The 284,338-nt window shown below is 48.8% G+C and overlaps 6 protein-coding genes, 1 non-coding gene and 1 pseudogene across 7 annotated transcripts in view; 4 read left to right on the top strand and 4 right to left on the bottom strand.

Annotated features, from left to right (window-relative positions):
* Positions 1-18,476: 18,476 nt before the first annotated feature.
* On the bottom strand, positions 18,477-30,240 carry RSL1D1 (ribosomal L1 domain containing 1). Its single transcript, XM_049768557.1, has 9 exons — positions 30,142-30,240; positions 28,502-28,647; positions 23,904-24,042; positions 22,456-22,604; positions 22,282-22,383; positions 21,346-21,439; positions 21,016-21,138; positions 20,050-20,340; positions 18,477-18,848 (listed from the first exon to the last, which is right to left on the bottom strand). The coding sequence occupies exons 1-9, from the start codon at positions 30,214-30,216 to the stop codon at positions 18,534-18,536; spliced, it is 1,434 nt and encodes a 477-aa protein (XP_049624514.1). The 5' UTR covers positions 30,217-30,240; the 3' UTR covers positions 18,477-18,533.
* Positions 30,241-40,491: 10,251 nt separating this feature from the next.
* Positions 40,492-63,608, bottom strand: GSPT1 (G1 to S phase transition 1). The gene is made up of 15 exons (XM_049768456.1): positions 63,311-63,608; positions 55,462-55,503; positions 55,314-55,355; positions 53,247-53,474; positions 51,530-51,563; positions 50,354-50,431; positions 49,547-49,727; positions 48,373-48,527; positions 48,070-48,210; positions 46,764-46,857; positions 45,080-45,160; positions 44,337-44,510; positions 43,731-43,820; positions 43,027-43,195; positions 40,492-40,973 (listed from the first exon to the last, which is right to left on the bottom strand). The coding sequence occupies exons 1-15, from the start codon at positions 63,591-63,593 to the stop codon at positions 40,921-40,923; spliced, it is 1,845 nt and encodes a 614-aa protein (XP_049624413.1). The 5' UTR covers positions 63,594-63,608; the 3' UTR covers positions 40,492-40,920.
* Positions 41,819-41,925, bottom strand: LOC126003072 (U6 spliceosomal RNA). The gene has a single exon (XR_007493615.1). It is a non-coding gene; the product is annotated as a U6 spliceosomal RNA (small nuclear RNA).
* A 17,388-nt stretch (positions 63,609-80,996) lies between the features above and the next one.
* TNFRSF17 (TNF receptor superfamily member 17) lies at positions 80,997-87,574 on the top strand. The gene is made up of 3 exons (XM_049768888.1): positions 80,997-81,114; positions 82,658-82,786; positions 87,303-87,574. Exons 1-3 carry the CDS (start codon positions 80,997-80,999, stop codon positions 87,572-87,574), a joined length of 519 nt encoding a protein of 172 aa, XP_049624845.1.
* Positions 87,575-90,055: 2,481 nt separating this feature from the next.
* On the top strand, positions 90,056-187,547 carry SNX29 (sorting nexin 29). Its single transcript, XM_049768550.1, has 21 exons — positions 90,056-90,125; positions 99,319-99,383; positions 100,754-100,806; positions 106,829-106,953; positions 112,450-112,630; positions 113,033-113,103; positions 114,100-114,348; positions 115,379-115,751; positions 120,309-120,430; positions 123,223-123,298; positions 124,803-124,885; positions 127,574-127,637; positions 128,426-128,554; positions 137,393-137,475; positions 157,731-157,837; positions 169,638-169,754; positions 170,821-170,876; positions 173,262-173,343; positions 180,363-180,503; positions 184,555-184,694; positions 185,146-187,547. The coding sequence occupies exons 1-21, from the start codon at positions 90,119-90,121 to the stop codon at positions 185,276-185,278; spliced, it is 2,457 nt and encodes an 818-aa protein (XP_049624507.1). The 5' UTR covers positions 90,056-90,118; the 3' UTR covers positions 185,279-187,547.
* Positions 187,548-192,799: 5,252 nt separating this feature from the next.
* On the bottom strand, positions 192,800-221,264 carry CPPED1 (calcineurin like phosphoesterase domain containing 1). The gene is made up of 4 exons (XM_049768502.1): positions 221,107-221,264; positions 210,238-210,456; positions 198,094-198,516; positions 192,800-193,281 (listed from the first exon to the last, which is right to left on the bottom strand). The coding sequence occupies exons 1-4, from the start codon at positions 221,177-221,179 to the stop codon at positions 193,052-193,054; spliced, it is 945 nt and encodes a 314-aa protein (XP_049624459.1). The 5' UTR covers positions 221,180-221,264; the 3' UTR covers positions 192,800-193,051.
* A 29,923-nt stretch (positions 221,265-251,187) lies between these two features.
* LOC126002207 (uncharacterized) lies at positions 251,188-251,287 on the top strand (annotated as a pseudogene).
* A 31,587-nt stretch (positions 251,288-282,874) lies between these two features.
* Positions 282,875-284,338, top strand: part of SHISA9 (shisa family member 9) — a 4,687-nt gene continuing 3,223 nt past the window's right edge. Inside the window, 2 exon segments of the mRNA XM_049768889.1 lie at positions 282,875-283,372; positions 283,374-283,561. Of these exon segments, the coding sequence (XP_049624846.1) occupies positions 282,989-283,372; positions 283,374-283,561 (572 nt within the window). The 5' untranslated portion in view covers positions 282,875-282,988.

The raw sequence follows: 284,338 nt of genomic DNA on the forward strand, positions 1-284,338 counted from the left end.
GCTCAGAAATCTCTCCTGGCAGGCTCGGGGGACCATATGGGATGCCAGGATTTGAACCATGCGTGTATGCAAGGTAAATGCCCTATTCCATGCAATCTCTCCGGCCCCTGGGTCCCCCACTTTTAGCCTAGGATGCAGGGGATTGTGCACAGATTTACACACACACACACACACACACACACACACACACAGTGGCAGACTGGGGTAACCCCGCCAACTGTAGGTTCACCCCCTCTTCCGGATACACACATCCATATGGGATGGCAAGGATTGAACCAGGCCATACGGGGCTGGAGAGATAGCATGGAGGTAAGGCGTTTGCCTTTCATGCAGAAGGAAGGTGGTTCGAATCCCGGCATCCCATATGGTCCCCTGTGCCTGCCAGGGGCAACTTCTGAGCCTAGAGCCAGGAATAACCCCTGAGCACTGCCCGGTGTGACCCAAAAAACAAACAAACAAAAAAAAAGAACCAGGCCATACGCCTGGCATCCCAGATGGTCCCACAAGCCAGAAGAGATTTCTGAGTGCATAGCCAGGAGTAACCCCTGAGCGCCGCCAGGTGTGACCTCCCCCCAAAAAAAATAACCCAAAATTTTTTTCCCTGGGAAAAAAAGGGCCACCTGGGGCCCAGCGATAGCATAGTGGGTAAGGTCCTTGCCTACCATGATAGTGATAAATAGGTTCATAGGTTCGATCCTTGGAACCACACCTTGATACTTGGTACCAGGTATCATTCAAGAGTGATCCCTGAGGGGCTGGAGCAATAGTACAGTGGTAAGGTGTTTGCCTTGCACAGGGCAAACCCAGGATGGACCCTGGTTTGATTCCCAGCATCCTTATGGTACCCCGAGCCTGCCAGGAGCGATTTCTGAGCTCAGAGCCAGGAGTAACCCCTGAGCACCGCCAAGTGTGACCTCAAAACCAAAAAAAAAAAAAAGTATTTGATGATTTATCTATCTAAAAGCAATCTATGAAGGGGCTGGAGCAATAGCACAGAGGGTAGGGCGTTTGCCTTGCACCCAACCAACCTCGGTTTGATCTCTGGCATCCCATATGTCCCCCTAGCCTGCCAGGAGTTATTTCTAATGCAGAGACAGGAGTAACCTCTGAGCACCACCAGGTGTGACCAAAATAAATAAAGCAATCAATGATAATATTAATACACAGGGACTAGAGTGAAAGCACTAGAGTGAAAGTGGGGAGGGTGCTTGCCCAGCTCCTAGATGATGTGGGTTTGATCCCCAACATCCCATAGGGTCCCCTGAACACCACTAGAAGTGATCACTGAGGGCAGAACCAGGAGTTAGCCCTGAGCAACGCCAGCATGTCTTCAAAATGATAATAATAATACATAATATATTCTGTCCCATAAAAATGGTAGAATATTTAACTTTACCATACTATATCAACTTTTGTATATAGTAAACTTTTAGTATCATGTACAGTAATAAGTTTTGGGGGCAGCTACACTGGAGGTGCTGAATGAGGTAGTTATGACATCACATATGCACAAAGTGTGTGGCCTACTCATTAGCCACAATCCCTGCTCAGAATGATCATCCACTGCCTATTTAGGGGCCACAGCCTACAGGACCTCGGCCTACTAACATGCATTGTGCTCATAGGCTGTTCCTGTCGATGCTGACTTTAAACCCATATGCAAAACCTTGTATGCTTGGGCAGGAGTGATAGCACAGCGGAGAGGGCGCTTGCTTTGCACACAGCCAACACAGGTTCAATCCCCAGAATCCCATGTGCTCCCCTGAGCCTGCCAGGAGTAATTCCTGAGTGCAGAGCCAGGAGTAAACACTGAGCACTGCCGAATGTGGTCCAAAGAACAAACCAAGCCTGTGTACAGCCCACTGAGCCTTCTCAGACCCAAGCCACACGCCTCAAACTCACGTGAGAATGTGCTGAGATACCAAAATGCAGCACAATAAATGTCCCCTCTGACCTATTCCCTCCTCATGCTCAGAGCATGGACTGATCTTGGAAGACTGAGGGGCATCTGGGCTCCAGTTCCCTTCAAATCATTTGCTGATAGCATGCTAAAGGATAATAACGAAGAGTCAAGATGAGCCAGAGAAAGGCCCAGAGAGATAGCACAGTGGCGTTTGCCTTGCAAGCAGCCGATCCAGGACCAAAGGTGGTTGGTTCAAATCCCGGTGTCCCATATGGTCCCCCGTGCCTGCCAGGAGCTATTTCTGAGCAGACAGCCAGGAGTAACCCCTGAGCACCGCCGGGTGTGGCCCAAAAACCAAAAAAAAAAAAAAAAAAAAGATGAGCCAGAGAGATAGCACAGCAGGGAGAGAGAACATTTCTTGCACACAGCTGATTTCAAGTTCAATCCATGACATCCCATAGAGTCCTCTGAGCCCCACCAGGAGTGATCCCTGAGCACAGAGCCAGGAGTAATCCCAGAGCACCCCCAGGTGTATCCCCAAAAATAAATAAAATAAATATTGAAACTCCACTCAAGACTTAGTTTTGTGGACATCAGGATTCTTTTTTATGGTGGTTTGGTTTTTACTTTAGGTGACAAAATTATCCCCACTCACTGTTTTCTATTGCCTCTGTGCTCTGGGGCTGAACCCAGGCCTGGACCCAGGCCTTCTGAGCAATGGACAGAATCCAGGGAGCTGGGTCCATCTGTTTGAGGGCCCAGTGCCAGTTCTATTCAGAGCAATTGGCTGCGTCCCCAAACCTCAGCCAGTCAGTCTTGGTTCCAACATGTTAGACTCAAATGAGGGGGACTGGAGAGAGTACAGCGAGAAGAGCTTTAGCCTTTTACGAGGCTGACCCAGGTTCCATACCCAACATCCCACAGGGTCCCCAGAGCATTGTCAGGAGTGATTCCTGAGGACAGAGCCAGGAATCAGTTCTGAGCATTGCTAGGTGTGGCCCCTAAACCAAACCCATCTATCCACAAAAAAGGTAAAAGCCATGAATTAGGTGAGCTGTTAGAATAGCCCCGTAAGATGGGGCCGAAGTGGTGACACAAGCAGTAGGGCATTTGCCTTGCACGCAGCTAACTTAGGACTGACCACGTCCACGGTTCGATCCCCCAGCATTCCATATGGTCCCCCTAAGCCAGGAGCAATTTCTGAGCTCATAGTCAGGAGTAACCCCTGAGTGTCACTGGGTGTGGGCCAAAAAGGAAAAAGCAAAAAAAAAAAAAAAAAAAGAATATCTTCATAAGGTGTGCTTAAGGGAGATCAAAGACAGACTGGAAGGACCCCATTCCCAGACTTCAATGATAAAACAAATTCACCAAGGAGAACTTGATCTGCTGAGATGTGGGAGACCGGAAAGGGCTGATCATGCATGAAAGACCTGGAACAGGGGCAAGGGAGGAGAACTGATATGGAAACAGAAAGAATTGCATCTCCCACGTCATCATTTTAAAGACACTTGGTGTCCCAAGCAACCCATAGGAGTGTAACTTCTTTCTCTTTTTACTTTTTAACTCACTCAAGGATCATAAATTTTACTCAGTCGTTTATATCCTGTGGCAGGGAGCCAAGGCTTATTAGGAAATTCTCAGAAACCATAAATAGAAAAAAATGCACAAGTCCTCCCTTGAGTAACCACATGAATGTTTCCAAAAGCATGTCCAAAGCCATTTTCCCCTTCTGTGAAATTGTTATGAAATGTGCTTAGCAAAAATCCTGGCAGGCTTGGGAGACCACATGGGATGCAGAGGATCGAACGTGGTTCGATTGTGTGCAAAAAGCAAGACAAAAATCCTCCTCACTATACTATTGCTCTGTCCCATGGACAGACTTTTTCTTTCTTTCTTTTTTTTTTTTTTTTTTTTTTTTTTGGTTTTTGGGTCACACCCGGCGGTGCTCAGGGGTTACTCCTGGCTATCTGCTCAGAAATAGCTCCTGGCAAGCACAGGGGATCATATGGGACGCCGGGATTCTAACCAACCACCTTAGGTCCTGGATCGGCTGCTTGCAAGGCAAACACCGCTGTGCTATCTCTCTGGCCCCAGACTTTTTGAAAACATTTTTAGAAAATAAAAAAGCATTAGGGTCTAGAGTGAGAGCACAGTGGGGAGGGTGCTTGTTTTACACATGGCCAACCCAGGTTCAATTCCCAGCATTCCATATGGTCTCCTGAGCGCCACCAGGCATAATTGAGTACAGAACCAGGAGTAGCGTCTGAGCATTACTGAATGTAACCCGAAGTCCAAAGGGAAAAACATAAAAGAACTAATACAAATGTGTTCTAAATTATGGAAATCTGGTTGTGCTATGTATCTTAAATATTGATTTAAAATATTCAGAGTTCATGGGGCCTGAGCCATAGCACAGAGGTAGGGTATTAGCCTTGCATGCGGCGGGCCAATCCAGGATGGACCTTGGTTTGATCCCTGGCATCCCATATGGTCCCCCAAGCCAGGAGCGATTTCTTTTTTCTTTTTTTCTTTTTTTTTGGTTTTTGGTTTTTGGGCCACACCCTGTGGTGCTCAGGGGTTACTCCTGGCTGTCTGCTCAGAAATAGCTCCTGGCAGGCACGGGGGACCATATGGGACACCGGGATTCGAACCAACCACCTTTGGTCCTGAATCAGCTGCTTGCAAGGCAAACGCTGCTGTGCTATCTCTCCGGGCCCAGGAGTGATTTCTGAGTGCAGAGCCAGAAGTAATCCCTGAGCATCACCTTGTATGGCCAAAAAAGCAAAATAAATACATAAATAAAAATTCAGAGTTCCCCATCAAAAAATGGGGGAGAAGATGGGCCAGAGAGATATCACAGCAGTAGGGCATTTGCCTTGCATGTGGCCAACCTGGGAGGGACCCAGTTGGATTCCCGGCATCCCATATGGTCCCCCAGCCTGCCAGGGGTGATTTCTGAATGCAGAGCCAGGAGTAACCCCTGAGCGCCACTGAGTGTGGCCCAAAAACCAATCAATCAATTAATCAATCAATAAAGTTTTAAAAAATGAGAAAAAATGAACAAACACTTTCTCAAAGAAGAAATAAAATTAAATGGCAAAAGCACATGAAAAAAATGCTTCACATCACTAATCATCAGGGAGATGTAAATCAAAAGAACTAGAACAATTAGTGCTGGTGGGGATGTGGGAGAAAGGAATTCTCATTCACTGCTGGTGGGAACACATCTAGTCCAGCCTTTATGGAAAACAATATGGAGATTCCTCAAGAACTGAAAATTGAGCTCCCATATGATCCAGCAATACCATTCCTAGTGATAAACTCTAGTAACACAAAAACACAGTACAAAAATGCCTTCTGCACACCTATATTCATTGCTATTTACAATAGCCAGACTCTGGAAACAACCAAGATGCCCTTCAACAGATGAATGGCTAAAGAAACGGTGGTACATAGATACAGTGAAATATTATGCAGTTGTCATGAGAGTTGAAGTCATTAAATTTTCCTATACATGGGTAGGCATAAAAACTATGATGCTGAGTGAAATAAGTCAGAGGGAGAGAGACACACATAGAATATTCTCACTCATCAGTGGGTTTTAAGAAAAATAAAAGACATTATTGTAATACTGCCCAGAGACAATAGAGATGAGGGCCGGAAGGACAGGCTCACAATATGAAGCTCACCACAAAGAGTGGTGAGAGAAATGACACACTAACAACTACCATGACAATGTTAATGAGTGAGAGAAGTAGAATACCTGTCTGGAGTACAGGCAGGGGTGGGAGAGGAGGGTGATGGGGGTGGGATATTGGTGGTGGGAATGTTGCACTGGTGAAGAAGGGAGGTGTTCTTTTTCTGACTGAAACCCAACTACAAATATGTTTGTAATTATGGTGCTTAAATAAAGATATTTAAAAAAATAAATAAAATAAGATAAAATATTCAGAGCTGGAGCCAGAGTTATAATACACTGGGTAGAGCACTTGTCTTGCTTGTGGCCAACTCAAGTTCAATCCTCAACACCCTCTATGGTTCCACGAGCATATCCCCATCAATAAACAAATAAAAATATTCTGTATTTTATTTTTAATATGTTTCCCTTATTTGAGGCTTACTCCTAGTTCTATGTTTAGGGGTCACACCTGGTGGGCTCAGGGGCCCCTGCTATGTTATTGCTCCACCTCCTAATCATTTTAAAATTTATTTTGTATCTATTTATTAGGTTTTGAGTTTTGGGCAACACCCAGCTGTGCTCAGGGCTTACTTCTGGTTCTGCACTCAGGGGTCACTCTGACAGTTCTCAGGGGTCCATGGGGGATACTGGGGATTGAACCTGGTTGACCATGTACAAGGCTTGGGCCACACCCGGCGGCGCTCAGGGGTTACTCCTGGCTCTGTGATTAGAAATTGCTCCTGGCAGGCTGGGGGATCATATGGGATGCCAACGATCAAACTCGGTCTGTCCCTGGTAGTCTGCGTGCAAGGCAAACGCCCTACGGCTGGGCTGTCTCTCCAGCCCCTCAAAGTACGATTTTTACTGAACCAACAGTAAGAAAAAGATGTGCTTCAATCAAGCTTGTCCTCTCAGGCTTTGTTCATTTAGCTTGCATTGCTGTCCCATGGAAAAGGCTCTCCGCAGCCCACAGAATCCCGCAGAAAGTCTCCATCTTCCTTCTTTGCTCCCCGACCTCCAGCACCCCCAGATCAGCGCCCACTAACTGCCTTTGTCTGGCAAGGAATTAAGTAAACGTCAAGAATCTATTGTGTTGCAAGATATCTGGAAGGAAAGACGCCACTTCAAAGGCAATGAAGGCAGAGGGAATTTTACAATAAATAAAACAAACTCCGGGTCAAACTGATCTAGAAGCGATCAGGCCCTTTTTGGGGGGCAAGTCCCTCCCTGCAAGGGTGCCAGAGGCCGAGTGGGCAGGAGGCTGCTACCTCCAACTGTTCCAGGCTCCCAGCATCTGAAACCTGTCACCTGGATTCCTCCCTAGAAACGTCACTCAGATATCCTGGGCCGGTCTGTCATTGGCCAGCACGGAATAATCTAACCAATCAGAGAGGCCAGGGCAAGTTTGGCTCGACCAATCAGCGAGGGCTAGGTATATTAACATTATCCTGGTTTTGGAAGAGGATGCTTTGGATGCTGCCCTGCGCATCTGTGTGTCTTCCATGAAAGAAAGACAAACTGACACTGCAGTGTTTGCTCTCTCCTGCTACTCAGTCCCTCTGGCTTTTAGTGTTCTCTGAGGAACCCAAATCAGTTCTCCAGGCCTCAAGCCTGTAGGTTCAGCCACCTACTAACAATTGTACTCTTTGGGGTTTAAGGGAAAACTCCAAAACAGCTCCCAGGCCCTCTGGGGAAAATTTTTAAATAAAAAAAACGAGGCTGAAGCAATAATAGCACAGCAGGTAGAGCATTTGCTTTGCACGCGGCCAAACAGGGTTTGATTCCCAGCATCCCATATGAACCCGCCAGGAGCTATTTCTGAGCCAAGGAGCAATTCTGAGCACCACCGGGTGTGGCTTCAAAAGCAAAATAAAAAAAAATTTTTTAAAGTCCCATGAAGTTTCCCCGAAGCAAGAAGTTCTCTCGGAAGGCATGACAATCAGAAAGAATATGTCCTCGTATTATATTTAGTAAAGAAAATTCAGCTCTTTGACTGACAGTGACGAAAGTGATGTTGGCTCCAGGGACTGGGATGTCAGTGGAAGGAAGTGATGGGTTCCGCAGGAAGTGAAGTCAACACTGATAAGATCAGAGAAAAAGGCCTAGGACAAAGATAGAGAAGGAAAGACAGACAATGGGAAATGGCCCAGAGCACTGAGTCCCCAGAAGTCAGAGCTACACAAAGTTCAAAGGGATTCTAAACAACTATTGGCCTCCTCCCCACTTTGTGTTGTGTACTTTTTTTTTAACCACCACTAAAAATAAAAGTTGGGGACAGCCAGAGAACAGTGTAATGGGTAAGGCCTTGCATGTACTTGATTCGAGTTCAGCAGGCCATATAGTCCCCAGAACATTGTCAGGATGTGGCCAAAAATTAAAAAAAAGTTTAGGGGCCGGGAAGGTGGCGCTAGAGGTAAGGTGTCTGCCTTACAAGCGCTAGCCAAGGAACGGACCGCGGTTCGATCCCCGGTGTCCCATATGGTCCCCCCAAGCCAGGGGCGATTTCTGAGTACATAGCCAGGAGTAACCCCTGAGCGTCAAACGGGTGTGGCCCAAAAACCAAAAAAAAAAAAAAAAAAAAAAAAAAAAAAAGTTTAAAAAGATTTCTAAAAATGTAGACACTAGTGATAGAGTTTTGTATGCAGAAGCCCTGAGTTTGATCCTGGCACCATGTGCTTCTCTCCTTTGAGCACTGCGTAGGGAGTATCCTTCCAGAACCATTGGGTGTGGCCCCCAAAATCAAAATTAAATAAATTAATATATGAAAGTAATAAGTCTGGACACAAAATGTCTTACAAAGACAGTTAAAGTAAACTCCAGGGGGCTGGAGTTAAAGTACAGCAGGTAAGGCATTTGCCTTGCTCTCTCTCCAGCTCTAAGAATTCGTTTTTTGGGGCCGGGCGGTGGCGCTGAAGGTAAGGTGCCTGCCTTGCCTGTGCTAGCCTTGGACAGACCGCGGTTCGATCCCGCGGTGTCCCATATGGTCCCCCAAGTCAGGAGCAACTTCTGAGCACATAGCCAGGAGTAACCCCTGAGCGTTACCAGGTGTGGCCCAAAACCCCCCCCCAAAAAAAAAAAGAATTCGTTTTTTGGGGGGCCGGAGCGGTGGCGCAGGCAGTAGGGCATTTGCCTTGCATGCACTAACTTAGGACAGATCACAGTTTGATCCTCCGGCATCCCATATGGTTCCCCAAGCCAGGAACAATTTCTGAGTGCACAGCCAGGAGTAACCCCTGAGCATCACCAGGTGTGGCCCAAGAAAAACAAAAAAAAAATTCATTTTTTGTTTTTATTTTTGGACCACATCAGGTGATGCTCAGGGGGTGCTTCTGACTCTGCATTCAGGAACTATTCCTATCAGTGCTCCAGGAACCATATAGGATGCCTGGGATCAAACTCAGGATTATTGCATGCAAAACATGCTTGTCTTACCTACTCTACTATAAAGCCAGCCCCAATAATCTTTGTTTTGTCTTGTTTTGGGGCCACACCGGTGGCACTCAGGGATTACTCCTGGCAGGCTCAGGGGACCATACTGGATGCTAGGGATTCAGGTTGGCTGCATGCAAGGCAAACACCCTAGACATTGTGCTCTCACTCTGCCCCCCACCCCAATTTATTTTTGAAGGTAAAAGAACCAAGAAAAATAGTTAATGTGAAGGTTCCAGTAAATGAAAAAATAAACAATCAATGGGGTGAGATCACATAGTACAGTGGATAGGGTTATTTGCCTTGCATACAGCAGTTTTGGATGGTATCCAGCACTGACAGGAATAATTCCTGAGTTCAGGGCCAGGAGTAACTCCTGAGCATCACCAGGTGTGGCTCCAAAATAAAACAAACAAAAATCAATAGGTTTGATAAGCCGTAGTAATAATTGCTTGATCTGTTTGTATTGTATCTCTCCTGCAGGCACCTGGCACTGCAGCGGGTGGATGGAACCAGGGCTCCTGATCTCTTCTCTCTAGTCCCCTGAGCTTTTTCTAGCCTCCTGAATTCTGTCTCCAGTTCCTTGAGCTGTTTTTGTTTTGTTTTGTTTGCTTGTTTGTTTGCCACATACACGTCTCTCTCCTGGCAGGCTCAGGGGACCATATTAGATGCCGGGGATCAAACCCGGGTCAGCTGCACAAAAGGCAAACCCTTACCCACTGCTATTGCTCCAGCCCCGCTGAGCTCTGTTTCTTTTCTTTTTTTCTTTTTTTTGTTTTTGGTTTTTAGGTCACACCTGGCAGCGCTCAGGGGTTACTCCTGGTTCTATGCTCAGAAATCTCTCCTGGCCTGGAGAGATAGCACAGCGGCGTTTGCCTTGCAAGCAGCCGATCCAGGACCAAAGGTGGTTGGTTCGAATCCCGGTGTCCCATATGGTCCCCCGAGCCTGCCAGGAGCTATTTCTGAGCAGACAGCCAGGAGTAACCCTTGAGCACTGGTGGGTGTGGCCCAAAAACCAAAAAAAAAAAAAAAAAAAAAAAAGAAATCTCTCCTGGTAGGCTGGGGGACCATATGGGATGCTGGGATTTGAACCACCGTCCTTTTGCATGCAAGGCAAACACCTTACCTCCATGCTATCTCTCCGGCCCCCTGAGCTGTTTCTAAAGCAAGTCATCACTAAGTGGTTTAGAACCACAGCTGGCAGCGTTCAGGGTTGATTTCTGCTGAGGCTAGGCGGTCCCTCTGTGGTACTGGGCTCCAAGCCAAGAGGACCACGTTCAAGCAAGCACCTTACCCACTGATCCAGCTTTCTAGCGCCCACCCTTCGTTTTTCCTCGCTAATAATGATGCCTCCAGAGCACTTTCTCCTAGATGGCTGAGTGGGCCACTACTGCCACCCAGTGGTTAGCTTGTATCATTTACAGCAGCTTTATTTCTGGTTTCGTTTGGGGACCACATCTGGTGATGCTCAGGGTTTACTCAAGGCTCTGCATTTAGGATTCACTCTTGGGGATGTTCAGGGATTGGGATGCTGGGATCAAACCTGGGTTGTTCGCATGCAAGGAGGCTATACTATTTCTCTGGCCTAATTTTTTTCTACTTTTTAAAAAAATGTTTTCATTTAGAAGTAATTGGAGATTTGGGGCCAAAGAGATAGCACAGGTGTAGGACGTTTGTCTTGCATGTGGCTGAGTTAGAACGGCCCCAGGTTTGATTCCTGGCATCCCATATGGTCCCCCAAGCCTGCCAGGAGCGATTTCTGAGCACAGAGTCAGGAATAACCCCTGAGTGCCATCAGATGTGGCCCAAAAACAAGTTAAAAAATAAAAGAAGGGCCCGGAGAGATAGCACAGCGGTGTTTGCCTTGCAAACAGCCGACCCAGGACCAAAGGTGGTTGGTTTGAATCCCGGTGTCCCATATGGTCCCCCGTGCCTGCCAGGAGCTATTTCTGAGCAGATAGCCAGGAGTCACCTCTGAGCAACGCCGGGTGTGACCCAAAAACCAAAAAAAATAAAATAAATAAATAAATAAATAAAAGAAAGAAAGAAAAAGAAACAAATAATTGGATATTAGCTTGCTGGAAAATACAAGTCCCCAGTGCCTTTCCCCAGTCTCCACTAAGGTTATTGAACTATCAAGATTAGGGGACTGGAGCTATAGCATAGTGGTAGAGTATTTGCCTTGCATGCGGACGACCCGGGATAGAAACCTGGGTTCAATCTTTGGCATCCCGTATAGTCCTCTGAGCCTACTAGGCGCAATTTCTAAGTGCAGAGCCAGGAGTAACCCCTGAGCATTGCTGGGTGTGATCCTCCAAAAAGGGGGATGATATGGTTCCCTGAATACTGCCTGGTATTCAAGTGATACCTGGGTGCAGAGTCAGGAGTAATCCCAGATCATCACCCAGTGTGACCCCCCCAAAGCAAACAAACAAACTACTAAATATTTTGAAAGCCAGTGTTTATTTCGTATAGAATGTTTAAAAGACGTTAAAAACATCCACAGGCCCTGAGAGACCTACATTTTGGGTTACTAAGATCCATGTGGAGTGAGGATCTGGTTCTCCCCTTGCAGGCACCTAAATTTCAATCTGCTCGATTCGGTATGTCCAGGCACCCTCCTGGGCAGTGGGTTCATCTTTGGACTTCCAGAGGACTTTGTTCAAGGCCACGGCCAGGACGATCAGGAGGAACACAGCAGAGGTGGTCACCAGAGTGGCTGTGAAGAAAACCATCGGCTGACTCAGCGAGTAGGCGACCAAGACCGCACTGCACGTCAGAAGTAAGATTCCGGAAAAGAGGAAGATGACCTGGCGGCGGGACATGTAGGAACACCAGGCACTCTGGAGTCTCTGCCACCGGCTCCCCACATAGATTCGAGCTGGCTGGTTCATACTGATGCACGCCTGCAGGATACAGGGAGAGAAAAATGTAAGGCCCTTTGACCCCAAAGCGGACTGGTAGCCTGGACCTCTGGATTGGGGGGGAATTTATGATATTTTATTTATTTATTTATTTATTTATTTATTTATTTATTTATTTATTTATTTATTTATTTATTTGCTACACCTGGCAGCACTCGTGGGTTGCTTCTGGCTCTGCATTCAGTAATCACTCCGGGCAAGCTCAGGGGACCATAGAGATGCCTGGGATCGAACTTGGATCTGTCCTGGGTCAGCTGCCTGCAGGCCAAATGCTCTACCCCTGTGCTATCATTCTGGCCCAGAAATTTTTTTTTTTTAGTTTTTGGGTCACACCCGGGGGTGCTCAGGGGTTAATCCTGGCTGTCAGCTCAGAAATAGCTCCTGGCAGGCACGGGGGACCATATGGGACACTGGGATTCGAACCAACCATCTTTGGTCCTGGATCGGTTGCTTGCAAGGCAAACGCTGCTGTGCTATCTCTCCGGGCCCCTGGCCCAGAATTTATGATTTTTTGAGGGGGGGATTTTTGGGTCACACCCGGCAGTGCTCAAGGGGTTACTCCTGGCTCCACACTCAGAAATTGCTCCTAGCAAGCATGGGGGACAATATGGGATGCTGGGATTCGAACCAGTGACCTTCTGCATGAAAGGCAAATGCCTTAACTCCATGCTATCTCTCCGGCCCCCAGAATTTCTGATTTTTTGCCAACTCTGAATGAGGTACTAGGCCCTAAGAGAGAGGGCGATAGGCAGGGCACTTACCTTGTGCCCCAAGTTTGATGCCCCAGTTTATTCTCCAGCACCACACATGCCTGGTCTCCTGAACACAGAAGAGGGAACAGCTCTTGGCCTCAAAAACCCAACAATAAAATTAAATGAGTCAAGATGAAATGAGGCAACAGTGAGTTCTGACAATCTTGGATTTTTTGCTTCTTTGGGTTATTTTGATTTTTGGCCCACACCCAGTGGTGCTCAGGGGTTACTCCTGGCTCTGCCCTCAGGAGCCACTCCTGGCAGCCTCAGGGGACTGACTCTAAAGGATGCTGAGGATCCAACCCGGATCTTTTTCTTTTCTTTTGTCTTGTTTTGGGGCCACACCCAGCCACACTTAAGAATCACAACCAAACAAAAAGTTAAACCACAGTATTCTGATTGTTTCTAAGCACCCCAGGACCAGCCCAGGATCTGGAGTTGCCTTTACCTGCAGTGAAATGCGGAGCTGATAAAGCAGAGACCCCCAAAGTGCTTCTGAGGCGGTAACAGCACCCGAGGCTTCCTTTGCCCCTTCTAGAGGAGCTGAGTGGGGAGGGGCGGACACGTGCCTCTTACTCCTGAGGACCATCAGCTCTCAGCCCAACTGAGCCCAGGGGAGGTCTTGGGCGGCTCTTTGGCTAGGAGAGGAGGGTTTGGTGGAGACCAGATGCCCCTCCTATGCACACCTTATACCCCAGTGTTTGCACTTACCCAAAGCCTTGAAATCACCTGGGGCCCGAAAGCCAGGTGTTTCCATGGGCCAGGGGCTTCTCAGCATGGGGGGAGCTCAGTCAAGTGATTTGGGTTATATTGTGAGATACAACAGCCATCACAAATAGATTTTGACTGACCTAAGTTTTGGGAGGGTGTTGTTTTGGGGTCACACCTGGAAGTGATCAGGGGGTACACAATGGGATGCCGGAGATTGAGCCTGGGTCGGCCATGCAAAACCATACAACCCCCTCCCCTCTGTACCATCACTCTGCCTTGTACATAGCCAACCTGAGTTTGAACCCTGGAACCCCATAGGATCCTTTGAGCTCCACTGGTTGTGGCCCCCAAGTAGAAAAAAAATACCAAAAAAAAATGGGGCCATGAAAAAAAATAAAGAGATAGCACAGCAGTAGGGCATTTGCCATGCAGCTGACCTGGGACGGACCTGAATTCAGTCCCCAGCATCCTATATGGTCCCCAGAGTCTGCCAGGAGCTGTTTGTGAGTACAGAGCCAGGAGTAACCCGAGGGCCGCCAGGTGTGACCCCCCCTCCCCCCCAAAAAAAATGGGGCTATGGCCCTTGATTAGGGGCCCACTCAGAGGGTAGGAGGTACAGGTAGGAGACAAGGTCAGAAAAGGGTGGAGGGGCCAGAGCCATAGTACAGCGGGAAGGGTGTTTGACTTGCACATGGCCGACCCAGGTTTGATTCCCGGCATCCCATCCTGAACCTGCCAGAAGCGATTTCTGAGTGCAGAGCCAGGAGTAACCCCTGAGAGCCACTGGGTGTGCCCCCCCTGAAACCCAAACAAACAAACAAACAAACAAAAAAAAAACAACAAAAAGAAGCCAGGTGGTAAGAAATTGGAGTTTATTTGTACGTGAAATATCAGGGCTTAGAAAATTTAAAATCCAGGTTTGAGAGAGGGTCGAGCTCAGGACTGTGCGACCATCATAGGTGGGAGCTGGCAAGGACAGCTCCGTAGCCTGGGCCACTCTTCCTTCTGTATTGGGCTTCAGGTCTCTGCCACTTGTCATCCTGGGCCCAGGTACACAGTAACAGCAGGCACAGGACGACCCCTAGGATGCTCCCAGTAACCAACACGATGCCTGCCGAGACAGCCCTGACATCGCCTGGAAGGTGCAGCAGGATGATGCAGACCCCGAGGGTCACACACAGGGCCCCGAACAGGAAGGTGACGGCCATGCTAGCCCACAGCTTGCACGGCTCGCTTTGCTGCAGGTTGCTGCTTTGCTGCAGGTTGCTCCGGGGCCTGGATTTCTGGGACAACACCCGCTTCCGCAGCTGCATCTTGGATTTCGGCTGCTTCAGGGAAGAAACAGGTCAGGACTGGTGGGGAAAGGGCTGGAAAGATAGCGCAGTGGGGAGGGCGCTTGGCTTGCATGCAGATGACCCAGGTTCAATTTCTGGCATCCGTAGGATTCCCCCAAGTCTGCCAGAAGTGATTCCTAAATACAGAGCCAGGAGGAACCCCCGAGCCCCACCGGGAGTGTATCCTAAATGTAGGGCCAGAACTGACACCGAGCATCACCAGGTATGCCCCTAAACTAAACCAAACAAAATAAAGAAACAAAGGAAAGGAGAAGCAGAAATCTATTTGGGGGTGGGGGGATTGGGTCACACCCAGCAGTGCTCAGGGGCTACTCTGGGCTCTATGCTCAGAAATCACTCCTAGCAGGCTCGGGGGACCATATGGGATTCGAACCACCGTCCTGCATGCAAGGCAAACCCTACCTCCATGCTATCTTTCCGGCCCCCCCGAAATTTTTTTCTTTTTTTTTTTGGTTTTTGGGCCACACCCTGTGATGCTCAGGGGTTACTCCTGGCTATGCGCTCAGAAGTTGCTCCTGGCTTCTTGGGGGACCATATGGGACGCCGGGGGATCGAACCGTGGTCCGTCCTAGGCTAGCGCAGGCACCTTACCTCCAGCGCCACCGCCCGGCCCCCCGAAATTTTTTTCTATTGAAGCTGCCAAAGAATGGAGCTGCCAGGGGCCGGCGAGGTGGCGCTAAAGGTAAGGTGTCTGCCTTGCAAGCGCTAGCCAAGGAAAGGACCACGGTTCGATCCCCCGGCGTCCCATATGGTCCCCCCAAGCCAGGGGCAATTTCTGAGCGCGTAGCTAGGAATAACCCCTGAGCATCAAATGGGTGTGGTCCGAAAAACCAAAAAAAAAAAAGAATGGAGCTGCCAATGTTCCCCATGGGGACAGTCAACCTCCCAGGAGACTTATTTTAGCTACAAAAGTTTTTTCAAGTCTTTCTTTTAGCAGGGTGGAGGGAGGGGGGGCCATATCCAGCAGAGCTCTGAGCTTTTTCTCCTGTGTTGCATTTCAGGGATGACTATTCTGGTGCTTGGGGGAACCATAGGGAGTGCTCAGGATAGAACCAGGGTCAGCTGTGTACAAGTCCCTAACCTCTGTACCATCTTTCTAGCCCCCCATCATATTTACTTATTTATGGTTTTGGAGCCACACCTGGCTATGCTCAGGGCTTACTCCTGACTGCACTCAAGAATAACTCCTGGCAGGCTCCAGGGACCCTATAAGATGCAGGGGATAAAAACTAGATCCCTTACGTGCAAAACAAATTCCCTCCCTGCTCTGCTGTGGCTCTGCCCTCTTCACTGTTTCCTTAATGGGAACATTATGGGGTCCAAATTCGAGCTCGCCCCATAATACCATTGCAAGAAGGTGGAATATCCCTCCCCTACACAGAATGATGAAGTAGGACCTTTCCAGGATCCATGCAGATACAGGGATGCATATTTCCCTGGAAATGAAAACCAGATTCTCTGTACCACATGGAACCTTCCTCCCTCTTCTTCCTTTTTTTTTTTTTTTGGCCTCACATGGCAGTGCTCAGGATTTATTCCTAGCTCTGTGCTCAGGGATCATTCCTGGTGGGGATCTGAGGGGACAAGGCAAGAGCTGTGTCAGCTCTTCTCTCTTTCAGATACCCCACTTAGTTCCCTTTAATTTCAAAACCCAAGATGTGTCATTCCGCCAAAATTATTTTGGCCATAACCAGCAAATTTTTTATTTTTGGTCACATCTGGCAGTGCTCAGGGTTTACTCCTGGCAGGCTTGGGGGACCATATGGGATGCCGAGGATCAAATCTGGTTCAGTTCCATAAAGGGCAGTGAACTACTGTGTTGTTCTAGCACTCTGACCCCAAAACGATTTTTTTTTGTTTTGGGGCCACACCCCAGAACAGTAGGCGGCATTCAGGAGTTACTCCTGGCTCTGCGCTCAGAAATCACTCCTGGCAGGCTTGGGGGACCCTATGGGATGCTGGGGATTGAACTCGGGTCCACCCCAGGTTGTCTGCATGCAAGGCAAATGCCCTACCGCTATTGCTCCAGCAGCACCTCAAAAACAATTTAAAGTAACCTGTGTGCACTAAGCAGAAATGAAGCTGATTGGGAGGCGGGTGGGGAGGAGGGCTGGGTCATACCTGGCTTTGCTCACTCCTGGCTTTGCACTCAGGAATTATTCCTGGCAGGCTCGGGCTGCTGAGATGCTGGGGATCAAACCCAAGTCAGCCTCGTTCAAGGCAAATGCCCTCCCCACTGTGCTATCACTCTGGCTACCCTTTTAAGAAAGAAAGTTAGATCCTCTCACCTGGGGCAGTAGGCAGGTAGCAATTTGAATAAGACAAGAAAGCAACCAGGATCTATTCAGGGAGAAATCTCTTTAGCTAGTCTTTAGGGCCAGGAGCTTTTTATCTGAACAGGCTTCTATTAGGGCAAGTTGAAATAACCTGGGGCCTCATCAGGACCAAGGACCAAGCAACTCAGAAGGCTGCTTCTCAATCACATACACACCTCTCCTATTCCACAGGTTTGGAAGAAACTGCATAGAGAACAAGAGCAGAGGAAGACACAGCAGTTCACTGAATGTCAAATCTAAGAAAATGGAAGATAGGGGCCGGAGAGATAGCATGGAGGTGGGGTGTTTGCCTTGCATGCAGGACGATGGTTTGAATCTTGACATCTTATATGGTCCCCCGAGCCTGCCAGGAGTGATTTCTGAGCGTAGAGCCGGGAGTAACCCCTGAGCGCGGCCGGGTGTGACCCAAAATAAAAAAAAAACGAAAGATGTATTTGAGGGCTGCAGAGAGAAGTTAAGGCACTGGCCTCGCACACAGCTGACCCTGGTTCGATCCCCCATATCATATATCGGTTCCCTGAGTTATCATCAGTTTAGTGTCGTCCAAAACCAAACCAAAAGGTGTATTTGGGCCTGACGGTGATTTAGCAGACGGTTTCATCAGCTGAGGGTGTGGGAAAAAGGTTTCTGGGCGGTTCCACACATGTACCAGCCTTTCCCACCCAAGTATCTTAGGCATAAGAATCACCTGATTGGTTTTTAGTTTTTTGGCCACATCCTGCATTTCTCAGGGCTTACTCCTGGCTCTGCACTCAGGGAGGGGAGGAGGGGTATGAATTGGGGCTGTGATCAGCTGCACCTGTGAATGGCTTCAGGGTCTCCTGGCACTGACAGGTCCTGACCTAACTGACATCACCTGCAGGGTCCAGGGACCTGTCTAAGAGTCACAGAACAAATGGGCTCAAAAGGACCAGCCCAGGAATGACCCCGACCCACAGATGCGCCCCTGACCCAGCTCTGCAAATGTTCACAGAAACCAATGCAGGGGTCGATGTGAGTGGTGTTAGGGCTGAAAAGAGGCCAGCACAGCCAAAGGCAATAGACTGCCTCACTTTGGTGACAACCACCAAACACACCTGAGGGGACATGCAGAGTTAATGTGTGGCACCAACAAAGCGTGACCCCAAGGTAACAGGGAAGAATGGGAGGACAACAGGGCGCAGAACCTGGAAAGTCTCAGAAGCAAAGCCCCGAAGTGGGGCCTGAGTGATGGTGCAACGGGGAGGGCTTTGCTTTGCACACGGCCAAGCCAGGTTTGATTGCCAGCAATCCATAGGGTCCCGAGCCCTGCCAGGATGATTCCTGAGTGCAAAGCCAAGAGTATTTAACCCGAGAACCACCGGGTGTGCCAACCCCCCCCACCCAAAAAAAACCTAAAAACAAAAGCAAAGCTCCCAAAACTACATTTAATATAGAAAAATACACAACTGCACACACAATGACTTCAGCTAGAAGGGGGCACTTTCAGTTTGTTCGGCCGGCGTTTGGGGGTCTGGGGGGCTTTGGGTGAAGCCTTAGCAGTGGTAAAGAACTTGGCCTCTGGCTTTTTGGGAGTCTGTTGTCTTGGGTCTTTTTTGCCCACGGAAGGGTTCTTCTCTTTCTCTGGCTCCTTCATTCTTAGCTTCTTCTCGGAGCCTTGACCTGGGGTGGTGGGCTTAGGACCTATTGGGGTCCCTGAAGTGGGGGGCGCCTTCCTCTTCTTCCCGACAGGAGTCTTGGCTGCAATAGGAGTGGGTTTCCCTGCAGGAGGCTTCTGCACCTAATGGGAGAAAAGTCAAAGTAGAGAGGGGGAAAAATGGCCTCAACGACCTTCTCAAAAGGCACGAAACTCCACTAGCGACCAGGGAGGGGTATCAGCAAGCCAATCAGAGGGAAACCCCAACTTCTAGGAGTACCCTACCGGGCACAGGGCAGGACCAAAACACATCACTCCTGGTGGTGCTAAGGAATAAACCCCAGCTCTGATCGCCCCATACTCCATATGGGCTCCCAAGCCCTGCCAAAGCAACAACCGAATCATTAAAATAGGAAGCTTTTTTTTGAGGGACAGAGAAGACATGGGTTAAGGCCAGTTAGGTTAAGACCCTGGTCTAGCCCGATGCAAACCTGGGTTCCATACCAGGAACCACCTAAGGGCCCAACACATTGCCAGGTCACTCTCAGGTCTGCTCGAAACCAATCAGGTAGCAGATCTCAGAAGGAAACAAGGAACAAGTAAAAATCTCTCCTTCCCGGGGCTGCTTCTGGTTGTGTTGATCCCTCATGGAAAGACAGGGCAAAACACATCACAGGCCAGCATTCATGCCATTGACTTTTTTTTTTTGTTTTTGGGTCACACCCGGCAGTGCTCAGGGATTACTCCTGGCTGTCTGCTCAGAAATAGCTCCTGGCAGGCACAGGGGACCATATGGGACACCGGGATTTCAACCTTAGGTTCTGGATTGGCTGCTTGCAACGCAAACACGGCTGTGCTATCTCTCCGGGCCTGCCATTGACTTTTTTTGGGGGGCGGTGGCGGGGTTTGGGCCACACCTAGTGATGCTCAGGGGTTACTCCTGGCTATGTGCCCATAAATTGCTCCTGGCTTGGATCATGTGGGATGCCGGGGGATCAAATCACGGTCCGTCCTAGGCTAGCACAAGCAAGGCAGAGACGCCTTAGTGCTTGCGCCACCGCTCCGGCCCCAAGGTTTTATATTTTGGTTATACCGGGTAATGCTCAGGGGTTACTCCTGGCAGTGCTCAGAGGACCTGACCCTACGGGATGCTGGGGATGTAACCTGGGTCAGTCACATGCAAGGCAAAAATCCTCCTCACTGAACTCTCTTCTGGCCCGGCTTTTGCCTTCTCTCCTACCCTTCCACCCCCCCCCCCCCCGCTTCTCAATCTCACAAACCGGGCTCTACTGGAGCAGCTGCCACACCCCACCCCACGGCACATCTGAAGCCCATGCCAAGGTACCTGGACACTGGCTGCGCCAGGGGTAGCTCCTATGGGCACCAGCGTCGGGATCTCATCTTCAGACACGTCCTGCCCGCCCTGAGGCTGGGGCTTGGCTTTGCTCGGCTTTTTCTTCTTTGCCGAGGTCTCTGCCTTCTGGGGTCCTGGGGTGGTCAGCAGAGCAGCGCTGGTTTTGGGGGCCTCTTCCTTCTGGACGGGGCTCGAGGCCACCTTGGTTGCCACCTTCAGCTGCTTCCGGCGCTTCTTCTCCCGTCTTTTGATGATCTTTGCTTTTTTCTTTTGTTTTAATTCCTACCCAGCCCCCCGAAATAAAGTTGAGGTTAGGAGGCTGGTGCTGATGAAGAAAATAGTGTGGGGTTCCACCCCTAGAATTCTGCTAATTCCAATGTTCCCTGAGAAACCCTGGCCTGAAGGGACAACTAACAGTTAATAGCAATAACCCCGCCCCTAGCAGCACCGGAAAATCAAAACTTGAACTTGTCTGTTTGCTGAGGATCAAGAACAGTGAAGGAGGGCCCGGAGAGATAGCACAGCGGCGTTTGCCTTACAAGCAGCCGATCCAGGACCAAAGGTGGTTGGTTCGAGTCCCGGTGTCCCACATGGTCCCCCGTGCCTGCCAGGAGCTATTTCTGAGCAGACAGCCAGGAGGAACCCCTGAGCACCGCCAGGGGTGGCCCAAAAACAAAACAAAACAAAAAAAAAGAACAGTGAAGGAAGGACAGAGACATCATCCAGCGGTGGGATCTCCAGATTCAGATTCACTCTACACATGATTCTATTGTGCTAATCCAGAAAGAGGCACCCTGGATTCTTTTACTTTTGTTCTGTTTTGAGGCCACACTCGGTGCCGCTCAGGAATCATGCCTGGCAGGCTTGGGGGATCTTCTGGGATGCCGGAGATCAAACCTGGATCAGCCGCATAGAACGCAAACACCCTCCCCACTGTGCTCTGGCCCCCCAACTCACATTTTTCTTCTGTCGCAGAGCCTGCAGCTCTGCGTCATCCTGGATGCTGACAAAGGAAGAAAAGATGGGCAAGGAGGCCGACTTCTCTGTCTTCAAGTACAGTAGCTTCACGCTCTCCCACTTCTGAAAAAGCAGAGAGATAGAGAGGGTCACCCACCGCACTGCAGTATGCAGTGCTTCCCAGGCCACCCAGATGAAGTGGTGGCCTCTCGGGGCCTTGTGGGCCAAACATCTGAGAAAGGAGCATACAGGAGGCCCAGGTCTCTGGCCCGGCTGGGTTTGGACCACAAGTGACCACAGCCCCCACCCTTGCCCGCCTTGGCAGTGTACCTCTGGCAGTCTCTGTGCCAGTGCGTCGGCGACAGCCAGGACGTTCTCCACCACGCAACGCGATGCCATCCCCGTGTGGCCTACGCGAATGGTACTACAAAGGAACAAGGGCCACAAGAGGCCTATCAGACTGCACCCCACCTAGGCACACTGGGGAGACTGCCACCCCTTCTCTTTGGACAAGGAGCCCCGTGAAAGCTCAGCACAGGCAGGAAGGTCAAGGCATGGGAGAAATAGAAAAACACAAATCCCAGGCTGAGAGAGAGTTCAAAGGGCCAAGAACAGGACTGGTGTGCACGTGTCCCCAGGTTTAAGCCCAGCCTTGTGGTTTGAAGCACTTAAGGATTCCCCTCCCTGCCTACCCACAAAAACCCCAGATCAATAACCACCCTCCTGAATCTTAGCACTGGTGTAAAGCAGGCAGGAAGCGTTTCCTTCACTTTAAGAAATAGAGTATCTCCCATGTTCCAGAAACACCTGTATCCCGAAATAAATTACACCAGAGGGGTGAGGGAACCCCTAAACCTGCATGAGGCAAGCCTCCCTCCCCGCTGTTCTGGAAGGATTTCCCCTCCACACCCAGTGCTGTTGTGCAGAACCTCTGCAAACAGACAACCCAAGCCCCCAAAGGAAGAGAGAACTCTAGGGCAGAGGAGACGAAAGTTAATTGTGGGAACACAGGCTGGGAACAGAAACTGGGAACCCCCTGAGAAAAGCGGGGTTGGGGGGTCTGCGCAGTGTCACAGACCTGTAGGCATACCCGGGCTTCATACGAAGTGGTGGTGGTGAATATGGGGGAGCAACGGAAGGGGTAAGAGGGACTTGGCAGAAGCTTCCAGGCCTCGCCCATGGACAGTGCTGGGCCCACATGTAAGAGGCGGATCTCAGTTCTGAACCATCCAACAGGACCCCAGCCCGGCTCTAGTGCCCGCAGACCTGCAGGAGCCGCTCTTGGTGATGTTGAGGACAGTGCCGCCCACACTCTGGCTGATTTCCCGCGACAGGTTCTTGGAAAGGAGGTTGATGCCGACCGGGAACCTACACGGACACATGGGCGCTCAGAATTCGTCCGTGGGGCACCCTCCCTCCCGTGCCAGGTCAGGCGCCTACTTCTTGCGGCTGTAGAAGTGCCTCCCTAGGTGCGTGGGCAGCAGCCGCTGGATACGGGCATCAGCCAGGAAGAAGTCGAAGCTGGCCAGGAGACGCCGCTTGGCCTCATAGGCTTTGTACTCGGTTTTCAGTGTCTGCATTGGGATGATCTAGGGCAGAGACAGAGCACATAACTTGGGAGTTCTCCCATACAGCCCTTGGCTGCCTGCTCCGGGCTTGCCAAGATGTGGTTTCTTTAGCAACGGGGCAACGTAAGGGGCACCAGGCAGGGAGATGTCTGGGAAGAACCCAACATGGACAGGGCAAAGGTGAACCCTCAGATGCCTGGCAATGCAGAGCAGCTCAGCATTACTCACAAGCCAAGGAAGTAAGGCAAGGCTCACTTAAGAGAATAAAGGTAAAGGTAAAGAAAGTGGGGCCCTAGAAATGTTAGCTATAGTGGAGTTGTAGTATTTATTCAACTTCTTTTTTGGGGGACGGGGGCGCCACATTCATTGATGCTCAGAGGTTAATACTGGCTCTGCGATCAGCAATCACTCCCAGTGGGCTTTGAAGACCATATGGGTTGCTGGGATTGAACCCGGGCCTACCACATGCAGGCAAATACCCTGCCTGCTACGCTATTACTTCAGAGCAATTCTTTTTGTTTGTTTTTGGGTCACACCCTGCAGGGCTCTGGAGTTACTCCTGGCTCTGCACTCAGAAATTGCTCCTGGCAGGCTTGGGTGACTATATGGGATGCTGGGATTTGAATCACCATCCGTCCTTGGTCTGCTGCGTGCAAGGCAAACGCCCCCCCCCCCCGTGCTATTTTTCCAGCCCCTCCAGAGAGATTCTTTCATTTTGTTTTGGGTTAAACTTGGTAGTGCTCATGGATCACTCACCAAGAGTTTGGGGGGGGCCGGGTAGGTGGCGCTGGAGGTAAGGTGTCTGCCTTGCAAGCGCTAGCCAAGGAAGGACCTCGGTTCGATCCCCCGGCGTCCCATATGGTCCACCCAAGCCAGGGGCGATTTCTGAGCACATAGCCAGGAGTAACCCCTGAGCGTCAAACGGGTGTGGCCCAAAAACCAAAAAAAAAAAAACAAAAAAACAAAAACAAAAAAAAAAAAACAAAAAAACAAAAAAAACCAAGAGTTTGGGGGACCATCAGGGATACAGGGGATCAAGGCAAACATCCTACTCACTGTCCTATTACTTTTTTTTTTTTAAGCTTTTGGGCCACATCTGGCAGTGCTTCGGGATTACTCTTGGCTCTGCACTCAAAAATCGTTTCTGGCAGGCTTGGGGGTTCATATGGGATGCCAGGGATCCAACCCAGGTCCATCCTGGGTCATCTGCATGCAAGGCAAACACTCTACTGCTGTTCTATCACTCCGGTTCCTGTCCTATCACTTTGTCCCCTGAATTCCATCTTGTCTTTGTCCTGAAGACATTACCCAGCTCCCCACCTGTGAAACAGTCTTAATTCCGTGCTTGCTCAAGAGGTTCTTATAAAAATTTTCTGTCTTCTCAGCAGTTGAATCGCGTTCATCCTTGGTGAACAGACACACTTCTGCTAAATCGGTTCGAATACCATGGGGCAAGGGTCTGCCAGAGAAAGAAAGGGAAAATGCATTAGACATGTACGACATACTGCTAACACAGTGCACAGAATAAAGTCACCGGCACCCCTGTAAAAGTTGTGCAATCTAAGAAAATACGCTTACATGGGGTGGAGACTGAACCGGGTTTTCTTTTTATTTGTTTTTGGGTCACACCCGTCCGCCCTCAGCTGTTATTCTCGGCTCTACTCAGAAATCACACTTGGGGGCCAGTGAGGTGGCACTAGAGGTAAGGTGTCTGCCTTGCAAGCGCTAGCCAAGGAAGGACCACCGTTTGATCCCCCGGCGTCCCATATGTTCCCCCAAGCCAGGGGCAATTTCCGAGCGCTTAGTCAGGAGTAACCCCTGAGCATCAAATGGGTATGGCCCAGAAAACAAAACAAAAAAGAAATCACACTTGGCAGGCTGGGGGACCACATGGGATTCGAACCACCGTTCTTCTGCATGCAAGGCAAGCGCCTTACCTCTATGCTATCTCTCTAGCTCCCCTGAACTGGAGTTTTTCTGTTTTTAGTTTGGGCCTCTATCTGGTGATGCTTGGGGATACTCCTGGCTCTGTACTCCAGTGAGGTAGGCAAGTACCTTAGACACCATCCTATATACCTTGGGACAAGGTTGGCTGACATGGAAATAAAATAGATTTCATAAAAATATTAAAGTTGTCTAGTCTCTCTTGCTTTGTTCTTTCAAAAGCCAAGCACTGGATTGAATATAACTGCTTAGTACAGCCACCCTTCAAGTCTGAGTCAATGAACTGTCTAGAAAACCTTTAGCACATCCGAATTCCTCTAATTTCCCAAGGTCCATTCCACCTTTCTCCTAAACCTGGGACCCGCCAGCTGAATGGGGGTTGCGGAGCCACGTGGGCTGGGATGGCAGAGAGAAATCCTTCACCATCCAGGTCCATCCAGCTCCATTATTTATTATGTAATTCTACATCTGGCGTTCCGAACTCTGACCTGAATCCTGGACCCAAGAAAACAGCGAATATGGTGAGATTTCTGCTCTTCTGTTTGATTTTGGCTCTTTTCAGATGGAGTCAGCCCAAAGGGTTTGGCCATGTGAAGCCATGTTCAAAGATGGCCGCGACCCCTTCTAGGGGCAAAAATATCAGTGAAACAGGGGAGTTGAAAACTTGTATCACTCCCATCCAAGGCCCAGGACTGAAACTTTGTTACAATAAACAAAAACCTCGGGGCCGGGCGGTGGCGCTGGAGGTAAGGTGCCTGCCTTACCTGCGCTAGCCTAGGAGACGGACCGCGGTTCGATCCCCCGGCGTCCCATATGGCCCCCCAAGCCAGGAGCGACTTCTGAGCGCATAGCCAGGAGTAACCCCTGAGCGTTACCGGGTGTGGCCCAAAAAACAAAAAAAAAAAAAAAAAACAAAAAAAAAAACAAAAAAAAAAAAAAAACAAAAACCTCGGCCTCCTCAAAGACTGATTAAAAGCCTAGATTGGAAACGAAGGAGAAAAAAGACTATATTGAAAGTGGACTGATTTTCTCAGAATGACCTTCGGCTTGAATTTGGATTTCGACTTTGAAAATTTCGGACAGGACTTTTAAAATTCTGAACATCCAGATGCGCCCTGCAAAGCAGCGGCCAAAACGATCAGCAGAAAATGCCCGTTCTGCAGGCAGCTACGATCAGCAGAGAACGTGAGCCCTGGAAAAGTTCCTATCAGCCCAGAAGCGGCAACGCCTGGGGCTCGGCTCAGCTCTGCTCCAGAAAAGCGGCAAGCCTGAAATCCACCCTCCAAATCAGAAAGGTGAAACAGCAGGATCTGACCAGCTGCCAACCTGGAACCACATGGTCAACAACAGCTCGAGCAAACCGTCTGTAGGGCCTGGAACTATGAAAGTAAACCACGTGGTGAAATCAGCGTAGGACAAACCAGCATCTGAACTTAAGGTTTTAGGTATAGGAACTAAGCGGGTAGTCATATATTTTACTCATAGTTGGTAATGGGATAAGTTTTAGTTAGTTAGTGGTTTAAAAAAAAAATAGGAGTATTAGCAGTTTAGCCCATTTAAAGATCTGATTTCTAATCGCCTGCATCTTTGTCTTAATAAGTCATTTTCTTTATAATTTAAATGTGTTGTTTTCCATAGTTAATATTTTCAGTTGCAAAATGTTTTACTGTGTGTATTTTAATGTACTTAGCCTGTTTTTAAAATTTATGTTATGCATTTATGCTTTAGTACTTGTGTGTAGAGAAGGTTAATAGGAACAGAAAGTTCCCCCAATATAGTTTAAAAGTATAGTAACATGAAAGTTCTGGAATAGTGCTTGGTAGAAAAGCATTAAGAGAATTTTAAGTTACAGGTGTATAGTATATTTTGCAGAAATGTTGTTTTTGAAAAAGGGCTGGTATATTAATTTTCACTTTATTACGTTGCTGCTTAAAAATATTAACCCACCTTTGGCTAAAGGTGGAGTCAGAATTACAAAAGGGTCTTTATATTTCAGAAAAGGGGAAAATGTAACTCCACCCTGGATTTAGGTGTACCTATCTGAGACCCGCCCATTTCTGGGAGGGGTCTTGGAATAGGTAGATAAACCTTTGAGCCAGGGGATTAGCCCCGTTTGCCCTGCTGGGCTCTCTGGCTTTTGGGTCTCTGCGTTCTGGTCTTTGACCAGCATGGAGCCCACAGGGAGATGGCTGAAAGGATTTAAGATGCAGGGCCAAGAATAACTAGTGCTTGAAAGGTTATGATAGAAACCACACATGTGGTGGATAGGGATGAATAAAGCTGATGCTTCCTGATGCCTGTTTCTGGATGAGTGATTCTGCCGTTCACCTAACCTGGGACCCGCCAGCTGAATGGGGGGTTGCGGAGCCACGTGGCCTGGGGTGGCAGAGAGAAATCCATCACCATCCTTCAACATCCTTCTCCATCCTTAATTATTTAATGCTACACATTCCATGTTAAGATTTTGATCTCTTCCTAGGGATATACCCTAGGAACACAAGAATACAATACTAAAACCCCTTCCTCACACCTATATTTATTGCAGCACTATTCACAAAAGCCAGGCTCTGGAAACAACCAAGATGCCCTTCAACAGACAAATGGCTAAAGAAACTGTGGTACATATACACAATGGAATATTATGAAGCCGTCAGGAGAGATGAAGTCATGAAATTTTCCTATACATGGAATCTATCATGCTGAGTGAAATAAGTCGGAGGGAGAGAGAGAGACGCAGAATAGTCTCACTCATCTATGCGTTTTAAGAAAAATAAAAGTCGGGCCGGAGAGATAGCACAGCAGCGTTTGGTTCGAATCCCGGTGTCCCATATGGTCCCCCGTGCCTACCAGGAGCTATTTCTGAGCAGACAGCCAGGAGTAACCCCTGAGCACCGCCGGGTGTGGTCCAAAAACTAAAAAAAAAAAAAAAAAAAAAAAAAAAAAAAAAAAGTCATTTTTGCAACAATCCTGAGACAATGAGAGGAGGGCTGAAACTTCCAGCCCACTTCATGAAGCTCACCACAAAGAGTGGTGAGTGCAGTTATAGAAATAACTACACTGGGGGGCCGGGCGGTGGCGCAAGAGGTAAGGTGCCTGCCTTGCCTGCACTAGCCTTGGACGGACCACAGTTCGATCCCCCGGCATCCCATATGGTCCCCCAAGCCAGGAGCAACTTCTGAGCGCATAGCCAGGAGTAACCCCTGAGCATCACCGGGTGTGGCCCAAAAACCAAAAGAAAAAAAAAAAAAAGAAATAACTACACTGAGAACTACCATAACCATGTGAATGAATAAGGGAACTGGAAAGCCTGTCTAGAGTACAGGTGGGGGTGGGGTGGGATGGAGGGAGATTTGGGACACTGGTGGTGGGAATGTTGCACTGGTGAAGGGGGGTGTTCTTTACATGACTGAAACCTAATCACAATCATATTTGTAATCAAGATGCTTAAATAAAGATATTATAAATTAAAAAAAAAGATTTTGATCTCTGAAGAGGCATGGTCTTTTTTTTGGGGGGGGGGGGCCCACACCCGGTGATGCTCAGGGGTTACTTCTGGCTATGTGCTCAGAAATCGCTCCTGGCTTGTCTATGGCCACATCACCCCGAACATGCCAGATCTCGTCTGAACTTGGAAGCTAAGCAGGGTCGGGCTTAGTTAGTACTTGGATGGGATAAATTGCTCCTAGCTTGGGGGACCATCTGGGACGCTGGGTGATCGAATCCCAGTCCATCCTAGGTCAGCGCATGCAAGGCAAATACCTTCCTGCTTATGCCACAACTCTGGCCCAGGGGGTGGTTGTTTTTTTTTAATAACTGAAACCCAACTACAAACGTTAGTCGTCATGGTGCTTAAATAAAGTTATTGTGTATATAAAATAAGATTTTGATTTCTGTAAAGACCCTGTTAGAAACAGTGAGAAGAGTCACACAGAGATATCAAGCAGAAAACAGAAAGGTGGGAAACGAGGACTTACAGTCTGGCCTTCAGTGATACGCTGGGGATCTTCCACAGTACCACCATTAAGAAGACAGTGTCATTGTCGTTCAGAAGTGATCCCTTTACCTTTGTGTTCTTCCGTTTTTTTGAATTAGCCAGCAAAGCTTCCACGGCTTTTGTAATCTGCAAATCAGAAACAAGTTAAAACCTGCATTTTCCCATTTCCTAGTCAGACTGATTTTTGACTTCTCCGTGGCGGGCAATTAGGGCCAGAGCAGGAGGTGCTCAGGAGGCCCATCCAGCCAGCACAGCCTCATCCAAGCCAGGTGCCTGACCTCCTTTAACTCCGACCTTCAAATTGTGTTAACAGGCAACCTCCAGTCTTTTTTTGTTTGTGTGTTTTGGGCTCACACCCGGTGGTTGCTCAGGGGTTCCTCCTGGCTCTGCGCTCAGAAATAGCTCCTGGCAGACTCAGGGGATCACATGGGATTCGAACCACCATCCTTCCTGGATCGGCTGCTTGCAAGGCAAACGCCCTTCCTACCTACTGTGGTCTCTCTCCTACAGTTTTATTCATCTACCAGAATCCTATGAGGTGTCATAGCAGAAAAGGTGCACCAGGGTTGGTCTTCCTTAGACCCTAGGCCGCAAAGCCACGAGGCGGTATTCCAGCCCTTGAAAACTGACCAGATGGGAGCTGGAGAGCTAGCATGGAGGGTAGGGCGTTTGCCTTGCAAACAGAAGGACGATGGTTCGAATCCCAGCATCCCATAGGGTCCCCCTTGAGCCTGCCAGGATCGATTTCCGAGCATAGAGCCAGGAGGAACCCCTGAGCGCAGCCGGTGTGACCCAAAAACAAAAGAAAAACACAATTATCAGGGAGTTTAACAGTTCATCTATTAGATATCCCGCTATTTAACAAACCAGCTAAGAGTTCAGGGAGGCCTGTGACAGTGTCCTAAAGACTTGGCCGGACTTACACGCAGCACATGATGATCAAGTTAAAAAATCGGTTGCTAAAATCGGTTATACAAACTTAAGTTTATTCTTTTTTTTTTTTTTTTTTTTTGGTTTTTGGGTCACACCTGGCAGTGCTCAGGGGTTATTCCTGGCTCCAGGCTCAGAAATTGCTCCTGGCAGGCACAGGGGACCATATGGGGCGCCGGGATTCGAACCGATGACCTCCTGCATGAAAGGCAAACGCCTTACCTCCATGCTATCTCTCCTGCCCCTTAAGTTTATTCTTGCATAAAAAGGCAATTTTGTCCCTTAAAGTACTTTAAATCAGACTCGGGGCCGGAGAGCTAGCACGGAGGGAGGGCGTTGGCTTTGCATGTAGAAGGACGGTGGTGGTTCCAGTCCCATGTGCATCCCATGTGGTCCCCGAGCCTGCCAGGGGCGATTTCTGAGTGCAGAGCCAGGAGGAACCCCTGAGCGCTGCAGGGTGGGACCCCAACACCAAAAATAAATAAAACAAAATAAAAACCCTGCCCGGGCGCCAGGCCAGGCCTCCTGCAGAAGCCCAGGACGTGCAACAACTCATCAACCTGCACGTCCCGGCCTGGTCCCCGGGCTAAGCCGCGCATCACCCGCATGGGCCCCAACGACTCCGGGGCGTCCCCCCCACTCCGCTCCCGAACCCCAATCCTCCGGGGCTCGCCCGCCCCCCCCCCCCACCTGCTCTTCGTCCAGCTGGTTCATCGCGGCCTGCTGCGCCACGGCCGACGCGGGCGATGAAGCGGACGCGTCCATTGCTCCCACCGCGTGCGTGCGCTGGAACGTCCGGAAGTTCCGGACGGGATCTCCCAGCTCTCGCGAGAGCCGGACGCGACGCCGGAAGAAGATAGGCGGACTGTCCCTTACGTCACTTCCATCCAGAGGGCGGTGGTGTGTCTGGCCCTCGCGGATTGGTGCGCGAGAGCGAGGCGAGCCGTGGCCCCGCCCACAAGATGGCGCCGCCCTGTGAGTGAGTGTCTCGCACGGTCTGGCTGGTCTGCGGGTGAGATGGGGCGGGCGCCCCGGGTGGTTGAGTTAGGGTGAGGGCGGCGGGGAAGTTGTTATTTATGATCTAAATAAGTATATTATAAGTTATATTATGAATTATATCTACTACATATTATGAGTTATATATTATGTTATGAATTCTATCTATTATATATTATGCATTCTTTATCTAAATATTATGCATAAGTTGTATTATGAATTATATGTTATATATTATGAATTATATTAGGAATCATATTTGTTATGTATTATGAATTATATTATGAATATTATAGTATGAATAAATGATCATTCATTATTATTCACCCAGGGACCCGTGAAACCCACCTTCAGGGATACTGCACCCTGCCCTGTTGATCTCTTCACAGGGGTGTTGTTGGGAACCCGAACCAGGAGCCAACGCTGGACTGTTGACTTTCTTCGGGTCCTTCAGGAGGCGACAGGTGATAGCATGGCCAAGCATCTCTCACCCACCCACTCCACCTTCCCCCATTGACTTGTTTGTCCCAGAATCTCACAGATTTAGGCAAAGGCAGATTGAAGAAAGTTTGGGTCATTCCCCTTCCCTTTGCAGATGGCTGCATTTCTATGTAAGCAGTTTATTCAAACAGTCCTTTATTCAGATAGTAGCCTTGGGCTGGCCATCACTTTCTAGAGAGAAGCAATTGTTTGTTTTTGGTGGACATTCTGGATGGTGCTTGTCTCTGCAAGAAATTTTCAGCTGAGGCCGGAGAGATAGCATGGAGGTAAGGCATTTGCCTTTCATGCAGAAGGACGGTGGTTCGAATCCTGGCATCCCATATGGTCCCCCGTGCCTGCCAGGAGTGATTCCTGAGCGTGGAGCCAGGAATGACTCCTGAGCACTGCCGGGTGTGACCCAAAAACCAAAAACAAAAAAAAAAAAAAGAAATTTTTAGCTCTGAAAATCTTTGATAGAATCTTTTCTTGTCAGTTGTCTTTAGAAATGCTGCTGTCGGGCCCAGAGAGATAGCACAGCGGCGTTTGCCTTGCAAACAGCCGATCCAGGACCAAAGGTGGTTGGTTCGAATCCCGGTGTCCCATATGGTCCCCCGTGCCTGCCAGGAGCGATTTCTGAGCAGACAGCCAGGAGTAACCCCTGAGCACTGCCGGGTGTGGCCCAAAAACAAAAACAAAAAAAAAAAGAAATGCTGCTGTCCTATTATTATTATCAAAGCTGGGGGAGCACAGGAGCATATCCGAGCTGATTCCTGGCACTGTGCTCAGGGATCATTCCTTGCAGGGCAACAGGGACCATATGGAGTTTGGGGATTCTGTAAGACAGGAGTCCTCAAACTTTTTAAACAGGGGGCCAGTTCACTGTCCTTCAGACTGTTGGAGGGCCAAAAATTATGAACAAATTTCTATGCACACTGCATATATCTTATTTAGAAGTGAAGAAACAAAATGGGAATAAAAACAATATGGGGCCCTCGGGCCGTAGTTTGAAGACCCCTGCTATAAGACAAGTTCTTACACTGCTGCACCATTGTTTTGGTCCCCTCGTTGACATTTTTTTGGGGGGAGGGCCAATATCCGGTGATGTTCAGGGGTTACTCCTGGCTATCCGCTCAGAAATTGCTTCTGTCTCGGGGAACCATATGGGATGCCAGGGATTGAACCTAGGTCCATCCTGGGTCAGCTGCATGCAAGGCAAATTACTGTGCCATCACTTGCCCACTTCGTTGACTGTTTTGTTTTGTTTTTTGGGTCATACCCGCAGTGCTCAGGGGTTACTCCTGACTCTTTGCTCAGAAATTGCTCCTGGCATGCTCAGGAGACCATATGGGATGCCGGGATTTGAACCTCTATCCTTCTGCATATAAGGCAAACACCTTACCTCCATGCTATCTCTCCGGCCCCATTCGTTGACATTTTTAATGATGCTTGGAAGCGTGAATTTACCACTACACAAAGAAGAATCCTAATGAAAATAAAGTATTTCATGCCAAAGGGGAATCAAAGAATGACAATGTAGTCACAAGGTTATTATATATTAGAATGAACTAGGAAAACACAAAATGGACTAGTCTCCAAATATGGTGTGATGTCCTTAAAGACAAATGTTATTAATAGAGTGAACAAATATTATAGATAGCTACAGCTGAATAGGGGAGCCAGATTGCATATGGGCACTCTGCACGGAATTTTTTTTGGAGGGGATTGGGTCACACCTGGCAGCGCTCAGGGGTTACTCCTGGCTCTATGCTCAGAAATCGCTCCTGGCAGACTTGGGGGACCATATGGGATGCTGGGATTCGAACCACCATCCTTCTGCATGCAAGGCAAAGCCCTACACCTCCATGCTATCTCTCCGGCCCAGGAAAATTTTTTTTTTTTTGGGTCACACTCAGCGATGCTCAGGTGTTATTCCTCTGACTCTGAGCTCAGAAATCACTTCTGGGGCCAGAGCAAGAGCACAGTGGTAGGACGTTTGCCATGCATATGGCCAACACAGGATGGACCCCGATTCAATTCCCAGTATCCCATATGGTTCCCTGAACCTGTCAGGAGTGATTTCTGAATGTAGAGCCAGGAGTAACCCTTGAGCGCCACCGAGTGTGACCCCCAAAAATAAATGAAATCCTCCTGGCAGTGTTAAGAGGAGACCATATGAGATGCCAGGGATTTGGGCCTCTTACAAGGTAAGCCCTTTACTTGCTGTGCTTTCTATTTGGCCTTGGAGTCTATTTCATTATTTTTTGGGGGGCATACCCAGCAGAGCTCAGGGGTTCCTCCTGGTTCTACACTAAAAAATCGCTCCTGGCAGGCTCGGGGGACCATATGGGATGCCGGGATTCAAACCACTGTCCTTCTGCATGCAAGGCAAATACACTACCTCCATGCTATCTCTCTGGCCCTATTCGTTATTATTTGACCATCACTTACCTGAGGTTAGAAGATACATCATTCTGAGCTATAAAGCTACAGCACCCAAGACATTGAGTGTTCACCTTAAGTGCCTCCTTGGAAAGACTTTTGTCATCACATATGTAGTTTGATGCTCAAACATGTTTGAGCTAATTGTGTCGACCATTTGCTAGCAAAGTTTGGAAACCTAGTGATTTCAGAAGAAATTGTGGGTAATTACAGAGAAATGTCACCACAAGGCATTAATTTTCAAGTCTTGCACAAACCCCTGCTTTGATAGCAAGTTTGCTCAAAAGATTTCGGGGGTGGGCCCGGAGAGATAGCACAGCGGTGTTTGCCTTGCAAGCAGCCGATCCAGGACCAAAGGTGGTTGGTTCAAATCCCGGTGTCCCACATGGTCCCCCGTGCCTGCCAGGAGCTATTTCTGAGCAGACAGCCAGGAGTAACCCCTGAGCACTGCCGGGTGTGGCCCAAAAAACCCAAACCCCCCCCCAAAAAAAAAAAAAGATTTCGGGGAGGAGTAGAGTTTGGACCACACCTCAGAAGTGCTTAAATCTTATTTCTGGCTCTGCTCAGGGATGGCTCCAGGCAGGGCTTGGGGGACTATATGGTTCTGGGGACCAAACCCAAGTTGGGTACATACAATGCAAACACCCTACCTACTGTATTTTCTCTCTGGCCCCAAAGTTTTTTTTTTTTCTTTTGGGTCATACCCAGCTGGGCTCAGGGGTTACTCCTGGCTCTGCGCTCAGAATTTGTTCCTGGCAAGCATGGAGGACCATATAGGATGACAGGATTCGAACCACCATTTGTCCTAGATGGGCCACATGCAAGGCAAACGCCCTACTGCTGTGCTCTTTCTCCGACCCATCTAGCCCCAAAATTTTAACCTAAAGATTAATACTTACAGGATGTATTAAGCAATATTTTCCTTCTGGAGATAGTTAAAGCAAATCATTCTAGTTTTATCACTAATACTAAATTATTAATGTTAATTATTAATAACAAGCTGGGTAGAAAGGGATGTTTTGCTGCCATTCCAAGGACTGTTTGGTTTTCTTTAATAAATGAAACAAGACAGCTTTGTTTTGGGCCACACCTAGTGGAGTTCAGATTACTGGTTCTGCAATCAGGAATCACTTTTTTTTGTTTTTGTTTTTGGGCCACACCCGGTGACGCTCAGGGGTTACTCCTGGCTATACGCTCAGAAGTTGCCCCTGGCTTGGGGGACGCCGGGGGATCGAACCGCGGTCTGTCCAAGGCTAGCGCAGGCAAGGCAGGCACCTTACCTCTAGCGCCACCGCCCAGCCCCCAGGAATCACTCTTTTTTTTTTTTTTTTTTTTTTTTTGGTTTTTGGGCCACACCCGGTAACGCTCAGGGGTTACTCCTGGCTATGCGCTCAGAAGTCGCTCCTGGCTTGGGGGACCATATGGGACGCCGGGGGATCGAACCGCGGTCCGTCTCCTAGGCTAGCGCAGATAAGGCAGGCACCTTACCTCCAGCGCCACCGCCCGGCCCCCAGGAATCACTCTTGACAGTGCTTGGGGGACCATATAGGATGCTAGGGATCGAACCTGAGTTGACCATGTGCAAGGCAAGCACCCTACCTACTGGCCCTAAAACAAAGTAGCTTCTATTCAGTGAGACTTAGAAAGATGTGAGTAGAGAAAGGAAATTCCTGTTCAAGAAGAAAACAGAAATAGCTTAGATGAAATCCTAGTCCTGATAGGGTCACTGCTGCTAGCTAGATGTTCATTTACAACCAAGACCACAATTATTCTGAAGCTTCCAAGAGCTGTTAGAGGCTGGTATGACACGTCATCCCTATATAGGCATAGGCCACATGGTTACACAGTACCTTGGAGCTCTGGGCAAAGGCTCAGCCACAGAGACATGAGCTAAGTACAGTTGGTTGTAAATATACAGATGTTTCAAAAGGGAAGGTGACATTCTTAGTATCACAAAAACTTTTCAGTACTTAAGTCATTTGAATAATGAATTGCAGGAGTTGACTAAGGGCTTTACTCTCACATGGTCACAGTAAGTAATCCCTTTCCCTTGGATTCCTGCTGTGAAAATTCAGCCATGTCTTGGCATTAGGAATAAAACAACCTAAGTTCTCTTCAATTGTCTTTATAAAGCCTCCAGGCTGGGTATTCATGTGTCTGTCTGAGGAAAGTGAGCTGCTGGTTAGTTCTGACTTGAAAGAACCCCATATTTCCTTCTAACAACCCTGGGAGGTCAGCTGAGAGATGGGTCTATTCCTGAAGGCCCTCTGAATCCTTGAGCAGAGTTGGACAGAGCTGAAGACTCAGCTTCTCCTCATCCATGGGATGTCAACAACTGAGGGCATGCCAAGGCCCAAAGTATTAACTTACTGCTGGCTGGGGAGCCTCAGAAAAGAAGTTGCCTCCTAAGCTTGAGATTTCCAAGACCCTGTGAAGTGTGTAGCGATGCTGGAACATTTCCCATGCCAAGGGAGGCCGGAAGAACCCTTTTCTGTGGAATATGACAAGGTGCCACTCTGCTGTCCCCTAAATTGGAGAACATGAAGGTTTGTGATCCAATCCCCACACTTCTAGGCCCTCAGCATGTTCCTTAATCAAATCGGGCGGTGTTTCAGGGAGTAAAGGCATGTGTGAATATTAACTGACGAGGTATGTTCCGTATCTTGAGAACTAATAATAAGTAAGGAATATCCTAGAACTCCAAACCATCACAGGTTGAAGCCAGTCTACCCAATTCGAATTCTCAGTGAATTGGTTCCAAAAAAGTTCACTGTACTGACAGTACAGTAAAGAAAAAAGAAAAGCCCCATTCCACTGTGAAAGCTAATGTCAGACTCAGGAGATTTCAAGTTCTGCATGACGACATAATGGCTATACTTAACAAGCTCTCTAAAGAAACAAGATCATGAATAGATGGCATTTGGCTAAAACCACAGAAAAGAAATTAGCTGGAAGACAAAAGCATCCCCAGCACCTGACTGCTATCTCCCTTGTGCATGTGAGAGGATTCTGAGGTGAATGACGACCACAAGCTGACATTTCACGAACCTACAGCCAGGAAACAGAATTTCCTCAAAGGGCTTCAAGGTTGACCAAAGATTGCCTCTGGCCTTTGATGGCCTCTTCTGAAGCCAAGGCACTGTCCTCTGCCTTGTGGGGTGCTTTCAGGGAGGGAAGAGAAGGTGCTAGAAGGCTGTCAAGTGGAATAGTTCAAAGTCTCAGAAGAATCAGTGTTTGGGAAAGTTGTAGGAAGGTTGCAGGTTCTTTCGTTGGTTCATTGCATTTTGGGTCAGAGAAGCCAGTATTCACTGTTCCCCTGAATTCTGGGCCCAGTCCACCCATTATTTTAATCAGTTCTGGGGAGTTAATGCCATCAGCAAACAAATAGGAATCTCCTTTAGTATAGTGAACTTGACCTTTTTCACCTTAGTTTTGATATTCAATAATCACAATACTGAGACTTTCGAAACAAATATACACTGGGCTTGAGAACGCTTCATGCGTGGCAGGAGAGATAGCATGGAGGTAAGGCGTTTGCCTTTCATGCAGGACGGTGGTCCGAATCCCAGCATCCCATATGGTCCCCCGTGCCTGCCAGGGGTGATTTCTGAGCATAAAGCCAGGAGGAACCCCTGAACACTATCAGGTGTGACCCCTCCCCCCCCCCAAAAAAAAGAATGCTTCATGGCAATATATACTATTCCACTTTTTCTTTGCTTTTCTATCAATTTCTGCTGGATTGATCTGGCACGCTGAAAACAAACACTTTTCCCATCATCTGTTAAAAAAGAGATTTAAATGACATTTAACTTTTTCTTTTTTTTTTTTTTTTGTTGTTTTTGGGTCACACCCGGCAGTGCTCAGGGGTTTTTCCTGGCTCCGTGCTCAGAAATTGCTCCTGGCAGGGGGACCATATGGGATGCCGGGATTCGAACCGATGACCTCCTGCATGAAAGGTAAATGCCTTACCTCCATGCTATCTCTCCGGCCCCTTAACTTTTTCTTAATTTCTGCTCATTAACTTAAAGGTAGTAATGTAGTTTGAAAGGACATCATGAATGTCAGAAGATGCAAATTCAATTGGATTATAACAATCTATGTTAAGGGTAGCGGGGGAAATAGTTAGCTCTTTAAGTATTCCAAATACTTAAGCCAACATCCTATTTTTTGTATTGCCAACCATATAAATAAAGACCAAAAAAAATGTATTTTTTAAAGGTGTAACATCTTACCTACTGCCATTTCTGTTTAAGTATTTTATTTCCACATCCACATAACTAGCAATTTACCTAGTAGTTAAAAATACATCCACTCTGAGGCTACTTCCCAAAGAACTTAAAAGCCTGTGTAACTTGGCATAGTCAATTTACGAGGTTCTAAGTATCTACTTGCACAAATGAGCAAGAACTGAAATTAGTTCCTAAATGCATTTGTGTTTAGTCATTAGAGGTAGGTCTTTCTAGCTGTTTCCAGGTCTTGGCAACATGTACTAAAAATTAAACATTCTAAAAATTAAAAAAAAATATGTCCAGTTGGGGCCAGAGCGATAGCACAGTGATAGGGTGTTTGCCTTGTTCGTGGCTGACCAGAATGACCTGCTTCAATCCCTGGTGTCCCCCAAGACAGAAACACAGGGCCAAAGTAACCCCTGAACGTCACTGGGTGTGCCCCCCCCAATGTGTCCAATTAAAATACAGCAATCCTTCGAAATAATTTCAGTGACTCAATCTTTAAGATTCGTTAAAATCTAAGCAACTGCTAATATTCTTGTCCTTTGAAGTACAGAAATGTTACTATAAACTATATAAAGCGGCTCTATTCTCCAGGACAATAAAAGCCTTAAAGATCTGCATGTGTAATAAAAAAAATTTAATTAATAGCCAAGAGCAAAAAAAAAAAAAAATAGCCAAGAGCAATTATAGGAAGTGGCAGGTTGACACTGTGACTATGAGGGAAACTGATTCATGAAACAAAGGGGAAGCCTACAGTTAAGGAAATCAGATTATGTTAAATTTAATGCCTGTGTCTGGAATAGTGTTTTTGAGGAGTAAGATTACAAGGAAAGGATATTGCTAACTACAGTTACAAAATCTCTTATTTGAGACAAACCACAAATCTGAGTTTCAGTTGTAAAAAAAAGCAACTCTCAGCAAGAGAATGTTCAATAAACCCAGAAATTGTCCCATTTCCTGTTCACATTAAATGTCAAAGCCATGCGAGTCAGTGCACAAAGTCTACAAACCCCGAAGTGCTGTTCTATCATGGCTGAGTAAATGCCATTGACGCTTACAGAAATTTTATTAATGAAAATACAGCTTATGCTGTACTTGAATCTATTTACTACTTCACTCAAGTCTGTATAAATTCAAATGGATTCTAAAATGTGTTCATTTAGTTGCTAGATGGGTTTTAGCTTTAACCAACAAGGATTACCCAGCCTATAAAATTACTGACACAGGGGCCGGGCAGTGGCGCTAGAGGTAAGGTGCCTGCCTTGCCTGCGCTATCCTTGGATGGACCTCGGTTCGATCCCCTGGTGTCCCATATGGTCCCCAAGCCAGGAGCGACTTCTGAGCGCATAGCCAGGAGTAACCCCTGAGTGTCACCGGGTGTGGCCCAAAAACAAACAAACAAAAAAATTACTGATTCAAATAGTTAAATGTCTTCTATTATAGAACTAGCACTTTCCAATTGAGATGATTTTCATACTAGATGCAGGAGGCTCTGATAAATGCAAATGGAGGCACATTTTTGCCAGATTTCAACATGCTTTCTTTTTTTGGTAAATTCCACTAATTTAAAGGCGTGAATGAAATGGGGGGGGGGAGAGGTTTATAATTTCATTCTATTTGTCAAAACTACAGTAACTCTATTCTTTTTTTTTTTTATTTGGTTTTGGGTCACACCCGGCAGGTGCCCAGGGGTTACTCCTGGCTCTACGCTTCAGAAAATCACTCTTGGCAGCTCGGGGGACCATATGGGATGCCGGTATTTGAACCACCGACCTTCTGCATGCAAGGCAAACGCCTTACCACCATGCTATCTCTCTGGCCTCGCTATTCTTTTTTTTTTTTTTTTTTTTTTGGTTTTTTGGCCACACCCGGTAATGCTCAGGGGTTACTCCTGGCTATGTGCTCAGAAGTTTGCTCCTGGCTTGGGGGACCATATGGGACACCGGGGGATCGAACCGCGGTCCGTCCAAGGCTAGCGCAGGCAAGGCAGGCACCTTACCTTTAGCGCCACCGCCCGGCCCCCCGCTATTCTTATTTTACTACAGCTTACTGTGTTTAAGATAGAATGCTTAAATATAAAACGGACAGAAAATAGCCTATAAAGGAGTGTCACTTTTAGTACACACTAAATCTAGTCTTTTTGTTGTTTTGGGGCCACACCCGTGAGACGCTCGGAGCCATTCCTAGCTATGCACTCAGAAATCGCAACCTGGCTTGGGGGGGCCATATGGGACGCTGGGGGGGGATCGAACCGTGGTCTGTCCTAGCTAGTGCGTACAAAGGCAGATGCCTTAGCGCTTGCACTACCGCTCCGCCCCTAAACCTTGTCTTTAATAAAAGCAAACTAGAACAGTCCTATGCCTCATTGAAAGAGTGAATAGGGGGGCCGGGCGTGGCGCTGGAGGTAAGGTGCCTGCGCTAGCCTAGGACGGATCACGGGTTCGATCCCCCGGCGTCCCATATGGTCCCCCAAGAAGCCAGGAGCAACTTCTGAGCGCATAGCCAGGAGTAACCCCTGAGCATCACAGGGTGTGGCCCAAAAACCAAAAAAAAAAAAAAAAAAAGAAAGAGTGAATAGGGAGAGTTTAGAAAAGCCCCAAGTAATAAGTTCAAAAGCTAGTGCAACGATGTTCTTTTTTTTTGTTTTGTTTTTGTTTTTTGTTTTTGGGGCCACACCCGGCGGTGCTCCAGGGGTTTATTTCCTGGCTGTCAGCTCAGAAACAGCTCCTGGCAGGCACGGGGGACCATATGGACACCGGATTCGAACCAACCACCTTTGGTCCTGGATCGGCTGCTTGCAAGGCAAACGCCGCTGTGCTATCTCTCCGGGCCCGTGCAACGATGTTCTATCCAGATTAAAAAGACATCATTCCAAAGCAGTTCAAATGCCGAAAAGGGTTTCAAATTGAATATTTTATTAACATGTAGTCCTCTGAAACATATGCACGCACACTGAATGATCTCCCAGGGGGGAAAGAGGAGGATGCCTAAAGGGAAATGGAAAATAAAAAAATTCCAGTAGGGTTTCATTATTAGAGGCAATTCTTCCACATCACTCACTAAGCTATGGCCAAATCTGTCCAAGGAAGCAGAATTGGAGGGGATAGAGTAGGGGGGAAAAATCTCGGGGAAACTTCAACAGTGGCATAGCAAAGCTCTCAATATGAGAAAGCTGACATAATGTGGACTTTTGCTGTGAATTTTCTCTTTGCAAAATATGGGGAGAGGTTTGTCAATGGGCAAAAAGTAAGAGAAGGCGTGTCAAGTCGGCATTTGCAGTCAGTTTTCCTCACAGTATTGTGCAGGGTCACCGAGAAAATACTTAGTCTTTCTCTGGAACCAGTTTCAGAACTTTTCCAATCGCAATGGTCTTACCTAGAAAAGAAATGTTTAAAAACACCCTTTTAGTGGTAAATAACCAGGTTATGAGGGAAATGAAGCTTATTTCACAGCATAAAAATCTATTTTACAGTGGCGGTAAACTACTACTCAAAGGGAACAGAAACAGAGCTGGCCTTCAGCAGGAAACTGGTGGGGGGTGAATTGGGAATTGCATAGAGAAGATAGGGGGACATGTTGCTGGGATGAGTAACGCAAGAGACCCACGACAGCTGCAGAGAGCATACAGTGCAGGAGGCCGCTTGCCTTGCACACTGCAGAACCAGGTTCGAGTTATAGCACCCCATATGGTCCCGAGTGCAGCCAGGTGTGGCTCCAAAACAAAAATCAACAAAAACACATATCATTAACATTATTGTAAACCATGGGTGTTGTTTTAATATAAAATAATGAGTCCTAGAGTTGGTGTGGGGATGGCGAGGCCTTTCTCGGCTAAGCCTGGCTCCCACAGTCCCTATGGTCTAGGTCTGATGGTTGCAGGATGAGGGCGGAGAGATTCCCAAAGTAGTCAGGTGAAGGTCCAGGAGTCAGCCAGCTTTATTTCATGGTCCTAACTGCCATGTGCATTTCCTCACATGGTTTCAATGCTAAGCCTTTTCCTAGCAGCTACTTCTCTACTCCTCTGGCTCTCAGCCTCTGTCTCCCTTTCAGCTCCTTTTTCCAGGCTTCCTAGCTGACTAACTCCCTTTGCTGAAACCACTGCTGCTGCTTCTTTGATGATGCTCAACTTCTGATGCTAAATCCAATGTGGAATCTCTCTCTGTTGAATCTCGCTGTTGATGCTCGCTTCTGCTTCACCTCTCTAACTCTCCTTTTTATTTTTAAATATGGAACGCTTCACAAATTTGCGTGTCATCCTTGTGCAGGGGCCATGCTAATCTTCTCTGTATCATTCCAATTTTAGTATATGTGCTGCCGAAGCGAGCACATAACTTTCCTTCTTAATCCCTCTCCCCCCCCCCCCCAGTCAGCCTCCACTAACCCCCATTCCAGGTGTAGGCAGTTCTGATCATTCAGGTGGAATAAATAAGAAGTTGGGAGAGGGTACATCCACGCATGATGTGTAAAATAAAACTGAAGCACTGTGCTACTGATCTGGCCTCAGGTCCTTGTCTATTCTTTTTTTTTTTTTTTTTTTTTGGTTTTTGGGTCACACCCGGCAGTGCTCAGGGGTTACTCCTGGCTGTCTGCTCAGAAATAGCTCCTGGCAGGCACGGGGGACCATATGGGACACCGGGATTCGAACCAACCACCTTTGGTCCTGGATCGGCTGTTTGCAAGGCAAACACCTCTGTGCTATCTCTCCGGGCCCGTCTATTCTTTTTTTAAATAGTCCTCAAGGTGATGCTCAGGGGTTATTCCTGGCTCTAAGTTCCGGAATCACTCCTGATGGTGTGCAGAGGACCATATGAGATGCTAAGGATGAAACGGCAAGCACCCTACCCGCTTTACTATTGCTCCAACTCCATAAAATGACCTTAGTTTTATAATAGTTGTGAGAGTTAAAAGTAAACAATTCGGGGGCCGGAGAGATAGCATGGAGGTAAGGCGTTTGCCTTTCATGCAGAAGGTCATCGGTTCGAATCCCGGCGTCCCATATGGTCCCCCGTGCCTGCCAGGAGCAATTTCTGAGCATGGAGCCAGGAATAACCCCTAAGCACTGCCGGGTGTGACCCAAAAACCACAAAAAAAAAAAAAAAAAAAAAAGAAAAAAAAAAATCGATAAAAAAAAAAAAGATTTTGGGGGAGGCTAGAGTGATAGCACATCGGGAGGGCTTTCAATTTGCACGTGGCCAACCCGGGACGGACCCTGGTTCATCACAAATCCTACCCGACCCCGCAAAAAAAGATGCAAAGGCTCATATTCTTTCTACTAACCCTATCCCTAGCACAACACTGCTGGAAATCCAAGTCTGCCTGTTCGGAATTTTATGCAGTTCCAGAAACAGTGATAACAAAAACCACCCAGGGTCAAGACTATCAAAAGTGTTGTGAGTTCAACACAGCATGATGGGAAGCACAGACTTACCCTCATCTCTTAGGGTGAAGCGCCCCATCTGAGGGAAATCCTTGAAGGTCTCAAGGCAGATGGTCCCAGCTGTCCTTAAACGCGCGATGCACACTTGATCTTGCTTCACAAAACGAGGTCGAGTCTTGCTCTTTTCTCCTGACTTTTTGTCTACCAAGCAGATTAAGGCCTATACAAGTAAAAGAAAAAAGAAAAAAAGAATGGAAGATGGGGCCTGGAGAGATAGCACAGCAGCGTTTGCCTTGCAAGCAGCCGATCCAGGATCAAAGGTGGTTGGTTCGAATCGCGGTGTCCCATATGGTCCCCAGTGCCTGCCAGGAGCTGTTTCTGAGCAGACAGCCAGGAGTAACCCCTGAGAACCACTGAGTGTGGCCAAAAAACCAAAAAAAAAGGAATGGAAGATGGTTGAGAAGCAGATAAAAAATACTAACTCTTGGGGCCAGAGAGATAGCACGGAGGTATTGCATTTGCCTTGCATGTAGAAGAATGGTGGCTAGAATCCCAATCCCGGCGTCCCATATGGTCTCCCAGCCTGCCAAGAGTGACTGCTGAGCGTACCGCCAAGCCAGGAGTAACCCCTGAGTGCTGCCAGGTGTGGTCCAAAACCAAAACAACAATAAAAATAAAGTCTATTTCACTACCACCCCCAGCCCCACCAGCACCCCACAATGCACCAACGCCCAGTAGCCACGGGATTGACTCACTGTGATCTCGACTTCCTCGATGCAGGTGTGAATGTGCAGCACGGCATTGTAGCCTGGGCAGATGATGGACTTGTGCTCTATGATCACTATCTGTCGGACAAGGATACACAAAGCTGTAGTCACTCAGGCGCATCGAGACCAGGGCCTTCCCGAGTGTCATAAAGGCTCATGAGATGCCCTGACCCACCAGCTCTGCAGTGACAGGCCTGTGACCTGGTCTATAAGCATGAACCTTGACATCCTCAACCCTCTCATCTTACCTCCCCAGCCAAGCTCCCCACTCCTGCCATTTGGTTTTCCAACTTCTCAGTCCCCAATCCCCAGTGCACCAAGAACCCCTGGTCAGCTGGACCAACCACTAATGGTCATTTTCTCCTGGGGGTGCAGGCTGCTGCCTTGAAAGTCACTTACTCTAAGTGAGCGCAGACCTGTACCATAGAGCTGGTGCACGGATACACTATTATGGCCGATGCATGCACTACTCAAGGGCAAAGGCACTCTGGGCCGCACAAATGGTTCATCCCACACGGACCCCCTCCCAGTCTCCAGTGTGTCACTCAGACATTGATGGTGACTGTGTCATGGCAATATGGTGAGCTGGCTCACCTGTGCATCAAACGTGCGCCCAGAGTGACAGAGGTTATTGGGGTCACAAAGTATGAAGCCTGGAAGAATCTCCTCCTCCTCGATTCCTTTCAGCCTGATCTTGAGGTTTTCGCCAGGGGCTACTGAGTCAGTTTCTACATCGTCGGAAAGAATTCCAAGAACTTCGACGTTGTGCTTGAAAAGAAACCAACAATAGTGGTTTTAAGAAACAATCAGACAACGTCATGGAACCGGGACAGCTGCCAAAAACTGCTCGGTCACTGGTGTCACTGACCTCCCAGCAGCCCCTGCGCCAAAGGCTCTTTCTGGGACCAGGGTCCACACCAAGTGGAGCTGTGTGCCTGGAGAGGTGGGTGCTGGGGCCAGCAGTGCAGTGCTAAGGGCCTTCCCAGCAGGGCTCAGGGATCGGACCCAGGCATTTAAAATGGTAAATGGTACAATGGCATGGTATCTAGCATGTCCATGAGACTGCAAAGCCATTAACGCCAGGGGGTGAAGGTCCAACGGTCGTCCCGGGCTTGTTCCCAGCATTCCATATGGTGCCCTGAACCTGCCAGGAGTGACCCAAAACCCAAAAGCCCATCAACACCTCTTCCATGCCATCTTCCTCACCTCACAAAGAAATGCTGTGCACATCCAGCAAATGCTGCTTTCCCTTCCATGCATGGGCGCTCATGCACACACATACGAGCAAGCACGGCGCAAACACACACACATAGTGTCGAGAAGATGATGCTTCTTACCTTGTTTGGCATCATGACAAGCTGCTGGCCTTTACAAATAGATCCGGATTCGAGCTTCCCCAAAACCACAGTGCCCATATCCTGTTTACATTTAAAACAAGAAAGAAAAATCAATCCATCAAATCTCAAACTTTCATTGCCATTTTATAGCAACTTTTACTAAAAGCTCACGTGAAATCTTAACAAGATTTACCCATAATGGTCATTATTAGGTCAAGTGATTTCCAACCTCCTTTGGGGGAGGTGTGAGTTGGGGGTTCACTCTGGATAGGCAGGCAAGCCCCTTACCCACTGTACGCTGTACTGTTTTCTCTTCAGCCCTCCCCCCAATAATTAAGCTTTTAAAATAAAACCCCAAATCAATTAGCTTCCAAGATTGGTGAATGGGGCCGGGCAGTGGCGCTAGGGGTAAGGTGCCTGCCTTGCCAGCGCTAGCCTAGGACGAACCACAGTTCGATCCCCCGGCGTCCAAATGGTCCCCCAAGCCAGGAGCGACTTCTGAGTGCATAGCCAGGAGTAACCCCTGAGCATCACCATGTGTGGCCCAAAAACCAAAAAAAAAAAAAAAGATTGGTGAAGACTGTGGTTAAATGAGCACTCAAGGGCTGGACACAAGCGCAAAGAACTAAGTGTTTGAGCACCACAGGGATGCTCATGGGCCTGCAGGGTTCCCCCAACACTGTACAACGCCCCCCAAAAAAGTGCTCACTGACTCACTGCAAAATTGCTAAAATCAGGGGCCAGAGCGGTGGAGCAGCGGTAGGGCATTTGCCTTGCATGAGGCTGACCTAGGATGGACCACAGTTCAATCCCCACCGGTGTCCCATATGGTCTCCCAAGCCAGGAATGATTTCTGAGCACATAGCCAGGAGTAACCCAAGTGTCACTGTGTGTGGCCCAAAAAATAAAAAAAAATAAATAAAATTGCTAAAATCAGAGGATGGAGTGGTAGTGCAGCAGATATGGCATTTGCCTTGCTGACCCAGAACGAACCTGAGTTTGATCCCTGGTGTTCAATATGGTCCCCCAAGACAGGAGTGATTTCTGAGCGCATAGCCAGGAGTAATCCCTGAGCGTTACTGGGTGTGATCCCCAAATGTATTGGGGTGGAGTGATAGCACAGCGATAGGGTGTTTACCTTATATGCAACCAACCCGGGATTCGATCCCCAGCATCCCATATGATCCCACGAGCCTGCTAGGGGTGATTTCTGAGCGCAGAACCAGGCCTAAACACCCCCAAAAAAGATATTTGGGGGTCCCAAATATTACAGCATGTAGAGAGTGCTGGCCTTTCATGCTGCTGACCTGGGTTCTATCCCTCGCACCCCCTCTGGTCCCCTGAGCACCACCAGGAGTGATTCCTGAGTACAGAGCCAGAAATAACTCAAGTATTGCTGGATGTGCCCCACAACAAAAATAATACCGAGGGCTGGAGAGATGTTAGAGCAGGTAAGGGAGGCACTTTGTGGGCATGGCTGACCTGGATTCAATCCGTGGCATGCCTAAGGGTCCTATAAGCCCCCAGGAGAGATTTCTGAGTGTAGAGCCTGGAGTAACCCCCGAGCATCACCAGATGTGGTTTAAAAAAAAAAGGACCCCTTAAAAGTATCTGTTATTTTTATATGTAAAAACAAAATTACTATTTCATATTTCTTACACCAATTTGTTAAGTATCTGGGTACCTTGTACTTATCCACAATTGGCAGCCTGATTGGTCCATCAACTGATCTGTTGAAGTTTGGCAAGTTATCAAGATACGGAATAAACGGTAACCCACTGGAAAGAGAACAAAGCCATTAAAATAATTCTTGCTTTCTATCTCTATGATACAGGAATTATCTATTATTTAGTCAATTTATGTATTATCCAGTGAGTGTTTTTAGCCATCAAATTAAAAGCATAAAAAATACTTTTTAGGGGCCGGAAAGATAGTAAGGTGGTAGGGGTAGGGTGTTTGCCTTGCATGTGGCCGACAGCCCTGGGTTTGATCCCTGGCATTCTGCATGGTTCCCCAAACCTGCCAGGAGCAATTTCTGAGCACAGAGCCAGGAGTAATCCCTAAGCACTGCCAGGTGTGACCCAAAAACCAAAACAACCCAAAAAACTCAGAATAACTCAAAGCTTCCGGGAAATTAAAGCTTGGTTAAAAATGGCAAGGGGGCCGGCGTGGTGGCGCCTAGAGGTAAGGTGTCTGCCTTAGGACGGACAGTGGTTCAATCCCCCGGCGTCCCATATGGTCCCCCAAGCCAGGAGTGATTTCATTTCTGAGTGCATAGCCAGGAGTAATCCCTAAGCATCACCGGGTGGCCCAAAAACCAAAGAAAAAAAAAAAAAAAGAAGACAAGCCCCCCAAGCACTGCGGGATGTAACCAACCCCCCCCCCCACCCAAAAGGCAAGTAGCCTGCTTCAGTTTTAAGATGACATTATACAGGGCAGAGAGTTAAATGAGGAACTGCAGTGATGACCTTGCGTGTGGCAAATCCTAGATTTTGCATGGTACAATCCAAGATACCACAAGGAGTATCCCCCAATGTAAGGTCTAGCTCTAATTCCTGTCTCCCCAAGCACATTATATAGGTTGGAGAAGTTAATTTTGTAGAGACAGCAATGTGTCCCGATGTAAATGGTACAAAGGTTGTTCATTTTAATTTCCCAATTGCTGTTGTAAAAATCGACTCAAGGGGCCAGATCAATAACACAGTGGGGAGGGCTTGCCTGGCACGGGGTTGAACCAGGCTGATCGCCATCATCCTTATGGTACCCTGAGCCTGTCAAGAGTGATTCCCGAGTGCAGAGCCAGAAGTAAGCCCTGAGCACAACTGGGACTGGCCCCCAAAGAAAACAAAAAACATAAAAAGGGCTGGAGTACCACAAAATCCCTTGAGCACAAAGCAAGGAGTTGCCCTAAGCATCCTCAAGTGTTGCCCACACAACCTATGGCCTTCCCCGCAGAATGTTCTTGCAGGCCAGACAGAAGGACAGCTCACCTGTACCAGGGACAGAAATCGGACTGCTCCTTCAGGTTTGCTCCCGTCAGCCCCGAGCACGGCATGAAGTGTATATCCTTTTTGGGGTTGAAGCCGACTTTCTTCAAAAATGGCACGAGTTTCTCTTTACACTCTTCATATCTATGAATGTTTATAAAGAAATACGAGCATCTGAAGCAAAGAAATTCTAGTCGTGTCATTAAGTAAACTAAAATTTAGAACACCGGGGGTGGAGTGGAGTGGGGCACAAAACACAGCCCCCTTTTACTGCACCAGCCACACCCAAAACCAGCAGACAGGTACCTCTCATTGCTCCAATTCACAGTGGGGTCGTCCATCTTGTTGATGAGCACGATGAGGTGCTTGACCCCCGCCGTCTTCGCCAGCATGGCGTGTTCTCTCGTCTGCCCTCCTTTCTCAAATCCAGTTTCAAACTCCCCTTTCCGAGCAGAAATGACCTATTCCGAAACATCAAAGAATTGTTTCTCATTTCCGCTTCTGTCATCTGTCTCAGGGCCATACCCAGTCGCAGCCAGGGCTTACTCCTGGAGTTGGGCTCAGGGATGACCCCTGGCAGGTTTGGGGGCATTCTATGGAATGCCAGCCATTGAACCTGGGCTAGCTTGGACAAAGCAAAGACCCTATCTGCTGCACTATCTGGCCCTCAAGAAGACGTTGCCTTTGTTTCTGTTTTTGTGCCAAACCCAGCCTTGCTCAGTGGCTCTGTGTTTAGGAATTACTCTTGGGAGTATCACATGAATGCTGAAGAGCAAACCGTCAGCTGTGAGCAAGGCAAGAGCCTTTTCCGAATTGCTCTGGCCCAAAGAAGAAACATTTTCCTAAGGAAGTTTAATTATAAAGATTTCCAAAGGGGCCAGAGTGATAGATCAGTGGTAGGGCATTTGCCCTGCATGCAACCGACTTAGGACAAACCCGGGTTTGATTCCAGGTATCCCACATGGTCCCCAGAGCTTGCCAGAGCTTTCTGAACGGAGAGCCAGGTGTGACTCCACCCCCCCAGGAAAGATTCCAAGAGCAGATTAAATAATAGTAAAAGGGGGAGGGACTAGAGTGATAGTGCAGTGCCTTTCACATGACTGACCTGGGTTTGATCCCTATCACTCCAAAGCTCCCTGATCAGCCAGGAGTAAGCAATTGAGAACAGCTGGGTGTGGTCCCCAAAGCAAAACAAACAAAAAGGTAATAGTGATGGGCCTGAGAGATAACATGACTAGTAAGGTTTGTCTTTATATACCAAGCCCCACCCTTATTTGATCATCCAGCAGCAAATATGGACCCCAAAGCCTTGCCAGGGGTAACCCTTGAGCAAAGCAAGGAGTAAGCAAACAAACAGGCAAACCAACAAAATAACAGTAGTGAAATTGGTAACCCACTCTCCTCCAGCTGTAAGCATATACTCCAGTGCCTGCAGTTTAAGCGGCACTGCCGATGACAAAGATGTGATGCCAAGTCTTACCAGCACCGCCAAATCTGCCTGGGATGCACCGCCAATCATGTTGGGGACAAAGCTCTTGTGGCCAGGGGCATCTAGAATTGTGAAATGCTTCTTTTCTGTCTCAAAATAGGCGCGACCAACTTCTACTGTTTTACCCTTGTCTCTTTCTTCTTGGTTTGTATCTAAGGCCCAAGACAAGTACCTGAAATATTAAAACAAGACAATACAGATTATTGCTGTAATTCAAACTTAAGAATTTTAACATATATTCACAATGTCATATTTTGCAAGTAGACATCATTTATGAAAACAAACTATATACAGAAAGAGTATTTAGCACCAATGTCATCTGGGTAAAATCCATTTCCTTTATATTTATTTTCTGGGGAGTGGGGGCAGAGAAGAGGTTTCAAGCTACCTCTGATAGTGCTCATGGGGACATAGCATATCAGGAGCCCAAGGGCAGTCAGTCTCATGCAAAAAGCAAGTCCCTTAACTGGTTTACCATCTCTCTAAGCGCCATGTCTAACATTAATCACCTGCAGGGCGTTTTGAAAAAATGAACTCTGCTAGTCACCATTTAGATACAATAGATATTTGCTAAAATCTCTAATTTGTTTTTGGCTCTGGGCCACACCTAGCAATGCTCAGGGCTTACTCCTGGCAGTGACTGGAGGACCATATGGGATGCTGGGGATCAAACTCGAGTGACCATGTGCAAGGCAAGTGCCCTCCCGTTGTGCTTTCTCTCTAGACCCAGAGTGCCAAATATAAAGTGAGCATGTTCCATAGAAGTAATTTGTAACATCACAGAAGTGTGCTCTATACCAAGTTTCTCTGTTCTTCTCTTTAGCTTCTCTTTCATATTTCTCAAGTGTCCTTTTATCAACCATTCCAGTCAAATACCTAAAAATATTGGAAAAAAAAAGGTGAACGTTTAATTAATCATAAATAAATGAAATCAGGAAAACTAAAATCTCAAGGGAATTTCATTTCCAGCCAACTACCATTTTTTGTTTTGTTTTTTTTTTTTTTTGGAGGCCACGCCTGGTGGCGATCAGGGGTTACTCCTGACTCTGCTCAGAAATTGCTTCTGGTGGGCATGGGGGACCATATGGGATGCCAGGATTCGAACCACCATCCGTCATGGATCAGCTGATTACAAGGCAAAAGCCCTACCATTGTGTTATATCTCTGGCCTCCAACAGCCATTTTACAATAAAGTTGCTTTGCCTGTTGGATGTTAGCATTTCTGTCAAAGAGTAGTACTAGAGAGTTTTAAATCCTATCTCCCAATAAAAAGGCAGTGAAAACAACATCAAATTAATCACATTGGTTATGGACTCATCTCCAACGTAAAAAAGGGAACAAAATGACATGTGACTACAGTGGCAAATCCCAAAGACAGTGCTACCCCGAAGCCTCCCACACAAGGCACCAGGCATGGTGACATGTCTGGAAGGCATCTATGGTGACACAACTTAAATGAGGAAGGATTAGAAATGTAAGACCCTTGGCCTGAGGGGCTGGAGAGATAGCCTGGAGGTAAGGCAAACATTGTTTGTCTTTCATGCAGAAGGTCATTGGTTCCAGGGCATCCCATATGGTCCCCCGTGCCTGCCAGGAGCATAGAGCCAGGAGTAACCCCTGAGCACTGCTGGGTGTGACCCAAAAACAACAACAACAACAACAACAACAACAACAACAAAAGACCCTTGCCTGAAAAAGTTGGATACTAATTACCTCTCAACTAGAGGTGCAGGAGAGGCTTTTCATTCCCGGCCTCCTCAGTATAAGCAGGTTAGCTGGAGTTTAGCTTATAAATGTCTCTGATTAAAGCCAAAACTCTTTCGAAATGGAGGGGAAAGTCCATGCACAAACCCAAGACAATTCCATTTAAAACAGACTTAAGACTCTCATCTAGGGATCTAGATTAGTTTCTATTATCTTCTTTGTATCAGTCTATTCAATGTTTACAATGCCCAAGAATCAGAAGATACTTACATTATCTGTCCTCCAATGGTAGACTTGCCAGCATCTGGAAATAACATTATCAATAGTGTTTAAGTATTAAAAAAAAAAAAATGACATCCAGGTTCAATCCCTGACGTCCCATAGGGTCCCCGGAGCACTGCCAGGAGTGACTGCCCAGAGCAGAGTCAGGAAGAACCCCTGGGGCATCGCTGTACATGGCCCCCAAACAAAACAAAAATTGACAGCTTAGTAAATGAACAGACCGAAAGGTTATCATTTAAGCAATATACTATATATCTTACAAAAGCAATTGAACTGACAGTACTGAACAGTTTCCTTTTCCTCTAGAAAATAGGCTTTTTATTTATATTTTTGGCTTTTGAGCACTCAGGGGTTACTCCTCGCTCTGTGCTCAGAAATCGCTCCTGGCAGGCTCTATATGGATGGCAGGATTTGAACCACTGTCATATCCTGGCTCGCTACGTGCTCTCCAGCCCCGAAAATAGGCTTTTTAAACTCTGCGGTTTAATTGGTAAACAAGAAGTACTTTGCTGGTAAAGGAAAGAGATCAGTCCTGGTAATGCTCGGCCCCCAGCCTAGGGCAAGGCAGCAGCAGCAGAGGTCAGTGGCGACTTGGGCACACACAGACCTGTCTCCCAATGGGGTGGATTGGAATGGGGATGGGGTGCTCCTTCACATGCAATAAAAGGCCTCCTACTATTGAAGCAGAACCAGGTGGCATCAGAAATGGTGTATGTGGGGCCAAAGAGACTGCACAGCGGTAGGGCATTTGCGGTCTACCCGGGAGAGAGCTGGTTCGATTTCCTGCATCCCATATGGTCCCCCAGCCTTCCAGGGGTGATTTCTGAGTGCAAACCCAGGAGTAATCCTTGAGCACCGCTGGGTGTGGCCCAATAATCAACCAACCAGCCAGCCAATCAATTAATCAATAAAGTTTAAAAAAATAAAAGGTGAATGAGGCGAAAAAGTGCAGATTTCTTGCAATTCGGGGGACAGGTCAGATGATTAATTATAGAGAATAACTGAACCAACTAAGTAAGGTTTTGTTTTTGCATTAAGCCAATAACCTGAGAAATATTTAGGAATTATTCAAGTTGTTAATTTTTTTGTTTTTTGGTTTTTGGGCCACACCCGGCAGTGCTCAGGGGTTTTACTCCAGGCTATCTGCTCAGAAATAGCTCCTGGCAGGCACGGGGGACTATATGGGACACCAGATTCGAACCAATCACCTTGGGTCCTGGATCGGCTGCTCGCAAGTAAACACAGCTGTGCTATCTCTCCAGCCCCAAGTTGTTAATTTCTGACAGCCCCTACGGCTGGAGTGATAGCACAGCATAAGGGCATTTGCCTTGCATGCGGCCCACCCGGGAAGGACCTGGGTTCGATCCCCAGCATCCCATAGGGTCCCGAGCCTGCCATGAGCAATTTTTGACTGCACAGTCAAGAGTAACACCCTGAGCACTGCTGGATTAAAAAAAAATTTTTCCCCCATTAATTTGTTTTCACTGAACATCTCCCAGTATGTAAGACATTCTGGTTCATACACTCAAGAGCATCCCATTTCTTTCTTTTATTGTATTTTTGGGACACACCTAGGGTTGCTCAGGGGGTTACTCTATGGGATGGCAGGGATCAAACCCAGGTCAGCCATATGCAAGGCAGACGCCCCCTCCCTGCTATGGCTCCGGCCTGGCTCGTTTCTTAAGTCTGCAGTGCCTGGACTCACCAACATGACCGATGAAGACCACGTTTACATGCTCCTTTTTTGGGGCACCTGGCGGGGCGACCACAGATTTGGGTTTGGGAATCTCCTCTTCCTCCTCCATCATTTCTTGGGCATTTTCCTCCGGTGGTCTTGCATCTCCCGAGGAACCACCGCTTCTCGGCTCCACTTCACTGATTTCTTCTTTATGTTCCCATGATTCTTCTGGGGACATTTCTGTCTCTCCATTTTCTACAAAAACAAGATAACAGAGCAAATTAAGTACTTCAAGAGATATTTTGCATAAAATGGATACTTTTCAAACAACAAATCGGTAGTCTATGATAGCTCTGATTTTATAAGGCAATGTTAGTGACGTATAATAAAAAAAATTATAACAGCAATGAAGTTTTCAAGGCTTTATTTATTTATGCTCCGAGCTTCCTCTTGGCTCTGCACTCAGGGGTCACTCCTGGCAGAGTGCGGGTGATTGTATCAGGTACCTGAGATTGAACCCGGCTATGTGCCAGTAGGTGCCTGCCTGCTGAACTATAGAGCTCTGCTGACTGATATCAGAGTTCTGAGTCAGACTATGAGCCTAACTGTGATATATATATATATTTTGGCTTTTGGGTCACACCCGGCAGCGCTCAGGGGTTACTCCTGGCTCTACGCTTAGGAATCGCTCCTGGCAGGCTTAGGGGACCATATGGGGTGCTGGGATTTGAACCACCGACCTTATGCATGCAAGGCAAATGCCTTACCTCCATGCTATCTCTCCAGCTCCCAACTGCTCATTTCCATAAGGACAACCAAAATGCACTTAAGAGCTCTAACCATCCTTTGACCCTGGGTCAAAATGTTGCAATGATATAAAATAGGGAAATGTCAGTATCAGATCAAAAGAAAAAAAAATGGCAGGATAGGAGTTTGTCTTCCCTGTGGGGTGGTGGTGGTGACCCAAGGCAGGGCCCAGAGGCCCATCTGGGCCCACAGTCCAATGCGAGGTCAGAGAGGCATGTTTGAGTCCCAAGGAGCTGTACATTTTAATAACATTTGACTGACATCAACGTTTTTCTATTTTGGGGGTAACATCTGGCAGTGATGGAATCTGGGTCGGTAATGTGTAGGCAAACACCTTGTCCTACTTTTTTTTTTTGCTTTTGGGCCATACCCAGCAGCACTCAGACATAACTCTTGGCAGGCTTGGAGGACCTACCTGCTATGCGCTCCTGTCCCTTGTCCTATACCCAGATACCAACTCTTTTTTTTTTTTTTTTGGGGGGGGGTCCACACACGGCAGCGCTCAGGGGACCATATGGAATTCGAACCACTGACCTTCTGCATGCAAGGCAAACATTTTACCTCCATGCTATCTCTCTGGCCCCCCAGATACTAACTCTTAGAGATCAGAACCATGAAAAGCCTTTTGGGGATTGGAAAGAAACCACAACTCACAGTGCTCAGGTATGCCTGGGATCAACCCAGGTCAGTAGCATACAAGGCAAGCAGGCACCCTACCCATTGTACTATTGCTCTTAAACACAATCAAGTCAGACTGAAGGTAGCTCAAAGGGCTGATAGATGCTGTGCTTTATGTGGATAAACTAGGAAAAGGCCCCAATAAACACATGACCCCATGTCACCCCCAAGCCCTCCCCAGGGGTGCTCATACTGGCAGAGCACATGCTTCTTATGTGCTAGGCTTTGGTCCCATCCCCATACATGGCCACCAGAGCCAATATCACATAACAAAAACTCCAACAGAGCAAAGCAGTAAAAGGAATTGTTCAGGAAGTAAATGGGAACCTTCCTAAACAGACTTCAGAATTATTTTGCCACTCGATTCTTTGCATTTACAATTACTATTGAGTTTTTCACAGGCATGCTGATGCCCTAATAGCTATGCTCAGGGGTTACTCCAGGCTCTGCATTCAGGAATCAGTCCATGACCATATAGGATGCTGGAAATCAAACTCAGGTGAGCTGCATGCAAGGCAAATGCCCTACCCTCTGTGCTATAGCACTTTAAATCTTAAAGAGATAAAAAGTTTTGCATTACTTTATTAACAGGGTCAGAAATGTCCTTACCAACAGGTTCTGAAAGCTCCATGCTAACAGCTGAATTTGAACCTAGACAAGAAATGGAGAGACAATATTTACAATGCGCTATCTAGCTTCATACACAACAGATTTCATTTTTTCCACTTGCTATTCAAGTCACAGCATAGAAAATTACCTTCACACAATGACGGCTCCTCTTGAGAAGGGTCCCCGGATGCTGTTTAATGGAAATAAATGTTATTTAAAGTCTACTCTAATTCTCTTTTAAAAGACAGTATGAAAAGTAGTTCCATGCCACAAAACCCTCAACTCAATTGAACGGCAACTCATGAGGTTTTTAAATTACAATTCTCTGTGTAATCTACTTAAAAAAAAAAAACAAACAAATTACAGACCATTTTAATGTTTCTCATTTGGGGGGAAGATTGGGGGATTTGAGGCATACCCAGCTGTGCTCAAGGATTTTTCTTAGCTCTGTACTCAAAGAGTCACGCCTGACGGTTTTTGGGGGACCATGTGCAATGGTAGAGCGACTCAGGTTGGCTACATGTTGGGCCTGGGGAAGCGGCTCAAAAGGCTGGAACATAGGCTGTGAATGTGGGAGGCCCAGGTTCAATTCCTAGCACCCCAAGCACTGGGAATGACTCTCAAATACTTTGAGTAGCCCAGAGAAAAAAAAATGCCCAACAAATTTTAATAAATAAAATATCACCAACAACTGAAATGTATTCAGAAAAAAAAAAAGCCTTATTATCTTCATCTGCTTTACAAACTTTTCCTTCAAGTATTAGGAAGGTAATCTGGAGGTTAGGAGCCAGGACAAAAGGGAAGGCACTTGCCTTCACTCAGGCAGCCATGACTCTGGCATGAATCCCAGCAAAGTGGGATCACTCCCGAGTACACAACCTCAACTACTGAGCCTAGTTCCAAACTTGCAGAAAAACAAACCAACAAAACCCACACCATTCAGGAATTAGTCCTGGTGGTACTCAGGGGACCTTATGGAATGCTGGGGATTGAACCTGGGTGAGCAATGTACAAGGCAAACACCCTCTCTACTGTGCTCTCTCTCTGGCCCCCAGATTTAAAAACAAAGCAGGAAGACTTTCCCCGTGGATAGTCCTGCTAGTGTTCTAGAACAGTTAATAGTCTAGAATCAGTGGTCCTCAAACAAGGACCTGCGGGCCACATATTGTATCTGTTCTTGTTTTGTTTCTTCACTTCAAAATAAGATATATGCAGTGTGCCTAAGAATTTGTTCATAGTTTTTGTTTTTATTAAAGTCTGGCCCTCCAACGGTCTGAGGGACAGTGAACTGGCCCCTTGTTTAAGAAGTTTGAGGACCACTGGATAATACAGGTGATAGTCTAGATAATGCTCTTCATTTGGGAATGGGCGAGACTGCACAGTGACTGACCCAGGTTCAATCCTGGCATCCAATACACTTCTCGAAGGCCTGCTCGGAGTGATCGATCTGTAGGCACAGAGCCAGGAGTAAATAGACACATGTGCACACGTGTGATAGGGGTGCAGAGAAATGGTACGGTGAGAGGGCAGAGAGCCTGACTTGCATACAGACGACCCAGGTTTGATCCCAGCAGGCAGAGCAAGGAGCACACCGGGTGCTGAGGTCACATGATCATGCCCTCTCAGAGGCATCTGAGACATGTGTTGGAAGGATAGCTTACATAGCACAGCACATTCCTAGCATGCTGGAAAAGACAGGACTCTCAGGAAAGCGGTACAGTGGTAGATGTCAGAAAGAACCCACAGTCAAGTGGGCACCTATGCTCCTGCTGTAATTACCTGACAATCTAAGGGCACATGCTCTGTGTGCCAGAGACTGGGTTCTACCTGCAGCCCAAGGGCCCTAAAGACAGGGTGGTTTGGGCGATTTTTTTTTTTTTTTTGATTTTTTGGGTCACACCCGGCAGCGCTCAGGGGTTACTCCTGGCTCTATGCTCAGAAATCGCTCCTGGCAGGCTCGAGGGACCATATGGGATGCTGAATTCAAACCACTGACCTTTCTGCATGTAAGGCAAGCGCCTTACCTCCATGCTATCTCTCCGGCCCCAAGAACAATTTCTGTGGAGCCAGGAGTAACCCCTGAGAGCTGCCGGGTGTGACCCAAAAACCAAAAACCAAAAAAAAAAGGACAGGGTGATTTGCCCCTCTACCCCATCACCCAATATTTTAAAAAGCCATATTACAGGTACTGGTAAAAAGAGCTGTTAGAGATATATATATCAGTATTTCCCCAAATGTGAACCCAAATCCCAATTACTTCAAGAAAACTGTCTTTGGTGCCAGGGGATCAAACTGAGGGCCTTGGTGCTGAGCCCCCCCTCCCCAGCAGATGTCAAACAAGACCTGAGCGCTGCCTGCTCAGCACCATAACCCAGAGGCTCAGATGCGCCTGTCCTTGCACACATTCATGGCCCATTTCATTAGATGGTTGCTGTGTCCCCAGGAGAATTCAGAGTAAGGGCCTACACTCAGCCAAAGAGCTGCTCCCTGGCCCCGAGATCCTTGGAAGTCAAACTCAAAAGACTGACTTGTGGGGCCGGGAAGGTGGCGCTAGAGGTAAGGTGTCTGCCTTACAAGCACTAGCCAAGGAACGGACCACGGTTCGATCCCACTGCGTCCCATATGGTCCCCCCAAGCCAGGGGCAATTTCTGAGCGCATAGCCAGGAGTAACCCCTGAGTGTCAAACGGGTGTGGCCCCAAAACAAAACAAAACAAAAACAAAAACAAAAGACTGACTTGTCAAGTCATTATCTTCAGACCCAGCTTCTGAGCAGTCCCTGAGCACCTCAAGGCTCAGGTCGGGTGAGGAGGAAACAGGGCTGGGCCACACCTGGAGATGATGGGGTCTGCCACTGAGGGGTTGGTCAAAAGGCAAATCCCATGGCTTTTTCACCTGAAAAACGAGGAGGTCACTTCTAGCCCTAAGTAATGACCCTTTCATTCCATTATAAAGCAGCAAGTGCCTTCCAGAAACCATCCTGATTAGGGCATCATCCTGACTAGGGCGGCTGGAGACAGACTAAACTTCCACTGCATTCTCAAACGCCCTCAAAGGCCAGTCCTCTGGATGAGCCACCCCGAACGAGGAGTGGGAAACGCCTGTCTCAGGCAGAGACCTCAAACCCCATGACCTTGAAAGAAAGACAGGGTCGATGCGTCTAAGCAGGTTCTGTGCCAGGCCCAAGATTAAGTGGTTCGAACGGGGGCCACTAGCCTCAGGTGAACACAGATACTCATGGAGTCTTTAGCATTTCCCTTGCCACCAAAGCAGGGAAACTGGTTTTACCTACTGGAATCATAAAGGGAACTGGTCCAAAAATGGAGCACTCAACCAACCACTGAAACAACCTGAAACACCCTTCGCAGAACAGAACCACTCTTGAAAAAGCAAAATCCAGGGCCAACCTTACTGAACACCGAGACAAAACTTTCATCAATTCTTCTGGGGGAAGGAGTCTTTATCTGGGCATGCTCTAGGCAGGGGTCCTCAAACTTTTTTAAACAGGGGGCCAGTTCACTGTCCCTCAGACCATTGGAGGGTCTGACTATAGTTAAAACAAAACCTATGAACGAATTCTTATGCACACTGCATAGATCTTATTTTGCAATGAAGAAACAAGACAGATACAAATACAGTATGTGGCCCGCGGGCCAGAGTTTGAGGACCAACTGCGAGGGCTTCTTACTCCAGGCTCTGGGTTCAGAGATCACAGCTGATGGGGCACAGGGAGCCATACGGGATGATGAGAGACCGAACCCATGTCAGATGCGTGCAAGGCAAGTACCTTCCCCACTGTGCTATCACTGTCAATAACTTTATTGTAAAAAAACCAGAGACTTCAGAATAGGTAACTGTCAACTAATAGCCAAATCTTGCTTCCCAAAGATTTTGAGTATTAGTTTTTTGGTATGGAGACACACCTGGTGGTGCTCAGGGCTTACTCCTGGCTCTGAACTTGGAGATCCATATGGGATATAGACAGGTGAATAAAGTTGGCAATGTGGAAAGCAAGTGCTCCAACCCCATCAAAAAATTTTAAATGCTACATTTACGTATGCCCAAGAAGGGCTGAAGCAACAGCACAGCGGTAGGGCATTTGCCTTGCACGCAGCGGACCTAGGACGGACCTGGGTTCAATTCCCAACATCCCATATGGTCCCCCGAGCCTGCCAGGAGCAATTTCTGAGCAGAGCCAGGAGTAAACCCTGAGCGTGGTCAGATGTGGCCCCAAAACAAAAAATAAATATGCCCAAGAGGTAACTAGCAAATGGGCAGCAAGCAGGCACTCTGAGCTTGGCCTGCGGGACTGGATGGATCTGGATTAGATGTCCAGCACCACGAGGATCCCCAGTACCAAGCCAGGGGAGCCCCTCCACTAGATGTGGACCCCAAACAAAAAGAAGCAAGGTTAACTGGATGGGCCAGGGCTGGTTCAGTGGCACCGAAGCCAGCCTTGCAGGCATGAGGGCCAATCCCATGCTCACCTTGCCACAGTCCTGCTGTTTGGGACAGCAGCTGAGCATGAGAACAGATGCAGATGGACGGGGCACTGTACAGTGGAGACCCTGGGAAGCAGGGCCACCAAGTGTATGTGACAGCCTTGGCCATCACAACAGCAGCAGAAAGAGAGGTCAGGAAGGAGAAGCTTTGTTTTGGGGGCTACACCCAGCTGTGCCCAGGGACCCTATGGGATGCAGAGGATCAAACCATACTATCACTCTGGCGCCAGGGAGAATTTAAAAAGTGAACTAAGGCAATTGGTTGCCTCGCACAAAATTGACCCAAGGTTGATCCCCTGCATCCCATATGGTTTCTGGAGTCCTACCAGAATGATTCTTAAGTGGAGAGCCAGAAGTCAGCCCTGAAAACAGCTGCGGTATTTGGACTCAGTCCTCCCCTAGGACAGTACTGAGGACTATCGGTCTTGTGGGGAGCACTGAGGGCAGCAGTGGAAGCCACAGTAAACCACTTTAGAGCTGACAACACTAGAAGCACCCCCATTCATACAGAAACTTGAATCAGGGAGCAGTGTTTTAGGCGGGGCTTGCAGGTGCTAAGGGAAGAGGTGAGGGGCTGAAGAGAGCATAAGCTTTGCAATCTCCAAACCCAGTTCAAATACTTGGTGTTACACTCACATCTCAGTTAAGTACTGCAGGAGGCACAAAGGTGGGAGCAGCCCCAACACTACTGGGTGTGGCCCCCAAATAAAGACACAAACTAGTTTGTCTCCATTTTTAAAAATGTAGCTAGCTTCAAAACACACCCACCACCAATTTTAGCAATGGTTTGGAAAAAAAAACATAAAACAGCACTGTTTATCTCTCTATTCATAAAAAAAAGGGAGATGGAGGGCTAGATAGCACTAAGGGACAGAAGAGAATGCTCAAAATGCACAGAAAGAGGTGGTCCTGGGGGTAACCTGCTGTATGGGTACCACCAGGGCAGTACTTCATCACCTGGCCAGTTGTCACCAGCAGTAGTCTCAGGGCCAGAGAAGAGCTGGGGAGACTCACCCACCCCACACAAACTTGATGGCTCTCCCCTCTAACCCTGAACCTCAACTATTTCCAAGTACTTTACCTGCTTGGAAGACTCCAGGGGCAGAAGCGTATGGATAATTGATCACCTCAAAATGCATATAAATGGGGTTCCCTCAGCATATAATAGGGGCCCTTCATGCAGGAACCCCCCCCCCCCAGAAGTCCCCACCTGGATTGGTGGGAGACTGGTAAGAGAGCAAAGTCCAAAAGGGCTAGAGCCCAAGGTTCAATCCTGGGCACAGTCAGGCATGGGCCCCAAAACAAAACTAGTAAAAGGTTACCTGGCACTTGGGAGACACAGCTGGAAAAACCAGTACACCAAAAATAGACTTCTTAATTAAAAAAAGAAAAAGACTTTTCTTATCTAGGCCTTTTCTTATTATATCCACTACCTTAGACATTCTGCACCTCAGCAATATTTAAAAAAAAAAAAAAAAAAAAAAGGCCAAAAAATTGCCGGCCAGGGTGCTCATCCACTTTGGTAGACCCGGGACAGCTGTTTGTCAGGAATGTGGCTGGAGCCCCAATGTAGAAGAGGTGGCTTGGGAGTAGGTGGCTGAGAAGGGGCAGGAAAGGAAAGACCTGGGTTCAGGGAAATAGATACCAGCAGGATCTGGGTTGGGGGAGGAGGGGAATTTTAGCTTGGGCAGCTAAAAAAAAGGGCTGGATACAAGCAGAGAAATGTGTTCCCCATCCGCAAGGAAAAGGAGTCCATCCACAGAAGTAAAGAAATAGTCAATAAATAAACCTGTCAATAAAAAACCAAATCCAAATGCCCAGACTCAAAAGTTACCCCCTTCCTCTCAACTTATTTCTTGGGGGTGCCTGTGTGTGTGTGTTTTCTCTCTTTTTGGTCTGCAGAAAGAAAACAGCCGCAAAAGTTACAGGGCAAACTGAACTGGAACACTGGCATGATGTCCCTATGTCTCAGAAACATGATACAGAACTCGAGAGAAGCTAACCATCACACCAGCAGCGGTCAAATAGTGCCAAGACCCTAGCCTAGGCTGGTCCTCTCTGGAGCTAACCCTGCCCATCCTGACCTAGAACAAGCACCGTCTGCCTGGGAGACCTAACAGCCAGAGACATCCCTACAAAAACCGGTGTCCCCCCCCCCACGCAAATATGCACAATCTTGGCCCCACCAGCCTCCATCCTCCCACCCTCAGCGCTGGGCGCTCTCCTTTAGCCAGAGCAGAGCCCACGACCCTAGAGAGAATGTGGATGTCCGTAGGCTGATTGGGGACAGACAAGCATGTGACAAGCACCCGTGCCCCCCCCCCCCCAAAAAAACACTCTGGCGCTCATAGGAGCAAGTGGATCACTGGTGCAGAGACATGCACGACCCCCAGCGCCCTAAAACAGCAAGCTGGATATTAGAACAGGGCCCAATGTGCACGCCTCAGAAATAGAATCTGAATCTCCTACAAAGGAGTAAAATTAAAAAAAAAAAGAAAATCCACCCCAAATCGGGGCGCTCCCTGGGGGTGGGGGGGACAGTAATACTGGTCATGGTGAAGAGGATGGAGAATGGGGTCACTACACTTTGCAACCTGGCAAAGAAAAAAAATTTTTTATAAAAAGCTGCAATGAGTGGAAAAAAGGGTCTTTTATTTTTATATATATATGTATATGTTATTTATTTATATATATTTTGCACCGAGGGCCGTCGCGCTCGGGCCCAAGCGCCTAGCTGCAATGCATGTTGGGGAATTCATTCCTTCAGGACGCTTGTTGGGGGGGGAGGAGAGAGACAGAAAGAGAGACAAGAGACAGGAGAAAAAGATGGAAAGACACAGAGCTCGCAAAAGCACATGGACCGTGTCAAGGGTGCTTGGGGCTCCCACCCCAAGAGGGTCCCCACCGAATGGGATAGAAAGGGGGGGGGAGAGAGAGAGATCGAGAGAGACAGAGGAGAGAGATCGAAAGAGTGACAGCCAGAGAGAGGAGGGAGAGCTGGATCGCAAGAGCACAGTGACCGTGCCAAGCAAGGGGGTTTGGGGCTCTCACCCCAAAGGATCCCCATCGTGGGGGGGGGGGATAGAAGAGAGACAGAGAGAGGAGGCCGAGATCGAGAGACAGAGAGAGGAGGGCAAGATCGAAAGAGACAGAGAGAGGAGGGAGAGATCGAGAGCCAGAGAGAGAAGGGAGAGAGATCGAGAGACAGAGAGAGGAGGGAGAGCTGGATCGCAAGAGCACAGTGACCGTGCCAAGCAAAGGATCCCCACCGCGGGGAGGAAGAAGACGGAGACAGGCAGAGAGAGACAGAGAGACAAGAGAGTCAGAGTCGCCCCAACACCCACCGCACCCCGATCGCCGGCCGGCCTCGTGGCAGCGGGCACCCCGTCCCGTCCCCGTCCGGGCCTGGCCCGGGTGCGAGTCGGGGAGTCGGGGGTCGGGCAGCAGCCCACGTGCGGCGCCCCGGAGCCCCGATCGCCCACCCCACCCCGTTTACCCGCGGGGCCGGCCTCGCCGCTGGCCGCGGCCGCCGGGGGGTGCTGCGGGGCGGCGCGCAGGAAGGCGGGCACGAACTCGGCGGCGTGGACGTTGGGCACGAAGGGCTTGGCGTTGACGTTGAGCTGGCGGCTGAAGGCCGCGCTCAGGGGCTCCCGGGGCGCCTCGGGGCCCGCGGCCGCCGCGTCCATGTCCGCCTGGTCCCAGCAGTCGGGCGCCGAGTCGCTGCTGCTGCTGCCGCCGCCGCCTGCGCCGCCTCCGCCGCCGCCGCCGCCCGGATCCATGGTCGCGGGGCCCGACAGCGAGGCGCGGCGCGGGCGGGAAATGGAGGCGGCGGCGGCGGCGCGCCGGGATCGAGCAGGCCGCGCGGGCCCCGGCGGGCGATGGCGGGGCGCAAGGGCCTGGGGTTCGGCCTCACGGAGCTCGGCGTCGTCCCGGCGGCCCCCGATCCGGCTTTCTCGACGCCCGCGGCCGGCTCAGGAGCCTCCCTCGTGTGCGTGTGCGAGCCGCGCTCCGCTCCTCTTCTCCCACCACGCCTCGGCGCGGACTGGCCCCTCGCGGCCACCGTGCCTTCGCCTCCGTAGTTCCCCGCCCCGCGCCGGCTCGTGTTCGGCCGTACGTTGCGGCGCGCCGAAGGACTACAACTTCCGGCAGCCCCCGCGCGCGCAACCAACGACCTTTCGGTTGCGCTTTTTTTTTCCATCTCGCGGGGCCGATGGGAGTCGGAGTTCGGAAGGGGTTGGTGGTAGGGGGAGCGAGCGGAAGTGCCTGCCGTTGGCTCCCGCTCCCGGCAGGCAGCGCGCATGCGTGTGTGTTTACGCGCATGCGCAGTAGCTGGGAGGGGGGGCGCTCGTGGCTCTCTGCGGGGGGGTCCCACCTGGCTAGCTGGCTGTCACCTGGTGGGGTGGGTGATGGCAGCTGGGGAGCAGGCCTACGGGTTGAAGGGAGGTTCAGAGGGGTTGTCTTAAGTCTTTTGGTGGTGGTTCCTGCTGTCCTCTAGTGTGGAAAGGGTTTGCTCCCAATTGGGGAATATTCCTTTCCTTTCCTTCTCTCCTCACTCAGGCCTGCTAGGCCTCAAGGACTCACAGGTTTTTTTTTTCTTTTTTGCACCTTTTGCACTTAGTTTTGGGGCCACACCCGTTGACACCCAGGGGTTCCTCTTGGCTATGAACTCAGGAATCGCTTATGGCTTGAGGGAACTCTATGGGACACCGGGGATCTAACCCAGGTTCATACTGGTTCAGCCCCATGCTAGGCAAACGCCTTACCGCTTTGCACCACTGCTCCGGCTCTTGAACCTGATTTTTTTTGCACCTTTCTGCTCCCCGAGCCTTTCCATCCTCCTAATTCATTTGGAGATGGAGACACTGTAAAACCCTGGGACTTCACAGCTGTCAAGCGTCAGGCGCAGTGAGAGGCTCGTAAAAGCTCCAGGCCCCAGGCTCGGGCCCCCAGCGGGGAAGCATCGTCAAGCTGGAAACTTGCAGTGACTCACCGCCCTGACCCGTCATTGAAAGCCTCCACCCAAAACTTTTCCATTCCTGCGCCCCTCCCTCCCGGCTGTCCCAGGGCTTTGCGGAGCTTAGATCGCTTAGATCGTTGTGTGCTGCCAAGCATCCTGTTGCACCCGACCGATGCTATTCTCTGAGTGGACACCAGCTTCCTTGGGAGCTAAGCGGGTTTGCTCGAGCGTTTCTATCCCGTTTTATTGGAGCCGTAAGAAACCACACAGACACACACACACACAGACACACACACACACACACACACACACACACACCCGCAGTTGGTAAAACTGGATTGGATTCCCCATTTATTTATTTAGCCACTACTATGCGTATAAAGTGTTGGGAAAGAAAGTAAAATTCCAGGGCTGAAGCAATAGCGCATGCGGGTGTGGTGTTTGCCTTGAACTCAGCAGACCAGGTTTGATCCCAAGCATCCCATAGGGTCCACCAAGCCTGCCAGGAGTGATATCTGAGCTCAGAGCCAAGAGTTATCCCTGAGTGATGCTGGGTGTGACCCAATGCTCCCCCCCTCTTCCAAGAAACTAAAATTCCACTCTCTTTTGTTTTGGTTTTTGGGTCATACCCGGCAGTGCTCAGGGCTTACTCCTGGATCTATGCTCAGAAATTGCTTCTGGCAGGTGCAGGGGACCATATGGGATGCTGGGATTCAAATCACCGTCCTTCTACATGCAAGGCAAACGCCCTACCTCCATGCTATCTCCCCTGCCCCTCCCACTCCGTTTTGTAAACTACCCTAAAAGATCTTATTTATGAGAGAAAGAGTTGAAAGGAGGGTGGGAGAGACAAGCTCAGTGGACTGAGTAAATGCTTTAGTTCCAGGTGCTAACTAGGTCTTCAATGGGCCCCTTTTTGGGGGGGAGGGACCCGCATCTGGCAGTGCTCAGGGATTACTCCTGGGTCTGTTCTCAGATAATCGCCCCTGGCAGGTTTGAGGGACCATATGGGATGCCAGAAATCGAAATCGAATCCAGATCCATCTTGGGTTGGCCACGTGCAAGGAAATGCCCTACCTCTGTGCTATTTCTCTGGCCCCTCCAATGGACCCTTGAACCCCACTAGGAGTGATCCCTGAGCCCAGCCAGCAATAAATCTTAGAACCTCTGAGTGTGGCCATAAAACCAAAATAAAAAAGAGAGAAAGATAAAAAGGAGAAGTGAGTATTATGTTTTCCTGTAATTCTCCCAGGAGGAGCCCAAGACAGAAAAACATCTTTTTATTTCCTGCAAGCTGTCTAGACTGAGGACAACTAACCTGCCAGAAATTATAGTTTTGAGCAGGAATTCACAGATCATAAATGCTTCTGACCAATCTCATGCTAAGGTCTAAGATCTAGTTCTAAATAGGAACTGTATTATTATTATTGTTGGTTTTCTTTTCTTTTCTTTTCTTTTTTTTTGGTTTTTGGGCCACACCCGGCGATGCTCAGGGCTTACTCCTGGCTGTCTGCTCAGAAATAGCTCCTGGCAGGCACGGGGGACCCTATGGGACACCGGGATTCAAACCAACCACCTTTGGTCCTGGATCGGCTGCTTGCAAGGCAAACGCCACTGTGCTATCTCTTCGGGCCCTATTGTTGGTTTTCTTTGGTGGGGGAGCACACTCGTTAGAGAGTTAGAACATTTTATGTCTAAAATCCAACTATCAATTGCTTTGCAAATTACGGTTTTTAATAAAATACTTATTTATGAAGCCAGGGTGATAGCACAGCGGGTAGGTATTTGATTGGCACACAGATGACTGGGTTCGATCCCTCGCATCTCCTATGCTCCTCTGAACAATGCTATGAGTAATTCCTGTGTGCAGAACTGGAAGGAACTCCTGAGTATCTCCAGGTGTGGCTATCTCTCAAAATATTTATTTTGTCTTTTTTGACCACACCTGGCAGCCTTCAGGGCTTACTCCTGGCTCTGGTCTCTGGGACTACTCTTGGGGTGGAGGGGATGTTATGAGGTGCTGAATTGGCTATATGCAAGGTAAGTATGTTGCCTCTGGCCAACATTAAAAAAAAAGTTGCTACAGTTGCTATTGAGGACCAGAGAGATGATACAATGGGTGGTGCTCTTGCTTAATGTGCATCTGATCCATGTTACATCTTCAGCACTACATGGTCACCGGTTGGACTCTCTCACCAGATTGGAGAGAGAATGAAATAAGACTGGAACTTTCCTGTTAGAATCCCAGATTTCATTCCCAGCACCTGTACCCTCCAGCACCATCACATGTGGTCAAAAACTAGAAGTCGACAAGTCACAACCAGGGGCAGAATAACAGCACAGAGGTAGGGTGTTTGCCTTGCTCGCAGACGACCTGGGATGGACCTGGGTTTGATCCCTGGCATCCCAAATGGTCCCCTGAGCCTGCCAGGAGCGATTTCTGAGCACTGAACCAAGGGTAACCCCTGAGAGCCGCTGCCGGGTGTGGCACAAAAATTAAAAAAATAAATAAATAAAGGAGGGGCCGGAAAGATAGCATGGAGGTAGGGGTTTTGCCTTGCATGCAGAATCCTTGCATCCCATATGGTCCCCTGAGGTGTGATTTCTGAGTGTAGAGCAAGTAGTAACCCCTGAGCGCTGTCAGGTGTGACCCAAAAACAAAAAAAAAAACAAAAAAAAAGGAAAAGTCAAAACCATAGGTCAAGGTAAGGACAAGGGCAGCAGTCTGCTAAGCAGTCTTGACCCTGGGTTCCTGCCTGTCAGAGGGCCAGGAAAACCAGTCAAACTGCTTTTCCCGGAACCAGAGCTGCTTCCAGGGGTAAATGTCACCTCTGCCACCACCTCTTCCAAGTTCAAATGCCTGGAGGAAATGCCCTTCTTTAGAGACAGAAGGGCAAGGATGGTCAGAAGAGACAGACGTGGGGGCTCTATAATCTATGCCTCTATAATTTCAGACTATCTATCTGTCTGTCTACTATCTAGCTATCTTTTTTTTCATTTTTGGGTCATACTTGGCTGTGCTCAGGGGTTACTCCTGGCTCTGTGCTCAGAAATCACTACTGGCAGGCTCAAGGGACCAATGGGATACCAGGGATCGAACCTGCAAGGCCCTACTGCCCTATCTATCTATCTATCTATCTATCTATCTATCTATCTATCTATCTATCTATCTATCTATCTATCTATCTATCTATCTATCTATCCATCCATCCATCCATCCATCCATCCATCCATCCATCCATCCATCCATCCATCCATCCATCCATCCATCTATCTATCTATCTATCTATCTATCTATCTATCTATCTATCTATCTATCTATCTCTACCCCCTTCTTTTCCCCATCCTTCTGCCCTTGGTACCTAGCAGAGGTACTTACACACCCTGGGTTGCAGATAGATAGAACATTCTGTAGTGAACACTAGAAATCCCAGAAGGCGGGGCCAGAGAGATAGCACAGAGGTAGAGTGTTTGTCTTGCATGCAGAAGGATGGTGGTTTGAATCCCAGCATTCCATATGGTCCCCCGAGCCTGCCAGGAGTGATTTCTGAGCATAGTAGAGCCAGGAGTAATCCCTGAGCGCTGCTGTGTGTGACCCAAAAACAAAAACAAACCAAAAAAAAAAAAAAAAAAAAAGGAAAGAAAAAGAAATCCCAGAAGACAGTGTGGCTGGGATTAAACTTGGCATGGCATCACAGGGTATTACAGATCGAACTTGTGACTTTGTGTCTGCAAGATCATCATTCTTCTACAGATAGCCCTGCCATAGAGGCAAGGCTTCCATGTAGTGTTCAGAACCCCCTTTGGAGGTTTGAATCATGTCCTACTCTTTGCAGGTTGCAATTCTATTGGTGAGAGTTGCCTGACACTAGGGGCAACTGCTCTAGGTTTTACCCTACATGCCCAACAGAGTTTATCTCGTGCCAGAGTCAGTGTTGGCCTCTGAGCAAACTGGCCCCTGGTCCCACTCAGCAATTGTTCTGTTTCCAGAGTCAGTGGTTTGGTGGAGAGATTGGCTGCTTTCCAACCGGCAAACTCGACAATCGGTATTGATTTGCAATGTTTGTGTGTGTCCCACACACTGAGCGTTTCCATTTTTCAGTTTCTAATTCAACATGAAATTGGGGACTGGAAATTGGCCTGATATTTTTGGACATTTCCTGGGTAAATATTTGCACACTTGTTAGTGATGGTTTTGGAGGCTGCCCTGGGTTTGGATACCACTGGTCCCAGAGTCTTCTTAAGCCCACAAGGAGTCAGATAAGGGTAGGTACCCTTCATTAGTATATGGGCAAGGCTGGCAAATGAAAGTGGCTTTGTTGCAGTGGTTCAGTTCGATGTGACACTTATGTCATCCTCTTGGGTGTACCATCCCTTTCTGGGAAGATAGCATTTAAAGAAATAGTAGGTTGGGGCCACAGTGATAGTGTAGTGGTTAAGGCTCTTAGTTTTCCATGTAGCCAACCCAGGTCGGATCCTCAGCATCTCATATGGTTCCCAGGAGTAAGCCTTAAATATTCCAACAACAACAACAACAACAAAAACAATAAGAATGAGAGGGGAGTTGGGTAATATTCTTTAATGTAATAGGCTGGGATTGTTTTTATAGATTCACAGATCTCTTTGTTTGATTGTTTTTTGGGTCACACCCGGCAGTGCTCAGGGGTTGTTCCTGGCTCTATGCTCAGAAATCGCTCCTGGCAGGCTCAGGGGACCATATGGGATGCCAGGATTCGAACCATCGTCCTGCATGCAAGGCAAATGCCCTACCTCCATGCTATCTATCCAGCACCTATTCATGGATCTCTTTTCTTTGTTTTTTTTTTTTTTTTTTTTTTTTTATGGATCTCTTTTAATCTCTGCCTCCCTTGTGAATTTTCTTCTGTCTTATCCCGTCCCATGTATAGAGACTCACAAGTGCCTCCCTGTCTAACCCCTGAATGTCATGGTTGTGGGAAGGAAGAAGAGAAAGAAGGAAGGAAGGGAGGAAGGAGGGAGGAAAAAGGAAGGAGGAAGGAAGGAGGGAGTAAGGAAGGAGGGAGGGAGGGAGGAAAGAGAGAGGAAGAAAAGAGGGGAGGAGAAAGGAAGAGAAGAAGGAAAGATGGAGGAAGGTAGGAGGAAGGAAGGGAGGGAAGTAGGGAGGAAGAGGGGGAGGTAGGGAGGAAGGGAGGGAGGCCTTGGGCTAATATTTCTTCCAGGTAAGCCTGCATTAGCATCTTCTATTGTAGCTTCCGTTATTCAGAAGAGACCGTCAACAAATCAGTTTGGTCAGGAAGCACAAAGAAAGTTCTGAGAAGGTGGGAACTGAGGTCGCAGAAATGGCCAGGGGCTCCAGGAGGAAGAAAACCTAGTGGGTTCCTTGCTCTCCTGGACCGCAGGGCCTCACGATTTAGCGCCCTCTCAGAGTGCAGTTCCCCAGAATGCCACTGGGTGTCACGGGCGAGTCGTCTCAAGTTCACCTTCCCTGGAAAAGGGCAACTCCCAACCGCTTGGGCTCTGGCTGCTGTCCTGCCCCAGTCCGCCTCAGTCACCTGGTTCTAGTTTTCCTGGCCCAGTGGGTCCCTGGAGGTGTCAGAAACGCAGCTGGGGATGCAAGAGAACGGAGAATAGAAAAGGTCCTGGAACCTGGAGCGGGCACCCAGGATAGCATGTGTCTTTGCATCTGTGTTTTTTCACAACTGCCCAGAATAAAAATAAATAGAAATAGAAATAAATGGGTCCTTTTTGTTTGTTTTGGGCCACATTGGCGGTGCTCAGGACTTACTCTTCGCTCTGATCTCAGGAATCACTTGTGGTCGGTCGGCTCAGGGGACCATATGGAATGTTGGGGATCGAACGTGGGTGGGCCGGGTACAAGGCAAGTGTCCTCCCAGCTATGCTATTGTTACAATCCCAGAAATAAAGGTTTTGAGTTGGAGGAAAGCATGAATGCAGTTCCTAGGGCTTAGCATGAATGCAGTTCCTAGGGCTTAGCATGAATGCAGTTCCTAGGGCTTATCAGGCAGGAATCCTGGTCTTGTGACCCCCAGCTCTGCTAGGTCTCTTGAGCATAGTTAGTAGTATCTCAGGAGCACAGCCAGGGGTGGCCCAAACCCCCTCTGTCCTCTCCCAGTAAATAGTCTTGTCAAGTGGAAAGAAAAATCAAAAATGCTCTAATCAAAAAAATAAAACGGGCCGGCGAGGTGGCGCTAGAGGTAAGGTGTCTGCCTTGCAAGCGCTAGCCAAGAAAGGACCTCGGTTTGATCCCCCGGCGTCCCATATGGTCCCCCCAAGCCAGGGGCAATTTCTGAGTGCTTAGCCAGGAGTAACCCCTGAGCATCAAACGGGTGTAGCCGAAAAAACAAAAAAAAAGAGAAAAAACTGTATTAATTTCCTGGAAAACAAATTCCCACCTCCTGGGTGCTTTACTCCACAGAAATTAATGTTAGCACTATTCTCCAGAGAAGCCTGGTGCTCTCCAGAGAAGTCTGAAACCCATATCCTGTCTGGTTTCTGGAGCCTCTGGTGTCCTGGCATTTATAAACACAAAATTCCCGTCTCTGACTTTCCCTGACTCCCTCTTCATATCAGGGCACCATCCACCATCAGTGCCATTTCAGATGAACCATCCTGACCCATTCTATCTTTGGTTTTCTGAAGATATTTCAAATTCCGCTGTATTTTGTCTTCTCTTTTCCTTCCTCCCTCCCTCCCTCCCTTCCTTCCTTCCTTCCTTCCTTCCTTCCTTCCTTCCTTCCTTCCTTCCTTCCTTCCTTCCTTCCTTCCTCCCTCCCTCCCTCCCTCCCTCCCTCCCTCCCTCCCTCCCTCCCTCCCTCCCTCCCTCCTTCCTTCCTTCCTTCCTTCCTTCCTTCCTTCCTTCCTTCCTTCCTTCCTTCCTTCCTTCCTTCCTTCCTTCCTTCCTTCCTTCCTTCCTCCCTCCCTCCCTCCCTCTCTTTTTTTTTTTGGGTCACACCCAGCAGTGTTCAGGGATTACTCTGTGCTCAGAAATTGCTCCTGGCAGGCGGAGGGGGGGGGGAGGGGGAAGGAGGCCATATGGGATGCTGGGATTCAAACCACCGGTCATCCTTGATTGGTTGCATGCAAGGCAAAAGCCCTACCACTGTGCTATCTCCCCAGCCCTCTCTTTTCATTTTTTATTTTATTTTTTTTGAAGGACCATATTCAGCAGTGCTCATGAGTTACTACTAATTCTGCACTCAGGAATTACTCCTGGTGTTACTCAGGGCTTATTTCTGGTTCCATACTTAGGAATTGCTCCTGGCAGTGCTCAGGGATGCCAGAGATCAAACCCAGGTAGACAAAGCAAGAGCTTTACCTGCTGTGCTTCAGCCCCCTCTCTTCGTCCCTCCCTCTCTCCTTTCTTTTTCTTCCTTTCCCTGTTCCAAGGCTGTAGCCCAGGCTGCACTCTGAGGCTGACTCATACCCCTGCCCCTACATTTGGATGGAGACTTTCTCATGTATTCCTGTGGGTCGCAGATGGGAAAGTGGATGAGATTCTTGCCTTGAGCACAGTTGACCTGGGTTCAGTCCCTAGCACTGCCTATAGTGCCCAGAGCACTTCTAGGAATGATCCCTGAGTGCAGAGCCAGAGTCTACACTTAGGTGAGTTCTCAGACCCAGCCTTGACTTCTACAAAAGAATAAGTAAAGCAAAGCATCCTTTGAGCTGGGTAGTACAAGGGTTAAGACCAAAATCTTCATGTGGCATCATAAGGTCCCTGAGAATAACATGGCACAACCTGGAGGTCTCTGAGCAGTGCCAGTGTTACCCGGGGGTGACACCAGCAGTGAATCCTCAGACCCTCAGGCTGAACTGAGAGTCACAAAGAGACCCTAGGACTCCTTGACACAGTCCGGTCTTGAACACTGTCTGGGCTCCCACCCTATCCCTTTGATTACAAGGACTTGAGGAATCAACATACTGGCCCAGCTGGTTTGCCCAGCAACTGCTCAAGTGAGGAAGCAGCCGAGCTTGCCTCAAGTTTGGAAGTGGCCTGGATTCTAAAAACAGGAGTTTGCAATGAAAAGATGCTGGGTAAACCCTAAAGTGGCTCCCAGGTACTTGGAATTGCCTCATTTGCACCACAGGGATCATATGAATGGCAGAAACAAAGGATAGATTCATTTTCATTCCATTGCTCTCTGTTTGCCTCCCAACAAAGAACATCTCGTGTCCTCACTGTTTAAAATGCGTTGTCACACCTTTCTGAGCACTTCCAGAATATAATGTGTGCAAATTATTCATGGATTCATTGTTTGATTTTAGCACATGAGATTTGGAGAATTAAGGACAGGGTAAAAGGGGATAACTATTAAGTGCTAAAGACTCTAAGTGCAATGAATTTTAACATTGCTCCCTTCTTTTGAACTTGTTTCTGACCAAGACCTCAGCTATTGAATATGATGACACTTGCCCAAAGTTTCCCAAGGCTAATTGTCCAAGAGTCCTTCTTCAAAAGAAGCTGTCTTTCAGGAAATCAGACTTTCCATAGAAGAATCAAGACCACAGTTCAGGGGCCAGCTGCTATTTTGAAGCTGCCTTTGATCTGAACATTGAAGTTAACAGTGCTGGCTTGTGGGGTCGGAGGGATAACACAGTGGTAGGGTGCTTGCCTTGCATGTGGCCAACCCAGACGCACCCTGGTTTGATTCCCAGCATCCCATATGGTCCCCTGAGAGGACCAGGAGCGATTTCTGAGTGCAGAGCCAGGAGTAACCCCTGAGAGCTACCGAGTGTAATCTCCCCCCACAAAAAAAATTCTGGGGCCAGAGAGACAGTTCAGGAGGTAAGGTGCTCGCCTCACGTGCAGTCAGTTTGCTTTCATCTGGGTGTTGCTTCTAGCAGGGGGTGGGAAGGTGAGGTCACTCCTGAGCACAGAGCTGGAAACAACCTCAAGAGCTGAAGAGACAGTACCATAGGGTGGGGACTTGCCTTGCACGCTGCCCACTTAGGTTGGATCCCCGGCATTCCATGATTCCCTGGACACTTCGAAGAGTGACCCCAGAGTGTAGAGCCAGGAGTCAGCCCTGAGCACTGCTGGGTGTGGCCCCCCAACAGAAACAAAGACATAGAGAAGTAGCCCCTTCATAGCCACTGGATGAGGTCCAACCTCAGGGGGGGGGAACGAAAAACTCTCCTTAAAACAGGTATAATGGGGGCCGAGCAGTGGCACTAGAGGTAAGGTGCCTGCCTTGCCTGCGCTAGCCTTGGACGGACCGCGGTTCGATCACCGGCGTCCCACATGGTCCCCCAAGCCAGGAGCAACTTCTGAGCGCATAGCCAGGAGTAACCCCTGAGCGTTACCGGGGGTGGCCCAAAAAACAAAACAAAAAAAAAACACAGGTATAATGTCCACAGATGAATGGCTCAAGAAACTGTGGTACATATACACAATGGAATATTATGTAGTCGTCAGGAGAAATGAAGTCATGAAATTTTCCTATACATGGATGTATATGGAATATATTATGCTGAGTGAAATAAGTCAGAGGGAGAGAGATAGATGCAGAATAGTCTCACTTATCTATGAGTTTTAAGAAAAATAAAAGACATTCTTGCGGGGCCAGAGAGATAGCATGGAGGTAAGGCATTTGCCTTTCATGCAGAAGGTCTGTGGTTCGAATCCTGGCATCCCATATGGTCCCCTGAGCGTGCCAGGAGCGATTTCTAAGCGTGGAGCCAGGAGTAACCCCTGAATGCTGCTGGGTGTGACCCAAAAACCGGAAGAAAAAAAAAAGACATTCTTGCAATAATTTTCAGAGACAAAAAAGAGGAGGGCTGGAAGTTCCAGCTCACTACACAAAGAGTGATAAGTGCAGTTAGGGAAATAACTACATTTGGAACTATTAGAACGATGTGAATGAATGAGGGAAGTAGAAAGCCTGTTAGAGTACAGGCAGGGGTGGGGTGGGGTGGGGATATTTGGGACATTGGTGATGGAATCTTGCACTGGTGAAGGGGAGGGGTTGTTCTTTACATGACTGAAACCCAACTACAATCATGTTTGTAATCAAGGTGTTTAAATAAAGATATTAATAAAAAAAGAAAAAACAGGTATAAAGGGCAGGAATGGAGTGATAGCACAGCGGTAGGGCATTTGTCTTGCATGCAGAGGGACTGCATGAGAGGGACTGGTTCGATTCCTGGCATCCCATATGGTCCCCCACCCTTCCAGGGATGATTTTTGAGTTGCAGAGCCAGGAGTAACTTCTGAGCACTGCTAATCAATCAATCAATAAAGCTTAAAGAAACAGTGGCATAGTGGTAGGGCATTTGCCGTGCATGTGGCTGACGTAGGACGAACTATGGTTGGATCCCCTGGCATCCCATATAGTCCCCCCAAGCCAGGGGCAATTTCTGACCGCATAGCCAGGAGTAACACCTGAGCATCACTGGGTGTACCCAAAAACCAAAAATAAATAAATAAATAAATAAATAAAAATAAAAAAAGTTAAAGAAAATAGGTATATTGGGTGCTGAAGAAATAGCTTGGAGGTAAGGCATTATTGAATCCTGGCATCCCATATGATCCCCTGAGCCTGCCAGAAGCAATTTCTGAGTGTAGAGCAGGAGAACCCCTGAGCGTTGCTGCGTGTGATCAAAAACAAACAAACAAACAAACAAACAAAAATAGCTATAGGGGCTGGCATGGTGGCACAAGTGGTAGGACATTTGCCTTCCATGTGGCTAACTTAGGATGGACCGCAGTTTGATTCCCCAGCATCCATATGGTCCCCAAGCCAGGGGTGATTTCTGAGCACATAGCCAGGAGTGAACCCTGAGTGTCACTGAGTGTGGCCCTAAAACAAACAAATAAAAAAAGTTTAAAAATAAAAATAGGTATAAGAAATGGCTTCTGGGGGCCAGAGAGATAGCATGGAGGCAAGGCGTTTGCCTTTCATGCAGAAGGTCATTGGTTCAAATCCCGGCATCCATATGGTCCCCCATGCCTGGCAGGAGCGATTTCTGAGCGTGGAGCCAGGAGGAACCCCTGAGCGTTGCTGGGTGTGACCCAAAAAACAAAAACAAAAAACAAACAAACAAACAAAAAGAAATGGTTTCTGACCAGAACAGGGGAGGAGGGGACCGATTTTAGAACAGTCTCCTGTCTCCACCTCCTGCTTCTTCAGCCCAGGACTATTTCCCTCATACGCCTTTGTTGCATGCCCTGCCCTGTCCCTGATGTGTCCATGTCCAGCCCTATCCTCCTGAGCTGTTGGCTTTGACTTCTGAGAATCACTGGGAAGAGACACAGACAGACTCAGAAGGATTTGCTTTGTTTGTTTGGTTCTGAGGCCTCACCCAGTGGTGCTCAGGGCTGACTCCTGACTCTGTACCCAGGGATCTCTCCTGGTGGTGTTCAGGGGACCAAATGGGATGCTGGGGATTGAACCTGGGTCTGTCGTGTGCAAGACAAGTGCCCTCCCTGCTATGCTATCTCCAAGGTTCCCAGAAGGCTTTTTAAATTTTGTTTTGGTTTTTGGAGTTAGGGCCACACCTGGCAGCACTTAGGGGATTACTCCTGGCTCTGCACTTAGAAATTACTCCTGGCAGGGTCAGGAGACTCTATGGGATGCCCAGAATCGAACCCAGGTCAGTTGCGGGCTGTACTATGGATCTTGATCTAGATTGTTTTTCTTTGTTTGTTTGTTTTGTTTTTGAGCCACACCCAGTGATGCTGGGTTACTCTTGGCTCTGCACTCAGGAATCACTCCAGGAAGGCTCAGGGGACCATATGGGATGTCAGGAATAGAATCCAATTGGCCCTGGGCAAGGCAAGTGCCCTCCCTACCGTTGTCTTCCTCAGGCTCCTTCTGGGCCTGGGATGTGACTGAAGCACAATTCTGACCTGTCTGAGCCAGGCTCCAGCCCCACCACATGCAAATAAAAAATCTTTGGGGGGCTGGAGCAGTGGCGTAAGCAGTAGGGCTTTTGCCTTGCACTCGGCTGACCTAGGATGGACCACGGTTTAATCCCTTGGCGTCCCATATGGTCCCCCAAGCTAGAAGCGATTGCTGAGCGCATAGCCAGGAGTAACCCCTGAGTGTCACCGGGTGTAGTCCCAAAACAAAACAAAAAAATCTTTTAGGATGAGGTTAGAGTGTACAGCAGGGAGGGTACTGGCCTTGCACACAGCTGACCCAAGATTGATCCCTGACGCCCCTTTTAGTCCCCTGAGCTCTACCAGGAAAGATTCTCTGAGCTCAGAGCAGGAGTTAAGCCCTGAGCACTGCTGGCGGTGACTCCAAACCAAATCAAAACAAAGCAAATCTTCTGAAATGTGTTTTAGGTAGTTAATCACTTTCCCGTTAATAGTTCACCCCTAGGCCCACATACGGTCTCTCTCCTATCACCATGCCTGGCAGGACCCCTGAGCTGGAAGTGGCCTCTGAACACCGTGGGATGTGGACCCCCAAATAAACTGAATAGAAGAAGCCTGACACAGCTTTCCGTCTGCATCCAGAGAGTGGGTCACCTTGAATCAAGGAGAAGTCATTTCACATTACAGGGGGTGGGTTTGTCCCCTTCTGGGACAAAGTGGACATTTCCTGGTAAGGGTTCAGTTTATCTTATCACACTCCTCAACTCAGTTTATGCTTTGGATTCCTTCTCCAAATCAATTTTTTTGGGAGCTACACCCAGCGGTGCTCAGGGGTTACTACTGACTCTGCACTCAGAAATCACTCCTGGCAGGCTATAGGGACCATATTGCGGGGAATCGAATCCAGGTCTGTTCTGGGTTGGTTGCGTGCGAGGCAAACACCCTACTGCTGTGCTATCTCTCTGGCCCCTTCAAATCAATTTTATCCCACCTGCTGTACCTCGGTCTCTATCGCGAAGAAATTGTTAAAAATGCTGAATGCTCTCACGAGGGGCAAGAGTGACAACACAGCGAGGAGGCACTTGCCTTGCACGTGGCTGACTCATGTTTTATCTCCAGCATCCCAAAGGATCTCTCGGCCACCTCCTGGAGTGATTCCTAAGCTCAGAGTCAGATGTAACCTTGAGTATCACCAAATGTGAACTCAAAACAACAGTGCACTGGTGAAAGGGCCACAGAGGCGGTAGCAGGGTTAAGGCACCTCTCTGCATCCTGCTACCCAGGTTTGATCTCTGGTCCCACAGATGGGAAAATGAACTTCACCAAGTCTGATCCATTAGGGAGTAAGAGAGATAGAATGCCTATCTCGAATACAGGTAGGGGGAAAGGGGAGGCATTGGTGGTGAGAATGTTATATTGGTGAAGGGGGTGTTCTTTTTTATGACTGAAACCCAACTACAAACATGTTTGTAATCATAGTGCTTAAATAAAGATATTATAAAAAAACAAAGACTTGGTGGGGGGCATGGTGGTGGGAATGTTGCACTGGTGAAAGGGGGTATTCTGTTTATAAATGAAACCCAACTACAAACATTCTTGTAATATGGTGCTTAAATAAAAATTTATAAAATTAAGGGGCCGGAGAGATAGCACAGTGGCGTTTGCCTTGCAAGCAGCTGATCTAGGACCTAAGATGGTTGGTTCGAATCCCGGTGTCCCATGTGGTCCCCCTGCCTGCCAGGAGTGATTTCTGAGCAGGTGGCCAGGAGTAACCCCTGAGCATCACCAGGTGTGCCCCCCCCCCAAAAAAAAAAACAAAAAACAAAAAACAAAAAACTTATAAAATTAAAACAACAACAACACAACGACCAACACTGATCCCTGAGCCAGAACAAGGAGTCAGGCCAGTACAGCCGGGAGTGGCCCTAAAACCAATGAAAATCTTCTTTGCAGCTCATGGATGTCACAGCAGGAACCAAGGAAAAGCTTTATCACACAACTCTGCTAAAAATCAAGTCACCAAATCAGGAAAATCTGCTTCAATTATTTAGGTTTTAGGAAAGTATTTTCCTTGACAGGCGAGATAAACAATCAGTTAAGTCATCAGGTCATCTCTTTGTTCCCTTAAGCCGCAGGAATCTTATTTACTTATTTTGGGGGCATTACCCTGGAAGTGTGCACTGTTGATTCCTGACTCTGTGCTCAGGGATCACTACTCAAATGATATTGGGGATTGAACCGGGTCTGCAGCAGGCAAGGCAAGTGCCTCACCCCCTGTATTACCTCTCTGGCCCTGAAATGAGATTTTCTGTAACATCTTTGAGAACACCGGTTAAGTGGTCATTTACTTAAATAAAAAGGGAGGGGCAGTCTCAGGCAGGCACTCGATAACACTTGCCTAAAATAATCCTTCCAAATTAATCTTAAGCATAAACAGAAACAAAGCAAGCTACCTAGGCTAGAGAGTGAGTCCAAGGCCTCCTGCATATAAGCATATAAAGACTAACATTGAGTTCCAGTCCAAATCCCTGACCTGGATTTGAAGTGCTTTTTTTTTTTTTTTGCTTTTTTTTTTTTTTTTTTATGTTTGGACCACACCCAGCAATACTCAGGGATTACTCCAGGCAGTGCTAGGCTTGGGGGGATTCTCCAGGGATCTAAACTGAGTACATTCTTAAAGGGCAAGAACCTGCTCTTAGAATTATTTGTTTTTGTTTTGGGGCCACACCCATTAGCTCTCAATGATTACTCCAAGCTACTATACTCTGGAATCACTTCTGGCAGGCTGGGGGGACCATGTGGGATGCTGGGGATTGAACTTGGGTTAGCCGTGTGCAAGGCAAATGAATCCCCTACCTTGTTCTTATTCTTAAACACACACACACACACACACACACACACACACACACACACACACACACACACACAGTCCAGTTCTATTTTTTTTATTTTAACAACTTTATTTATTTTTTGTTTGGGGTCATATGGGTTACTCCTGGCTCTGCTCTCATATATTGCTCCTGGCATGCTTGGGAGACCCTATGGGAGGCCAGGAATCTGACGCAGGCCTGTTCTGGGTTCCTGTGCAAGGCAAATGTCCTACTGCTGTGCTGTCACTCGCGCCTCCTCCTATTTTAACAAGTTATTTAAACACCTGTTTACAAAATTGTTCAAAATAGTTGTTTTCTTTTCAGTTACAAAGTTGTTCATGATTGTTTCAGTTATATGGTGTCCAACACCCTTCATCAGTGCACATTTCCCACCACCTAGTTTCCCTCCCATCCTCCCACTGCCTGCCTTTGTGGCAGACATTTTTGTTTTCTTTTTTTCATTTTAAACACTGTTGTTTGCAATCTTGTTAACCAAAGGGGCGTATCATGCCTATCACTTTAACTCCCCTCAGTACCCAGATCTTGTCCAGAGTGATTATCTCTAACCATCATTGTCATACCAACTCATTTTTTGTTGGTTGTTTTGGGGCCACACCCAGTAATACTCAAGGCTTCCTTCTTCTTTTTTTATTTTTTTGTTTTTGTGCCACACCCTGTGGCGCTCAGGAGTTACTTCTGGCTCTTTGCTCAGAAATTACTCCTGGGTCTGGAGAGATAGCATGGAGATAAGGCATTTGCCTTGCACGCAGAAGGAAGGTGGTTTGAATCCCAGCATCCCTTATAGTTCCCTGAGCCTGTCGGGAGCGATTTCTGAGCGCAGAGCCAGGAGTAACCCGAGTGCTGCTGGGTGCGACCCAAGAAACAAAAAAGAAACAAACAAACAAAAAAAGAAAATACTCCTGGCAGGCTTGAGGGACCACATGGGATGCTGGGGATGGAACCCCCTGGTCCATCCAGCTGGCCATGTGCAAGGCAAAAGCCCTACCACTGTGCTATCACTCCAGCTCCTCAAAGCTTCTGGCAGGGACTTTATGAAATGTCGAGGATCAGACATGGGTTGGCTGTGTGCAAGTGCCCTCCCTGCAATCCTATGCCTCAGCTCCTGGCCCAGCTCTTACACTGGTGCATTTTTGAGCCCATCTTGTAGGGAAGCTTCTGGAACCCTTCAGCTTGATGCCAGGCTTTGGTATCTCTGGTAACTGCCACCTGGGTGAGAAATACTTTCTATAAATAAGCAATTTCTGTTTCAGGTGTGGTCGACCTTTGCTATTTACAACCTTCCTAGGACCCCACACTTCTTAGGAACTGGGGTTAGAGCTCGTATTCAAATTCTCAACCACAAGGAGACGGCCCCAGGGGAACGAGCCATTGAGGCGAGAATTTTCTTTTCCTTCAGCATCTCAGCTGCCATCTCTATTGCTATTGTGTGGCCTGGAATTTTCAAAGGTGGAATTTGTCCTTTCCCGACTGTTCCTGCTGTGGTTTCCTGCTTGCTTCTGAGATCAAGTTCCAGATGGCTCAGCAGTGCTTCCAAAATGAGTATTTTGACAGTTTGCTTAATTCTTGCAAACCATGTCACCTGCGATGTTCCAATACCCCTCCTCTGCCTTGTCAGCATCACTGCAATGCAAGTAAGTGATGTCACCCTGGGGACAAGGCCTTCACGTGCAGGCTTCTATCTCACAGCAGTTTATTTGAAATATTAGCATGGGGGCCAGAGTGGTAGTGTAGTGGTAGGGCGCTTGCCTTGCATGCGGCTGACCCAGGAGGGACCTCGATTCGATCCCGTGCTTCCCATATGGTTCCTGTAGCCAGGAACAATTTCTGAACACATAGCCAGGAGTAACCCCTGAGTGTCACTGGCTGTGGCCCAAAAACCAAAAGAAAAAAAAAAGACATATAAGCATGGGAAGATTGTGAGAGTGTTTGAATCAAAGTGAAAAAAGAAATGGGGTTAAGAGGAACAAAGGCATTATTCAGAACTGAACTCAATTTTATTTAGTAGTTAGCAGGATATTTCAAAACTCTTTTTTTTTTGGGGGGGGGAGGGTTTGGGTCACACCCGTCGGCGCTCAGGGGCTATTTCTGGCTTTGCACTCAGAAGTCGCTCCTGGCAGGCTCGGGGGACCATATGGAATGGCAGGATTCGAACCGCTGTCTGTTCGAATTAGCTGCATGCAAGGCAAACGCCTTACCGCTGTGCTATCTCTCCAGCCCTCAAAATTCTTATGAATGGTTTAAGATTTGAAAATTGCCAGAGATGAGGCTGGAGCAATAGCACAGTGGGTAGAACATTTTCCTTGCATGCAGTTGACTTGAGTTCGATTCCTTTATCCCAGATGGTCCCCTAGCTTGACAGGAGCAATTTCTGAATGCAAAGCCAGGAGTAACCCCTGAGTGCCACCACTGAGTGTGGCCCAAAAGCCAAAAAGAAAAAAAAAAGTAGAAAAGAAAAGAAAAGTTGCCCGAGTGATAGTATAATGGAGAGGGTGTTTGCCTCGCATGTTGACCCAAGTTTGATTCCAGCATCCCAGAAGGTCCCCCAAGCACTGTTGCCAGGAGTAATTCCTGAGTACAGAACCAGGAGTAAGTTCTGAGCATCACCAGGAATAGCCCCCAACAAGCAAACAACAAAAATAATTTCTGGGGAGAGGTTGGATTGTGGAAGGCACTTGTCTTGGATATAGCGAACCTGGGTTCGATACTTGACATCCATATGGTCCCATAGCACTCAAGGAGTGATTTTCTTTTTTGTTGCTGTTTTTGGGCCACACCGGTGAAGCTCAGGAGTTACTCCTGGTTATGTACTCAGAAATTACTCCTGGCTTGGGGGGGGGGACCATATGGGATGCCAGGGGAATGAACCGTGGCCCGTCCTTGGCTAGCGTGGGCAAGGCAAATGCCTTACTGCTTATGCCACTGCTCTGGTCCCTCAAGGAGTGATTTCTGAGGTGAGAACCAGGAATAACTCCTGAGCATCAGAGTATGGTGCTCCCCCCCAAATTGCCAGAAACACATCTGGTACCAGAGTTACGCATGAGAGCACACATACACATATAAATAAACACATATATAGAGATTCAACCTGATGACTTGGGACAATCGAATGACACCAAAAATTAATACTTGATGCACATGCATATCAGCTCACGTGTCTCTGACCTTCTCCTTTAGTGAAAGGAACAAACGCCCTTCTCTGGGCCTGTCTGGGCCTGAGCGTGATCCTGTCTCTCACAGTTTTTGTGATGTTCTTGCTCAGAAAGCTGAGGTCGGAGTCCTTGCTGGGAAAACCAAGAAACACAGGTGGGTAGGAGGGGCCCTGAGAAATCCTTTTTCGAGCAGTGGTTGTTCTGAGTTCTTAGTTACTTCCCTGTCTTCATGCTCAGTATTTCGATCAGTAATTTTAGAGGGTATTTTTTTGAGGGGGGGCCAGACTACACCTAGAGGTACTCAGGGGTTACTCCTGGCTCTGTGATGAGAAATTATTCCTGGAAGGCACTTGGGGGACTATATGGGATGCCGGGGATTGAAGCTGGGTCCATTGTGTGCATGGCAAATGCCCTATATGCTGTGCTATGGCTCCGGTCCACTCAAGGCAGTACATTCTGTATTAAGCAGAACCAACCTATAACCTTTTACTAGATTCAGGTGTATAGTAAATATTACTTGATTCTTGATGCTACTAGAAATGATCAGGTCAGTTCTGTTAAGTGAATGCTCCTGTAGAAAGGTTTGGCTTTTTTTTTTTTTTCCTTTTTTGAGCCACACTCAGAGGTGCTCAGGGTCACCCCTGGCTCTGCACTCAGAAATTACTTCTTGAGGTCCTTGGAGGACTATATGGGATGCTGAGGATCAAACCTGGGTAGACCCCATGCAAGCCAAATGCCCTCCCCACTATACTATTGCTCTGGCTATCATAAAAGATATTTTTCTTATTTTTCAAGCCACACCTGGAAATGCTCAGGGGACTATATGGGATGTTGGGGACCAAACCCAGGTTGTCTGTGTGCAAGGCAAGCAGTACCCCCCCTACAGTACTCTTTGGCTCAGATCTGACTTATTTCTGGAGAATACACCTCTGTAAGCAGCCTACAACCTGTTTCTCCAGATAAATCTCCCTGGCTAATTGTTACTCTGTTCAAGTACTCAGGCTCTCTCAGGAAGTTTGTATTATTATTTTTTTTTTTTTTTTGGACCATACCCGGCAGTACTCAGGGGTTACTTCTGCATTCAGGAATCACTCCTGGCAGGCTCAGAGGACCCTACCGGATGCCAGACACTGAACTCATGTTGGCCCCGTAAAAGTGCAAAAGCCCTCCCCACTGTCCTCTCTCTCAGGCTCCAAGTTTGTACTTTTTGGACAAAAGTTAGCTGGGCAGTCTTCAAGTGGGAAAAAATGTGCCTTGAAAGATGTAGCCATACTTTGAACACAAATAGAAGTGTTTGCTCAGGTGAACATTTCAGCCCTGAAAAATGTGAGTATGCAGAACCAGTTGTTCCTGGAGTAGTTAGTGATCATGGGAACAGCTGTTTACTGATAAAGTAGGACAGACCAAGATGAGAAACTAGTTTCCCTTTGGGCTTTATCTGGATCGAGTACCTTAGCTCACAGCCCAGTTCCCAAACATTCAGCCGACATTGCCCAATTTGGTTTTAGTTTGTTTGTTTTTGGGTCAGACCCTGGGTTGCTCAGGGTTTACTCCTGGCTCTGAGCTCAGGGATTATGCCTGAGGAATTTGAGGGGTCATTTTAGGTGTTGGGCTTCAAATAGGTCACTGCATGCAAAGCATGCACCTTACCAGCTGTTCTCTTTCCAGCATTGCCCAATTTCTTTAGGCATTTGCTTTCTAGTGAAGTACACAGGACAGAGAGACAATTCATATGATTTACTTGTTTTCTTCTTTTTTGTCTAGTGTCTGACAGACAGGCAGGTAAGAAGTGATTTTAAGGGACCAGAGTGATAGCACAGTAGTAGGGCGTTTGCCTTGCATGCAGCCAACCTAGCCTGCCAGGAGCAATTTCTGAGCAGAGTCAGAAGGAACCTGTGAGTGCTGCCAGATGTGAAAAAGAAGAGATTTTTAAGTGTGATTTTGTTTGGGGGTAGGGTATGGAATATAGATTTTTGAGCCACTACTGGTGGTATCTAGGGATCCAATTGGGGTCTGCTACTACAAGGCAAGCACCTTAGTTCCTGTATTAGTTCTGGAATCACTTTGCAGCATGCCTGGGAAGGAGTAAGACTTACCTGCACAGGTGTAAAATGGAGTTTTTATTTTTATTTATTTTTTGGTTTTTGGGTCACACCCAGCAGTGCTCAGGGGCTACTCCTGGCAGGCTGGGGAGTTATGGGATGCCGGGGATTGAGCAAGAGTCTGTTGGGATTGGCTGTGTGCAAGGCAAATGCCACCTGCTGTGCTATCTCTCCAGTCCAAGAGATGCCATTCTTTCTTTCTTTCTTTTCTTTTTTTTTTTTTTTTTGGTTTTATGGACCACACTCGGTAACGCTCAGGGGTTACTCCTGGCTATGCGCTCAGAAGTTGCTCCTGGCTTAGGGGACCATATGGGTCGCCGGGAGATCGAACCTCGGTCCGTCCAAGGCTAGCGCAGGCAAGGCAGGCACCTTACCTCTTGCGCCACCGCCCGGCCCCAAGAGATGCCATTCTTATGCGATCACAAGAGATTCATTTCAAAAACATAAAAGTGCCACCAAATGCTTTGTCTAGAGACATCTTTACTTTCCTGAATTCCAAATGGCATCTCTCCCAGGTTGATTCTTGGTGTATCATGACCTAGGGTTCTTTGTTACTTCATGCATGTAAAGTAGCGTCAAATACCTCCCAGGTCCATAAAGGTACAAAGGCAGCTGATGGGGTCGGAGTGATAGCACAATGGTAGGGAGTTTGCCTTACATCTGGCCAACTCGGGACCTACCTGGATTCAATTCCTGGCATCCCATATGGTCCCCTGAGCTTGCTAGGAGTAATCCCTGAGAGCTGCCAAGTGTGGCCCTCAAACAAAAGACCAAAGGCAGCTGGTGGTGGGAGAGCACATAAGCCCTAGGGGTCCTGAGTTCAACTCCCACCAGTGCATGGCTCCCTCAGTACTTCCAGAAGTCACCTCAGTACACAGCCAAGAAGAGCTCAGTACTACCAGGTGTGGTCTCCCCCCAAGAAAATAAAATCAAAGGAAGAGTGTGAACTGAAGGCTGGAGAGATAGCACAGGGGTCGGGCGTTTGCCTTGCAAGCAGCCGATCCAGGATGAACGGTGGTTTGAATCCTGGCAGCCCATATAGTCCCCTGTGCCTGCCAGGAGTGACTTCTAAGCATAAAGCCAGGAGTAACCCTGAGAGCTGCCAGGTGTAACCCAAAAACCAAAACCAAAACCAAAACCAAAGAGTGTGAGCTGAGTGGAATCTTTGGCAATAATGGAACCCATTGTCTCCAGGGGCTAAGCATAGGCCTGGTGTATCAATCTATGTCATCTCTGATCACATCTGGGAGTGATTCCTCAGCCCCAGCACAGAGCTGCAAGAAGCACCCGAACACTGTTGGCCATGCCCCTAGACCAACCTTAAACAGAGGTGCCCATGAGTTCCTGCAGAAAACCATCCCAGACTCCAATGAATTCTCCCTGAGGAATATCCCAGCTGTTGTCTTTTTTTTTTTTTTTTTGTGGTTTTTGGGTCACACCCGGCAGTGCTCAGGGGTTATTCCTGGCTTCACGCTCAGAAATTGCTCCTGGCAGGCACGGGGGACCATATGGGATGCCGGGATTCGAACTGATGACCTCCTGCATGAAAGGCAAACACCTTACCTCCATGCTATCTCTCCGGCCCCCCCAGCTGTTGTCTTGGCTTCTCCTTAAACTGGAGCCTGCTGCTGAGATGTGTATGAAGCCAGGAGTCTTATTTGTTTTAATGATGCAAAATGTTTGTTGTTTTTGGGCCACATCTGGCCATGCTCAGGGATTACTCCTGGAAGTTCTCAGTGGACCATTTGAAATGCTGGGAGTGAGTGCCAAGCAAATGCCCTCCCCACTTTACTATCATTTTGGACCCTCAGGAATAACTAAAGACAGTCTTCAGTTATGTGGCATGTAGGATTGAACCCTGGTTGGTGGCATGCAGGAACGGCACCCTAACTCCTGTACAATCTCTCTAGTCCTTGACTTAAAAAAGAGGGGAGGGAAACCGGAGAGATAGCACAGCAGTAGGGTGTTTGCCTTGTATGTGGCCGACCCACGACGGAAGGTAGTTCAATTCCCAGCATTCCATGTGGTCCCCCGAGCCAGGAACAATTTCTGAGTGCATAGCCAGGAGTAACCCCTGAGCGCTGCCAGGTGTGGCCCAAAAACCAAAAAACAAAGGGTTATATCCAGAGTAAATAGAGAGGGAGAGGCCTGGAGTATGGCCTGAGCATAGTCAGAAGTAATCCTGAGTGCAAAGCTAGGAATAACCTGAGCATCACTGGGTATGACCTAAACAAACAAAACAAAATGAAAAAGAGAAAGTTTCTTAGTCTTACATGGCTGTTGGTTTGATAGTGTTCAGTGTAAGGTTTCTGAGCTTCTAAGAGCGAGCTCAAGGTTTGGTCCCCTGCACTGTAGAATCTTCCAAGCACCATGGTGAGTGACCCCAAAAAGTCAGGCCAAGAGTATCTCCTGAGCACCACCAGGTGTACACTGCACTCCTGTCCCCCAAATAAGTGGTAGGACTTAGGTCTGGTTTGATGGAGCTGATCTTGCATTTCTCCGAAGTTGGACAGGTGCCTCATTATCTACTGCAAATTTTAGTGACTGTTTCTATTTCTGCACAAACAGGATCGGCTCTTGGGCACCTGGTGAAGGTGGGCCCAGAGCACAAAGGGCTGAAGGCGGAAATGCTTCCTCCTCAGGGTGGCCTGAAGTGCATTGTAGAATGCTCCTGTAATGATTGTGCCATGAGGAAGCCACAGGAGGACCACGAGCCTTTCTTTCCACTCCCAGTCATGGAAGAAGGCACCTCTGTTTCTGTCTCTGGGAAAATAAGCACGGCATGCTGCGGACTACCTGGTGCCAAAGATCAAGGGTTTGGAGAAATCTGCATCTGCTAAATAGCTCTGCCAGCTGGCCATGGGGCCCGCAGAAGTGCTGGGGCCTACAGGGTCCCTGCAATCTTGCCAGCTGCAGATTTAACACTTCTGTTAGATGCATTTCTTCTGCTGAGTTGTGGGGAAACTTCTCTGTACAAATTTCTTTGGTTTCATGATAAATTCTTGATACAATGAACTAAAGCTCCCTGCACATTTTTACAACTACAATGCGGCTCTTATGTGGTACTGGAACCTGCAGGAATAGGAATAAAGATATGGTTCCTGGAGTGTGGCTAACTAGCTTTGTATTTTGGCTTAGTTGCTAGAAAGCAGGCAGGAGAGGGTGCAGAAGCGAAGGCACTTGCCTTGTGTATAGAGTAACTCCCAAGCATAGAGCCAAGAGTAGTTCTTGGTATCATTGTGCCTTAGACCCTCCTCCCTCCAAAAAAGAATACAATTATTGAAAAATTCCTAGAGGGGCTGAAGAAATAGCACAGTGGAGAGGGTGGTTGCCTTGCATGCAGCCAACCTAGGTTCAACCCCCAGCATCCCATATGGTCCCTCAAGCCTACCAGGAGTGATTTCTGAGCACAGAACCAGTAGTAACCCGAGTGCTGCCAAGTGTGGCCCAAAAGCCAAAAGCCAAAAGCCAAAAAAAAAAAAAAGAAATTCCTAGGAAGTTCAGACCTTATCTTCTGTATAATGCCAACATTACTAGAAGTTCTGACCTTATCCTATGCATTATGCTAATATGCCTCTTACTGGGAAGTTTACGACCTTCTCCTTTGTATTAAGCTATTATTTCTTTTTGCACTGTGAAGCGCACAGTCCTATTCTGTGGCACTTATCCCGGGCTGCATGCGGCTGGCAATTAATTGATGCAATCACTTGGAACACAGAGTGCCAGGATCAGATCTGTACCCAGGTGGGTCTTGAACTTCTGACTGGAATCGGGCAGCTGACTCTGAGCTACCTGACTCAACTATGCACGTGGGATGCCCTTCAGGTGGTTCAGGTCTCGCTTTATAATCTTGGTAACTGGGTATAATGTAGTCTAAATAAATCATGTCCTTGAGATGATCTCACCTCTGCTTTGCAGATCTACTTGGGCCATTTCTGCTTCTGTGCTGTCGCTCAGCTGGATCCTGTCACTAAAATTTTTTTTTTTTTTTTTTTTTTTGGTTTTTGGGTCACACCCTGTGACGCTCAGGGGTTACTCCTGGCTATGCACTCAGAAGTTGCTCCTGGCTTCTTGGGGGACCATATGGGACGCCGGGGGATCGAACCGAGGTCCGTCCTAGGCTAGCGCAGGCAAGGCAGACACCTTACCTCCAGCGCCACTGCCCGGCCCCCCTGTCACTAAAATTTAATTCTCTCGGGCTGGAGAGATAGCACAGCGGCATTTGCCTTGCAAGCAGCCGATCCAGGACCTAAGGTGGTTGGTTCAAATCCCGGCGTCCCATAGGGTCCCCCGTGCATGCCAGGAGCTATTTCTGAGCAGATAGCCAGGAGTAACCCCTGAGCACCACCGGGTGTGGCCCAAAACCCCCTTCCAATTTAATCCTCCCATATATATATTTTTTGGGGGTGGGAGGCTGACTCTTGTTGAGAATTTTCTGCCCTAATCTATAACTCCTGCTTAGGAAAAGACTTGGCATCTAACTCAGACTGATGTCTGTTAGCTTGAAAGCTTGCCCAAATTCCCATCCCTATCTGTTCGGCGTAGAGAAGCCTCTTCATTGCCCACCTTCCTCCGGGACTCCCCACTTGCTGACCCCCCTCTAGCCACCTCCTCAATGTCCCCTCTCTGGTTCCCTTCTTCTCCCCCAGCCAGTCCCTCCAACCAAGAAGGGCACATTGCTACCCTTCCTGGGATCCCGGTCCCAGCTCCACAGCCATGGAACAGCTCAGCTCCTAGGGAGGCTCCTCACCCCGACCCATCCAATTTTATCAGGCGCCCCCCAAATCTTTTTTTTGTGGAAGGGTTGGGTCACATCCAGCAACGCTCAGGGCATCTCCTGACAGGCTCGGGGGATCATATAGGATGCTGGGATTCGAACCACTGTCCTTCTGCCTGCAAAGCAAACGCCCTACCTCCATGCTATCTCTCCTACCCGCCCCCCACCCCCAACATCTTTTCTCCATCCTTTTCTCTTGTCTGGAAAGACCAGGCCCCTTTCCCATGCCTTGGCTCCTAGACACAAGCGTAATAAGCCCAGGAGAGCCGAGACGCGGCCTGCCCGATCCCCTATGTTCCTTCAAGTCTGTATACACCAGAGGATTCCCCAACACCTCCCTATCGGGGGGTCTCCGCCACCGCCGCTGTAACCCAGGAAGCCTAGACAGCAGGGAACATGGCACAAGGCACATGGCGGTCCTGGCGCCCCAGGCCGACTCCTGTGTTTACCTTCCGGGCCTGGGGGCGGGACCAGCCGCGGCGGCGGAACTACTTCCGGGGCGGGCGGGGCGGGGCGGGGCCGGCGCCTCCCGGGCCTTTGACAGTAGCGCGGCGGCGGCGGCGGCGGTGGCGGCTGCGGCTGCTCCAGCCCGGGCGGCGGCAGCACCATGAGCGGTGAGTGGCGGCCTGGCCGCTGTCGCCCGCCCGGAGTCCGTCCCGGCCGTCCAAGCTGCCTCGATCGCAGCCCCGCGCCCTCCTGCTCGCCCTCCACCGGGCACCTCCACCTGTGCTTGCTTCCCTGGCCCTGGGCACTGGCAATTGGGTGTCCTGGACACCCCCAATGTTTGTGACCTCCGCTTTTGGGGTCTCGGAATCCCCCTCTCAGGGTCTTCCCGGACACCCAAGGCTTCCAGATCCCCCATGCGTCGGGTTCTGGGTGCTCCTGTCTGCACTGAGTGGTGCCTCAGCTCCTACGCCTAGCCCCAGGCCCCCTGGCATTGCCCCCCTGCATGCCTGCTCCAGCCTGCCCGGGGTCCCTCTATTTTGGGGCCCTCTAGGACTTTTTTCGTCTCTGGACACCCACTTTGCAGCTCCCTGCAAACCCTGATCGCTCCTCCTCTTTGTCTTCTTCCCTGTCCCCTCCCTCCCTCCCCAGGGTTGCTTGCAACTCACTTCTGTTCCTTCCTCCCATCGTCTGGGTCTTCGTGCACGGCTTTGGGGGAGCCTTTCTAACACCCCAGTTTTTTTAAATTTTTTTTTTTTTTTGCATTTCTGAGGTCTTATTTAGTCCTTCCATTCCTGGAAATCTCGGGGTCCGCTCGCTCCACCGTTTGCAGTCCTGGGATTGGGAGGGCAGGAGGTCAGGTTGGGGAACCACTGTCCCTCCAGGGCCTTCTGAAGTTTCGCCTCTGGGGCGGACTTGAGTTTTCAGCTCTCTTTCTCTTTCTCTCTATCTCTCTCCCCCCTGGGGGTTCCCCAGTTGCTGAGGTGCTAAGTCATCTCTGGGCGCTGTCTGGCTGTCTGTAGGCACAACGTGACTCGGGAGAAGCCAAGCCCGGTGGACCCGCCTTCCCTGACAGCCAGGTCTGCTTGTGTGAAGCCTGTGAGAGAGAGGACCTCTTGGGTCTTTCTTGCACAAGAAAAGGGGACTGGGGAAATAAGGTGTCTCTCTGGGCATTTTTAAACTTGGAGGTTTGCTTTGCACATGAGTGACTTTTCAGAGCAAGATGCAAGAGACAGAGAGGACAGAGAGAGAAGGAGAGAATAGATAGAATATCACCTGACCATTCTGAAACCTCTGCAAAAATGGGAGTTAAATCAGGCCACCACTCTTCTCCCAAGCTCATGGCCATGACTAAGAATTACTTGGTGAAGTGATTGGTACCTTCTTGCCTCTCACATGCTATGTAGTCAGGAACTTCAACTTGTTTTTGTTTCTATGAAGATACAGGTGTGAGGTGTTTATTTTTTTCTGGGACCCATGATGGGGCTAAGAGGATGTTAGTTTTCCAGTGCTGAGGGTGGAATCCAGGGCCTCTTGTTTGCCAGGCAAGTGCTGGGCTGCTGGGCTACCGAGCAGCAAAGTCCAGTTCCCCATTTCCCTTAGAAATCTGAGTACCGGGGCCTGAGCGATAACACAGTGATAGGTCATTTGCCTTGCTCATGGCCAACCTGGGAAGGACCTGGGTTAGATACCTGGCATCCCAGATGGTCCCTAGAGCTTGCCAAGAGCGATTTCTGAGCACAGAGCCAGGAGTAACCCCTGAGCGCTGCCAGGTGTGGCTCAAAAACTAAAAGAAAGAAAGAAAAGAAGAAAGAAATCTGAGTCCCAAATTCAGTTGTGGTCCCTTCTCTCTTCTGCTGTCAGTTACTGCACAGGGAAAGTGAAGATGATGGGCACAGCGGGAAGGGCAGCGGCTGACCCAGATTTGATCCCCAGCATCCCATAGGGTCCCTCAAGCCTATAGGAGTTATTTCTGACCCCAAAGCAAAAACAATAAAAGAAAAGAAAGTGAAGTTGATAAAAAGTCAAGGGAAATTGATCAGTGTATCTTTCAAGAAGCTACTTTAATATCAAAGCTCAGGAAGTTTGAAAACTTAATAAAAGAATCATTACCAAAAAAAAAAAAAGAATCATTGCCAAAAGACACCAAGAAATGGCTTTATTTATCTATGTTTGGAGAAAGCATCGGGGTCAAAGCTTTGCTTTGTGATGGGAGAATGTCACTGAGGCTGAGGGGTTTGGAGAGGGGTTTGGGAGGTAGGCAGGGAAAGTCCACATTGTTCCCAGCCATTGTTTGAGGCAAACAATGGGGGATTGTTGGTTGATATGCAGTGCCATAAAGTGGCATGGATGCATTTCCTCTTTTTGGTCTTTTATGTGTTCCTTTAAAAAAAATATTTTTTTTTATGTGGGGGCCACATCCAGTAAATGCTTAGGTTCTGTACACAGGAATACTCCTTGGGTGCTCAGAGGACCATATGGGATGCTAGGGATCGAACTCATATACTAGAGATCTGTCTCTATTGAGTTGTCTTAGTTTTCTGCCTTTTCTCCATTTCCTGTATATACACCTAGTTGTACAAACGCAGCACCATGATCAGTTTGGGGACTTTTCATTGCTCTGCCGAGAATCTCATGCTTGCTTGGTGTCCCCCTACTTCTAGGTCCCAGCACTCCTCATCTACTTTCTCTTCTTGGGATCCCCTGTGTGAACATTCGAAGAAACAAGTTCTGACCAAGTGTGGCTTTTGTGTCTGGTTGCTTCCCTGGCATTCGGGGTTCTGTGTGCGGGGTGAAGACATGCTTCAAAACTTTGGAGGAATCCATTCATCAGTGGATGGACACCTTACCGACTTTGCTTGTTTTGGGATCACACCCAGCTGTGCTCAGGGATCACTCTTGGCAGGGTCCAGGGAACACTGGTGGTGCTTGGGATTGAGTCCATGTCAGCCCTGCCCACTGTCCCATTGCTCCAGCCCCGCTTCTGCTGTGGTGAACGGCCTTGTCCAAGTACTGGTGGGGACAGAATGTTTCCCTCAGGGAGATGTGGACGAGCAGAATTGCTGAAGCCCGCTGAGTGGCCGGTAAAAGGTCGTGGGCCGCCCCACTTCCCTCTGCTGTGGGCCCTCCCCTGCAGGTGCAGAAACCCCTCAGCACCCCACTCCATATGTCCCAGAGACTTTTCTGTTAAGTGTGAAATGCTGCTTTGTGGTTTAGATTTGCATTTCCCTAATGTCCCTATTGGCCCTGTGTGCTCCTTTAGAGAAATATCTGTTCAGACCCTTTTCCATTTTAAAATTGGGTTCTTTGGAGCTGGAGTGCTAGCACAGAGGTAGGGCGTTTGTTTGCCTTGCATGTATCAGACCTGGGACGGACCTGGTTTGATCCCCGGCATCTCATATGGTCTCCTGAGCCTGCCAGGAGCGATTTCTGAGTGCAGAGCCAGGAATAACTTCTGAGTGCCACAGTGTGTGGTCCAAAAACCAAAAGAATTAAAAAAAAAGAATTGGGTTCTTTGTGGGGCTTGAGAGATAGCACAGCAGAAAGGCTGTTTGTCTTGCACGCAGTTGACCTGGGTTCATTCTCCAGCATCCCATAATGTGTTTCCCCACCCTAGCACTACCAGGAGTGTTGAGCCAGGAGTCAGTCCTGAGCATCATAGGGTGTGCACCCCCCCCCCCCAAATAAAGGGTTCTTTGTCCTAAGAGTTCATTTTAATTTATGGATGTGCTTATAGAGGCCTAGCAGAATTTCTCTCCCATTCTGTGCATTCTTTCCTCTTTCCCCAAGGTAGCTTCTGAAGCAATCCTTTTCCTGAGCATCCCCACCCTTGCCGCTTTTCCTTTTGTCTTTTGCAATGTTTGGTGAAGGAAATGGCTCTTTCTGCAAGGTTTCCTTGGGATCTTGCTGAGTGCTTCCTTTCTGTGTGGTTTAACATGTCTTTCAGTGTCTCGGATATCCTAATAATCAGCAAATAGAGGCTGCTGTGTTTTTCTTTTCTGTTTGGGCCACACCCTGCGATGCTCCAGGGCTGACTCTTGGCCCTGCACTCAATAATTGCTCCTGCCTGGGTTTGGGGGACCCTATGTGATGCCAGGGATCAACCCCAGGCCAGCGCATGCAAGGCAAGTACCTTTCTCACTGTACTATCTCACTAACCCCAAAACAAGTGCCTTCATTCCTGAACTGTTTCTCCAGCCCTGTCTGTTTCTCTTTTCTCCTCCATCCAAAATTAAAATATAAAAAGCATTCGAGCTGTTGTGGAAACATGGGCTGTGCTTATCTACAGATCTCTCATTAAATAATTGAATTTTAAGGTATTTTTGTACTTTTTGTTCAAGGCATCAGTTTTACATTTGGAGTAGTGTTTCCACTTGGAACAATTACCCTAGTTCCTTCTCTTCACACTTACTGGGAAAAGGCTGCCTGACTTTCCGATAAATTCCCACCTTACAGTAATTTTTTTTTTTTGTTTTACCACCCCTAACACTTCCCCCACCTTGTAGGAAAAGAAAGTGGGTTTGACTGAGGAAGCAGTAGGATGGACTTTGCGACTTTGGAGAGGGCCAGGGAGTAAAGTTCTGCTTTCTGGACCATCTGTTCTCTATTCCAATTGCTCATCTCTGATGTAATAGAAAATCCATCTCTAGGCAGTCCATTAAGTCAACAGTCAGGAATGTGTTAGAATAAAACTTTATTTAGAAGAGCAGTTCCATTTGATTTGGGGTCTGTAATTACAGGACAGGACAGGAGAACCTATGTGTCCATATTGCTATGCTGGGCAGTCAGGGGCTTTTAGTGGGACAAGCTTGGGGGGCAGACAGCACTGCTGGCGTTTGACTCCCCATTGTGTGTATATTGTGTGTATTGGGCTGTGCTTACTTGATTGGGGTAGTGGAGGATGGAAGTGAAGTGGGTGATGAGTTCACCCACTTTTTGCAAGTAGAGGCAAGGCAGGGTCCTTGGGAGAAAGACGCTCATTCCTTTCCTTGCCTCCTCTTGCTGGCTCTTGGGCAAAGGGCTTTGATATTTTTGTAGCTTTTGGTATGTGCTACCACATTGCTACTCAGAACTTACTGGCAACAGTATTTTCTTCTTCTACTGGACTGTTTCCACTGAGTTGTCCTGTAAATTCCCTGGTTTTAATTACAGTCTGCACCATTGGACCCTGTGATGGTTGTCATTTGCATTTCTCCAATCTGAGGAAAGAATTACTTTCTCTCCAAAATATTTGTATAGAGTCATTGTGTGTGTGTGTGTGTGTGTGTGTGTGTGTGTGTGTGTGTGTGTATAATTATTTTAGGGGCTAGTGATAGTAGTAGGGTTAAGGCTCTTGCCTTGGTGTGCAGCTGACCATAGTTTGATCCCTAACCTCATATATGGCCTCTGAGCATCAGCAGCCATGATCTCTTAGCACTGTCAGGATTAATACCTGAGCAGAAATCTCTCTATTCCTGTGTTTTTGTTGTTTTGTTTTTGTTTTTGGGCCACACCCGGCAGCACTCAGGGATTACTCCTGATTCTGAGCTCACTCTGGAGACCATGTGGGATGCTGGAAATAGAGCCTGGGGCCCCATCCCTGTCTGTCTGTCTTCTTCCCTCCCTCCCTCCCTCCCTCCCTCCCTCCCTCCCTCCCTCCCTCCCTCCCTCCCTCCCTCCCTCCCTCCACAGTTAGTGGTGCTCTGGATTACATCCAGATTACTTCTGGATGTGCACTCAGAGATCATTCCTAGCAGGCTTTGAGGACCATATGAGATGCCAGGGATTGAACCTGTGTCAGCCTCATGCAAGGCAAATACCCTCCCTGCTGCTGCTGTTCTATTATTCCAGCCCCTTTGCATGTGTTTTAATAGCAGAAACTGACACTCTTCTGCCCATCTGTTTTGTTGTTTCTTTGGGGGACACAGATATCCATTGTCTTTGGTTGCTTTGCACTGTGATGGCTGTGACAATAGCTGTGACAGATGATTCGCCAACAGAGCCTCATAAATGTACTATTACACTGTTTGCATGGAAATGTCTGCTGACCCCACCTTTAAATCTATTCCTGTTTTAGGGAACGGGTGGTCTGAACACGCACACCCTGTGGTGTTCAGGGTTTACTCCTGTCTGTGTTCAGGGATCACTCCTGGCAGGTCTCTGGGAATGCTAGATAACCTGGCAAATTCAAGGCAAGTTCCTTACTCACTGTATTATCTCTTCAGCTCTGATTTTTGTTGTTGTTGTTTTGCTTTGTTTTTGGGCCACACCCGGCAGTGCTCAGGGGTTACTCCTGGCTATCTGCTCAGAAATAGCTCCTGGCAGGCACAGGGGACCATATGGGACGCTGGGATTCGAACCAACCACCTTAGGTCTTGGATCGGCTGCTTGCAAGGTAAACGCTGCTGTGCTATCTCTCCGGCCTCTCAGCTCTAATTTTTGATTGTTTAAAAATAAATTATTTTTTTCTTGGTTTTGGGATCACACCTGTGGCTCTCAGGGGTTACTCCCGGCTCTGAGCTCAGAAATTGCTCCTGGCAGGCACAGGGGACCATATGGGATGCCGGGATTTGAACCATATCCTTCCTGAATTGGCTGCATGGAAGGCAAACGCCCTACCGCTGTGCTATCTATCTCTCTGGCCAAAAATAATTTTCTTTGTCACACTCAACGGTTCTCAGGGTTTACTCCTGGCTCTGTGCTCAAGAATCACTCCTGGGGGAGCTCAGGGAACCACATGTGGCACTGAGGAGGAAACCGGGGTCAACCAGGTGCAGGACAAGACTTTAAGCCCTGAGCTGTGCTGGGGCCGGAGTGATAGCACAGCGGCAGGTTGTTTGTCTTGCACGCAACTAATTCAGGACAGATGGTGGTTTGAATCCCAGCATCCCATATGGTCCCCCGAGCCTTCCAGGAGTGATTTCTGAACGCAGAGCCAGGAGTAACCCCTGAGTGCCACTGGGTGTGACCCAACTCATTTCCCATAAAAAGCCCTGTGCCGTGATTCTGTCCCATGAGTGGGTCTTGCATACACATGGAAGTGCTGTGAACAAACATGTGAACAACAATTCAGTGGGGTCCGAGTGTGTGGCACATTGGTGAGTGAGGGCAGTTAAGTCCTATGCTATTGACTCTGCAGCTTGGGCATATGGGAGCTGCAATGAGTCCCTGAAAATGAGGAGACGCTCCTACATCCTTGTCGGCTGTTGGATTCTGCAGCCAGGAAGGAAATGACAATGATGCTGGCAAAAGGGAGGTGGAGGCTGAGGCAAGTAAAGAGAGACTTTTTGTTTGTTTGTTTGTTTGTTTTTGGGCCACACCTGGCAGCACTCTGGGGTTACTCCTTGGCTCTGCACTCATAAATTACTCCTAGCAGGGGCTGGAGAGATAGCACAGTGGTAGGGCGTTTACCTTGCACATAACAGATCCAGGACAGGTGGTGTTTGAATCTCCGTATACCATATGGTCCTCTGTGCCTACCAGGAGTGATTTATAAGTGCAGAACCAGGACTAACCTCTGAGTGCTGCCAGGTGTGACCCCCAAATAAACAAAAAAAAAGTTACTCCTAGCAGGCTTGGGAGACCATGAATGCCAATGGGGATAGAATTCAAGTCGGCTGCATGCAAGGCAAAAGCCCTCCCCCTTGTATTTTTATCCCGGCCCCTGGTAAAGGACAGTTTGAGTGACATGGCAGTTGACCTTGGGAGCTGGGCCATTTTGGGGGAGTGTGTCTGGTGTCTGGCAGGTATTTGGGACCTCCATGGGCTGTTCCAGTTCCTTTTAAGCGATGACAGTTTTTGCAGACACTGATTGACACATGTGTATGGGTGGGGTGGGGTGGGGTGGGGAGCACCACCTTGGGTCACACACCTGGTCAGTGTGTCCTCTAACTCCTTTGTCAGGGGCTAATTGCTGCTCACACAGTGGCTCAGCCCTTGTTATTGTTTTTTGTGGGGGAGGGGACACTGGCTCCTGACCCTGGGGATATCTTTGGCTCTGCTAGGGTCTGTGTTCTGGCAGTCCTAGTGGAAAAAGTGGGTTCCTGTGTACACGATTGTGCACCCCGCTGTGTCCCCAGGAGCTTATTTCTCCACCTGCCTGTCCACCATGAAGCCCCTGCCTGTCCCCGTGGCTGCCCCTGCTTGGGGACAGAGGGTCCAAGATTGCTGATGGCCTTGGGTTTTATGGGCAACTGGCCCCGGGCCTGGGACTTCCTGCTCTCTGCCTTCTGGTGGTCAGAGGCTGCATTGCACCTCTAGTGCTCTGTGCGCCTGAAGTCCCCAGTGCCCTTCCCCCTTGGTCACGAGGCTGTCCTGGGGCCACCGGAACATTCCGGGGTGGAGTGGGGTGGGAGGGCTGGGAGGACAGTGGGGCCTCCAGTTGCTTGACCTCAGTTGTTTCTGTTCAGAGCAGAGGGCTTGCTCAGCGGGTCAGAGAATGTTGTCACCATCCCATCAGGAAATGAGCCGAGGTGTGGGCTCTGCAAAAATCTGGGGTTCCCTTCAGGGTCTTGGGTCTTCTACACCTGCCTGAGGCTTGGATGAAGGTTCTGGGTTCAGCAGTGGTAGTGACACCAGAGGTCTCCCTTTCCCCCAGGCAGACCCAAGAACTGGATTCTAGAGCCCCAGAGGCAAGATGGGACTACCCACATTTTCTTCCCAGCAGTGCTCCAAGGTTGCTCCCGGCTCTGTGCTCAGGGAGACCGTTGTGAGGGGCTGGGATGGAACTGAGCCAATGCCTTAATTTTCCTGTACTAGTTCTCCTGCCCCTAAGTGTTTTTCTACAATTTCTTTTTTTTTTTTTTGGTTTTTGGGCCACACCCGGTAACGCTCAGGGGTTACTCCTGGCTATGCGCTCAGAAGTCGCTCCTGGCTTGGGGGACCATATGGGACGCCGGGGGATCGAACCGCGGTCCGTCCAAGGCTAGCGCAGGCAAGGCAGGCACCTTACCTCTTTGCGCCACCGCCCGGCCCCCTACAATTTCTTTGTTTGTTTGTTTTTGTGGCTGCATTGGTCAATGTTGAGTTGGGGGACCAAGGGGTGTGTGTGTGTGTGTGTGTGTGTGTGTGTGTGTGTGTGTGTGTGTGTGTGGTGTGTGTGTATTCCTCTTGGAGCATGCCAAGCCAAGGTGTGTGTGTGTGTGTGTGTGTGTGTGTGTGTGTGTGTGTGTATTCCTCTTGGAGCATGCCAAGCCTGCATTCCGCTCCTGGTACCATCTCTGATGCAGGGTCATTTTCTCCTGTTCCCCTAATCTGGAGAGACTTCTTGCTGTCCCCAGCACCCAGTATTTTGTGCTGACTTTATGAGAGACACGTTGGTGGTCATCCTTGGGAGACCAGCGGCATGGTGAGCCACTCTTAATGACATCCTTTCCTTGCCTTCAGGGTCACAGAACAATGATGTGAGGAGACAGTGCCTGTTGGAAAGATTGCTGGATGCCGTAAAACAGGTGAGGGAGCTGTACCTTGGGCCTTGGGTTTGGGGGCTTTTCCTGGAGACACCTGTATCCCTCTGCCTACAGACTGGCCTGTCCTCTGTTGGAGAGGCACAAGGCACAGGTGTTAGAGGGCGCCTGTGTAGTGCTAACCCATTGCCCGCCTGCACCTCAAGAACTCAGGGTGCCAGAATGCGGGGTCCCCTCCAGTTTGGGCAGATCCTTAGGGACACAGGGATAGCCTGATTCAGCACCCAGATGCCTGGCCCTGAGCCTTCTTTTCCATGAGCCTACAGACTGTTTTGTGAGTTGCCTTTTTTTCTTGTGGTTTTGGGCCACATCTGGCAGTGCTCAGGGGTCACTCCTTTTTTTAATTTATTTTTCTTCTTTTTTTGTTGTTTTGTTTTTGAGCCACAACTGGAAATGCTCAGGGGTTACTCCTGGCTTTGTGCTCAGAAATTGCTCCTGCCAGGCTCGGGGGGCCCATATGGAATGCTGGGGATCGAACCTGGGTCTGTCCTGGGTCAGCTGTGTACAAGGCAAAGGCCCTACCACTGTACTACCACTCTAGCCCCTCAGGGGTTACTCCTGACTCTGCACTCAGGGATCACTTCTGGGACGTTGAGGAGTGAACCCGGGTCAACTGCATGCAAGGCAAGTGCCCTACCTGTTGTGCTATCATCACTCTGTCCTCTTGTTTTTTTCTTTCTAGGGCTACTCTCAGTGGTACTCTGGGGACCTAGGAATTCAACCTGGGGCGCCTATGCTCCCATTGAATCGTGTCTCCATAGTTTTTTTTTTTTCTTCCTTTCTTAGGTTTTTGGGCCACACCTGGTGGCTCTCAGGGCTTATTCCTGGCTTTGCATTCAAAAATTACTCCTGGCAGGCTCTGGGACCATATGAAATACTGGGGATTGATCTTGGATCATCCCGGTTCAGCTGCGTGCTATCACTCCAGGCCCTGTTTGTTTTTTATTTTATTTATTTATTTTTATTTATTTATTTTTTGGTTTTTGGGCCACACCCGGCAGTGCTCAGGGGTCACTCCTGGTTGTCTGCTCAAAAATAGCTCCTGACAGGCACGGGGGACCATATGGGACACCGGGATTCGAACCAACCACCTTAGGTCCATGGATTGGCTGCTTGCAAGGCAAACACCACTGTGCTATCTCTCCAGGCCCTGTTTTTTATTTGTTTGGTACCACTCCAGGTAGTACCCAGCAGCCCTTATGCAGATCTAGGATTCGATCCAGGATCCCTGGATCTTGCTCTAGCTGCATGCAAGGCCTAATGATTGTGCTGTCTTTCTAGCCCCATGTCCCTGTGCTGGGTGAGGTTTGAATATCCTGTATCTTTTGGGCCTCATGGTTTCTTTTTTCTTGCAGTGCCAAATCCGCTTTGGCGGGAGGAAGGAGATCGCCTCAGATTCTGACAGCAGGTAAAGGTGTCTGTATCTGAAAACTACCACTGGAGAGACTGGCCACAGTGTCAGACCTTGTGATCAAGGATGCAGTGATGAAATTTGGGCCATAGATAGGGTGACTTATTCCTTTCAGTTTGGGCAGATCCTCTGGGACACAGGGAACATAGACTCCTGCCTCTGTACTCAGGGTTTATTCCTTGCTCTGCACTCAAGAATCACTCCTGGAGGTGCTGGGGATCAAATCTAGGTTGGCCAAGTGTGAGGCAAGTACCCTCCCTGCTCAACCATGTACTCTGTATCACTGTACTCCCTTTGGTCCCTCTACAGAGTAATTTTTATTTTTATTACTTTTTTGAGGGGAGTCACACCCGGCAGCACTCAGGGGTTACTCCTGACTCTATGCTCAGAAATCGCTCCTGGCAGGCTCGGGGACCATATGTGATGGTTAGGCTTGGGGATTCGAACCACTGTCCTTCTTGCGTGCAAGGCAAATGCTTTACCTCCATGCTATCTCTCTCCCCCCTATTTTTTATTTTTATTTTTTTAATTTTTGAGCTACACCTGGTGACGTTCAGGTGTTACTCCTGGCTATGCGCTCAGAAATAGTTCCTGGCTTGGTGGACCATATTAGATGCCGGGGATTGAACTGCAGTCTGTCCTAGCCTAGCACTGGCAAGGCAGACGCCTTACCGCTTGCGCCATGGCTCTGGCCCTTATTTTAATTTTTTTTTATTGTAGTTTACTTTTACAGAGTAATTTGCTCATTTGTTTGTTTTGGTTTTGGTTTTTGGGCCACACCCAGTGACACTCAAGGGGTTATCCCAGCCATGCGCTCAGAAATCGCTCCTGGCTTGGGGGATCATATGGGATGCTGCTGGGGATCGAACTGAGGTCAGTCCTAAGCTAGCACGCACAAGGCCTTATACCCTGTGCCACCGCTCTCAGAGTAATTTTTATGGGTTATTTTGTTTTATTTTTAGGTCATATCTGAGAGTGTTCGCTGTACTATTGTTCTGGCCCCCTTTCATCGCTTTTTAAATTTCCTAGAATTACTTATCCTTTTCTTAACTATCATAGAAGGTCTTCATTTACTATAAATATTCATCTTTTCCTAGTTATATGTGTCCAAAATATTACTGCTTTATCAGAGTTAAGATATATTTACCGGGCCCGGAGAGATAGCACAGCGGCGTTTGCCTTGCAAGCAGCCGATCCAGGACCAAAGGTGGTTGGTTCGAATCCCGGTGTCCCATATGGTCCCCCGTGCCTGCCAGGAGCTATTTCTGAGCAGACAGCCAGGAGTAACCCCTGAGCACCGCTGGGTGTGGCCCAAAAACCAAAAAAAAAAAAAAAAAAAAAAAAAAGATATATTTACCATATAGGTAAATATATATACCATATATTTCAAGGGCATTTGCCTTGTCCATAGCAACCAGTACAGGCCTGGGTTTGATTCTCAGCATCCCATATGGTCCCCGTGCCTGCCAGAAGTAATTTCTTTTTTTTTTTTTTTTTTTGGTTTTTTTTTTTTTTTTGGGCCACACCCGGTGGTGCTCAGGGGTTACTCCTGGCTATCTGCTCAGAAATAGCTCCTGGCAGGCACGGGGGACCATATGGGACACCGGGATTCGAACCAACCACCTTTGGTCCTGGATCGGCTGCTTGCAAGGCAAATGCCGCTGTGCTATCTCTCCGGGCCCAGAAGTAATTTCTTGAGCACAGAGCCAGGTATGACTCAAAAACCAAAAAAAATTTTTTTCCATATAGATATTAACATGCCTTTGCAGTGTTCTATCTATTTACTTTATCTATTTTATTATTATTATTATTATTATTATTACTACTTTTTTTAATTTGGTTTTTGGGTCACAATCGGCAGCTCTCAGGGGTTTCTCCTGGCTCTGCACTCAGAAGTCGCTCGTGGCAGGCTCGGGGGAACATATGGGATGCTGGGATTCGAACTGGGGTCCAATATTCTCCTACCACTGTGCTATCTCTCCGGCCCCCAGATTTTTTTATTTTTGGGCTGGAGAGATGAGGTAAGTCACATACCATGTACATGGCCGACCCAGGTTTGATTCCCAAAATCCCATATCGCCCCTAAGCACCTCTGGGTATGACCCCAAAACACATTTTTTTATAGAATATTTTGTCTGAAGGCTCTATGTTTTTATTTATTTATTTATTGTTTTTTTTTTTTTTTTGGCCACACCTGGTGTTGCTCAGGGGTTACACCTGGTTCTGCACTCAGAAATTGCTTCTGGCTTGGGGGACCATATGGGATGCTGAGGATCAAACCGAGGTCCATCCTGGGTCAGCTGCATGCAAGACAAATTCCACACCACTATGCTATTGCTTTGGCCCCATGAAAGCTCTTTATTTGTAATCTATTATTTTCCATTAGATGTGTGTTTTCAGCACTCATTTAAATTTCTTTAAATTTTGATTCCTCTGGGAGTCACATCTGTCTGTGGTTTCAAATAGTTTACCTTGGTTTTCTTTTAGTCCTGAATCCGTCAGTGTCAGTGCTTCTGGACAAACAAACAGTCTCATTCTCTGGCAGCAGGAGTGGAAATTTTCTATTGTTGACAGGGCAACGGATAGGATGTGGGAAATCATTTGGTGCTGGGGACTGACCTAGGACCCTTGTATGCAGCACCAACCCATCATACCCTTTGGGTCATGTCTCTAGCCCTCACTATAACTTTTTGTTGTTTTGGGGCCACACCTGGTGGTGCTCGGGGGTTACTCCTGTCTCTGCATTCAGGAATCACTTCTGGCAGTGTTCAGGGGACCCTATGAGATGCTGGGGATCAAACCCTGGTGTGCTGTGTGCAAGTCAAGTACCCTCTCAGCTGTGCCATTGCTCCATCCTCTCACCATGACTTGGAAACTGCACCTTCTTTGTTCCTTAATAATACAGAGCAGCAGCACTTCTGGATCTTGAAGCGTGAGTTTTTTGACTGTTTCAGGAAACAGTTAAAATCAGAAAATTACTGTGGAAAAGCAAGCACAGTAATTCTAATACCAAGGGCCCAATATCCTCCTAGAATTAATTCCCTTTGACCTGATGTTCAACAAAGCTTGGCTTATCATTCATGACTCTTGGCCAATATTCTGGAGGGCTGAGAAAGTGTACTGGGTTCTGTGCTGTTATCGCTCGTGTGATCAAATGGCTCGAACATAAAATACTTTCCACCTAGTGTAACTAATGTCGATCTGAATCTTTCTTTTTTTTTCCTTCCTTGTAAATCCTTATCTGACCTGTAACTCACAGCCCAGGATTTTCATGGGCGAAAGGGTGAGAACCATCTTGAAAGTGGAATTTATAGCCTGCCCAGGTGGGCAGTCAGGATTGCTCTAGTGGCCCCCAGAAGTTCGCCCTAAAACCGTAGCCTGAAAAAAGGGATGATTTGAGAGCATTCATCTGCCAGCATATTGGCATGATGTTGGTAGAAGTGCAGAAGTTACTGCTGGTTCGACTCCTGTTTATATGTTCGCAGTAAATCAGAGGCCGAGTCTCCAGAGAGCTAGGGCATGGGTGCTTACAGGATCCTTGCTGTGACTACTGAGAGGACAAGTAGCAGCTGGGAGACCAGTAGGAGACAAGACATGCCACTCAAATTCTTTCTGTTTTTTTCCACTATACCTGCCTGGATCTTGAAGGGTGTTTATACTCCCAGGTAGAAAGATTCAGAGGTGGGCACAACCAAAAGGCTTCCTGGAGGAGGGGACAGGGGCACTGAGTCTCCGCTAGGTGGTTGTTGTGGACTGCAATCAGACAGGGAGGGTTTTTTGAGGCTGTGTGTGGAATGGGGGCAGCAGGACAGACAGACGGGTGGATGGTCGAACAGCAATGCCATGTAGCCTGGGCAGTCAGCCATCACGGGCCAGTGCTTTGTTACTCCCTGCATTCCAGTGCTTATGTTGTCTCAGTTCACCAGGCACTGCCCTTGGTGTTGTCTGTGCACTGGGCTGGTCAGAGGTTGGGTTCTTGATTTCTAAGAACTCAGATTGCCACGAGGACTTTTTTTTTTGTCTGTTTTTGGGCCACACTCGGTGACGCTCAGGGGTTACTCCTAGCTATGCACTCAGAAATCGCTCCCAGCTTGGGGGACCATATGGAACACAACCATGGTCCATCTTAGGTTAGCGTGTGCAAGGCAAATGCCCTACTGCTTGTGCCACCGCTTCGGCCTACCATGAGGACATATTTTTCTTGCTGCTGAGGCTAGATGCAGCAAACTTCTGTCTCCTGGGTCTTGTTCAGAATCATTCCTGGCTCTGTGCTGAGGGTCACTCCTAGTTCCAAGCTTGGGGTTCACTCCTAGCTCTGTGCTTGGGCTCATTCCTGACTCTTCTGTGTACTTGGGCTCACTGTCAGCTCTGTTCTCAGGGCTCACAACTGGCTCTGTGCTCGGGGTCACTCCTAGCAGGGCTCTTACAACTGTCTGTGGTGCTGAGGATTGAACCCAGGTTGGCAGCATGCAAGGCGAGTGCCTCCGTCCTGCTGTGTCTTCAGCTCCACAGCTGTGCAGATCAGTTCACAGGTCAGCTGTGTGCATGACTTGGTCTCCCCTTGGTCCATCGAACCCCAGCCTGGAAGCTGAGGACAGCTTCCCACTGGCAGCTAGTCCTGCTGCTCTGGGCTGTGGCAGTCAGGAAAGGCGCCTGTGTGGTGACTGGGGACCAGAGATGTGTGTCACCTCCGCCCCCCGGAAGCTCTGAGAGGCCTTGGGTGCTCTACTCCTCACCTTCTCACGTGTGATCAGAAATGCTCATGCCTTCCTGTGTCACTGTGGGTGGGGCTGCATGACCAGCCTGGGCTGTCATCACTGCAGGTGACTGGTGGGCGGAACAGGAAATGCCTCAGGATGGTAGTGGCTGCAGGGCCTTTGTAAGGCAAATATTTGTTTGGCCAGTAGTGGGAGGCCATTGGGCCAGGCCCCTGTCTTGTCTGTGCCTCCCTCCCACCACTGCACTCACCGGCCTCCCTTTCCTGCCTCCCTCTTCACTTTGGTTCCTTGCCACTGTGGTTGTACCAGTCTCAGGGGTGCCCTTAACACATGTGTAAAGCTCCACAGCCTGCAGGCCCTGGCTGGGCACCCTGGAACCTGGAGTCCGGTGAGCAATGGGGATACTTGTGGCATATTGGAGAGCAGATAGGGCTCTTGTTGCTCCTGTGATGGGGGGACGGACCAGATGGGACCAGCAGATTGAGGACGAGTCACAGGCCTCAGGGTTGTGGGGTCGCAGCATTGTGGGGTCTGGGATCTAGGGGTCACCACCTGGTAGGCTGGGGAATCCATCCCCTAAGGGCTTGTCATCTTGTCCCTAAGCTCCTAGTCCCTAAGCCCCTGGTTATGGTACTATGATGCTTTTTTGTTTTATTTTCTTTTGGTTTTGGTTTTTGGGCCATAACTGGTATCGTTCAGGGGTTACTTCTGGCTCTGTGCTAAGAAATTGCTCCTGGCAGGTACGGGGGATCATATGGAATGCTGGGAATCAAACCCTGGTCCATCCTGGGTTGGCTGCATGCAAGGCAAATGCGTCCTACTGTGCTATCGCTTCTGCTCCAGTGAGCTTGTTTATTAAGGCACGTCCAGGGCTGTCAATGTGTTAGCGTGTGATAATGTGTCTGTAGGCAACAGTGGGTTAAAATGGAACATTGTTAGGATATGACAGTGCGGGATAAAGTATGAAGTGTGTGAATGAACAGTTCACTCCCCTTGCACCTAACCCAATTGGTTTGTAAATTGGTGTCCTTCCTCCCCCCGCCCCCCCATATTTCTGGTTCACTCCATTTGCTTCCGGGGCTCCTATACATCTGCCTGATTGACCGTGTGTGGCTGCTCTGAGTCTCCTGAAATGTCCAGAGATGGGGAGAGGTGTGGGGGCATGACAATGGCAACAACATGCCAGTGACCTGTTGCCCCCATGCTCGGTCTCCAGGTGTCGGTGGGTCTCCAACCCTGGGTGGGGTCTCCCTGACGCCTCTGTTGTCCTCACGGTGACCTGATGCTCCTGTTCTCCTCAGGGTGACCTGCCTATGTGCCCAGTTTGAGGCCGTCCTACAGCACGGCCTGAAGAGGACCCGGGGCCTGGCCCTCACGGCTGCCGCCATCAAGCAGGCTGCAGGCTTCTCTAGCAAGAGTGAAACAGGTACTGGCGCTGAGACCTAACAGGGTGTCTTACCCCTTACCCATCAGTGTTGTTGTCTCATGTCTGTTCATCTCAATTGCTGGCCAGGCCGTGTCTATGTCTAGCCTATGTCTAGGCTGCTGGTGTTGGGGAGCTTTGTGGTGTGCGTGGGGGGGTGGGAGTGGGGGTGCTGATCCTGGAGACTTCCCATACCTGACATGGTTTCTGGGGCTGGGAAATGGACTCCTCTCATGGACTGCCCACATTTTGCTGTATATACACCACCATGCAACATCCAAGTGTAGGCCACTGGTGGTACATACTGCCCATGGGACACCTGGTGTATACCACTGGTGGTACATGCTGGCATCAGTGTGTTGAGTGTCCTGGGTTAGTTTGACATCTCAGAATCTCAGAGTCAAGCTTGTCTTTTTTTTTTTTTTGGGGGGGGGTGTCACACCCCATGGTGCTCAGGGGTTATACATGGCTTTGCGCTCAGAAATTGCTCCTGGTAGGTTTGGAGGATCATATGGGATGCTGGGGATTGAACCATCATCAGTCCTGAGTTGGCTGCATGCAAGGCAAACGCTCTACCATTGTGTTATCTCTCTGGTCCCCAAGCCTGTCTTTTTAATTTTGTTTTGTTTTTGTTTTTATACTGGGGGGCCCACACTTGATGGTGTTAAGGGGCTTCTCCTGGCTCTACACTCAGGAATCACTCCTGATGGTCTTGGGGCACCATATGGGTCTACCGTGAGTAAGGCAAATGCCCTTCCTGCTCTGCAGTCGCTCCGGCCTTTTCAAGTCCATTTTCACACACTCCATGCCAGCATTCAGAGCCCTTGTTCCATCAGGAGCTCTTTCCCTGTGCCAAGGGCTGCCCTGCTCCAAGTGACAGGCCCAGGGATGGGCTGAGGGAAGGGTTGTGCTGGTGTGTGGGGCTGACTCGCATTCAGATGAGCAAAGTCAGCACCCTGGACTGGGCCTTATCCTAGCCAGGAGCTTTCTTCTGTTGTTATTGTTGGGGGATGGACCAGAGGCCGCTGGGGGATGGATCCCCATGTAACCCATTCATTTTTCTGGCCTCCCCTTGCCCAGTGCTTGTCCAGTGCCTGTCCAGTGCCTGCTGTGAAGTCCTACAAGTCCTGTAGATCTCAGGACTTGCTGCTTCCTGTTTGCCCCAAAGCCAGCCCATTGCAGCAGGGCGGTATTAGGAACACCCCAACTGTTGAGGTAGAGATACCCTCTTCTTTTTCAAGTGGGGATTTTATTTTTTGTTTGTTTGTTTTTGGGCGTCAATCCTGGCAGGCTCAGGGGACATGCGGGATGCCAAAGATTAAACCCAAGTCAGCCACATGCCAGGCGTATGCCCTCCCCACTGTGCCATCAATCCATGCCCCCACGGTGAGGATTTTTGAATGGGGCTGATTGCTTTGAATGCAGAACAGAACCTGTGTTTCTCTGCTTGGGGTCCCCGGGAAGCGGGGTGGGAAACCATTTCATTTTCGTGTTAAATTAATTTTGGAGGAAGCCTCATGCTGAGCATCCTGGGTCTGGCCCCTGGCGGGTGAGAGGAAATCCGCAGCCCCTGGGCAGGTTTCAGTTCCCTCTTGTGCTTCTCTGGTACTCCGGGAACTTGTTGATCAGCTCGTTGTGGGGGAGAAGGAAGCCCTCGAAGATAAAGGGAGAGGACATACTCTGCCTCGAGTGCCAGCTGGGCTGGGCTGGGCTGGCACTCAATGCCCTCTTTTCCTGGGGAAGGAAGTCAGGGTGCTGCTTGAGGGGGGCTGAGGGCACTGGCCCCAAGAGGCTTTCTGGTGTCCCACTCTTTCCCCCTGGCCAGACTGTTCTTCCTTGTGAGCTTTTGCTTGACCTTGATGTTTCCAACTGGTGCCCAGCACCCATGGTGACTCTTTCTTCACTTCCTCCCTCTCTGCTCCTTGTGGGGCTCTGTGCAAAGGTTTTGGTGCTCAGGAACTGGAGGCTGGAGAGGCAAGTTGGGGAGGATGAGGGGTTCGGTGAGGTACCCTCTGGGCAGTGACAGGGGGCAGGGGTGAATGGGATAGGAAGAGTATGAAGTCTGATCAAAGAGGGTCCTTCATCCTTCATCCTTTATTATTATTATTATTATTATTATTATTATTATTATTATTATTATTATTAAATTTTTGGTGGTACTAGGGATTGAACCCAGGGCCTCACACATGCCAGATAAAGTGCTTTGCCTTTGAGCCACATCTCTCAGTCCCTTTCAAGAGAAAGTTTCTCTTCTGCTTGCTTGATTTGCGGGGTGGGGGGCTTTCACTCTGAGATCATAGGCACTTGCTGTGTGGTAGAAATAGTGTTTTTTTTTTTTTCCTTTCTTCATACCGTCGGAGCTTAGGGGTTACTCCTGGCTCTGAAATCACTCCTGGCAGGCTTGGGGGACCTTATGGGGTTCTGGGATTTGAACCACCATCTGTCTTGGATTGGCTCTGTGCAAAGCAAATGCCCTACTGCTGTGCTATCTCTCAGGTCCTAGTGTGTTTTGTTTTATGCATTGACTGGTACTGGGGCTTGAAGCCAGGCTGTGTGCTTGTTGGTATATGAACATTGTCTCCTGAGCTGCATTCTGGGCTTGGCTTTCACACTTGGGTTCAATCTGAAAACCACAGAGCCAGGCCAGCACATCCACTCGCCAGGCGTTTATACATTCTTTGAAAATACACCACACTGAGGCCTGAGTGATAGCATAGTGGTAGGGCGTTTGCATTGCACAAGACCCACTCAGCTTCTATTCCTGGCATCCGATGGGGTCCTCCAAGCATCGCCAGGAGTGATCCCTGAGCACAGAGCCAGGAGTAACTCCTGAGCATTGCCATGTGTGGCCTAAAACACCCCCACACCCCAAAATGTTATTAAAATACACCATGTTTAGAATCAGGTACTTTGGATGAAATGGAGAATTGTATGCCTTTGTTTGTTTTGTTTTTGGGCCACTCCTAGAGATGCTGCCTGGTTACTCCTGGTTCTTTGCCCAGAAATCACTACTAGAAGAATCCAGGGACCATATGGGATATTGGGGTTTGAACCTGGGTTGGCCCCTTGCAAGACAAAACACCCCTCCCTCTGTGCTATTGCTACAGTCCCAGACAGCTAAACTTTTTATTTTTGGTTTTTGGTTTTTGGGTCATACTCGGCGATGCTAAGGGGTTACTCCTTGCTCTGTGCTCAGAAGTCGCTCCTGGCAGACTCAGGGGACCATATGAGATGCCGGGATTCAACCCGGGGTTCATCTTGTGTTGGCTGCATGCAAGGCAAAAGCTTTACCATTGTTCTATTGCTCCAACACAGCTAAACCCTTCAATTCTGAGCTCTAGCCCTTCAGTGTAGTTATCCCAAGAGGTTCTAAAATGCAGAATCAGCACTTTGTATTCCCAGACTTTTATAGGTTCTTTTCACTGTTGCTTGTAGGTTAATTTTCAGCAGGGACTTGAAGGTTGGACAACCGCCTTAATCCACCCTGTCTGGGAACAGGTCAAGATGGGGGAGGTCTGTGCTAGCACAAAGGGTTGTTCACTCTAAAAAGTAACAAAGCAACCAAGCACTGCTACCTTCTGCCCAGACCCTCCACCTGCCCCTTGGGCTTCATGGTCTGCAGAGAGTGGCGGGGCAGGGACAAATACTGCTGGATTGGACAGACACAAGGAACTTGTGGACATAGGCAAAGGGTCCAAAGTAGAATGAGGTGCCCAGGGCCACCAGTTACTGGCTAACAGCTGGATTGAAGATTATATTTCTCTGAAATTTCTCTGACTGAACAGGGCTGAAACGGTCAATGTTCATTTGATCACAGTATTAAAAAAAAGAAGGGAAAGAAGGCCAGAGAGATAGCATGGAGGTAAGGTGTTTGCCTTTCATGCAGAAGGTCATTGGTTCGAATCCCGGCATCTCATATGGTCCCATATGGTCCCCTGTGCCTGCCAGGAGCAATTTCTGAGCGTGGAGCCAGGAGTAACCCCTGCCGGGTGTGACCCAAAAACCACACACACACACACAAAAGAAGAAGGGAGAGGGTTCGGAGGGATAGCACAGTGATAGGGCCTTTGCCTTGCATGTGACATAGTAAGGACATACCTGAGTTTGATCCCTGGCATCCCACATGGTCCCCTGAGCCTGCCAGGAGTGACTTTTGAGCATAGAGCCAGGAGTAACCCCTGAGTGCCACCATGTGTGGCCCCCCAAAACTCTCCCACCAAAAAAACCAAACCAAAAAAAAAAAAAAAAAAAAGGGAGAGAGGCCTGGAGTAGTAACACAGCAGGGAGGGCATTTGCCTTGCACACTGCTGATCTGGATTCAATTCCTGTAGTGTCCCATAGGGTACCCTGAGCCTGCCAGGAGTAATTTCGGGCCTGGCCCAAGATTAAAACACTCTGAAACATCTCTTCTCATTCCCTGGGTGCTAATTCTTTTCCTTTATTTATTTATTTATATTTAAATTTTTTTCCTTTTTTTTTTTTTTTTTTTGGTGAGGGGTGCACTCCATGCCTGTACTATTGCCCTGACCCTGATGTGTTTGTTTCTTTTATTATCATTCCTGTTTCTGTTTTGGGGCCCCACCTGGCTGTGCTCAGGGCTTACTCATGACTCTTATCAGAGGTCACTCCTGGGGCTGCTCAGGGGATCCTGTAGGTGCCTGGGATTGAACCCAGGTTGACCGTGTACAAGGCAAGTGCTGTACTCTTGTGTTGTAACACCCCTGCCAGGGTTGGAGGATTATTTGATTTATTTACTTTTAGTATTTTGATATTTTTGGGCCATGCCCGGCCGTGCTCAGGGATTACTTGTGGCTTTGCATTCAGGAATCACTCCTGAAGGTGCTCGGGGGACCATATGGGATGTTGAGGATGGAACCAGTCAGCTATGTGCAAGGGAAGAATGTTCCAGTCGTTTGGCCCCAGGAGTGTGTGTTTTATTTTGATCCAGAGATCAGCCCTGATCAGCAGAGATCAGCCCTTCTCAGGGATGCTAGGAACAGAAACTCCAGTTTGGAACGTGAAGAGACTTTTTGTTTTGTTTTGGTTTTTGGTTTTGGGCCACAGCCGGTGATGCTCAGGGGTTGCTCCTGGCTCTGCACTCAGAAACCGCCCTCTAGCAGGCTCAGGGGATCATATGGGATTCTGGGAGTCGAACCCGGGTACATCCTGGATAGGCTAAATGCAAGGCAAATGCCCAACCGATGTGCTATCATCACTCTGGCCCCTGGAGATGGTTATAAGCAGAGACTGATTCTCAGAGATCAATCAGTACTAAGCTCAGTACTTCCCCTCCTGGCCCCATGGGGGCTTGTTTTGAGGTGGGGGCAGTCGAGGGAGGAAGCTGAGTCTGTCAGACTGACTTGCCCAGACTGGTCCCTGGTAGGGATCCCTGGGGCCTGGGGGCTTTTCCAGCTGCTGGGGTGACTGGTGGGGCCCTGCTGTGTGGTCCCTGTGCCTTCCCTGCCACCCTCCTGCAGCTGTCCTCGCCGTCCCCTGCAGAGCCTGTGTTTTGGTTCCACGTGAAGGAGCTGCTCAGCAAGCACGAGTTGCAGCGCTTCGCTGCCCTGCGCCACATCGCCTCGGATGTGGGCCGTGGCCGCGCCTGGCTGCGCTGTGCCCTCAACGAGCACTCGTTGGAGCGTTATCTGCACATGCTGCTGGCCGACCGTGGCCGGCTCAGGTACCCACGCTATGAGGGCACGGGATGGGGTGCTACTCTCACCTGTGCATGCTCAGCTATAGGGGTCAAGGTGTGGCGGGTAGATTCTCTCCTTCTCACTGGTGCACACTCTCGGCTGTACATGCTCAGGTCTGGGGATCTAGGCAGTGACTGTGGGGGTCCCCCTCTTTGAGCTCTAGTCTGCCTAGCCATGCAGGTTAGGTGCAGGGATGAGGCTGGAGTCCCCCTTGTGGAGGATGTGGAGGTGGAGCAGACTGTTCGGCACCCTTTGTGAGGCTCCTCCACTCCAGTCCTGGGGCACTGCCGTCTTTGAGCCTCCCAGGATAAACATGGGGAACCCCTTGGGGGAGCTGCCAGTGGAGGCAGTTACACCATTCAATTTGGTCCCTGTCCCCATGGCAGCACCTTCTACGAGGACTGGTCCTTTGTTATGGATGAGGAGCGTGCCAGCATGCTGCCCACCATGGCGGCGGGTAAGTCGGGCCATTGGGGGGCTGAGGCTTAGGGATGCAGCAAGAGCCCCAGAGGTGGGGGACCTGTTCTGTTCCACCCTTGCCAGCAATTAGGCCTGTCCTGTGAGCTCTGATTCCTTCCTGACCTCTAAGGAGGGCAGTGTCTGGTCTGTTTGTGTACTAAGGGGTTTATGCTTGCCCTACGGGTCAGCTGGGAGGGTAGACCCTGAAATCATATCCCCCTGAAGCTTACTCCAGAGCAGGCCTGAGAATGGGGGGTGAGCCTTCATCTACTCCCCTGCCTAGACAGCTAGGTCAGTCCATTCATAAGCTGCTGGACTCCCCAGTGGCCGCATCTGCTGGGTGGTGACTTGGGCAATCTGACAGGGGCTGGTCCTCCTGGCCCTTCCCACTGTTTCTCCCTGGAGATCCACTGTTCCACCTTTTTTTTTTGTTTTTGGGTCACACATAGCAGTGCTCAGGGATTACTTCTGGCTCTACACTCAGAAATCGCTCCTGGCAGGCTCGGGGGACCATATAGGATGCCAGCATTTGAACCACCATCCTTCTGCATGCAAGGCAAACGCTTTACCTCCTTGCTGTCTCTCCGGCCCCTGTACCACCTTCTTAGGGAAGGCGCTGAGGCTCAGAGGGGCCAAGCTTGTCTCAGAGTGGGGTTCCAGCTTATGATGTTTGACCCCAAAATTTTTGCCTTTGCCCCACCCTGGCTGGATTTTCAGACCCCAATGTCCCTGTAGATAGTTGGGAGTCTCTCCAGATGTGATTTGTATGCATGGAGGGTTCTAGGAAGTGGGGAGTATCTGAGGCTACTGACACTCCCAGTCTTCCCCATACCCAGGTCTGTTTTGTTTAGTTGAGGCCACACCTGCCAGTGCTCAGGGTTACTCAGGGTTCAGTCTTGGTGGGGCTCAGGGGGACCCTATGGGATGCTGGAGATCGAACCCAGGTTGTCAAACACCTTACTTGCTTTACTATCTCTCTGGCCTTCGTGTCCAGGCCTGAACTCCATCCTCTTTGCCATCAACATCGACAACACGGACCTCAACGGGCAGAGCAAGCTGGCGCCCAGCGTGTCAGAGCTGCTCAAGGAGTCAACACAGAACGTCACGTCTCTGCTGAAGGGCTCCACGCAGGGTGTGAGTAGCCTCCTGCGTGAGATCAGTGCCTCGGCACCCGTGGCCATCCTCATCCGGCCCGAGCAAGACACAGACCCTCTGCCAGTCATGTCCCGGAGCCTCAGTGCTGGTAAGCTGGGCTTGGTCTCTGGCATATGCTACTGGGCAGGGCTGAGACAACAAGGTGCCGAGTGCATAGTGCTTGTGACCTGCCCAGTTGAGTGGGGGGAAAATGGGTGCCTGAGTCTGTGGTCCCTGACCTGTGGAGCAGGAATTTCCCAGGACGCAGCAAAACATCAGGCCAGGACACGCCGAGGCATAGCTCAGAGGATGAGGCTGGTTTTCCCCCAGGAAGTAGCCTCTTCCCAGTGCAGCACAATCTACTGATTCAGCTCCATGTTCAGGCCACAGCTGCCTGCTTGGGGCTTGGGTATCATACAATGCCAGGTATGGAACCTGAGGAAGTGGGGGTGCAAAACTGTACTCCTGGGGCCAGCGAAATGGCGCTAGAGGTAAGGTGTCTGCCATGCAAGTGCTAGCCAAGGAACGGACCGCAATTTCTGAGCGTGTAGCCAGGAGTAACCCCTGAGCATCAAATGGGTGTGGCCCAAAAACAAACAAACAAACAAACAAACAAAAAAACCAAAAAAAAAAAAACCTGTACTCCTGCCTCTGAGCTGCCTGGTGGCCCCACTCCATTGCTTTTGATGATTCCCATGTACAGAATCTGTGCAGATTCTGTGCGCTCACCTTTTTTTGTTTTTGTTTTTTGGCCACACCCAGTGGTACTCAGGGTTTACTCCTGACTTTGCTTAGGGATCACTCCTGCCAGGCTCATGGGAGCCTATGGGATGCTGGGGGTCTAACCTAGGTCAGCTGTGTGCAAGACAAATGCCCCGCCCTACTGTGCTACCACTCTGGCCCCTGTGCTCCAATCTTTTTAGCTCTTTCTCTGGTTGCATGGACTTAATTTCCCCCCAAAGGTTTTATAAGAAGCCTCAATTTATCTTCCAGTTCCTGCATATGTGTGTGAGTGTGTGTGTGTGTGTGTGTGTGTGTGTCCATACTGTGCTTCACCATCCTTTCATTTTTCCCTCCTGCCTTTTCTTACCACCTTTCTCATTTTATTTACCTATCTGTTTATTCATTTTTCGAGCCAGATGCGAAAGGCAGAAAGGAGCGTAAGAAGAAGAAGAAAGTCACCAACATCATCTCGTTTGATGACGAGGAGGAGGAGCCCTCCGGAGATGTACCCAGGAAGCCGCCATCGTCCAGGGAGAGCCCAGAGGAGAACTCAGATCGCTCCTCCCTCAACATATCCTCGGCGCCCATCGAGAGTCCCTTTGGGCCACATTCCAACGGCAGCCAAAGCAGCAGCTCCTGGAAAACAGACCCGCTGTGTCCCAATGGGGAGTTTGGCTTTCAGAAGCTAGACGTAAAAAGCATTGACGACGAGGATGTGGATGAGCCTGATGAGCACTCATATGGGAGCACGACGGGCCGGAAGTGCACCAGCCCCGCTGGGTCCCCCAAGTGAGTTCTCTGTGGCTCTTTGGGTTTGCTCTTTGTTGTTTGGGGAGCACGACTCAGGGGTGCTCAGGGGTCACTCCTGTGGAGGCTACAGAGACCTGCCACATGGCAAGGCAAGTGCCTTAACCCTAGTTCTTTCTCACCCCCAAATCTGGAGATTTTATTCTTTTGATCTGTTCATTATTATTATTATTATTATCATCATCATTATTATTATTATTATTATTGTTATTATTATTATTTTAGTTTGCTTTTGGGTTACACCCAATGACTCTCGGGTTACTCCTGGCTATGCGCTCAGAAATTGCTCCTGGCTTGGGGGACCATATGGGATGTCAGGGATTGAACCCAGGTCTATCCTGAGTCAGCCGTGTGTTAGGCAAACACCCTACCGCTGCACTATTACTCCAGCCCCTAATTAATTTTTTGTGTGTTTGTGCCACACCTGGTGTTGCTCAGGGGTTACCCATGTCAGGAATCACTTCTAGAGGGACTCAGGGAATAATATGGGATGTTGGGGGTTGAACCTGGATCAGCCACGTGCTTAGGGAAATGCCCTCCTTGCTGTGTTATCATTTTGGCTACTGATCTGTTTTTTTAAATTTTTTTTTTTTTTGGGCCACCCCTGGTGGTGCTCAGGGATTACTCATGGCTGTCTGCTCAGAAGTAGCTCCTGGCAGGCACGGGGGACCATATGGGACACCGGGATTCGAACCAACCACCTTAGGTCCTGGATCGGCTGCTTGCAAGGCAAACACCGCTGTGCTATCTCTCCGGGCCCTTTTTTTAATTGTTTGTTTGTTTTGCTTTGTTTTTGAGCTACATTTGGCAGCATTCGGGGTTACTCTTGTCCCTGTACTCAGAGATCACTCCTGGTGGTGCTTGGAAAATCATGGGATACCAGGGATCAAAACCAGGAGGGTGTGTGCAAGGTAGACACCCTCCCTGCTGTTCTATGCTTTGTCGTCTATTCAGTTTATTTTTGAGAATTTTTGGGCCATGCCCAGTGGTGCTTGGGGGGTCAAAAGCAGTGCCTGGGATTGAACTGGCCACCAGCCCCTATAGATCTGAGGGTAATTTGAGCCTACAGGTAGGCTTTGAAGACCGCTACCCCTGCCCTATGAAAGGGAACTAGGACTGAATGAGCTAAGCTCTGTCTGGTCATCGGCCCATGGGGAGTGAGTGTGAGGCATGCTGGGGAAAGTGATGCATGTTGGGATCCTCCTGGTACTCTTGGTCCAGGACCTATGTTGGCGTCACGGTTGCTTTGCTTTTCTTTGCTGCCAGCGGCTGCCATGGCCAAGCGACTTGACATTCAAGTTTACCACATGGACACATGACACTTGCCTCTGTACACACGCATATACTATCCACAGGCACATGTACTTGTGCACGCATGCCCATGTACATTCTGTGCACGCAGGCCTCAATGTCGGCACCATGCTAAAGTGCCCTTTCTCTGCCTAGCAGCCATGCATGTCTAGGCCTGTAGTTGCATGTGTGTGTCCTGCATGAGTCTCTACACACATAGGGACACACATGTTGCCTGTCTGTAGACACACATGCACACCTTTTCTTGCATGTGTGCTCGTCTGTATATACTTGTCCTTCTGATTCTGTCGCTCAGTATTTATGGGGAAGACCCAGCTCAGGTGAGTCCTGGGCCCAGCTAGTCCAGAGCCTGTGTAGCGGCTGGTGCCTGGGGAAGAGCCGCAGAGACTAGGCCTGAGTTTGGGCCTGAGTCAGGCTGCCTGGGGGAGGTTCCTCTTGGTCCCCGTGATGTTCTAGTGTGGCCTTAAGCAGATTATATGGGGCCTACACAGATGAGGGTGCGGAATTTTTTTTTGTTTTTGTTTTTTTGTTTTTGGGTCACACTCGGCAGCGCTCAGGAGTTATTCCTGGCTCTACACTCAGAAATTGCTCCTGGCAGGCTCAGGGGACCATATGGGATGTTGGGATTCGAACCACTGTTCTTTTGCATGCAAGGCAAATGCCTTACCTCCATGCTATCTCTCCAGGCCTGCGAGTTTTTTTTTTTTTTTTTAATGAGGCGGCTTGGGGCTGCTGTGCTAGCACAGTGAGGAGGGTGTTTGTCTTGCTTTCGGTTGACCTGGGTTCAATTCCCGGCATCCCATATGGTCCCCTGAGCCCCCAGGAGTGATCCTTGAGTACTGAGCCAGGAGGAACCCCTGAGTGCCTCTAAGTGTGGCCCAAAAACTGAAGAAAGAAAGAATAAAAAGGATGTGCTGAGGTCCCATGTGGGTCCTAAGTGCACCCAAGGGCTCTCACTGAATTCCTGCTCTGCATCTTGAGTTGTACCCTCCGCCTTAGGTGTGTGGGGTGTGTGTGTGTGTGTGTGTGTGTGTGTGTGTGTGTGTGTGTGTGTGTGTGTGTGTGTATTCTCTCAGAGTCACTGATCTTGTGGAAACATTTAGAAAGGTGTGAGCTGCTGGGGCCGGAGAGATAGCATGGAGGTAAGGCGTTTGCCTTTCATGCAGGAGGTCATCGGTTCAAATCCCGGCGTCCCATATGGTCCCCCGTGCCTGCCAGGAGCAATTTCTGAGCCTCCCAGAGCCAGGAATAACCCCTGAGCGCTGCCGGGTGTGACCCAAAAACCAAAAAAAAAAAAAAAAAAAAGAAAGGTGTGAGCTGCTCTCTTATCTGTGTGGCTGAGCTCACCCACTCCCCTGGGCCCTAAGCCTGGGCTAGTTCTGTTTCATCTCTGGACTCTCTGTGCCAGGTTTGCTGGCTGCCCCCAGCCCTCTGCCTGCTGTGCAGCATTGTGATGTGAGTCAGAGCAGAGAGGGGCAGGGGCCTGGCCCTTCACAGCCACTGGGCCTCCTGAGGGTTACAGACAGTCCCTGCCCGGCCTGGTGTGGGATCTCAGCCGAGCACCAAGCACCGTGGGACAAAGCCGAGGAGCCCATTGAGTAATTGTCTCTCGGGACTCTGAGCTCTGTGTGCACAGCCTGGAGGGACCTGGAGGGAATGCTGGGGGGCTCAGAGGGACCACATGGCTCAAGATTGAGGATCCCCAGGACCCCTCGGAGACTCCACGACTAGTTCATCTGTTCAAGGCAGCCCAGATTTGCTCTGGTGTCCCGCCCGAGACCTCTGTTCCCCACCAACATGGGTGTGCTTGGGTTTGGCTCAGAGGAGGAACGTGTCTGTATGGGGGGGATGGGGTTTCTGCCTCCTCGCCTGCTGATGAGAAATGGGGTGGGCCGGCCCCCAGCCTCTAAGGAACGAGGCAGGATGGGATTTGGCACTGTATTGGCTGAGAACAGAGCGAGGGAGGTGTTGGCAGGCCCCTTCCTCAGAGTTGTGTCTACTCCCCACAGCTCTCACCTGTGATCCAGGATGGAGGGGGATCATATGGAGACATCTGGATGGGCCTTTTTTGCAACATAGCATTTGGGGTGCATGTAAAGTGGGGATTGGGGAGGCACTCATCCCCTTGACGGAGGGCGTGGGGCCACTCTCGGGGGACAGGGACAACACACGTCCATTTCACAGTTGCTGTTCTGAGTAATGCACAGTTGGGCCCTTAGCCTGTGTGTGTGTGTGTGTGTGTGTGTGTGTGTGTGTGTGAATTTACATGATGCTTTAGCACTTCCAAGGCACACTTTGAAGTGAAGGAGAAATGGCAGGTATGAAACCCAGTTTGGATGTTTACTCTTTTTTTGTTTTTGTTTTTTTTTTTTGGACCACACCCAGTGACGCTCAGGGGTTACTCCTGGCTATACGCTCAGAAATCGCTCTTGGCTCGGGAGACCATGTGGGATACCGGGGATTGAATCCTGGTCAGTCCTGGGTCAGCGCATGCAAGGCAAGAGCCCTACCACTTGCGCCACTACTCTGGCCCTGGCTGTTTACTCTTGACCCTGGGAAGAGAAGATGTGGAGGAAACAGATGGGGAGGAGAGGGCTATGCCAGAGTCCTCCCTGCCCTCCTCCATCCTCACTGGGATGGTACCCATTTCCTTTGACCTCTGGCCCATTTTCTCCAATGCTCCCTCCTAAGACTGCATTTCACCCCATCTTTTTTTTTTCCCTTAATTCTTTCTGACCTTCAGTCACCCCTCCTGTCCTCCCTGCTGACTGATTTTGGTACCCAAATCTTTGTTGTTGTTGGCAGTACTTTAGGGGTTACTCCTGGCTCTGTGCTCAGGGATCACTCCTGCCGGACTCGGGGGACCACATAGGATGCTGAGGATTGAACCCAGGTTGGCCACGTGCAAAGAAAATGCCCTCCCTGCTGTGCTGTCACTCCGTCCCCTCAGCTCACCCTCCTAGGAGCTGCTGAGCCATACCTAGGTGGAGCCACAGACAGGCGGACATGGCCAGACCTTTTGGTGCCGTTCCTGCTTCAAGTGACTCCCAAGGTGTCTCGTCCAAGACTTCAGCAAACAGCATGGCCCTCTGCATTGGCTCCCACAGTCTGGGCTCCCAGCCACCCAACCTCATGGATTGAGGTCGCAAGGCTGCCCAGGAAGGAGCACTGAGGGGGAGCCCTGTGGGTGATCTGCCTGCCTGCCACTCATTTGTCTCCTTCCCACAGGCCACTGGACGGGCCCCCCTGCCTGGCCCCCATGCATGGCTGGGCCCCCCTGCAGGTGCTTCATGGCGACACCGGTGTCCTCTTCCCAGTCAGCAGCATCGGCTCCTATGATGACACTTCAGGTGTGCGGGGGCTGGGGGTCCCCTGGAGGGAGGCAGGGAGGGAGGGAGGAGGGCGAGGAGGGACACAGGACAGGAGGCTGCTTCTGGCTCATCCTCTGAGATGAGCAGGAGAAGGTTCCAGAATTTTCACTCCCAAAACCCCAACCCCCTTGGCAGCTAGTGGGGGTGGCTGGGCCAGGAGCCCCTTTTCCTCAGACCTGTCCTCTTTTCTTAATTATTTGTTTATTTATTTGGCCACATCTGGTGGTGCTCAGGGGTTATTCTTGTCTCTGCGCTCAGGAATCGCTCTTGGCTTGGGAGACCATATGGGATGCTGGGGTTCAAACCCGATTCCAACCTGGATCAGCAGTGCAAGGAAAACGCTATACCACTGTGCTACTACTTCGGCCCTGCATTTTATTTTCTTTTCTTCCTTCCTTCCACCCTTCATTTTCTTTTATTTTCTTCCTTCCTTCCTTCCACCCTTCTTCCCTCCCTCCCTTCCTCCTTTTCTCCCTCCCACCCTCTCTCCTCCCTCCCTTCCTTCTTCCTTTCCTCCCTCCCTTCCTCCCTCCTTCCTTCCTTCCTTCCTTTTCGCCCTCCTTCCTTCCCTTCTTCCTCCCTCCCTCCTTCCTTCCCTACTTCCTTCCTTCCTTCCTTCCTTCTTTCCCTCCTTCCCTCCCTCCCTCCCCCTTCCTCCCTCCCCCTTTCTCCCTCCCTCCTTCCTTTCTCCCTTCCTTTCCTCCTTCCTCTCCTTCTCTCCCTTCCCTTCTACTCTTCTTCCCTCCTTCCCTCCCTTCTTCCCTCCCTTCCTCCCTCCCTTTCTCCCTCCCTCCCCCTTTCCCCTTCCTCCCTTCCCCCTTTCCCCTTCCTCCCTTCCCCCTTTCCCCTTCCCCCTCCCTCCTTCCTTTCTCCCTTCCTTCCTTCCTTCCTTCCTTCCTTCCTTCCTTCCTTCCTTCCTTCCTTCCTTCCTTCCTTCCTTCCTTCCTTCCTTCCTTCCTCCCTCCCTCCTTCCCTTCCACCTTTCTTCCCTCCCTCCCTCCCTTCTTCCTTTCCTCCCTCCCTCCCTCTTTCCCTCCCTTCATTCCTCCATCCATCTCTTCCTTCCTTCCTTCCCTACCTTCATCCCTCCATTCATCTCTTCCTTCCTTCCTTCCCTCCTTCCTCCCTCCCTCCTTCCTTCCCTCCCTTCCTTCCCTCTCTCCTTCCTTCCTTCCTCCCTTCCTTCCTTCCTTCCTTCCTTCCTTCCTTCCTTCCTTCCTTCCTTCCTTCCTTCCTTCCTTCCTTCCTTCCTTCCTTCCTTCCTTCCTTCCTTCCTTCCTTCTTCCCTCCCTCCCTCCTTCCCTTCCTTCCCTCCCTCCCTCCCTCAGGAGTTACTCTTGGCTTTGCACTCAGAAATGATTCCTGGTGGGGCCAGAACAATAGCATAGCAGTATGGCGTTTGCCTTGCAAGCAGCCGATCCAGGATGGACGGTGGTTTGAATCCTGGCATCTCATATGGTCCCTGGAGCCTGCCAGGAGCAATTTCTGAGCCAGGAGTAAACCCTGAGCACTACCGGCTGTGACCTAAAAACAAAAAAAACAAAAACAAAATTATTCCTGGTGATGCTCAGGGGACCCTAGGATCAAACCTGGGTTGGTCACATTGCAAGACAAATGCCCTCTCTGTTGTTCTATCACTCAGGCCGCACTTCCTGGCATTTTCTGTAGCCCTAGGGGAGAGCATGAGGGTAGTGGCTTTGCCTGGGGCTGCCAACATCCTGCTGGGCTGAGATGAAGTGGAAGCCCACCCTCCCCCAGTGAGTCTGCACAGGGCACCCTCACGCTTGTCTCCCTGACACCCCCACTCATCCCCGGCCAGGGCACAGCCCTTGGGTTCCAGGCTGTGACTCCGAAGTATGGGGCGCTGCCGCCCTCTGCTGTCCATCTTATGCCACTTCAGGATGGAGTGGTTGTGTGGCCTGAAAACAAAATCCTTTAGCTTGGGGGTTGTGACAGGTACCAGCAACTTTATGGGGGTCCTAGAAGGTTCAAGGGCAAAGAGATGAAGCAGGAACATGGGCTCTGAGGATGCATATGATATTTCTGGGGAGAAGCACGAAGACCCAGTGTACAGAGAGAGGGATTTTATATTTTTTTAAAATTTTTTTGGGGTGGGGGTCACACCTGGCAGCGCTCAGCAATTTCTCCTGGCTCTATGGTCAGAAATCGCCCCGGGCATGCCGGGATTCGAACCACCGTCCTTCTGCATGAAAGGCAAACGCCTTACCTCCATGCTATCTCTCCAGCCCTGAGGGATTTTTTTTTAAGAAGAGGTTTTTTTTTTTTTTTTGGTGGGGGGGAATATTGGGTTAAACCCCACTGTTCTTAGAGGTGACTCCTGGGCTCTGCACTCAGGAATAATACTGGCAGTGTTCAGGGACACTATGGAATGTTGGGGAGTAAACCTGGCTCAGCTGCTTGCAAGGGAAGCTCTCCCCGTTGTGCTATCGCTTTGGTTTCTTTTTTTTTTTTTGTTTTTGTTTTTGGGCCACACCCGGCGGTGGTCAGGGGTTACTCCTGGCTGTCTGCTCAGAAATAGCTCCTGGCAGGCACGGGGGACCATATGGGACACCGAGATTCGAACCAACCACCTTTGGTCCTGGATCGGCTGCTTGCAAGGCAAACGCTGCTGTGCTATCTCTCCGGGACCTCACTTTAGTTTCTAATGGCGACCCTAGAATATAGGCTATTATGATTTGTCCCCTGGTGTGGCCTGCAGGGAGGGACACACAGGCAGGGAGCTGACTTCTCTGTGCCTTTTCTCTGCACAGATGTGCCGGTTGGAAGCCTGGAGAATGGAGCTGGACTGGGTGAACTGGTTGTCCCGGGGCCCGGGCTGCGATCTAGGTGAGTGTCTGGGGTACAGGTTGGCTGGGGCTGTGAGGTTGGCTTCTGTAGTATTAATTATGTTCAGAGGCTTGGGGGGGGGCACACCAGCTGTGATCTCTACCAGCCTATGTATGTAATGTGTGTGAATGTGTATATCCTCTCTGTGTGTACATGGGTGGATAAGGGTGAGTAGTGGTATGTATGTGTGTGTGTGTGTGTGCGTGTGCGTGTGTGCCAGTGCGTGTGTGCCACTGTCTCCACTGTCAGTTTCCACATTGCACAAGGTTCAAAGTCTGAATGAGGCTCACCCCAACTCTGCCAGAGGGACTCAGAGGCTGGAGCCCCCCGGGTCTGATCACTTCTCTGCCAGCGGGTCAGTGCGGGAGTTTGTGTGTTGTGTTGTGTGTTACATGACACAGCTCTGATTTCCTGACAGGACTCAAGCTTGTCTCGCGCCTGACCCCCTCATGTTTCTCCACCATGGAACCCCCTTAGTGGAACCTGGGAACACAGGCAGGCTTTGACCCCGGGCAGTGGGCCTTTCCCCTTCAGTGCTTGACTTTTCTGGTTTGGGGCCATCCAGCTGTGCTTAGGGCTGACTCCCAGCTCTGCACTCAGGAGGGATCACCGAGTATTTGGAGAACCATCCGGGGGTGTGAGAAATATGAACTGGAGTAGGCAGCTCTTGACCCCCCTTTCCGATTGTCCTGGCCCTCAGCGGTATTTTATTTTATTTTATTTTATTTTATTTTATTTTATTTTATTATATTTTATCCTATTTACTTCTTTGGCCATACCTGAGGTTACTCAGTAGTTACTTCTGGCTCTGCACTCAGGATTCACTCCTGGCAGTTCTTGGAGACCATATGGGATCATGGGGATTGAGCCCAGGTTGACCACGTGCAAGGCAAACACCCTTCCTACTGTCCTATTGCTCTGGCTCCTTGAGGCCTTTTTAAGCAGCAAAATCATCCACATAAAGCAAAAAGACTGGGGCCAGAATGATAGCACAGTGAGGAGGGCATTTGTGTTGCACATGACTGAACTGGGTTTGATTTTTGACATCCCATATGGTCCCCCCCCCTGAGCCTGCCAGGAATTATTTCTGAGCACAGAGCCAGGCAGGAGTAACCCCTGAGCTCCACCATGTGGGTCTCCATCAAACAAAACAAAGAAGAAAAAAAAATCACAAGAACGGACAGTTTGCCCCATATCTGGCATGTCTCTTGGGGGGCAGGAACAGTTAGTTGCCTATGCCAGCCTCAGCCCTGACCTCAGCTTCCCCTCAGCTCCCTGGAGCCTGAAAGCTTCATCCTTGTCCTGAACTGATTCCTGGCACCTGCTCCCCTGACCCAGGGGTGCCCTTCAGTCGATTTTCCTCTGGCCCTTCTGGTGTTTTCCGAGGGGTACAGGGTCCCTACATGGGACTACATAGGCCTACATGGAGTCCTGAGTTACCTCTGCCTGCATGTGCTCCTTGGTCTTCTGGGTGCTCATGGCCCCTGCCCTGTTTCTTTGCCAGTGTGGATGCCAGCTCCCCAGGCCCGGGAAGCGCTAGAAGCAGCCTGTTGCCATCTGCTGTGGCGCCGGACTCCATGACCATGAGTAAGTACTCCTGAGCTGTGCCTGCCACTGGGTGTGTATGGGAGGGTTGTGTTAGGGACCAGCTGTGGGTTCGAGGCAAGCTGGTACCCACTGGGCAGTGAGTTGGGGACAGTGCCTAGTTCTGGGTTGGGCTGGACTTTCTCCCCTTTTGTCGAAGTGTTCGGGGTCCTATGTGGAAATCACTTCTGTTCCCAGGATGAGTGCAAGCACCCCCTCTCACTTCCTCTTTAGGAAAAGCATTAGCCATAGAGCCCTGAAATGAGATCGATGTTGCCCTTAAAAAGAAACGGTCCACCTCGGCCAAATGGATTCCAGATCTTTTCTCCTGCCTCACCTTGGGTCCAGCATGGCTGCCTAAGCTCAGCCCTCTCATTCGTGTTCCAGGTGGAGGGAAGGAGGAGGGGCCTAGCACACTGGCTTTCACTTCCTCACACAGAATTCTGGGTCTAAACTTGCTGAGGAAGGAGCCATCCGCCATTGCCTCTGGCTGAGTGACTGTGTTTTCTGCCGTCCCAACAGAGGCAGAATTGTGGGTGTCGGTGGGGGGGGGGCAGGGTCATCTTGTGACAAGAGTCTCATTCCAAAGTGCTCTCTGGGTCTGGCACATCCCTGGGACCATGTGGTCTGAGAATCTCTGGGAGGGGCTCTGGGTGCCTGAGCACCTCAGGCAACAAAAACTACAGGGAGATCTGGGCCCTGTTCACAGGCAGTGTGTGGGAGTTTGGGGAAGAGTGTGGGAGTGTCTCCCATGGCCCCTCCAACAGGATAGGCCCTTCCTGGGTCCACTCTGTCCTGGGCCCTGAGCTGATCTACCTGATCCTCTGTCACCCACATTGGTCCTGGCTCCAGCTTCAGTTCCTGTTGGGGGGCTCCCTCTCAGCTTGGGCCTTTTCCCTTTTCATCCCCACCTGAGAAGCAGGGGACACTCAGGAACACTTGGAGAAGAGTGAGCAGGCTGCCCAGGGTGGGGTGAGCCTGGCCAAGCTCCAAAGAGGCAGGCACCCTGGTGGATCTGAGTGTGGAAGTCAGATGGTGGTGCCTTCCAGGAAAACCCCTTTTCGTGAGCACCCAATCTTATCTGATGAGGGGAGGAGCCTGAGGGGACCAAGATGGGGTGCTCTGGACATGAATTGGGAGTCCTGTGTGCCCCAGAAGACGCTGTGAAGAGTCTTCTAGAACCTTCTATGCTATTGGCCCTGAGATGCCCACCCTCAGCCCTGGCCCCGGGAGATGACTGTGTTTCCAGGAACTGGGGTCTGGCTAGTGCTTCCTCCCCGAGTGCCCCCCACAAGACCCAGCTGCTCTGAACCTCACTTCTGTGTCTGGAATCTGCAGTCTGTCTGGGGCTCCCCCTTCCTTGCGGCTGGAAGGACCTGCAGCTTGATGCCACCAGGGGGCACCAGGGCCCTTTCTCTAGCCCTCAGCTCAAGTGATGAAAGCTGAAGCCTTGGTTTGATGGTGGCGGGGAGCACTCCCTTCTTATTCCCTCGGGTACCTCAGCCGACCCTCCTGCTGAGAGGGCGCCCATTGGGGGAGAGGCACCTTTAGTCTTGAGTCTGTTTCACACACTTCCCCGTCTTCCTGCCTGTTTCTTCCCGGCACAGCGAGCCTTACTGCCCTCCTCATTGCCCTGGGGTTCCTCCAATGCAGGGGTACAGTGTGCAGTGGGAGCATTGGCTCCCAACTCCGCTGGCCTGACCCCTTTACGACTCCTTCCCTGCCTCTGCACATTCCACACCCCCCCCCCCCGGGCTTGCTCCCCACATCCTCCTCCTGTCCTGGTCTATGGAGCAGCCAAGGGGGATTGGGGTGCTCAGGTCTGTCCACATGGAGAAGGTCTATGGGCTCTCCTGGGTTAGGGGGAACTTACATTCTACTTGGTCTCCCCCTTGCCTTGCTCTAACTCTGTGGCCAGACTCAGGGCCCCACTTCTGGGCAGGTGGTGATGTCTCTCCACCAACCCCATGACCTTGTCGCACCTGAAGGTCTCCCGGGGAGCTGAGTCCTGCCTGTGCCCCCTTGGCTGCTTTGTCCCATCCTGGGTGCCTTTCTAGGGGACATATTGAGGCTGGGAAAGCTGGCAGGATTTGGTTCAGGACCAAGGACAGAGTCAGGGCTCTCTGCTGCCCCGGCAAATCCCTGCAGGCGTGTGGCTCCCTGTGAGATGAGAGACAGGTACAGTGCAAGGGGAGATGAGATAGGGGAGATGGAGACAGGAGGGAGACTGAGCCTGGGGCACATGAACCACCTCTCCAGCCTGGCATGTGATCAGTGGGCATTTGGGCGGCTGAGGGGAGACATCGCACTCAACCCTCTGGACTGTCCAGGGGATTCACAGGTTTGGGCCATGACCGGGTGTTGGGGAGTGTGGGACAGTCCCTGTGTACAAGGGTGGTGGGTGGTGATACTGGGCAGGAGAGTGGGGACTCCCCACCCCGCAGGGCCCCTTGTGGACTCAACAACCTTACAGCCGCCTCTGCCCTGGGCCTGGAAGTCAGTGCCAGGCTTGAGTGTCTGTGCCCGTGTGTGGGTCGGGTGGGTCGGGGTTTAGCTGAGCCTGGGGTGCAGCATGAGGGGGCACCCAGCAGGAGGGTTGTGTCCCAGGACCCAGTACCCTGCTCTTCCCCTTAGGGGACTCCTGAAAGGGACACGGGGCCCTGCTGCAGCCCCACTGTGTCTCTTTCCTAGGTGAGCTGCGGCAGGCGACTGTGGCCATGATGAGCCGGAAGGACGAACTGGAGGAAGAAAACAGGTACGCAGGGTAGTGGCATGGAGGGAAGGGGAGTCCCATGGGATCTCCCATGGCACCAACAACCTGGGCAGACAGACACACATGTAGACACATATATACACCATCTCTCTCTCTCTCTCACACACACACACACACACACATACACACAATCACTCACTGCCAAAACAGTGCCTGTGAGAGGCCCAGGCTTGTTCTCACCATGTACAATAAGTCTCTGTGGATTCCCTTCCTGGAGAGAGGCCCCCCCATCATGTGTCAGGGGCCCAGCACCCAGTGACCTCTCCTGACCCCAGAGGCCCCCAGGCCTTAGGGGTGGGGAGCGGTGGAGGGGACCATTGTCTGCGGTACCTTCCGGTCTTATGGGGCCCCTGTCTTCGAAACTAGCTGTGTGGTGTCCTGCAGGCGAAGTCTCTGCAGACCCAAGTCTGGAGTGCAGCTCTGGGGTCCATGTGGTCCTTTCTGGGGGACAGACACACTTGGGAAGGCTCATGCCTCTCAGACCAGGCCTGCAGGCACATTAACGATGACAAGCTTCTCTGGCTTCCTGTGAGACTAGTGTGGGGATGTGGCTGAGTCCTGCCTTCGGCTCTGCGTCCCATGTTTCCTGGTCACACCCCTTTTCCCCGTGAGAGGGGTCTTGGGGTCTCAGCTCTGGTGCAGAGGAGCTCGGTCCTCCGATCTCAGACAGGGCAAGCCCAGGCTCTGCTCCACACAGGCCTTGTGGTGCAAGAGGGTTCCAGGCCTGCTGTGAGGGAGAGCTCGGGGCTGAGTGGGTCCCCATTTCCCAGGTCCCTGCGAAGCCTGCTGGACGGTGAGATGGAGCACTCGGCGTCACTGCGGCAGGAAGTGGACACGCTGAAGCGGAAGCTGGCGGAGCAGGAGGAGCGGCATGCCACCAAGGTCCAAGCATTGGCAAGGTAAGGGCACGGGCGGGGATAGAATCTGCACTTGGTTTTAAATTTGCAGTGGGAATAAGACCTTAAGTCCTGGGGCTGGAGCAGTAGCACAGCGGGGAGGGCATTTGCCTTGCACATGGCTGACCTGGGTTCGATCTCTAGCATCCCTATCCCAAGCATGCCAGGAATGATTCCTGAGCTCAGAGCCAGGAGTAACCCCTGAGCACTGCCAGGTGTGGCCCCAAACAAACAACCCTCCCCCCACACCACCAAAATGTAAATTTCTCAGGATTCGGAGTCACCCTTCAGAGAACATCTCTGCAGCCGCATGGGTCAAGATGGGAAAGGGTCTCAGGTTAGACTGGTGGAATACTGAGTATCAGAAGGAGTGGCTCAACTCCGAGGGTCCTAGGCTTGTTGGGTGGAGGGGACCTGGTCAGGCTCCAGGAAACAGAGTGCCTGTCTCGCTGTTTAGCTGCCACCTGTGCTCGGTGCCTGGTCAGACACGGGCTGCAGTGAATTGTGTGTGTGTGTGTGTGTGTGTGTGTTTGGCAGCCTCGGGGAGGGGGTTCAGGAGAGTAGGAGGGGTCTGGGTGTCCCTGCTAGCTTGGGCTGTACTGTAAGGAAAGGGCTAAAGCAAGTGATTTCCCTTCCTTCCTTCCTCCCTTCCTTCCTCCCTTCCTTCCTTCCTTCCTTCCTTCCTTCCTTCCTTCCTTCCTTCCTTCCTTCCTTCCTTCCTTCCTTCCTTCCTTCCTTCCTTCCTTCCTTCCTTCCTCCCTTCCTCCCTTCCTTTTTTTAGGGAAAGGGCTAAAGCGAGTGATTTCCCTCCCTCCCTCTTCCTTCCTTCCTTCCTTCCTTTCCTCCCCCCCGCTGAGCTGCCTTTTCCTTCCTTCCTTCCTTCCTTCCTTCCTTCCTTCCTTCCTTCCTTCCTTCCTTCCTTCCTTCCTTCCTTCCTTCCTTTCCTCCCCCCTGCTGAGCTGCCTTTTCCTTCCTTCCTTCCTTCCTTCCTTCCTTCCTTCCTTCCTTCCTTCCTTCCTTCCTTCCTTCCTTCCTTCCTTCCTTCCTTCCTTCCTTCCTTTCCTCCCCCCTGCTGAGCTGCCTTTTCCTTCCTTCCTTCCTTCCTTCCTTCCTTCCTTCCTTCCTTCCTTCCTTCCTTCCTTCCTTCCTTCCTTCCTTCCTTCCTTCCTTCCTTCCTTTCCTCCCCCCCGCTGAGCTGCCTTTTTCTTCCTTCCTTCCTTCCTTCCTTCCTTCCTTCCTTCCTTCCTTCCTTCCTTCCTTCCTTCCTTCCTTCCTTCCTTCCTTCCTTCCTTCCTTCCTTTCCTCCCCCCTGCTGAGCTGCCTTTTCCTTCCTTCCTTCCTTCCTTCCTTCCTTCCTTCCTTCCTTCCTTCCTTCCTTCCTTCCTTCCTTCCTTCCTTCCTTCCTTCCTTCCTTCCTTCCTTCCTTCCTTCCTTTCCTCCCCCCTGCTGAGCTGCCTCTGTGACACAGGGCAGTCCCATCTTGGACATTTGCTCTCTCTTGTGAGCCCAGCTCCCCTCTCACCTTTGCCTTTCCAGCTGGCTCACTGGGCAGCAATTTCCTAGTCCTGACCCTATAGCCTGGGTCTGAAATAGAGGCTGCAGGAGGGGCCCACAGCACGGTTGATGTCACAGCCCGCAGGGAGCAGGCCGGGAGAGAACGTGACTGTCACTTCTGGTGACATGGGCACTTTGCAGCGTCTCTTGCTCATTCTGGAAGGTGTATTCAGCGGTTGAAGGAGGTGCGGACCTGAGAGACAGGCCCCCCTCAGCTCCTGGTCCCTTGGCAGAAAGGGGCTGTTTCCAGCAGGGGGGCCGGTGGGCAGACTTGGGACTGGACCTAAAGAGACAATTAAAAAGGACTCATTCAGTGTGGCTCTGGTGAGCTGGGTTAGCTCCTCGACAACACAGGGTCCCCTGGCAGTACTTGTGAGGCCCATAAATAAATAAACAGGCACAGCTGGGAGGGTGCCTGCCTTGCAGGGGGCTGACCCGGTTTCAATCCTCGGCCTGAGACCTCCAGAAGTAATCCCTGAGTGTAGAGCCAGGAGGAAGGCCTTAGCACCACCAGGTGTGGCCCCCAAACAAACAAGAATAAGTAAATAATGAAAGATAATCAGCCACACAGGGTGGAATGCCTGAGCCTGCTTCACCCGTCTGTCTGTGCATCTCTCTGGCCCACAGGTGAACTTTGAAAATTGTAGCTTTTCCAGAAAGTTTCCTGGAGGCAAACCCGGTGACAGGAAGACAAATTGGTGAGGCTTTGTCTGAAGCCAATGGAAGGCAGCTTGTCTTCAGGGCCCAGTTCTGCCCACTGCTCACTGCTTGTTTAGAGCATGAATTATGAAGATAATTTCCTTCTCCTCCTCTTTTTCTTCTTCCTCCTCCTCCTCTTCCTCCCTGGGAAGGTGAAACTGCCCAGAGGAGTCTTAGGACTTTAGTTTAAAGCATCAAAAACAATGAGATCTGGGGCTGGAGCAGTGGCGTAGTGGTAGGGCGTTTGCCTTGTGCACAGCTGACTCAGGACAGACTGCGGATTGATCCCCAATGTCCCATATGGTCCCCCAAATCAGGGGCGAATTTTGAGTGCATAGCCAGAAGTAACCCCTGAGTGTCACCGGGTGTGGCCACCCCCCACAAAACCCAAGAAGATCTGAGGCCCCTTTTTACCTTTACAGACTTAGACATACAAATCAATGGACGTTTGCTTTCCTCAGGTTCCTCCTAAGAAGATTCTGGAAGCAGGGATGTGTGTGTGGATTTTGGGGTGTGCTTGGCAGCCATCCCATGGTCCTGGCTGCAGACCAGAGTGTGCATGTATTTGAGTGGGGAATGAAGGGCCCTGGTGGGGCCTGAACCCTGAACCCTCTCTGCCAGTTGCTAGGGGCTTTCTGATCTCTGTGGGGGGCACCCAACGAGGGGAACTTTCCCTGCTCTGGCCCCCTAGAGAAGTTCTTTCTTTCTCGGGAGCCCGGGAGCCCCTTCCTGAGTGTAGTCTGCCTGGAGAGATTTCTGGAAGCTCATTTAAAAGCCCAAGCACAAATTTGTTCTCCCCTCAATAACTTTGTGGGTGCCTTATAAGGTGTAAATATAATGCAGAGATTAGGGGGCTGCACATTTAATGGGGACCTGCGCTAAGTCTGAATGCCACGAGGTTCTCTCCCTACTCTGAAAGCAGTGTCCCCTTCTGGAGAGGTTTTTCCTCCTCTTTTTTTTTTTTTTTTTGGGGTCATATCCGGCAGTGCTCAGGGGTTACTCCTGACTCTACTCTCAGAAATCGCTCCTGACAGGGTTGGGGGACCATATGGGATGCCGGGATTCGAACCACCATCCTTTTGCATGCAAGTGAACACCTTACCTCCATGCTATCTCTCCGGCCCTTTCCTCCTTTAAAAAAAAACTTTAGTTATTGATTGATTGGTTTCCAAGCCACACCCAGTGGCGCTCAGGGGTTACTTCTGGCTCTGCACTCAGAAATTGCGCCTGGCATGCTGGGAGCCCCACATGGGATGCTGGGAATCGAACTGGGTCCCTCCCAGGTCTGTCGAATGCAAGGCAAATGCCCCACCACTGTGCTGTCTCTCTGGACTCAAGGTTTTTCCGCTTTGGTCTGCGAGGTGATGGTGGTGCTGGAGAATGATTTTCTAAGTGGCAAATATATTTTAAAAAAGAATCTCAAGTTTTTGGGTCCTCATGGGATAAGGGTTAGTAAAATAGCCCAAGTGTCCTGTCTCCTTGAGTCCTAGGGAAAAAAACTAAAACCCTTAATTCTTTTCGTTTACCGCTCAAGTAACTTCTAAAGAGCGCTTGGCTCGGGCATAGTTCTTTGGGGATTATGCTATTTTTAGGGGTGCTATTCAAGGATGGGCTAAGCTGTCGCTAATCTGTGCTGGGCTATGTCGTAATTCACTGGGATAAACCCCCCAAAATACAAAGTTCCTGTTCAGGGTGAGGGACTTGTCATGGCCCCCATAGCAGGAAATAGGGCTTTTAAGGAGGTAACTCATGGAGATCAGATGAGGTCGGGGTAGGGAGGAGTGTCCACTGTCCAGCATGAGCCCCCCATGGGGGTGTGAATTCTGAGGCAGCTCCCATGAAGGTGGCAGTTTGTGGACTGAGGGGGAACCAAGCCTGGAGCCAGGGAGAACCCAGGGCCCATCTTAACCTCTTGGGTTTCTTCGTTGAGTTTTTTTTTTAAATTTTGGTTTACACTAGCAGTGCTCAGAGGTTACTCCTGGCTCTGAGCTCAGAAATCATTCCTGGCAGACTCGGGGGACCATATGGGATGCTGGGGATTGAACTTGGGTCTGTCCCGTGTTGTTGACCACATGCAAGGCAAATGTCCTACCACTGCTATTGCTCTAGCCTCGGTTTTGGGGCTTTTGGGCCACATCTGGTGTGGAATTTTGGGCCACATCTGCTGAGGCTGAAACCCAGGGTTCCCTCTTGCAAGTCCTGGGCTAGGCCCAGTGAACCTGTTCTTGCCTTGTTCGTGAGTCTCTGGAAGAGCTTATGGGCTCATCCAAGTCAGCCCTGAGCACTGCTCCCAAATCCACTGTGACTATCCCCTGCTGGCCTCAGCTGGGGCTCGGTGTAGCAGTCTGGTGTTTGGTCTCAGTTTCCCACCAGCCCTGTATGTACAGCAGCTGCTCCTTGTTCTTGTTTTCAGACCCAATTCACACATTGTACAAGTCACCCCCCAAAGAATGCCTGCTGTGCAGTCGTTCGTATTTTTATTTTATATTATTTATAATTGTTATCTCATTATTTATTTAGCTTTGGGGGCCACATCGGCGGTGCTCAGGGGTTACTCCAGGCTCTGCTTTCAGGAATCACTCCTGGCAGGCTCAGGGACCACATGGGCTCCGGAGTATTGAACCCAGGTCTAGCTCATGCAAGGCACATATATTTTAAAATAAATTCTTTTTTTTTTTTTTTTTTTGGTTGTTTTTTGGGCCACACCCATTTGACGCTCAGGGGTTACTCCTGGCTATGCACTCAGAAATCGCCCCTGGCTTGGGGGACCATATGGGATGCCGGGGGATCGAACCGAGGTTTGTCCTATGCTAGCGCTTGTAAGGCAGACAGACACCTTACCTCTAGTGCCACCTTCCTGGCCCCTAAAATAAATTTTTTTTTTTTTTTTGGTTTTTGGGCCACACCCGGCAGTGCTCAGGGGTTACTCCTGGCTGTCTGCTCAGAAATAGCTCCTGGCAGGCATGGGGGACCATATGGGACACCGGGATTCGAACCAACCACCTTTGGTCCTGGATCGGCCACTTGCAAGGCAAACGCCGCTGTGCTATCTCTCCGGGCCCTAAAATAAATTCTTTAATTGAGTAGTTACTGTGAGATACACAATGATAAAGTTGTTCATGATTGAGTTGGCAGTCACTTCTAATTTTTTTTTTATATTTTTTTCATACTCAATTTTTTTTTTTTTTTTTGGTTTTTGGGTCACACCCGGCAGCGCGCAGGGGTTCCTCCTGGCTCTATGCTCAGAAATCGCTCCTGGCAGGCTCGGGGAACCATATGGGATGCTGGGATTCAAACCACCGACCTTCTGCATGTGAGGCAAACACCTTACCTCCATGCTATCTCTCTGGGCCCTACCCCAATACTCAGTTTTTTAAATAAATTTTCTAATGAATCACCGTGAGATACTACAGTGTCAAAGTCCTTCACAACTTTGAGTTGGTGCAGTCATTTGGAACATATTGTGGCCCCCTATTGGTTTCCTCAGTGGGAAAGGAAATGGGTGAATTCTCTGTCAAAGTTCCTGAGTCATCCTGGCATCTCATGCTCATCTCTTGCCAGGGCTTGTCACATGCAGCAGCTGTTTAAGCTCCCCAAACCCCCCAGTTCTCACCCCATCCTGGGCATGGGGATCTCTGCCTGCTTCAGGCTAGTGGTTGAGCTGGGACAGTCCCAACAGGACTCCTGTCTTTAGCTTCACAGGGTTGTCCCGTGTTGTCCATGGTCCCGTCTTTACCCTCCCTATGCTGCTGGTGTTTCCCAGGGGGCGGATTTTGGGGGTTCCTATCAATAACATAGGAATGTTTTTTTTTTTTTTTTCTGTTCCACCTTCTCCCCAGCATTGAATCATTCCTCACTAGGAATGTTATGAAAAGCCTTTTTTTATCCAATGTGGGAGGTTTATGAGAGTTTCTCTTGGGGTTTTAATTTGTGTCCCCCTAATGAGTGATGCTGTTCAAGTGTCTTTTGATATAATTGTTTAAGGGTTGCACCTGGTGGTGTTTAGTGCTGACTGCATAGTTCGGACCAGTGCTGACTCTTGGCTCTGCACTCAGGAATCACTCCTAGTGATGCTTGGGGGACCATATGGGAGTGCCAGGGATCAAACTTGGGTCAGCCACATGCAAGGAAAAAACTACCTGCTGTGATATTGCTTTGACATGTTCAGCCTCTTTTCATGTGCTTATTATCCACTCTATCTTTTTTTTTTTTTTTTTTTTTTGGTTTTTGGGCCACACCCTGTGATGCTCAGGGGTTACTCCTGGCTATGCGCTCAGAAGTTGCTCCTGGCTTCTTGGGGGACCATATGGGACGCCGGGGGATCGAACCACGGTCCGTCCTAGGCTAGCACAGGCAAGGCAGGCACCTTACCTCCAGCGCCACCACCCGGCCCCATCCACTCTATCTTTGATGCATTGTCCCAGCAAACATTCTCCCCCCCATTTCATTTTTCTATTAGATTTTGAACCATACCTGGCCTTGCTCAGAGTTTACTCCTGACTCTGCGCTCATGGGTCTTTCCTGGTGGGCTCTGGTAAGCATGTGGGATGCGGGGGATCATACCCAAGCTGGCTTTGTGCATGGCAGTGCCCTCCCAGCTGTCCTGTCACTCTGGCTGCTCCCTCACTCCCCAAACCCATTTTTTTGAATTGAAGAGATTTTTTTTTTTTGGTCACACCTGTGATGCTCTGCACTCAGAAATCACTCCTGGTAGGCTTAGGGGACCATATGGTTTGCCAGGATTTGAATTACTGTTTATACTGGATTGCTGAGTGCAAGGCAAACGCCCTACCGCTGTGCTATTTCTCTTACCCCGAATTGAAGTTTGTTTGTTTTTTTTTTTGGATCACACCCGACAGTGCTCCGGGATCACTCCTGGCTCCATGCTCAGAAATGGCTCCTGGCAGGCTCGGGGGACTATATGGGATGCCGGGATTTGAACCACTATCCTTCTGCATGCAAGGCAAATGCTCTACCTCCATGCTATCTCTCCAGCCCCAATTGAAGTATTTTTTTATGTTAATTTTTGACCATTCTGTCTGTCTGTATCTTGGATACAAATCCTTCAGCATCTACATGATTCATAAACATTTTCTCTCAATTGGAAACTTGTCTATTCATTCTCTTGACAAATGCTTCTCATTAAACAAATTCATTCCTTTTTCCCATTATAGAAAAAGCTTCTGGTCATATCTAAGTAAACTCCCAACCCCACAAAGGCATAAAGATATTCTCAATGGGCCAGAGCGATAGCACAGCAGGGAGGGTGCTTGCCTTGCTTGTGGCCAAACGGGGTTTGATCTCCGGCATCCCATAGTTCCCCTGAGCACTGTCAGAGTGATCCTTGAGCTCTGCTGGCTGTGGCCCAAAAAAAAAAGTTCTTAGAAGTTTTTCTGTTTTACGTGGATCTGGATCTGTTGCAATAGGTTCTTTCTTGTTTGTTTGTTTTTGTTTTTGCGCCACACCTGGCGGTGCTCAGGGGTTACTCCTGGACCTGTGCTTAGAATTCACTCCTGGCAGGCTCGGGGACCATATGGGATGTTGGGGACTGAACCTGGGTCCATCGCAGGTCGGCTGCATGCAAGGCAAATGCCCTGTGCTATGACTCCAGCCCCCAAATAGGTTTTTTATAGGGTGTGGGCGTTAGCAGCAGGTTTTCCTTTCTTGTGAGTGACCAGTTTGCTCACAGGTCTGTGTGGGGTGGACCACCTCACTCCCAACTGCAGCTGAACCTTTGTCAGGCATTTCTTGGCTGCCTCGGTGAGTTTATTTCTGGCCTCTTGTTCTGCTGTCTTGCTCCGGGTTTATCTTTTTGCCTGTGCTACGTTCCCTGATTGCTGCCGCCTGATATGAAGCCCTAAAATTGGATCGCATACGTCTTCTAAATTTGTGCCTCTTTTTCAGAACTGTTTTTGGCATTACAGTTTCTTTCCCTTTTCCTCTTGCATTTTAGAATCGGTCCTTCTACATGTCACTGGGGGCCGGAAGTGGGGTGGGGAGAAACCAAACTTTGATTGGGGCTTGTGAAATCTGTAGGTCTTTGATTGTCTTTGATTATTGGCATCTGGACCATTTTGAACCTCTCAAACCCTGACCCTTTGGTGGTGGTTTCACTTTTTTTTTTCCGGGGGTGGTGGTGGAGGGAAGGCTAGTACCAGTGCTCAGGGCTGACTCTTGGCATGGTTCAGGGAACCATATGAGGTGCTGGGGATCAACCCAAGTTAGCCGTGTGCAAGTCAAGCACCTTCTTGTACTATTTGTTGTTGTTGTTCTGGCTCCTGGAATTTTTATTTTATTTTAATTTAATTTAATTTTGGCCATAACTGGTCATACTTGGGGGTTACTCCTGGCTTTGCACTTAGGAATCACTCCTGGCAGGCTTGGGGGACCATATGGGCATATGGGATGTTGGGGATTGAACCCAGGTCAGCTGAGTGCAAGGCAAGTGTCTCCCTCCTGTGTCATCACTCTGGCTCCTGATGTGAACATCTGTAAGAGACACCTAATGCTTTTCTGTACCCAGACTCTGCCCTTCTTGGGCTGTTGCCAATTAAAGCACACTAACCAAAAATGTTCTTGTTTTTGCAGAGAAAACGAGGTGCTCAAAGTCCAGCTGAAGAAGTACGTGGGTGCCGTTCAGATGCTGAAAAGGGAAGGTCAGACAGCTGAAGGTGAGGGGTAATATATGGGTCTGTGGGGGACAGGAATGGTCTTTGTGTCACCTTCACCCATGCTCAGCTCTGTGTACTGAACCCTTTTACCAGGTGGCCAGATCTTGCATGAACCGTGGGACCACAGTGCAGGTCTGCATTCTGGAAAATTTAGTAGCTGGAAACACCCTCTTTCTGCTAACAGTGCTGGTGCTATGGTGGGCATTGGGGGCCTTGCCCGTTGGTTTGTGGTGATTGTGCCTGTTTGTATCCAGTCACAGGTTCTGTTTCTGGGGTTTTGAGACTTGCCGGGCTGGGACTGTGCCACAACTTGTGGGACACCATGAAGGGCCCTTCCATTTAGGAAGGAGCCACAGGCCATGAGGGAGGAGGTGGAGGGGAGTGGGGAGGCCAGTGGCATGTTGGATTCAAACTCTGGTTCTGGCCAAGCTGCACATGGCCCAGCACGGCTACCAGGTGTCACTGCTGCCTTTAGCCAGTGATGGGTGTTTTGGGGTTGGGGGGGTGACCTTGGACAGTGCTAGGGCATCATTGTGGGTTAGTGCTGTATCTGGGAGTCCAGGCTGAAGGTGGAAGCGGGTTAGCAGGGCACTTGTCCCTGTCCTGGGACCAGGATCCTCTTGACAATGATAATTGCCAAGTTCTGCCACTTAAAAAACTCAGTAGCCTGTTACCCCAGGTAACAGTGCTTTATCTGATGAGTTTCTTTCCTTTTACTATACAGGTCGGTCCCTACTCCTTGCTAAGTGCTCAGCATGCAGGTCCTGTCCTGAGGATACTCTGGGGATGGGGGCCAAAGCGCTGAGGTTTCACAGTGAGAATTTTCCTGGCAGAGGTCAGGAAGAAAAGTTCCCAGCGGCCAATGCACTCACTGGAAATGGTTCAGTTTAGATTCATGGGTTCATGAGGGGCATCATATGGGGGTGGTTATGGTGTTGCCGACAACACCCACAGATATTCCCAGATGAAGGGGGGAGTGCTCAGCTCAGGGGACCAGGCATCACTTAAACTAGCCCTGGAGGAGTTGGAGTGATAGCACAGCTGTAGGGTGTTTGCCTTGCTTGAACCAGTCCAGGATGGACCCTGGTTCGATTCCCAACATCTCATATGGTCCCCTGAACCTGCCAGGAGCGATTTTTGAGCACAGAGCCAGAAGTAACCCCTGAGAGCCACTAGGAGTGATCCATCTCTCCAAAAAAAGAACTAGCCCTGGAGATTGTCTGGGTGGGGGTGTAGGTGGGGACTCGGTCATACACACCAGGAACAGGACAGGGAAGGATGTGGCCTCCAAAGGCATCAATAGAACGGATGGACATGGACCCCAGAAATGAGTGCCTAGATCTAGCATGGAGAGGGGGCAGACCCATGGTTGCCTAGTGGCTGTTTTTCAAGGGTGCAGGAGTCAGTGGCTATTTCTGATAGGGATGCAGGGCAGGTTTGGGGGTTCTGTTGGCGGTGGTAGTTCCTAGAGGCAATCCCAAGAGGCTGTATTGCTGAGTGTGTGTGTTTATTTGGGACAGTGATTTAGGGATGGCAAGTTTGGCGCCTTTAGAAAGGAAGCCCAACTGATGGGGCTTGCCCAAGAGTTTTCTCCAGGCTGGCCCGGCTGGAATCTGGCCTGGTGCTCCGCTGAAGGCTTTTCCCGATGTGTGTGTGGATCTTGGTCTGTTCTTTGTCTTTCAGCTATCAGGATGGATATGTCCTTCCCATGTCATAATTTTGCCTCAAGGTGCCTGTGGGGTCGTAGGAGCTCCAATCATCATATCTGCCTTAGAAGTAGGCCAGGGAGGAGATTGGGTGTTTTGTCATTTTCCCATCCACTTCCCAAATCAGTTTTCTTTAAGGCTCTTTTTTTTTGGGCCACACCCGGTAACGCTCAGGGGTTACTCCTGGCTATGTGCTCAGAAGTTGCTCCTGGCTTGGGGGACCATATGGGACACCGGGGGATCGAACCGTGGTCCGTCCAAGGCTAGCGCAGGCAAGGCAGGCATCTTACCTTTAGCGCCACCGCCCGGCCCCTAAAAGGGAAGTATTTTTTTAATTTTTTGTCTATTTTTTTTTGTTTTTTCGGCCACGCCCATTTGATGTTCAGGGGTTACTCCTGGCTAAGTGCTCAGAAATTGCCCCTGGCTTTGGGGGGACCATATTGGACGCCGGGGGATCGAACCGTGGTCCTTCCTTGGTTAGTGCTTGTAAGGCAGACACCTTACCTCTATCGCCACTTCACCAGCCCCCTTTAAGGCTCTTCATACCTCGCCCCCCTCCCGCATTATAGGCAGACTTGGAAGAAGTGGCCCTTAATGGGCACTGAGGGAAGAGGGACGGTGGGTACTGGGTCAGTGATCCCTACTTTGGCTTTGTGGAGGGTGAGCTGGGTGGAAATGAGATGGAGCACACTAAAGCATCTCCCCCAACCACCATCCCAAGTTACCTGTTAGTGTGTTGTTGTTCTGGGCTTCCTTGGGGGAAGAGGTGCTCTTTGGGTGAGGGTCTAGCTGCTGGTCTCTGGTGCAGGGTGTGTGTGTGTGTGTGTGTGTGTGTGTGTGTGTGTGTGTGTGTAATTCTGGGGCTCGCTGATTGTCTGGTTTCCCAGGAGTTGACTGCTGCCACCTGCAGCTTGCTTCTAACCCCCTGCAGCTCACAGTATTCTTGTTTGTGTACCTGCCAACCCTGCAATGGATGGGTCGGCAGCAAGGAGCAGCACTTAAGAAACCAGACAGAGTCAAAGGAAAAAGTGCGTTTTGGCCAGGGGATGTTGAGCAGCCTCTTCGATCTTACTGAGCTAGCCAAGACTCTCACTCTCTGCTACTTGCCCTGCCATTTTTATTAACCAGAATTTAACATAAATCAACTGAGGGTCAGGGTTGACTAATTAAGGGTACCTGTGTTAATTAACTCAGAAATGGGGATAAAAAAAAAATAAAAAGTGATTTTACAGGTGTATGATGGAGGGGGGACTTGTGTCTCTGGAGCCCCCTGGAAGGGACCTGAGTATATTTGCTCAGCTTAATTCTTCTCACATTCCCACCATTCCTCCCCCCCTTCACCCCCGGGAATCATTTCAAGAAGTGATTGCCTGCAAACCCCAACTATTTAGTTGTGGTTTGTGTTCGATTTATGTTCATTTCCTTCTTTTTCGTTTTTAGGCCACACCTGGTGGTACTCAGGGGTTACTCCTGGCTCTGCATTCAGGAATCACTTCTGACAGGCTTGGGGGACCATATGGGATGCTGGAATCGAACCTCAGTCCTCCCCACACTGCAATTGCTCTGACATCTATTCGTTTCCTTTTTTTTGGGGAGGGGGCTTTTTTGGGCCACATCCGGTGACACTCAGGTGTTACTCCTGGCTATGTGCTCATAAATCGCTCCTGGATTGGGGCACCATATGGGACGCTGGGGGATCGAACCGCAGTCTGTCCTAGGCTAGCACAGGCAAGACAGACACCTTATCTCTAGTGCCATGGGCTTGATCCAAAGGCTCCCAAAGCTCTGGGTGTTTCCACCCTTCGGGTGCCAGGTCTGATTGTTCTGGGGGGGGGGTGTCCCCTGGGATTTGTGTGGTTTCACAGTGCTGCCCATCAGGCTCGAGGCCTCAAGTGACCTGGTTAGTCCAATGTCTTGTCTACTTGAGGGCTGCTCTGCATTAAACATCTAAGGGCAGCTTTTCTTTTGTGAAGGCCCTGAGGTCACTTTGTGGTGCTGGAGGGACTGAAGCTTCCTTAGTATCTAAGGGGTCATATCAAAGTGGTTTAGTTTCTGCTTTTTATGCTTCTAGGACCCAGTGGGAAAACAGGCATCTTGTCCAGAGAGAGGGAGCTGGACAGGTGTTTCCCTGATAAGCGCCTTCACCTTCTCCTTGTGCCTTGGCAGAATGGTCTCCTATAGACCTTGCCCTGGAAAAGGCCTGTGAAGCTTCTCTTCACCCTTCTAGAATCTTCTGCTGCAGTCAGACCCACAGCTTGGGAGCCCTCAGTGATCTCCACTTCCACCCACTGCCCAACTCTGTGCTCCTGCGGCCTGCCTTTTATTTCACAGTCCTGCTTCCCACCCCAGAAGCTTGCGTCTCTCTTTACCCCATTGCCCTTTCTCCCTCTATTTAGACTTCCTAAATAAAATGGCTTTATTGGGAATAAAGGAATTCAGGTCAGAAAGATAATACTGCAATGATGCCTTACATGAAGCTGACCCAGATTCCACCCCCCAGCATCCTATATGATTCTCTTGAGCCCTGCTAGGAGTGAGTCCTGAGCACAGAGCCAGGAGTGAGCCCTGAGCCTTGCAAGGTGTTCCTCAAACCAAAACTTCTTTCTTAGGGCCCGGGGGTGATTCAGATGTGCTTTTGCATGTGTGAAGCCCTAGGTTCGATTCTCAGAATTGCCAACTACAAGCACTAAATTTCATAGCACTAAATTTCTATGAAAATTGGAGGAAATACCTCTATAGACACAGGTAAGCTGTGGGAGTGAGAAACTGGCTTGTTTCATTTTTGTTTTGGGGCTGTACTTAACTGGTGCTCGCAGTTTAACTTGGGGGTCTCTTGGCAGTGTTCCTGGGTTCATGCAGTGCCAAGACTCAAAACTTTTATTTATTTATTTATTTGTTTATTTATTTATTTATTTATTTATTTATTTATTTTAGTTTTTGGATTACACCCAGCAGCAATCAGGGGCTACTCCTGGCTTTTCGCTCAGAAATTGCTCCTGGCAGGCTCAGGGGACCCTATGGGATGCTGGAAATTGAACCAGGGTCCATCCTGTGTTGGCTGCATGCAAGTCAAACTCCCTACTGCTGTGCTCTTGCTCCGGCCCCAAACCCGGTTGCCTGCACATTAGCCCACTGAGCTCTCCATATCCAAAGACTTCTTTGTTACTTGTTTTTGTGCTGTGGCTCAAACTCACCTGTGCGAGGAGGCTGGTCTCCCCTACTGAGACCGTCAGCCCTGGCTGGATTTTGGCATGCCCGGAGGCTCTAGAACAGAGCCCAGGTTCCTGCTGAGGGGGTTGGGGAGGGGAGGCATGGTCATGTAATGGGTCTGAGGAGCTCAAGAGCCACTTGTAGGAACAGTCCTAGTGGACATGAGCTAAATTCCATATACCAGCCTTTGCTGCCATGCAGGTGGTTGTCAGCTGGGTACGTGGTGGGTGCCAGGTGAGTGCTGTGACTGCTCCCATTTTATAGGCAGGCAAACAGAAACATAGGTGGGATTCAAGAGTGAAGCCCGATTCCAGATGTGAGACCTGCTTGTGTGCGTGTATTTGTGCATGTCTGTGTCTTCCCTGGCACAGAAGTGTACCCAGGGGACCACCCCAGCTTCGTGGGGGCTGGTGGTGAATGGGGTGCCCAGTGGCTAGAGGGCCCAATGCTCATTGTTTGGTCTCTGCTCTCCTGAGGGGCAGCGAGACAAGGATGCACTGAGGTGGAGATGGGAAGTTTTGGAGGTTGAAGCCTGATTCAGAACACCCCCCCCCCCCCAATTCACGAGCCCATCTTCTGTCCTCTGCTCCCACTGTGGTGCTGGTAGGACCCAGCCCCTCTCATATAGGCTGGGTTCTACCTGCATCTGATTTGACTCAGGAGGCTATGAGGGATTGGGGCCTGCCGGATTCTGGGGCCCTTCTGCGGCGCTGGCTTCTGGCTGGGCAAAAGGCAAGTTGGAAGCGACAGTTGGGGAAGCCACACAGCCCAGAAACAGAGCAGCCAGCTGGCCCCAGTGCGCCTGGCCTCAGGACTGAATCCCAGCTGCTCTGGTTAAATCCTTGCTCTAGGTAGTTTTAAAAAGATAAGAAGAAATGGGGGGAGGAGAGCAGGAGAGATAGTACAGTGGTAGGGCATTTGCCTTGCGTGCAGTCGACCCAGGACGGATAGTGGTTTGATTCCGGCATCCCATATGGTCCCCCGAACCTGCCAGGAGCGATTTCTGAGTGCAGAGTCAAGAGTAACCCCTTAGTGCTGCCAGATATGATTCCCCCCAAAAAAACACAAACAAAAAGAAGAAATGGGGAAGAAATAGCCATTTTTATTATTTTTTTATTTTTTTATTTTTTTGGTTTTTGGTTTTTGGGTCACACCCAGCAGCGCTCAGGGGTTATTCCTGGCTCTACACTCAGAAATTGCTCCTGGCAGGCTCAGAGGACCATATGGGATGCCTGGATTCGAACCACCAACCTTCTGCATGCAAGGCAAATGCCTTACCTCCATGCTATCTCTCCAGCCCCCAAAAGCCATTTCTAGACCCTTAAGCATTGTGGGTATTTTTAACTAGATTCTTCCAGAAACATTAGTTCATGTGCTTAAGAACCTTATTAGCTGGGGCCCAAGTGGTAGCACTGTGGGGAGGGCATTTGTTTTGCACGAGGCTGACCCAGGTTTGATCCCCAGCTTACCATGTGGTCCCCGGAAATTATTCAGGAGTAATTTCTGAGTGCAGAGCCAGAGTAATCTCTCAGCACTACTAGGTTTGTGCCTCCAAACCAAAGCAGACAGTTTTTTTTTTTTTTTTTTTGGGCCACACCCGGCAGTGCTCAGGGGTTACTCCTAGCTGTCTGCTCAGAAATAGCTCCTGGCAGGCACGGGGGACCATATGGGACACCAGGATTCGAACCAACCACCTTTGGTCCTGGATCGGCTGCTTGCAAGGCAAATGCTTCTGTGCTATCTCTCTGGGCCCCTAAATGAACTTTTTTTTTTTTTTTTTTCGGGCCACACCCGTTTGATGCTCAGGGGTTACTCCTAGCTAAGCACTCAGTAATTGCCCCTGGCTTGGGGGGACCATATGGGACGCGTGGGATCGAACCACGGTCCAACCGCGGTCCTTCCTTGGCTAGCGCTTGTAAGGCAGACACCTTGCCTCTAGCGCCACCTCGTCAGCTGCAGACAGTTTTTCGAAGAACATTCTCAGGATGGAGTTCCCACAGAGACTCAGAAACTCTACCTTTCCCCCAAAACTTGCTGATTTGGCCATACCCCTGAATTACAGTGACTCCTGGCTGGTGCACAGGGCAGTTTTGGGGAGTCATAGGGCGACTTCAGGGAATCCGAGCTAAAGCAGAGTAACTTCAGAGAACAGCCTGAGAGCTGGTCCCACCTTAACCTTCTTTAGTTTCCTGGACTTGGGCATCTGAGGAGGGTTCGTGGGACTGAACAGGCCAGCAGACCTGAGGGGCCAGAGTCAGAATTTGAACCACCGTCCTTCTGCATGCAAGGCACACACCCTACCTCCATCTTTCTCTCCAGCCCCTGCCAGGAGCGATTTCTGAGTTCATAGCCAGGAATAACCCCTGAGCATCACTGGGTGTGGCCCCAAAACCCCCCCCCCCAAAAGACATAAAAGAATTGATTTTGGGGACTGGAGAGATAGCATGGAGGTAAGGTGTTTGCCTTGCATGCAGAAGGACAGTGGTTCGAATCCTGGCATCCCAAGCCTGCTAGGAGCGATTTCTGAGCATAGAACCAGGAGTAACCCCTGAGTGCTGCTTAGTGTGACCCATGTAAAAACCAAAAAAAAAAAAAAAAAAAAAAGAAAATTGATTTTGGTGAGAGCAGTCATTAGAAAGCTTCTACTACATTTATTTGAAAAAAGAATCAATTTTAGGGAGAATTAATAAAAAAAAGTTCTGTTTCCTCTTTATAACTGGCTCAGCCCTTCGGAGGCGTCTAAAGAAGGTATTGACTTTCCTGAGCGTTGGCCAGTTTTGACAACCAGAGTTCATTGATTTCTGGAGATTTGTACTAATCTACACTCTACAAATATTTATTCCCCCTTCCTTCCCCAAAAAGGGGATTACTGGGTCAGTAAGTGGGAGAGTATAGGGGTGAAGATGCTGGCCTTGTAGGTGGCCATCTGCAGTACAGTCCCCAGCACCATGTAGGTCCCCCAGCACCTCCAAGAGTAACTCCTGAGCACAGAGCCCAAGAGTAAGCTCACAGTGCCACTGAGTGGACTTCCTCAACTTCCCACAAAAAACACTAAACCAATCAACCAACCAACCAACCAAATAAACATAAAAACACAACAAAAAGCATGGAGGGGAGCTAAGGCATTTGCCTTTTATGCAGAAGGCCATCGGTTCGAATCCCGGCATCCCATATGGTCCCCCAACCTGCCAGGAGTGATTTCTTTTTTGTTTTTGTTTTTGTTTTTCGGGCCACACCCATTCTCCTGGCTAAGCGCTCAGAAATTGCCCCTGGCTTGGGGGGACCATATGGGATGCCGGGGGATAGAACCACGATCTCGATCTTTCCTTGGCTAGCGCTTGCAAAGCAGACACCTTACCTCTAGCGCCACCTCACGGCCCTGCGAGGAGCGATTTCTGAGCGTGAAGTCAGGAGTAACCCCTGAGCACTGCCGGGTGTGACCCAAAATAAAACCAAAAAACAGAACAAAAGCCAGTTTCTGTTGGCCAAGTCAGAGAGACTGGAGATTTGGTTGTGCCGTTTTGTAAGTAAAGTTCTTCTGGATCTCAGCTGCCCCGTCTTACCTAAGTAAGGGCCTGAAGCTATAGTCCCATGGTCTGCAAAATGGACAGCGTGCACCCTCTGGCCCTTTAAAGGAAAATAATTGGGGGCCAGAACGATAGCAGGGAGGGCACCTGCCCGGTACACAGCCAACTTGGGTTTTATCCCTGGCATCCTATAGAGTCCCCCGAGCACTGTCAAGAGCACGGAGCCAGGAGTAGGCCTCAAGCATCGCTGAAGTAACCCAAAAGCCAAAAAATAAAGGATGAGGCCGGAGAGATAGCACAGCAGCAGGGCATTTTTCTTGCACGCAGTTGATTCAGGACGAAATGTGGTTCGAATCCCAGCATCCCATATTGTGCCCTGAGCCTGTCAGGGGCGATTTCTGAGCATAGAGCCAGGAGGAATCCTTGAGTGGAAAACATTTGCTGCCCCCTGTTCCCATGGTCTCTGTCTCCCAAATGCCTGGGATCCTCCATGCCCTCACCCTGGGGATCTGGCTTTTTCCCTTTTCTGTAGACACAGACATGCCACGTCATTCTGACGTCCCTGCGGCCACCACCCTCTTTTGGTTCTGACGTCTTTTACAAACGTGGATCTTGACTGTGGCTCGCAGCAAGAACTGTGTCTCCAAGCACCCCTGAGCGCCACCCGCTCCGAGACGCAGCCTTCCAGGAGCCTTGCTTGGCCGTGAGCGCAGAACTTTCCACGCCTGAGTCCTCATCGAATCTGTGCGAACAGGCGTCGCTGTGACTCACTGAGTTATTTTTGACACCCCACGAAGGAAGCGCAGTGCCAGGCAGAAATGTTTCACGGGGGGTGGGGTGGGGGAGCACAACAGTCTGGAGTCGTGTCACTAAGAAGTTTGAGATTTTTGTCTGTCTAGGTTGGTCTCTCCCCCATCCCCCGCTTGCTCTTTTGGGCTAAAGCGTCTTCATCATAGTGAAGGTTGGAATACAGTAGATCTGTATTTGGGCTGCGCCTGGCAATGCTCAGAGATTACTCCTGGCAGGGCTCAGGGGGTCATATTGGGGATCAAACCTGAGTCAACTGTATACAAGGCACCACCCTACCTGCTGTACTATCATGCCTGTCTCATGAAGATCTTAATAATTGGGTATGACCAATGTGTGTGTATGTGTGTGTGTGACAAAGACAGAGACAGAGAGACAGATAGACTGACAGGGAAAGAGAGAGAGAGACAGAGGGAAGAAGAGAGAGAGAGAGGAGAGAGAGGAGAGAGAGAGAGAGAGAGAGAGAGAGAGAGAGAGAGAGAGAGAGAGAGAGAGAGAGAGAGAGAGAGAGAGAGAGAGAGAGAGCGCTGGATTGGAACCCAAGGCCTCACATGAAAAGTATGCTTTTTACCACTGTCCCACATCCTTGGCCTTTAACTTTAGCGTTTCATGTTTCCCGAATAGCCTGAACTTGACATCTTGCCACTATGTCACATGGACACACTTGTTGTCTTCTCCTGGGCATAGTTCAGTTGCTTATACATTGACCCCAAGCCCCAAAGTTCACACACACACACACACACACACACACACACACACACACACACACACACACACACACACACACATACACACACTTCACATGGATCACTCTCTTTTTCATTTTCTTTTTTTTTCTTTTTGGGCCACACCTGGTGATGCTCAGGGGTTACTCCTGGCTGTCTGCTCAGAAATAGCTCCTGGCAGGCACGGGGACCATATGGGACACCGGGATTTGAACCAACCACCTTTTGTCCTGGATCGGCTGCTTGCAAGGCAAACACCGCTGTACTATCTCTCCGGGCCCTCTTTTTCATTTTCAAACAGTGAAATATACTGTTATCAGCAGGAAGGTGACTTAGGACCCAGAACCAAGGAGGTAGGATGCAGATGTGGCTATATCTAGGCGCAGTTTACAAGGAAAGTAGCAACTCTGGCCCTGGGTCCTACTCTCAGGATAGGTTTGCTTCATGGAGTTGGGGAGCCCAGCAAAGTCATTCCAGCCCAGCCAGGCCCACTCCATGTTCAGAAAAGTGGACTTTATTCTCTGATGGGAGAACTTGGTAAAATACTCAAAGCTGGAAGTGATGTGTGAGCTCATTTGTTGTCCCCGCCTCACCGGAAGCCCCACCCTGCACGCCCTGGTGTTTTGGTGCCCACCAGAAACCGATTCTACCTAGAAAAGGTTCCTGCCAGGCACATGCAAGCATTTTCTTCTTTCCTTGAAAAAACAAATCTGACATTGTTTGACTGTAATGATTCATATGACGAATTATTCATGAAAATGATCTTTTAAGTTTCTTATAATAGCTGAAATTATCCTTCATTAGGCTCTGACAGTTCCTGTGATGGCTGTAATTATAAAAAGCATATTCTTAGGCCGGTTTATTCTGAGCATTAGAATCACGCACGTGCGCGGGTCTGATGGGGTGCGGGTGGGGTCAGCTGGCCCACGAGGGACCACGCTGCTCCCAAAGATGCAGAAAGACGGGCAGATATGGCTGGCAGAGGGCTGCTTCTGGCTTATAGGGACACACCTGCCGCTCTGCTTACCTGGTCGGTCAACTGGTACCTAATGCACACATCACACATACCACACAAACTCCATAATACCAACCATTCATACATGCCAGGTAAAGTACATACCACATATTCTACACACCATATTACCATACTCCACACACATGCATCACATATACTAAATGGATCACATGTATACACACATATCATATCCCCTAGATACCACATATCTCATACACACCTTTTGATATATACCCCTAAACATACAAACAAATACACACCACACTATTTTTTGTTTGTTTTTGGGCCACACCCGGTGACGCTCAGGGGTTGCTCCTGGCTATTTGCTCAGAAATCGCTCCTGGCCTGGGGGACCATTTGGGACATTGGGGGATTGAACCTTGGTCCTTCCTAGCAAGTGCAAGGCAGACACCTTACTGCTTGCACCACCACTCCAGCCCCATCACACCACACTTTTTTTTATTCTTTTAAAAATATTTTTATTTGGGGCCGGAGAGATAGCATGGAGGTAAAGCGTTTGTTTGCCTTGCATGCAGAAAGTCGGTGGTTCAAATCCCGGCATCCCATATGGTCCCCCGAGCCTGCCAGGAGCCATTTCTGAGCGTAGATCCAGAAATAACCCCTGAGTGCTGCCGGGTGTGACCCAAAAACCAAACAACCAATCAACCAAACAAATAATTTATTTTATTACTTTTTTTTTTTGTTTTTTTTTTTTTTTTTGGGCCACACCCGGCAGTGCTCAGGAGTTACTCCTGGCTGTCTGCTCAGAAACAGCTCCTGGCAGGCCTGGGGGACCATATGGGACACCAGGATTTGAACCAACCACCTTAGGTCCTGGATCGGCTGCTTGCAAGGCAAACGCCTCTATGCTATCTCTCCGGGCCCTAGACAATTTTTTTTTTTTAATTTAAGTATAGTGGTTACAGAATTGTTCATAGTTGGGTTTCATAGAAATGTCATAGAATGTAGATCACTCTTCATCAGTGCAACTTTTCCGCTACCAATGTCTCTTTTTTTGGGGGGGGGGGCCACACCTGGCAGCACTCAGGGGTTATTCCTGGTTTTGTGCTAAGAAATCGGTACTGGCAGGCTTGAGGGACCATATGGGATGCCGGAGATAAAACCTGGGTCTGTCCCTGTTCATTCGTGTGCAAGGCAAACTCGGTACTGCTGTGCTATCACTCCAGCCCCCAATGTCCCCTATTTTCCTCCCACTCCCCCCCCACCCTTGCCTGTCTCTGGGGCAGGTAGTCTACCTTTCTCTTTCATTTTTGACACTGTACACATCACACTTTCACAATTACCATACTACACACATACACATACATACATCACACATACTCTTTTATACACACTCCTCTGAATGCAGACACCTGCATCTACACACACACACACACACACACACACACACACACACACACACACACACACACCTCTGCTCTGGTGTTAGATCGTATTGGACATGCATCTTAGCAAGAATGCTTGCTTTGAGGCTCACACATGTCAGGCATGCACACTGGCCCCTGGAGTTGTCACAGCACTTGACAACCTTCCTTCCTCCCATGCCCACCTTTACTCAGGTAGCATATATTTTTTTTTTTTTTTTTTGGTTTTTGGGCCACACCTGGCATTGCTCAGGGGTTACTCCTGGCTATGTGCTCAGAAATAGCTCCTGGCAGGCACGGGGGACCATATGGGACTCCGGGGGATGGAACCATGATCTGTCCTAGGTCAGCTGCTTGCAAGGCAAACACCATACTACTGCACCACCACTCCGGCCCCTCAGGCAGCATTTGTTGAGTGTCCTTCTGTGTTGGCTCAGAAGCTGGTCCCCTCCTGCATGTTGAGGGGGGCAGTTGGTTCTTCTCTGGGCTCCATGTAAGAAAGGCAGAATCTCAGGCAGGCATGTCTGAGTCCTGTTCCATACAACTTGCACTTTGGCGATCTTCAGAATGCTTATGTCCTGTGAGAAGTATGTCGGGAAGTCTGCAAAGTGTGTCTGGAGGTTTCTGTCGGCAGCCTCTGCTAGGCCTGGAACAGGCATCACTAATAGAACCGGACACTATTCTCTCCCTTGCCCCACAACAAATCCAGGCATCACTAATCAAATTGAACACTGTCCTCCAGCCAGCCCTTCTCAGCCAGGTGATGTTTCTCAGCATGTTTCTCAGTCCAGGGAAGCTACTGCCAGTGGCTTAGAACAGACACTGGTCATGTGGCTTCATGCCCTGGCATAGCAGGCTCAGTCTCTCTGCTGAGCCTCAGATCTGGGGTTTGGGGGTGGTCAGGAACATCCTTGCACCCTGCCCCACCTTGTTTTCCCCGTCACACCCAGGGTTCACTCTGCTGAAGCTGAGTTTTTTTGGGGGGGCTTTTTCCACTCTCCCAGGCTTTCTGGAGGTTCATATTTGTGCATCTGTGCAACCCCCCCCCAGCTCAGTATATAGTTCTTTGCTCTTCTTTCTGGGGAGAAACACCTTTGGGTGCTCTTGGCAGGTGACATGCTCGCTCACTCTCATTTATTTCCTTTCTCCTGTCTCTGCCAATTCGTCCCGCCCAAATAGCAGTGTTAACATCTACCCCTTAATCAGCGGGCGGGAACCTGAACCCTAACTAGACTTTCTCTCCAGCAATGTGGTACCCCAGTTGGTTGTGGTTGCTCAGAGCCCACATTTTCAGCCCCTGCCCCAGACCTTGCTGATGTGGTGCCCTTGTGGCACAGGTGAGGACAGCATGAGCACATCTGTCCTCTTTCCACAGGAGCTGGGCAGGGCTTCACCTGTCTGCCTTGACCCCCCCCAATTCCTGACTCCTCTCCTATTTGGGGGGTTAATTTGCAGGGTTCTGGTTGTGGGGCTCAGTGGGAACTCAGGAGGCTGGAAGAGAGCTGTGGATAGGTCTCTGGGTAGGAAAGGCTCAGGCTCTGCAGTGCTTTCACCGAAAGGAAAATTTATCTCTGCAACGAACACAAAGATTTAAAGCTACAAGGTGGATATGAACAGAGGCTGCAAACGTGGTCTCTGTGCGTGTGGGGGCTCGGATTATGATTTGTAATACACTCATTGGCCGGGTGTGGGTGCCTGAGGGATCGGTGAAGGCACAGATAAGGACTCAGATAAATAGGCCTTATTGGAAAAGGGCAATTTTCTCTTTCTCCAGGTCTGGGCTCTGCAGGAGGGCGGGGGGCATGTGTATGAGTTATAACCTGGTTGCTCTCCTCCTTTCCTCATCTGTGCCACCCACCCAGGATCGCCTGGCAAACTCATGGCTGCTTTACATATTTATTTCCCAGGCCTGCTCGTTGTGGGTTTCTGTCTCTGACTTCCCCATCCCTGCCTGACACAAATCTCATTAAATAAGTGTCCATCAACTCGGTCCCCATAGCTGCTATTGGTAGATGGTTGAGCAGAAACCTAGGCTGAAGGGAAGATGGTGGCTTCTAGCCCTTTGGTTTTTATTTATTTATTTATTTTTTTGCCACATCTGATGATACTCAGAACTTTTGGTTCTGCACTCAAGGATCACTCCTGGAAGTGCTCAGGGGATCCTATGGGATGCTAGGATCAAATCCAAGTCAACAGTGTGCAAAGAAGAGCCAGAGTGATAGCACAGTGGTAGGGTATTTGCCTTGCATGCTGTTGACCTGCATCAGACCCAGGTTTGATCCCTGGCATACTATATTGTCTCCTGAGACTGCCAGGAGCGATTTCTCAGCAGAGTCAGGAATAACCCCAGAGTGCTGCCGGGTATGGCCCCCAAACCACACCAAATCAACCAACCAACAAACAGAAAACAGTGTGCAAGGCAAGGGTCCTCTCCGCTGTTCTATGACTCTGGTCCCTGACAGTTAAGAATTGGGGAGGGGGGAGGCTGGCTTCTAGCCCTTTCTATCTCTCTGTGTGTCTGTGTCTGTATAAAGTAGGTCAGGTGTGTCCGTGAGTCTTCATCCCCCCTCGGAGTATTCAGTGTGGTGCAGTGGCATGTGGGCCTCCTCTGTCACTCCTGCTCCCTGCCCCTGAGCATAAGCATCTCACCTCAGTGCTGAAAGGCGCTCTGGGCTCTGTGTGCTTCAGTAGCAGGGTTTCCCTTCTGCTCTCAGTGGGAGAGTCCGTTTATCCATCTTGTTTATTGTTGTTTGTTTTGGGGCCACATCCGGCAGTGCTCAGGTCTTACTTCTGGCGCTGCATTCAGGAATCACTCCAAGTGATGGTAGGGGGATATATGGGAGGCTGGAGGTCAAACCTGGGTTAGTCATGTGCCTTACCTATTTTTCTTTTTGGGGCACCCTACCCAGCGGTACTCAAGAATCACTCCCAACAGTGAGTGCTCCAGGGATCCTGGGTCAGATCTATGATCTAAATTGGGGGTGATTTAAAAAAAAACAAGACACTAGGGCTGGAGGCGCCTTTTCAAGTTTTCCCTTTTTAATTTGACTGAGATCTTTTGGGGAAGGGGTTTGAGCCATACTCAGCGATGCTTAGGGATTCCTCCTGGCTCTGTACTCAGGAGTCATTCCTGGCCGGCTTGGGACCATATGGGATGTCAGGATTCGAACCACCGTCCTTCTGCATGCAAGGCAAATGCCATACCTCCATGCTATCTCTCCGACCCTTGGTCAAATTTTTTTTGTGTGTGTGGTTTTTTGGTTTTTGGTCAGTGCTCAGGGATTACTCCTGGCTCCATGCTCAGAAATTGCTCCTGGCAGGCACGGGGGACCACATGGGATGCCAGGATTTGAACCTTCTGCATGAAAGGCAAACACCTTACCTCCATGCTATCTCTCTGACCCTTGGTCAATTTTTTTTTAAGACTCCAATGGTCTTTAATCTTCACCTAGTCCAAGCTGTTGACTCTGTGGCCTCTCCTCTTGATCTTGAAACTTTTCACAGACTCTGAGAAATTCATGTTTTCTTTTTGGACTTGACAAGATACTTTTACATGCTTTCCCACATTTTGGATTTGTTCCAGTGTGAGAAACAGAAAGAGGGTTGAATATGCCCCTTTCCCTTCACCCCTGCACCCTTCTCTCCTGCCCTGTCCACCGGTCTCCTTTCTCTTGGCTTGGTGATAAGGTTCACAACCGGGATCCTAGTTAATTATTCTTAAATATGACCACATTTCAGCCCTCTTAGACATCAAGTAAATACAGAGTTCATTTTCAAAGAGCAGGAGACTGGGACCAGTGCCTGTAAAATCAGGAAGTCCTTGTAATTAACCTAATAGAAGGGAGTTCTGGCCAGATGAGTCTGCCAGTCTGTGTTGTTTTCCCGAAAGAATCGGCCAGAGAATCCTTGGTGGGTGCCTAAGGCTGCGTTCTATTAGGTTAATTACAAGAACTCCCTTCTATTAGGTCATATTTAAGAATAATTAACTAGGATCCTGGTTGTGATACCATAAAACGTGCGGCGGGGGTATTCAAGGGGATTCCCAGTTGTTGGGTGAAACTTTCCCTCTCTCCCTCCTTCTCTCCTTCCTTCTCTCCTTCCCTTCCTTCTTCCTTCCTCCCTCCTTTTCTTCCTCCCTCCCTCCCTCCCTCCCTCCCTCCCTCCCTCCCTCCCTCCCTCCCTCCCTCCTTCCCTCCCTCCCTCCTTCCTTCCTTCCTTCCTTCCTTCCTTCCTTCCTTCCTTCCTTCCTTCCTTCCTTCCTTCCTTCCTTCCTTCCTTCCTTCCTTCCTTCCTTCCTTCCTTCCTTCCTTCCTTCCTTCCTCTTTTCCTCCTCTTTTCTTTTCTGCCACACCTGATGGTGCTCCGGGGTTACTTCTGGCTCTGCATTTCAGAATTACTTCTATCAAGTTCAGAGGACCATATGGGGTTCCAGGGATCAAACCTGAGTGGCCACATGCAAGGCAAACTCCAGCCTCACTGTGCTATCACTTCAGCCGCTACTGAAACTTTTTTTTTTTTTTTTTTGGTTTTTGGGCCACACCTGGCGTTGCTCAGGGGTTACTCCTGGCTGTCTGCTCAGAAATAGCTCCTGGCAGGCACGGGGGACCATATGGGACACCGGGATTCGAACCAACCACCTTTGGTCCTGGATCGGCTGCTTGCAAGGCAAACGCCGCTGTGCTATCTCTCCGGGCCCATCTACTGAAACTTTTAATCTGGCCTTGGTGAGGTCCCTGGGCATCTATGTTGTAAACAAAGGTGGAACATTGACCCTGCCTTCCCTGGATCCAAGCACCACTAAAACTCACTGATTTTTCTTCATTTTTTGTTTTTGGGCCACACCCGGTGACACTCAGGGGTCACTCCTGGCTATGTGCTCTGAAATTGTTCCTGGCTCGGGGGACCATATGGGACTCTGGGGGATCAAACCATGGCCTGTCCTAGATCAGCCATGCCCCACCACTGAGCCACTGCTCTGGCCCCCAATTTTTTTCTTTTTTTGGTGCCACATCTGTTGTTGCTCAGGGCTTAAACCTAGCTCTGCTCAGAGTTTACTTCTGGTGGTGCTCAGAGGATCATATGGGGTCAACCATGTACAGGGCAAGCGCCCTCCCCACTGTGCCACCTCTCCAGTCCCTAATATGTGGGTTCTGAGCTGGGAGGCCTTGCTGGGCAGAGAGGGAATTTACAGGACTGGGATGCTATAACCTGAGTGTGTGTAACAGTTGCGTGCTCGTCTGTCCACTTCTTCTCTCCACCTCTCTTTAAGGCTCCTTCATCGCTTCCACTGTCAGACTGGCCAGTGTGCCTGTGGGCCTTGGAGCCAGTTTCAGCCCCAGGTGGGAGAAGGGTAGGAGCCCCTTGTCTGTACCAAGAGTCTGTGCCCCAGTTTTCTTAAGTCACTGTGAGATGCTCTCTGAGCCATTCATTGGCCATGGGCATGTGGGGGGTGCAGGGGTTTGCGGGCCAATCAGACATACACCAATTTCGGGGAGAGATGCCAGCCTAGTGTGGCCCAGTGGGAGCAGCAGCATCTTCCCTGGGCCCTGGCTTCACCTTGGAGCAGGAGTGTCTGAGGAGAGCCCAGGAGGGGTGCTGGATGCTGGGGTGCCTTCCCCCACCCCCTTGCACAAGTCTCCCACAGAAGTCGAAACTGGGCCTCCCTAGTCACGTTCTCACCATTTGTCACTGTTGATTAATTGGAAACCAGAGCTGTCACGCTTCTCCCAAGGTTTGCGGGGGCTGCTCCCCCACTAATTATAGCATCTCTCTCTGGTGGGAGGCTCAGGTGGGCTCACCTGTGCAGCTTCAAAAATAGGCCCTGGTGGCCAGAGACATAGCATACCACAGGAGGGCGCTTGCTCTGTTCATGGTCTATCTGGGTTCCATCCCCATCATCCCATATAGTTCCCTGAGCACTAGCAGGAATGATTTTCCTGAGCTCAGAGTCAGGAGTAATCCCTGAGTATTGGTGGCCTAAATACAAAACACAAAAAAAAACCAAAAATAGGCTTTGGGAACTAGAGTGACAATATAGCAGGGAGGCTTCTTGCTCTGCACATGGTTCCCTGTGTCCCATATGGTCCTTAGAGCACCACCAGGAGTGACTGCTGAACATTGCCACATGTGGCCAAAAAAAACAGCAGCAGCAGCAGCAGCAGCAGCAACACAACAACAAGAAAACCCCAGAGAGACCTGTGTAGACAGCTCCTGGTTTCTGATACTCAGCAGAGCCTGCTCTTTATTGTTTCAGGGACTCAATTATTTTTTATTTTTAAAATTTATTTATTTAAAAAAATGTAGCACATAATTGACAAAACTGATCATAATACATTTGTTTCAGGATGACAGAAAGCGTAGTTATTAAAAAATAGAAAGAAAATAGAGAATCTAAAAGAAATTGAAAAAGAAGAGGAGAGAGTTCATTAGCTGTTATATTCGTGAAAATTATTGTATCACCAATAAAGTCATTAGTACAATAGCAGAAGTTTTAGTACACTCCTTTTTTTTTCAAAGATGGGATATACACGAAAAAAATAGATGTGTTGTGTGGCAGTTGTTTTTTGCATAGGTACAGCAAAATATGGAAGAAAAACCTTTAGCCTAAAAACAGGGAGACTTTACCCCTGAAATATTTTTTTTTTTTTTTTTTGGTTTTTGGTTTTTGGTTTTTGGGCCACACCCGGCGTTGCTCAGGGCTTACTCCTGGCTGTCTGCTCAGAAATAGCTCCTGGCAGGCACGGGGGACCATATGGGACACCGGGATTCGAACCAACCACCTTTGATCCTGGATCGGCTGCTTGCAAGGCAAACGCCGCTGTGCTATCTCTCCGGGCCCACCCCTGAAATATTTTGGCATAAGACCAACTCCAGGCTCCAGGCATACTAGGTTGTCCAACCTCATAGTCATTCTCTGTGGTCCCAGTAACAGCTCTTCACCATCACAGTTGTTGCTGCCAGGTTTGGGTAGTTATAGATCCTGGTTTCTGTATAGGTCCTATGTCAAAGACCCGGGTGGTGTATAGTGTCTTCTGGTTCCATTTCACCACCAGTTAGTTTTGCAGAGAATCCTGCCCTAAAAGCAGACTGTTGCTGTTGCTCAGTTGTCAGGGTGCCATAAGAACTGTCTTTGGAGTAAGTCAGTGACATGGCAATAGTGGGGCCTTTCTTGGTAGAATTTATGTTCCTGCTGTTGGTATAGAAAACCCTGTTTGTTTCCATAGATGGTATCCATGATCAGGGGTGAATGGTCAATGTTCAGTCAACTAGAGACTAAGTCAGGGACTAAATTTGATTGCTATTAAAATACTGTTGGAGGGGCCGGAGAGATAGCATGGAGGTAAGGCACTTGCCTTTCATGCAGGAGGTCATCGGTTTGAATCCCGGAGTCCCATATGGTCCCCCATGCCTGCCAGGAGCAATTTCTGAGCCTGGAGCCAGGAATAACCCTTGAGCACTGCCAGGTGTGACCACCCCCCAAAATAAACCCTCAAAAAAATACTGTTGGGAGGCCAGAGTGGTGTCACATGCGACTGGAGCGGTGGCGCAAGTGATAAGGCTTCTGCCTTGCCCGTGTTAGCCTAGAACGGATCACGGTCCGATCCCTCGGTGTCTCATATAGTTCCCCAAGCTAGGAGCTATTTCTGAGCACATAGCCAGGAGTAACCCATGAGCGTCACTGAGTGTGCTCTCCCCCAAATATAAATATCGTTGGGCATGTGTTTGAACCAGGTGAGGTTCCCGGCATCCCTAAGGTCTCCTAAACTGTATAGGAGTGATTTCTGAGTATACAGCGAGGAGTAATCCCTGAGCTCCTTTGGGTTGTGTCACCCCCACCCCCCCAAAAAATGCTGATGAGTTGTTTTTATCTTTTTCCTAAGTTGTTCCCAGTCATTGGAATGTGGACAGCGAAGTCCCAGTCTCTGAACAAAAGCCAGGGGAAGTGGCAGAAGAGCTGGCCAGTTCTTACGAGAGGAAGCTCATTGAGGTAAGGCTTGTGGGGCATGGTGTGTGGGCCTGGCCATGAGGAAACTGTGCTGCATAGAGGCTAACAGGTGCCCTGTACCCTCTCACATAGAATGGTAGGAAGGAAGCACTGGGCAGAGTCAGGGCACTTCTGAAATCAGAGGTTCAGGCATGTGGGCCCAGTGGCAGGGACATTCTTGAGAAAACCTGCCTGCAGAGCCTTAAATATGGGTTGCCACCATTGCACTGGGGTCTGAGATCTTAGAAACTGGAGCAAAAATCGTATAACTTGGTACTGACTGCTAGGTGAGACCATTTGGATGAGATGCATTTTCTCTTGGGGGTCTGGGGTTACATTCCAGACATGTTAATCAGGATTGCCTGTAGGGACCAATGGCGTATGGTCAAAGGACCCAGTAGAAATGTGCTTGGGTTCATTTATGTATTGGAGTTGGTTTATCTCTTTCTCATCTTTGTGAGGTCTCTGATTTACCATAGTGCTTATAGTAGTTCCTGGTCATGGTTCCTCCCAGCTAAAAGCAGTCTGTCCTCTGGATATTTGTTGATTCCTAACTTTGTACCTTAGTTTTTTCAAAGATTAGTGTTTTGGGTCTTTTGCTGTTTTTCATTTTTGTATTGTTTTGGTGCCAATCCAGGCTGTTCTCAGGGCTTACTAAATTAGCATAGTTACTTACTAAGTAAGTAAGCACTACCTGTCTGTGCTCAGAAATCACTCCTGGTTGTGTTATTGGGACTGTACGGGGTGCTAGGGATTGAATCTGGGTCAACAGCATGTAAGATAAGACATATTTCTCACTATTTTTCGAGACCCAGAGATTGTTTTTTTTTTTTTTTTTTTCTTCATTAATGATTTGTTGTTGTTGTTTTGGGCCACATCTTTGGTGCCTACGGGTTTCTCCAGGCTCTGTGCACAAAATCACTTTTGGCAGGCTTGAGGCATCCTGTGGAATGCTGGGGGTTGAACCTGGATTGGCCTCATACAAGGGAAAAGCCCTCTCTGCAGTGCTGTCACTCAGTCCCTAGTGATCTTTTTTTTTTTTGTAGTAGGAACAATTTTGTGCCTTCCCAGAAAGCCTGGTGGGGGAGGAGGCTGGGGCTCACCCGGGGGCTATGGTGTATGCTTATTTGTGTGTGTGTGTGTGTGTGTGTGTGTGTGCAACCACATGCAGGGGTCTCTTCGAGTTTTTCCCCTGTACCATAGTGACTCTCACTGGCAAATGGGCCGCTCCTGAAGGAGAAACTGTGCCCCTCAGGGTGTTTCTGCTTTGGGGGCTACCATTCCATTCAGGCGTTGTGTGATGTAGAGCTGGGGTTCAACTCCAGCGTCCTACAGCAGACAGAAATGTTTGGTGGGTAGTCGTAACTATATCCGTGCATGATGGTAGCAGTTCACTGGTGCTCTGTGTTTTGGGGAGACCATTGAGGCCCACGTTCCCCCTGGAACCACAGTTTCCTCCTGGGTGACTTTGGCAGTTTCTCTGACCTCTGGGGACAATCCATGACTTTCCCTCCCTACAGCGCCTGGCCTGACTCCTGATGGCTACATGTGTGCCTGACACCTCACTCAGTGACGCTCTTCCTTGTCATCTCATTTCCTCCAGGGCCCCTCACACTGGCTCACTCGGCACACCACCAACTGGTGCCCATTCGTCCCCCTCTGGCCTCACATTATCCAATACTTATCACTGATAAATGTGGAAGGGCATTGAGTTTTTCTGCTCCTGGGCAGACTAAATGGTGTGTATTGGCCACATTAATTCTTATTATGATGGCACAGTGACTATTAATGGACGCGTAAGCTTAAGCATCAAGCTGGCATGAAAAATAGATACACACATATATTCATAATCACGCCTGTAGGTGGCTGTACATGTGCTTTGCATTTTACTAGAAGGCAGCACGTCCGGAAGCAGTGGGGGGCCGTGGGAGTGTCACCCCACTGCAGTGACTTTAGAAACGGGCACTCAGTGCACCCGAGAAGTCATCCTCACACAAAAAAAACTTCCAGAGAATACACAGCAACTCGAGGCAGGATCCATGCTAAACCGAGGCTCAAAAATGGAACTTTTTCTTTTAAATCATAGGATGCTGAGTGATGAGAGCCGAGTGGCTCTTCTGTTGTTTAAGGGGAATGGTTGGTTCTCCCTTGTGCATGTAGTGCCCTGAAAGAGAGGACGGTTTGATGGCTTTCTTTTTTTTTTTTTTTTTTTTTTTTTTTTTGGTTTTTGGGCCACACCCGTTTGACGCTCAGGGGTTACTCCTGGCTATGTGCTCAGAAATCACCCCTGGCTTGGGGGGACCATATGGGACGCCGGGGGATCGAACCGCGGTCCTTCCTTGGCTAGCGCTTGCAAGGCAGACACCTTACCTCCAGCGCCACCTACCAGGCCCCGGTTTGATGGCTTTCTCTTTCTACTAGCTGTGTTGGTGATGACCATGGCAGAACCCCCAAGGGACACTAAAATATTGTTTTTTTTTAACCACCCCCGTAAAATATTGTTTTTTAAAGCTCCTTTTTTATTTTTCTGGTTGGGTGATTCTTAAGGTTTCCTCCTGGCTTTGCATTCAGGAATCACTCCTGGTGGTGGTACTCCAGGGACCAAGTGGGGCGCCAGGATTAAACTACATCCACTTCTCCCTTGCACCCTACCTGCTGTACTATTTCTCTTTGGGGAGTCCCTTAAATCTCTTTTTTTCACTATCATTATTTATTTTTTATTTTTTTGGTTTTTTTTTTTTTTTTGGGCCACACCCGGCAGTGCTCAGGGGTTACTCCTGGCTGTCTGCTCAGAAATAACTCCTGGCAGGCACGGGGGACCATATGGGACACTGGGATTTGAACCAACCACCTTTGGTCCTGGATCGGCTGCTTGCGAGGCAAACGCCACTGTGCTATCTCTCCGGGCCCTATCATTATTTTTTTAATTAATTTTTTATTTTTTATTATGAGAACAAAAATGCAAAGAAAGAGGACAGGGTAAAGTTACAGTGGAAGGACAATCACCCATAAACAGAATTCTCAGTAGTTCCATTGCTGATATCTTAACTTTGAACTTTCAGTCAAAGAACATTAAGAAAAATAAAACAGAACCCATGTACTTTGTCCCTCAAGTCCCCAGATTGTAGTACATAATATTTCTTAGCAGCACACAAAGCAATCTAAAGCCATAAAACTTATGTAACTCCTTAAACATTGAAGGCAAAGTACTTTTTTACATTTCTATGCACATGCACATTAGTTTAAGTTAACCTCAAAAATTTAAGTGGGTTGTTTATCTTAAGGATTAGAGTCAAAGGAGCACAGTAAAAACGGTGTTAGAGTGGCAATTATTGTTTGCATAGGCCCACCAAAATATGAGGGACATGGAAAGGTTTTCCTTAGCCTTGGCCTAAATACAAGGAGACCCTACCCCTGAAGTTTCCTGGCATAAGACCAACTCTAGGCTCCAGGCAAACTAGGTTGTCTAATCCAGGTCATTGTCTGTAGTGCCAATACACTTTTATTTTTCACAGTCTCTCTGTTGTTCCTTAAATCTTTTATTATGGAAAAATCAAAGCTGGTATGAAGCAAAGGCAGATGGAGCCTTCTTATATCCCTAGGAGGGGGTATGGGCCACTTCTTACTCATGCTTTTGCTCTGTGATTCACTCCTGGTAGCTTGGGGGAACCCAAGTGGTGTCAGGAATCATGCCTAGGTCAGTCATGTGCAAGGCAAGCTCCTTAAACCTGTATTATCTCTCCTGCCCAAGGTATTTTGCTCAATATCTTTAATAACACAAGGACTGCCCTGTGTGAAAAAGAAAAGGTGAGAAAAAGCCAGGTACCTCATTACAGCAGCTGATGTCAGTGCCGGATCCATAGTCTCACCTATAGGGGTGCAATACTGTGTTCCTATTTCTGGTTGGAACAGATTCCTAGGGCAATGCCTGGGGCACTAGGGTTATCCACCCTAGAGGTCCAGGTTATAGGGGGTTTGTTATCAATTTATTTTCTGCTGGATTTATTATCGAGTTATTTTCCTCTGGTGAGGATGTTACAGTCAACAAGGCCTGGGTTTACATAGTGAGGGGTTGGAACCTACGGATGAGTATGTGCAGAATCTGAACTGGATTTACTTGTGCTGCATTGCCAACTTCTACACTCAGGAATCACTCTTGGTGGGCTCAGGAGACCATATAGGATGCTGGAAATTGAACCCAGATCAGCTGCATATAAGGCAAATGCCCTCCCTGCTGTTGTGCTATGATAACTCCAGTCCCTGAAATGTCATTTTTGAAGAGATCCCATGAGGTTTCTGTTTCATGTGTCCAGTGCTCTTGGGCCTCTTTGGTTTCAGGTGACCCCCTTTGTGCCCCAGGGTATGGTAATGCAAAGTCCATCTGCAGGAGCTAGGGACTCTTTCTCCTAGCCTCATGATGTTGCCTGATGTTGCCCATTTCCTATGGGTGTTAAAACTGAGGTTTAGAAGAAACTCACACATGCCCAGGGGGAACTGGGTCAGTGGATGTTGAATCTGGACATGACTGTGGCCATCAGCCCCAGAGTCCACCTCTGCCTTTGCTCTGTCCTCACCAGCCTTCTCTCTCTCTCTCTCTCTCTCTCTCTCTCTCTCTCTCTCTCTCTCTCTCTGTGGCCATCAGCCCCAGAGTCCACCTCTGCCTTTGCTCTGTCCTCACCAGCCTTCTCTCTCTCTCTCTCTCTCTCTCTCTCTCTCTCCCTCCCTTTCCCATACCTCCCTCCCCTCCCCCCAAACTAATGCCCTGACCTTCTTCATAGGCCAAGGTCATGTATGCCCCAGATGGGCAAGGCCCATGTGGCTCAGACCTAATGGTTGTGACTCTATTTTCTCTCCCTAGATGGCCTCAAGTGCAATGAATCCTTCTCAAAGCTCGAAATAGACTTAGAATTTAATGTGGAGCTGCTCTGAGCTCAGGCAGCTTCTCGTTTCACCTTCACCAACTCGCAACAGTCTCAGACATTGCACATGTCTGTGAGTTCTAGGCTTTGCTGCACTGCCTTTGTGGACAGACAGGCCACTTGAATTTCCTCTAGTGAGCTCTATGGCCAGGAATTTCACTATGCAGTAACTAAGGCCTTAGGATGCTCAGTGTGGTTGTGGATCTTGCTATCTTCCTTGTGTTGGCTTCTGGGGAAGTTAGGTGGGTTCATCTCAGCTGAAGGGGGGACCTTGAGGCCCATTTCAGTTCTTACTGCCCCTCTTCTCCTACCTCCTCCTACACCTCTTGCTTTGGTGAATTATCTCAGGCCAGTCCACAAAGCACCTGTTCACCCAGGACCATAGGTTTTCTTGGGAAAGAGAGAGGGAGGATTTGAATGATAAATTCTCACTTACCCAGAGTGATGATGGCAGGTTTTGCAAGAACATTCTGGAATGCTGAGCTTGATCCAGAATGTTTTCTTCACAAAGCTGCCATGATCATCGATTTCAGTCGTGTGGGTTACTAATTTTCCAAGAATGAGAATATAATTAAAATACACTTAACACTAACATGCAACTGAACATAATTTGATCTTTGATAATTTAGGAGGCAGTTAAGGAACTTGCGGAGCCTCAAGACCGTAATTACAAACATCAATTATCATAGTGTGATACTATAAAAAAATCTGGTTATTTCAGCATTCTGATGACTTGAGAGCAGTAGGAAGGAGAATTTCAAGTGTGTGCGTGAGGTGCATACATGGATCCTTTGAGCCCCCTCCCTGGTGGGGAGCTGATGTGTAACTTCCCAGCTGACAAGTGTCAGAGAAGGGAAGTCAGGACTCAGGGTAGAAAAAGTTCAGTTCTTGAGTTGCTTACTGGGCCGTGGCAGTCATGTGATAAGTGCTGGAAAAGTCTTATATTCTGGGTTTTAGGGGCCACGTTGGGTAATGCTCAGGGGTCACTCTTGGCTTTGACAGAGCATTGAGAACTGAATGGGATGCTAGAGATGGAACCAAGGTGGGCCACATGCAAGGCAAGAACCCTACCTGCTGTACTATTGCTCCTTTTCTGGAAAGTCTTTGCCTTTTGATTGAATAAGAAATGTAGGAACAAGCTCCCCCACCCTTAAGTAATAAATGTCTTGTTAGCACAGACTGATGGGGGAGGCGATGGTAATGGAAGGGGCTGTTGATGGGGGAGGAGAGATTGATGGAGGGCCTGGTGGAAGTGTTGATGGGTGGGGAGGAGGTGACGAAGATGGCTCTGATGGAGGAGGAGGTGAGGTGATGGAGACTGAGGTGATAGAGATGGTCCTGATGGAAGAGGGGAGGTGATGGAGATAGACCTGACAGAGGAGGCGATGGCACAGGTGATGCTGGGCATCTAGTCCCTCCGACCCCCCCTCTGTACTACCTCTCATGCCTCTGCAATGGTTGTGGAGGCCATGCACATCACCCAGAGCTGAGACACAACAGTCCCAGGGATCCCTTGTCCTAATCACCGAGGCTCCCATTGCTGAGCTTTCAGGGCCAGGAGAGCTGGTGAGGCCCCACCAGTCACTCCCTCTGTGTGATGTCACCCCAAGGTTTGACCTGTCCCTCTGGCCTCTGGTCCATCTCCACACCACTGGCTCAGCCAGCCGCAGCTCCTCTGGGTTTCCTGGTGACAGTAATAAACACCCAGAGATGTTTTGTTATTCCCATTTCTGGACTTGGCTTAATCTGAGCCCCCATGAGGGGTTTAGTGATTCTCAGACAACCTGCTGGTTGAGGGGTGCTCATTTGGGCCTGGATGTTGGGGGCACCAGGACTATCCAGGCAGGAGACACTAGTGTGGTGTGTGTGTGTGTGTATGTGTGTGTGTGTGTGTGTGTGTGTGTGTGTGTGAGAGAGAGAGAGAGAGAGAGAGAGAGAGAGAGAGAGAGAGAGAGAGAGAGAGAGAGAGAGAGAGAGAGAGAGAGTTAGTTTGTGTGTTTGGAGAAGAAACCTAGGTCGGGTACCTGCAGGGCTACACCCTGTGGCATTCTCCAGTTCCTCCTTGGCACAGTTCTGCTCTTGCTGGTGCCAACTCCCCTTCCTGTAGCTCTGTACTCACTTGATAAGGGGAGGAGCCTGGAAGCCCAAGAGGTCTCCTGAAGCCCAGGAAGCATTACCACCTTGTTGGAGCACCATGGTTGTGGCACATGGCACAGGAGTGGGTCTTCATCCAACAAAAGGAAAGTGCCTGAGAGGAAGGGTCTGGACCACATGGATGGGAAGGGAAAAGTTAACTGCTTTGGAAAATTTTTTTTTTAATATGCATTTGGGCCCCACCTGGCAGTGCTCAGGGTTTACTCCTGGATCTGTGCTCAGAAATTACTTCTGGCAGACTGGAGGGACCATTTGAGATGTTGGGGATTGAACCTGGATTGGCTGCGTGCAAGGCAAACACCCTCCTCACTGTGCTGTTGCTTGAGCCCTGTGTGAAAGGGATTTTTATTTATTTATTTATTTATTTATTTATTTATTTATTTATTTATTTATTTATTTATTTGGTTTTTGGGCCACACCTGGCGTTGCTCAGGGGTTCCTCCTGGCTGTCTGCCCAGAAATAGCTCCTGGCAGGCACGGGGGACCATATGGGACACCGGGATTCGAACCAACCATCTTAGGTCTGGATCGACTGCTTGCAAGGCAAACACCGCTGTGCTATCTCTCTGGGCCCGTGAAAGGGATTTTTAACAATGGATTTTTACATGCATCCTGGCAGCTCTTGTTTAAAGGTTATTTGGGAGATGGTAGAAAAACCGCATTTCTGATAAGTGGGGGGAGAAACTCCACTTAAGTCATAATAAGGTGGTGACAGGCACCTTATAAAACCAAGCCTTGCGCGTCGAGGCGCAGCCATGTTCCTCCCACCTGTGACCCGTTGTTCCCGGGCAGCGAAGCAGATCAAATGCATTAATTAAATATTTGGGAAGCGCTTTGCCTGCTCCTGTGTATTATCTTGGGTGAGGTTGATGTCTTGGCAATTTCTGAGAACAAGAGAACTGCAGAGAATTGGGTTTGTGCTTTTAATTTATCAGCTGGATTCTATTTAAATATAATTTGTCTTCTTCACGCCTTCCCCCTCCCCCTTTGTTTTGTCTGAGGGACAGCAAGGAGGGGGGCCCCAGAACCCCTTCTTGGTCAGGGGTGCTCTGGGCTTTTGCCAAGCTCTGGGTTGGATTGGGGTAAGATTGTCCCCATCTCCTCGTGGTGAGCCGGAAGCTAGATGGTTTCATGCCAACAGAGCCTTGAGTTGTCTCCCAAGGCTGGTTTCCAGGGTCATTGCTTTTTGATGCCTTCCCAAAACAGCCTATTGTTGGCCTGGTGCACCAACAGCTCATGCTAGGTCCTGTCCCAGATAGAATAAAGGGCCCCAGGAGAGGGAACTCCTGCTGCAGCCAGAGCAGGCTCTGAGATCAGGAACCTGGCTGGGCTTAGACACAACCAACAGAGTGACTTGAACTATCTCTTCAGTTTGGGAATATGTGCATGTGCCCTTGTGTGTGCCGAGATATGTGCTTGCATGTGTGTAAGTAAGTGTGACTGTATCTGTCTGTCCGGTCCTGGCTTTAGGGCATTTATGTTTGAGGATAAAGATCAGAGCTGCCCGGCCACACATGACTGACTCCTGTTGTTTGGCCCCATTTCTGAGAATCAGTGACTTTCCAGCCAGAGTGATTTGCTTTTTAGGGGGTTTGCTTTTGCTTTTGGTTGCAACCAGTGGTGCTCAGTGCTTCTTCCTGGTTGTGTGCCCAGGAATCACTCCTGGTGAGGCTCAGGGATCCTGAATGCTGGGGATGGTGCCTAGATCGGCTGTGTGCAGGACAAAGGCCCTTCCCGCTGTATTATCTATCATTTGGGCCCTTGGACAGTTTGGAAGTGACACATAGTCGATCAGTGGCAAAATTTACCTTCTGACATATGTACACACCAGCCGGTCAATCCTGAACCCCCTGCCAACTCTCTTACGGGCCTCACGGTGCTTGTGGGCTGCTGGCCACCAGCCACTCACAAGGCTTCTCCCTGGGCTATCAGAAACACCTTTGAGAGTGTCTGCAGGAAGAGGCCATGTCCTTAGCCATGACCTCTGTCATTATTGGATGGGCACATCTCATTTCTGCCTGGGACAGGTCTCTGTGAATAACCCAGTTTGGGCTGGGTGTCCACGGGAGCATCTGGGGGGCACATTCAGGGAAGATGGGGACATGTATCTGCTCTGGGTCCTGCCGTCAGGCACCCAGGGTGTGTGCACGCGCACGTGTCACGTGTGTGTGTGTGTGTGTGTGTGTGTGTGTGTTGCTACAGGGTTGGGGCTTCTGTTCAGCTTTCAGCTCATGTCCTGGGCTGTGGGCAGTTCTGTGATGCCTTCAGGTGGAGAGTCTCTTACTGTCTCTGGGATCAGAGCCTGATTATGCCAATGCTGAAAAATTTAGGAGGCCTTTCTGCATCTTCCCAGGAGATGGATTCAAACACACACCTGCTCCTCCATTTCTGGAAGATGTGGAACTGCTGGGTATACCTCACTTCCTGTGTGCTTGCTTTTGTTGTCTGTAGAGCTTTGCACCCTGCCCTGCAGACAGCACCCCGATTAGCTGATGCACTAGCAGGGCTTCTGAAGCTGCTGTGTGCTCCAGAGACCCCAAGGTTGGGACAGGGGGAGCATTGTACTCCTATGTGCTCTTCAGCATCTTGTGCCTGAGACAGTGATGACCAGGACCCACTTGGTCCGTGGTCAGAGACCCCTGTCCCAGCCACCTGGGGGTTGCCACATCTGTGCCTCAGAAGAAGCCATTTGGGCAGGCATAGTATGAGGGCCTGGTCTTGCCCACATCTGGTCAAGTTCTGGTAGGTGACAAGTCCCCTTAAGTGGCCTCAGGATGTGTGACCAGGAGAGACTCAGTTTCGTGAAAGTCTTGGGGGCTGGTGTTGGAGGGACATTCCATCTCATCAGGTGTCTAATGAGGTGCTGAAGGAGCCTTAAACCTGCTGTGCTTAGACGAGATGGGGGGCCAGTGTGATGAAACTGCTCTGTCACCTCTGCACGCTGTGGCAGGCCATGACTGTCATTCCTGGACCTTTTGCAGGCTTCAACTTTTAGCTCTTTCAGCAGCCACATTATTTTTGGAGCTTGTTCTCCCCAAGGCTTCCAGAGTCAGGAAGGGGACTGGTCTCTTAAGACCTCATCTTGCAGAGCCCAGCACTGCCCCTGCCCCAGGCTTCCTGTCTGAGTGCCAGGTGATGGTCTCTTTGGGGCCAGTCCATGGCAGAGGGGTTGGGATTGTTTGGTGTGGTGATCCACTAGTGATGTCTGCTAAGGAGCCGACAGGAAGGAAGGAAGGAAGGAAGGAAGGAAGGAAGGAAGGAAGGAAGGAAGGAAGGAAGGGAGGGAGGGAGGGAGGGAGGGAAGAAGGAAGGGAGGGAGGGAGGGAAGGAGGGAGGGAGAAAGAGAGAGAGTGGGAGAGGGAGGGAGGGAAGGGGAGAGAGAGAGAGAGGGAGAGAGAGACAGACAGACGGACAGACAGACAGACAGAGAACAGGCTTGGGAGCTTCTTGTGAGTCCTCTGAGGTTCCTACTCTGGGGAGTTGATCTTGGAGCACCAGGGCCACAGAGGGGGTAGGAACACACTACAGCAGGGGTAATCGACTCTGAATGTTGGATACCTGGTGCCTCTCAGCCTCCTGACTTAGCCGACTTATCTCTTTCCTGCTGGCTTCTCTCCAGCCAAAGCCTCGAACCCAATTCCTGGCCAGTGAAGAAGTACTTTCCATGGCATTCACGCAAACTTTACACCTTGACTCGCTAGTTGGAGGCTCTACCACACAGCCAGGCCTCGGCCCACATTGGGTTATGTGAAGCGGCAATAGCAACCCAGCCAGCTAGCCCCTTCAGGCAATTTGTTTGGTTTGTTGTTGCTTCAGTGCCTTCAGATGGGGTCTTGAAAATGAAGGGTTGAAGGTCAGGCGAGAACAGCCATGGCTGTGGCTCCTCGCTTCTCTTGGGATGATGAGGGGCACACTTTTGAGCAGTTAGTTCCCTTCTTGAGGCCTTGTGCTGAGCCCCCTGATTCCTTGTTAGGTAGTGGGTGGGTTGGGGGCAGAAGAGCATTTCATGGCTCGGCTGCTCAGTGCTTATAAAGTGAAATTGGTTTGGGGTCGCTGGTGATATCCAGGGGCGCACACACTAAATTTTTACAACTGCTCTGGACCCCAATTTCCTCATGTTATCTCCTTTTCCTCGAAGCCCCACCCATCCACTTGAGGCGAGACCCCTTGGTTTCTGGCTGTGGAGGAGAATGGGGGGCGTCTTTGACAGCTCACGGAAATGTGTGCGTGACCGGGTGTTCTGCTGTTTCGTGCATTTATGTCAAATTGTTTAGCACTTGGCTTCCACTGCAAAACAAAACAAAACTAAATAAAACGGGGTGGAGGGACTCTGCAGGGTTCTGGAAGGGGTGGTCTTTTGTGTTCTGAGGTGAGCATGCTGCTGCCAGGGATTTGGGACTCTGGGCACTGGGTGGTGGTGGTATCCCGATCCTGCTGCAAGCAAGGAGGACTGGTGTGTTCCGAGAGTGTGTGTGTGTGTGTGTGTGTGTGTGTGTGTGTGTGTGTGTGTGTGTGTATGATTGGTCTAAAGCCAATCATCCTGGTTGATTTTAATGCATGAGGACAAGGCCAGGTCCATCTTCCAGGACAGGTGCAGGTTCCCAGATTCCCTGGTGTGGTCAGTCCATTGCCTCTCTCGTCACATTGTGGTAGGCCTAGTCCAAAGTGTGGGTGCCTTGGTGGCGGGAGGACGGGTGGGCCTCAGAGAGCCTCACTCGGGTGTGTCACAGGTGGCCGAGATGCATGGGGAGCTGCTGGAGTTTAACGAGCGGCTGCACCGTGCCCTGCTGGCCAAGGAAGCGCTGGTGTCCCACATGCGGCAGGAGCTCATCGACCTGCGTGGGCCGGTGAGTGACCCCCATTCAGCCCGAGACGGGAGCCGTGAGCCCCGCTGGGAGACAGGGGAGCCATGAGTCCAGTCTGGAGACAGAGAGCTGTGAGCCCAGAGTGGCTGCTGAGGAAAGGCTGTCCTGAGGGGGGATGAGATTTTGGTTTGGGGGTGGGGGCGCCTTGTCCCAGACAGAGCCTGCTCCCTGAGACATCCTTGCATCTGCTCCTGGGTTTGTGGGAGAATGTGAGAGCATGTGAGTGTATGTGAATGCATGCATATGCATGTATATGAATATGAACATGTTTTTGTGCATATGTGAATGTCTTTGCATGTGTGTCCATGTCTGTGTGTGAGTTCGTATGCGTATGCGTGCGTGCGCGTGTCTGCATTGGAGCTGGCTTTAGGTTTGATCCAGGAGCTAGAGCCCTTTTTCCTGTCCCTAGAGACCCCCGTTCCCTGAGAAAGCCCCTTGGAGGACCCTACCCCTGTACCTGGGCAGACCTGCAGGCCCCCTCCCCGCAAAGTCAGGAGAGGAGGTCACACACCTGGATTCTGTGTGACCATGGCTGCAGCCCGCCTCCCAATGCCTCTAGTGCCTCCTCCACGAAGTAGGGAGTGAGGGTGAGAGCAAGAGGTAGGGCTGCTCTATGGATAGCGTTGGAGATCCTTCAGCTTGGGGTCCCAGTCTCCAGTCCCTCAGTGGCCCCAGAGACCCTGATCTGCCTTGGGATTAGCGCCTCCTGCTGTAACATCAAGAGGGAAGGACCTCGAGGCCAGCAGTGGATGTCCCTATCTGTTCCCTGGCTCCTGTATGAGCTGACGCTGCTTCTCAACTGCCCACCCTGCAGCCTCCTGTATTCCCAGTACCCTATGTGCACCAATGCCCCGAATCATGGTCCTGTGGCCATTCCCCCACTATGTGCCCCACCATGTCCACACTTGTGTGGAGCCAACCTTCCCCAGCACTTTTTTTTCTCCTGGACCGGGTACTTGGGAAATCACATGAGACAGTGAGCTTCTGGGGTGATATGAACCCCTGTAACCACCTGCCTTTTCTCCCCTCCCTTCCCTCCCGCTGGCAGGTGCCGGGAGATCTGAGTCAAACGTCCGAAGACCAGAGTTTGTCAGATTTTGAAATGTGAGTCCTCGGCACACCAGGGTTCAGGTTTGGTGAGGGTGCCTGGAGGCCTCAGTACTGTGACTTAGGGTAAGGGTGGGGGGCAGCTTGCTGAGAGCCAGACTTGGGCCTGCAGAGGTGTCTTAGCTTTTCCTCTTGGGGATTAGAAAACAATTAATTTGTTTTTGGCTGACATTTCAGAATTGAAAGATAGAGCACATAAAAATGTAAATTTACCCATTTCCTCTGGAAAAAAAAACAAAACTGCCAGTCCCCGAAAAAGCCATTGTCAGCTGCAGCAGAAGCTTTTATCACCCAGTGTGTGCTCAGCTCCAGCCATAGTACCCACCACTCTCCATTGCCCGATGGGGTCTAGGGGCTCGGTTCCTGGTCTGTGTGGCCCCAAACCTTAGGGGGTGGGGCTTTCAGTTCCCACCTCCTTGCTGAATATGCCTGGGCCTGATTTTGTTTGTTAAATTGGTTTTAGTGGGGCTGGAGTGATAGCACAGTGGATAGGACATTTGCCTTGCACGCTGTTGACCTGGGTTTCACCCCCAGCATCCCATGTGGTCCTCCCAGCATGCCACGAGTGATTCCTGAGCACAGAGCTAGGAGTTACTTCTGAGTGCCACAGGCCCAAACACCAAAAATAAAAACCCAAAACAAAACAAAAATTGGATTTGGCATCACTCTCACATCTATTTCTGATCAGATTGGTGATTTGGGGTTGGGCAGATGGAAGAAAGTTGCTCCCAGGAAAAATGCTCCTGGAGTGGAGGGAAGAAGTCAGGGTAGGCCTGGGGGCTGGGGCCCATGTGACCTGGGCCAACCTGGTCTGCGGGCATCTCTGCTCAGCTCAGTGTGCCCTTGGATAAGACCCTGGACCTACTTTAACATTTTTCCCTCTTGCTTCACTTCCCTCCTGCTCCATGCTGTAGGAGCTCTGGCTGTCCCAGGCACCCAATCTTGAGTTAAGGGAGAAAAATGGGGTATGGGGGGATGCCTGTGGGGTCTCTTAGGAGAGGCTGGTCACTGCTGGCAAGTGGGACTCTGAAATGGGGAACAGTGGGTCCTTCCTCCTCCCCTCTCCCTCACTGTCCATCCCTTCCCCCAAAGGTGGAAGAAGACTTGAGTAACAGCCCTTTCTGGACCACTCCTCCCCCATCACAATCATGGCTGGAGAAAGATCTCCTGCCTCTTGCCTTCAGGCACCATTTTGGGGACCTGAATAGGAAATGTGTCACCAGCTATGCAAGTCTATTTGTTCTGGGCATCTCCCCCTAAACCATTCTGATCTGGGGAAAGGAAGGAAGGGAGATAAAAATAGAAGGAAGTAAGAAAGGAAGGACAGGGGCCGGAGAGATAGCATGGAGGTAAGGCGTTTGCCTTTCATGCAGGAGGTCATCGGTTCGAATCCCGGCGCCCCATATGGTCCCCTGTGCCTGCCAGGAGCAATTTCTGAGCATGGAGCCAGGAAAAACCCCTGAGCACTGCCGGGTGTGACCCAAAAACCACAAAAAAAAAAAAAAAAAAAAGAAAGGAAGGACAAAGGGAGGGAGAGAGGGAGGGAAGGAGGAAGGAAAGGAAGGAAGGAAGGAGGAAAGGAAGGAAGGAAGGAGAGAGAGAGAGATGGCTGGCTATAGGGAGAGACATGCCTGGGTGACCTCCTGCAGAGAGAGGATGGGGAATGAATGAGCTGCTACAAGGCCAGGCCAGATGGCAGAATGGTTGTTTGGCTTGGCCTGGATGCAGCTGCTTGGGATCTGTGAGGATGGATCCAGCTGGGAGTGGAGAAAGACTCAGTGACCCCGATTTAAGTCTACAGCTGTCCCTCAGGGAAGAGCCTCTTGCACAACTAAGGGAGTGCGGGGCGGGTGATATTCCATACTGGGTGCCCAACCTCATGGGTACTTGAGTAGGAACCTCACCTCATTGGAGCCATGCAGTGCATTGGGGAGTGGGGAGATGCATGTTTGTACCTTCCCGGGACCCTGCATGGTGGTTTTTCTGTTTTCTGCTACTCCCCCAGCCCTCCACCAATATGTTGTCACTATATGGCCATGACTATGCTGTCCCCGATGGCTTCCCCAAGCCTGGCCTTGAAGTGGGGTTCAGGGCATGAAGTGAAGGTGTACCACAGTCCCACATGCTGTCACCCTCTGCAGCCTCATTGGGAGCCTTGCTGGCCATGTACTTAGATGGGCAGGTGTGGGCCTGGGTGCTCCATGCAGGACTGAAGCAGCTTCAGCTCAATCTCTGGACCAAGCCCGGGCTAGCCTGAGCCCCCTGGATGCTGTGGGGTCAAAGGGAGCCCATGGCAGACATCCTTGCCTACCCCACAGGGGTATATGGGTGAACGGTTTTTCTTTGCATCAAGTCACCCTTTCCTGACTTGCTTCTGCTCAGATCCAACCGGGCCCTGATCAACGTTTGGATCCCATCGGTGTTTCTGCGGGGCAAAGCAGCCAATGCGTTCCACGTATACCAGGTAGGTGCGGGCTGGATGGGGCAGCCCTTAACAGTGCCTGAGCACCACGGTTTGGTGTTTGGTGCTGGATTGGGACATTAGAGTGTCCTTATGAATGGGGGTTCTCTATGTTCTCAGCCCTACACGTGTTTTTGTTTTTCTTTTGTTTTTTGGGCCACACCCTGTGACGCTCAGGGGTTACTCCTGGCTATGCACTCAGAAGTTGCTCCTGGCTTCTTGGGGGGACCATATGGGACGCCGGGGGATTGAACCGCGGTCCGTCCTAGGCTAGCGCAGGCAAGGCAGGCACCTTACCTCCAGCGCCACCGCCCGGCCCCCCCTACACGTGTTAATATTGACTGTCAGCACCAAAGTGAAATGGAGGCAAAGAGCTTATGTGGGAAACACAGCCTCCTTCACTCTGTCTCCCTTCCTTCCTTCCTTCCTTCCTTCCTTCCTTCCTTCCTTCCTTCCTTCCTTCCTTCCTTCCTTCCTTCCTTCCTTCCTTCCTTCCTTCCTCCCTCCCTCCCTTTCTTCCTTCCTTCCTCCCTTCCTCCCTCCCTCCCTTCCTCCCTCCCTCCCTCCCTCCCTCCCTTCCTTCCTTCCTTCCTTCCTTCCTTCCTTCCTTCCTTCCTTCCTTCCTTCCTTCCTTCCTTCCTTCCTTCCTTCCTTTTTCCCTTCCTCCCTCCCTCCCTCCCTCCCTCCCTCCCTTCCTCCCTTCCTTCCTTCCTCCTTTCTTCCTTCCTTTCTCCTTTCTTCCTTCCTTCCTCCTTCCTCCTTCCTTCCTCCCTCCCTCCCTTCCTTCCTTCCTCCTTCCTCCTTCCTTCCTCCTTCCTTCCTTCCTCCTTCCTCCTTCCTTCTTCCCTCCCTTCCTCCCTCCCTCCCTCCCTCCCTCCCTCCCTCCCTCCCTCCCTCCCTTCCTTCCTTCCTTCCTTCCTTCCTTCCTTCCTTCCTTCCTTCCTTCCTTCCTTCCTTCCTTCCTTCCTTCCTTCCTTCCTTCCTTCCTTCCTTCTCTCTCTCTCTCTCCCCCCTTTCTCTCTCTCCTGTCTGACTTCCTTCACTGTATTTGCTGTTAATTACTCCCGACTCTAGACCTTGCAAATATTTGATCTCACTCCCCCATGCCCCGACTTCCAAACACTTGGCCCGTCCCAGTCTTCAAGGTGTTTCAAAGACGCTTTACTCAGCCTCTCACTGTGTTTGGCAAGTACACAGAATCGATGCTGAGAGTGGTACAACCCCAGGTGGGTGGAGGGACACAGGGTGTTGGAGGTGGTGGCAGGCGGGGGCCGGCATCCTGTCTGATTTCTTACCGGGAAACAGGAGGCTGTGTTATGTGCCAGATGTTTGAGCTGTGGCATTCAGAGAGTTGGTTGCCCAACACAGTCCTTTCCTCCTCTCTGTGCCCTGCCTCGCTGCACCCCCAAACTGGCCCTGGTATTCGGGAGCTGCTGGCACAGGACTGTTGGTCTGCCAGGCATCCTGGGCAGGTCCAGGCTGAGGCACCAGTTCATCCGCCTCCCGCCAGCCCTGCAGCTATTACCCCCTTGGAGTCTTTGTTTAGATGCAGTTGCCAGCAGACAAGGCTGGGTTCCTGCAGGGATACGTGTAGGTGGAATCTTCAGGTGGTTGGGGGTACCATGAGATGTCTCAGCTGTAGTGCAATGTGTGAGAGGTGACTGTTCCCCCAGTGTGGGTTTTCTCGATAAACCACTCTAGCCACTGGGTCCTGGGGGTAAGGTTCACCCAGAGAGAGTGTGTGTGTGGGTCACACACAGGCTCCCCATCTGTGAATTCAGCAAGCATGAAGGAACGCCAGTGTGACAGTATGAAAGGGCCTCTTGTAGGTCCTTTGGGTCTCCCTTACCCCCTATGGCGAGTGGCTTCCGTGCCAGGAGTGGCCTTGGGCCTTCTTGGACATGACCTTTGGGGCCCCCCCGCCATCTTTCTGGCCTCCTGGGTTGGTTTTGCGATTCCTCTTCTGCACAGAGTCCTGTTCCAGAACCAGCTTCCATGGAAGTCCCTCCTTCCGGAGCATCATTTCTTCCCAGTATCTGACCTGCTCTTGTTTTGCCCCTGTACCTCCACTGACCCAGGTGGGCCCAACTCCTCCCTCCTTGCTCTTCTCCTTTCTTCCCCCCTGGACTCTCCTGTCCTGGGCCCATCCGCTCACCCCGACTTTCTATCCCGCTCCATCTTGTTCCTCTTCCTTCCTTCCTGTTGCACATTCTGCCCTCTGTCCCCCCACTTGCAGCCTCTGGGTCCTCCTCTCCACCCCCCCATTTGCTGTCCTTGGTCCTGAGTTCAGACAGGAATTCCCCAACTCCCTGTGTCTCATTTTCCTCAAATCCAGAGAAAGGTTCCACAGCCCCAAGAGCGACTTTACCACCTTTAGCCTCTGGCCTCTCTGTGGCCCTCATTTTCTCCTGGAAAGGGACAGAGGGGGAAAAAAGGGTGTATGTTGGCGGGGGGGGGGGGGGGGCAGTCCTCTGCCATTGCACACAGCCGGCAGGAGGCGTTTGGAACTGGGCCCCACAGTCTTGGCCAGAGTCCCTCCTGCTCACCCTCACCTGCCGCTCTCCACCAATTATTGTTCTATTACTGGCCTTGCACAAATGTTAACTGGGGATATTTTTATTCCGAAGATGGTTCGAACGCTAAACACTGCTTCTCATCAGTTGCTGTCAAAACCATATGCCAATGCCCCCTAAATTAACGTGATCACGAAAGAAAACATCTCTGGGAGCCATTCAAGTCCGACACGTGTGTGTGTTTGGGGGGGGGCTTTGCTTCCTGGGGAAAGTTCTCTCCAACTAGTTTCTTTCCCAGCATGGGGAGGGAATGAGCCCCTTTAGTCGAGACCTTTAGGGTCTTTCTTCTGGGTTGGGGTGTGGTATGGACTCTGGCCCTATATTTCTGGGCTGTGCTCTAGGTTCTGGAGAGATGAAAGGTCTGGGGAGCCCCCTTATCCCCATGGACAGTTTTCTTGCATCACCTGGAAAAATCAGGAACCTGCCCTACCTACATGTTTCTGATGTCTCTCGCTAGAGGCAGCGCAGGGGTTGAGGGGTGGGGATGGGGTTGTGGGGCATCCTCTTGGCCATGGGCTGGTCCCCTGTGGCAGTGGACCCCACTGGATGCCCACAGAGTAGTGGCTGATTCCTGGGCTGGAGTCTCTGGGTCCTTGTGCATAGGACCATCTAGTTGTGGAGGGGCTGGTGGGGTGTGAGTCTTCAGAGACGGTGTCTCCAGATGTAGCCCCATCCTGATTCAAACTTCTTCCCACTTGCCCTGGCTCCCTGAGCTGGGACAGTGTGGGGTGTGCCACCCTCCACCCCCTCAGTTCCTCTAGTGGGGGAGGAGGAGATGCAGCCAGCATCCAGGCTCAGCCTGTTGGTTCCAGATCCCACACGTATACTATAGACCTCAGGGGGCCTGGAGGCCTGTGTGTGCAGGTAACCACCTTGGGAAACATGTGTTTGGTGATGTCTCCAATATGCTCCCTTCAGCTAGACCTCTGGGTCCTATCTCTGCCCACCTCTCCCCTACGGCACCAGAACTGCAGCCCAGAGGCCCGGAACCCCGGAGGGAGCTGCAGGTTCCCCCACACCAAACTCTGAAGTGGGGCCCACCTGCGGCGGGTAAGGACCAGGCAGCTGTTCAAATGCCAGCGCCGTGATTCACTGTTTACATGACGGCTGTTTGCCCAGGCCTTGGGGGAATTATTTCCGTGTTTGCAACAGCAACTGTGTCTGCTGACTGGCAGTCCCCTGCCCCCCAATCTTCAGCTACCTGCGCGGGATGTAGCCCCCTTTGTTATTGGCCTCAGAACCCTCAACCTCAGTGGGTGCTTTGCTTCCCTCTACCCCTGGCTGTGTTTTCAAAACCCTGGTCTCCCTGTGCAGGGCTGGGCTGTGACTGTGGGCCACATATTTAAGTTTGTGGCCAGGGACCCGCTTTCTAAGCTGCCTCTTCAGGGCCCAAGCCATCTCCTGTGTCACTGCAGTTGCCTTCTGCCAGACTGTCCCCGCCAGACTGTCTGAGAAAGCAGCGAGCTGGTATCATGGCTGAGGGGTATCTCTGTTACTTTGTCTACAGTTTGGCACCAACCTGTTTATCTCTGATGGTGGTAGAAATGAGAGAGAACTGTCCCCTATGGGGTCACCCCATGCAGCAGGCAGAGAGTCGCAGGCGCCCCCCTCTCCCGCCCCAGCAGCTGGGCCCCAGATGTGTCTCTGCCCATGAGGCAGACAGACGGTTGCTGCCTCCGAGTATGAATCTGGGGTCTGCTTTGGAGCCAGTACTGCTGTTGAATATTCAGAGGTTATTTCCTTTTTTAGTCCCAGGACACCCCCCCAAAAACACAGACACACACACACACTAATTCCTTTCCATCCGCCTTACCCTTCTTGCATATGAGATTCTCCTGCATTCTCAAATGTTGCTTTTCTCTCCAAACAAGTAATCAAAACAAGGTTTTGAGCTGTATTTGAACTGCAAATAAGTTGAGTATAAAATGCAATTATTCGCCTCAAAAAAAAAATTAACAGACACAATTTGGACGTTTGAAAGGCTCAGATTACCCTTCATTACATGCAACTCCAGAGGCCCCCATTTCCCAGGATTGAGATGAAATGAATGGGATGAAGCTCAGGGAACTTGCTTCTTTCTGGCTCCTCCTGGTCCCACCAAGGGTGGTTTTTGGGGGCCGTTGGTGGGCAGCCCGTGGGAGCATTGAGACAGTGCAGAGACAGCAGGAGTAGGAGTGGAGGTTGGTGGGTCTGGCCTGGTGTTGTGGACATGGGAGGCCTGTTCCCCATGAATTGGTCCAGGTCTGTACCAACCCCACTATCCTGTTCCCTCTGATCAGGGACGCAGGCAGTTCTTGGTGAAGAACTGTTTCCACTTTCACTACTCTGCTGTGTTCACAGCACCTAGTGATCTGTTGTCATGTTCCCCCCCACCCCTATAATGTTCCCTGTCCCCTCCTGGGTGTTACACCCCAGCCATCACCTCCATTATTGGGGCTATACAGTAGCTCCTGTGTTTTGTTCTTATAATGAAGACATTGACAGCTAAAAAACGTGAAGCTGTGTCGTTAATAGCCAAAGTTTTGTTAGGGGACATTAGTCAAGGCCACCAACTGAAACTCACTTATTTCGGTATTGGATTGTGAAGGAGGCAAAATGAATTAGGAACCTGGAGTCATTGTGTGTGTGTGTGTGGGGGGGGGCATATCTGGTGGTTCTGTGCTCAGGAATCACTCCCGCAGGGCCCAGTGAACCCACATGGGGTTTCAGGGTTCAAATCTGGGTTGGTTCCAAGGAAAGTACCCTCCCTGCTGCATTATCTCTACAGTCCCTGAATCTGCTTTTCAAAAGCAGCTCCTGCTACCTGAATAACTTTGTACTCAGCACCCCCAGCCTAGAGGGCATCAGAGTGTGGAGTGGGGCCGTGGCCTGTGCTTTTGGGTATCAGGTTGCCCAAGTGCCAGCATGGGAATTCCCAGCCCTGGGAGAAGTGGTGGGAAAGGGGCCTTGGTGATGGCTGAGTGGTCAGGCCCAGGGGCCATCATCATCTGGCCCTAAAAGTACCATGGCTTGGCATAGAGTCCCTGAAGGCCTCTGCAGATCTGGGGACATTTTGATTTTTTTGGTTTTTGGGTCACACCTGGCTGTGTTAAGGGGTTACTCCTGGCTCTGCACTCCAGAAATCGCTCCTGGCAGGCATGGGGGACCATATGCGACATTGGGATTCGAATCACTGTCCATCCTGGGTTGGCTGCATGTGAGGCAAACACCCAACCGCTGTACTATCACTCAGGTCCCAGGTCTGGGGAAATGTTTGAACCATTTGGATCCTGAAATGTGGCAAGAAGTGTAGAAGGGAAGGCAGGGGATGCATGTAGTCAGTGGAACTGAAGCTGGGTGATCTGTGCCCCCATGTCCTCTGGCGTAGATGACAGACCGTCCAAAGGTTTAGTGGAGCCAGGGGGAGCCAGGCCAAGCCTCCTGAGAGCACAGTGTCTCCTGCAGGCTTCACGAGCTGCTGACCCTGGTGAAGGTTTTGGGATGCGGAGGGGAGGCCTGAGCATCATTTTTGCTCCCCAGGCTGCCCCGCCTGTGACGATTAATCAGGCATGGTAATTTCCTGCTTTAATTCCCTGATTGCACATCCTCTAATTATCTCTAATTCTCTAATGGGGAAGCACGGGTGTCGATGGGGTTATGGCGCCTTGCCCTCCTGTCACCAGGGGCCTGTCCATGAACTAGGATGTGGAATAGGCCGGTGGGGACTGGACTGGGGTGGCATTGGGAGTTGCCTGAGCCCCCTCAGCACAGCTGGTGCATAGGCTTATTGTTTCTGGAATCTTCTTCCTTGCACTCTCTTCTCCCCTCCTTCTTGATCATTGTGTGTGTGTGTGTGTGTGTGTGTGTGTGTGTGTGTGTGTGTGTGTGTGTGATGTTTGGGACACACCTAGAAGTGCTCAGAGCTGATTCCTGGCTCTGTGCTCAGGGCCATAGCACCCCTTTATCATCATCACTGGACTCAGGTGACTGCTGAAAATGTATTTGGGGGCTGGAGTGCCACAACAGGGAGAGTGTTTTGCTTTTGCAAGCACTGACCTGGGTTCTATCTCAGCATCCCATATTATCCCCTGAGTCTGCCAGGAGTGCTTTCTGAGTGCAGAGCCAGGAGTAACCCCTGAGCACTTCTGGTTGTGGCGCAAAAAGAGAGAAAGAAAAAAAAGAAAGGAAGGAAGGAAGGATGAGAGAAAGAAAGAGAAAGAAATAAAAGAAAAGGGAGGGAGGGAAGGAAAGAAGAAAGAAGGAAAGAAGAAAGAAGAAAAGAAAGGAATGTATTGATTTCTTCACACCAGGGTTACTTTGGGCCCATGGAACTGCAAGTTTCTGACCCAGAGTATCCCCGGAGTGAGTCCCCTTTGGGAGTTCGATGCAGTCACCTTCTTCAGTTTTCTTCTCCATGGGAGACTCGGGGGAGACGCTGACCCCCTTCTCCCCACTTTGACCTCCCTCTAGGTCTACATCCGCATCCGCGATGACGAGTGGAACGTCTACCGGCGCTACGCTGAGTTCCGAAGTCTGCACCACACGCTGCAGAGCAAGTTCCCCCAAGTGCGCGCCTTCAGCTTCCCGCCCAAGAAGGCCATTGGCAACAAGGTACCCCCCCCCCCCCACCATGGCGCTGTCAGTGCTGCTTTCCTGCCTTCAGGGGCCCTGGGAAATGGAGCTCCAGAAATGGCTGCCAAGAAGAAGGAAACAAATAGACACAGGCATCATCCTCCCCATTCCCCCACACAACCCTCGCAGCCAAAGAGCCATGCTGTGGGCCAGGGTTGGAGAATGAGCCCTGGATGGGGCCAGGGTATCTGCAGTTTGGCACCCCCAGCCTCTACATTGCTACAGAAAGGTGTGTGTGTGTGTGTGTGTGTGTGTGTGTGTGTGTGTGTGTGTGTGTGTGTGTGTGTGTGTGTATACACATATCAGGTCCAGTCCCTGATCATGGGGCAGCAGCCATGTCCCGCTGCCATCAATGTGCCACTTCCACATTCACTAGCAGCAGCCCCTGTGCATGGTTGGTGTCTGCATTTCAGATTGGGGGCGTTCTATGCCTGGGGCTGATGTACCCTCTGCTCTTGACTATTGTGGAACTCCGGGGGGGGGGGGTGGTGTAATTTGCAGGGTGTACTGAGGCTGGCCCAACCTGGGAGATGGAGCAGACTTTCTGGGACGGGGGAGTTGTCTGGTGCTGGCTGAGAGGGAAAACAAACAAACCAAAGCAAACACCCAACATCAATTTGTTTCTGATGATGCTCCTGAAAGTGCTTTATTGCTCAGAGAGCAAATGAGAATGGAGAGAAAAGCTGCTGTTTCCTCCGGGGATAATGGGTCTGTCTGCTGAGGCTCATCTGCTGTGAGCCAAACTGCCTTCCCTGCCAGAGAAACCTGATTTTGACAACCATCATTAAAGGTGCAAACTCAGGGGAGGAGCAATAGCACATCCAGTTGGGTGTTTGCCTTGCAAGTGGCCAACCCAGGTTTAATCCCTTTCTGGATGTAGGCTCCTTTCCTCCAAAAATGCTTTCCTCCAAAAATGGGCCCAGGCAGGGGTGTTTGCTAGCTGGGGCGGAGGCTTCAGCTTTGGGGGTGTGTGAAGAAGATGGAGGGGTACAGAAATGGAGGATGGAAAAGTTGGAAGAGTGCTAAGAAAGGAGGCTGTGGAGGCTGAGCGGCATCAAGGAAAATCATTTTTCACGGGTGCAGACATAGCAGCGTCAGCTCCGTGGGTCCTGTGGCCAGGGCACAGTATGTTTGACACATGCAGGACTGCCTGGCCCTGCTCTGCCCTGCCCTTGCTCTGGCCCGGCTTCCCCTCAGCCCCACCTCCCACCCCCATCTGGCTCTTCAACCCCGGCAGCTCCTCAAGGACCTGTTTCTGCCACGCTGAGCCCTTTGGTTTGGAAATTGGTACCAATTAGAAGGCCCTCGATGCACCGCTGGACATGAAATATTGTCCAAAATATTGCCAGGGCTGCTGGGCACTTGTATATCATTATTTAATCTCCCCCACCCCACAGCCTGCCCGCCTCCCCATTCCCAGCTTCAGGCTCTGGGTCCCTGATTAAAATCTCGCCCTCTAGCCCACTTGGCGGCGCTCACACTCTCTTGAACCCTGGAGCGTAAATTACTGCCTCTCCCCTGCTCCTTCCTGGCCACACTGTGCAGGCTCTGCCCTGGGACCCGAGCTCCTGGAACTGTAGTCCTAGTTTCTCAGGTGGTCTCAGTGTGGGTCATAGATCTCTGGGGTTGTGGGTCCCTGGTGTTTGACTCTAGTCGGCCTCCTCCCCCCTTTCCAACCACCTCTGCAGCTCTAAAGTCTGGGCCCATTGCTGAAGGGAGTGTGGGGGCCATGCTGGTTAACTTGGGGCTACCACACACAGGCCTGCCCCTGTCATGGCCTCTTGAGCTGGTCACTGAGTTACTGCAGGCTTAGCCCAGACCTGGCATAGTCTGAGCACCTGAACACTCACTAAGAAGCAGGTCTTTGGGAATGGTAAGATAGCCAGTGGGAGGGCATTTGTCTTGCATGCAGCTGACCTGTATTCAATCCCCAGCATCCCATAGGGTTCTCTAGCACAGAGTCAGGAGTAAGATCTGAACCCTACTGAGTGTGGCCCCAAACTCCACCCCCCAATCAAAAAATGCTCTGGGAGGCCCTTTGCTGCTCAGTCTAGTTACTACGGCCTGGTTCTCTCTTCCCTCTGCTCCTGGCCCTTTGTTCTTCTCTCCCCGTGATGTGGGTTTCTGGGCTAGAAGCTGTGCTGGCTTGTTTTACCTGCCTCGAATAGCTGCTGCCGCCCTAACGGTTTCCAGCCGTAAACATTCCTGTCAGCCACGCTGAGATGTAAAAAGGTGCCTTCTCGGGCCAGAGCAGTGGCTCAATCGAAAAGACATCTGCCCTGCATGCGCTAGCCTGGGATGGAGCGAAGTTCGATTCCCCCAGTTTCCCATATGGCCCCCCAAGCCAGGACCGATCTCTGACCGCATAGCCAGGAGGAACCCCTGAGCATCACCGGGTGTGGCCAGAACAACAACACAAAAATCATGGGGCGGAGAGATAGCATGGAGGTAAGGCGTTTGCCTTTCATGCAGGAGTTCATCAGTTCGAATCCCGGTGCCCCATATGGTCCCCCGTGCCTGCCAGGAGCAATTTCTGAGCCTGGAGCCAGGAATAACCCCTGAGCACTGCCGGGTGTGATCCAAAAAACTAAAAAAAAAAAAAAAAAAAAAAAAAAAAGGTGCAAAACCTCATTTCCTCTTGTCTATCTCCCCACCAGAGTTTCACCTCATGTCTGACACTAGGCTGGACGGGCTGGCTTCATGTTCACGGAGCACTGGGCCACATCTTGCTGCTCTCCCCGAGCCCATTTGCAGGATCGAGTGCCTTGGGAAGGCCATGGAGCATGGTGGAACGCTGTAGTCCCATCTCCAACTAATGTTGCTTTGTGGCAGCCAGCCTGGCTCAATCCCACCCTCTGTGGGGTGGACTATGTGGTACCGATGGGTTTGGGCCCAGGTCGCTGGGGGTTCGATGCAGTCACTAACCGCAGTGGTCACAGAACAATTTTTTTAGGCAACTCTAAAAGCGCGTCCCTAAGTCGTCACGTGCTGATGGTTTTTCTGCCTCCCCACCCGCCTTTTTTTGTTTTTGGGTCACACCCAGAGGTGCTTCTGGCTCTGCATTCAGGAATTATTTCTGGCAGACTCAGAGGAGATGCTGAGGCTTGAACCACCTGGGTTGGCCGTGTGCAAGGCAAATGCCCACTTCGATGTACTATTGCTCAAGCCCCTGAACCCCCTTAGGTTATACCTAACTGCACAGGCGCAGGCCCAGACCTGTAGCACTGGAGTCCAGGAACAAGAGACATGGGGGGCCCATGGCATATCTCCCGCCCCTCGGCTCTCCTGAAGGGCTGCTTCTCCCCCCACCTGGGTCAATGCCCCACTAGCACCCTGACAGGGCCCCATCACGTACACCTCCCAGCCACTTCTCTGTTCCAGATTTTTCTTTGGTCTCTTCCCCCCGCTGCTTGTAGCAATGCAGAGCAGGTGCTGAAGTATAATGAACAGGCTTGGGGAGGGCGTGGCAGGGCCTTATTTATTTTAAGCAGCTCCAGGTGCCACTCAGGTGGGGGGTGTCCTGGGCACAGAGGCAGTGAGGACTTGGGGATGATGGGGGGGGAGGGTGGTGGGAGGAAGTGGGTGCTTTGTGGAGACTGAGGGAGTCGAGGGGCTGCTCCAGGGTAGGAAGAGGAAAGTAGAGGCCTATGGGTCTGAGCCGTGACAGAAGGGGATGTGATACATGCACCCCCTGATGGGGGACTGGTGATGACTGAGTTGGGGGCATCCAAACCTTCCATCCTGCCCTACTGTACCCTCTCTTTATTTGGGAGGTGTAGACCCGGTGGGGCTCAGGGGTTACTCCTGGCTCTGTGCTCAGAAATTGCTGCTGGCTCAGGGGACCATATGGGATGTTAGGGATCGAACCCGTATCCCTCCTGGGTCAGCTGCGTGCAAGACAAATGCCCAACCGCTGTGCTACCACTCTGACCCCCTCTCTCCTCTCTTCATCTGTCATTGGTCTCTGGCTCCCGACTCTGGCTCCTCCTCCTGGTCCCTCTGAACTGTCTGCCTCTCCCTTCCCCTCCAGGATGCCAAGTTCGTGGAGGAGCGGCGGAAGCTTCTACAGAGCTACCTGCGCAGCATCATGAACAAGGTCATCCAGGTGCTCCCCGACTTCGCCACCAGCCCCAAGAAGGAAACGCTGGTGCGGCTCATGCCCTTCTTCGTGTGAGTGCTCCCGAGCCACCACACACCTTGGGCTCCTGGCTCAGTACTCCCGAACCCCACTGCTGCCGGCCCAAGGCTGCCTGTGTTCATGAGTACAGACCCCAAGCTCTGTGCTTGGCCATTGGTAGTTGTATAATAAGGAACAGTTAGTTGTGCGGTGGAGGTTAGTGAGGCCAAGTCTGGGAGTTTTGGCAGCTTTGGGATCTGAAAGGACACCCCCTCACCCCCAGGCACTGCATCTGGGGCTCTTTTACTCAGTGTTTGTCACCCCTGGGGACCCTGGTGAGCCCCACACAGTCCCAGCATAGTCCTCGGAGCCAGCCTGGCTGTAATGGTTCTGTGTGTGTGTCCCCACTTGGACTTGGCACTCCCAGCCTCTAGGGCTCCTGCAGGGACTCGGGTCTTCTGCCCACAACAGGCCCCAACTCACTCCCTCCTCCTATCTCTGCAGCGATGTCCACCCCCCTGGGGAGCCCCTAAACAAGAGCAGCCGGACCCGGGCGGCCTCCCGCTTCTCCAAGCTGTCCCGGGGACAGCCCCGGGGCATAACACGCAACGCAGAGCCCCAGAGCGGCGACCTCTGACCCCGAGGGACGTCCACAGGGACCGCCATGTCAGCCTGGTGACCCTTCCCGAAGCACCCCGCCTGCTGGCCGCATGACCCTGATTAAACTGGTCCGTCCCAGAGCATGGCGGTTCAGGAGGGCACTGGCCCCCCACAGCAGAGGCTGGAGGGTAGACATCCATGTCACCTCCACGGCATGCAGGAGTGAACAGTTCAGTGGGGTGTCTGGGCTAGTGGCTCCCACAGAGTAGCCTTGAACACTCCAGAAACCAAGGGAGTCTTGTCATCACAAGCCTCTGGGTCATGAGGGGGATGGAGTCTGGTATCCCCAGTGGGGTTGTTCCTGCGCATGGACACATGTACTGTCTAGACATGAGCTCCGGGGTCCCCAGATGGATGAAAGTCTCATGCACCCTGACTCCCGCACATTGGGGATCTGCCGGAGGAGATGCGTCTGGTGGATCTTGAATCATGACTGAAGATTGGGACTAAGTCAGGGGCTGCTCCTAGGCCCTGCAGCCTGCCCTGGACTTTGGGAGACACCAGTTGCTTACAAGTGCTTCCTGGGCAGAAGAAACTTTTGGAAAGAGTTGGCAGGATGTTTTATGTGGGATCTGCTACTCCCTACGGAGCTTCCATGGAGCAGGCTGGGCTGGACCCCGACATCCGCCTGCTGGGAGAAAGGGGAACCCAAGGGAGCAGCTCCAGGACCCGCTGTCCTCGGAAGAGGAGAGCAAGATCGCCCACCCCCAGGGTTCTTCTGCACCTCAGAGCCAATGCTGCTTCAACATGGAGACCCCGGTGGCACCGAGGAGTTCCCCTTACCCCAATTTTCCTTCCAGGGGGCCTATTCTGGGCCCAGCTGAATGTGATTGGTCTTGCTCTCTACCCCCACTTCGGCCTTAATGGGGAGTCATGGACTGGCCAGCACTCACCTGCCTTGGGCACCCTGATGGGCAGAGGCTGAAGAGGGGAGCACAGACCCCTGCCCCAATTTTGGACGCACCTCTGGGAGTTCCTGAGGTTGTTAGAAGCAGGAACAGCTGGAAATGAGATAGGGGGCCTTCACCCCTCAATGAGGCTCCTGGCTGCAAGGGGCATCCAACTAAGTAGTTCTGGTAGGTGGAGTGCCAGACCCTGCTCTTTCCTCCTTCTGGTGGTGACTCCTGAGTGCAGGGACCCCACAAAATTTATCGTCCCATCTCCCAGGCTGACCCCATAGCCGAGTCTGGGATGGGGCAGAGCCAGGACAGCCCCAAGCCATTCCTCCAGGTCACAAAGCTCCTTAGAAGCTCCTTCCCCACCACCAGAACTTGGGGCTTGGTGCTGGGGATCCCTTTTTCCTTTAGGCTCTGCACTAAGCAGGTTTCAGGTCTCATTCTCCACCTGTGGCCCCCACATTGGGAGCGCATTGGGGGCCCAGTAGGTGCCTCAGCCTGGTGGGAGTAGGCAATTTCCTTCCAGCAACTTCTCCCTGCCCAACCCATTAAGGACCATAGAATCGGGCTGGGTTTCTTCCAGGAGCCAGGGGTGAGTGAGCCCTGACATCAGAGCTGTCCCAGACAAAGTGGATGCAGGAAAAGGGAGGTCTGAGACAGCTCTGATGTCAGGGTTCATCCACTTTGCCCTTTCTTGCCCACAGTCTCTGGGCCCTCTGGTGGCAGAAGGTGCCCCATCCTGTCCCTCTCCCTGCAGTTCTACATGTTCTAGATTTTCTGCTCCTGGATCAGCAAGAATGAGGGGACCCTGAGTCCCCCACTTGCTGATCTGAGGCTGCAGAGAAGGACCCAGCAGGGAGTGGAGCAAGGATGGGTGTGCCTATTTTTGAGGGGCCCAGACCTCTTCTTGTGGGGCCTGGAGAGCCCAAGGCCACCTTCAGAGCTGGGGATGAGGGTTATGCCAGAGCAGACCTGATCCATGGGTGCCGCATCCCCAAAGGCCGAGAGAGCCTCCCCTTTTCCCCCAGACTGGGGTGTGATAGCTGAGGAGACTCAGCACCTCTGGGGACCATCAAACACCAAGATGCTGCATCCCTCTTACTCAGCATCACACACGGACCATGTGGGGGTTCGGGCTGCGAGCCGGTGGGTTCCCTCAGCGCCCCACTTCTGTTACGGTTTACACCCCAGGATTTTTAAACAAATGTGTTTAATTTTCTAAACTCTTTATTCTATTATTAATAACTCTATTATTCCACTTTTCTTTTGGAATACGCGTTGGCGGTGGTTTTGTTACGGCCGGTCGGACACGCGTCTTGACAAGCACAGAATTAAAAGGGTACTTTTGTAGATGTTCGGCAAGTTGTGCTGCTGCTTTGGGGTGTTTGCAGAGGGTTGAGGTGGGGAGTGGTAAAGAGACCCCTCAAGCCTGTCAGTCATCCAGTTGGAGTGACTAACCCCTAACCCTGCTAAAGGGCCACAAAATCGAGGTATGATTTAACAGGAGGCCTCTGGTGAATACCACCTGTGGTAGTCCAAAAACAAAACCCAACCATACAAACAAGAAATATATAAGCCGAGTGATTGAAATCTCTTAGAGAAGCTAGGAAAAAAAAAGAGAGATTTAACCCAAAGCTAGTAGAGGAACGGAAATCAATGAAACAGAAAACATACCCCCGAGAAAAATCAATGGAAAAGAAAATGGTTTCTTGATATGCTGCTTGCTACACTAAGGCAGTGGCAATAAAATAAATTGTCAACACTCTTAAGTGGAGGACAGTCACTGAAATCTCACAGGCATGGAAAAGGGGACAAGGAGAATGTCACAAACAATTATCTCAGGAATGGAGCCACTTATGTGGATGGCAGTTGCTAGGTGTGAAGGGAAGAGATGCTTGGGGCTAACCAGGAGGGTCCAGGGAGTCTGTGGAGCTCCTTATGTAGGAAAATAATGGGGTGCATAATTCCAAAGCAGGCCACAGAGAAAACGGCCCATCTTCGGAAAGTCACGGGTAGGATTCATCCAACATTTCAGGTAAAAAACAAACAATCGGAATGCTACAGTTACCAAAGGGAGGATATGGATTGCTAAATTATTTTAAGAGGACAGCAAAATTCTAATACAAAAGAATAAGCAATGGGGCCAGGTGGATAGCATAGGAGGGAGGGTGTGTTTGCCTTTCACACAGCAGACTCAGATTCCTGGAGTCCCCCAAGTATTGCCAGGAGTGACCCCTAAGCATTTGGTGGGCCCAAAGAAATGAATTCTAATGTTATTTCTGCCCATTATCCAAAGCCTCTGAGAAGCAACTCACCACCTCCAGCTGACCTGGGGTCTGACTCAGTTTCTTTTTCCTTTTTTTTTTTTTTCTTGTTTTTTTGGGCCAACCCCGGCAGAGCTCAGGGGTTACTCCTGGCTTTCCACTCAGAAATCGCTCCTGCAGGTTCAGGGGACCATATGGGATGCTGGGAATCGAACCCAGGTCTGTCGTAGATCAGCTGCATGCAAGGCAAATGCCCTACTGCTGTGCTATCTCTCCTGCCCCAAGACTAACTCAATTTCCACAGATTTATCTTCTGAAGCAGTGAAAGTGCAGGCCAAAAAGTGAAGCAGAGGGTAAAGGAGCCTGTAGGTAGGAGCAAGACTCAAAAGCAAACTTTCCCGGGAAGTTAGGAAAAAAAGGAACAAAGACTTTTTAAGAAATCTGTAGCTAAATAAAATAAAATAAAATAATGTTCTTAAAGATATTATATTGAGGATAAAAATCTGAAAATATCCAGGAATATAAATAAAATGAAGGTGAGTCACAAGGGGCCCCAGTATTGTCTATAAAAAAGCCTGGAGATGGGAGAGCACAAAAGCTAAAGGATGTGGAAGGGAAAGTTCTGACCTCACCACTCGGAGCCCAGCAGAGTGGGGGTTGGCTATTTAAAGTTGAGGAAAAAAGACACAGTCACAAAAAGGATGGCTTTCTTTTCTTTTCACTTTTTTTAAATGACAGGTGGCAATTCAGCTATTTGCATGCTAAAGCAATAACAAAGCACCAATATACAGAAAGGGGCCATGAGGGTAGGAACCAACCTTCTAAGGAACGGCACTCATGGAAAGCTCTGAAAATGCATCCCAGCACCAGTTTTTTTTTTTTTTTTTAAAGCGGGTGACAAGGTAGAGTCATGCTGTCCCTGCCAGTTTTCAGAACTGTGCCGGAGGGTATAACCTATGTGGCTAAGAATAAGAAGAACTAAAAATGTAAAAGTATGGAACTGAAAATATAACCCCACCAAAAAAAAAAAATCCAACCAAACTCCAAATCATTCGCAGACAATAAAATAGTCCTAGGAAAAAAACCTGTCAGGAACCAACCATGGGGAGTTGGAGCCATAACATAGCAGGGAGGCTGTTTGCCTTGCACATGGCCACCCTGGGTTTGATCTCTGGCAACTCAGAGGGTCCCCCAAGCCTGCCAGGAGTGATTTCTGACTTCAGGGTCAGAAGTAACCCCTGAGCACTGCTAGGTGTGGCCCATAAACCAAAATTAAATAAATATGAAGGTATAGAGACCAAACATCAATCTGGTTATCAAATAAGGAGTTCTGATAATGGAAAGTTTTAGAAAGGAAAAAAAAATTTTTATGAGTCACACCCAGCATTACTCAGGGATCACTCCTAGCTCTACGACTCCTGGCAGGCTCGGGGGACCATATGGAATGCCGGGATTCGAACCACCATCCTTCTATATGCAAGGCAAACACCCTACCTCCATGCTATCTCTCCAGCCCCTAGAAAGGAAATTAATAAGAAATTCTAACTAAATCACAATTGGCTGCCCGACCCATGGTTCTATCACTTGCGTCCCAAGGAAACTCTTTTTCTTTTTTTGTTTTTGTTTTTGTTTTTGTTTTTGGGCCACACCCGGCGGTGCTCAGGGGTTACTCCTGGCTGTCTGCTCAGAAATAGCTCCTGGCAGGCACGGGGGACCATATGGGACACCGGGATTTGAACCAACCACCTTTGGTCCTGGATCGGCTGCTTGCAAGGCAAATGCCACTGTGCTATCTCTCCAGGCTCATAAAACTCTTAAGAGTCGAGGTCTGCAGAAAGAATGATGCAAAAACTGTTTCTCAATAGCATATAGCCAGCAGATATGACACACTGTATTTGAAGTAAGATCAAAGAAAAAAAGTGATGATTACACAAAAACGTTAGTGCCCCCTATTTTCCAATTATGACACCTCCCCAAAGTCCCAATCAAATCTTCTGTAGATGCTTGCGGGATCAGAATTATCCTGAAATTTTGAGAAGAGCCAGGACAGCTGAGGTGGGGCCTTTGTTCCAGCACTTTCTGAAACTGTCTTCTGACGCTCCATCATCGACCCGAAACATGAACACAGGGTTTTGACTTAGGGGTTCTAGTAGCCAAAGATGATATTTATTTATTTATTTATTTATTTATTTATTTATTTATTTATTTATTTATTTATTTACTTTTGAGGTTGTTTTTTTGGGGGGGGGCAACTTGGTTACTCCTGGTTATGCTCTCAGAAATCACTCCTGGCTTGGGGGATCACATGGGACTCAGGGGGATCAAACCCAGGTCCTTCCTGGGTCAGCCACATGCAAGGCAAATGCCCTACCACTGTGCTTTAGCTCTAGCCCCCAGAGAAGATATTTTATTTTATTTTTTGGGGGGGCCCACACCCGGTGGTGCTCAGGGGTTACTCCTGGCTGGCTGCTCAGAAATAGCTCCTGGCAGGCACGGGGGACCATATGGGACACCGGGATTCGAACCAACCGCCTTTGGTCCTGGATCGGCTGCTTGCAAGGCCAACGCCGCTGTGCTATCTCTCCGGGCCCAGAGAAGATATTTTAAAGAAACCAGTGTCCTGGGGCCCCTTGCCCACCTGAGATTCTTCTGGACCCCACCTGGTGGGGCAGACTGCTGTCCAAAAAGGGGGTTTGAGTTTTCTGATTCCAGTTTCTGACCTAATCTCGCAGTGTTCCAAGTCAACTCTTTGTTTTCCGAGGAAGGGGACTTAGTAAATTTCCCTTCTCTTACCCAGGTGTCAGAGTCTAGAACATTCTTTTCTTTGCTATTTTTTTTAGTTTTTGGGCCACACCTGGTGACGCTCAGGGGTTATGCATTCAGAAATCGTTCCTGGCTTGGGGACCATATGGGATGCCGGGTTGAACCAAGGTCTGTCCTAGGCTAGCTAGCATGGGCAAGGCAGACGCCCTAATGCTTTTTTTTTTTTTTTTTTTTTTGGGCCACACCCGGTAACGCTCAGGGGTTACTCCTGGCTATGCGCTCAGAAGTTGCTCCTGGCTTGGGGGACCATATGGGACACCGGGGGATCGAACTGCGGTCCGTCCAAGGCTAGCGCAGGGAAGGCAGGCACCTTACCTTTAGCGCCACCGCCCGGCCCCGCCCTAATGCTTTTGCCACTGTTCCAGCCCCAGAGTCTAGAACATTCTGCACAAACATGCTGAAGGATGAGGCTTCACCTCCATTCCACCCTCTTGCATTTCCCCAGACTTGATTCTCTCAGTCACCGTCCTGGTGCGTGAGAGTCTCCACAGCCCAGTCCCAGACCTTAATGTTTGGCTTTTGTACTTTTGCTGCCCAATCCCTGCTGTGGAGAAATCAAAACAAAACAAAAACCTGAACACAAAGCTGTGAACATCGCAGCCACATAAAACAAAGCGCTCGGGTGTTCAGAAGATTGTCATTTTCTGGTACCACATCACAATGGGCTGCGGCCTTGCCACTGATGTGTGGCGTCATTAACTTTGGGTCCTTTGTTCTTCTGGATTTCCATATCCAATTATCTCTCTAGTTAATCTCTCGTGGTTTTGCAATGTTGACTACAAGATTTTTTTTTTAGCCAAAATAAGACTTTGAATTTAATAGTCTTTGCAATGCAGTTTGTCAGTTTCTTTCTCGTCATAGCTCAGGGATGAGAACCTGGGGCAAAGCTGTGGAATTGTCTGTGCAGGACGGAGAACCCAGTTCCTGGGCTACCCCAACCTTTCATCCTCCCCACCTCCCATTTCTGCTCTCTTTAGAGAAGCCCCAATATGGTGGCCCCACTTTCCCCACCAAACAGTGTGGGAAGCTCTTGGAGCAGGGACATTCTGAGGGCAAATGAAGGAGAATAAAATCCAGGACCAATGTAGGGGTGACCTTGGATGGCTTTTTATTTTTTTATTTTTGGGGCCACATCTGGTGACGTTCAGGGGTTACTCCTGGCTATGCTCTCAGAAATCGATCCTGGCTTGGGGGACCATATGGGATGCTGGGGGATCGAACTGCGTTCTAGGTTAGTGCATGCAAGGCAAATGCCCTGCTGCTTGCGCCACTGCTTCGGACCTCTGGACGGCTGTTGACCCTTGGGTGGAACTTTCTCTCACCTGAGGTCGATGTAAGTGCAGAGTGAGGCTGCCCTGGACTTCCCCATTGTGTGACGTGCATCCCAGAGTGTGGAAGTTGGACGTGGGTGGTTAAGGGTTGTCAGTGATGACAGTTCCCGGGAGGCTGTGAGAGGCCCAGGGGTGGACATCGGCCTAGGGCTATGGCAAAACACACTACCATAAAGGCGGAAAATCTCAGAAACCTCCTGAGAATTTATTCACACACCCTGTGGGGAAAGGCCAGTAGCTTTTATTCTTTTTATTTTCAGGCATCCTCCCTACTCCCCGCTCTTTGCAAAAGACAGGGCTGCGAGTTGGTAATATTTTCAATATGACTCTAGGCAGGATCAGCTGTGACTTGGTCAAAGAAAGTCATCGAGTCTCCTGGGCATGTTACACTCCGCAGGGCACCAAGGCGTGGGGAATGTGGGCAGGAAAGTGGGGTTCACTCCCCCTCCAACAGCTTCAAGAGGTCAGTCTCCAGGCCCTTCTTGCTCAGCTCGTCCAGGCTGTAGTAGCGGTGGACAATGCGCTGGGCCGTCACCACCACCACGCGGAGCCCGTGTGCGTCTTTGCCCAGCTGGCAGCCGATGGCCGATGACACCACCATGTCGAGGTTCCCGTACGTGCCCCCTGCGTTCCTGTGGTAGTGGCCCGAGAACACAGCTTTGATGCCTGCAGGGAGGGAGGGAAGGAGATGTTACAGGAGCCTTAGACTTCGTGGGGGTCCCACTGTTTCTCCTCCAACAACAGCATGTCACTGACTCAGATGCCCAACATGGCTCAACGCGTCATGTGTGGGGAGGCGCTGAGCTGACATCCCCAGCCTGACGGTCCCTGTCTCTCCAGGGCGGTGAGATCAGGCACATGAAGGGCTAGGGCCCATGCAGAGAGCAGGGTTGGGGGGTAAGGCGGGGTTTGAGGGTGGGTTCTGAGACCTGAAGGCCCGTTTGTGGGTCCTGGGCAGGCCAACTTGGCATGGGACAAGGTGCACAGCCTTTATTCGAAGGAAACTCAGGAAACACAGGACGTGATGGAACTGCAACTGGACCATGAAACCACGTGGGATATCTCTGTGCCCAGATTATGGAACCACACTACCAGCTCCGTGACCAGACCGCAGAAACAGATGACTGTGACCAGACCACGGAATCACACGACCAGCTCCGTCACCAGACAAACTGAACCACGCAACCAGCTCTGTGACCAGACCACAGAAGCCAGCAGAAAGGCTGTGCTCCCTCACCCATCAGGCCTGGGAAGGCAGTAAGTGTGCCCAGCAAATTGTCAGGTGCTCAAATATAAGCACCTGGTATGAGCCTGCAGGTGGGAGCTGGCACCCCCAAACTGATGTGAGGAAGCAGCACCAACCCCTTTTGTGTGGTCAGGTGGCATCCACCGCCTTCTCCCTGATATCGTGAGGGCCCAAGGGAGGAAGGGGAGGTCCAGGGGCAGAGGCACCACATCAGGCCCCAAAATATTGGGGGCAGTTTAGAGCTTTAGCTGGAGTCACCACCTTATGCCCGATTGCCACCAACAGAGACCAGAGCAGCTCTGCTCACTGCAGCCCTGGGGAGCAAGAAGGCAGCTGCTGTCTCCCCCCCAAACCCCACCTTGCTGGCCCTTCATAAGTCTGCTGGCTGATGCTGCTCATGTCCGTGAGGCAGGGGCACCCTCATGCCTGCCTCAGGGAGCCCCAGCACTGAGCAGAAGCCACTTAGCATTATTTGTCTGCCTTGTGCTGACAAGGCCCGGGATCCGGCCCTCAGGCCTCGTTCCAAGTTGCAAAACTGCTCTATTCAGGAAGGACGCCAGCTCTTTGAGAAACAGCTCACATTAGCAGGAATTAGCGCTGAAAACTCATTTATGTTTGCATTTCACACCCAATACACTGGTGTTCTCAGAAGGGAGTTCCGATGGGGACTGGCTGCTCCTTGAATGGGGGGCGGGTGAAAGGGCACCTATGGAGCAGACCCACCAAAGTGTGGACAACCAGGGGGCGGGTGGGGGGGATTCTTCTGTGATCTGTGGGGTTTAGCCACCCTCCAGTTCCAGGTCTCGGAGGGGAGGGGACTCCCCACTCACTGTTAATGTCGCAGGAGATAAGGCCAGGAAGAAGAGCAGAGAGGGTCCCCCTGATCCCTCACTGGAGTTGGGGGATACATCTCCTGTCACCTGGGATCCCCGGATGAGAAACTCTGCAGTGGTCAGGTCCTGGCTGTTCACACCATGGCCAGGCCATAGGTTTGGGTGCAGGGGTCGGAGAACACTGGGGCACAGGGTGGAGGGTGGGGTGCCCGCGGGGGGGGGGGGGGATGGAGATCTCTTCCGGGTTGGAAGCAGAACTGGAAGTGGGGCAGGCAGAGGTTTTGGCTGTGGGAATTTCTGGCTCTATTTCTCACCTCTTGGTGAGATCAGAATCAGAAGTCTGAACAGAATCAGTCTGGGGGGCTCAGAGACCCCAAGGTTTGCTCCAAAGGCCCCATCTTAGGGGATGGGTGGGGAAGGGGGCCAGTGGGGATTTCCAATCTGTTACACTCACTCTCTGCATTTCTCACTTCTCTGCATGTGTGTGTGAGTGAGAGAGAGAGAGAGTCCCTTCTTCCCACGAGACACTGAGGCCAAGAAACCACCTAAACCCGGAATCCTATCAACTGAGCTCTTGAATTAGGGATCATACTCAGCACCTCGCAACTCAGTGAAGCATCATCTTCATTCAGTCCTGGTGGGAACCCTTAGGGAACAGATTTCTCCCTTCTCTCCAGACAGGGCAGCAGCTTGTCTGGGGTACCAGATGGTACAGATGGGGTGAGGCCTCAAAAGCAGAGATCAGCCATCTGGTGTCCCGCAGATCTCAGAGACCACCCCCAATTTCCAAGAAGAAACTCTGGGCTCTCAGAATCCTTCTAGATCTGAGGCTGGGAGGGGCAAAGCCTTGTAGGAGGGCATGTGTGGGGAGGGACAGTTCGTGCTTCCACTGTGCTTGGGATGCATGGTGCGGGGCATTAACCTCTGAGCCTCAGTTTCCCCATCTGGAAGGGAGGACTCAAAAGCGACCACCTTGGTTAGGGGGGAGGGAGCACTGTGAAGTGAGTTCAAGGTCACATGCAGGAAGCTGCAACAGGCCCTTCCTCAGGCAGTGCTCAGTAATTATACCTTCCTCGCTCTCATCCTTCCCCTGAATGCCACCCACCCCTTTGCCCAAATGACATCATTTATGCTATTCATAATTTCCTTTTTTTTTTAAATTTTTAAAAGGCGATGGTAAGCGTGCGTGTGAGATGGTGTGCGGGGGGCCACACATTAAGGCTTCAGTCCCGAATGGACCATTTCAAGCTTCCCATTTACCCGGTGCCCAGGCCCCATCCTAAACACAGCTGCCGGGACAAGAGGCTCATTAGAAAGCTTGTTTTGACGGGGTGGCTTGTTCAGGCATCAGATTGGAAATCTGGCCAAAAACACCCGGGGGAGGTAGAGAGAGGTGGTGGGGAGCCACAGAGGGGAGGTGGTGAGTGCTAGTGTGATAAGGGGGAGAGTCCTCTGACCTGAGTTCAGTCCTGGACCTGGGCAGAGGAGCAGCATGAAGATGTGCACACCTCTGGGGAACCAGTTTTGGGGTGAGTGGGAAGGGGAAGTTCCTCAAGAACTTCAAGAGTGTTTCTCCATATACAGTTTCTCCTCTTTCTGCAGAAGGGACCCATTTTGTCCCCTGAATGACCATGAATGCATCTGAATAGGAGGAAGAAAGGAGGGAGAGGTGAGAGAATGGGCAGGTGGATGGATGATGGATGGGTGGGTGGGTGGTTGGATGGATGGTTATGTGGACAAGTGGTGAATGGATTGTTGGGTAGATTGATGGAATGAAGAAGGGATAGATAGAAGGAGAGATGTATGATAAGTCAATGGGTGGAAGAAGTGAGTGGATGGATGGACGGTTGTGTGGGTGAATAGTGGACGAGTGGGCAGGAGAATGGATGGTGGATAGATGGTTGGGTAGATTGATGGAATGAAAGAAGGATCGATGGAAGGAAGGAGAAATGGGTATATAGATGAATAAAGGTAGAGATGGATGGTTGTGTGGGTGAATGATGGATGGATGGGCAGGTGAATGGATAAAAAGATGGGTGGATAGATGGTTAGTTGTGGGTGGCTGGGCAGGAGAATGGATGGTGGATGGATGGTTGGGTAGATTGATGGGAAGGAGGGATGGATGGAAGGAAGGAGGGGTGGATGTACAGATGAATGAAGGTATAGATGGATGGTTGTGTGGGTAAATTATGGATGGATGGACAGGTGAATGGATGAAAAGATGGGTGGATGGATGGATGAGTGGGTGGAAGGAAGAAATGGATGGTTCCTGGACAGATGTCTGGATGGACAGCTGGATGATGGATGGGTGGTGAATAACTGGCAGAGAGGTAGTGAAGGTGAGAGGAGGGGAAGGAAGGAAAGGATAAAGGAGGGGAAGGAGAGAGAAGGAAGGGGAAGAGGAATAGCAGGAGAGGAGTGTAAGGGAGAGGAGGGAGGAGACAGGACCAAGTCATGCCCTGGTTTTGTTACCCACAGTCTTGTCTTTGCAAATTCAACCAGGAGCTAGGCACTAAGGGGAAATGGGGGATTTATCTGTGATGAAATGGGGGCCCCTTGGCAGAAGTGAGTGGGAATAGAGAGCAGAGTGCGACACCCTCATCCCCAATGGATCGCAGTTCACTTACTTACTTACTTACTGCTTCCTACTTACTAGTGGCATTTCTGGGCCAGACAGAATTTCCAAAGCAGAAAGAGAAAGGTTCATATCTGGGAGCCCTGAGTATGGGGCCTGGAGTTCCAAGGTGCAGCCCCACTGTGCAGCCACTGCCCAACCCTTGCCCTTCCCTTTGGCCTTCCCCTCCCCACTTAAAAAATTAAAGAGCCACAATGAAGCCACAATGAAGTGGCCGGATGCCCCCTTCACATAGGATTAAGGAAGGGGTTGGGGGTACATGTGTTCTCTCCAAAGATATGTTACAACACAATTATCCTAATTAGGCGCTACCTGGATGTTCTAATATGTGTTGGACATAGTTTTGGGTGCTGGCATTTTCATGCAAGGAGACCAACAGGAAGAAGAATAACGCTGGGGCGGAATGAGGAGGGGAGCTGGAGGCACCAAATCCCCTCCCTGCATGGCTCTTCTTCCCCCCTGCGCACACAGCCTTGCACTTAATGACTTGCACAAGATGGCACTGAACTTCTGGCCACTCTGAGACAGCCACCATTTGCCTATGACGAGTCCCAAGCTATTCTTGACATGGTCAGCATTTAAAGGCCACTCAGCCAAGGCCTGACTATGACTAATGTCTATGACACTTAGATGATGAGGGAGGTTCTGGGGGTGTCCTGGTGGGGAGGTCACCCTCTCCTTCAGCACCACTATCCCAGGGATGGTGAAGGCAGAAGGTTCTAGAAACTCCCCCTCCCCCCCCACTGCCACCAGCTGGCACCTACCTGCCCTGGTGAACTTGTCGGCCAGCTCCTGGCGGATGGCCGAGCCCAGGTTGAAATAATCATCGTCCTCGCTGATGCTCTGCAGGAAGAGTGGAATGTGCTGAAAGACCACGGCGTGCCGGCACTGCAGCTCCCGCGCCAGGCCCAGCTGCTGGTCCAGCCACCGGTCCTGGGCCTCCTTTAGGTCGGGGCACTGTGAGGCATCATGCCAGAGCTGTGAGTTGAGCACCAGGAAGAGGACACCACCTGCCCAGAAGCTGAAGTAGTCGTCACCCCATGTGCGGCAGAACTCGGCGATGGTCTCGGCTGTGGGGCTGTTGCCCACGTCGTGGTTGCCACTGACCAGCACCAGTGGGATCTTGGTGTCCACCTGCCCCAGCACCCGTTGCAGGTCCTCGGTCTGCTCCTTCCGCCACGGCGTCCCTGCAAGGGGGACAGGTCCTGAGAGGGGTGTGAGGCTCATGGCTTGCTTGCCCCAGGGAACCTTCTGGAAACTCATCATGTGTATTTGTGTGCATGCATGCGCACGTGTGTATTGTGTGCTGTGTATATGTGTATGAGTGTATTGCATGATGTGTGTAAAATGTGTGTATGTACATGTGGCACCTGAAACTCCATCCACAGGGGCTTCCCTGGGGGGCCTTGGGAGATGTCCTGGGGATGATCTGAGACATGAGGTCCCAGGGTGCTCCCTGTGTAAATGGAAACACACCAGGGATCCCGTTTCTGGGTACCAGTCCTGAGGTACCCCCCCTGGGTAGCTTGACCCAATACACAAAAGCCCCCCCAGACTCTGGGTGCCCGAGTCACCCAGCAGTGCCACACCAGCACTGCCCTAGCCCGCTGGCAAGAGGGGGTTTGCATAGACTGAAGATCTGGGTGCTGTGTGGGAAAAGCCCGAGGCCCTTCCCACCCTCCTTGTCCCTATGTGAAAGCACCAGCAGGTGGAGTCTGCTGAAGTGGCTGTTTCACCGGTATACCTACCACTTCCGCCACAATTCTGATTCCTCAGGCCCCTTTAGTGCCCCATCACCCCCACAAAGGCCTCCAGGAAGCCGATGACAGAGAAAACCTTGACAGAGTCACCAGGGTAAGACACTGGCCTGCCCCATTCCCTGCAACTGGGAGTCGGGTCACATGTTTCCAGATGTGGATCAGAGGTGGGAGAGAATCTCACAGCGAGAAAAGCCAGTGCCTGCCCCATGCTCAGCGCTCAGCCAAGATGGTGGCAGGAAAGGGGAGCCAAGCGCAGTGCTCAAGCTCCTTCCCACAGTGGCAGCAACAGGTGTAGAAAGGTGACAGGTAGACAGGACCCCAGCACACAGCTTTAGGGTCGTCGTCGCTGAGGGAAGCAAAGATGCCTAATGGAACTTCTCAGTGAAGATGTAAGGTGCCGGGCAGAGAGCCAGGCGGACAAAAATGGAGGGAAGAGCAGAGAACATTCCAGAAGCTGAGATGGCAGGAGGTGAGGCCCTGAGAGTGTCTCTCCCAGCTGACTGATAGCCCTTTCTGTGTCCTAGGGGAGCTGTCAGACAGGAACCCTACATTTGTGGAGGCTGGAATGGAGCCCCACAGCGGCCCTCCTCCATCAGAACTGTTAATACCCTGGTTCCCCATCACATTCCAGCTGCCATCGGAATATCCTTCCTGCAGGAAGGCTGCAGCTGGCTGGGCCTGGGATCAAAGCTCTTGGGAGCAAATTCCAGAAGGCCCTGAGGGAGCTGCATGCAGACAGGGACATAAGTCTCCACGAGCCGGTGGGAAGGATAGAGCAACATGGCACAGGCAAAGCAGCCCCATGAGCTCACCTACCCATCCAGTTGCCCACCCTGCCGGCCAGCAGCTCACAGGGAAGGGGAAGCTCTTTGCACCCCGAGACCCCCCCCCACCTGCTAGCTGACCCCCACAGAACTGAAGGTGTCTGAACAGCCGGTACTGAGAACGACCCAACAGTGTGTCACAAAATCTAGTTTCTGTTTTAATAAAAAGTTTTTCTTTTTTAATTCCCCTTTCCCTCCCCTCCAACAGGAACAAGCAAACCAGTGTTCTTAGCAGGAAACAGACCAGAAAAGAGGTGGTACAAAACAAACACACAAGCATCATCAAAAACAAGCCAAAAAAAAAAATCAAAACCCAAAAAAACCTCTTTTCTGTCGATTCCCTACAGGTACAAGGACTCAACAGGGATTAGGCTGGCGCCTGCCCAGTCCCTAGCGGGGAAATGCAAAGGAAAGAAGCTACTGCAGATGCACTTGGACCCTGGCAAAGCCATCAGTAGGGCTCAGGCTCTGAGCACTCTGGCAAGAGTCTAGCATGCCTTCTGCACCTAGCTGGCCAGGGAAACAATTTCTGATACATGGTTAATCAGGAGGAACAGGGACAGCATCAGAGCCCAGCAGACTCTGATTTTGGATTCGCATTGTGCTTAGGGGTAACAGCTGAAGGGAGGGTGAGATGGGGTGATTGAGTGGTGGTGTTTGAAAAGACTCGGAGCCAAGATGCTCCCTGGTGATCCTGAGCTCTTAGGACAGGTGAGGTGAAGCCCCATGGTATGATGCTATCCAACTGCAAGAGAACAGACAATTTTCTTGGGGGCACCAGCTGTGCACCCCTAACAAGGAAGGACAAATGAACCATCGCTTGCTGTTCATGGTGTCCTCACCTGATGCTGAGTGCCTGTTCCTCTACTATAACAGACCCCCCCTCCCCTGGGTGTGAGTAAAACTGCCTAGCCAGTGGGGTGAGGAAAGGGACATAGTTTCAGCAGCTCTTAGTCACAGAGGGTGGACAGTGGAGGGGACACACTGAGGCTGGGAGTGAGGCTGAGGGTGCCACCACTGAGAACAATGGGATTCCTCATCTTCCCCCCAGCCCACTGTCCCATCTCTTCCTGCGAAGGAAGGAGGTGCCCAAGAGAACCTAGGGATTATAGGGCCATGCACAGTGCTGGTTCTTTGGGGAAAAACATTCTGCCACCCCACCCCCCAATTTAGGGATTAGCAATATCCACTGTGCCTCCAGGTTCAGTGTGCCCAAAGGAAAATGGAGAAGAGGTGTGAGGGGTGGAAGGGTGCAGCTGGGGACACAGGCTGGGAAACTGCCTGGCTGAATGCTGGGATATCAGAGGGTTGTATTTTAGGGTCCTCTGCCTAGATTTGAATAGTTTAACCAGCTCGAAAGTCCTAGACAACATACTCAGGGCTTTGCCAGCTTATGGAAACAGGTTATGGGGGACCTACGCCAACTATGACGTCAAGACTTTCCTTATCAAGCTGCCTGGCCAAGATGTGGAACTAGACTCACCTTGACCTTCTGAGGGCGATGCACAGGGTAAAACTCTGTCTCAGGAAGCTGCTAAAGGCGGGGAGCATGGAGCCTCTCAAGAAAGGTCGATGGCACAGAGATGACTCAGAGCCAACATGAGCTTGTTTGGTGAGATTCTGAGTGCCAGGGACACCCCACTATGGCTGTCAGACTGAAGACACACTCTCACCTCCTACCTTCCCCACACTCAGACGCCAACAGGGAGCTGTCCAGGACAAAGAGGAAAAAGGTCACCGCATTTTACTTTAGACCTGCAAACTTTTTTTTTTTTTTTAAAAGAAACACAGGCAAAGAACAAAGACTTAATAATAAAGTTTATGGTGTTAAAGACCCAGGAACTTGCGTTATCAGACATTCCTGGAAATGGGGCAAATAGCAAGAAATATGGGCTGGAATCCTAGGAGGCTGGCTGGGCCGAGGAGCTATCTCCAGGCTGGAACACAGGCCTGGTCCTGCACAAGGGTTTGACTTTCTAGGACTCTTTGGACCCAAAGTCCTGAGCACTAGGAACATTGCCATGAGCAGCCCACTTCCCCAAAATAACCCCCCACAAAAGTAAACACTCCATGAGCTTGGGCTACTGCCCCATTATATTTGGGAGCTTTGATTTTTGCAAAGAATAAGCAGGAGCTGTCATGGATGGCCTCTCCTCTCTGGTGTACATCCCATTTGGGTGGTAGAAGTGACAACTGCTTTCTGGGCCTTGAACCTCCAAACCCACAACAACACAACATGAAGCACCTTCTTTCTTGGGCTGCATGAACAATGACTTCAGTTCCTCTGGGTGCAGAGGCAGCTAGTCATGTCCCGGGGGTCCCTCACCTTCCCCTCCCACCCAGTCTAGGGTCAGAGCGGAGAATCAGCTCATCAAGGGGGGGGGGGGGAAAGAGGGTGAGACCATGGCACCTCTGCTTTCATTGGCTGTATCCTGCTCAGTCTGGCCTCTAGGGGGTGCCCGCCAGGCTACCAGGCCAGGCCAGGGTAACAGAGGGGGCAATAGGGAGTCCCAAAGGAGAGAGACACTGGATCTTTTTTCATTTGGGGGAGGGTCACACCCAGCTGTGCCCAGGGCTGACTCCTGACTTTGACCTCAGGGATCACTCTTGGAGGGTTTGGGGACCCCACAGGATGCCGGAGATGGAATCCGGGTCGGCTGTGTGCAAGGCAAACATCCTCCCCGCTGTACTCTCACTCTGTCCCCGAAAGTGTTTCTGTCTTCAGGCATGGAAGACAATATCGAACACACTCGCTATTATTGAATTAAGGGGCCCTGCCAGTGTTGATTTTCGTGAGCGTTTATAGGAGGCTGCTGGGTCCTTAATGAGGGCCATTCTGCTGCTATCTCAGAGATGCTGTAATAACAAGGGGCTTGTTTATGCTGCATGAAAAACGGTCCCCAAAAATAAAAAGGCAGGAATTCGGTTCTGCACATTTAATAGGCAGGAAACCTGCCCCCAGTGGTAATGGTCATGACTTCTGTGTGGTCTAGGATTAGAAGTACTTTTTCTCCTTTCGTCGTCTCCCCAAATTTCTTTGCATTCAGCCTGTACTACTTTAATAATCACTCACAAACCCCACATACATTATTTTTTAAAAAACAAAACAAAACAAAACCCAGTCTCAGGATGAGATGTTTGCATATTTTAGCTCCCAAATGCATAACTGGAAGCCGTGGACAAGAATACAGATAATCACCGTGCTCCTTATTTTGAAACTGGAACAACTGCAATTTTCAGGGGCTTAAAATTAAAAAATAGGGGGAATAAACACTCTTGAATGGTGCCTGGTGGGTTTGAGTAAAGTTTGTGTACAAGCCTAAGAGCCCGAGGGTCAGGCTGGGGGGGGGCTTCCTACATGGCCTCCCATGGCCCACACCCCACTCATCAGATAACTGTCACCTCAGGAGAGGCCCCCAAATGAAATCAGCCCAAATCACAGCTGCCACATCAGCTGCCAATTCCTGCCCACGCCTGTTCCATGGAGGAACAGTAGTAACGAGGCCCCTGCAGATTGGCAAGCTGGACCCTGTGCCTGCCATCGAGGGCAGGGGTTTCCCTGGCTGCCAGCTCTGGTTCTAGGGGTGGTGGTGGTGCCAGGACAGTTTGGGTCTGAGCCAGATGCTGCCCCTCTTGGCATTTGGGACCCTTAGAGGGGCATCATCTTCCCAAGAGTCCATTTCTAACCCCGAAATAAGCTACATGGCTTCTGTTTGCTGGCTCAGAACTGTCCCAGGACAAGATACAAATTGAAGCACGGGAGAGTCACTTGTTTGGGGCTTTGCTTCTTTTGGGCAGCGAATAAATAAATGAAGGAATAAGTGAATGAGTGAATGAGAGTGAATGAATGAGACCTTGGAAATATGGCGTAGTGTCCTGCAGAAAACTCTGGAGCATAGCAAGATTGGGGCCAGAGTCACTCTGACAGAAGGACAGGGCTCTTTGATGGTTCCCATATGGAGCTGAACAAGAAGCACATGGGTAGGATTTGGAATTATGTCCTAAGTCATTTATAGGCCTCGGACGAGCAGTTGTGGGAAGGTTGGGCATTCCGTGGGAAATGCACACAGGTGGGCAAAGTGAAAACACAAAGAGCCACCAGTAAACCCACAGAAACACACACCAGGTGTGGGCCCTGCTTGGGATGAAGCCAGGTGACCCCAAGCTGAGAGCAAGCCCCTTTGCTTCCTTCTCACACAAGACGAACACAGCTGATGGCAGGAACCTGTGGCCTTTGCCACCTGTCCTTGCTTCCCTGGGTGGAACTCAGATTGTGACAGTGTCGACCCCTCTTCCTCAGCAGCCATCCTGGGAACACAGAAACAAGGCCCCCCTCCTAAAGAGGAAGAAGCACTGAGCTAGGAAAAAAGCCTGGAATGGGAGCTGGAGCGATAGCACAGAGGGAGAGTGTTTGTCTTGCATGTGGCCAACCCAGGTTTGATCCCCAGCATCCCATTGAATCAGCAGAGCCTGCAAGGAGTTTTTAGGTGTGGCCTCCAAACAAAAATCAACCAGAAAAGCCTGGAATGTTCCAGGCACGCTCCCTTCATTCCCTGCGTGAGATACAGCCCCTATGTAGTTGGGATTCTCTGCTCCAAGCCCTGGACCCCTGACGGGAGCTGGCAGACACTGTCACAGCATTTCTGGTGGAGCTTCAGTTCTGGGACGGCTGGGCCCTGCATGGGTGCTCGACTAATCCTCAAGCTATTTCTGGTGTTCTTTAAGCTTTTCAGTCCCCCCATTTCCTTTAAAACTGCTGAAACATTCAAAGCAAATATATGCATATGCATATATATGTATATATATACACATACACGCATATTTCACTGAACACCAGGGAGTGAGATATATGTGTGTATGTGTATCTGTTATGTTATTACACACATATCCACATGAAATTGTTCCCAATGGTAAAAACCTATGAAAGAGCCCCCCCCATGAGAGGCCAATCAATTAAGCACCCCAGAATCAGAAATAATCAATAAGCTTTCCTGAGTCAGAAATAAAAAGGAAGCCCTAATAATTAACCAAAGTATTTAGGTACCTGGAGTCAAACCCCATCATTTGTTTGTTTGTTTTGGGGCTATACTGGGTGGTGCTCAGGAGTCACTCTTGGCTGTGCATTCAGGAATCATTCCTGGCAGTGCTTGTGTTCCTTATGGGGTTCTGGAGATCAAATCCATATTGGCCATGTGCAAACAAGCATCCTCCCTACTATACAAATCGCTCCAGTCCTAAACTCCACTTTCTTTTTTTAGAAAAGAAAAATTGCTAATTAATCTTTTTTGAAATAAAATACTTTTCATTTTTTTCATGAGACTTGATATACTTATGCCAATTTTTTCACTTTGTATTTCTTTAATTTGGGCATGGTGGTTTATAACTGTTATTAGTAAGTAGGATTTAATACATAAACTACTTCAAATCTCATCCTCCACTTAGGGGTCTGTTTCTCACCAACCAATGCCTTTGGGTCTCTGTCATTTCCCTATTCTGGGCCTTCAGATCCCAAATATGACAGTGTCACTGTGTCCGTCCCTCTCCCCCTGGCTAACCTCACTCACACAGCACTCTCTAGATCCACCGTGTGGCAGCAAATTTCATGATTTTCTTTTTTGCCCTTACAACCAAACAGGCTTTCATTGTGTACCGTGATATCAGTTCTTTTCTCCCAGTCACCTATTCCTGAGCACTCGGGTCATTTCCAGAGTCTGGCTACTATGAACAGTGCTGCCATTGAGCACAACAGAGCAAATGTCTTTTTAGAATTTTTGCATATTGGACCCTTGGGGGTAGGTGTCCAAAAGTAGAACTGCTGGGTCATATAAGAGCTTAAGTCCTAGCTTTCCTTTTTTTGTGTGTGTGGGGTGAGGTTGGGACATATCTAGCAGTGTTTAGGATGTTACTCCTAGCTCTACTGTCAGAAATCACTCCTGGAAGGCTCAGGGGACCCCCTGGGATGTCAGGATCGAATTCAAGTCAATAACATGCAAGGCAAATGTTCGAGCCCCAATTCCTAGTTTGTTTTTGGATAAGGTTGTCCGTGTGGTCCACTTCCATACTGTCTGTCCTACAGGCAGCAAAGAGATGCCCCTACCACCTGAATCAACATGTCCTGCCTCCCTAAGATCTCTCTGCTTGAAGACTTTTTTTTTTTTTTTTTTTTTTTTTTTGCATCACACCCAGCAGTGCTCAGGGGTTACTCCTGACTGCACTCAGAAATAGCTCCTGGCAGGCTTAGTGGATCATATGGGATGCCGGGATTCAAACCACCATTTGTCCTGGATCGGCTGCATGCAAGGCAGATGCCCTACTGCTCGCTAACTCTCTGGCCCATGCCTTGAAGATTTTTCATTCGAAACTAGCCTTCAACTATATAAGCCAATGAGACAGTGGGGAGAGTGGAGGGCACATAAAACCTTAGAAAATGAAGAAGGCTGGAGCGATAGTGCAGTGGTAAGGCAGTTAGGGCATTTGCCTTTCACAAGGCTGATCCAGGACGGACCTGGGTTCAAGCCTCGGAGTCCCATATGGTCTCCCAATCTAGGAGCGATTTTTTTTTTTTTTGATTTTGGTTTTTGGGTCACACCCGGCAGTGCTCAGGGGTTACTTCTGACTCCACACTCAGAAATCGCTCCTGGCAGGCTTGGGGGACCATAAGGGATGGCGGGATTCAAATCACTGTCTTTCTGCATCTAAGGCAAATGCCCTACCAATGTGCTATCTCTCCAGCTCCCCAGGAGCGATTTCTGAGCGTATAGCCAGGAGTAACCCCTGAGTGTCACCGAGTGTGGCCAAAAAAAAAAAAAAAAAAAAAAATTAAAAAATTAAAAAAAAAAAGAAAATGAAGAGAATTAGTTTTTTTGGGAAGCAAATCTATTTCAAGACTCTCACAGACTGTGACAGGTTCGTGGCTGAACAAGATGTCTCAGACCTCAAAGGGTTCCTCACAGCAAAACACTGACTAGGTGCCAGGGTGGGTAGGACTGTCCCCTGGTCCCCAACTCATCGCCACAGCCCTTGTCAAAGGAGCTGGGACACTCTGCTTCATCCTGACAGCTCCTACTTAATCCCCCCTCTACTGGGCTTTCTGTTCTGTCACAGCCCGTCTCTGAAGAGGAGGGAATAAATCAATTTGTGTCCGCTGGGAATAGATCAAATTTATTAAACTCTGAAAATCAGAAATTGGAGGGAAGGGAGGGAGGGGGCAGATAAACAAATGAATAAGCAGATGGAGGCCCCTGAAACCAGATGAAATATTACATCTCTCTCTCTCACTCTGCCTGCGTGTATGTCCACTGCCCGTCTCCATGCTTTTCACCTTTCAGAGTTACAGGCTCAAGGCCCTGGGCAAAATGGAGTTTGTAAAACAAGTGCAGTCCGCCCGGCACATCATAAATTCAGCAGTTGGGGTGATGAGTCAAGTGGGTTGTTCATTTCTCACCCTTATTAGCCTGTCACGCCGTCTACTGCCAAAGTAGATTTCTCTGAGAAATAGCTATGATGCTAGGGATAGGTCCCCTGGGCCATCTGGTGTCCATCCTGCCATTGAAATTCTTTTTTTTTAAACTTTATTTATTGTTTAACTCATTGATTGATTGATTGGTTTCTGAGCCACACTCACTGGAGCTCAGAGGTCCTCTTGCCTATGTACTCAGAAATCACCATTGGAAGGCTGGGGGACCACATGGGATACTGGGAATCGAACTGGGTCCCTCCTGAGTTGGATGCATGCTATCTCTCTGGCCTCTTGGCATTGAAATTCTATTGCTGCCAATGTGATAGAATTTGGGGGTAATGTGCAGGATCCCAGATAATAATCTGTGGTATTTCACCTCCATGAATAACCCTGCTCTCATAGTGGGCCATTTGCTAATGGTTCTGGCTCCAGTGGGTTCCATCAAGATCTAGCTAAGAGTTGTTAGGAGTCAAGATATATTTCTCCAAAGCAGCATGGGGATGGGATGGCTGCTGTATCTGCATGAGGCCCCCCTCAAGAGGCAGCTGGTAAAACAGGCCCTAGGACAGCAGGGGAGGTAGGAGGGCTCAGGCAAAGTGTGAAATACACCTGATGGTTCTCAGTTCTTGTTTGGAGGGGCAAAGAGATGAGAAAGGGACCAGCATCCAAGGGCCATCTAAGGTTTCCACCTTCTGATGAATACAAAAGGCCTTTGGAAGCAGCTGGAGCCATAGCATAGCAGGTAGGGTGTTTGCCTTGTAAACAGCCAACCTGGGTTTGATGCCCAGCATCCCATATGGTCTCCTGAGCCTGTCAGCAGTGATTCTTGAGTGCAGAGCCAGGAGTGAGCCCTGAAAGCCACAGGGAAACCAAAGGGAGTTGAGGTAGCCTCAGTGTCACAGAGAAAGTCAGGGAGCTTATTATACTCCAGGGCTGCAGACAAGAAGATTCCAGGAGAAGCCAAGAGACACAGTAGAAGGAAACCAGGTGTGTCCATGGGGGCGCAGCTGAGGTTGGAACAGAATGGCCCGTGCATGGCCTTGGGCCTGGGGCCATCAATGTCTACAGCTCCACTAGCTACTAGGTGGGGTTTGATTGTCCCAGAGACTCTGGGTGCCATGGAGCTACTACAGAGCCCCCTCACCTGAATTCTCTCATCTGTAGATATGGGTTGGCAAGTGCCTGGTTTGTGACCGGTACAAGCATGAGGAGGTGCAGATATGGGTGAATGTTTACAAATGGTAAAGCACACAACGACTTGCACTAGGAAAATGTTTTACTTCAGTCTTCTGTTTTGTTTTTGGTTTTCTTTTGGCCACACCAATGGTGCTTGGGGTCTGTGCTCAGGAATCACTCCTAGCAGGCTAGAGAGACCATATGGGATGCCAGGGATCAAACCCGGATCAGTTGTGTGCAAGGCAAACACCCTATCTGTTGTGCTATTGCTCTGGCCCCATATTCCTGTCTTTCTTTCTTTAGGACTTGATCCAAGATATTTAAGGGGGGCAACTAAAAGCATATGTTTTCTGACTTGTGTTGCTTATTCATATATGCATTCGATAACAAGGTGCTAACCAGTCAAAGCAAGTAATTCCTTTTCCTAAGGCTGTCCCTGCACATGAGAGAAATGAAGAGGAAGCCACTAATGAATATTAAAATAAATTGTCGATTGTTCTTAAGATGATTTGTTTCATCTCAGACCGCAAAACTTAAAGTGGCTCCAGTCCTTTCAGTGGCTGTGTTATGGCTTCCCCAAGTGGGTCAAATCTTCAGAACAGACATTAATTCTGCCTGGCTCGCCTGGAATCTAAAATATGGATTCTAGAAATGTGTTAGTGCATATATGCAGATATATGCAGGGCTTTCTGACCAACTGGTTGGTCAGATTTATGATTGCAATGATTCTTTTAAATTTACTCATACTCGGTAGATATTTAAGAAGCAATCTCACTGCATGGGTGGAAAAAAAAAAGTCATTTTTTTAACCTTATTTTGAAATCGGACTGAATATATTACCATAATTCAGAACAAACTGGTAAACATCATCCAGAATATGTTATATAACTCTGGCGAGTCCCATATGATTGTTTTTCTGTGGTGATGGAGCCAAGCCAGTGGTGCTCAGGGGTTACTCCTGGCTCTGTACTCAGAAATTACTCTTGGCGGTTTTCAGGGGGACCAGAAGGGATGCCAGGGATTGAGCTCAGGTCAGCTGCATTTGAGGCAAGGCAAACACTCTACTTGCTGCACTACTGCTCTGGCCCATAAGATTCTTTTTTTGGTTTTGGGGCCATACCCAGTGATGCTCAAACTCCTGGCTATGCACTCAGAAATCGCTCCTGGCTCGGGGGACAATATGGGATGCCAGGGATCAAGCCTATGTCCGTTCTAGGTCAGCTGCATGCAAGGCAAATGCCCTACCGCTTATGCTATCGCTCCGGCCCCAAGATTCTGTTTTATAATGAAAATAAATATGACATAGACCAAAAATGTTTTTACAACTGTCCAATAAAAGCAGAAGTTGGTTCATCTTGTGTGGTCCAGAGCAAGGCCCAAAGATGCTGACTGGCTGGGCCGCTTGGAAGGAACATCAGAACCAGGAAGGCCTGGGTTTGTAGGTACACACTGAGGCAGAACAACATAGAGACAGAGCGTGAAACAGAAGCGAGTTAAACCCTGGCCATGCAGCCAGGAGCCTGTGAGGGTGGCATTTGATGCATTACTGGGATAAGCCTCATCATGTTCTGAACAGGACCGGAAAGGGCTATTTCTCTTAGACTCAGTGGCACTGTGACAAGTCTGGGGAATGGGGAAGTAGGGACTGTTCCCTGGGGAAGGAGGAGGAGGAGTGGGGGTTCACCTTACCTGGCATGGCGTGAACGAGGTCACCACACAGCACGAAGAACCTGGGTCGGGGTGTCAGCTGGTTCACGATCTGTACAGCCTGTTGGGTGAGTCGGATCTCCTGGTCCCACTCGTCGCCGCCATGGTCACAGTCGCCTGTGGCCCAGGCCTTCATCAGTCCGAATTGAGGGTCGGCACCTTGGATGAAGTAGAAGGGCCCTTTCCATTCCCTTTCTGCTTCTGAGAAAGAGAAAGAGAAAGAGAGAGAGAGAAAGAGTGGGAGAGAGAGAGAGAGAAAGAGAGAGAGAGAAAACAGGAAGAAAAAAAATGACTGAGTTGACCAGGAAAACTGTGCAAGCAGTGACACTCTTTTCCCACTGATTAAGTAGGTCATTTTAATAAGCTGCTGCCGAAACACACCATTTTCCTGTCATAGTCTGGAGGATTTTGATTTATACTAATTATGTCTGGGACCTGGGGGATTCCCAAAGGCCATGGTGACCACATAGGCCACCAGAACAAGGCGGCCATACTCTTTGTTTTAAAGCTTGTGGTCCAAGTTGTTAATGGGGCGGGGGGATGGACTAATGCTGGATAATGGGATTTTAATTAGAATGAAAAAGAACCCCAAATTGAAAGCATTGAAAGCGGCTGGAAGTTGGATAGGAGGCGAAGCATTTCCCTAATCTTTTGGGTGAGGTTTAATGGCCCAGTCTCCTGCTTTACTTGGGATGGGGGCAAGAAAAATTTAAATTATGAATTATGATGCAGTACCGGAAATGAAATCTGAACAACATCAGTCACTGTGGGGGCGACAGTCCCTGCTAACATTTCCAAGGTATCAGAGTAGGGCTACATAAGGAGGTGCAGGGCTTTGGGCATGTGGGCCCCACCAGGCTCTTGGAAAACAGCGAGCGAGGCTGCCTGAGCCCACACCTGGCCGTTCTCTTTCCACTGCTTCTGCTGGCCTGAAAATCTTGGGGCAAGGGAGCTCTGCCTGTTCATGAGAAGGGGGATCTCTATGTTGTGTGCAGCTTCCCCCAACATGTAGACCCATGTCGGGCACACAGAGTCTCTTCTTGCGTGTGTGCGAATGTGTGTGTGTGTGTGTGTGTGTGTGTGTGTGTGCAAAGTGAACCAAGAAACAGTAAGTCAGTGTTCCAAGATCAGCATCTGACCACACCACATACCCCCAGGAGCTTTTCCCATCTCAGATACATTCACAGATGGGGCAGGTCAGTCAGCTGAAGAAACAGCACTTCCTTCGGAAGTTCGGGATTTCCATGAATTTCCTGAGAAAACCACCAGCATTGGACTCAGGTTGGGGGATGGATTTCCCTCAGGGGCAGATGGCTCTGGGGCTGCAGTTTCGGTGGGAGCAGGAATGGCTGAGCAGGATTCTGAGGGGGAACATGGGCAAATGTTTAGCAACCTTAGGCTGAAAGGATAAGACAGTGAGTAGGGCTCTTGCTTGCCCAGAACCAAGTCCAATTGAACATTCAGTACTGCATAGGTCCCCGAGCCCTACCAGGTGGGAGCCCTGAGCACAGAGCCAGGAGTGAGCCCTGCTGAGCACAGAGCCAGGAGTCAGCCCTCAGCACTGCTTAAACCCTAGAATCCCTGCAACTGTCTCCCCCCCCCCCCCCCCAACTTGCCTTCCTCTCCTTGTTATACAGGCAAGATGATGCATACTGTGACCACAAGGGGAGAAACTGAGGGGAGGGAACAGTCTCGTCCTGCATTGTGGTAGTGAAAGTGAAGTGGAGCCCCCAGCCCCTCTTTTCCACATACACAACATTGAGTATTCACATGAGATGACAGCTCAGCAACCCTAGTTTTAGATGAGACACTAGTGAGCCTCATAGCAGGACCACTAGAGCCCTGGTAGATATGGGGAGGTGATGACTTCTATTTGCTGTTTGGACCCCCAGGGTCAGGGCAATCCACTGACATGGGAGGAGATCACAGGTACAAGTGTCATGAAAACAGGTGCCAGGGGAATGAGTCCCATGGGACTTGGTATCTTAAGCCAGGAATGACATACCAGGGGTCCTGGAGGAACCAGTAAGAACCTTGAAAATACTTGAAGCCTGTGCCAGGGGGGTTGGGAGGAGGGGGGAATAAGCCCCACAAATTCTCCCCTCCTTTTTTTTTTTTTTGTTTTTGGGCCACAAGCGGCGGCGCTCAGGGGTTACTCCAGGCCCTGCGCTCAGAAATCACTCCTGGCTGGCACGGGGGACCTTATGGGATGCCAGAATTTGAACCACAGCCGTTTTGGATCGGCTGCGTGCAAGGCAAACATCCTACTGCTGTGCTATCTCTCCAGCCCCCAAATTCCCATTTCTGAGGAAAAGACAATTGCTGGCATTTTGTGATGTGACTCAAACAATAAAACTTCCTTTTCCCACCAGCAGCTGCCTTAGCCTTGGCCTGCCTCTTGGGCAGTCTGCAGAGCGGCTGGAATGGGGCAGATGAATCAGAAGCCAATAAGGAGGGGGAGCATCACCCCAGGATACTCGCATAAATCATCTTGCTAGAACCACCGCAATTCATCAAGCTCCCTACAGCAGAGGTTTCAACAAATAGTTTCCGGTGACAGTTGGTCGGCCTCAATGAGTCAATAAACCTTGGAGGCCTTAAAATGAATCTTTCATTATTACCTGTTTACTTAACGATCAAACTTGGGGTGACCAGAGATTTTTATGAAGATGAGGTGCAAAATATAGAGATGTGACCTCTGGTGGTTGACAGCCTGCACAGCCTAACCTACTCCCCTGACCATTCTGATAAAGACAAACTGGTGATCCTGGCATCCTACTCAGAGGCACCTGTGACATCTTTCAGGAGCTGTGGTACGAGGTCTCGCCTTCATTTTAATCGAGGCTGAATGGAGGTGATTAAAGGCTCTGATGCTTGTCTCCAGAGAGGAGCATCTTATGGACATGGGATCACACTGGCCACCCACATAAGGGACTGAACTGGAGGGGCATAATGAAAGTGAATTCTTGGGGGTGGAGAGAAAGCACAGTGATAAGGCGTCTGTCTTGCAAGCGGCCAACTTGGGATGAATGTGGGTTCGATTCCTGGCATCCCATATGGTCCCTGATCCTGCCAGGAGCAATTTCTGAGTGCAGAGCCAGGAGTAACCCTTGCCAGGTGTGGCCCCAAACCAAAGCCAAACCAAGAAAAAAAAACAAACAAAAGCCCCCCAAAAAGTGAATTCTGGGGCCAGAGTGATACCACAGTGGTATGGTGTTTGCTCTGCACACAGACAACGTCGGAAGGACCCAGATTTGATCCCTAGCATCCCATCTGGTCTCCCGAGCCTGCCAGGGGTGATTTCTGAGCACAGAACCAGGAGTAACTCTGAGCACCGCTGGGTGTGGTCCAAACCCTTTCCCCCCAAAAAAAACCCCTGAGCATCACCAGGTGTAGCCCAAAAACAAAAAGAAAAAGTGAATTCTGGGGCCAGAGCTATAGTACAGCAGGGATCCCTAAGCAGAAAGCCAGGAGTAAACCCTGAGCACCACTGGGTGTGGCCCAAACTCCTTCCCCACAAAAAGTGAACCAACCCAACCAACCCAAACTAATCGAGAGCAGTTGGAGCGCAAATGGACGACCATGTGAAGGAGACGTGGTCCAGCTCTGAGACAGACAGATCTTGTTGCAGGAAGAAAGAAAACCTGTCAATTAAATTAAGATCTTGTTTCTGACTCGGTTCGGATTAAAACAAGACTGTAATTGTTTCAAAATAAATTTGACACAGACCCCTGGATAATGCCTACAGGTTTCTGAGCTTTGAGATAAAAGCATTTATTTCATTAAAATGCCCAATTCTGCAGGGATAGTAATGCTCAATTTTTCTTTAGTTCTTTCTATGTTAATTTTTACAGTGCTTGGGGTCCTGCTTGGATCTATTCCCACACAGTGTTGGGGACCCAATAGGGAGTGGGTGGCTTCTTTTTTGGGGAGGATCACACCTGGTGGTGTTCAGGATTTACTCCTGGTTCTGTGCTCAGAAGTCACTCCTGGCAGGCTCAGGGAACCATATAGGATGCTGGGATTCAAACCAGGGTCTGTCCTGTGTTGGAAGTGTGCAAGGCAAATGCCTTACCATTGTGCTATCGCTCTGGCCCCAGTGGGTGGCTTCTTGTGTGTACTGCATGTGACACCTCCAATTATAGTCATTTCTCTAAGGAAACAGGGATCATGTAGGATGGGTTTCTGGATCCCTCTGGGGGGTCCACCAGCTTCTGATGGGAACGTGAAATGAGGAGTCTTCTTCACACCATAAGCTGGTTCAGTGAACCCCAGGTTGCACCTGATCAGTGGGTATGGAGCTGAAGCCGGGTGAGTCAACAGCCTTGTTCTACCTTCCTGGGAATTGGGGAAAACACCAGGGTGAATCAGGCCCATCTCTTACGTCACCAACAGGAGGCTGGTCATAGCTCAGGCTCAAGGTCACCACACTCGGGACCCGAAGCTTCCATGCAGGGACTGTTGAGACTCTGGGTCACGAAGGGGACTGGACCATTCCTAGGCTGCTGCCTGCCGTGGTCACCCTACTAGGATGCGTCTGTCCCCAATGAAGCCTCCGAATGGAGCCACACAGCAAGAAGACCTGGCGTGGGGCATGGGGACAGGGTGCTTGACGAAGGGGTCCATTACTCGATGTCCTAGACAACAGTCTGGGGTACAGCCTTGCTCCCAGATTCCCATCTTCCATGATCTTCTCTGGAGATGACCAACTTGGGGTCACTGGATGTAGCCATGTGCTTCCTGCCCCACAAGTGTGGATCAGGATGGTGTGTTTGTAGTTGAACTCATGCTTTTTGAGAGAGAGAGAGAGAGAGAGAGAGAGAGAGAGAGAGAGAGAGAGAGAGAGAGAGAGAGAGAGAGAGACAGAGACAGAGACAGAGACAGAGAGACAGAGAGAGACTCAAGAGCATGGACTTCTCCAAAGGTAGAGAGCCTCTCAGTACACATCTCAGTGTGGAAGTAGGAAACACGAAATAGCACTGCTCAAGAGGAAAGAGGTAGGCAACATATATGTGGATTCCATGTTCATGAACTGGCAACACACATATGCACAGCACCAATAGTGGGTCTCGAGAGCACATGCCTGTGGTCGCATTCTCAATGCCCAAGGAGTTCCATACTTTGCTTGTCTTTTCCCGTGTTCCTGGAACATCCAGGAGTCCATGTGGAGGGTTCCAGCCATGGCAGAGTCTGGGGCTCAGCCCCTGATTCCCTGAGGTCCACCTGATCTGGAGACAATCCCTTCTCTCTCTACAACTCATCTGTGCACTCAGGTGGAGGCAAGAGACTCAGACGGGACTGGAGTAAGGAGCCGGATCCAGACTAGCCAGATCCAGACTCCAGGAGGGTTGAGCCAGGGAATCTCCTTCGGCACAGGGGAGTGGAGAAGCCACAGCAGTACCCCAGGTTTGTCTAATTGTTGGGTTACTGATCCTATTCTAGTCTATAAATATACTCCATCCTAGGGTGTGATCTGGTGATAGTATATTGGATTATTCCTTACTTGGTATTCTTCTCCCACCCTAGGGTGGGACTGGATTCTTGTCAATAAAAGCAGGGGTCTGAGGAAGGCAGGGGCTCATTCTTCCATCTTTTTTCACTGAGCTGCGCTCCATCTTAGGAGCAGAAAGCTTCTGTGGTTTGAATCCCTTGCTTGAGCACTGGATTTCCTGAACCCCTTCTTGTACCTTTTCACTGTGTGAATTATTTTCTGTGGATCTCTACACCTGGAACTGTTCCCCCTGGCCTCATGGAACAGGGGAATGGGAACTGCCTTTCCTGTCTGGGAGCTCGGTGGGAATCAAACCTCAACCAATCTCCTAGAGAACATGACCCTTCACGAATGACACGAACCAAATAAGCCACCCTGGCTGATGACATCACCTCTGCCAAGCAGGACCCGAAGTGGAAATCCAATTTTGAAACTCATTTCAAAACGCTTTTGAGGGAGGAAATAGGCCTGGGAATGAAATTTGGTTCCTCTACCGCGGAGGGCGGCCAGGGCCTGGCCATCTCCACAATTCAGCTGACTGAGAGAAAATGTCCCTGCAGTCATCTTTCAGAACGAAGAATGGAAAGATCTGGAGAAGTATTACATTAGGGGTGGTGAAGCCTGGTGCATCTGCCTGCAGTGTTAGTGAGTGCTGGGTGACTACACCTGAAGAGGATTTTTAAGGCTTATAAAGCCACAGAAGGGCCCAAATGGTGGCACAAAGAGTGGCAGAGCACTGGTGCTGTCCAGGCATGGGTTTGAGGTCCATTCCCAGCTCCATCAAAAGAAAAAACACAGAAATAGAGTGAATCCACAAAAGGTTCCCACCCATCACTTCTCGTATGGGAAACTAAGTATATTTCGGGCTCTTCCTCTCCCAAGATCTTACCCCTCATTCATTCTGCTTTTTTGTTTGTTTATTTGTTTTTTGGCCACACCCAGCAGCGCTCAAGGGTTACTCCTGGTTCTGCACTCAGAAATTGCTCCTGGAAGGCTTGGGGGGCCATATAGGGTGCTGGGGATCGAAGCCAGGTCCGCCCCAGGTCGTCCTCATGCAAGGCAAATGCCTTACTGCTGTGCTATCACTCAGGGCCTGCCTCATTCACTCTTTTTCTATCTTTAGGGCTTATTTGCAATTGTCTGCGAAAACTGACTTTTAAATATATCTGTCTGAAATTAGGGATTTCATTGATCTTTGTGCCACTGCCAATTAGTCCACGGCTGACTATGACAAATGCGTTCCCAACCGCGTCAAAATCCATTTGTCTCTCGCCCGGGAACAAGGTCCCTGAGAGTCGGTTGAGGCTGTGAGAATTCACAAGAATACACGAGGTTGCCACGATTCGTGCTCTAGGCTGTGTTAAACCTGGCTGTGTTGAACCTGCCTTACAGCCGGTCTCAGGTCTCAGGGTGGACTTGGCCCAGTATGTCCTTAATTGTTTGTTTTGGGGTCCACCCAGTGGTGCTCAGGGGTTACTCCTGGCTCTGCACTCAGAAATTGCTCCTGCCAGGCTCAGGGGACCAGATGGGATGCCAGGAATCAAACCTAGGTCTGTCTCAGGTTGGCCGCGTGCAAGGCAAACGCCCTATTGCTGTGCTATCACTCCGGTCCCCAGAATGTCCTTAATTCTCATAAACAATGATCCCACTTCCAAAACCCAGTTTGCCTTTTGGGAGCTGGCCTGGAAGGTACTCTAAGGGTGGGACAGTCTGATGGGTTCAAGCTGTAACATGAGGTGAAGCTGCAAAGGGGGGCCTGGCTGTAGGGACAGGGCAGGAACCACCCCCCAGAGTGGCACCACTTGTCTGTGAGCAAGAACCCGAGTCTGCAGAGCAAACACCATCTGGGAGCACTCCCACACCTGGGCTTCTCCTGTCCAGGGATGCAAATGAAGGTGGGGGGCAAAGGAGATGGGGGGCACAGGTACAGCCCAGTGGAAATGGGACAGTTGCTATTCACTCATCCATGCACCAAACGCCCCGAAGGAGTGTCCACTCTGGCTCAGTGCCAGTGTCATGGTATCACCACAGCCTAGCCGCCCCTGTAGCTGGTCCCACACATGGGCTTCCATGGGGGCCATAAAGACTGTGACAATGACCAAATCTACCATTTCCTTCAGAGCTATTGAGCAGGGCAGAATTATGGGAGGCAGAGGCCATTCCTGGAGGCTTCGGGGCTCCAATGTGGGCCCAGACCAGGAGCCACCCCTGCTCTGCGGATGCTTAAAATCTCCTGCCTGGCACAAATATGGACAGTGGCCAGTGAGCCCTCACCAAATGAAATAATGTCCCCCCCCACAGGTCTCTACTCTCCAAAGAGGGACTCCCTATCACCCTGGATCTTTCTTGAGCTGCTGTGATAGTCCAGAGCCTGTCACATCCCCAACTCTTCCTATTTCTGCCCCTTTAGGGAATCACTCTGCTTGCCCTGGGTCCGAGGGGGCTCAGCTCTCAATCAGTTATGTGCATGCACCCTCTCAAATAACTGAATTAGGAGCTGGAGTGATAGCACAGAGGGAGGGCACTTGCCTTGCAGCGGCTGACTAGGGTTCGATCCCTGACATCATATATGGCATCCAGGCATAAAACTTTCTTTTTCTTTTTTTTTTTTTGGTTTTTGGGCCACACCCGGCAGTACTCAGGGGTTACTCCTGGCTATCTGCTCAGAAATAGCTCCTGGCAGGCACAGGGGACCATACGGAACACCGGGATTCGAACCAACCACCTTTGGTCCTGGATCGGCTGCTTGCAAGGCAAACGCCACTGTGCTCTCTCTGGGCCCATCATAAAACTTTCTGAGTGCAGAGCTTAACATCACTGGGTGTGATCACCTGCAAAAAAAACCCTCCATAAAACTCAGAACATGTGATTACTGCTGTCTCCTCTGAAACAGCTGCAGAAGCTAAAAACATACAGAAAAAAACCCACCACCAACATTGTAAGAAAACCACCAAAAGTCCCTGGTCTCTAAGGCAGGAAACATGCTGGTGGTAGAACGAGTTGGAAAAATGATCCGCCGCTGGCGACTTTTTAAGCCATCGTGGATCTTGATATTTCCACCTGGGAGAACAGCCTCGAAACAAATGTCATAAACTTTGCAGAAAGACAATTATTTGCTAGGAGAGCGTAGTCTTAATTAGAATATGTGTCAAGGAAATATAATTATCAATTTGCCTAATTAAAATGAGTATCTGAACGTGCCTGAGAAATGCAAGCTTTCTCACGCAAGGCATGTACGTTCTGTCTTTACAAACATCTGCTTGGGGGCTGAGCCTCGGTGCTAATGGGCTGGGGGTGAGGGGTGGGAGGGGGGACTAAGGGGGAACTATGGGGAGGTTTGCTGTACTCATAGCCCCTTGGAACAAGAGCCTGAGTCGCTCAGGGAAAGATCTGGAGAGAAAGTGCCTACCAAGGACCAAGGTGATTATGTGTAAATCTCCCCCCCCCTTTTTTTTTGTGCCATATCTGGCACAAAAAGGGGTTACTCCTGGCTCTGTGCTCTGTGCTCAGAAATTACTCCTGGCAGGTTCAGGGGACCATATAGGATGCCAGAGATGGAACCTGGGTCAGCTGTGTGAAAGGCAAACGCCCTCCCACTGTGCTATCACGATGGCCCAAACTTTCCTTGATTCTAAGCATCATATCCCACCCCCAGTTGTGGCACTGGAGATAGGGGCTGCTGAAAAGTGGTGAAGTTTTGGGGGTCAAGCCCCACATGAATGGGGTCTGTGCAGTCAGCAAAGGTACCCTGGAATTCTTTCCCTTCCACATGTGGACAAGGGGTGCAGATGGGAGCTGGAGCTGAGCCCCTGGGAGCACAGGGACCTCACTGTGGCCCTGAGCTTGACACCTCCAAGCCATAAGAGGGGGGTGTCATCCCTGGGGGGGGGTGTCTCTCACGGTCTGGCATGTGACGGAAACAGGGCAGTATTTACTCTCCCTCTGCTCTGTTAGGCCGCAGGGACCGCTGGCTCTGGAAGGTCACCCAGCAGGCTGTAAGGGTCCTGGATGGGTGGGTGGGGTGGCCTGAGGCCCCACTGCTAGAGCAGGCTGGACAGGTGGTGTGTTTGGACAAAGGTGGGACCCAAGAGGACCAGGAGAGGGTGAAGAGGTCTAGACTAGCCCCTACAGGATTCAGGAGGGGCAGAGACAGGTGGAAGTGGAGGGACCTGAGGGGAAAAATTCACTCCCAAGGAGATTAGAATGATTGCCCTGGAGCTACTGATTACAACAGGGACAAAGTTCAGATTGAGGTGGTTTTGGGGCCACACTCGGTGGTGCTCAGGGGTCACTCCTGGCTTTGGAGACCACAGTCCATCCTAGGTTAGCTCGTGCAAGACAAATACCCTACTACTTGCGCCACCGCTCTGGCCCCTGTGTTCCTGCTCTTGCTCTTTCCCAGGAGTGGTAAAAGAAGGGAGAGAAGGAGATGGTTAGATAAGAGGTACAAGAGAAGTGGCATTGCAAAGGGGGGAGAGGAAGAGGAGAAGGAGAACAAGAGGAGAAGGTTGGGGAGCCTTTAAAAGGGGTGACTCTTTTAAAGACCCTTAAAGACTGCAAGCAGCTGAAAGTTAGTTCAAAGCCAAGAATGGGCTGAATAGTCAGGAAGAGCAGGAGTAGAGGGGAGAGGGAATATGGACAAATCCCCATTGTTTAAAAAAAATGAAGGCCAGCCATGAAATTTGGGGGATGCAAAAAGTCCACATAGGACCATCAGAGCCAAGGTCCCTCTAGGAACTCTAGATATGCACCTTGTGGGATGTAAGAGGGTCAGAGTCTGGACTGGGGCACACCGACACCCTTGGCAGCAGCAGGCTCAGGGCAAGGTAGTGGGTGATCTGCTCCCTAACATTGCAGACCTGGAGGGTTGGACCCCCTCCTGGCTTGGCAAACCACCAGAATTAACTTCCTCCCCTCTATGCACTTGTCACTCTGGGAAAACTGAGGCCAGAGCCAGTTAGAGGGTGTGAGTGTGTGTGTGTGTGTGTGTGTGTGTGTGTGTGTGTGTGTGTGTGTGTGTGTGTGTGTGTGTCTCCAAGAAAACTGAGGCCAGAGCCAGTTAGAGGGTGTGAGTGTGTGTGTGTGTGTGTCTCCAAGGCAGGCTTGGAAATGAGGGGTGGCTTGGCAGTGCCCAAGATGTTGGATGGGCTCGGCTTTTCCCAGCCCGGCCAAGTGGGGTCCATCCAGATCAGCAACCCCCAGGCCTTCCCCAGGGGGGTGCTCCCGCGAATACGTTCCCCCAGGTCCTCCCCGTTTGCCTCGGTACAGCCCCGGTGGGGTCCGGCAGGATCCGCGAGCCCGCGATCGAAAGTTCCGCATCCTCGAGCCGGCCGGCTGTCCCCCACCCTGCCCGGCCGTACCTGCGGGAAACGCGTCCAGGGTCCGAGCCCGGGCTCGGGGCAAAGCCCCCGTCGCCGACTCCGCAGCGGACATGGTGAGAGCGATGTCCCCGGATTCGCTTCGACCGGCGTGGCAGGTCGTGCCCGCCACCAACTGTCCAGCCCAGGCCCGGCCCTGCCCCGGCTTGGGGCGCCTCTAGTTTGGGCTGCGCTGGCCCGACGTGGGTTCGGCCTCTCCGCGATCGATTGAGGCGCCTGGGGAGTGGCCCCAGACCTGGATCATGATGATAGATAGATCTCTGGGGTGTCTCCAGACAGACCCTCCCAGGAGGCCCCTTGCTTTCCAACCTGTTGGACTCAGTGGAACATATGAACACTGGCAGGAAGAAGTGGCTAGTGGAAGTCCAGTCCAGGCCTGGTGGAGAGATACTTAGGCTAACTAACATTTCCCCCTGTGGTCCAATATTCAAATCTAATTTATTTGTCATCCAATAGTCCACTATTTGAATTGAACCAGAAGCCTGATATTTTATTTGTCATCACAACCTTAAGACTAGAAGGATGGATCACAGTAGGGACGGCTTTTGCCATGCACATACATGATTGGGGTTCAGTCCCCAACATTTCGTAGGATCCCCCAAGTACTGCCAAGAGTGACCCCTGAAAACCGCTGGCTGGGATTTTACAAAACAGGCAAACAGGTCAGATAGATAGCTCAGCGGATAGGACGTTTGACCTGCATGCTAGTGACCTGGGTTTGATACCTAGCATCCCATAGGGTCCCCCGAGCCTACCAGGGGTAACTTCTGAATGCTCTGGGTGTGCTCTCCTCCAAAAAACCTATAACCAGGGGCTGGAGCGGTGGCTCAAGTGGTAAGGCAACTGCCTTGCCTGCGTTAGCCTAGGATGGACCACCATTTAATCCCTCGGTGTCGCTATGGTCCCCCAAACCAGGAGGCATTTCCTCATAACCAGGAGTAACTCCTGAGTTACCAGGTGTGGCCCAAAACCAAAAATCAAACACACACATACATACACACACACACACACACACACACACACACACTAGGGTCCTGTGAGACTACACAGTATGTGCCTGGCTGGCCTGCCACACCCTACAACAAACCCAGAAGGACAGAGAAGGCTCTGGGAATGGCCCAAAGGGATGGAATATAGGATTTGCATGCTGATCTCTGACTCCCAAACCTGGATTTTCAGAGCACTTCAGAGCATGGCAAAGCCTTGAAGGAGCTCCCTCATCCTCAAAAAAAAAAAAAAAAAAAAAAAAAAAAAACAGACCAAAAACCTGGGGAGCTGGTCCCTGTTTTTGGCTTCCAAGCCTCTTGCTGCGAGCCTGTGAATTTTGATTTTTAGCCCCCCCCCCAACATTTCCTGGTAATTACTGCTTCCAGTATCTAAAATCACAATTGATCTAGACTAGTTGGGGAAAGTGCTGAGTGAGACAGGGACTGGAGTGAGAAGACATGATCAGAGAAAAGTTCTTTCCCCCAGCCTTTGAGGGAGCAGGTCCTTAAAATGCTGAAGGCACTGACACCTTGGTTTCACACTTCTAGCTGAGAGGGACCTACTTTCACCCCCACTCCCCAATTTGGTAACTTGCTAAGGCAATGAATATTGCTTTTGTGCAAAAATCACCATTTGACAGAGGAGAAAACCAAGGATAAGGAAGAACCCCACAAGGTCAGACGTGGAGTGGAGGATTCACAAATATGCGTAGACACAGGGTTGGGCTCTGGGGACAGACACCTGATTTGGCCTTTCAGCTCTGGGGGTACTGACTGCTAAGTGAGTCCACGAAGTGCCCTGAGCAAGAGCACCCTAGAAGAGTTGGGAGGATCCAGAGGTGCCATCTGCCACTGACAATATATGAATACTGATAACTGAGGGAGGTGGCCAGATACTCCCAAGAAGAGGTGGAATCAGAATGGCCTTTAGCATCGCCTCTTAATTTGGTTCTATTCTTGGTTCGCAGGCAACAGTCAACCAGAGGACAAGGACGAGGTTCTGGAGCTCCCCCTAGAGGCTAGAGTGGGTTTAGACCAGAGAGGCTGGAAATGACAACTCTGGTTTGGAGGGAGAGGGGATACTAAAAAGTATGGAGATGATAAACAGTGGATGGGGTACAGGCCTTAGTTCCGATCTTAGGGGGTACATATCTCCGGTGTCCCCCCACACTTGCCTAGATAGCTACTAGGTTTCTGACTCTCACAATGACACACTCACTGTTCAATTTTTCCGTGGAACTGAGGATTCCAGTGGCCTCTCCCAGACTTCCACTTCCTCTGACTTTGAGACATGCAGCTGATGCCACAGCCCCTCACCACCAACAGGCACGAGGTTTTGTCTCCCTGAAACAGAATTTCCTAAGACATGACAGCTGCAGATATGGCCTGAGTCAGGATGAAATGTGTACGCACTGCAAGAATTAACTTCTGAGGTTGGAATCATGGTGAGTCAAGTTCATTTTTTAAAAAAATTCATCTGGGAAAAAAATTTCATCTGGGTTTTGTTGTTGGATTTGTTTTTTCACACTATGTGTGAAAAATATATAATATATATTATAAAATATTTTATAAATAGTTTATAAAATATATAGCTATAGTGTACTAGAGTGGGGATTAGGAGTCCTTTGAACACACCTGCACTTACTTTTTACACTTATGTGCTCAATCTTTAGTTATCCATATCTGGGAACTTGCTCCAAACAAAGGATCAGTGTAAAGTGGCCAAAGCCGTATCATTTATAAACAAACACTCAGTTGGAGCTGATAAAATGTGTTATTTTCAAATTCTCTTCCTGGTATATAAAAAACAGGAATTTTCTGGAGTTCTCATGAAAAGAACATCATTTTTGTTTGTTTGTTTGTGGTTCACAGTCTGAACCCTTAAGTTGGGACTGCCCCCCAACTTAGGTATTCCAAGGCAAAAATCATGTCAATGGGGGGAGTTTAGTCCTACAGTCCAGCACCATCTAGTCATAAAAGGGGTCCATCCCTTTAAGTAAGACCCTAATTGTGATCAGCTGGCTGGGTCTTTAAAACCCCTCCCTCCCCCTGAAGAATTGGTGTAGAGAGTTGTTGGCAGAAGGGACAGTTGAAGGAACAAGTGGATTGAACTATTTTTACCCTGGCTGCAACTTTTCTCTCTTATTTGGACTGTATGTTTTTATGTTCCATCCTATCCCTGTTTCTTTTACCTAGCCCTCAATCTGACTTTACCCTGGTCCTAAACCCATCTCTCTCTCCCTCTTTCTCTCTGTCCTGGCCTAGGGGTTTGTCATAAGCCCCAGGGCTTCTCTAATAAAAAAGACTGAGATATTTGTCAGAGCTGGAGATGGGCCCACACTGCTGGTGTCCAAGGGGCCTTGCAGGCAAGACTCTGACAAATATCTCAGTCTTTTGACCAGGGACCTATGACAAACTCCTGTGCCAGGAGAGAGAGAAAAAGGGAGAGAGAGAAAAAGGGAGAGAGAGATGGGTTTGGGATCAGGATAAAGTCAGATTGAGGGCCAGGTAAAAGGAACAGGTATAGGATGTAAGACAAAAATATACAGCTTAAGGTAACCAAAACTCTGTCCAAATCAGGGAGAAAAGCCACAGCCAGGGTAGAAACAGTTCAATCCACTTGCTCTTTCAACTGTCCCTTCTAACAGCCAACAACTTTCTACACAGTCTTTCCTGATAGTGGGGTGGAGTTGGGTGGTGGTGGTGTTTATAGACTGCCAGCCAATTACAATTAGGGTCTTACCTAAAGGGGCAGACCCCTCTTATGGCTATCTGGTGCTGGACTGTAGGACTAGAGGGGAGCACAGAACAAAACTAGAGAACTGACAGTAGGATGGGGAGGCCACAGGAAGGAAACAAGGTAGGAATAAGGCTGGGAGCCCTGGTTTAGAGTTGGTCCAGAAGAGGGTCCAGGACACCCATTCAAAGAGGTGTGAGGTGTAGTGACACACCCCTGCATTCCACTCTTGGGACAACATAGATATCAGGGTCTACTGGGCCGCACCATGTAGCCTGAAGGCTCTGTGGCACATGCCCTTTCCAACATGGCCTGGAAGTGAAAGAACCTTCTAGAAAGACACGGCCTCCTCCTGGAAGCAGCACCCCAGACCTTTTTGCTATATTCTGCTGATGAGAAGCATATTACCGGCCAGCCACGCCACAGAAGCAGAGGGTTAGACAAGGGGACAGGAAGGAGGGCCACACAGATGCTTCTTTCCAGGGCAGTAAAATAACAGAACAAGAATTAAAGCTCTCCCAAGTTAGCCACTATGCCTCTGGCCTTCCCCGGCAAATTAACCTGATTATGTCTGAGCATGATTGATCTCGCCATTCTAATAGGGACTCGGATTTTTCCACAGGTATGTCCTTCACTCTCCCCTGAACGGTGCTGAAAAGTCGCTGTGGGTGGACGAATGTAACCAATTTCATGACTTGAACTTAGGGGGGTAACTGGAAGAAGTGAGGAGTATGATCAGAATGCTTCCAATGTCAACTTTTGCTCCCAAGATATTGAACTAGGACTTTGCAGATTTTTATAATTATTTGAGACTATCTGACAGATTTGCATGAGGATAAATTCAAATCGGACAGATGATTAGATTCAAAGCAAAGTTTCCCTGGGAGAAGAAATTTATATGATTTATCCACTCTTTTTTTCCCTTTCCATTTAGTGTCTTGAATCTGTAACTAAATTCAGAATCGCAATGACTTGCCTTAATAAACATCTTCAGTCTCAGCCATACATCTGGGTGTAATTTAGTTGGGGGGGGTGAGAACAGGAGAACTGGTTCATGGGGGCATCTTTGTGGGCAGAAAAAATATCTTCCTTTATTGAAATGTTCCTAGCAACAGAAGTTGTTTTCTTTTTCGCCCCCAAATCCTCAAAGTGGAAATAAGCAAAAACGATGATCAGAAATCTAGAAAATTGTTGATGTAGTTTAGTTTCTTTAGAGTGCAATTGTGCTGGGAGGTTATTTTTTCCTTGCTGCATTTGCCAACAGAAAGACGGAATTTTTTAAATTTTATTTTAATGACAAACATGAGTTAATGTGATTTTTTTTTCCTCCAAAAGAGAGCTTACCGAACAGCAGGTAAATGCTTCTGGATTGCTTTGGCATTTCAATTGCATTTCCCTTGCATGATGGTTTTACTTTGGCTCCTTTCACATGATTTAACTCTGCATGCATTCAGGACTTAGCCAGCTCAATTCCTTCTGCGAAGTAATGACAACAAGAAGAACATTTATTCAAAAGTGCTATCGATCACTTAGAATGTTTCTTACCAGGGCTCAGAATTTCTCGGGCATACTTTCTCTTTTCATAATCATCCTAACTAACAGATATGTATTCCAATTTTACCAATGAAGGAAAATGAAGTTCTAGGCTCAGAGAATTTGAGCAATTCATCCAAGATCACACAGCTAACAGGAACTGGTGGAGCAAGATTTGAGCAAGATATTGGACATTGCTTTGTCCATTTTGGACAATTTGGACAGTGGATAGTGACCTGAGAATTAAATGACTTGCAAACTCAATGACAGCAGACCTTAGCTGAACTGTATAAGGAAGTCACATTTTTGTTTTGTTTTGTTTTTTTTTGGGTCACACTCAGCAGCGCTCTGGGGTTATTCCTGGCTTTACAGTCAGAAATCACGCCTGGAAGGCTCAGGGGACCATATGGAATGCTGGTATTTGAACCATCGACCTGCAAGCAAGGCAAATGCTTTACCTCCATGCTATCACTCCGGCCCCAGGAGTCATATTTTGGCAACTTTTTCACACTCCTTTGTTTTGTGTGTGCATTTATTTGGGGGTGAGGGGATGACAGGGAGCTGGGTTGGGCTACACATGGTGGTGCTAAGGGATTAATCTTGACTCTGTGCTCAGAAGTCAACACTTTTGGTCATAGGGATCAACCCAGGGTCCTGTGCATGCTAGGCCTGTTCCTTGACACCTGAAACATCCATCTCTTTGCCCTGTCCCACCCTTTTTTGACCACAAGTTTGTAGTCAAAATAAAACCTTGAATCCACAGGGAAGGGAAGAGCATCAACTGGGCCTCAAACAGAGTCTTGCCAGCTTGAAGCATTTTAGCTACGTGGCCTTGATTGAGTTGTTCAACCTCGTTCAGCTTCAATTTGTACCTACAAAACCCAGCACTAATGGGTACTAGGGTACTAGCTGCTACTTGGATTCTACAAGGGCATCCAGGTAAAGCGGCTTCAACAATGCCTGCTTCTGAATTGGGGGAAGGTCTCTCCTTTGGGGTTTTAGCTGCTCCCCACTTGGAGTGTCAGAAAGTGGACCATAATCTAGTTTTTTTGTTTGTTTTGTTTTTGTTTTTGGGCCACACCCAGTGATGCTCAGGGATTACTCCTGGCTATGTACTCAGATATCGCTCCTGGCTCAGGGACCATATGGGATGCCGGGGATCGAACCCAGGTCCATCCTGGATCAGCTGTGTGCAAGGCAAACGCCCTACAATTGTGCTATCACCCTGGCCCCCAGAGTGTAGTTTATGTCACCTACTCGCTCAGGAACTAAACTCCAGTTAAGGGAACTTCCATAAGATGAACATCCTGACAACCCCATTGTCAGGAGAGATTCGACATTTCCCTTATTTTTTTTTTGAAATAAAAACATGTTTATTAAAAGTTAGGTAATGTGGTTAAATTGTGTTATATATTTAGTGTTGATACATAAAGTTATTGCATCTTCATCGCTATAAAAGCAACCCAAGTCCTCCACCATTAACTTTTTTTTTTCAAAATAATATATTTAGGCACCATGATTACAAACATGATTGTAGTTGGGTTTCAGTCATAAAAAGAACACCTCCCTTCACCAGTGCAACATTCCTACCACCAGGCTCCCATCCTCCCTCACCCCCTGCCTGTATTTGAGACAGACATTTTACCTCTCTTACTCATTATCATTCTCATGAAGGTTGTTAGTGTAATTAATTCTCTCAATGCACTCACCACTCTTTGTGGTGAGCTTCATATTGTGATCTGGTCCTTACAGCTCTCATCTCTATTGTCTCTGGGCATTATTACAATAATGTCTTTAATTGTTCTTAAAACCCATATATGAGGGAGACTATTCTGGGTGTGTCTGTCTCTCTCTTTCTTATTTCACTCAGCAAATATATTCCATATACATCCATGCATAAGAAAATTTCATGGGCCGGAGAGATAGCATGGAGGTAAGGCATTTGCCTCTCATGCAGGAGGTCATCGGTTCGAATCCCGGCGTCCCATATATGGTCCTCCCGTGCCTGCCAGGAGCAATTTCTGAGCCTGGAGCCAGGAATAACCCCTGAGCACTGCCGGGTGTGACCCAAAAACCAAAAAAAAAAAAAAAAAAAAAAAAAAAAAAAAAAGAAAATTTCATGACTTCATCTCTCCTGGTGTCTGCATAGTATTCCATTGTGTATATGTACCATGGTTTCTTTAGCCATTCATCTGTTGAAGGGCATCTTGGTTGTTTCAAGAGTCTGGCTATTATAAATAGCCCTGCAATGAATATAGGTGTGAGGAAGGCATTTTGTACTGTGTTTTTGTATTCCTAGGAGTGGTTTGGCTGGATCATATGAGAGCTCAATTTCCAGTTTTTTGAGGAATCTCCAGTTTGTTTTCCATAAAGGCTGGATTAGATGGAATTCCACCAGCAGTGAAGGAGAGTCCCTTTCTCCTCACATCCCCGCCAGCACTGATTGCTTTTTGTTCTTTGTGATGTTTGCCAGTCTCTGAGGAGTGAGATGGTACCTCATTGTTGTTTTAATTTACATCTCCATGATGATTAATGGTGTGGAACATTTTTTTTCATGTGCCTTTTGGCCATTTGTATTTCTTCTTTGAGAAATTGTTCATTTCTTCTCCCTATTTTTTGATGGGGTTAGATGATGTTTTTTTTCTTGTTAAGTTCTGTCAGTACTTTGTATATCTTAGATATTAGCCCCTTATCTGATGGGTATTGGATGAACAGCTTCTCCCATTCTGTAGGTGGCTTTTGTATCCTAGGTACTATTTCCTTTGAAGTGCAGAAGCTCCTCAGTTTAATATAGTCCCATCTGTTTATCTCTGCTTCCACTTGTTTGGAGAGTGCTGTTTCCTCCTTGAAGAAGCCTTTAGTTTCAATGTCATGGAGTGTTTTACCTATATGTTGTTCTATGTACCATTCGGTTTCAGGTCTGATATCAAGGTCTTTAATTCACCATTGACTTTGTGTCACATCTTATCTGTCTCTTCTTCCTACCCACTTCCTTCTCCCTTCCATGCCTTGGTCATCTTAGTTTCACGATCTCAGTTCCAAGACCACAAAGTTGTCATTGTTCTATACAGTCTACTCCCCTGCTTTATTCATGAGGGATTTTGAAAGTGGCCTGGCAGTGTCTGGTTGTCATAACTAAGGGGTAAGGGGGAGGTGATTTGGTATCTTGGGGGCAGGAATAATGCCAAGCACAGGATAATCCCTCCCCAATACAAAACACAAAACAACAATTGCAAGGTTGAGCAATTTGATTTGGTGGGATGTTAGGGATTGAACCGTGGCCAGCAGCATGCAAAGCATGCAAGGCCTTATCCACTGTGCTGCTGCTCTGGCCTGGCTTTCTGACTGGGATACATTCTAAGGTAAAATGCAGACACAGTGGCCTTGGGAGACAATGGTGCCTCTTTTCTTAGTAGAAGTTCTCATTAGGGGCCCTTGAAAGCAATCATCTATTTGGACAAAATAGAAAAGTCTGTTTTTTTTGTTGTTGTTTTTCATTATTTGAAGTTATGTGGTGATCTTCTTTTAGAATAGCAGTTGAGATTTCTCCTTTAAAAGCTAGTTTTCCCACATTTTTATATTTAGAAAACAACTCAAGAGAGGAACTATTTGTACTATCATTGTCCTCTGTGTTTCAGGGCCTTTATAAACCCAAGGTTTTCTGAGAACAGAAAACATTTGTTTATTACTTATATTTTGGGGAAAAATTATGTCTATACTTGTCCACTTACATTTTAAGAGAAAATAATGATGCACTAGGCTGTATTTTCCCTAGAGATCAGCTTTTTGTTATTTCACCTTGTTTCTTTTAATAATTGCAATAATTAATCATAGTAGAAAACTTAACTTACAGACTCTAAAGAAATATTAGGAGGAGGAGGAAGAGGGGGAAAAAGCATCATTTATCACCCAAATTTATCAATTAAGTTGTCATTAATATTTTAGTATATTTCTTTTTATTTTGCTTTGTTTTGGGGCTATACTCCAAACTCAGAGGTTATTCCTGGCTCTGTGCTCAGGAATCACTCCTGGCAGATTTGAGGGGCCATATGGGATGCCGGGGATCAATCCTGGGTCTGCTGCGTGTGAGGCTGCTGTTGTGCTATTGCTCCAGCCCCAAGTTTAGTATATTCTTTCTACAGTATTTTTAAGCTTTTATTTAGACCATTATTGAATTTTTATTTTACCATTCTCATGTAGTAACATAGAATAACATGCTGTAAAAATATTGCTGAAAATTTCTAGAGCTGCACAATATTTGGTTATACTAACATGCACTTAAAAAATGTGTATTTAGGGGCTGGAGAGATAACACAGTGGTAGATATAGCAAGTGACCGACCAAGGCAGGACCAATGATGGTTCAAATCCCGGCATCCCATATGGGCCCCTGTGCCTGCCAGGAGCAATTTCTGAGTAGAGAGCCAGGAGTGACCCCTGCAAGCTGCCAGGTATGGCTCACCCCCCCCCCAACCCCAAAGTATACTTGGGGCCAGAGAGATAGCACAGTGGGGAAGGTGTTTGCTTTTCATTTTCTGTGTGACATTGCCTTGCACTGCCCTGGTGGGAAGAAGTGTACACAGATGTGTCTGTTGTAAACTCGAAGTCACATGTCAGGCAGTGCACAGTAGCTCCCAGACAGCAGAACCACAGGCCCCTCCCTCTGCACACATGTGTGGCACTGGGCATTGAACTCTGTGCTTCATGTTTACAATGCAGGCATTTTTGCCACCAAGACATTGCCAAGCCCTGTACCTGATTCTTCTTAACAACTACTTGTTATTTTATGGGTGTATCACAATGTGTGACCCCTTACTTGTATTTCTAAATATTTAGGCAAGTTCTAACTCGTCTTTTGTGGAAAAGCAAAGCCCTGGTAAATGCCTATCTTACATTTACTGTATTTTATATTTACTCAACACACATCTTGAGCTCTGGGGCTCACAAGACAACATTCTAGTTTACTTAACCATTTTCTGTTCATTGCAACTGAACACCCAAACCATTTTATTCTCTCTCTCTCTCTCTCTCTGTGTGTGTGTGTGTGTGTGTGTGTGTGTGTGTGATACCCTCTAGAGCACAGGGTTTACTAATGGCTCTGTGCTCAGGAATCACTTCTGGAGGGCTCAGGGAATATGGAATGCTGATAATTGAACCCAGGTCTGCCTCCTGCAAGGCAAGCGTCCACTCCACTGTATGTCGCTTTGGCCCGACACCCAAACCATTTATGATAATAAACCCTATTATTCAGGCATTGGCTTGATAGAAAACATGTTTGTTTGGTGCTTGTGAAATAGGTGATGGAGATTAGGATGGAGGTTAAGATGGGGGTTCTACAGGGGCATTGCAGAATGAAAGGGTTGGGACTTATAGGTGATTTGAATGTCCATGGTCAGTCCTAGGCCAACCTCTGTGACTTCAGATACCCAGTGAAACTGCCCAATCTCCTTGAAGTCACCGATGGCTGTAAAAGGACGGGGGGAGGCATGGAATTATTTTCCAGCCACCAAAATTTTTTCAATGAACTGACATCTGTGATTCACTTAGCATGGCTTGCACCCCTTTATATGCAAGTATTGCCATGCGTCTTCTGGATTATTTTACAATCCAGGATGCAAAGACTGGCAGCCACGTCGAAGAATACCTTCACTCTGGGGTGCATGCATTTGTATGTGTGTGCATGTGCGTATGTGTGTATATACACATGGGCTCACATATACATCTGTTCCAGCTGTTTTCTGCTCTTTGTAAGAAACCGATAGACCTCCATTTCAGCGAGAGCATCTTTTTCAGGGGCGGCATCTTCATCCCAGGCAGCCCAACCTTGGGAACAAAGCTGGGAGAATGGAAGCCGAATTCCTGCCTGCATGTGCCACCTACCCCCTGATGGCTGTAATATTTCATAACACAGGCACAACAAAGGCCCTTGGGGATGAGTCACTGGTGCAAAGGGACCAGCTACTCTGCAATCTCCTTTAACAAACAGGCCTTGAAATGCAGGAACTCTGAACCTTGCATCCAGGTGTAGTGAGTAAGCTCTGCTGTGTGTCCCCCCCCCCCTTTTATCTTACACTATTAGTATTGACTTCCTGGTGGAATTTTACTGGAAGTAAAAACCTTGTTAATTTAAATGTCTTTGCTTATAAGAAACTCGTTGCATCTCTCTTGCCTCTGTGGGTACAAATACACAAATATATAACAACATTGGGAGAGAAAGGGGAAATTGGGGAGATGGGGCAAGCCTGGTGGTGTTGGAGTCTGCTTGGGAAATCATGGATGAAACTCAGGCCTGACATCTGATCAGTCCTCATAGACCCAAAAAGCAGGATATTAACAAGACTTGTCAGTTTCTGTTCAGGACCCCAGGACCACAGATCTCTGACAGGTTGGATAGAGAGGGGCGTCTTTATCAGAGTGATACAGGTAATAAAGAAACAGTGAGGCCCTTTGAAATTGTATTGTGTACCTCCCTAACCCTTTCACTCCCCAAAATACCCAACCCCTCAAAAAAAAAAAAAAACCAACAAAATCACTGACTCAGAAATTGGTGAAGGTAATTAGGGTTGCCTTTCTCTGTGATTTCATGAAAACAAACTGAAAAAAAAAAAAGAGACATGGGAGAGAAAGTACTAGAGGTTAAGGCACTTGCCTTGCATGTAGGCCACTGGATGGGATCTTCAGCTTCTGGCAAAACTGTCTGACTTGAGGCCCAAGGTCTGAACTATGCAAGATGTCAAAAGGAGACAGAAGGAAGAAAAGTGATCAAAAGTCAATAGTTGTAGATCAAGAGGATTCAGAACTAGCTAAGAAGGACTGTGACTACCCCAAGATGATGTTTTTCTACAGAGGAATATGACATATTGGCCTGTTCTTGCTTCTGGGCTCTCTGAGTTGCCCTCTGTAGATGACATTCAGAGGGACTCAATCATCCAATTCTCTCCAGCTCCTGGGACCTTAGCCTCTCAGGCTTAAGTGCTCTGGGTGAACTGAGGAAATTAAGCAAACTGTTCCCAGTGAATAAAACATCCTTGTTCATACATTACGAGGCAATTCAGCACCATGTCCCTGGTCTAAACACAGCCAGACTGAATTCGGAGGGGCACTCTATGGAGTAGAAGAATGGGATCTTTTAATCCATAACCTTTTATGGACTTTTTGACACTCGTACCAGTGATCCATGCAATTCACCCTGCTTTGGGCCCTCACATGAATTACCATCTTGAAACCAAGACAGGCTCCTGGAGAAACTCACATTGACTCGGTCAACTGGAAGATGAACAGTTTGCCACCCACTGTTCCTTTTGGCATACTTTCCCCTCCTCCCTTTAGATTTTTCTCCGTGTGCCTCCTCATTTTGAAGGCCCAAGTAGTGTTTAAGGGCCCCTAGCACAGTCTTAGTGATATTCAGCCCAACAATTTAGTAGTTAGGTCCTGAGAACAGCCATATGGCTATACCTGGTGGGTGCTAGGGGCACAGGGGCATATGAGGTAGGAATGGGGGTCCAGTGAATGTAATGTACCAAGATGTCAATATGGCACAATCATTTTTTATTATATATAATTTTATTTTGACCATATTGGCTTACATATCTTTCACAATAGTATTTTAGGTACATATTAACATTGAATCAGGGAAATTCCTGCCACCAACTTTGTCCTCCCTCCACCCCCCGTTCTCATCCCGCATCCCATATCCCCCACCCTCACCCCCAGGGCTGCCAGAATAAGTGGTCCCCTCTGTGTCTAGCTTACTACTTAGTGATCATATATCTGTTTGGTCTTGGTACCCTTCCTTATTTTCCCCTCTATTTGAGAGGCGGAACTAGATAGTTCAAGTTATGTGGTTTTGTTTGAAGAAAAGAAAGGCAAAAAAGTGGGGTAAAAATCAAATAAGCCGAAAATGGGCATAGTCCTCCTAGAGGCTCTCAACCTCAGTTTGAGAGAGGACAGGAAAAAAGGAATTGAAGTACCACAACAATACAAAAAGAAATATCAAATAAAATATCCAGTGAGCACTACAGCACTAAAGGCATGCACCACATAATAGTCTCGGTCCTGAAATAAAACCATGCCGGAGCGCAAAGAGAAAGAGAAAGATAAAATAACATAAAATAAAATTGTAGACATCAACTTCAATATCTACACCAAAACAAAGAAGTAAAAAAATAAATAAAAAAGATTATTTTGTGCCTTTTTTTTCCTGCATAGGCATAGTAAATATTGGGGGCATTAGAGAGGGAATTCCCTTGGCCTAGGATATACAGGGTTTCTCCACCCTTTAAGTATACTGTCATGGGGTTGACTGTAGACTCCTTGTCTGTTCATTTACTCTTCCCTCGATGCTTTTGTGGAGTATGGATGACTTCTGCTTTGTCATGGGTGACAAAATCAGACTTCTGTATCTAGAGATCTTGGTAGCTGCACAGGTCAAGAAATTTTCTATGTGGCTCTAGGAGCTCTGTTCCTTCCGTGTCGTTTTAATCCATCTTCTGTAGTTGGTGGTCTTGGTCATTGCACTGTTCCTAGAATGGAGTCTGGGATAGAGTCTTTCATTATATTTGCAGAAGACCCATTCAGTTGCGAGCACAATCATTTTTTACAGCTCTAATAAAAACCCCATTGAAGCCCCCCTTTTTTTTTTATGAAAGAGGACTCAAATATGTTTGAGGTGTTTGTAGAAGAGAAATAGGAAGGAGAGTCAGAAATGGAGATACAAAGGATTACAGGAAGGTCTTGTGAAGAGAAAGCCAGTGTCTCAAGCTGAGGAATGCCAAATACTGGCAGTTCCTACAGGAAGGAGATGAGTCAAGGAAGGGTTCTAACCTAGAAAGCTTTCAGGGAACATGACCAGCAAACACTTTGATCGCAGGGTTTCTAGACTTTAGTGCAAGGAAACAACACTTAAAAATCACACCGTTTGTGGTCAACTATTATGGCAGTTGGGAAATTGATAATTATTGTTATTGAATCAGTTTAGGAATCTGGGACCTTCCCTAGACAAAAGCCCATTCAATCTTTCTTTTCTTCATCATTGCTAATAGTTAGCTAGGAACTAGTATTTGCATGAGGCAAGTAATATATTTGAGAAGTGCTAACTTTATCTCATTTCAAATTGAGGAACCTAAGAGCCAATGAGAGACAGAATAAAAGTAAGGTCATTGTTGGAATCGTGACCCAATTTTCCTCTCAAACTCTCTGCCTTAAGAAAACATAAAGGAGAATTGCTGAAGCATGCAATTGTAACTGTTAGGGTCTCAGAGACCATCTCATTCAAATCCATCCTAAAGGCACTGAATCCTAAAGATAAGTGATTTCCCAAAGCCATATTGCCATTGTGAATCTGAATCTAACCTATGCCTGAGCGACCTTGCACACCCAATTTAAATGAGTTCACATGCTGCCCCTAGTGGCAGAACTGTGCAATGCCGGCCCAAACCATACTTAAGGGATATGTATATACACATATGTATGTACACACACACACACACACACACACACACACACAACTTCAAACATTATATCTTCTGTAATTTTAACGATGGAAGACTCGCAAATCGCGTCTATCGGGGGATAAAATTAATCAGTCAGAAGTTGGTTAAGACTTTTTGTCTCCCAGTAGACTTAACCTAACCTCTCTTTCAATTCATCATTTATCTGACAATGTGGACCCCTTTGAAAAAAATCCCAACCTAATCATAGCACTCTGCTTTGAATCCTGAAACTACACAGAGAAAGCCTCAATTCTTTGATTTTCTTTGCTAGTTATTGTACCTTTCCAGTTTAATTTTCTTATCAAGGTCTCTGTATCCAGTTTATTGAAGGCAAAAACAACTTTTTCACACTTCATGAGACAAGTTTTCCTCCACATTTATTATTGACCTGAAACTTCAACCCCCTGTTTATCCCTTAGACTCTCTACTTAATATTCTCTGCTTGGCTTTCCCCAAAACAACAAGAATAATAAGGCACAGACAAAACAGTTTATCAGAGGTAAAGTCAGGTTAATTCTGTAATATATTGGATTTAAGTTTATGGTTACTCTAACTTTGCCTTGGAACATTAATCATTGATTCTGAAATGTTTCTTTGAGTGGATTTTATATCTCTTTTTTCTGGGTTAGTACAATATCATCGCCCATCTAGAGCTAATAACTTTCTATTGGATTTTAATACACAGTAAAATGTACTTGACTCCACCAAAAGGAATGTGTTCCCCATAGCAAAAACTACTTTAAAATCATTTTCAATACACATACAATGAGAAAAGAAATTTATATTCCCCCCGCCAAATGTAATGTAATTTTGGGATATATTTTATATACCCACATGGTTTATGTGCCAACAAAAAATACAGTAACACAGGAAAAGTGGCTTTTTTCCCCCCATCTGTGCCTCAAAGGGGAATCTTTCTGAGTTTTTTTTTTCTTCCTTAAATCATTTTGTCCTTAACTACTTAGTCAATGTTTATATGAATTTTAGCAAAGCAGCATTTGGAGATGAGGGTACTTGATACCCCAGACAAGCACTTAATCCAGATGTAGAACCATCTGATCTGCTTTTGGGGACTGTGGGCTCAGAGCAGGTTGGAGGAGCTGCTATCGAGAACAATCAACCAGTGCTCGTTACCCCCAAGTTCCCTACTGCAGACAGGGCTCCCTGAGAAAGAGTAGTTGAGCAAGGGTTTGGCAAACAGCTTCAGAAAATAAGCACAGGCAACCTGGGATCCGTGTTCATGCTGAAACAGAACAATTAGACTGAAGAAGACTGAACAGCTTTTGTCTTGGCTTTGTGTTGATTTTGTGTTTATGTGCCTAGCTTGGTCCTTATTTGCTTCTCTATTTGGGCCTCCTCAGAGGGCCCCAGGGCCACTCCAGGCAATATTTGGCCAACTTGGCAGTGTGATTGAGTGCTTGTGACTACCATTGCAGAGCTGTTTGCATCCACCATTGCCAATTACCACCAGGACCACACCCAGAAGTGCCAGGGGACCATGTGGTGCTGAGGATTAAAGTGAAGTATGTAGAGGTTATGTGCCCCTAGCACCAGTGCTGTCTGTCCAGCCCTTGTTTTTACTTGTGTTGGGGTAGGGCTCCAAGAAATATTAAGGAGATTTGGGGATCAGTCTCAGTGATACTTGGCCAACTAGGCCATAGGATCAATGCAGGATAGGACCCACAATGCCATGTTACTTGGGTTCAGCCATTTGGGGGTTGCTAAGGCCATACCCAGTGGTGTTTGGGGTAATGAGGATCAAACCCAGGGCCTCCTGTATGCAAAGCATGGTCCCTAATTTTTTTTTTTTTTTTTTTTTTTGGTTTTTTGGGCCACACCCGGTAACGCTCAGGGGTTACTCCTGGCTATGCGCTCAGAAGTCGCTCCTGGCTTGGGGGACCATATGGGACGCCGGGGGATCGAACCGCGGTCCGTCTCCTAGGCTAGCGCAGGTAAGGCAGGCACCTTACCTCCAGCGCCACCGCCCGGCCCCTGTTTTTTTTTTTTTTTTTTATTCTTTTTTTTTGTTTTGTTTTGTTTTGTTTTTTTTTGGGCCACACCCAGCGTTGCTCAGGGGTTACTCCTGGCTGTCTGCTCAGAAATAGCTCCTGGCAGGCACGGGGGACCATATGGGACACCGGGATTTGAACCAACCACCTTTGGTCCTGGATCGGCTGCTTGCAAGGCAAACGCCGCTGTGCTATCTTTCCGGGCCCGGTCCCTAATTTTTAACACCTATCCAAGCCCTGTACCTTGCATATATTTCTCAAGATATGTTTTAGACTTATATAGTAATCCATGCTATTGAAGCATTAACTTTACTTTGCCTCTGAGATGAGGGATGTGGCAGGAACCCAGCATTTTTTTTTGATTTTGGGTCATACCTGGCAGTGCTCTGGGGTTCCTCCTGGCTCTACACTCAGAAATCACTCCTGTCAGGCTCGGGGGACCATATGGGATGCTGGGATTCGAAGCACCAACCTTCCACATGCAAGGCAAATGCCTTACCTCCATGCTATCTCTCCAGGCCCAGGAACCCAGAATTTGTGTATCAGATAAAAACTTTACCTACTTCTCTTTGTTTGCCCTAAGCTTACAGGTGGAAAAGAGACCAATCTTAGCTTGCTGAAACTCTATAAAGGCTCCCTGTTCTTGGTGTTCTTGATATTCTCAGCTAGCACTTGCTGAGAAATTATTCTGTGCTAGTATTGGGAGAATTTAAGCACATAATCACACTTAATCTTCCAAATCTATGAGACATCATTCCTATTTCTTAGAGGAGGAAACTGAGACTAGAAAATGCTTAAGCTTGGACAGTCTTTGAGAAGCCATTTATAAAATTTCCCAGGGTAAATAGAGACATGGGACACAGGAGACAGACATAGGAAAGTCAAAGTACCATGTTGAAAGTCAAGGCCAAGTGGATGGAGGCCCCAACAACATATCCTAGGCCAAGGTCCCCCAGCCTGTACATGCAGGAGGTAGGACTTAAACTCTGATCTGCATGTTTCCAGACTCTTCTTTTGCCTCCCACACAGCTCATTCTTTCTCTTTTAAAGGGAAATAATGTAATCATAGGGGCACATTACATCAGCTGTGTCTTCCTTTCAAATCCTGGCTAGGAAAGTCTAACTTGTTATCAACTGGTTAAGGAAACATGCATGCATGTCAGTCCTTTCCCCTCCACCCTAATCTCTGAAAATAAAACATTTTAGGGAAAATATAGATCTTCTGCCTGATTGAGCAAATTCAGTCATGACTGTTTATTGCCTGGGCAGGAACATGACCAACATAAACAAAGGATGGCTGTAGCAAAGGAAGAGTCAGATGAGGGTGACAGAGGGAGAAGCAGTAGTGAAGCTGAGCTTTGTTGGCAGGTGACAAGAAGCAAGTTTGCTTTAAAGATCCTCCCTGGTTATGGAGTGACCGGGGAGTAGGTATGAAGATCCTTTGGCTACTGTAACAAATGATGGCCAACAGAATGGCTGAAACTACACACATCTATTTCCTTTGATTTCTGCTCATCAGAAGTTGATCTCATGGGGAAGTCAGGAAGATGTTGACCTGTGCCTCTCTGGGGACTGTGTGGATGGGGAAAGGTCAGTTCCCTCTGTCCCTTGTTTCGGGAACCTCCTGGGATGCACGACTCATAGGTGCCTTCCTACATCTTGTCTGTCAAAAGTCCTACCTCTTTCCATAAGGGTTTTTTTTTTAATTTATTTTCTTTTTTGCTTTTGGGCCACATCCAGCTGTACTTGGGTTACTTCTGGTTCTGCACTCAGGAATCACTCCTGGTGGTGCTTGGGGGATATATAGGATGCTAGGTATCAAATTCAGGTCTGCTGCATGCCATGTAAGGGCCCTATCTGATGCACTGTCTCTCTGGCTGCAGCATTTCATTTTTTATACTCTTCCTGCCACTTCTCTTTACTTTTCTTTTCTAGTATTTTATTTTTGTTGGGTGGAGGGTTGGGTTTTTGGGCCACACTTGGTGGTATTGAAGGACTTTTCCTGGTTCTGTGCTCAGAGAAAACTCTTAGTAATATTCAGGGAGCTATATGATGCTAGAGTTGAATGCTGGCCACATGCAAGGCAAGAACATTACTGTTCGTACTATCTCTCCAGCCTCTTTCCCCTCTTCTAGTTTCAGGATGCTTATAATAACATAATTCCCTTTTCTATCTAATCTAGGATAATTGTCCCATTTTAAGGTCATTCCCCATTTAAGATGAACAACCTTAATTTCCCAGGCTGCCTCAATTCTCATTTGCCACATACTATTCTTTTTTATTTAAATATAATTTTTATTTTGATCATAGTGGCTTACATATTGTTGACAATAATATTTTAGGTACATATTTACATAAAATCAGGGGGGATTCCCATCATCGATTTCTCCTCCCTACACCTCCGTTTTCGTCCTACCTCCCATATCCTCCTCCCTCACGCCCGGGGCTGCTAGAATATGTGGTCCCCTCTGTACCTAGCATACTACTTAGTAGTCTTGCACCTGTTTGGTCTTGGTGCCTTCCTTATTTCCCCCTCTAAATGGGAGGCAGGACTAGATAGTTTAAGTTAGCCACATACTATTCTTTAGATACACAGAAACTTGAGGAATGGACACATGAGAATGAAGGAATTCCCAATATTACCTACCATTGAGGCCTCCAGCTGGACTTACCAACCAGCATTGAGGACAGTCAAATTTCCAAAAGGAAGTGAGAAAGCAGGAGAGGGAAGGGGAAGGAAAGAGAAGAGACAAAAAAGTGATGAGTTCCCATTGGTGAGGGAGGTGGTCATTTCTGAAAATGGCAGGGCCAATGAGGTGGCATATTCACAGGTATTGACCACAGAGTGAAGTCAGTTCAACTGCTAATGATTTATGATGGTGTATTATTGATGGTGCCTAGTCAGTCAGTCTCGAGATGTCCACTGTCTGGGCACTATACATTCAGTAAATGCAAGTGAATGTGGATTCGTCTTGGCTTGTAAAATATCCTGAAGTGAAAAAAAATCGGCTTACATTGTTTTCTTCTTGTTTACTCTTTTCTTATAAAGGCAGAAAGTCGAATTCATAAAAATGGTTATGTGAGGGCAGTAGGGTATTGAAAAAATAGTTCTGCTGCGTTTAAATAAAATGCCTTAAACGTAAATGTTACCAAGACTTATTTTTCTCAGTTGACTGCATTAAGACTGTTATCGGCTCTATAAAGAGGGAAGCCAAATTTGGTGAACTTTCATGAACAAATAAGACACTTTATGAAATTTGCCATTCTCGCTCCACTTCCAACAGGGAAGTGCAGTGGATAATTTGGTAATTATTTATCATATAGATCTCCTTATATGCATTTGAACATAAAAACACTGTAACAATTTTCGTGGAGGAACCAGAGATATAATATGATGGATAAGGCACTTGCTTTACATCAGGCAGACCTGGATTCAGTCGCTGGAGCTCTGTCAGGAGTGATCCTTGAGTACAGAGTCAGGAGTAAACCCTGAGCACTATTGGGTATGGTTCCAAAACAAAGAAAAACTTTATTTTTTTCCTCATGTGAAAAATACTCTTTTTTTTAATTAGACACTGGTATTTACCAATGTAGTTTTCTTTTTTTAATATATATTTTATTTAAACAACTTGATTACATACATGATTGTGTTTAGATTTCAGCAATGTAAAGAACACCACCCATCACCAGTGCAACATACCCATCTCCAATGTTCCAAATCTCCCTCCTCCCCACCCTACCCCCACCTGTACTCTAGACAGGCTTTCTATTTCCCTCATACATTCTCATTGTTAGGATAGTTCACAATGTAGTTATTTCTCTAACTAAATTCATCCATGTTTGTGGTGAGCTTCATGAGGTGGATGTAACTTCCAGCCCTCCTCTCTTTTGTGTCTGAAAATTATTATTGCAAGAATGTCTTTCATTTTTCTTAAAACCCATAAATGAGTGAGATCATTCTGCATCTTTCTCTCTAACTTATTTCACTCAGCATAATAAATTCCATGTACATTCATGTATAGGAACATTTCATGACTTCATCTTTCCTGACAGCTGCATAATATTCCATTGTGTATATGTACCACAGTTTCTTTAACCATTCATCTGTTGAAGGGCATCTTGGCTGTTTCCAGAGACTTGCTATGGTAAATAGTGCTGCAATGAATATAGGTGTAAGGAAGAGATTTTTGTTTTGTATTTTTGTGTTCCTGGGGTATATTCCTAGGAGTGGTATAGCTGGATCATATGGGAGCTCAATTTCCAGTTTTTGGAGGAATCTCCATATTGCTTTCCATAAAGGTTGAACTAGATGGCATTCCCAGCAGCAGTGGCTAAGAGTTTCTTTCTCTCCACATCCCCGCCAACACTGCTTGTTCTCATTCTTTGTGATGTGTGCCAATCTCTGTGGTGTGAGATGGTACCTCATAGTTGTTTTGATTTGCATCTCCCTGATGATTAGTGATATGGAGCAATTTTTCATGTGTCTTTTGGCCATTTGTATTTCTTCTTTGTCAAAATGTCTGTCCATTTCTTCTCCCCATTTTTTGATGGCATTAGATGTTTTTTTCTTGTATAGTTCTGTCAGTGCCTTGTATATTTTGGAGATTAGCCCCTTATCTGATGGGTATTGGGTGAATAGTTTCTCCCACTCACTGGGGTGCTCTTGTATCCTGGGCGCTATTTCCTTTGAGGTGCAGAAGCTTCTCAGCTTAATCTCTTCTCATCTTAATCTCTGCTTTCACTTGCTTGGAGAGTGCAGTTTCCTCCTTGAAGATTCCTGTAGTCTCAATGTCCTGGAGTGTTTTGCCTATGTGTTGTTCTATATTTCTTATGGTTTCGGGTCTGATATTGAGGCCTTTAATTCATTTGGATTTTACCTTCGTACATGATGTTAACTGGGGGTCTAAGTTCATTTTTTTGCAAGTTCCTAGCCAGTTGTGCCAATACCACTTGTTGAAGAGGCTTTCTTTGCTCCATTTAGGATTTCTTGCTCCTTTATCAAAGATTAGGTGATTGTATGTCTGGAGAACATTCTCTGAGTATTCAAGCCTATTTCACTGATCTGAGGTCCTGTCTTTATTCCAATACCATGCTGTTTTGATAACTATTGCTTTGTAGTAAAGTTTAAAGTTGGGGAAAGTAATTCCTCCCATATTCTTTTTCCCAATGATTGCTTTAGCTATTCTAGGGTGTTTATTGTTCCAAATGAATTTCAAAAGTGCCTGATCCACATCTTTGAAGAATGTCATGGGTATCTTTAGAGGGATCACATTAAATCTGTACAATGCTTTGGGAAGTATTGCCATTTTGATGATGTTAATCCTGCCAATCCATGAGCAGGGTATGTGCTTCCATTTCCACTGCTCCATTTCTTGGAGCAGTTTTATAGTTTTCTTTGTATAGGTCCTTTACATTTTTAGTCAAGTTGATTCCAAAATATTTGAGTTTGTGTGGCACTATTGTGAATGGGGTTGCTTTCTTAATGTCCATTTCTTCCCTATTATTATTGGCGTATACAAAGGCCATTGATTTTTGTGTGTTAATTTTGTAACCTGCCACATTGCTATATGAGTTTATTATTTCTGGAAGCTTTTTGGTAGAGTCTTCAGGGTTTTCTAAGTAGAGTATCATGTCATCTGCAAACAGGGAGAGCTTGACTTCTTCCTTTCCTATCTGGATTCCCTTGATATCTTTTTCTTGCCTAATCACTATAGCAAGAACTTCCAGTGCTATGTTGAATAAAAGTGGTGAGAGAGGACAGCCTTGTCTTGTGCCAGAATTTAGAGGGAAGGTTTTTAGTTTTTCTCCATTCAGGACAATATTTGCCACTGGCTTGTGGTAGATGGCCTTAACTATATTGAGAAAGGTTCCTTCCATTCCCATTTTCTTCAGAGTTTTGATCAAGAATGGGTGTTGGACCTTATCAAATGCTTTCTCTGTGTCTATTGATATGATTATGTGATTTTTATTTTTCTTGTTGTTGATGTTGTGTATTATGTTGATAGATTTATGGATGTTAAACCATCCTTGCAGTCCTGGGATGAAACCTACTTAATCATAGTGGATGATCTTCTTAATAAGGCATTGAATCCTATTTGCCAGGATTTTATTGAGGATCTTTGCATCTATTGGTCTGTAATTTTCTTTTTTTTGTAGCATCTCTGTCTGGTTTAGGTATCAAGGTGATTTTGGCTTCATAAAAGCTATTTGGAAGGGTTCCTGTTTTTCAATTTCATGAAAGAGTCTTGCCAGGATTGGTAGTAGTTCCTCTTGAAAGGTTTGAAAGAATTCATTAGTGAATCCATCTGGGCCTGGGCTTTTGTTTTTGGACAGACATTTGATTACTGTCTTAATTTCCTCAATAGTGAGGGGTGTTTAGATATGCTACATCCTCTTCATTCAAATGTGGAAGATTATAAGCATCCAAGAATTTATCCATTTCTTCCAGGTTCTCATTTTTAGTGGCATAGAGTTTCTCAAAGTAGTTTCTGATTACCCTTTGAATCTCTGCCATATCAGTAGTGATCTCTCCTTTTTCATTCCTAATACGAGTTATCAAGTTTCTCTCTCTCTTTCTTTGTTAGTTTTGCCAGTGGTCTATCAATCTTATTTATTTTTTCAAAGAACCAACTTCTGCTTTCATTGATCTTTCGGATTGTTTTTTGGGTTTCCACTTCATTGATTTCTGCTCTCAACTTTGTTATTTCCTCTGTCTCCCTATTTTTGGGTCCTTTTGTTGAGCACTTTCTAATTCTATGAGCTGCATCATTAAGCTATTCAGGTATGCCCCTTCTTCTTTCCTGATGTGTGCTTGCAAAACTATAAATTTTCCTCTCAGTACCACTTTTGCTGTGTCCCATAGGTTCTGATAGTTTGTGTCTCCATTGTCATTTGTTTCTAGGAACCTTTTGGTTTCCTCCTTGATTTCATCTTGGACCCACTGGTTATTCAGTATTTGGCTGTTTAACTTCCAGGTATTAAAGTTTTTCTTCTGTGTCCCTTTGTAGTTCACATATAATTTCAGGGCCTTGTTGTCAGTGAAGGTAGCCTGAAAAATTTCCATCCTCTTGATATTATGGAGGTATGTTTTATGTGCTAGCATGTAGTCTATCCTGGAGAATGTTCCATGTACATTAGAGAAGAATGTGTATTCATGTTTCTGGGGTGGAGTGTCCTATATATATCTACTAGGCCTCTTTCTTCCATTTCTCTTTTCAGGTCTAGTATATTCTTGTTGGGTTTCAGTCTGGTTGACCTATCAAGTGTTGACAATGCCGTGTTGAGGTCTTCCACAATTATTGTGTTGTTATTGATATTATTTTTCAGATTCGTCAACGATTGTATTAAATATTTTGCTGGCCCCTCATTCAGTGCATATATGTTTAGGAGAGTGATTTATTCCTGCTGTACATATCCTTTGATTAATACAAAATGTCCATCTTTGTTCCTTAAAACTTTCCTGAGTATAAAGTTTGCATTATCTGATATTACTATGGCCACTCCAGCTTTTTTTTTTTTTTTTGGTTTTTGGTTTTTTGGGCCACACCCGGTGACGCTCAGGGGTTACTCCTGGCTATGCGCTCAGAAGTCACTCCTGGCTTGGGGGACCATATGGGACGCCGGGGGATCGAACCGCGGTCCGTCTCCTAGGCTAGCGCAGGTAAGGCAGGCACCTTACCTCCAGCGCCACCGCCCGGCCCCCACTCCAGTTTTTTTTAAGGGTGTTGTTTGCTTGGATGATTTTCCTCCAGCCTTTTGTTTTGAGTCTATGTTTGTTCTGGCTATTCAGGTGCATTTCTTGTAGGCAGCAGAAGGTTGGATTAATTTTTTTGATCCATTTAGCCACTCTGTGTCTCTTAATTGGTGCATTTAGTCCATTGACATTGAGAGAAAGAATTGTCCTGGGATTTAGTGCCATCTTTATATCAAAGGTTGGTGTGTCTGTTGGTCTTTCAGTTTTTCTTTTAAGACTAGTTTTGAGTCTGTGAAGTTTCTGAGCTGTTGTTTGTCTGTGAAACCATATATTGTTCCTTCAAACCTGAAAATGAGTTTAGCTGGGTGCAGTATTCTAGGCGAAGCATTTATTTCATTGAGTTTTGTCACTATGTTCCACCACTTCTTTCTGGCCTTGAGTGTTTCAGGTGACAGGTATGCAGTAAATCTCAAGGATGTTCCCTTGAATGTAATTTCTCTTTTCAATCTTGCTACTTTCAGAATTCTGTCTCTATCTGTGGGATTCCTCATTGTGACTAGGATGTGTCTCAGGGTGTTTTTTCTGGGGTCTCTTTTAGTTGGTACTCTTCGGGCATGCAGGATTTGATTGTATGTATTCTTTAGCTCTGGTAGTTTCTCTTTAATGATGTTTTTGACCATTGATTCTTCCTGGAGATTTTTTTTCTGGGTCTCTGGGACTCCAATGATTCTTAAGTTGTTTCTGTTGAGCTTATCATAGACTTCTATTTTCATCTGTTCCCATTCTTTGAGTAATTTTTTCATTGTTTGATCATTTGCTTTAAGGCTTTTTTCCAATCTCTTTTGCTATATGGAGTTGTTATTCATCTCATCTTCCAGTGTACTACTTCTATCCTCAGCTGCTGTTAACCCATGGGAAAGCTCATCCATGTTTTTCTTCAATTCATCTACTGAGTTTTTCAGACCTGTTATTTGACCTGAAATTTCAGTTTGGAGTTTTCTCATTTCTATCTTCATATTCTCTTGATTCTTATTAGTGTTCTCTTTTATACTTTCTTTGAGTTCTTTGAACATCTTCCATATTTCAACTCTAAACTCCTTATCTGAGAGACTGACTAGAGGGTTGGCCATGTTCTGGTCATCTGACTTGCCGTTTTTATTCTCTATGTCTGGTGCTGGCCTGTGTTGTTTCCCCATTGTCACACTTGTATTGTGGGTTTTTCTACGTGTTGTGGTTGTATTCATTGGCTAAATGATGTGCGCAGCCTCATTCCTCTGGCTCCTCCCTCTCTGGGCATATCAACTCACCTCCAGGGAAGGCTCCAGGGAAGGCTAGCCATGTGCAGATGAAGCCACACACTGGATGAAATCAGGCTCTAGGGAAGGCTAGCCATGCGCAGATGAAGCCACACATAGGATGAAATCAGGCCAAGAATGTAGCACAGCACAGGAGACAGTCAGAGATAGGTGCTGGCATTGAGTTCCAGTAGAGTTCAGTGGCTTCCCCCTTTCCGGACGTATCAACTCACCTCCAGGGAAGGCTCCAGGGAAAGCTAGCCATGTGCAGATGTGAAAAATACTCTTTAGAAGATATTGTTGACTGGGGCATAGCGTTCTGACTTGTTCTTTGCAAGAGACTCTTGCAAGATCTTCCAAAGGCTTTGAAAGAGACCACAGAGGAAAAGCTCAATTTTGCAAAAATTTGGCCAGTCAATAAAAAGTGTAAAGACCACTGTGAAGGTGTTAACTGAATGTCTGTGGGCTTGATTATTCCTATAACTCAGTGGCCAGCCTTAAACCTCTGGAGGAGGAAGGGGGTGTCAATCAAGCCCTATATGAGATGCCAGAAGTAGAATCAAGTAAGGTCTGGAAGGCAGAGAGGGCACGAGGAGAGTAGACCCAGATGGTCGAGAACATCGCAACATTTGCCAGTGGAATGATGTGGTTCTTCTTAGCTTCCTTAGCATTAGGCAAAGCCATAAGACTAGCTCTCTCCAATGCATTAGAGGCACAGGTCCACAAACTGCCAGAAATCTTATATCTCTGCTTTTTCTTGAATAGTCTAGGACAGTGTTTTTCAACCACTGTGCCATGGCACATTAGTGTGCTGTGAGATATTGTCTGGTGTGCTGTGGGAAAAATACCAATTTTATCCGTAACATGTGGCTTCAGCTCACAAATAGACCAATCATTAGGTTATTTCATAATAAACTAATTATAAAATAATTTCTTTATTTGATTCTTATTCAAGAGAATTACTCTATATATAGTCAATATAGGCACAGAGTTAAAATTTTTTTAGCATTTACTAATGGTGGTGTGCCTTGTGGTTTTTTTTTTTTTTTCATGAAAAAAAGTGTGCCTTTGCACAAAAAAGGTTGAAAAACACTGGTCTAGGATAACCAGTGGCTGCTTCTTGAACAGCCATTGTGCAGCAGAGACTTCTAACCTCCTGGGTCCATGCATGGTGGATCTTGGGAGATGGTTGCCTATGGACAATGTAAGGTTTTTGTGCGAGTCAGGAATAATCCTTGTTCATGAGGCTGAGATTCTTGTGTGTGGCTATTTCCCCCTTCCTTTGCCTTTTGTTCTTGTTCACAATGGCCAATGGTCTCTCTCTCTCTCTCTCTCTCTCTCTCTCTCTCTCTCTCTCTCTCTCTCTCTCTCCTCCCCCTCCCCTCCTCTTCTTCCTCCTCCCTCCCCTTCCCTCTCTTCCTCCCCTCCCCTCCCTTCTCCTCCCCCTCCCCTCTCCTCCCCTCCCTTCCCCTCTCCTCTCCTCCCCTCCCTCCCCTTCCCTATTCTCTCCTCCCCTCCCCTCTTTTCCCCTCCCTTCCCCTCTCCTCTCCTCCCTTCCCTCCCTTTCCCTCTCCTCCCCTCCTCTCCGCTCTCCTCCCCTTCCCTCCCCTCCCCTTCCCTATTCTCTCCTCCCCCTCCCCTCCCCTCCCCTCCTCTCCCCTCCCTTCCCCTCCCCTCCTCTCCCCTCCCTTCCCCTCTCCTCCCCTCCCTTCCCTCCCTTTCCCTCTCTTCCCCTCCCCTCTCCTCCTCTCCCCTCTCCTCCCCTCCTTTCCCCTCTCCTCCCCTCCCCTCCCTTCCCCTCTCCTCCCCTCTTCTCTCCTCCTCTCCCTCCCCTTCCCTATCCTCTTCTCCCCTCCCCTCTCCTCTCCTCCCCTCCCTTCCCCGCCCCTCTCCTCCCTTTTCCTCCCCTCTCCTCTCCGCCCCTCCCCTCCCCTCTCCTGGACCACAGTTCAATCTCCCGGCATCCCATATGGCCTCCCAAGCCAGGAGCGATTTCTGAGCGCAAGCCAGGAGTAACCCCTGAGCGTCACCTGGTGTGGCCCAAAAACCAAGACCCTAATTTCTTTTATTCCCATCTTTCTTGAGTGCATTTTCACTTGTCCTGTTATCTGTTCTATTCTTTCCCAGGTGCATTTTTGCTTTCCCATGTATCCTAAATCAGCTAAACTGTTTTGCCCTGGGACCATCCCAATCTTGGGGGGGTTCTGTTAATTTCCCACTGAGTGAGAAAGTCTGTTGTTGTAGTTCTGCCTGAGGAAGAAGAAACTGTACACCTGTTTCTTGTTTTAATGGAGGAATGACTAATTTATTCCTGAAAACGTTGCCGTTAAGTAAAAAGCCATTAAATGGTGGTGGTGGTGGTGGTGGGGGGAAACATTTATATTGCTTTTAATGGAAAATTACAGTGTGTTCCATCGCGAGTCAAAATTTTCAAAGGCCGAAAAATACATCAGTTGAACGAACGAACAATGAATACAAGTTGAGATGAGTAATTTATTAAAAATGTAAATTATTCTCATTTGTACATAAGACAATAATGCAAAGAAGGTCATGGTTCTTACTCAAAGAGGAAGACAAGTTTTAACTGTGGGAGAGGGAGTTCAAGGAAATTAATCTTGAATGGTGCATTTTTTTTTTTCCCCTTTTCTGCATCGTTTTCTTTTGTCGTTTCTGAACCATTTGGGGGCTGGTTGTCTTATATTCCAATTACATGAAAAAAAAAAATACCTCTAGGATAATAGGAGCCTAAACACAGACATTTAAATGGAACAAGTGCTGGCACAACACCCAGTGGAATGCTGCTTCTTTTCCTCTTTTCTCTTGATGTATCTGGATACAGGGGAAATCTTTTGGGTTCAGCTAAACATAGCTTACAAGTCAAAATTTTCCACTTGATATTTTCTGACTTGAAACTGATGTGTTGGGTAAATTGGAGCTTGTATCTTTGCCTGGAAGCATGCTGTCAACCTATCATGCCTTATAGCATATTTATTTAAAGTGTTTGGGGGCAAAAACATTGGTATGCAAAAATAAAAAGCAGAAAAGAAACCCAGAGTAGATGTCCAAACAAAAAAAAAAAACCAAACCAAACCAAACAAACCAAAAAAAAACCCAGCACAGCTGGGATATGATCCAGTCTTTGGGGCTACTCCTAAGGGCACCTCATTTAATGGACCTTCTGAAGTACTTAGGATGATGGGACTTGGTTGATTTTCATTTGTTGGCTGTTATTGAAAAACTGCTCTTCTTTTCCACAGTTAAGTGAAGAATGAACAACTACACAGAGGGAAAATTTTGAGTTTGAATTAAACCCTAAAGACCTCTCTGGAGGTTATCATTGGTTAGAAATTGCTGGAAGAACCTGGTTTTAGAAATGAATGGGAGCTTATAGGAGAGATTTCTCGACTATTATAAGCCTTTCCAGTGAAGTTCTTAAAATAGAGAAAAATTTAAAGTTAAACGATAATTTCCCATTTCAAGGTGCTATTTCCCAGAATCCCCAAAATGTGATAATGAAAATATAATGGTCAAAAATTGGTACAAAAGCAATAAAAATGACATGCTGGTCTCTCCCTTTCAAACATTTTCATCAAAAGCTGTTCGTTTATATTGTCATCTAAGATCTCTGTTTTCTAAATGTCATCTAGGTACGTACTTTAGGATTCAAAATGAGGTGCAAAGGTTGTAACTAGCCTTTTGTCTTCTTCATTTTCTAAGCGAGGCTTTAAAAAAACCATTACAGTTTATCTTGACCCCAAATGGACCACGAGAACATTTTTAGTGAAATGCCCTAACAGTTCAAGAGGAGAAAATAGTTTTAAGGAAATGCTCTATAAAATAGAATACTTTTATGATAATGTTTCTAAGGGACATTGTGTGTGTGTGGCCTCAATACATTTATAATCCTAGACTATTTGCTTTGCTTCACTTCTGATATTGCTAAAGAACTTCTCTGGGCATCAGCCCACCTCCAAGACTTATACAGAAACAAGTCAAATGGCCTCTCTATTTATTTCTTTGCACATTGAGGTGGAACAAAGTGAAACAGAAGTTAATCTTCAATTTCGATGTATGTAGAATCTCAATGTTTACCAAAATTAGTCAGTGTTCATTTTTGTCCAATAAAAATTCGATTATGATTTTTCTTGATATTTATGGTTTTTTGGGGAGGAGCTGGGGTGAGATGGGGCATCTCTGCAGTAATGCAGGAGAAATTAGAGACCCTTCCAGCAGTGTGTAGGTGGCCCTGGAGTGACAAGAACTGAACTAAGGGTCTGACACAAGCAAGGCATTAGTTCTGATTAAAAAAAGAAAAAGAGCTTGCTTTGGCAGCACATATACTAAAATTGGAACGATACAGAGATTATCATGGCTCCTGCGCAAGGATGACACGCAAATTTGTGAAGAGTTCCATATTTTTTACTCCCCTGATTCAATGTTAATATGTGCCTAAAGTACTACTGTGAAAAATATGTAAACCAATATGGTCAAAATAAAAATTAAAACAAAACAAAACAAAAACAAAAAAAGAATCACTTTATTTAAACACCATGTTTACAGGTTATTCAAAAATACAGGTCCATCCCCACAATTACAAATTTGTTCATGATGTACAATGAATAATACTCTTCACCAGGGCACATTTCCCACCACTAATGTCCCCAGTTTCCCCTCCTACCCCCTCTCGTCACTTTGGACAAGAACTGCTTCTGATTCTTGGAGGGATCTGTCTAGTCCCTGCGGCTTCTCTTTCAATAATAGATTTTATGTCTGAGTATTGCCTTGTGCAACCCACGATCCCTGTCTGAGATAAACTCATTAAGGACAATCATTTAGAACTTTCCCTAAAGTGATATAATAGATTTGAAGGCATCTGAAGACATTTATAGTTGTATTCGGCTGCCATAGAATCCTAGAACTCTGGAGGGAGGCCGACCATAGAAATATCTTTGCTCATATGAATACAATCTAGAGACAGTGATTCTGGGATCTGTCTGGCAGCTCTGTAGTCCTTTCGATGTCCTGATTGAAGATCTCCTGATCTTCACTTCATTGGTCACATTGGCTTCTGGCACTCCAGTCAACTGAAGAGAGAGAGACTGTAGAGGTAAAAGGCACAATAGTAACATAGCACTGAAGGTTTTCTGTAAATCTCTCTGTTATTTCCTTTTACACCTGGGGTTTAGTTCCATGGCCAGCTCTCCTTCCAGAGAAAGTTGATGATACTGGGCCTATATTTTGGGTGCCTCTCTGCCTAGGTAAAACTAACTGGGATCTTACAGACAAAGGAGAGAGTAGTTTTTAGTCTTTGCCCTTTGTCGAAAGTGTCAGGCCTTGGAATCCCTGCAACTAGGTGCACCTAGGTGCAAAACTAACACGAATTCCTTGTGTGAGCTTGAGAAGTTGTTTTTTAATAGTGTGAGACACAGGGACGCCTCCTTGTTAAGACTTGAAACAAGGTCAATGCTACCAGCTCTTATAGTTTTAAAGTGCTGCCATCTGCCTTCCAGGAAGCTCTGTGGAAAGGGTGAGTCTCTGAATCTTGGCATGGAAATCTGCAGAGTTCGGCCAGCTCTGCTGGGACACAGCAGGGCCCTGACAGTTGTTTGGGCGTCACTAATGTCAGGAAGATCAAGGAGGGAATCTGATACTGGACATTTCAGTTTCCTGTCTCCTTTACCCCAGTTTGTCTGAATATCACTTTCCAGGACCTCAGGGTTGATTTAAGCGAGAACTTAATTGTTCTTCCAATTCATTCAAACATCTTTTAAATGGACCAGAGTGATAATATGGTGCATGCCTTGCACATAGCTGGCTCGAGTTCAATCCTGGGCATCCCCTCTGGTCCCCTGAGCTTGCCAGGAGTGATCTCTGAGAACAGAGCCAGGAGTAAGCCCTGAGCACAGCTGCGTGTGGCCTCTAAAATCTCCATCTTCTTTCAAAGGATTCTTATTTATTTCAAAGAATTAAATTCTTATCAAATAAGAATCCAAGCTCAACACAGAACCTTTGTAAAGAAAATGCACATGACAGACTGCTTCTCAAATCTCCTGATATAGGGGCTGGAGGTAGAGTGTTTGCCTTGCATGCAGAAGGAGCGTAGAGCCAGGAGTAACCCCTGAGCGCTGCTCGGTGTGACCAAAAACAAAACAAAAAAATCTTCTGATATAAGAAACATTGGGATGAAAAACCAAAGAACAAAGAATGAGCCCAACTATCCTGTGTTCCAACAAAAATTTGGACTAAAATAATCTAGATTCTGTGTTGACCTTTGCCATTTCATTTCTAATGTAACAAAAGGGACACATAAAAACATATATTTATCAGTGACTGAAGAGATAGTATCATAGGTAAAGTGCTTGCATGTAGCTGATCTGGGTTGTATCCTCAGAACCCCAAATGGTCTCCTGAGAACTTCTAGGAGTGATTACTGAGCATGGAGCCAGGAGTAAGCCCTGGATACTGCAAGGTGTGACCCAAACACTGAAAGGAGAAATTAAATGAAAAAGAGATGAGTACATACAAGAGATATGAGAGATATTTCAAAACGTAAGTACATATATGCAATCCAATCTATTGATTGGGTTGACAATACATACAAGGATAGATCAATGTATTCAGTCATAGGTAGATGAATTAATATGAATGTATATTTACATATAGAAACATGTCAATCCCTATAACTTGCATAAGGTTCCATGTTTGGAGTTTCAATATGAAGAACTAGGAAAGCCAATGGCATCATTTGAAGACCATGAGCTGGAGAGTTGGTGGTTTCTATCCACTCTCGAGATATCCTAACTCAGTTCAGTTGAAAGTGAGATCTTCCTGTCTCTGCCTTTTTGTTCTACTTAAACTCAGATTGGGAAGGGCAGTCTCTCCCCTCATCCCTCCAGTTCAGAGGCTCAGCCTCCTTGATACACCCCAAAGTAAAGCTGAATCAGCTGCCTGGCATGCCTCACTCACATCCACACCTAAGATGAACCACCACAAAAAGCATCCCTGAGAAATTGCTTGCAAACATGCTTGGCATTCTGAGATGTTTCAACTTAAATGGTAAAACTTTCATTGCTTTCTTCCCTTTGCTTTATTCCCTAAAGGTAATTGCTGTTTACTGTAGGGGACTTCCCCTTCCTGACATTTTTTTTACAATACATATTCAACTATGTAAATAAGGGGATGATGCCAAACATTCTATTCTGCAACTTGCTTTTATCCTCCTAACAATGCACCTTTGGGCAACAATCCACATGTTTTTGTAAAAGCTGGCACCATCCTTTCTATGGCTGCTTACTGCTCCATAGTACTGAGATACTGAACCTTCCTTAAGAAACCAAAGAGGAAGTACAAGGAGTAAGTTATTTTGCCTTGTATGCAGCCTAGTCAGGATCTATCCCTTGTATCCTGGTTCCATATGGTCCCTCAAACCCCATCAGACCCAGGAGTAACCCTAAGCATTGCCAAGTACAGCCTAAAAACAAAAATAACAAGAAAAAAAGGAAATGAGACAAAAATAAGTGAAAATAGTGTGTGTTCAGGAACATAATAGTCCCATGTGGACGGAGATACCCAACTATCCTTTTTTGGAGGGGCAGTCTTTTGGTCACACCCAGCAGCGCTCAGGGGTTACTCCTGGCTCTGCTCTCGGAAATTGCTCCTGGCAGGCTCAGGGGATCATAGGGGATGCTGGGAATTAAATCTGAGTTACTTGGGTTTGGCAGTGTGCAAGGCAAACACCCTAACACTGTGCTCTCTCTGGCCTACCTGACTATTCTTTCTTTTCCTTCCTTCCTTCCTTCCTTCCTTCCTTCCTTCCTTCCTTCCTTCCTTCCTTCCTTCCTTCCTTCCTTCCTTCCTTCCTTCCTTCCTTCCTTCCTTCCTTCCTTCCTTCCTTCCTTCCTTCCTTCCTTCCTTCCTTCCTTCCTTCCTTCTTCCTTCCTTCCTTCCTTTCTTCCTTCCTTCCTTCTTCCTTCCTTCCTTCTTTCTTTTTTCTTTCTTTTATTCCTTCTTTTTCTTTCTTTCTCTTTTTTTGGTGTCACACCCAGTGGCGCTCAGGGATTACTCCTGTGCTCAGAAGTTGCTCCTGGCAGGCTCAGGGGTACATATGGGAGGCCGGGATTTGAACCGGGGTCCATCCTGTGTTGGCTGCGTGCAAGGCAAATGCCTTACCACTGTGCTATATCTCTGGCCCACCCAACTATGCTTTCTGTTGGCATTTATATTTTTAAAACAAGGTATTATATTACAAGAAGGGGGAGGATAGTCTACAGTTAGTTGCCAATCCATGCTAATCTAATCCTGCTAAATTCTTTGAACATCCAAGGGACTTCATTGTGGTCTGATTTTTTATTTTATTTTGTTTTAAGTTTTTTTTTTTTTTCTTTTTTTTGGTTGTTGTTTAATCTCAATGAGTACTTCCTCTGGGAGGAAGAGCAGAGACAAAGTGATCATAGGACCCCTGATTTAGGACCTTTCCCACATCAATGCTAGCTTTCAAGATTTCAGGGTCCTGTTTTCTGCCCATTCTGCTATTCTTCTCCATCTGTCTGTCTTAAACCTTTGTTTTCAGCAGTCAGAACCAAATTTGGCACATGTTTAGCACCAGGAATGGCATTTGAGACCTGTCATTCATCGAGGAATGTGCTCAATCATTGGACTTTCCTCTGGGTCCTTGGTTTTTCACATTTTTAACTGGTTGGCAAAAAAAAACTAAACTAAACCAAACTAAACAAAACAAAAATCAATCCCCAGAGACAAAAGATATTTGTGCTAAGTAGAAATGATCTGAAATTCAAATTCCACGCCCATAAATGAAGTTTCATTGGAACACAGCCATACAACCTATTGTGAAAAAGCTGCTTTGCACAGAATGAGGGCAGAGCTGATTATTAGCACAAAACACTGCAGGGCCCACAAAGCTGACAATATTTACCACCAGGTCTTTTGCTGAAAATATTCCCAATGTTCCTTTAGGTCTGCGGTGCGACTTTTTATTTTTTGGTCTTTTGTCTTCGGCTCATTTTTTTTTTCCTTCTGAAATTCTTTTCTTTCTAATTCTCTGTGGTATTTCTTCCTCAACATTTCTGTGAAGATAATGCCACAAATTAGCAAGGCCTATTTAAACAGCGAATTGCATTTTCCTACTTGCCAACTTTCTGAAGGTAAAATATCTTTTAAAGAAAATAAAGAATAATGGTTTTGACTTGGGTCTAAAATTAAGTTTGGTCACAATATTAACACAAAGGTAATGAAAATCAGAATGAAGGAATTTTCTCCCCCTCCTATGAATAAAAATACATAGTGCTTCTTCTTTCTAGTCCAATTTTACCCTAGAAAGCTGGCTATAATTTCAGGGTAGAAACTAGGGGAATGTATATTCTTATTGGGGGGTGTGTGTCCATTAAGGCTTGAATTATTTCTGAACCAGACACTGACGAGTCTCTAGAATCTTGGGAAATGCTGGCTTCTCAGATCAAGGATGTAGGGACCTTCCTTTATTGATTGCTTTGGGAGGGGGCACCCAGGGTTTACTTCAGGCTCTGTGTTCAAGAATCATACCAGAAATGTTTGGTGAACCATTTTTCTTGTGGGGGGATTGAACCAGAGTTGGCTCCAAGTAAGACAAGTGCCTGAACCCCTGTACTTTATTTCTATTCCTTTGGTCTCTGGGATGATTTCCTGGCTACCTAGTGATGATTCTCAGGTGAGAGGGTAACCTTTAACATTCAAGGAGAGGAAGTGATTTGAAGCAGTCGCCATCTTGAAATGGCTCCCTGGGGCCAGTGAAAGGGAGCCATAGTGGCTGTAGGGTTCAGGGCTTAGAAACCAATGACTCCCTGAGAGTTAGGCTAGTAAATGAATGATTCAGAGTCTCTCCTTGACCAGCAGAACTGGGACAAAACTATAAATTCTCTCTCAGGCTCTATGCTTTGAGTGACTGTATCAGAAACTCAGGGCCTCAGAGACCCAACCACTCTTCACAGGCATCCCAGGGTGATGATACAGGTCCAAGTTGAAGAATAGCTGCTTTCAGTCTTTACCTGAGAGCCTAGAGTGAATGCACCACTCCAGAGAACTTGGGAGAACATGTCTGTCCCATGACTGGAATGTTCTACATTGGGCTGGTTTCTTAGGATGGTGATTATTATTTCTGTAACTCTTCCTGTCTCAGGTATGATAGCACATGGACATAATCATGGGGGCATGCTGGTAGCTTTCCTCTACCATCTCATTTCATGAGGAAAACATAAAAAAAGGTTTTAGCTCCCTAAAACAGAGAAGGAAGCTGAGATGTGGGGAGAGGTGATGTCCTTGATGAAGATAATACATGAGTAAACAGACGAGGCAGGATGCAAAGCAGATGCTCCATCTGTGGTTTGGAGCTTCCCTATACTCGGTATCCTCATTGGGATTGTGAGATGTGGGATTAATTTCATGCCTCATGGAATCCCTTCGTGGTCCTGACAAAATGCAATCATTAAATAAAACATCACTGGGTTGGAGAGATAGGACTGTGGGCAGGATGTTTGCCTTGCATACAGAACACCCAGATTTGATCTCCAATACTCGCAGGGGTCCTCAAACTTTTGAAACAGGGGGCCAGTTCACTGTCCCTCAGACCATTGGAGGGTCTGACTATAGTAAAAACAAAACTTAAGAACGAATTCTTATGCACACTGCATATATCTTATTTTGCAATGAAGAAACAAAACAGATACAAATACAATATGTGGCCCGCGGGCCATAGTTTGAGGACCACTGCGAGAGGGTCCCTTGAGCAAGCCAGGAGTGATCCTCGAGAGCAGAGCCAGGAGGAAATCCTGAGCACTGCTGAGTGTGGCCCCCAAAACAAAACAAAACAAAACAAAACAGATAAAATAATCTGCCTTGGAAGAAGACAGGCCACCACTAAATCTGGTAGTGCCTTTACTGAGGTGTGGGGTTGGAGGATTGTTAGTTTATAACCTCTTAGCTTCTAATACTTCAGTAATAGTTTGTTTTATTATTGCTCATGGGGGGGGGGCTATAGGGTGCCAGGGATCTAAACCAGGTTAGCCATATACAAGGAAAGTGCCTTCCCCTGCTGTACTATGGCTCCAGCCCCCAAGGCAGATAGGCAGATTCTTAGTGGTTTTTTTTTTGGGGGGGGGGTCACACCCAGCAGTGTTCAGGATTATTTCTGGTTCTGTGCTCAGAAGTCGCTCCTGGCAGGCTTGGGGGACCATATGGGATGCCGGGATTCCAACTGAGGTCCATCCTGTGTTGGCTGCATGCAAGGCAAACTTCTTACTGCTGTGTTTTTATGTTAGCTACTTTGCCCTGACTGGCACATAGATCTGGCATATTCCTGGGTAGTGACGCTGAGGTACCACCTCCAGACTCAGAGACCAGACTTTGATGCTATTTGGTGCCACCCTCATCCTTTTATTTTATTGCCATATCCAGTGATGTTCAGGAGTTACTCATGGCTCTATATTCAAGAATCACTCATGGTAGGCTTAGGGGACCATATGGGATGCCAGAGATTGAACCTGGGTGGACCATGATGTACAAGACAAATGCCTTCCCTGCTGTGCTGTTCCTCAGGATCCCATCCTGACCTGTTCTTAAGAGAGTTCAAGGCAGATCACACCCCAGTCCCATCCCCAAACTCTGCTAGAACACCCTGAGGTGTTTCCCAGGAGCTGGCAGTAAAACCCTGTGAAGTTGAGTCCTGATTCAAACATGACTCACTGAAACTGAGTTTTCATTAGTAAACAAATGGGGAGTGGAGGGGGGACATCCATTAGGCTGTGCTGTTAGATAATCAGAGCTCTGCTGAGTGTCCTCATTCCTGGAAGAAATCAGCGTGTTCCATTATTGTTAATTAAGAAACAGAGACTCTCCTTGCCAGGCCCGATGAGGCAGAGATTCAGGAATAGAGGGGGCTGGTGAGGGTGGGGGGGCACAGCCTGACTGTCCTCACATCCCAGAAATCATGTCACCTCTTGGTCAGAGGCTCAGATGTGACTTCCCTGGGGGAGCTGGGATGCCCGTTTCCCCTTGGGATGGTATTTTTGGGCTTCTCTCAGTAAAGAGAAGTCAACATGGAGAATCACATCAACCCTATATGTGCTTGTATGTTTGTGGTTGATTTTTGACTCTGTGTGTGTGTGTGTGTGTGTGTGTGTGTGTGTGTGTGTGTGGGCATAACCAACAGTGCTCTGGGGTTAATCTTGGTTTTACACTCAGGGATCATTTCTGGTGGTGCTTGGTGGGCTGTATAGGGTGCTGGGGATTGAACCTGGGTTGGCTATATGCAAGGGAAATGACCTCCCCCTTGTATTCTCTGTTTTTGGTCTCTGCTTGTGTTTTGGGGATCATTTTTGGTCATGTGCATGGCAAATGCCCTCCCCACTGTGCTATAGCTCCATCTGGAATCCCAGTTTTTTTTTTGCCTGGGGGATGAACATTTAGCTCTTGACTGCAGGGAAATGCCGAATGCCTCGGGTTCTTTGGCCACCAAGGACTTGAAGCGAAATCTGCTTCAGATGGCTGATACTGGAATACTGAACAGGATACTGAATCCCCTGAGTGTGGCTGGCCCCCAGGAGGTCAGGGGACCTGGTACTGCCTGAGTTCTGGTTTACTCCAGGTGCCCCGGGACAGCCAGCCAGAACCCCTTCCCTGTTCAGAGGTCTTTTTGGTTCTTTGAGTGATTATTTGAATGAGACACTTAACTACACAGTCCCACAAGGCCTTCTCAGCAGGGCACCCATTAACACTGGTCTAAATGGGAGTCCCCTGGAGGGAGTGAAACCCCAGGGACCACTCAGAAAGCTTTACTGAAGCTGGTCGCCAGCATCTCTGTAGCTCCAGGCAATTAAGTGGGCAGCAGACAGGATTGCTCTCAGCCAGTGAGCATCACAGATGGATATGTGGGGACTTTCTCTTCCATCTTTCCTTCTTCCTTCCTTCCTTCCTTCCTTCCTTCCTTCCTTCCTTCCTTCCTTCCTTCCTTCCTTCCTTCCTTCCTTCCTTCCTTCCTTCCTTCCTTCCCTCCCTCCCTCCCTCCCTCCCTCCCTCCCTCCCTCCCTCCCTCCCTCCCTCCCTCCCTCCCTCCCTCCCTCCCTCAGGGTTATTCCTCCTTCTCACTCTTCCAATTTTCCTTCCTTTCTTTCCTCCCTTTCTCCTTCCTCCTAACCCCTTTCCTTCCCATATCTAAGGAAGTTGCTCTGTAATTCCCTACTCCCCTTTTCAAAAAATCCTTTATTCATTTACCAGGGTCTGCTCCATTGTGTGGCATCCACAAATGCCCCCAGGTTCCTGCCCTTAGCCCTGCTCGTTGGCTCCACTGGCATTGTCCCTTCCCCTGAAATCCTCTTGCCTGTAAAGTCTCAACGAGCCAGGTGACCTACTTTCTCTTTCTAAGTGGCAGCAGTGGCACTGTGGGCTGACAACTGAGAAGAGCAGAGATGGCCCGTGGCCTGTTTCCATGGTGGCTTCCTGCCTGCCAGAGAAGGTGCTCTGAGCCTGACATTATGGGCAGTACCCAGGCACCTGGACTTGGGCACCTGAACATCCTTAGTAGCAAAGGGCGTAGGAGCTGGGATTTCCCTTGCCTGGTCTGGGAGCTTTGAAGGGCCCAGTAAGCCTGAGCACCGCCACAGTGTGTCTCAGTGGGAATGACCAAGCACTGGAAAAGGAGTACTATACTCAGTCGCATCCCAGCCTGAGCCCCAGAGCAGGGACCACATGTCTGATTTTTCCAGATGCAGCAACAGAGGAGAGGAGGAAGTTCTGCCTGTCCAGTGGCAGCAGCTCTGAAGAGAGGAGCCTCATCCCCAGGGACATGGGGGAGCCAGGGGCCACACCTGGAAGTGTGGGTTGGTTATCTCTCTCTCTCTCTCTCTCTCTCTCTCTCTCTCTCTCTCTCTCTCTCTCTCTCTCTCTCTCTCTCTCCTCTCTCTCTCTCTCTCTCTCTCTCTCTCTCTCTCGACCCACTGGGATACTGGAGAGTCCAGTCTTTGGGCCCGGAGATAAGATGCTGCTTGGGCCTATCTATATTGAATCCCTCAAACCACCCCAGTATGTTTGGGGTCCTCCCTCGCTACTCCAGATGGTACTGAAGAGGAGGGCACATGTCCAAATAGGGGCAAGGCAAGTTCCTGGCCCCTGAGCTATCTCCTGGCATCTGTTCCTCTGTCTGAGCGACACTCCTGTACCCTGGGACTTCAGCCTCCCCCCCTGCAGAAGTCTGGAGCTGGACTAGAACAGACCCTGGTGGCTGGAGGGAGGAATCGCAACTCCTGCCTTTTCCCTATCCCCTACCTGCTCCTGAGACTGTGGCAGGGCAGGCTAAGGAAGGACTCAGAGCCTCAGATTTCAGAGCCCGACCCCAGACCAGCCTCGTAGGAACAGGCCGGGCTGCCAACGTACTGGGCCAGGAATTATTGTATTTTTTTTTTTTGGGTCACACCCGGCAGCGCTCAGGGGTTACTCCTGGCTCCACACTCAGAAATCACTCCTGGCAGGCTCAGGGGACCATATGGGATGCCAGGATTCGAACCACCATTCTTCTGCATGCAAGGCAAATGCCTTTCCTCCATGCTATCTCTTTGGCCCCAGAATTACTGTATTTTTAGTACCATAAGACACACTTTTACACCCCCCCCCAATGGGAGAAAATGTTTGTGCGTCTTCTGGAGCGAATGCCACCTAGAAAACTGGAGCGTGAGTGCAGGGGACTTATTATTTTTATATTAACCAAAAAGCATTTTAAAATGTTTTTATTTTTTGATGTAAAAAAAAAGTTAGGTAAAATGTGTTTAACCAGCTATAGACCGGTGTATTGTAAATATATTTTGGCCTCGCAGGCTGGTTGTTCCCAGCTGCTGTCTCCTGATGTTTCTTGTTTTCCTTGTCTAAAAACTATGTGCATCTTATGATCAGGTGCATCTTATAGAATGAAAAAAAAAGGGGGGTAATTAAGCACTTCTCAGGGGTACAGCCTCTAGGGCAGGGGTCTTACACTCATGGCCCCGAGGGCCATTTGTGGCCCTCTGTACAACATTTTGTGGCCCTGCCCTAGAAGAATCTTTTTTTGTTCTGTTTTGTTTTAGTTGTTTGGGTCACACCCCCCAATGTTCAAGGCTTACTACTGACTTTGCACTCAAGGATCACCCCGACTTTGCCTCCTGTGCCCCCAGGTAAATTGAGTTTGAGACCCCTGCTCTACGGGCAGCTGTGTGAGCTTTGCTGGGAGGGGAAAGGTATCTTGAAATAGGAATCTTCTCAGGCTTATGAACTGTCACCTCAATACAATCAAAGGGAACAACACAATAGACGACTGCATGATAATCACTAATATTTAAGTAAGGCTCACTAGTTGCTTCCTTCTGAAGACCAGTCCCAGGGTCTTTGTTTCTATCATTTTCTTACAGCCTGAGTGAGAGAGCATCACTCTGCCCCTCTCTCTCCTTCTGACTAACTTCTCTCAGCGTGATGCTCCTCAGGTTCTTCCCCAGAGCAGCACATTTCATGACTCGCTCTTTTTCTTAGGGACTGGCCTGAATGTTTCCTGTAGGTAAGACGGCCTGAAAATCCACAGAGAAGGAAATGCCCCTTGTCTTTCTGCTTTCCTCCCTGTGTACCAATGGTCTGAAGAAAAGCTACTTAACTGAGTGCTCTGTTCTCTCAGCGCATAGGGCACAAATGTTCTGATGCGTATTTTAATTAAGGAGGGGGAAAAGAGAAAAAAACATGGTGGGGCTGGACAGCTCAGTTCTACTTGTGGGAGACACAGTGGCCCTGTGAGTGAGGTCAGCTTCATGGTGATGCTCACTGAGTTAGGGGGACTCTTAAACAATCTGGAAAAACAATTAACTTTTGTCTAAACATATCTTGGCATGTCTTCACATGCTCTTTTGAAAAGGGTTTTGAGTATTTGTCAGCCTTAGAAGAAAAGAGCAAAAAAAAAAAAAAAAAAGTCATACCACTAAGTGATGTCTGGGTTGGTTCGTGATGTCTGGATCATTAGTGATGTCTGGGTTGGTTTATAATGTCTGGGTCGATTTGTGATGTCTGCCATCAGTATGGGAGTAGCAAGGGGTTAAGTGATAGTTGATATGCAGGGACTTGCCCCTTCCACTGCTAATTACAATAAAGCCTCTGTTTCCAGTTACCAGTTTTGAACCAGTTTGACCTTGTGCCTTGTATTTAACTTTTAGGGGAGACACACTTAAGTAGTTCTTCTTTCTTCCTCTTCTTCTTCTTCTTCTTCTTCTTCTTCTTCTTCTTCTTCTTCTTCTTCTTCTTCTTCTTCTTCTTCTTCTTCTTCTTCTTCTTCTTCTTCTTCTTCTTCTTCTCTTCTTCTTCTTCTTCTTCTTCTTCTTCTTCTTCTTCTTCTTCTTCTTCCTTCTTCTTCTTCTTCTTCTTCTTCTTCTTCTTCTTCTTCTTCTCTTCTTCTTCTTCTTCTTCTTCTTCTTCTTCTTCTTCTTCTTCTTCTTCTTCTCTTCTTCTTCTTCTTCTTCTTCTTCTTCTTCTTCTTCTTCTTCTTCTTCTTCTTCTTCTTCTTCTTCTTCTTCTTCTTCTTCTTCTTCTTCTTCTTCTTCTTCTTCTGTCACACCCGGCAGCACTCAGGGGTTCCTCCTGGCTCTACACTCAGAAATCACCCCTGGCAGGTACGGGGGTGGGGGGGACCATATGGGATGCCAGGGATTCGAACCACCATCCTTTTGCATACAAGGCAAATGCCTTACCTCCCTACTATCTCTCCAGCCCCACTTAAGTGGTTCTTAACATACCAAAAATCCCCCAGGAAAGTCTGGTACTTTTTTTTTGCTGAGCTAGCTGGATCATAAACAAACATTCCACACTTTATTTAGAGATGGAAAATTTTCTATTTTATCTTTTATATTCTGAAAGATGACCCTGAGATACAGAAAAACCCTGAATTATTAAACTGTATATTTGTATAAACGTCAAGTGGTGTTCAGCGGGTAAATGTATTTTTGGCTGAGAGTCTGTTTGCATTGAGGGACACTCACTTAAGGACAGAATCACTTAGCAGAGGGGTGGAAGATGATTTGAAAGTGTTTGATGCAAATACCTTTACAGTGACTGTAGTTTTGGGAAGACATTAATTAGGAAGAAAAGCAGGTCACAGGGAGACAAGTTCATTCTTGAGTGGGTAACAATATTACAAGGGGCCTTGGGGTGCAGGTTATCAGGGCTTCCGGTGACACCTCTATCAAAGAAACCGTTTGAAACACATTCCTTTGCAATATGACTATTTGTCAGCCTCAGAGGAATGATCTCTTAGCATCGGGCTGTCCAGGGTTTGATCCCCTGAACCGACTATATGTAAGGTAAGTACTATCTTTCTGGTCCCTGACCTGCATGAATATCCCTATGATATCATACTTTCACATAAACATATTCATGACATTATCCCAAGAGTAGACCAGAAATGCATTATTCCATGAGCGAAGTAGACTTAGGCAGGCAGAGGAAACACTGTAGTGTAATATGCGACTATGAAAGTAGGGCCCAGAGAACATGATGCTGAGCAGATAGGAAAGAATTGGTCCAGGGTGATTTCCTTATGTAGGCTCAAAGATAGGCAAAATGGAATTACATTACTTGGGGGATGTATCTATACGTGATAAAACTGCAAAGGAAAGCCAAGAGTTATCTCAAAATCCTGGAGAAAGAAAGGTAGGATTGATGGTAGGAAAATACCTTGGGGGTTCAGGGGTTGTTCTGGGTTGTTGGACACACTCTATTTCTGACCTAGGTTAGCTGGTCACATGGATATTTGCAAAGAGATTATAGTTTTTGTTCTTTTCTTACATCTGCATATTCCCTAACAAAAGGCTATTTTTTTTTTAAATAAGGCAAGAAATGTTTTCTGCTACATTCAGTGGCATAAAATAATCATTGGGGAAAAGGTTAGAAAAATCACCATATGCCAAGATACGTTTAAAAAATATATGTCTTGCTCAAACTGTGTTGCATTTGTTTATAATTACTGATTTATGTTGCTGCCATGCTTTCTTCCCGAAGAAGAATTTTGTCAAACACACAGTTTTGTAAAACACACAGCTTTGCACTTAACACACACACATACACTGTGGGCTCCATAACCAGGCTTGGTTCTCAAAGGCACAGGGATTTTGGTTGTTTGATCTATGCAAAGCAAATGCAGACACCAACTTGGTCAGCTCCATGAACCCCAAGATGTGGTGCCCCTGTCTTCTTAAGGATATTGTCCCAAAAACTCAAACTTTCTAAATAATGTCACATTTAGAGCAATGAAAAAAAAGTTTATATTTGCACAACAAAAATGGAGAGAGAGAGAAAGAGAGAGAGAGGGAGAGAGAGAGGGAGAGAGAGAGAGAGAGAAAGAGAGAGAGAGAGAGAGAGAGAGAGAGAGAGAGAGAGAGAGAGAGAGAGAGAGAGAGAGAGAGAGAGAATCACTATCCCCTGGTTTGGAACAGTTTAATAGAGACAGAATACAACCACAGGCACAATTTTAAGTTTTCTGATAGCTACACTTGAAAAGTGAAAAGGAACTGGGAAATAATATTTATTTATTTATTTATTTATTATTATTTATTTATGTTTTTGGGCCACACCCGGCGTTGCTCAGGGGTTACTCCTGGCTGTCTGCTCAGAAGCTCCTGGCAGGCACGGGGGACCATATGGGACATGGGGATTCGAACCAACCAACCTTTGGTCCTGGATCGACTGCTTGCAAGGCAAACGCCGCTGTGCTATCTCTCCGGGCCCGGAAATAATTCTTTTTTTTTTGTTTTTTTGTTTTTGTTTTTTGGGCCACACCCAGTATTGCTCAGGGGTTACTCCTGGCTGTCTGCTCAGAAATAGCTCCTGGCAGGCACGGGGGACCATATGGGACACCGGGATTCCAACCAACCACCTTTGGTCCTGGATCGGCTGCTTGCAAGGCAAACGCCACTGTGCTATCTCTCCGGGCCCCGGAAATAATTCTTAAGGACATATTTTACTCAACTCAACAGTATCCCAAACATTACCTTTATGTGCAGTTTTTATTAAAAAGCAACATACCTTATGTTCTTTCTTCATAGTAACAATTAGTTCTTACTGTTATTCACAAGATTTATGATCTTTTTTTTTTTTTTCGTTTTGTTTTGGGGTCAAACCTCAAGGGTTCCTCCTGGCTCTATGCTCAGAAATTGCTCCTGGCAGGCTTAGGGGACCATATGGGATGTCGGGATTCAAATCACCATCCTTCTGCATGCAAGGCAAACACCTTATCTTCATGCTATCTCTCTGGCCCTGATCTGTGATCTTTTTTAAAGTTTGTATTTAAACTATTATCTTTGATCTTGTGTTCATGCTCTAATATTCTCACAACTTGTATGAATTCATGCATATCTGTATGTATAAAAATATGTGATATACTTATGCATGCTCACAAATAATAAAGCAACTGTAAATAATAAACTTTTATCTTATTTATTAAAGCACTGATTTACCAACTTTTTTTGTAGTTGAATTTTAAGAGATCCAAACTTAAGCAACCAAACCTTACACTTTTTTTTTTTTTTTGGTTTTTGGGCCACACCCAGTGGTGCTCAGGGGTTACTCATGGCTATCTGCTCAGAAATAGCTCCTGGCAGGCACGGGGGACCATATGGGACACCGGGATTCTAACCAACAACCTTTGGTCCTGGATCAGCTGCTTGCAAGGCGAACGCCGCTGTGCTATCTCTCCGGGCCCACCTTACACTTTTTTTAAACCTCTCCCAAAACAAAATCTTGTCAGTCCTGTGACAATACAGGGATTCTCCCTTTAGTCTTGCTCTTTTCCAAGTTCTCTGCCCAACTCACGGCTGCCATATTGGATGGTATTTCTACACTTCATGGGAATTAGAATGTTTTCTACATCATTTTATCTTTAGTGCAGGGTGTATGGTAGAGAGTCCTGTGTGGGGTGCAAAATCTTGTGTAGGCTGTATGGTAGAGACTCTATCAACAGAAAATTTTGCAATAAAGGATTTCACGAATGGCCAATGGTATTTGTAAGACAAAAGAGGAAGGGCATTTGTGTGTTTCCATTTTATGAATCTGCCACACTTAGTTTAAGGTGAACTTGTACTAAGGCTTATTTTGCATCTGCAGAGAATGAATTGCTAGAACAAAGTCACAGCCATTTTAATAAGGAAGAGCTTTCTTCCATGGAGCATAGCAGATTACAGAGTCAGGGCAAGGCCAGAGTGATAGATCAGTGGGCAATGCATTTGCCTTGTGAATGACTGACCAGATTCATTCCTTGACATCTCATATGGTAGCCCTGAGCTTACCAGGAATGACCGAGTGTAGAGCCAGAAGTAAGCCCTGAGCACCCGGGTATGGCTCAAAAACAAACAAACAAACAAACAAATAGAGTCAGGGCACCCCCAAAACAAGTCAGAATGAGCATACCATCTGGTGATGGTTTAAATTTTGCATGAGATAAAATGAGCACAATCATCCCTAAAAAGACCAGCTTGTGGTTGGGTGAAGAAAAATGTGGGTGCTCCCCTCACAGTGCCACATGCTTCCCTGCCAATCTTGATCCTCGCCCTCAACACTGAGCTGTCCTCTTCTTGGGACCCGCCCATGTCCCAGTCCTCTGCCAGATGCAATTGTGACATTCCAATCATTGTCATCTTGGCAACAACATTTATTTATTTATTTATTTTTCATGTCTCAGACTCAAAAATCCCTCCCAACTGTCTGATCTAAGAAATATTGGCTTGTGGTCATTGCCTTGGAGATGCAATGTTTTTAATTGGTTCACCCACACTCTCCTGTGTACGTATAAGCAGTTAAGTGTGTTATTAAGATGCAATGATCTTTTCCTCTCCCCATATGACATGCTGAGGCAAGCAAACGGGTCACAAAAGACACAACCAGGATCTTCCCTCAGCAAAATTTCCCACATCTTCTCCCAACATCTCAATGTCCTTTCCAAATTAGATGCCACTTCCATTTGGGTCTGCCTTGATGTTTTATTTATTTATTTATTTATTTATTTATTTATTTATTTATTTATTTATTTATTTATTTATTTATTTTTACCTCCATCAGTAAGAACATCATGATTCAGGGCAAACTAGTGCCCGATGCCACTGATTCTATTTCCTGGGCTTCCCCCCACTTCTCTTCCCTGCATTGATTTCAACAAGCAGATGGACTTGATTTGTTCCCTTTTGTTCCAAGAGAAGATTCTTTTCTGTTGACAAATATCAAGGGAGAATTCGAACTAAACTACGGCAATGCAAGACTTCCATCAAGAAATCATTGTGATCCATGGAATTGTCCTTTTGCAACAAGGCTGCCTTTTGCCCCGGTTTCTGTCAGCTCATCTGCTTGGTAGGGGTGTCACTAACTTCATGTCTCTCTAGAGAACAGGCCGACACGTGCTTTGGAAGCATGTTCCAATGCCAACCTTTTTTTTTTTTTTTTTTTTGCTCTGTGTTAAATGGTGACAATCCCAGCTGGTCTTTTCTGGCTAATGTAGTTTCAGGATGACATTCTCCTCCCCATCTCAGCCCATCCCATCTTCATCTCCAAAGACAGGAGAAGCATGATTTGGCCTCTCCAAGAAGGACAGAGCAGTGATTTGGAGGCTTCCTGAGTCATTTTATTGTCAACACAAGGGAGGGGGTGTTGCCTGTTCCATAACCAAAGGCCAGTGATGATCAAAGTCATTAGCAAGGTTTTTATTTGTGTATTTTGGGGACTACTCCTGGCCATGCTCTGGATTTCATCCTGGCTCTGTCCTCAGAAATCACTGCTGGCAGGCTCAAGGGACCATATGGGATGCCAGCAATTGAACCTGGGTTGGCAAGGCAAACTCCATACCTGTTATACTGTCATTCTGGCCCCTTAGCAAGATTTTTTAAAGAACATAAATGCAGGTTTATGCAAATAAGCTATCAGTTCTTTGGTTCTTCCTCTTCCTTCCTCCCCCTTTTTCCCTTTATCTTAGTTTCATGGGAGTTTCTATCATTTTCACACAAAACCTCTTTATGAATACACTCACCAGAGTAACAGTCAGAAGACCACTAGAAGCCAAGGAAGGGATTTTCTAAAGCATGCATGAAAGTTCAGAAAATTAAAAATAAAAGCTGGTTTCTGGGTCTTTCCCAAAGATCGTGAGTCTGAAGAATGGATCCCAGGAACTTGCACTTAGTAGCTGCACTTCTGGATAATTCTGATGTCAGAGGAATGCTGGGATGGAGGATCTTCTGGAAGTTTAAGATCTCTGAAGGAAGGGAGGGAAGAATAAGCACTTCCCAGGGGTCACAGTTTGGGGCTATATTCAAGACTCTTGAGATGTTTCTTGCACCCCTCTCGCAAACCTATTGAGGTCACAGAACAAAGTTTCCTCCATTTTGCAAAAATGATGTGGAATTGAAGTAGAAGAGCAATTCCACTTTCCCTAAGGACAGACCATTGCAAGGAATAAAAGACCCCACTATGCTTCCATGGACATTCGAGATAAAAAAGAATGCCATGGCTGCAGTCCGGAAAACTGCCTTTTGGAAATGAGAATAATCATCCTGAGAGGGACCTTTTAAAGGAAGGATCATCTGTAGGTTGTAGGAGAAGTTGGCACGAGACTTTGAGCACTTTGAGCTGGAGAGCTGTGAAATGTTGGGTTGTGTGTTCCATAATCTCCAGAGAGGGAGAGGGATCCCAGGCTCCAAGTCTGGGCAAGACAAGAGAGGCAGGTCCAGCAGCAATTCCGATGCAGGAAATAATCCACTCCCAGTTGGGAAGGAATCGTAGTCCAGAAACTCACACCGCAAGCTGTTTCACCCACAAGTCAGTCCTTCCACCACGGGAACCACAAGCCAAGATGGCAGCCACTTCTCCTCCAGGTCTCTATAGCAGCCTTTATTGGGAAAAACAAAGCCCACCCCCAAGGGGAGGGGAAAAAGGCAGCTGAGGAGGCCATGGGAAACATCTTTTTAACCTGTAAATAAAGGGAACCAATCGAGAGACATCTAATTAGAAGGCAATATGGGGACCAATCCAAAAACCTCTACCAACGGAGAACACACTTGTTTCCCTGTCTGCCGTCTTCTGGGAATCATTCTCTGCCCCTCAGTCAGGCCAGAGAGTAAGAACTCATCAGAGCAGCCAAGGGGCACAGAAAAGAAGGGTGAAAGGAATTCTATGACAACAAGGTGAAGTCGGCAAACATCCCATCACAGCTCTGATTTTCCACGTCATCTGGCCACATCTTGGGCTTTGGTTCCATATTTCCATCTTCCCTGGACTTCCCAGTGGATGATGGATGCTGCTTTTGACATGACTCTGCTCTAATGTCAGACTGCAGAACAAGTAAGTGTCCTTTGGGTTGACCTCTCTTCCTCAGGCCCACCTCTTTAATGTGCTCCAAATTTACATAAAATAGGCATAGGTATAGTTTTTTTCCTTATTGGCATCGTTCCATTCAGTAAAATGAATAATTTCAGTTGAAGAATTTCCATATGTTCCATGGAACTCCAGAAAGTGAGCATGTGCCATCACCAACGGGATTCCAGTAGCATCTCAGCCTTTATTTCTTGTAACCCTTTCCCCAACTTCCTGTTTCCCTAATCTCTTGTTGTAAAAGTCCACCTGGATTACAGGGCCTTCCTCCACCTTTCGGGTGGGGTTCTGGATAATAAAGAAAAAGTGCTGGTTTGGGGCTTGAGAGGAAGAATGAGCTCATGACAGAGAGCACATGGCACGGAGAAAGGCCATGAAGAAAAAAGCAGACCAACTCCAATGAATCTTTAACTCATTGGATTGATGTATTATTTCTTCACCCCTACTTTGCTTCATCAGATCCACCTGAGGGGTTAGAAACACGATGCCTGGGGTGGCTTCACCCAATGCATGGATATTATTTTTTATATTTTTATTTTAAAATTTCCTTCCTTCCTTCCTTCCTTCCTTCCTTCCTTCCTTCCTTCCTTCCTTTCTTTCTTTCTTTCTTCTTTCTTTCTTTCTTTCTTCTTTCCTTTCTTTCTTTTCTTTCTTTCTTTCTTTCTTTCTTTCTTTCTCTTCTCCTTCCCTCCTTCCTTCCTCCTTCCCTCCCTTTTATTTTTCCTTCCTTCCTTCCTTCCTTCCTTCCTTCCTTCCTTCCTTCCTTCCTTCCTTCCTTCCTTCCTTCCTTCCTTCCTTCCTTCCTTCCTTCCTCTCCTCCCTCCTCCTCCCTCCCTCCCTCCCTCCCTCCCTCCCTCCCTCCCTCCCTCCCTCCCTCCTCCTTCCTTCCTTCCTTCCTTCCTTCCTTCCTTCCTTCCTTCCTTCCTTTCTTTCTTTCTTTCTTTTTTCTTTCTTTCTTTTTCCTTCTTTCTTTTCTTTCTTTCTTTCCTTTCTTTTCTTCTTTCTTTTAATCTTTCTTTCTTTCTTTTTCTTTCTTTCTTTCCTTCCTTCCCTCCTTCCTTCCTCCTTCCCTCCCTTTTATTTTCCTTCCTTCCTTCCTTCCTTCCTTCCTTCCTTCCTTCCTCCTTCCTTCCTTCCTTCCTTCCTTCCTTCCTTCCTCCCTCCCTCCTCCCTCCCTCCCTCCCTCCCTCCCTCCCTCCCCCCTTCCTTCCTTCCTTCCTTCCTTCCTTCCTTCCTTCCTTCCTTCCTTCCTTCCTTCCTTCCTTCCTTCCTTCCGTCCTTCCTTCCTTCCTTCCTTCCTGTTTCTGAGCCATACCTGGTTGCAGTAATCTGCCTCTGTGCTCAGAAATCACTTCTGGCAGGTTTTAGGGACCATATGGGATGCCAGGGATCAAACCTAGGTTGGCTGTGTGCAAGACAAATACCCTCTCTCTCCACTGTGCTTTTGCTCTGTTTCCTTCTCATTATTTTCATCTTGGAGTTTCTAGAAAGATTGCCAAAGTCACAGGATGCAACTCTCTAGCGCCCAAGTGCCAGGGATTACTCAGACCTTGTTGATGGTACTTGAGAGCCACTAGGGCAACAGGGAAGGGAGTGTCCATGTGATACTTGGGATTGCCCTGAATCAGTCACATGCTGGGCATGCGCCTTAACCCCTGGATTATTTCTCCAGCCCCTATAAGTGGATTTTAAGGGAAATATCAGAACTCGACAAAAACCCAAAGCGGGAGGATGTAGTGCTTCATAAGGAGAATTGAGGTGACCCAGCATTTGCAGTACTGAGTTTGTGGGTACTCTCTCTAGTGAAATTTTTTCATCCAAGGAATATGTAGCGAGCATCTATTATGTGCCAGGGTGCCGGCAGGGTTGCACAGACAGCATAAACCAAATGACCGGAACTCCTGTCCAAGCTGATCACAGCATCCATGTAGGCTGGCACAGTGTTGAAGCACATGTCCTATGCCCCACCCCAGCACTAATCATCTCCCATTCCTGAGCATCATGGTAATGAGAATCTTCACTTCAAACTCCCTGTCTTTTGGACATATACTTTTCCTAACTTAGTTTTGGGTGACTCCTGGCTATGCTCAGGGATTACTCCTGATGGTGCTCGGAGGACCCGATAGGGTGCCAGCGATTGAACCCTGGTCAGCTGTGTGCGTGGCAAGAACACTGCCCTTACTCACTGTCCTATTTCTCTGGTCCAGTTTTAATTTGATTTGTTTTGGGAGGAGGTCCATAACAGGCAGCGCTCAGGGGTTACTCCTGGCCCAGTGTGCAGCAGACACTTATGGTGGGGCTCTGAGGACCCTATGGTGTACTTGGGGATTTATTTGGTTGTATTTTTGTGCCACACCTAGCGATGGTCAGGGGTTTCTCTTGTCTTTGCACTTAGAAATTACTCTTGGTGGTTCTCTGGGGACCAGATGAGATGCCGAGGATTGAACCCAGGTGGTCCACATGCCAGGCAGTGCCCTACCTGCTGTACTATCTTTCTAGCCCTATACCTGGGGACTGAGCCCATAATCATCATATCCAATGCACTACTGCTCTGGCTTGGTCCAGGTTCTTTAGGAGCAATTTAATTGACTTTGGAGCAGTATTATATGATGAATTGTCTCCTTCAAGTTGGCCACTTGTCTGCTGCTTGCCAAGCTCTAGAGAGGGCAGGAGAAAAGGGACTTGAACTTCAGGAGGGTCAACATAATGCGGGGACCTAAATGCGCTTATTATATTAAAAAAATCTTATTCAACACGATTTGCGAATGTGTTACTTACAATTCATTGTCTAATCCTTGATGCAGCCAGCTTCCAAAGAAGATTCTAATAAAGAAAAAGCCATTTCATATTGTGATGGCCACGTTACCTGCTGCTGGGAAAAGCTAGGACAATGATGGTTTTAATTGGAAAGAAAAATCTGCCTGGGTGAATGATCAGCATGTCAGGGAGCACTGCAGACAGTTCCTGGAGGGGACACCATGCTGAGGGACCAGGTCAGCTGACCTCTTTTTCCAAGAAATAAAGACAAAAAAAACAAACGAAAAAACCAAAGAAGGGAAAGGATTTGGTCACAGCTCAGGATGCATCTAGAAAACAGTTGGGATTAGAACTCAGGTTTCTGAGCTGTAGGAAAACTATCTTTCCTTTGTCCTCACCTACTTCCTCTCCTCTCTTTCATTCTTTTCTCTTTCATTTTAAACACACCTTGTTTGTTCCTTTCTCTTAAAGAGTTAAAGAGAAAAATCATGCAGGACTAAAGAGATAGTTCAGAGGGAAGGGTGTTTGTCTAGCATGCGACAGACCCTGGTTCTATATCCAGCACCACATAAGGTCCCCTGAGCTCTGCCAAAAGTCAGATCCCTGGGCCGGAGAGATAGCGTGGAGGTAAGGCATTTGCCTTGTATGCAGAAGGACAGTGGTTCAAATCCTGGTATCCCATATGGTCCCCTGAGCCTGCCAGGAGAGATTTCTGAGCATAGAGCCAGGAGTAACCCTTGAGTGCTGCCGGGTGGGACCCCCCCACCCGCCCCCCGCCAAAAAAAAAAAAAAGAAGTCAGATTCCTGAGTACCGAGCAATGAGTAGCCCTTGAGTGTTGAAACCAGAATAGAATAAAATAAAGAAAAAAATGCACTGAAGGGCGTGAAGAATAGTAGCCCCCTAAATCTTCTCCCAGGAGGCTATACCAGTACTTATAGTAATCTCATTCCCAAACAATCCCTTTATTCCACTCACACATGTCCTTTGAAACTTTCCTTGCTTTCGTTATTACTCTGCATTGAAGGTTGTTTGGCAATGTAGGGAAAGATACAGCTTTTGATCATGGTTAGGATGCAGATTATGAAGCACCCTGGCAATCAGTTATGCCATAATACCTACAAGACTTCCAGATGGTTCTAAACTGTCTGTTTTCATAGCCACTATATAATCTTTGGCTATGAAAGATGTGGGATTTATTTGCTAGTAACTCACTGCCAAAGGTTTAAGTCACAGCAAATCTCCCTCTTCCCCTACCTTTGAGTCTGCCTATGCTTGGACCTTGTGCTACTCTCTCTTCATGCTGCCCCCCCACCCCCAAACTCCTCTGTTCAGTGGATTCCTGAAATCCTGGAGGAGAAACACAGGCAGGACCTTGGTTGACGATGTGCAAGAGAATTGGCTGGAAGGACCAAAGACAGAGCATCTCAGATAACATGGTTGAAATTAGAATAAAATTGAGCTCATGTAGACCCAAATGGGAGGAAGGGAGGAGGGCTTGATCAGAAGATCTGAGAGCATTTTCCCTGCAACCCAAATCTCAGGGTCAGGAGAGCCATTGGCAATGGGGTCAACTCACTTTTTTGTATTTCTTGTCCCCCACCCAGACTGATTGGTTTCTTCTCAGTCCCAGATGGGTGATGAAGAACTGGGTTAGCCAGCAAAGGGATTGAGGGAAGACACCAGTCGAAGTATGTCTGTCTGAAAGAAATAGATTTTGTTGTTGTGTATTTGTTTGGGGGTTCCATTTAGCAGTTCTCAGGGGCTACTGCCTTCTCCTTGCTGAGGGCACTTGGGATCATATTTAGGGTTTCCAGCACGTAAATCCTGAGCTCAACTTTGCGAGCTCTCTCTTTAGCCTGAGATTTGTGGGGACCAGGTACTGTCAACTTTGGGGGAAGCCTGAGTGTAGAAAAGCATTACAACCCTTTCAAATTACCATGACTGTACCCCCATTATTGACCTTTTCTGCTCAATGGGCTCCAAATTCTGCCATTTTAGGACCATTAGTTCAAAACCAATTGGTCACCTAATGCCACTGAGTTTAGAGGTGTCTTGATACTTGGTCCTGACAAGACTTGAATTTCTGGGCAGCTGGGCAGAGAATTAACCTCTTCCCTGCTGGCTTCAGGGAGATGCACCTGTTATTTTAATGAACCAGTTGGCAAAATGTATAGTCTCCCTCCCCCACCCAGTACAGTCTGAGGGGACTTAAATGATAAGGACGATTGCTTCAACTCCTCACTTGGGAACAAAAGCTACATCAAGGGTTTTCAATTAGTTGTCCTATATGCAAGGATTTCATTTCTAACAAAATGACCCCAAACTGGGGAGAATGGATTTGCCAACTTTTTCTCTGGTAAGAAATATGTTGGAAATTACAAGTACGTATGTGCCCATGATCACACACAGATAAATGTAAATAGAAAAGATAAAAAAAAAGAGGTAAACTGGTCTAGAGGGATAGTGTAGCGGGAGAACATTTGCCTTGCACATAGCTGACCTGAGGTCAATCTTCAGCATCCCATAGGGTTCCCCGAGCCTGCCAGGAGTAATACCTGAGCACAGAGTCAGGAGGACCCCCTGAGCACCACTGAGTGTGCCCCAAACAAAAACCAAAACAAAAAGCAAAAGAACAAACCAACTGACTCCAACATCCTCTTAGTAAGAAAGTGAATTGGACTCTAATCTAGAAAGAGATGTTTGCTGAGCATAATTCATGGGTCTGTCTACGAATCACTCGTCTATGAACTAGTGACAAATTCGTCATGCCACCTTGTTCCTCGGTCTAGCATTTGGGAAGTTTTTCTCTGGCCCTTCTCTCCATGTTTACTTTGGTCGCCCTGGGAGGGGGCAGTCACATGGTTTAGCAGTGATTTGTGTACCTCTGACTGTAGTGCTCCCCAAATTTCACACTTGTGTGACACCAAGGACTGAGTCTGGGCAGTGCTTCTGGGATAGTTCTGAGTAGCTGTATACGCGCCAGAAATGGAGCTCAGAGCCCCTAGTGGGACAGGAAACTTGACCATAGTGACACAGCACCGCAGCACCATAGCAACTCTGTGAGTTCCCATTGGAGTAAATTTGCAACAATTTTGTTTTGCTTCCTTTGGTTTTGTTTTGTTTCATGCTTATCTACTACACCTGTGGTAAAACTGCTGAAAATCACCACCCTGGGGAAGCCCTCCTGGGTTGATTGCTGCTCTAAGCCCCAGGGTCTGACCCCTTCTTTTTGCAGGAGTAGAGACAAAACCATTCTGGACCTTGGGAGGTCCAGAATGGTTCATGTAGCGTTTCCTGAAGCCACAGGGCCCTGGGAACAGCTCAAAATCTGTGCCTGGTGCCCTAGGAGACAGAGGAGGCTGCTTGCCAGGAATCATGCTTGTCTCTATACTCCATCTTCCCCTAGAAATGTTGATATCCTGTTGAGCAAGGGTTTGGGTTCAGTCATATGTCTCCAGAGTGCTCAGAGCAGATGCTTGCAGGTCTTCATTTGGGAAACATTCTTACTCCTTGATCAGACCCTACCTAAATTCACTCACCATGTTGAGCACTCTGCACAGAGATGGGTTTCTAAGATTGTAATAACAATGGAGGGAGGCACCATTCTTATCTGCATCCTAGAGGAGAGAAACATCTGGGGAGGGGAACTGATGGACCTATTCAAGAGTGTTAAGTCATCTGAGGAGGGGGCCAGGAGATTTCAACCAACTGTCCTAGACCTTTTCACACCTGCAGTTTTCACTGCATCTGGCAGTTTCTTTTTGGGAGGTGGTGGTGCTTTGGGGCCACATTTGGCTGTTCTCAGTGATTAGTCCTGGTTATGTCCCTCAGGCGAGCACATTTGGCCATGCTCAGGAGACCATTTGATATGCTGGGAATCACACTAGGTAAGTCACATTAAGGCAGGTGCTTTGCCCACTGTACTTTCTTTCTGGCCCTCAGCAATGAGTAGTTGAAATGAAGGTGCTAGACCAGTTGTGTTCAGCCTTTCCACATGGGTAGGACAGATTTATTTTATGTCATTTTGGAGCCACACCCAGCGGTGTACAAGGGTTTTGCCTGTTGTGCTCTGAGAACCATGTGTGGTGCTGAGAATTTAAATCCCATTGGCTTCATGCAAGGCCAGCAACCCAACCCCCATTGTATCTCTGGCCAAGACTACTGGTTTTTTTTTTAGTTTGTTTTGGTTTTGGACCACACCTAATGATGCTCAGAGTGTTACCCATGACTCTGCACTCAGGGGATCACTCCTTATGGTGCTGTGGGGACTCTATGGGGCATTGGGGATCAAATCTGGGACAACTGTGTGCAAGACAAGAGCCTTCCCAGCTGTACTATGCTCTGGCCCCATATGCTATATAGATTATCTTAACTTGAGTTTCCTCTGTGCCCTGGGGACCATTTGTAGGAGGTGCTGTTTGCTTTTGGAGATGAGGAGATAAGCACAGATCTATTTATCAAAAATAAAAATAACAAAAAGGAAACCAGAGCGATGATCCAATTGGGAGAGTGCTTGCCTTGTATGCAGCTGACCTGGGTTCAATCTTTGGCATCCCATAGGGTCCCCCGAGTATTAACAATTCCGGAGCACAGAGCCAGGAGTAAGCCTTGAGCACTGCCTGGTGTGACCTTAGAGCCAAACAAATAAAAATCTTGGGCCCAGGGGCTGGAGCAGTGGTACAAGTGGTAGGGCATCTGCCTTGCACGCACTAACCTAGGACGGACCTAGTTCGATTTCCCGGCATCCCATATGTTATCCCAAGCCAGGAGCTATTTCTGAGTGCAAAGCCAGGAGTAACCCCTGAGCGTCCACCAGGTGTGGCCCAAAAAACCCAAAAAACAAACAAACAAACAAACAAGCAAACTTGAGTCCTAATAGTGGCAGATGGTCTCATATCCTAGCCTCTCTGTATTTATTATTGAACCAGAAAATGAAAGATCTATGCAGGGTAGACCCTGCAGCTGATATATTTGGACCCTCTCTTGGAAGAAGTGACCTCAAAAAGTAGGCCCAGAAACTTCCTGATCCCCAATAAGCAATTGTTTGAGAGACAAAGCTGGCTTGCCATCGTGATCCCCAATGGCCCAAGAAACTGAGCTTGAGTAAAGCTTCCACATCAACTTTTTTTTTGTTGTTGTTGTGGTTTTTGGGTCATACCCGGCAGTGCTCAGGGGTTATTCCTGGCTCCAGGCTCAGAAATTGCTCCTGGCAGCACGGGGGGACCATATGGGACGCCGGGATTCGAACCGATGACCTCCTGCATGAAAGGCAAACGCCTTACCTCCATGCTATCTCTCCAGCCCCTCCACATCAACTTTTAAGACCCAAACGGGAAGCTGGGAGCCGAGCTTGTCCTGCCCTTGCCCAGGGCCACCTCTGCTGGGCAGCTGGGCGTCCCTTTGTTCATTCAAACCTCCATCCCTCCTTCCCTCCTCCGCCTTTGCCTCTCTCTCAGCCCCCTTCTCGCCTTTGCCTTCTCTGCAGGTCAGTTTCCAATTTTACCCTCTATTTCATTTTTTTCTCCTTCTCTCTCTTTCTCCTTCTCAAGGCTAACAGTTGCTAAGAAACCTCATTGAAACTCTCAAAGCCACCTGATGAGGATGATTAACAAACAACTCCTGCCAGTCAGGGCCACAGCACACCTAATCTAATTGACTGGGCTTCTTTCTGGACAGCGGCTCCAAGTTCTGGCTTCCCAGAGGTCGGGTGGCTCAGCTCTTTGCTCCTCGCTGCCATCAGACTGAATGAAGGGGAATGAGCTTTTCCTTTAGATAGTGCCCGAGTTTTGCATAATATCTTGTTCATAGGCAAATGCTTTCATTAAAAGCAATTTTTACTTCAACCTATTGACTCGGCTGCATGTGGTGGGAGAGATCTGGAGGGGGGGTGGTGGGGTGGTCTCCATGATAAATGAGGACTCTCAGGTGCCCAAGACTCATATCTTCCTGAGGAGAGGTGACTTTTATTTATTGGACTAGAGAGCAACAGGACATTTAAATACAGACTTTCCCCTCTTGGGCACGTTGGCAAGATCTGCACATATCATTCATGGATCACACCTGAATCTGGTTTAATGAGCAGAGACTGCAGAGCCGAGGTCAACATGTTCAAAGAGGGAAGTGAACCAAGGAGAACTTTCCTCTGCGAAATATTTTTCAAACACTTGGGAAACCAGTCTTGGGGTTGGGTGGGAATTTTGGAGGAGGAGAGATGGTGAATGTGGGTGGTAGTGGTGAGGGGAGCTTTCTCTGTCTCTGTCTCTCTCTGTCTCTCTCTCTTTCTCTCTGTCTCTGTCTCTCTCTGTCTCTGTCTCTCTCTGTCTCTCTCTCTCTCTGTTTCTCTGTCTCTCTCTCTCTCTCTCTCTCTCTCTCTCACACACACACACACACACACACACACACACACATACACACACACAAACAAACAGGGGGCAGTCTTTGTTAATTAAAGCCAGAGCCTGGCTTAGAGGAGAGATGAACTTGGAGGGTCCTGGACAGGGCAATCTTTAACCAGGAATAGCAGCACATCTCAAAAGGACTTTTCACTCCAGAATTTTGCTTTCTTCATTAAAAAAAAAAAAAAAATGGAAGACGTCCTTTTATCTTAACTGGCAGAAAAGGATCTGTCACCTCTTTTTCCACCAGGGGCTGCCCTGAGCACTTGGCTCTGATATCTGCTGGGCTGTGCCACAGAAGAAATTGGGAGGCACTGGGGGTACAGTGGGGTATAGCAAGCAGGAAGCTGGTATTTACATTCTGCCTTGGGCTTTTCCCCGTAGCTGCATGGTGGCCTGGGCCCCAGCTCTTCACTTCTCTGAGCCTCAGCTTCTCTCTCAGACCTTAAAAAGCTGGTAGCCCCTGGTAATGCCAGCTTCACAACGGGATGGCATAAACCCAGTGGGCTCTGTCCCAAAGTGTCCTCTTTTGTTCTCTTGAAGACGGATTGTCCATAAAAGATCTTTGTTCGGGAAAACAGCTCGTCTGTCGGATTAACAGGGTTCCAACCTACTAAGGATATGCTTGTTACTCCGAGCATACTTGCATACTCCAAGCATTTTTGTCTAAACCTTAGACTCTAAGGCATCAGTCCAAAGGATGCTTCTATCCAAAGGTGCTTCCTACCAAGGAGTAACAAGTTTATCCTGAGTAAGATGGAACCCAGAAAATCCAACACTTGTCTATGCCTTTGGGGGATGCTGACTGGCCCAAGCACCTTCTAAATGCAAGGGGCCCCCCTCTACACGCCAAGCTCATTCTACCTGCAAAGTTTCCACTGCAGGAGAGAGAGCAAAGAACCCCTTTCCTAAGCTCACAGGTGAGAGAGAACTGAGAGACCATTTTTTTTTGTTTTTTTTTTTTTGTTTTTTTGGGCCACACCCGGTGGTGCTCAGGGGTTACTCCTGGCTGTCTGCTCAGAAACAGCTCCTGGCAGGCACGGGGGGACCACATGGGACACCGGGATTCGAACCAACCACCTTTGGTCCTGGATCGGCTGCTTGCAAGGCAAACACCGCTGTCCTATCTCTCCGGGCCCCTGAGAGACCATTTTATTATTATTATTATTATTATTATTTATTTATTTTTTTTTTAGCAAGGCATAGCTACCTGCAAAGATAGGATTCAGCCCTAGAGTCACATTTCTGGGCCCAGCGCCAGCCCCAACACTTCTGGACTGACCTACCTAGGCAGTCGGTTTAATTGCTTTGGGCCTCAGTCTGTCCCTCTGTTGTGTGGGCTGGTTTATATTCCCAAGTCGAGAGCATCAAATGAGAGTGGACAGAGGCTCAGCAAATAGTCTTCGGTGTCCTCTATCCCCATGCAGTGTGGCCCAAGCTACCTGGAGGAGGGGGATGGGTGTGGGATTGACAGAATTGGCAGTCAAGGGATATGTCACCAACGATGAGCACCCACACACCCGTTTCTGTGTGTCCTAACATACTTGGATGATGGGGGGGACAGTGTCCTCCCTGGGGAAGGTTCTGGAATGGTACATCTGGCAGATTTGGGTTGAAAACTCAGTGTCATCTATGCAGACTAGCTCCAGCTCATATGGTGCTTGGGGGGGGGTCACCCCTAACATAGACCCTCCTGGGGGGGGTGCCTGACTGTGTAGTGCAAATGACGTGTATTTTTTCTTCTGACACCATGCTGTCCACTTCCGGCCTTTGGGGAGCACCCTCAAACATTATCCTTAGAATCATGTTAGAATCATTTTTCGCTACCTGAAAACCTTTGCAAATTGGGGGGGGGGGGTCCCCAACCCGAGCCCAACCTCAGATCCAGGATGTTGCCAAGGAAGGGACACTTCGTGGGAATGTCAATGTCCCTGTGACCCAACTTCTGGATTCTTTTGAAAATGCCCCCAAAACGCCCTTGTCTGCAGTCGCCTTGCTTGGAGAGCAAGAGGGTGATGGAGAAACTGCATTTCCCTGCCGATCGTCCAGCCCACTGCAAAGTGTATACTTAGTTAATGTAATTAAAAAAACAAAACAAAAAAAAATTGCAGGGGCGGGTGAAGTTCTAAATTTGGTGAAACCAACCGCCTTGGTACAAATTCCTTTTTGGGGGCTCCTGGAGTCAAATTCCTGCAGAGGAGAGAAAGCGGTGGGAGAAATGGGAAGAGGGCCTCAGAGAAGACGGGGCAGAAGGAGAGAGAGAGAGAGAGAGAGACGCCGACAGAGGGGACGTGAGGCTGAAAATCGGGGAAGGCGGGCCCGGGGCGCAGCAGCTCCGGTGAGGATGTTTGGGGACGCGAGTGGTAGTGGGGTGGTGGTGGGGAGACAGAGGCTGGGACGCGGCGGGGTGGTTGCGGGCCTGGTGCTGCACGGGATCAGGGCGCAGGGCGGCAGCGCGGGTCGGGTGCCCTCCCGTGGAGCAAAAGGGACGCGGCAAAAAGGGGAGACAGGTGAAAAGTGGGCAGGTCCCGGTTTGGGGGAGTGTTCCACGAAAGGACCTTGTGGGACGAGGCCTAGACCGCTGGCCGTTCCCGGTCCCCAGGTCCCCAACACTGCTTGGGACTGAGCTGAACCCCAAGCATCCTTCCTGGGGGCCGCTAACCCCGGGGCCTTGTCCGGTTTCCCCCTTCACCCTAACCCCTTGCCTGGCCAGCTCAATCTAGGGGGGCTGCTGCGCCTGCAGGAGACCGCCCCTCGAGGGCGCACCAAGAGGTGGATCTGGGGTCTGATCGGGTGGTCTCTGGGTCGAGGCCACCTTGGGCCCTTCCCCTCTCTCCCCCGCATCACCCCTCCTGGACTTGCTGTTTACTGCGTCCTTAACACCCCCAAACCCCCATCCCGCAAGAGGCCCGGGGACCCGCGCGCGCTCAGGAAGGCAGGTGCGGCGAGCTCGCGCCTCCCCTCCCCTCTCCTCTCCTCTCCTCCCCGGCACGGTTCGGTTGGGTTCTGCGGGCCCCAAGTCGCTCCAGCCCTAGCCTAGTCACCTCTCCCGCCCCTCCGGAGCTGGTGCCCGCCCCCCCTGCACCCCGCCTTCCTCCCTCCCTCCCTCCCTTCCCCTCCTTGCCCGCCCTTCATTCCACAAGTGTCGCTTCAGCTCGCTCCATCCAGCGCACTTGGCGAGCTGGAGAGGACGCGGGGGGAACCTGCAAGCGGGTGGCCCCGGAGAGAAGGCGCACCCCCCTTTCTGAGTCCAGCCTCCCCGCCGGTCACCCGCCGGACCTGCACCCCGCTTGCCCCAAAACCGCTCCTCCTCCCCCCCCACCCCACCCGCCCGGCCCGCCGCGCTCCTCCCCGGCCGGCCCCTGGGGCGCGCGCGGCGCGCTGGAGGCGATCGCGGGCTGAACCGCGCGCGCAGTGGCCGCCGACCACCGAGCGGGCGGCCCGCGCGGGGGGGTCCCTGCATGTGCGACCCGCGGCGGGCTCGCAGCCCCCCGGCAGCGGCGTCTCGAGAGGCGGCTGCCGCGGCTCCCACGGAGGAGGAGGCCGCCGAGCCGCCGAGCCCGGGCTGCGAGACACGATGCGCCGCGTCCTCCGCTTGCTCGTCGGCTGCTGCCTCACCGAGCTGTGCGCCCGCGTGTGCCGGGCGCAGGAGCGAGCGGGGCACGGGCAGCTGGCACAGCTGGGCACGGGCGTGGTGCTCCTGGCGGGGACCAACCGCTCCGGGGCTGCCTCGGGCGGAGAAGCGATCGAGGGCGCGGGGGTCTCGGACGCGCCGCCGCCCACCCGGGCACCCACGCCGGACTTCTGCCGCGGCTACTTCGATGTCATGGGCCAGTGGGACCCGCCGTTCAACTGCAGCTCGGGCGACTTCATCTTCTGCTGCGGGACTTGTGGCTTTCGCTTCTGCTGCACCTTCAAGAAGCGGCGTTTGAACCAGAGCACCTGTACCAACTACGACACGCCCGCTCTGGCTCAACACCGGCAAGCCCCCCGCGCGCAAGGACGACCCCCTGCACGACCCCACCAAGGACAAGACCAACCTGATCGTTTACATCATCTGCGGGGTGGTGGCTATCATGGTGCTCGTGGGCATCTTCACCAAGCTGGGGTTGGAGAAAGCGCACCGGCCCCAAAGGGAGCATATGTCCAGGTGGGCCGCCTTCTCCATCCTTTCCCTTCGCCCCACTTTTTTCTTTTTTTTTTCTCCCAGCCACCTCCCCACCCAATTCTCTCGCCTTGGCTTTATCCCGAGTCCTGTCGCCCTAGTCACCCCTTCATCACCCCCTATGCCCATGATCCCAGCCTCTGCCTTCTCTCTCTCTCTCTCTCTCCCTTCTCCGGGGCGCCTGGCAAACCAACTTAGGCGCTGATGAGCGCAAAGAGGGGAAGCGCGAGGCTCAGCGCAGGGTTGCGGATCTGAGTGTGTGTGATATGCGCGTGTGTGTGTCTGTGTGTGTTTGGCATGAGATTACACACACACACACACACACACACACACACACACACACACACACACACACTAGCGCCCTCTCTAGGCCACCTCTGTCCAGCTTGGGGAGGACTTGGAGATGCAGGCGCTTTGGGGATGCAACTGAAGTTCTCTCCCCCCCCCCCCCAAAGTCTTGGATTTTTTTTTTTGTGGGGGAAAGGGGCGATCCAGTGTTAGTAGCGGGGGAGGCCCCTGACCCTAGCGAGCGACTCGATTCACGGGGGCCCGGCGGGGCCCAGCGGGGAAGGGGGGTGTGTGAGTCCGCGCGCGCGCGTGTGTGCGGGAGACAGGAGTGAATGTGCGTGTGTTGTGTGGCCGCCTGCAACTCGTCCGACTCGACTCGACCGACTCGCGCAAAAAGGAGGCGAGGGAGGTGGCGAGAACAAAAGCTTTGCCTGCAGCGGCCGCCTCGCTTTCCTCCTCCCCGAGCTGCCAGGC

Source organism: Suncus etruscus, chromosome 2, assembly GCF_024139225.1.
Source record: "Suncus etruscus isolate mSunEtr1 chromosome 2, mSunEtr1.pri.cur, whole genome shotgun sequence".
Taxonomy (NCBI): domain Eukaryota; kingdom Metazoa; phylum Chordata; class Mammalia; order Eulipotyphla; family Soricidae; genus Suncus; species Suncus etruscus.

Excerpts from the sequence above, each read along its gene's own strand:
- CPPED1 (XM_049768502.1), bottom strand. The coding sequence starts at position 221,179 with ATGTCCGCTGCGGAGTCGGCGACGGGGGCTTTGCCCCGAGCCCGGGCT. Across the intron at positions 210,457-221,106 it reads CCTGGACGCGTTTCCCGCAG|AAGCAGAAAGGGAATGGAAA; the intron begins GTACGGCCGGGC and ends TCTCTTTCTCAG. Across the intron at positions 198,517-210,237 it reads CCTCGTTCACGCCATGCCAG|GGACGCCGTGGCGGAAGGAG; the intron begins GTAAGGTGAACC and ends TCCCCCTTGCAG.
- RSL1D1 (XM_049768557.1), bottom strand. The coding sequence starts at position 30,216 with ATGGACGCGTCCGCTTCATCGCCCGCGTCGGCCGTGGCGCAGCAGGCC. Across the intron at positions 20,341-21,015 it reads CTCTGCGACAGAAGAAAAAT|GAATTAAAACAAAAGAAAAA; the intron begins GTGAGTTGGGGG and ends GGGGCTGGGTAG. Across the intron at positions 18,849-20,049 it reads CTGGCGCAGCCAGTGTCCAG|GTGCAGAAGCCTCCTGCAGG; the intron begins GTACCTTGGCAT and ends TTCTCCCATTAG.
- SNX29 (XM_049768550.1), top strand. Across the intron at positions 112,631-113,032 it reads GCCGACCGTGGCCGGCTCAG|CACCTTCTACGAGGACTGGT; the intron begins GTACCCACGCTA and ends TCCCCATGGCAG. Across the intron at positions 124,886-127,573 it reads GCCGGACTCCATGACCATGA|GTGAGCTGCGGCAGGCGACT; the intron begins GTAAGTACTCCT and ends TCTCTTTCCTAG.
- TNFRSF17 (XM_049768888.1), top strand. The coding sequence starts at position 80,997 with ATGGCTCAGCAGTGCTTCCAAAATGAGTATTTTGACAGTTTGCTTAAT. Across the intron at positions 81,115-82,657 it reads TCAGCATCACTGCAATGCAA|TGAAAGGAACAAACGCCCTT; the intron begins GTAAGTGATGTC and ends CTTCTCCTTTAG. Across the intron at positions 82,787-87,302 it reads GGGAAAACCAAGAAACACAG|GATCGGCTCTTGGGCACCTG; the intron begins GTGGGTAGGAGG and ends CTGCACAAACAG.
- GSPT1 (XM_049768456.1), bottom strand. The coding sequence starts at position 63,593 with ATGGATCCGGGCGGCGGCGGCGGCGGAGGCGGCGCAGGCGGCGGCGGC. Across the intron at positions 48,528-49,546 it reads AGGCAGATTTGGCGGTGCTG|GTCATTTCTGCTCGGAAAGG; the intron begins GTAAGACTTGGC and ends GTTTCGGAATAG. Across the intron at positions 48,211-48,372 it reads GTGAATTGGAGCAATGAGAG|ATATGAAGAGTGTAAAGAGA; the intron begins GTACCTGTCTGC and ends AAACATTCATAG.